This window comes from Ammospiza caudacuta, chromosome 2 (assembly GCF_027887145.1).
Source record: "Ammospiza caudacuta isolate bAmmCau1 chromosome 2, bAmmCau1.pri, whole genome shotgun sequence".
In the NCBI taxonomy this organism is placed as follows: Eukaryota; Metazoa; Chordata; class Aves; order Passeriformes; family Passerellidae; genus Ammospiza; species Ammospiza caudacuta.
This window is the reverse complement of record NC_080594.1, coordinates 54,580,807-54,856,304: the sequence shown is the minus strand read 5'-3', so window position 1 is coordinate 54,856,304 and position 275,498 is coordinate 54,580,807. Positions and strand designations below refer to the sequence as shown.

The window sequence follows — 275,498 nt, the reverse complement described above, 5'->3', positions numbered from 1 at the left end:
AAGCCTCTAGTGTTTTTGACCTCAATCCAAGAAGAAGAAGGCAGACTGATGTAACTTGAAGTATTGTCTAAATATAACTTTTTTTAAAAGCTGGCTTGCCACAGATCCCATGTTGACTACCACTTTCTGTCTACATGGTTTAGAAGCACAGCACCATTTCTAGCTGCTTCAGCCACTAGTAATGGATAGAAATGACAGAAAAATTGGTCACTTTTTATTAAGGAATCTTCAGAGCCTATCTTGAGGAATGTTGTTTCTTTTAAACACTGTATATGTTCTATACAGAAACATATATCCTGATACTGGTATGTTGCTCTTTGAAATTTGAATTCTCAGATGAACCCTTGTATCCACAGTCTTGGGGTCATAAAAATCTCTGTCTTCTTCAGTGACATTGATCCTTGTGCTTTTAGGATCCAAAATAGTGCCAGTCCTAAAAGTCATCTCTTCAGTGAAAGTAGAACTATTTTGTCTCTTCATTCTTAAGCATGCAATTATTGTTGCAGTTTTATTACCCACATTTTAGTCATTCAATTTGGCAAAATTTTTTCAAGTGGCAATGGGAAAAATGTTTTGGTAATGAAGCTTCTAGTCCTCTGGGTTACATCTTAAAAGCTCTTGGCAGAGCAAAAGTGGTTGCATGACTGCCCTTTATTATTTTAAGAGCATTCCTAACTCTTTGCAATAAAGTTTTTTCCCTCTTTAAGAGCAGTACTAATAGTTCCTTATTCCTGGCAGCATTAAAGTGACACTGTAATTAACTCATAGTAAAAGACAAACGAATGGTGTCATTCTGAAATGCAGAGAGCAAAGACATGCAGCATGGTACAGCATATTCAGTATGGAAATCCCTGTTTTTTTTCTCTTACATAGTATGAAATTCATTACAGATATTTGTCAGGTTACCATGGTGCACATGGTATCATTCTTTCATAAGCAGGTTGGTCTGCCTGGCTGGTTTTTTCCTCACAACATAGCACAGCTGGTTAGGTTAGCACTCTTCTGTTTATGTTTTTCACATTAAAAATTCCCAAATCTTTGTTGTGCTGGCGTTTGTCACTGTGGTGAAGGAGAGGGGAAAAAAATCACCATAATGGCTCTATTGGCATAAAAGACAAGGGACATCTGCAGTAGTAACAAAGATCCAGTTCTTGGATTCATGCAGCAAGCATTTCCTACTGCTGTCTCTTAATCAAATGTTAGTGCACTCAAGTCTGGTCTGTGTAGCACCTCAGAATAACTGGAAAAACTGCACAAATATGACAGAACATTTTTTCACAACAGGAGACTTGGATGCTTCCCTCAAGGGTATTCCTCACTGAGGACATAAAAAGAGACTTTTTTTGAAGCCTTAAAAGAGACATGTATTGGTACAGGAATGACTTGGGAGAAGAGCAGACTATGTCCTATTTAGTCCCTGTTTCAAATTGCCAAGAACAATTTGATTTCATTTGGGATTCGAAATGCAGTAGCATGATAACTAATTGCTAAAACGTGTGCTTTTTTACCATTGTAATTGTATGTCCAGCTGTAATTTTTGTTGTGCAAAATGGTTATAGTTCAATACTCATACTCTTTTAATTACTTGGCATTTCATTTCTTTCTTGGTTTTCTGAAAATAAGGACAAACATGGTAACTAAATTTGACAACTCAAATTTCTTTGCATCAGCAAAAAAAGAGTTGTTGGTTTCAAAAGTGTAGATGTCTTTGGATCAAAATAAAACTTTTACACTTTTGGCTTTCCCAAAACATGTAGGAATTATTTGTTTGATTTGGTGAGGTTGGGTGAATGAGTGTTTTGAAATTCCTGGATTTATCTTGTGCTACCTTGAGCTTTTCTTACTGTTTTGTTGTCCTGTGAAATGCTTTTTTTAACATTTGCAAAAATGAACAGTTAGATGGCTTTCTGTAATATCTTTGATATGAATATTTCAGCACATTTAGGATTAATTAATCCTTCAAGTACTTCATAGTATGCAGTATTATTTTAGGCCTAGATGACAGAATCAGGTTTATTTAAAGTAGATATGGGAGTGTAGTGATGTCTGGTTTTCCCCTGATTTCACAACAGGGTGATGTTTTGTAATGCTGCCAACCATTCCAAGATAAAGTTGGCTCCTCTCAAGTCTCTATGCATCATACATGACACTGAAGAAATCTGAAACCAAAAATGGGAAACTGGATTGCTGACAGCTGTGGTCAGTGTTTGAATGGAGCTAAACATCAGAGGCAGACAGGATCAGACGTGAAGGTTTGAGTTTGGCCAAACTTCTTCCTTCGGTGTTGAATGTACTTGATATTCCAGATATACTGACTGTAGTGTGTAAGTGGCTTTAATTGATGGACTGGGGAATTTGATATCCTAACTCAGCACTTGACAGTATGCTGCCTTTACATGATTACTCATGTAATTCCATTAATTTCAGATGAGTCATGATTCTGAGGTAACTAAGGCATTTTAAGTATTTACCCCATAGTGTTTCTGGAAAATATAAATTTAAAATCTCAAATGCCGGTAAGCACACATTTCTTATTTCCAAAAAAAACCCTTTCTTTTTTTATTTTAGAGTCTCATGATTAAGTATGGTATTGAGTCGTGATATTTGTTTTTAATTAATCAGTTAGCAGCAGTGTACTGTTCTATGATGGAAAAAATTAAAATGTTTATTGGACAGGCATTGACTGTGTGGCTGATTATTATGTAATTATGCAGCATAACCACAGGCTACAGAGAACTGGGGTGATATCATTAATAAGAAGCATGATATTTTGTTGCTTAAATACTTTATTTAATGGGTTCTCTGTATTTAAGCTGACTAGGTGGTACAGCTGACAGTTTCCCTGATTCTTATGATATTCTATCTCTACTGGCAAAGATGAAGTGCATAATTTAGGCTTAATACATTTCCAGTAGAGAAGGATGCTGTGCAGGCCTTTTTACAAATGTGATGCAGACACAGTAGCAAGCAAATAAATAAATTCATAAATGAGCAAGTGAAACTCTGTGTTGTTAAGCTTCTACTGGTTTTGCCAAACTGGTCTCAAACATGACATGTACTTTGAACTAACTCTAGTTGGAAGCATATATAATGTGCATGGACTAAAATTATAGCTAATTGCCACAGTCTTATAATTTTACACACAGGTGTCACACTAATGGCAGACAGCTCTACATTGGATAATGAGGCTTTTCAAAGGTGGCAGTACCTTATTTACTTGGCAGATAAGTTTAACCCTCTCTTCCAAAAATACAAACATTGGATTTAGTACCTTATAGGTTACATTTTAGAATCCAGTTTTCCTCCACTTCACTAATCTTTGCCCTAAACTACCAACTAAGAAGAACCATGTAGAGATCAAATGAGGTTCTCATGTCTACAGGAGTAGCATGCTGATGTGGTTGCCTGTGGTTCTGGGAGCAGCTCAATGCACCACCCCACAGAAAGGGCTCTCAATGGCTCCATTTCTAGGCTGGTAAAGTTCCTATGCTCTGGTTCCCATGTAACTTCTCACCCCTCCCTTTGTTGCCTGGGAGAAGATGAATTCTGCTTCAGCATCCCATCTGTAATTTGGGGAGAACAGTATGTTTCTGCTGCTGAGAAGTAACACAAAGATACATACACTGGTGCTGGAGGGAAGCCAGCTGGTAAAACCACAATGAATCTAAATAAGCCTGACCTAAATCAAATGGGTTTTCTTTTGTCTTATGATGAAGATGGATAATATTGGTGCTCTGTTGGTGCAGAAACAGCTGTGGCTGCTGCATCTTATTGTAGAGATTTACCAGTAAAGACTGATGTCAGGGTATTTCCTGATGAACACAGCCCAGTGTGAGTCAGCAGTGACACCAGTTGCTTTGCATGTCTTGTCACAGGGGAAAATGTCAGCTCTGTAAAGAGAAGGACCCCATGTGAGATCCAGGACTGGCCTCACTCCCACACCACCCTGCAACAGGCGCTTCCCCCTGCATCTGTCTGATCCCTCCACACAACAACAACTGTCCTGTGTGGAATCTGCTCAGGAATGGTGTGGTGTAACAGAGCAATGCAGACTGGGGACCAGAAAAATTGGGCACAGCTGAAGGGTTATTCTGGGGGAAGGATGAATCAACAAGGCTGTGCACTCTTGACTCATTCTGTGCTGATTAGGAATAGGATACTGAGAAATCTTTTAAAAAGATGAAAAGAAGGAAAAGTAGCCTGGGAATAATGTGTCCCAGTTTGCAGCTTAAAAGCCATACATCTAAATCTGAGCTAATCACTGTATACTCAATGAGTAGTCAATGGGGAAAAAAACAAAACCAAAACAGACACCTTCAGAGTGCAGCTCCTCTCATTCTTCTAGAGATGCTTAAAATGGATCAGATGACACATCAACTGGATTTCTTTCCCCTGACTGGAAAGAAAATATAGGATGCCAGATTCAGAATAACCTGTCCAGCTTATAGAAATGTAAGCTGAACTCTGTTCTTGTCATTTTTTTTTTTATTTCTCTTGCTCTGACTAGGGACAGTGACACCCAAGATCAGTAGAGGGTCTCAGCCAAGAAGTAATACTGAGCTGCAATTTGACTCTCCTTTGGGCTGATCTTTTTGTCTCACAGCAGCCCAGCACTCAACAGAGGACCTGTTCTTAGGCATTGAATTTACAAGGCCCAGAGATCTATTCTCATGTTTCATCAGTACTTACAAGGACAAATTACCTTTCTTTTTGATCTTCCCTTTAAGTACCTTTGGCAAGCTCCATGTTCTTTTGAAATCAAACCAACAAGCTACTGCATTATGCTAAAAAGCCCTCCTAAGGCCTGTAGACCTCCAATATACAGGTGGGAAAATACAGCCCATAGATCAATTTGCTACAGACTTTAGGAGAAAATTTGATGCAATTGTGATAGGAATCAGTAACCAAGAGATCAATCCTTTTTTGTATGTTCCTGTCTCTTAAAAAGCTGAGCTAAGAATTTACTGATGACATGTCAAATTATTGCCTGGGCAAATGTGTTCTTGGAGGATTAAAATAGTTTGCAATTCCTGCCAGGCCTGCAATGGCTGACAGCATAATTTCATTAGTACAATACATTCCTTGGGCAACAGTAATTTGTCCAAATACGCTTAAAATGTTTGGATGAAATAATCTACCTTGCCTGAGGCTGCCATCAGAAAGCACTTATCAGGCCAGACCTTCAGTCTCATCAACACCTGTGTAGGAGGCTGCTTCTGTGCCATGGCTCAGAGAGGTGTGAGAACTCCATATCCTTCACTGGCTGGAGAGGAGAGGAATGGAGGACCATTTCTTTCTGAAGATTTTACTCCAGACATTTGGAGCAAAGCACCAATCCCGGAAATATACTGTGTTGTGCTGTGCTCATTGCTGCCTTGGCTAATATTTTATCAATATCTGCAGTGGCTGGAGTTTCTGGGTGTACCCACAGACATGCTGAGCTGGAAAAGTAATAGGAATTCCTCACAATCCAAATCAACAAAAGGCTTTAAGAAGATAGAAGAAATCTCTTTCCAGCCTGATCAAAATTAGAAACCAACAAACAATATTATAAAACCACACTCAGTTCCTTGGCTCTGCATTGATGCTTCAGTCATTCTGGGCTGGGCCTGACCCTGGTTCCCTGATCCCCAGCTCCACTTGCAGGCAGATGTCCTGCCCCAGCCTTGGCTGTCCCTGTCCCCAAGGAAATGCCCCTGGTGCTCTGTCCCCAGTTTGTACTGCTCCTGGTGGGGCCAGTGAGATGGTCCCTGCCCTGCCCTGCTTGCCCAGGGATACCCTGCAGCTCCCAGCCCCCAGTTCCAGGGGTCACTGGCTGCCACCCATCCTATCAGATTTGCACTCTTTGGTGGTGCTGACATAAATAACAATTTGCTGACTGCAGGAGTGATTTACTTTAAGCACTTTAGCACCTGCTGTTGATAATTACAGGATTATCATGCCCCAGATTGTTCCTGGCAGCCCGGGGTTTACAGGGTTAGCACATGGCACGTGTGTAAGAGTTACCTTACAGGGGTGGTGGGTTCATGCACTTGCTCTGTCCTCTCCATGACCCTACTTCATGCTAAGATCTCTCATGTAACTGGAAGCCACAGGTTTTAGGCATCTGACAACCAGAAAAAAAAATTTAAAAATCAACAATTAACTCAACATGAAGGCTTTTAATGGTAGATACCAGCATCTGACAGTATCTCATGGTTCAGGATAGCGGCACATTCTCCACTGTTGACTCATTTTGTCACTATGTGGATATCATTGCAATTAGCCTTTCCTGAGAACGATAAGAAGGATACAAAGATGGAGCTTGTACTAAAGGCGCTGCAGACATCTGGCATTTCACACTGTTTCCTGGGCTGGCATTCAGTAGGGGGAAGTTATAATAGTTTTTAGGGCACATATTCCAAAATTCTTGGCAAAAATAGCTGTCTCACTCCTCCTGGTAATCTCCCCTGCCTACTTAATTGCTTAAATTGCTGGTTCTTCTGTTTTCTGATATCTGCAGCACATCCTTTCTCACTGTAGCATTTCACAGGGCTGCAGACTTAGAGCTTCAACTTGTTTTGTGAAAGTTGGTCACCTGCAGCCTGAGCCATAGAAGAATTCCATTGTTATTTTCTGGCCTGGTAACCGTCTGTTTCCTACTGCCAGCACCAGCCACAGTGGTGCCTGATATGTCCTCTGAACTGTCTGTCCTCTCTCCTCTCACCATCAAAACTTTCACTGGAAGTTACTTTAATTGTACTGCTTAGGATGGCTCTATGGACAACCATCACTTAGGAACAGTGCCCATGGCATTTCCAAGTAGGAAAGATGAAACAGTGTGTGCCCAAAGATACAGAAAATGGGGAAAAGAACATGCTAACACTGCAGAGAGCATAGCACCCTGCAGCTTTCTCAGCCAGTGCTCTGATGAGGTGCAAAAACATAATAACCCCACTAGCAACAAAAAAATCCCCAACCCAAAATTACCCACCCTAAAATCTAAATAACAGGTTTATGTAGTGAAAGGCAGAACTGGTCTGTGCAAGTTTTGAGTTGTTTTGAGGAAAAGTTCAGCATGACTATAAAAACAATGTAGAATCAAAATTCATATAAACTTCAAATTTAAATAAGCATTGGTGCAAAGTGGGGGAGAGGAAGAAGGTTACCCTATAAAAACCTTTGAAAGGTTTACTTAAGAAATGCCTTTGAGGAACTCTTTTAAATCAAAAGTGGTGCTTAGAGGCAAGGGATATACTTCTGATACAGAACAAAAGACATTCGCTGAGGCCATAATTTCTTTATTTGTAAAGATAAAGTTTAACAAGTTTAATGGACTGGTAATATTCTTATATAAAGGAAAAAAAAAAGAGATATTCTAAAGTAAACCTGCATGCTTTTGGCATTCTTTTTGAGTCATGGAGTGTAAGCATAGCTGAGGTACTTGCCCTATATAACATAGTGAAGATGGCCTAAGAGCATCTAGTAGAATTCTGGACCCCTAAAAAACGGTCCAGATAACACAGAATATGTTTTACTAAGACACAGATTTTGAAAGGACTTTATAGAGTAGATTCAAAGAGGGCCTGAATTTTATAGGACTGACAAGTTATTTTCTAGAAGGGGAATGTACTGCTGACACTCTGTATGTTGCATGGGAAAAGTTAAAAAATTGTAATACTCAGATGCTGAATGGGGGGATGTACTCAGATGGGAAAAGTTAAAATTTGCAGTACTCAGATGCTGAATGGGAGGAAGCGTAAGCCAGCCAGCCAGTAGTCCAGGATGATGAACAGGAATGGTGGAGAGCTCCTATCAATTCTGCTTTATCTTATCCAAACCAAGTGAGGAGAGCTTCCATTTCAGTTATTTGCCACTTCACGATGACATGCAACTTAACCAGAAAATTCTGCACTGTGCTCCATTTCAGCACTCTCAAATGTCCTTGGAACAGTTTAGCCTTTGGAGGGTTTCTTGTTACTGGAGTTTTCTACAGAGCAGAAATGAATGCATCACCGATGTCATTGTGTGTACATTGCATCACACATGCTTTTCTCAGTCATTCAGAATTCTGTGATGTTTGACAAACAGAAGACACTGCTGAAATGGGTAAATAAAATAGGTTATTAGTTGCCTTTTTTTTCAAATACTATTTCATATTTTGAAATGGATGTATATAAAAACACTGAGAGTAATCTTAGTCAACGGAAAGAAAAAGGTTTCCTTATTAAGGAATCCTGAAGAGATTTTGTGTGACCTTTTCACCCACTCAAATCACCAGGCAAATCAACATTTCGATTACGCACATCTCCATGAGCGATGCTCTTACCAGTTTAGTTATTTCACTTTGTTGTTGCCCAAGAATAATTATTTTAAATATAACAGGTCAGTCTCCCTCTTCTATTTCTTCACTGACCTTAATCATAACTGATATTTAAGAGCCTGAAGTTGTGATTTTGACAATTTTAACAAAGCAGTGATATCAAAAGTCTTTTGTCTAGGAGCTGATTAGTCAGGCTGGTGACTCTTGATAAATTCAGGCTTCTTCAGTGAGAGCAGAAATACCAGAAGATTTTTTTCTCCAGGAATGACACTGTTATCAAATAAGCATTTTCTATTTGTATACATCTTGTCCTGCATTTTTAAACCAAGGCTGTGCAGGAAGCATTAAAGTTGGCCATGTCTAAAGTTATTTTGTGGCATCTGACTCTTAGCTGGGTAGTGGAAACACAAACCAGAGAAATGCAAATAGTTTTCAAGGAAAATTGCTTGGTTTTCCCACTTGATTTATCTGCTTGATTTTTGGTAGAAAAGGTAGGAAATTGAAGTTGGTCTGGACAACATGTGCATGCAGCTTTTCTGGAATAAAGACATTATTTAATATCAGGGAAAAAAATAAATAAAAGAACATATACTGCTAGATGTTGATGATTATTTTTCTAAAATATGTATTTTATTTTCAGAATGGAAACATCAGTGGAAAGTACTTTGTACCAAAGGTTTTTAATGACTTTTAATGACTCATATTTATGAATCTTGGTTTTGTCTTTGATTTTTCAGGTAGAAGGCCCTGTTTCAGCTGCTGGAAGCAGTGGTTTTGGCATGGAGAAATCCAGGTATTGCTTTCTGGGATTAACTATTGCCATCACTATTACCAATGGAATCATGCTTGGTAGGGAGTGAATGTACAGCCTGTCTGCCCATTTGGATGAGATGTGCATTCCATGGGAAAACTTGGAGCTAGGGTATGAAAAACCACAAAAATCTGCAATACCTGTAGTTTTGTTCTCAGGTGACAGTTACCTAACTGGAAGAGAATTTTCTTGGCTTCAAAAAGGAGGGGTTTCATTCTTGTTGCTGTATTGTACCTTTAACTATTGGATACCTTCTTCAGACTGGTGGGTAGAAATTGCAGGCAAGCTGTATAGCTCCGTGGATGACATCCCGTTCATCTGGGCTGGGCTCTTGGGAAAACATTTTTAAAAGGAGAAGTGGCTGAGCTAAGAATAGATGATTACTTCTAAATTTGCTTTCTAAGGGCCATTAAGTAATCAAATGAGCTCCTGTGATTGGGAGGAAAGCTCAGTAAACCGACATAGTGCTGGGTCAGCATGTGTACGAGTGAGCACACAGGAGGGAGCTCTGCATGGCTGAGTGGAAAGTTCCCAGTGATAACCATGACGTGTTCTCTTCAGGATAAAGGATTTCATTAGGTGAATATTGAACAGCCCTTACTTTGGTCTACACCACCTCCCAGGGTCACTCTGCAGGTGATGACCCAGCCTAGATGTCTGTAATTCAAATGGGGGACAGCAAAACAACCCAGTATATGGAAGTACTTACCTTTAAGGCTTCATTTTATTTAGACAGTTCTGAATATGGAATGATGTTATAATTAGGACACTCAGCTGGGCTGTAGGAGATGATGATGATACAGTGACTCAATTTCTCACTTGTCTGTGGGATAACAACTGTTTCCTGTGGGCGTTGTAAGCACTATAATTCTGTCATGTTATAGAGGTGTTTCCAGCTCAACGTGACAAGCATTGCCGGTTAAACCCTGCAAGAGTCCTCTAACTCAGAAAAATGGAACAAGAAAATTTAATGAATGGTGGAAATTGTGCATGCTTATATTTTTCATACACCAAAAAAAAAAAAAAAAGAGATTTTTTGAGTTTATTGGCTGGCCACCCAGAAAGATGTGATACCCAGATTTCTGCAGTGCCTAGTTTCCTGCAGGCTGCTCAGACCATGGACTGCTTCTGCAGCGTAGCAGAGCCCTGATCCCGATTCTTTGTGACAGCCACTTCCACCAGTCTAGACCAAGTGAGTGTGAGAAATCATGTCAAGTTAATAATGTTTTTCATCCTCTCTTCCTGAAAGCTAAATGTCTTCTCTGTAGGGACAAGGATCCTCCAAAGGGAGAAACAGAGCAGCCCACATTTGCAGTCAAAAGGACAGCCACAAGTAGAAACACATAGTCTCTTCTGCAGAGTGCCATGGGCATTACTTTGAATTAATGATTTCAAAATCTGTCACGTTCTGCTTCAGAAACTGATGGAGGAAAGGGCCCTTTTATCTTCCTTTCTTTACTGGCATAAGAACTGGACAAAATCTGCTATTTTGTCCTAGCTGAGATTGGTACAGAACATCCCTTATGACTGAATCATTGCCAAACACCCTTGGGGTTAGAGACGTGAGCCTGAATGAAACTGTCAACTGTACTGGGAATATTTTCAGTTCCCTCCTCATCTCTGGAACCACTGCTCTGATCCACTTTCTCCATACCTTTTCAAGGAAAGAGATAAGGTATTTGGCTTAGATTTTGGATTTTGTCCAGGTAGATGTAAAGATGGAAACCCCTTCTTACTGCCAAAGTGAGAGATACACAAAAAATACAGAGAACACTTGTATGTTAAAACTGATTGGGAGCAAATGGAGAATGGTAATAATAATAATAATATGTAAAGTGACTTCACTCTGTTAGTGTTTCTTCACTTGAATAACTTTTGAAGTGTGAGTTTATGGCTTCTAACTTAGCTGTAGCTGATTTCACTTTGAATTCTTCAGGCTTCTCAATCTAAGCACAGAGATCCACCCACAAGAAACAGCTTGTAGACTCAGACCTTTAGCTGGAAGAGTTGGCTGACTTATGTCAATCAGCCTGCCAGTATATTCTCTCCCTACTCCCTTCCTAAAATAGCAGTAGCTAGTTGAAAATTTGTTTTCATGGGGGTGGGAAGGTGATAGGAATAATAAAATGAATTCATAAGCCTGGCTGTGCATCATCCTGTGTATATTAGCCATTCACATGTGGTGCATGGCTCCAGAGTTCACAGTAATGCCATTCAAAGGGATTTTGACATTTAAAGGTCAAGTAGCACCTCATTCATTTGGAGAGAATAATAAAAAAAAAAAAATTAAAGTGAGCCTCAGAAAGATAAATTAAGAGAACAATGGTGTGATAGCTTGCCATTTTGCTTGCAAGGGGTTTTGAAGATCAGTCAGTAGTTTCTCTTGCCATTCACTGTGAAATATAAAAGGGGTGTATAAAGACAAGCCTCTGGCGTAAAAATGGCTACAGTGCCTCTCTGCTAGAGATCAAATAGCCAAGGTGCTTTGAAAATCAGAGGAAATAACAAAAATTATGTGACAAAGTTCTGCTTGCTGCCTTCTGCTTCCTTCTTCAAAGAGCTGGAAACTGAACTAGCCTTGCCTCTGGTCCATGCTTTCCTCCATTTCGTTGCTTCTCTTTTTTTTTTTTCTTTGAATTTTTTTTAAATCAGAAAAAAAATTGGTAGGTTTAGGAAAATGTAGTTATTAAGGAAGAAGAACCAACTGAGTTTTAAAGGCTCTCTTATTCATCTTAAAAGTCACTGAGTCGTGCTGGCAGAGGGCACACAGTGCTGCTATTTGCACAACCTGAGGGCAAGAAACATTTTTTTAAGCTCTTGTTGTTACAACACTTTTATAATAGGCACAGTCAGAGCAAAAACCTTCCGGAAAAATGTAAAAATTTTTATAAATTTGTTCTCTTGCATAAGAACTGAAAGGTGAAGCCAACTTTTCCCCCATTCCAAAGCAAAAATAGACCAGAACAACAAAGAGCAGATTAAATTCTCAGCTTTCCTTGAACTCCCTTTAACACAGAAATGTGATTTCACAGCTGGACACTCTCCATGTCTGTAAATCAGTTTGTTGCCTACTTTTCCACACCATCCAGCTCACCTGAGAAGCTTCCTTTGGAGTGTGCTGTTGAAATGAGTCTTTAGGTTGGATTTTTAAAAGGTTGCCATTTAGCTAGATGGGAAATAAATACCACATGACTGTAATGATAGCACACACTCTTTATCCCCCAACTTTTGGAAGGATGAAAGCACAGGCCTGTCTTCTTTCAAGGCATTTTCAAACTTCCAGTAATGAGTTAGCAGGAATTTATTGATAGAAACAAAACACTGTGACTGCCACTGCAGAGTTCCCCACAGAACTGCCATGCACATCAGCCTGGCTGGTTTGAAACTACCACGTGTTGGCAGGGAAAAGGTGCAACACACTTGAATCACTTCCAACATGCAAGATTTCTAGGAAAAAAAAAGCCAAAACAACACAGTGAAAGGTCTCCCACTATCAGATTATGATTTGTCACTGCCATATGGAACACTTAAAATGAAGGTTAAAGAATTTTCTAACTCATCAGTTATTTGGCTCTTCTTTTTACCAAGTTTCTGAATGCTGGTTTTACAATCTCATAATTTAATAATGAAAAGAGTAAAGAGCAAACACTACATATGAGTGTCTGTAAAGGACATAGAAGACTAAGCAATATATTTAAGTTGACTTAACTGGAAAAATTTAACTGGATTGTGCTGAGATGTTGTAATGTATGATTTCTATGAACACTAATTTTTAAGGAATACAACAGTTTTGTCTCTGAGCTCCTCCACTGTGGTGCAAAAAAGGCATACATGTAGTGCAATGGGATTATATTCCTTGGGAAGAACTTGTGCAACTTTCTCCCTACCAAAAGAAGCCAAGATAGTGAGTGTTGTTAATTCATTAAACAACTACTACAATACAACTGGCTTTCAAGGCGAATATAAACTCTTCTGATTATTTGAACTTGAAAATAAATGAAGTTTTTAATATTCCAACTATGATCAAAAGAAGGTATTACTACGAAGTTATTACTTTGATCTCCTGAAGGAAATAAAGGGGGGGAAATGATGTTTTAGTAATTCTTCAAGTACTATCTAGTAATACAAAGTATATCCAAAATAGGATTTTTCAGGCACTCAGAACCCGTTCTAGATATTTTACAGTATTGTACATCCTGCCTAAAAATATTTCCCTGTGCCTGATTTTTCTTCCTATCATTACATTGCAAAGACACTTCAAAGCAGTGAAAGGACTCATAAGAGTCACCTGATGCCTGGGCTTCCATCACCACCAGCCTGTGTCATGTCACAGAGGTATTCCTGACAGATGTGGGTCCTTCAGGATCTGTATCTCAATTTTGCTTCTTCACTTCTGGGTGTCAATACACCAGGTGTATTCATCATGCACAAGAAGAGAGTCTAAGAGAAAGAGTTGGGGTTGTTCAGCCTGGACAAGAGAAGGCTCTGGGGAGACCTTGTAGCAGCCTTCCAGGACTTAAAGGGCACCTGCAAGAGAGCAGGAGAGAGACTTTTCACAAGTGAATGTAGTGGTAGAAGAGAAGAGGTAATGGTTTTAAACTGTCAGAGAGTAGATTTAGGTATTAGGAGGAAATTTTTTACTGTGAGTGTGGTGAGACACTGTCACTGGTTGCACAGAGAAGCTGTGGGTGCCTCATCCATGGAGATATTCAAGCCCAGGTTGGATCAGCTTGGGGCTTTGATCAACCTGGTCTAGAGAAGCTGTCCCTGCCCATGGCAGGGGCATTGGAACAAGATGTTTAAGGTCCCTTCCAACTCAAGCCATTCTAGGATTCTATGATTCCATGATGTTGGCAAGTGTATAACCTGTCCCTCAACAGGAGTAGTTTTTTCTTAATCTTCTAATAGCCTGGGACATTTGAGTTCTTTTGAGTGCTGTTTGTGTGGCTGTACGTGTGATCACAATAGCACCAAGTTTATGTAGATCTGTCACAGATGCTGCCTGAGACCAAGTCCCTTGGCACCCTGCTCTGAGTTACCTGGAAGCATTCCCACAAGCAGTTCTGGCAGTTTTATATTTATGTTGGGCAGTGCTTTGGGCTCCAGAAACCAGGGCCAAACTTCTGTCCCAGGATTATGTATCACCTTCTCTAATGAGCTGGAAAACACACCAGAATGCAGCGCTCGGAAACTCAGTGGAAACGACCGTACAACAGCCACTGGGGGAGAATTTTCACTCATCCCAGCTGCCAAAGGGGCTTTGTGCCAACAAGAGAGGCAATGCAAGACAGAAGCAAACCACTAGCAACACCCTTGTCAAAGAAATGTTGATAGCTTGCACTGCTACTTAAGAGTCTCAAACCAGATTTAAGTGACCTTCAGGATTCCATTCACAAAAAAAATTGGAATAATAAAATTTAAATATGCTTTGAGTGTGGGTTTGGATTTCAGTTATCCTGAGGATCTTGCTGAAGAGCTTAGCTGGGTTGGTTTACAGGCAGTGTGTAAGTTTTTTTTTAAGTGCCCATCTTCCCCTTCCGGTCAGGTCAGCCAGCCAGTCTGCAGCTGAGTTCCATGGAGATACAGAAAAAGGAGTAAAGCAGCTGCAGTTTAAAAGACCATAAATTACTCCATTCTCTGATGGTGGGTGAGTGCAGGTTGCACTAATTTTTCACGCCAGCATCCCACTTTCCTTAATGACTGCCTTAGCTTCAGCCCTCACAACTGTCTTTCAGGCAGTTTTTAAAGCATGCAGAAGTATCAAGCAGAACCTTGTCATTTCTCCATATTTGCAAGTTGAGCTTTGAAAGGACAGGTTTTCATGAGTGCATGCAGGAGGACACAGTTGTCAGGGATGACAAAATCTGGGTGGTCAGGACTATTTTTTGTTTTTAATGCTGTTACACAAAATGATGTTTTCAGTATTACTTCAGTGAGATCCAGAAATATTAGAAACACTTAGACAATCATTGAGGGGGGATTTTGGTGCTTTTTTTTTTTTTCCCCTCACATTCAAGGAATGATCCAATTATAAGCCTATAGGAATTATGATCCTTCCTTAAGCTGGGAAAATGTTCTTAAGATCCCCTCTTAACATCAAGAAAGCAAGAAAATTGCTCCTAGAAAATGATTCCATTTTTGAGGCAAGTGCATTCTCACTGACATTTCCCTCTCACCTTTGAGAAAACTCAGCTGAGTCCCTGAAATTAACAGTCATAAATGTGTGTAAGGATGTGTGGAATGAAAAATTATATGGAAGGTAAATTACTCCTGGAAAGTAAAGGCCGTGTAGCTAACTGGAACGGAAAGGCAATTGTCCATTAGATTCAGCTCCCATCTATCCACCACAGCCCAGATGTCCACAGTCAGGACAGCTACAGGAATGGACTCATTCAACTCAGTGGTTCTTAGGGGAAGGTGGGATGATGTTCTGTATGGGTTAGACCATTTCCACCAGAGTTCCTTCCTTGCTGTGCTATGCATGGGATGGACCACAGACATTTCTAGCCCAGTGTGTATAGTTTGTTCTAGATTATTAACAACACGAAATCAGTAAAAGTGAAATAACAACCAAAACTTAACCAAAGCATGACTCTTTGTCCTGAGGTTTGATTTAGGAACAAAAATGTAAGCATTAATAAAAGGTTACAAGATTACTTATTTCTGCTTGTTCTTGTGCTGCCAACAGTTCTTGTCATTTGAAAATGGCCCACAGTGTCTTCCTCATCCCTTTGTTCTCCTCAGGGAATTTATCTATCACTAACCTTTAAAGAGGTTATTTTCCCAGTTAGTGTTTGGAAGCAGAACAGTTTGAAATATGTATCTATATGTAGAGAGAGTTTATCAGGATAAAGCAAATTTTGAGATTTCTGACATTAAATTCCTAACACATTGTATAAATATGTTGTGTTAAATGTCTGGTTATCTGGGCAGGGTAAAATGTGATTTTTTTTTTTACTCAGTTTAGATATGGCCAACAGAATTATAAGCAACATAAATATAAGCTAAGACCCAAAATAAAAAATGGCTACTATGTGCCTAATTTAATCTTAAGCGTAAATTACTATTCAGGTGTCTTTTTTTTCAGTTGAAGTTTATCTAATTTAAGGAGCCCAGGACTTGCCTCTTCGCACCTTTAATATACTGAGTGAGAATCAAGTGTGTGGGTTTCCATCACCTTGATTACCCTTGCCATCAGAAGGAGAAACTGTGCTGCAAGTAATAATAGCAATAATAAGATACTTCCCTTTATTTTTTTATTCCAGGCAGAGCATTCCAGTCAGTTTCCAGAGAAGTATAATTCTTGCCAATAAGAAGATTAAAGGCTGTTTAGACTACCATCATTTGTGGTCCATGGAGAACCTAAAAGCAAAATATTTTACCAGTAATACCTGCATAATCATGATAAAGATACGAGTAACTTTTTTCCTAAAATGGTTATAGCTGCCCATACTTACAGGCTGTAAATAAAGCTGTCTCACAAAGAAGAGATATAAGTCTCATAAGTAAGAATGTCTGCTTTCAGTATGAAAGTGTTTGATCTAAGAAGCCTGAAGCTTGGAAAAGAAAATTGAGAAGATTTGTTCAGCCTTACATTTCCTCCTAGAATGAAATCTTTACACTGCTGCTTTATCAAGGCAAAATGGTAGGTCTGAAGATGAACTAAAGTATTGTGTCTGAGTTACCGACCTTCTGTTTCTTGAAAATAATTCCCTAACCAAGGGTTATTTGTTAGGATCACCAGTTGCATTCAGACATTACTCGGTGGTTAGCAGAACGCAGCATGCAGGTTTGCAATGCTTCCAAGAACTGTAGAATCATAGAATGATGCAACTTTTCAGGCTGGATAAGATCTTTGTTAACTTAGCACCACCAAGACTGCCACTAAACCGTGTCCCTCAGTGCCACATCCATATGTCTTTTAAATACCTGCAGGGATGGTGGCTCAACCACTTCCATGGGCAGCCTGTACCTACGCTTGACAAGCTTTTCAGTGAAGACATTTTTACATCTGAAGAAAAATATTTTTTAGTTGCTTTTATTTTTGACTTATTTTTTTAATCTATAAAAAGTTCAGTTAGTTTAGAGTTGAATATAAGTTGACTTATAGATTTTTAAGAACCTCAGAAGCCTCAAAAACTAAAAAAAAAAAATTAAACATAAAACCAGCCAACCAATCAACCAAAAACCCAAAACAAAACATAAAAACAAATTCAAACTTGAACTTCTGGAATAGAAAACCTCCAAGCACCAACACAGGCTGGGGACCAACAGCTGAAGGACAGCTTTCCAGAGAAGGAGGTAGTGGCTTTGGTGGACAAGATGACCAAAAGCCAACAGTACACCCCTGTGCCAAAGAAGGCCACTTCTAACAGCTGCTGTCCCATTTCTTTGATTAACTTCTGTTCTGGACTTGCTCTTCAAGTTCTTTAAATTGGGGTAGTACCATTTGATTAAAAACCTGTGTGATTACAGTGAAGGCTGACTATCCAAGGCTTTTTTCTTCCCTTTTCCTTTGAATGCTGAAGACTTTCACACACCAGTTACTTGTGTGAAGATTCTGACATTTCCATGAGCTGATCAGAATATGCATAAGAAGACTCAGAGGATTTTCTTCTCATTACAAAAGTTTAAGTGACACAGTCATGTTGGGGTGTTTTATTCTAGGAAACAGACAAGAGTACCTAAAGAAATAGTTTATTGCTCATACTCTGAATGTTGCTATAATTACTTTCTCTTTGAAAATAATCAGATGAATGCTTGCTGTTGTTAGGTGAAGCCAGTTGTTAATTATCTACATTTTCTTCTTTTTTCAGTTATTCTTCCTACATAATTAAAAATTCTGCCCCATCCAAAGAGAAGTCTGCATTCCAGCTGAGTCTGAGTCTCCTCGAGGGAAACTTTTTTCTCCTCTTGCTGGATTTTAGATATCCCCTGCTGATATCCTGTCGTCCAGTCAAAACAGAATGAATTTGCAAGAGGCTTTCAGCAGCAAAAAAGTCCTTGAAGCTTTGCTGTAAAATAATACATGCAATGTACTGGAAAACAATTGAGCTCACAGTGCTGGAATATAAAATCGTAGCAACAACCGCTAATCAGTATGACACACCAAGCCCAACATTAATTTGGAACAATTTCATGTAGTTATTGGGGACTGTCAAAATGGGAAGTGGATGTAATAAAGACAGTAACAAAATTAACTTATAAAAGTGTATTGAGTGAAGCAAACAAACGCATAGAAGTTTTAACTGACTGATAAACATGAGGTCAGATTTCATCTCACAGTGCTGAAAACCTTGTCTGTTTTGTCTGAGAATATTGTGACATGCCTAAGAGCAATCAGGCATGGTGCCTAAGAGCATCCAAAATGACTTAGTATCCAAATGAAGAATTTAAAACCCTCCCCAAACATTTCCTAATTAATTCAGCTCACTAGATTGCCTGTGGACTGTCAGTGCTGATGTGAGGAATTGGCAGATTCATGCACAGTTAGAGACAGATTCTTCTAGAAGCCACCAAAATGGAATCTGACGATAGTCTACAAATACACAGTGTTGTCACTGTGGAATCCTGTGGGAATTATCATGTACATCAGAAGAGCACAGAAGGCAATCTAGATTTTGTTTGGAACACAGGCTGGAAGACTAATCTGAGTATTATCTGTTTTAAAATCAGTTAAATTAAATTAATGAACCTGGTTGAATGGACACATTTTTCTTTTTTTTAGTATATAAATAAGGCACTTCTCATACTTTTTTAAAATATTTGTGTGAAGAAAAGGAGATATACAACCACTGTTGTGCTGATATAATTATTAAAATATTAAGATTTTTGTAATTTTATGGCCAATTAAGACATATCCAAGCCTAGTGTCAGTGTTGCACTAAGCATGAAATTTAAATTGTTGGAATTTGGAATGCACAAATGCTTTCCAAATAGTAATAAGTTACCCAGATATTTTTCTGTGCCTGTTACTCTGTGAACATGAATGTGCAGAGCCCAACATGTACAGGGCATTAGACAAAGCAATGGGCCAAATTCAGACTGGTGAAGCTCAGCCAGAGTGTTGTGTATGATTCAGTAAGCTTTTACTGTGCAATAATTAAAATAAATCATGCAACAATGCTATGCTGCTAATTGTTTACAGATCTTCCTTTGCAAAGTGGAAATTGTTCTTTCCTCTATGAGGGTCCCATCATCACTGTTCAGAGTTACTGAGAACAGAGCTGATCTCTTGCTAAGGAGCACTGCAGTAGAGGAACTCGAGAAATGCAGGAGTGTCACAGACATCTTTTCATTAAAATCCTTTCTTAGGATTTTTTCCTGCTGAAGCCAAGAAGTTTCAGCAACAAAATGTAAACAATGGTTATCTGCTGCTGTGGAATGCAACAGGTGGATCCGTGATTGGTCTCCTGTGGATGTTTGGATTTACTGACCACTCACGGCAGAGCTTGGTCTTGCTTTCTGCCGAGAGACAGATCTGTGTTATTCATTCTTTTCTATTCTTAGCTTAGCTAGCTTCTGAGAACTTTTCCTTCTTTTTCTTTTTAGTAAAGTCATAATGTAATATATATATCATAAAATAATAAATCAAGCCTTCTGAACATGGAATCAACATTCTCGCCTCTCTCTCACCCTGAAACCCCTCGTGACCACCGTCACACAGGGGTTCTGTTAATCTAAAGTACATTCCTATCTGTTATCCAAGCCTGGTATCAGTGACCTGACAAGCAGTATCTTGAGACATCTAATTTGCTCTGCCTTTTGCAATTCTGGATTAATCTGGAATTTTGCTGGTATTTTGCTGGTGTCACACCTGGTTAGAGGTGTGACACCAGCAAAAGAGGTGTCACACCAAGGTTAGAGATTGAACAATATCATATACCATGTAACTCCTTATTACCCCATTTTGATCCTGACCCATTCTCGACTTTGGGGCTGCAAAAGCCCCTGAATATGCTGCATAACCCAGTAAAGAATTTTCTTTTTCCCCATGGTGATCCAACATGAATAACCAACTCTTTAATATATTTTCTAAGTTGCTCAAGAACAACTTCATTTATCTGAGATGTGATTGATGGAAAGCACAATTTTCAAACAGTGCTTAACAGCATGGAAGTTCCCAAGGTGCTGTGTAAGATGCAATGATTTTTGCCATGAAACAGATTTCTGTTGATTTTGTTTTCTATAAATATTGCTTGATCCAATGGATCTTGTTTTAGAGCTCTACTGAAACAAATCAATTACCTCTCGAAACTTTTCCCAGTATCATCTAGCTTTATAACCCAATACATTTCCGTTGCTAAGTACGATAATTTTATATAGTGCTCTACTAGTTTTTGATGATTTCTGGAGTAACTATAATAGAACTTGCCTTTATAAAATAAAGGCAATAAAATAATTTTTACTCTCTGATGAGGCCTTGTTCTGCTAAAAAAGTCAATTTTATAATAAGAGCTTCCATTAGGAAATAAATTTTAAGTAACTTTGAAATATGTGCCTTGAATTTGCTCTTCATTCACAAAACCTAATTTGTAAAAGATGTATTTTTAATAAGATCACAGTTATACAGGAAATATTAATATTTAAATTCTCTTGAGCCTGAAGACTTGTTGTTTAATTTTTTACATAATGGTGAAATAGAGTATTGAAGAATACAGTGTTCCTGCACATGTGTTATGCAGTTAAATGCATTTTAATACATTTTATTTTGTAGTGTGCCTGGTAGATTGAAATCTGCTGTATTCTGCTGCAATCTGGTGTTCATATTCTCACAGATAACAATGATATTTTTAGTCAATTTTCTCTTTTCATTGAATATATGGAGGATACAAAAAAATTCTTATGCCAGCAACTCCCTATACAGCTCTCTGCTAAGAACTGAGGCACCTGAAGCTCACACCTTTCTGTGTTCTCATACCTACTTGATGATTAATTAAATTTTTTTACTTCTCAAAACAGGAGATAAAAAACTGCCTTTCATAATTACAGAATTGCTGAAGCTGATGTCTGTAACCCACGTTCCATTTAAATGGTTGATTCCAGTGACATGAGCAGTGTTAAAGGAAAATTGCAAACAGTTGTAATTAATTTACAGCAAGGCACTGAGTTAGATTTCTTTGAAATTGTATTTCTTGTTAAAAGTCAGCCTGAGCCTCTAATAAGAGCAGATGGCAAAATAATTTTAAAATGCATTTCTTTTTAATACTAGAGGGATACCATAAGAGAGAGATTGTCAAACAAAACCCATTTTATATGGCAGCAGTTGAATGAGGAAAAGCAATAAGATTCATATTGTCATTTTTCACAGGTGACTTGTTTATATTTTTCAGAGAGCTGTTAGGCTCTCTGAATGGTTAATAGGGAATTGTGTATTCATAACCTTTTCTCAAGGGGTTCCTCAGAACTACCAAATATCTTAGTCCTCCAGTTGTCTTCTGGGTCTTGGCTCCCTGATCATCTTTTATTGTGTATTCTGGTTTGGGTAAGCACTCCTTTGGACTGAAACATTTAGTTCCCCACAAAATAAAGTCTAGGCGCAGTTCTGGGGATAACTCAGTCCAGAAACTGTTCTCCAAAGATGATATGACCCTACACAAGCTATTAACTCCTGCATTACATTCTTGCAACCCAGTCTCAGTGGGCTTTGCAGCCTCAAGCAGCCTTACATGCCTCCCCAGAAGAGGTAATACATTAGTTCTGTTTCATGTTATAAAAATACAGAACTTGATAGGCTGAAACAATTTAATTTCAATTTCTACTAGAATATGCAATCTATTAAAAACCAATTATGTTTCTCAGCAACCAGGGCACCTTGTAGGTCCCCAAGGTGGAAGCCCAGGGCTAGTTTGGATGCAGCTAGCCTGTTCAGGCAGGGGAAGTCCCAGTGTGGACAGGAGCCATCCTGCAACTGGGAGTGCAGGGTTGTCCCTTAGGAAATGCATTTAGAAATGCAGGTACAGCCAAAGATACTAGGCTTTACCAGTTATTTAGGCAACTGATGTCAAATTCACAATTGTGTTATTGGCAACAAGCTGCCTACAGAACTGCTCCACCCTGAAGTGGAAATATTTGTGCTTTGGTCCCACAGAACCTGTTTAATTTGTTTTTTACTTTGATGTGGTATCCACACACTTTAATGTGTATCATTCCACAGAAAGTCTTTGGCATAGACTTCCTCAATAATATTACTTTACTAATGCAAACAGCTCCATTGGGTCTCAGTGATTAGTTGTGTACTCAGGTGTTTTTTGCCCTGGGTCCCAAACTGTGTTCAGAGTAAAAGTGGTATAGGTTTGTTCTACCATGACCTCTAAATAAAAACATCTGCAGTCCAGTGACTTCAAAGTCCCCATGGTTCAAAATACTTACCTATAACAAAATGGATGCTTTTTTTGATCTGGGGAAACAGTGTCCAGTTAAACTACATTTTGTTATATCCATCCCCAGCTTTCATTTACATGCCAAAGGTCTACTGCTCTTGCAACCCTTGAAATTTTATTAAGAATTCTGCTACTGTTAGCAATATGCTGAATCAGGGTGGGATTTTCTTTAATATAAATGTGCAAACCTAAGATGAACAGCTCAATACAGCTTTTCAGCTTTGCAAACTTGGCTATGCTTTAGGGAAGCTGACTTCATTCACCAGAGTGTTCTCACAGTTTTGAGCGGTGCATAAAATCTTTCCTTATATAATTCTCTTTTTTTTCTTCAATCCCTAGCACTTTCTTAAAGCTACTAAGCATACATGATATTTTATGTTATTTCTAAACAAAGTAAAAATCTGTGTACAGTTTAATTAAAGGCAAAGTTTTAACTAAGGAATTAGGTTTACTGATTTCTAGCAGGCTTAAGTATACCTTCACACACATCCATCAGCAAACGCTCCAATCAGCATATAGGTAAATGTTCTGCTAAGTCATAATTCTGGTTTGTTTTTTAATAATTTCATTGTCTGTCCTGTATCTCACCCATGCTCAGCTCTACTTTTGGATGTCTTCCTCATCTTATACCTCTTATATTTGTTCTCTATTTGTCTTTTTCATTACTTAGAAACTGCTTCTTTGTTTATTTTTAGAAAACAAACCTTTTTGTTTTATAGATTCCTCATCTAAGCATTCTTTCTATCACTTGCTGAATATTAAAGTTCAGTTTCTGTATTTACTGAGGAAGATGCTTCAAATCTAAGGAGAATTGACTTGGTTTTATTTTACAATTAATGTGATCAGCAGAAATATTACTTTCCAAACATCTCCAATCTGATGATGCCTTTTTGCACCCACAGTCAATATAAAACATGAAACATAAACAGAATATGTATCCCCTCACCTTTTTTTCAAATCCAATGTTATAAAGAAAACATTCAACCAAGATCTTCTGAAGACACTTCATAGAAATCTGGAATGCAATTGCAGACACACACCTCCAGCTCTTGAAATTTCATAACCAAGGGCTGTAAAAACCATCCTTAGGAGAGGAGTGGAAACTTTCCTATTTAGTTTTCATTTGTCTCTTTTGGGGAAAGTGAGACAATATTCAGAGGCTATCATCACAGTTCTTAATTTTGCCTTGCAAATTTGTGTCTGCAAAGAAGGCAGCAGAGACTCTGAGCCTGCCATCAAGTCTACGTAGGGATACTTCATGAATATATTCTACCAGGAAAATAGAAGCAAAAGAGACAATTAGACAGTATCTGGTGACCACAGAGGCGCACCAGGCTGAAGGACAAGCTTTAGGATTAAAGCTTTAGCAGGATCTAGGGTAGAAACTAATCTGAGAAGATGCTTGCTGTCTGTCATTGCTTGAGGCAGACCTGATATTGTCATTCTGTGCACTCAGGGCTGTGTGGCCAGAAGGGTAAAGGGTTTGCCTTCTGCTGGTCATGGCAAGGCACAGCCACGTTCCCTCTGCCTTTCTGTGGCAATAGGCTTTCCAGAGTGCTTGGGAGGGAGAGGCAGAGATCAATGTGCACACACAGCCCCCTCTCCCATTATCACACAGTTCTCATTTCCACAGGCTACTGGTCTGATTAACAACTGATGCCAGTTTCCATTTGTTGGTATAATAGAACTGTTAATTTTATCAATGCCTTAACATTCGACATATAACATAATACTAGTGAGAATAAGAACTCCCCAAATACAACATAAACTGGGACTAAGAAGATAAGAGAATATCTTATACCAGCGGCCCATTACAACCCCCCTCTGCTTTTAGGGGTTATTTATATGCTATTTGTATTACAGTCACGTGCAAAGGGCCCCCACTGCAATACACTGAATCATAAAATAAATGGCAGTATTTTCTTTAGCACTGCTAATATAGGAAGCATATGCTTGTGAGTAGTACACAAATCACACTGTGGCAAACATTTCCAATGAAAGCCTGAGAAACCAATGGGCTGTACCTCTCAAACAGCAGGTATGTTACATATATTATATATGTTATAGGTTTGACCCTGGCTCTCTGAGGGGTAGATTTATGGTTGCTTGGGACAGACTAAATTCCTTTTAAGTCTACTGTATTGTATTTCATTTTAAAAACAAAACAAACCACAAAAACCCAAACAAGGCAATTTGCTTTCTTTTGAATTTTAGCTCATGCTTGTATCCAAGGGAAAAAACCCCCACATATAAGAAACTTACAATAAAGAGGATGGAGAAGCTAGGATGTACAACATAAGAGGATCTGAACAAATACTAAACAGTTAACCTCCCTTGTCTTATTTTGAGTTGTGTCTCATGTGTGTACATGGGCATACACATATATCCTTTCCTTTTCCTGTTTATGTCTCATTACCACTGATTCTTCCCAAAGTATATCTTCTCCTATCAGGCTTGTAGGCAGTACTTTGTCTTTTATCTTTATATAACCACTCTCCCCCTCAGTTTTCAACACAGCAGCCTGTTTCTTCCTCTCAGCCCCCACATGGCAATCACCTCCTCTTTGCCATATAGCTATGCAGTACCTCAGTTCTCATCACATACACATATCTAAATTTTCATAAATTCAGGAATATACCTGCTCTGCTTTTGTCTGCTAGATCCTATTTGCGGGAAAACATGCCAGGACTCCTTATATACCTAAAGGAGAGTATTTTAATCTATAGTATCTTGTAACAAAACCAATCATGTACATGATTCATTCAGAGTATTATCTAATAAACATCCTTTACTTAAGTTTGGTAGACACACTGCTGCATACTTAAAACTCTTTGTTTTAAGTTGGCACACTGTGAAATACAGATGGGGTTGACCCATCATGGGTGGAAATTAGTGTTCTTTAAGACCTATACTCACAAGTTTCATTTTAACTTGCATCTCTGAGAACATATTATATTAGATACACATAAGGGCACACATTCCTGCTGATTAGACTGGTGGTTTTTTACAGGCATATTGTCATCACACATAGTTATAATACTAAAATATGCAGCATAAGTTTAAAAGCCTATCTTTACTTTGTTTCCTCTCTTTTCTTCATCCAGCTTTGTGCCTGTTTTATTCTTTCACACCCTGAAGCTTCGTGTTTCCTCTCTAGCTAGAGAATGAAAAAGTATGAACACAAAAAACTCTGCAGGGAGTTCAGGAGAATGGATATTACAACAATTACAATTTCTTTCTGCAGTTTTCATGGCTTCTTACACAGACAGAAGGGCAGAAAGGGTGCAGAATCTAGGGCAATTCTTCCAGCTTTGCACTATACACTATGTGGCCGTGGGGAAACTGAAGGACTCACTGTGTATGCCCAGCAACAATAAAGCAATCCCTGTTTAATAAGAAAGGAGAAAAAAGCATTTTTCAAACCAGATATTCAAGGATTCATCTTAATATGGAGTTCAGCCTGAATTTGTATAGGGTCACTTCAGCTCCCTTGCAAAATAAAGCTATCAACTTGTAACAATATTATTTTTGTCTCATAAGCCTGACAAAAGCACAGCTTTTGCTATAGGCACATTTTTCAAAACTATTCACACAACTGAAAAGTAATTATGATTCTGATTTTTTTTCTTCCTTTATAATCCACATTTGCCCTTTGCTTCTTTCTCCCTCTTGCTCCCTATTTTTATTTGCCAGTGGAAAGGGAGAAAACAGAAAGCAATATAAGTAATCCTGGGTTCAGATACCCACCTTCTGCTGGACTATTTCTGTATCCAGCATCATCAGAGATTAGATAAAAGATGGCATCCCTGGAAACCACAGCCCAGGAATTACATGTTTGAGTGAGTAGGCAGTATGGTTATGCTCCTGCATGTTATCTGTGTGCAAATGAAACAGAACTTAAATGAGCCAGAGGGGAGTGTTGATTATTCTGTAGTCCTACTTTCATTCTGGAATATGAAGTAGCATAGGAAGACAGTTTTCTTACTGAGATTATGGATGCTTGGGGAATATGCTGAGCTGCCCAAGGAACATGCAGGGATTGCATAAATGGATCTGTCTGGAAGACATTTGCTGAGACAGAGATTTTCTCTAGTGGTTTAGCTAAAGATATGAAAGTCATAAAATTCAGTGATCCTCAATTAAAAATTAGTTTGCTCTAAATTAAGGAGCAAACACTGTCAAAATGAGCACCTACCTGAACTTTCAGCATGTCTTTGGCAGTGAGAAGGTATGAACCATCCATTCTTCCACAGAGGCTCTTCACACTTTCTGGAGGATCACTGCCAGCTTGCCGCCCTTGTTGAACAAGTCATATCCATCGACTGCCTCCTGATCATCTGCAGGCACTGGAAACTGTAATCAAACTGGAGAAGAGGAGAGAACAAATCTATTTTGAATTCCTGAAAATGTTATGAAATAAGACACCTGAATAGAGAGAGAGTATTTGTGTCAGTGATGAGGAAAAGATTAGGAAACTCTCATCATTGGACATCCAAGAAACAACATAGGCAATATGTGCAACTGGCTAAACTCCATTTGCTCTGCTGTTCTGAGAACAATTATTTCAGCATCTGTCTTAGGAGCAAAGGAACTTTCTGCATCTGATGGTAAATTTACATTATTGGTGACTTTCATGTAGTTAAGTGATTATCATAATATTGTACAATGGATTTATCATTTCTGGAGTTATTCCCTTTTGCAGGTTTAACACAGTGTTTTACTAAAATAAGTCCAGGTCCTTTACTAAGAGTGAAAATTAAAATAATTTCAGGCTGGTACATTTGTTTTGCTTTTAAGTCATTTTTTTGCATCTTTTGTTCATCAAAACATTTAAGTAGCTCAACTAACATGGGAAACAGGTAAAAATGTTGAAATTCTTTAATAGCATATATCTACCAACTTTTGTTGTGTACCAGCTTATATAATGCTCACATTTATGCTGAAACTGTAACTAATACTTCTCATAACACATGTAAGATATTTTAAATTATATAAGAACATTATATAGAATTATAAAGATCATTATATATATTTAAGTTCTTAAAAATAAAGAAAGGTGCATTTTCTGAAAGATTAGCTGTCAAACTTTACATTGGTTCAATTTTCAATGAAAGGCTTTAGGCCACTGTCAGACAGCAGTGGAAAGCTATGCTGACATTAAGAAGGCAGCTAGAACAGGGGAAATATTCACACAGTAACAAAAAAGAATCCCCATTAAACCATCTGAGACTTATACACATACAGGATATTGAGGTTTCATGTTCTTCTCTGCTATGTGCAAGAAATAATACTTTATATTAAGTTACTTGCTGTCTTAAAATGATTGTGCCTCATGTTTTCTGAATGGTTTAGTACTTAAAAAGTGGGACAAGTAATTATCTCTTACATAATAAACCATCTGCATGGATATAATTAAACATTTGCTCAGTTGTATTTGATATTAAACCAGAAAAAGAATGTGGTTAAGTAGCATTTATCTTGCAAAAGATGTCAAAATCAGCTGAAAATCCATCTATAATATCCTGGTTAGTTGCTAAGCTTTTGAAGGGGTCTTGAATAGATCTCAAATGTGATGCTGCATAACTCAGGTTGACATGGTAACATGCATAGTAAGGAAAATCTCAGCTTTATGATCAACTTCATTTTAATTCCCTCCCCTTTTCATATGCTCCCCTCAGTTTCTGGAGTAAATGTATCTTAAGAGTCTCTGATTGCAACTCATAATTATTTGGTGTAATTAAGATGGCATGCTAGTCTTTTGTTTTGTAGGCTGCAGAATAGTAGCTGGTCTATGAAATGAATCCCTAGTAGCATTTTTTTAATGACCATGTTAAATTTAGTGCTGTTCTGAGAGAGATTATGTGTTTTTCTTGGTTAATGGGATGTTTGCTCTATTCAGACATCTGGCAGCACTGTGCCTGAGGAAAGAGGCAGAAAAGAACCTTGGTGTAGCTACTCTTACAGACATATAAACTGTTAAGGGTCAGTGACCACAGCCATAGGTCCTGAAGACCCTTGTTGAGAAGGCCAGGCCAGAAGAGTCATAGCTTGAGAACACAGGCTGACATAATGATAGCAGGGCAGAAAAAGGACCCTGCAAGCCAGAGGCAAAAACAAGTTTGCAAGGACAAAACTGAGACATAGTCAACATTTCTTGATATCTTTGGACAAAACTGAGGCTTCACAGATGACTATCACAAAATTTTGTGGCTTAAAGTAATGTAAGCATGTCTTTAGATTGTTAAAAAGAATCTTTCTAAGAGCTTTATTTCTTCTTCAAAATAAATAATATTTTGTTTTTAACAAGGGTTCACATCTTTGTACATTCCTGAAGTATTTTCTCCTGTGCATGAGAGAGCAGTACAGATTGGGGTATGGTGTGGGATGTGTCTGGCACCTTATAGCATGTGATTGAGCAGAGGGAGGAAGGGAGGGAAGAGAGGAACTGCAGAGCTAAGATATCCTCTGGGGAACATGACAGACACGGAAAGCAAAGCGCTACACTGCACAAATGCATGAGGGACAGACAGGGATGAAGAGGAGAGGCAGGACCTGCTTCACTGTGTGACACTTCACAGGTTACTGACTCAAACTCACCCAATCCTTTTGGGTAAGTCTTGCATGATAGAGTGCTTCAGCTCCAAGACTGCTTGAGGGATAGGAGAACTGTGAGATTCCACAGAGGACAAATGAAGGCAGACTCAGTGACCAAAAAATAAAAGCTTAGCTGAATCTTTCTCTGCCACCTTGACATTGGTTGCTCTTCAATCTCAAAATAACTTGCCGCTTAGAAAAGTGAGATGTTACCATCACAGCAGACAGCAGTGTTACAGACTGAGAAATGAGTGTGTGTCTCCTGGCTTTATAGGGAAACCTTGATTTATCATGGAAACTTTGACATCATTGTGAGAGACCTCTTACAAAGGAAATTAAAAAAAAAAATTAGAAATACTTTAAAAGGAAACTGAAAAATGAAAGAGAAGATCTTCCTCTTCTCTGATAATTGTGGAATTAACAAGATTGAAAAATGGTTGAAACTTTCTATGACAGCTTCTGGGTCCATGGAAGCTTCACATATCATCTTAATGTCTGATCGCTTCCACAATGGCACTCCAGAGCATTAAAAAAACAACCTTTTCTTTTAAACTTAGAAGTGGGTTTTTTGTTGTTTGAATAATTCTTAATGTAATAACCCTGGTAAAATTAAACTGAGGAAAGAAAACAAGAATTGTTTGGAGACAGTTTCCCCTAAACCTACACCACCCAAAAAGGAAGAAAGAAAAGACAAGTTTTAATGCCACAATCTACTACAATATCATCAATTAATTGTTAACCCCAAAGAAAGGCTATTTTTCCACAATAACTTCCTTTATTGAAGCTTCACAAACTTAAACTATACACAATTTACGGTTCTTTAATGCTTTAATGAGGAATAATTCTGTTTATGTTAAGCAGCCTTTCTTATAAATTTTCAAGGGATATTTTACACTAAACTTCTGTGTACTAAAGCAAAATTAATTATTTCTTCAAAATAGAGGACTCTGAATTTCACTTTCATGGCAAATTAGATTTTGTTTTGTTACTATGTAAGAGCATGTGGATTAACTTTCTTAATACCAATTTCCTTTCTATCAACAATTATTTGAATGTAATCTTAAGATTTCTCTTTGACTTCTTTATGGCTATTAATAGCAACAGCATCTTTTTATCAAAATTTTTCTGTAATGCTATATGTGAATTTATTTCACATTGACTGCACCTAAACCCTCAAAATGTAACTACATACATGGACAAGCAGAAAAAGCATTATTGACCAGCTACCCTATTCTCTTCTAGACCTCATTAATTTTCCCCCACAAACATGGTTGCCCTATAGATTACAGTGGCTCTATTTATTATCAAAGGACTGAGTTGACAATCCAGAGACTTTTAAAATTACAGAAAACATCAATCTATGCCAGCCCAGAGCTTTTGCCTCACATTTTTAAACAAGTAATTCTAAAATAGCAGCTCTTAAAGTTATTTAATTTTGAATGATCCCAGATCATTGTCTTTTCGACTAGCTGAAGACTTTTCAAGGTCAAGTTTTTGAAGAATTTTGGGCTAATTCTGATTTGTTACAGTAGAACTGGAGGTGCCTGGCCCTGTCCAGAAGGGTAGTATGTTGGGATGATTTCAGTTTTGTATTTAGGTTTCTAAAGTCTGAGTCCAGTTTTAAGTATGTAAGTGCTTTCTCTGGGGGAAGATGAGAAGACTTTCAGCTACATTTAGATGCCTTCTCCATTTACTGGCTGTTTAGTTCCTCTCAGAGTCTCCAACTTTCATTCTTTTTCCTCTGTGTATGCTGATTTAGTTGTCTGTGCATCCCCGACATAATCTGTGATGACTGTGGCATATTATACTTTGATCCAATTTTACCTTAAATCATGTTGCCACAAGAGTCACAATTATTCCATTAAAACACTGGTAATTAAAGCAGTCTGCTCTGTCAGACACAAAACTTTCACTGCCTGCATATTACCTTAGGTTTTTTTAGTCATATTTAGGATTGATGTCTGTGATTCTTTTGTTTGTCTTTTACCTGATGAACTTTACCAACCTTATGGTAGCTAAGAATAGCCAAAATAGCATGACAAGAGATATCATTAAAGAGCCTTTCTCCAGACCTTATGTTTTACATAATTTGGAAATAAAATTATTTCCTGCTCAGCATCTTAAAATAATACTTACTATTTATGCATGCACTGATGGTATTAGATGATTAGGATGAAATCTCTAAGACTACCATGATAGATTGAGGGTTGAATATCCTATAAATTAATCAAGATTTTACTTTCAGCAATAATGTAGGTAAATCTTTAATTAAAAGTGATGGAATTAGTTCTACCTGCTGCAGCTCTTTGTCCTGGGGTGGTTGAGTGGAAGGACCATCAGTGTAGACAATGTAAGGAATAGCAGTTACAGCAAGAGCTTTGCCTTACACCCCTAAGCTGGGAATGGACTGTGAGACAGGATGGCATCCATATCCTCACTCATAAAAATGCCCAAAGGATCTGATTGAGTTGTAACAGGAGCTGTGGAACCCAGCAGACACTGCCCAACAACCTCGCGTGGCCAGTGCGCCACAAAAAATAATATCTAGAAGGTGAAAACACTATTCCTGTGCAGTGAAAATTTGAGGCATTTCTTGTGTCACTAGAGTCTTCCCACTTCATTTCTCCTCCTTGAATGACCTGAGGTTTTCCCTGGTGTTTCCTGTTGATGTCCCTCACACATCCCTTAGGGACTTGGGACACACACTGCTGATTACCCACCTGAGGATGAGCTTACATCCATCTCTCCCTCCCTCTCCTCATAAAATCCTGCCTGAGCTACTGTGATATTCTAGCCCTCTTCTGATTGACAAGACCCACTTGGCAAAAATATAATATTTGGGGCTTTACTTCAAAAGTGCCAAGAGTTGGTGAAGAATTTTACACTCTAAATTCTTTTGGGAAGCATCTCCTTTTTAAAAGTAATGTTTGTAAAAATTGTATCTCAACCCTAGCCTCTCTAATTTGTTTTAAAAATGCTGGTAAACAAAACCACCACATATGCTGTTCTTAGGTCATTATAAAAAACAACAAAACAAAACAAAACAGTTCCTGCATTTAAATTCATAAAACATTCCAGCTGCCTCTCCAAATGAAAAAGACAGTCCTGAAATCTTCAGCCTAGAGCATGTGAATACCACTGAGATTCAGTTGAGGTTATTGTTAACATACATATTCTAAATTATTTAAATTGCTTCTGCTAAAGGTTAGCAGTCAGCAAAGAATATCAATTCTGTTAAACTAGTTTAAACCAAAGACCAGCAAAAATTCAGATCCTACATTTCAAAATTATTTTAATTCAGCTTCTTGGCAACAAAGGAGAAAAATTATAGGAAGAGTTTACTCAAATATATATCTTTCTATACAACATGATGATGGAGAATATTTGGAGATGGATAGAATTGTTTCACAGGTAGGATTTGACCTGCCACATGGATGGTTCATTCATAATTTATAAACTCAAAAGACAGGGCTTTAGGTTTAATGTGGTAACCAAAACAGGCAAATCAAATGAGCAAAACAGCTCTTTAAACATGTCCTTTCTCATACCTGAAATAATATGTCTGAAAGAAAAATAAAAGATATAAGTCTGACAAGCCATGCTTCAGCAGAAGGTCTTTCTTTGACATCGTTAAAGATGATGGAATATCAGAAAGTGAAATAATATAACATTCCAATACTGAATGTGTTTCCTTTACAATGAGACCTCTTTCCAGAGGACAAAGATGTAGAAATAACCTTAAGAATGTTTTATCCAATGACCAGCACGTAATTATATTTGCTCTATGTAAAGAGAATTAACTCCTGGTCTGCAGTTTAAAAAGATTACTTTCTTCGAGAAGTCATTTAAAAGAAAACAAATGAGGAAAAGAGTCTGTAACAATGAATGATTTTACCAGATTCAAGAATCCAGTTGTGCAGTTAGAGAGAGTTTTTTTTTTTTTGAACACAGTCTCAATGAAGAGAAATACAAGACAGATAATCTAGCAAAAACTTTTCTTTTACCCATTATTTTAAGTCTGTGACAAAGGAAGTATCAATGACAAACATATGAGAAATTAACACAGAAATTTTACAATAACAATGAAGAACAGACAGAAATATTCAACTAATATTTCTTCATAATATGGCCCCATCCCAGTCATGAATGCCATATGTTTTTGCCTAAAATAATATGGAAATAATTTTTAGTACATGAGTAATTTTAAAAGAAATTATTACTCATCTGCCTGAACAATTAATGTTGCTATTCAATAAATTCTGGTATGTTAAGGATGTAAAACATAGATAAAGCCAAGGACAACACAAAAAATATGACCTTGATTTAATAATTCTATCTGTGCTGGAACCACTAGCAGGTAAAACAAATGGAGTCCTGGTATTTGATGTAATCAATACCAAAAATGATTGTGTGATTAGTGCCAATGAGCATGTCAAACTTGGCAGCTTTCTGGGTGAAATTGTTGGATATGATTGATGAAGATGACTGCACTGACATACGTGTCTCTAAAGTGACAGACATCCTGCAGTATATCAACCTAATTAAGTGACTGGCATTGCACAAAATCAGTGCAACACACAATAATTAATTGTGAAGCAGCTAAATGGTGGATCTACAAATGCAAGTATGGACAGCTAACCACCATCCCTTGGGTAATGCCTGAGGAATTTGTAGGGTTCTGCTGTTTCTCAGAAGTGGGTTTTTCCCGACGCGAGGCTGGTGCCAGACTCCCGGGCCGGGCTCCGCAGCGCCCAGCAGGCTGGTGCCGCTCCAGCGGCTCAGATCCCTGCCGGGAGCTGGCACCGGCTGTGTGCTGAGCTGGGCATATGCAGCAGCCACAGCACCAGCTCCCTTGGCCCGGTGTGGCATCCCGAGAGCCGAGGGCCTCTCTGATGAGAAGTGGAGGGAGCTGTAAACACACCCTTGACGCCGCTGCCGTGGGGGATTGAGCCCCGCATTTCAGAAAATGCTGTCCTCTGCTGCTGCATAAATTTATGAGGGCTCTGAAGAAATATTTAACAACATTAATGGTAAAATTTTCAGATGACATGAAATGCATAAAGCACTAAATAATGCAAAGAAAAAACAGTTTTTCTGTAGGGAAATTGACATCCTTTAGTGAGCCAGGATCATTTGAACGTGCTTTTTGAGACATCTGAATGCAAGGTCATTCAGCAGGAACAAAGAATGTAGGTCACGTTTAGAAGACTGGAGACTGTGTCCTGGAAAGCAGTGACTCTGAAAAGGACTTAGGGGTCATAGTGGTTAGCCAACTAAAGAGAAGCTCCCAGAACAATGTTCCAAAGCATTTGGTACAGCCTTCAAGATACAGGAGTGTTGGGTGGTGACATAACTGTATCTGATTCTACTTTGACAAAGGTGCTCAAAAATTACAAATGTTCAGAAAAGCTGAAACTGTTGGAAGATTTCTAAATCTGAAAAACTTTATCAACAGAGATGAGAAGTCATGAGAAGTCAAAATTACTTTGTCCAAAGTTAAATGACTGTACTGTGGTTTATAAAGATGCATTTACAGGGGTCTTAGAAATACACAATATTTCAAAGTCTGTCCAACAAGGAAAGACAATTTTCTATTAGGAAAACAGTATACTTTGTTAACAGGATTATTCTATAGCTGTTGAAATGTTTTATTCAGGTTTTGTTTCTATTTGGAATTGCATTGTTTTAATTCAAATGGAGAACAAACACAAGAAAAAAGGTAAAGCATATTTTAAAGTGCTTTAAAAATAAAAGCATGGTCAGAATGCTTGACAAACAGACTACACTAGTGTGTTGTGTCTTTATGTTAGACACAAAACTTCAAATGAACAAAACAACATATTTTAAAAGATACTTTCCTACTGGTTTTATACTCTTGCCTTAATTTATACTGTATTCTTTTCTTTTGACCTTCTTTGATATAGTCAGAGTGAAAGTCATTCTTGAACATCTGTGAAATATTTTGAACACTTAGGCTAGATGTTAATAATACATGTCAGAGAGATGTAAACACCAATGGGAGAAATAAATTATGTACGTGAATACAGGGCACTATAGCTAAAGTAATGAGTCGAAACATAAGCAACTTCCATTAACCTGATCATCAGAAAAAAAAATTCTTTATCATTGGAGGAATTCAGCTTTAAAGGGATGTTTCCTTTGGGGAGCAGAAGCCCCGAGACATTTAAATGAGATATTTACAATGAACTGAACAAAATAGCACTGAAGAATGTTAAAAAACACTCCTTTTTCAGGACCACAGTGGTATTTTCCATCTCTAATCTATGTGATTGTCTGCTTTTTCTTATAATTTAAGACTGTCATGAATATTTTATTTGATTGTTGACCTACAAAAGAAGTGGTTTAAAGAATAAAGTTTTGTTGTAAGACTACCAGAATTCCTTTAATATTAGTTTCCATTCTCCACCCACATAAACCAAAGTTACCAATATCACTGGTATCTGTTTTGTCTAAGCACAGACCGGGACATTTTCAAACCCAACAGACTAAAAAGTTGATGAAATACTCAATGTGGATGTGCTCATTTTTTAGGAACTGGCACCTGAAAAACAAGCCTTTACTGTAAAGTGACTCTGCACCTCATTGTCCATCGGGGAAGAGTTAAGTGCCTTAGAACAAGACCCCAAAAAACTAAGCTAGGTGGTAAGAGTGTGCTGAGGACACAATTGGACATTGAATTCTGACTCTTTTTGATGTTCAGGTATTTTAATACTATTACTCATTTGAGCAGAGGTTTTTCTGAATGTTATAGGTGCTCATTTCTCTTTCAAATCTAGGGGAAAATGTGTAGCCAGAAGACGCCTGTTTGCTCTGTTCTTTAGTGATTAAAAAACTCCTCCAGGATAATGAAGACAAGGCAACAATTAATTTTTCTCCTTTAGGGAATCTCCTGTCTCCCGAGAACCTACATGTGGACTTCTCTGGGGGATAAGAAAAGAAAGGGAGTGCTCCATCCCCTTTTTTTGAGCCTCTTACATTTTTTGTAGATGGAAGGCTTGGTTTGCCTTCAGAGAGATTAAACAGGAGCCTCTATTCTGATTAAAGGTCTGTCAAAGGGAGCAGGGCACCCTGGGCTTAAGTCCCTGCTCCACTGATTGTCCCTGGATTTATGGATATAAAACACATAAATTGTCCGTAATACAGACAAACAAAGCCATCTTTTGTCCTTCCCAAATGAGTGCCATAACCATGAGGTTACAGACTAATTCCCTCTCTCTGATCTAATGCATTTTTAATTCTTTTAGAGTGGAGCAGCTCCAACAGAAGGGACAGACTGTGTTTTCTTCTCTTCCATGTCCCCCTGGACCACAGGCTGTTTACCTGACAAGCAGAAGAGGGCTGAAGTCTTTGCTGCACAAAGGAGAGCAAACCAGATCCTTCATTGCGAGAAGGATCTCACCACTGAAATTTTTACACTAAAGTGAAGAATAACAAGCCTATGAGGACAAAGCACCAAGTAGGGCTGAAGTTTTGTGTGGAGGTTGACTTGGCAAATATGCTCCAAGACCTGATGGGCTCAGGGGTTGGGTGACTCCGATGAAGCCTGAGATGCCTTTAGCCAAATACACATTCTGAGAAATTTCATCCTAAAACCTGTAGCATCTATGGAATTTAGTCACCTCCAAGGTCAGTTGTAACTAAGCGAGTGCTATGAATAAGCATGGCTCCTGGTTTTAATGCCTAAATTCCACATCAATCCCACATTCAGCACCCAAGTCACGTCATGGGGCTATGGGAACTCGGTGGGATTTCAGCACCTCGCGCCCAGGCGAACCTCCTGGACATCCAACATACCCATTTGCTAAAATTACTTCCCAAGGCGCTTTTCGGCCTCGGGCCAGATGCCCCCCTCGGCAGGCACAGCTCTGCCCCGGGCACAGGCAGCTCCGGATCGGGCACGTCTCACGGGCCGGGGCTGCCCGGGGCGGAGGGAGGCGCCGGGCGGGCCGGGATGTGCCCCGGGGAGATCCCGCCGGGATGGTGCCCGATGGGCCCGGCAGGGCTCGGCTGGCACCCGGCGCGCTGCCCGGAGCGGCTCCGGCATTCCCGCAGCGCCCATGGAAGAGCGGGCCCGCAACGGGAGGGAGAGAGGGGGAGACAGCGGCGGCGGCGCCGCCCTCTGGAGAGCGCCTGGGAGAGGCTGGTGTGAAGAGCCGCATTTCAATGAGGGCCGGGCTAATGCAAATCACTGCAACCGGCAGCAGCAGAAGAAAGGCGAAGCAGCTGCAGCCCGGGCTCCCCAGCAGCGCGCTACAGCCAGGGGAGGCGTAACAAAGGCAGCAGAGCCGCTTTCTGCGGCAACTACTGCGCCTACAGCCGGGTGGTCGCGGGGGGAGGGCGGGAGCCGCCGCTCTTTGGCCGCTTCCCATTCCGAGCCGCCGCCTTCCCTCCGCGCCCGGCCGGCCGGTCTGAGTGAGGAGGTGCCTGCCAGGCTGCGGAGAACAGGTAAGCGCCGGGGCCGGGGCTGGGGCTGGGGCCGTGCCTGCCCTGCCCTGTCCTGTCCTGCCCTGCCTTGCGCGGGGGCTGCGGCGTGAGGGGCCGCCGGGGCGCGGTCGCGGCGCGGAGCGATGCACCTGTGCCCATTGTGTGGGGCGGCGGCCTCCGCCGGGCACCGCGGGCGGCTCCGCGGGTGCGGAGCGAGTGCCGGGCTGTGGGAGCGGGAGCGGCCCCCGGTGTGGAGCGAGTGCCGGGCTGCGGGTCCGGCCCCGGGTGTGGAGCGAGTGCCGGGCTGCGGGAGCGGGAGCGGCCCCGGGTGTGGAGCGAGTGCCGGGCTGCGGGAGCGGGAGCGGCCCCGGGTGTGGAGCGAGTGCCGGGCTGCGGGAGCGGGTCCGGCCCCGGGTGTGGAGCGAGTGCCGGGCTGCGGGAGCGGGAGCGGCCCCGGGTGTGGAGCGAGTGCCGGGCTGCGGGAGCGGGTCCGGCCCCCGGGAGCGGGCGCGGCGCTGCCCCGGGTGCCCCGCGGCTCGGGCATCCCGCGGGGGGCTGAGGTGCCCGGTGCCAGCTCCGGAGGAATGGGCGTGTGTCACACACGGTTCCCCTACCCCAGCAGAATAAACCCCATCTTTTCGTGAGCCCGCTGCCGCATGCATCCGTGTTCCCCCACCAGACCCGCCGCCCTCCCCCGGTGGCTAGTGGTCATCCGGCTCTGCTTAGTCGCCGAATGGTCTGCGCTGGGTCCCAGTCACATCGCGGCGTAGTGTGGTGGGGTTTTTTTTTGATCAGCATGCGTGTTTTTTTCATGGAAATGCTCACCCACACCTGTATTATAATTAATTCTTTAACAGATGTTAGGGTGTGAAGTGTTGGCATGGTGGTTTTTCAGGGGCGTGTCCGTTTTTGCGTATTTGCCTGTATAAGACTATATATTTATACACACAAACGGAAACATCAGATCAAATGGTTTAGCATTTCTTTGTCTGCTCTGACCTTGTGGTTTAGACACGCTTTTCTCTACATACCAGGACTGTGGAGCTATAGGGGAGCTCTATTTCGGTTTTGAGGATGTATTTGGGAATTACAGATAGTATTGATAAAAGCATAAACGTGTGGAAGAAAGGACAGTGACTCACACTTCTTCTTGCCCCTCATCCAAAATTAATAAAGCTGAAAGAGAAAATATCTTCCTCTAAACTTTTTTTTTGAAGGGAATGTATTAGAGATGGTTTAAGTAAAGATAACAGCAGACCTAAGAAAAATCCATTCTTCTTGGCATAGGAATTGCTTGAGAGATACAGTTTCTGAATTGTGCATTCTGGGATTGTTTAAATCTGAATAACAGGTTCTCACTGAAAATGGATGGGAATTGAAATAACTGACAGATTTTTTTTAACATGGAAGCAGTGATGGTGTGTTCTCAATCCTAAAATGTGGCCACTAAGCTGTATTTTGCATTTAACATATAGAGTGAAATGCCACAGCAAACGTTCTTGTTCATTTCACTGAAATGGGATGTAGTGTGCATAGGAAAAGCAGAGATTAGTCTTTTTTTTTTACATATATAAGAAAACACATACCCTGTACTATATGTAGGTACTTCTGAAGGATTTACAAGTATAAATCCTGCATTTATACATAAGCATATGATCCTGTGTCAGTTAACAAAGTCAGTTGTGAGCTGTAACCAAAGTAGGGTAAATAATTTCAGCTAGGGCCCCACATTTGCCTTAGGTGCCTGTGCTGGTCCAGCACATGGACTGCTCTGAGAAGTTGCTGAGCACATCACCTACAGCTTTGCAGCATCAGGGTCCAGCTGTATAATCATTGGTTTAATACAAACTTCTGCAAGTCAAAGAGCATCTGTAAGTTTTCCTCTATTTCTTCCCATGTTCTACAGCTGGTTTGAATACATCTTTTTTTTTTCCTTAATAGCCACATCATTATGAATGTTGAAACAAAGCTAGTGCTTGCTGGTTTTTTGTCTTTTTATTGGAAATCAATGAGAGAGGCCACTTCTAAATTAGGTCTATGTATCTGTGCTATAAATAAATTTTCAGTGCTTTACTATTCTGCAGACAGCTGCAAATGTACATGGCTCCTAAATTAAAATGAATATGTTTAAAACCTAATGATCTTTTGATTATTCTATTTTTTGTATTTTTATGTCTTCAGTTTGCAGATTAATGTGCACTTTGTATTATTTAGTCTTGTGTTGGTTGTCAAAAAGTAACAGTATCTGCCTCCTTGATTTTATTTCAGAACATGTCAACTTCTGTTTATGTAAACTGTATTGAACAACTGGGATTGTTTTGGTCAAGGCTGAGGGGTGTTTCTCACAGTCAAACATGGGAGACACCAATTACTCATTTGCTCAATGACACTGATTTTATCACTCCTTTGGTGATGGCAAACGAAGCTGTTGGCCTTAATCAATTTGAATATTAGGCTTAGGGTATTAATAATATATCTTGCAAGACATAGAGCCCTGAAGTAGCTTGCTCATTGAAAAACACTGTCTCCTAATAAATTTTTTCTTTAATTTTGTGCCCTTTGAGCCCATCTGTTGGTTCAGAGGGTGTAAAGCATTTGTGCAAGGACAACTGAAATAATTTATTACAAAGCTTAGGCTATGAGGAAACCACTGGTTGGAATATGCAGGTAGTTTTTAACTTTGGGATTGACCCACTATGTGTGATAGTCCTGATTCTCATTGCCAACCTGCCAGATCTATTCCACTGAAAATTTCTTAATTGCTTAGTTGTTGGCAACTGGCAGCCCTTCTGAAACAGCACCTCCTGAGGTCACAGTTGGAACCAAGAGTTTAGTGGGGGCAAACGGTTGAGAAGGTAGATGAGACTCAAATAGCACCTGAATATAACATGAGAAAAAGTAGAAAGCTGATGCATTTATTCCTTTTTTCCAGTAGGTCAACTTGGTCCCCTTATTTTCCGAGATACTGAATTTGAACAAACACTTCTCAGTGTTTGCTTATCATTAGCATTTGGGTTCATGAGTGACGTTGTTAAGACATTTAACTTAACTGTAGCTCTTAAGGCATGGCAAGAGGCTTATGTGTGAAATGACCACATGACTGTAGCATGGTTTAATTCAAACTTTTTTCTCAACCTAAGAAGCAGTCCTCTGTAAGAGCGTTGTATAGAACAGGAAGTCTTAAATTGAGCTCCCTTAAAACTTCTAAGTTTAAGCTTTTTCTGTCCTCTTCTGCATTCCTTAGGTTGAACTTCCAAGATGTCCCTTGGGAGAGATATGGAGCTGGAGCATTTTGATGAGCGTGACAAAGCTCAGCGGTATGGCAGAGGGTCCCGGGTGAATGGTCTGCCCAGCCCTACCCACAGTGCCCACTGCAGCTTTTACCGAACCCGCACTCTACAGACCCTGAGCTCTGAGAAGAAAGCCAAGAAAGTTCGTTTCTACCGTAACGGAGACCGGTACTTCAAAGGGATTGTATACGCCATCTCCCCTGACCGCTTCAGGTCCTTCGAAGCTCTCCTGGCTGACCTGACCCGAACTCTGTCCGACAATGTGAACCTGCCCCAAGGAGTGAGAACGATCTACACAATCGATGGCTCCAAGAAGGTTTCCTCCTTGGACCAGCTAGTAGAAGGTAAGCAGTAGGATCTGGAGGTGTAGAGTTAGGTTTGAATTGGCCTTTGTCTAATCTTTTAAATCTTTCAAAAAGAGGTGATGGTATTCTTATTGATAAAGGAAGGATTTTCAATGGTCTGACTAGAAATGTGGATATCTTAAATGACACCTTGAAATATTGTTGCCTTGCTACTTCTTTCCTTCTTGCTGAACGTGTCTAGCCTTTTCCTTTCAACATAGTGTTGTTAGTCCTGTATCCTGAAGATTGTGTCTAATCCTTCTTTTCATAAAGATGCAAGGTCAAACCATTGAGAGTTTGGTCTGTTGAACTTCAAAAGTTCTGTGGTGCTAATGAAACCTATGTGAAATTCAGTTCAGATGGTTTTTTTTGGTTTTTTAAGTCTCTGAAGCCTAGCGAAGAGCTCTACCTCTTCTCTACAGGTAAATACGTCTTAAGTAAAATACTAGCCTCTCATTGCATGGCATAAATGTTGGCAACCTGTTAAAAGAGTAATATTGTAGCCTTGATTTAGCTGGGGTAGATTGTAAAGTTTTTTTCCTCTGTAGCATATCCCTTTTCCCCAGTCATAGAATTGGTAAGGTTGAAAATGACCTCTTACATCGAGTCCAACCATTAACCCAGAACTGCTAAGGCCACCACTAAATTATGTCCCTAAGTGTCACATCTGCACATCTTAGAAGCCTACAGGGATGGCGTGTTCCAGTGCTTGACAGCCCTTTCCATGAAAAATTTTTTCCTGATACCCAATCTAATCCTGCTCTGGCTCTACTTGAGGCCTTTCCTCTTGTCTTATTGCTTGTTACTTGTGAGGAGAGAACCAACACCCGCCTTGCTACAACCTGCTTTCAGGAAACTGCAGAGATCTTAGGCTGTATGTAAATAAAGCTCATGTACCTGCAGTATAAACCATCACCAGTGGTTTAGTCAGAACCGACAATTCTTGGTCCCTGTTAAATGTCAGACATGCCAGTCATTAATTATCCCATTGAGAACAAATTTATCACTCCTTCAGTGATAGTTCTATTGCCAAAAGAAGCTGTCAGCATTAATCAATTTGAATATTAAATTTAAAAAATTAATAGTACTTTTCTCAGGTATTACAAATAGCTAAAGTAGCTTTTCCAACATGAAATGCTTCTGGGCTGCAGTGGATTTCTAGTGTAAAACATCAGAATGTACAGAGTATTAAGGCATTGACTATCACATGGCTATAAATGAGAGTATTTCTTACCCATGAAGTTCAAATGCCGGTACTTGATTGTGTTCCAAGAAAATAAAGGTGGAACAATTAATTCATGTTTGCTTCCATCCTCCCCCCGGCCCCTGTGTGCCATGGACAAACCAGTAAAGAATGGATAGATAGCCACCAGACAGCCAATTTAGAATTGTAACAGGGATTGTAATTTCTATGTGATTTTCATTTTTAGCACCAGGTGAGAGAACTTACAGTAACAGGATGTAATGAGAGGATCAGAATAAGGCTAATATGGAGCGAGAAGAATAAAAGGGTAATGGCAAATGTGGCTCCTGAAAGAGGAGTGCAGCTTTGCATAGCAGGTGTTCAGCCACCATTGGGTTGTCTCCTTTTTGTGTCGTAGCAGAGGAAAGCTTTTAAGTACTGAAAACCTGATATTCTTGATAATCTTCCTTGTGTAAAAAGGAAAGTAGGGAGCAACATGAAGATGCTTCAGAAAGAAAATTGAAGGGGCAGGATAGTCTAAGTAACAGGTTTGGGGGTTAGGCCAGAGCTGTAGTGAAATGGAAAGCAAACTGGTCTGAGGAGCAATGTTATCAATTTCAGGGCACAGTTAAAACTATGTTTGTTAGGACAGTATTTAATTGGCAGAGAAAATCAATTTCTGGGAGGAAAGATCAATATTAATCAACGTCTGTTTAAAAGCAGTCTTTGTGCATTTGCTTATTTGATTGCTATGCTCAACAAGAAGCAAGTTTCATTGATGTTAATGTTGATTTGCCCAGTCCTTTTGCAGCCAGTCAGAACCAGTTTTGAAAATAAAGAACTGAATTCAAAAATAAATCCAGCAACCTGTAAGATTGGTTTATTTTGGCATCCTAGTGAAGAATAATACCAGCTATTAATCAGTCAGTCAAAATGAATGACAGTGCAAGGGCCTAAGTTTATTTTAAAGAAGGCATTTGGGATTTCTTTTTGTCCTGTGAGACTTTATTCCTTACCCTTGCAATGAATACATCTTCCCTTCCTGGTATAGTTCAAGGAGGACAGTCTTGTTCTCTTGTCCCATTAGGACTGTGGGACTTACAGAAGTCAGTCTTTGTGTGGAAGAAGAGAGAGCTACATCCTCATTCTATCTGAAAAGGGGCTTCTGTTTATTTGTATAAAACTGCAGGGTGGGTTGTTTCACTCACAGAACTTCACAGTGGAGCACGGGTTCGTATATTATTAGCTCAATGATGGTTTTTGCATAAGCCTCTTCCACTCCTTACTATACAAATTTATTAGAGTTTGGCTCGTCTGGTACAGCATTAATTAGCTTGAAGCTGTGCTTTGTGTTTAAATAGCTGGAAAATCACTTGATTTTTGCCTCTTGCCAAATGACATTTGTGCTCCAAGAACCGAAATATGAAGTATTGCTTTTTTCATGGTGAGACTATTCCCTTCCTGTGTGAATTCACTAATTAATTTATTGAGACTGTTGTGAATTTATGTGATTGGAGAAACATTGATTTGGCAATTCCAATGTAAACCAAATGTATAAAGCCTTGATTTTTAGAATTGGTTTTTGTCTCTATGCCTGAGGAAGTGAGGAAGTTCCTGTACTCTTACCTTCTCATGTGGTACATAAAGACAGAGAGGCTCTTGAGGGAAATGAGACAGCAGCCACTGTCTTTCATCCCAGAGCTAAATACACAAAACTGCATGAAGTACAGTCCCAAAGGAAAAAGATTGTAAAAGAGCTGTTTTGCTTCAGCTATATTTAGCTTCATTCTGCATACAGTTCAGAGCTGGCATGGCTGTGCACTGGTGATGTCAATTATTTTGAGATGCATGGACACTTTTTCTCTTTATTTGAAAGTAATGACATCCCTAGATGCGGGGGTTTTGTGGGTTTTTGGTTTGGTTTTGGTTTTTTGTGTTTGCTCCCCCACCTGTTTGTTTGCTTTTTTTTTTTTAAATTTTGTTTTTCTTAAGACTTACGTGTGTGAGATTTGTTGGAATTTGATAACAGAAGGCAGGTGCTGTTGTAAAAAGTTTCACATGGTCTGTAACTTCTGTCACCCTACATGAAGGAAATAATGCAATGGATTCAAGTTCCTTCTTTTTGTCAGCCTGCTGTTTGGACCCTCTCACGTTTAAAGAATGGATTCTGAATATAATCTGATGTGACTTTATTTCCTAGGCATGACATGCATTCAAAGCATGTAGAAACAATAAAGATAAAGTTGCTCTTGAAGGCTAAATTTTTTAGCTGTAAAGGAAGTTTCAGGAAAGAAATATTTGCTTTTCCAAAACTGTATCAACCTTAGAGGAACCAGCCTTAAAGGTGGAGAGATCTTACCCCCAAAATAAGCAATGAACATTGCAAGGTAACTCAGAAACAAAGAATATTTACAGTTTTTACTCCTGGGGTCCTGCTATGTGGAACAAAGACCACAGTGTCAATCTGTAGCCAGAACTGCATCTCTTTCTCATTAATTTTATAATAATATTACCTCAGAGTTTTGAGTATGAATTAGAAATGATTGTTTTAAATTTCTACGATACCTACCACAAAGTTAACCCTGCAGATGAGAGCTGGCAGTCAAAGACCAGCCGAAAGCCCCAGACCACAAGGCTGAGAGCATACTGGGAAACAGTTCTGTCACATGTCAATATTGGGTGCGCTGCCAAATGATTCTAAAGACTTCTGTCTGTGTCTGCATGTTTTGTGTAGGCATAATGGCAAAAACAGTTTTAAGGAATAATCTCAAAAAGAAAAATGAATGCCTCTCAGGGATTACCTCAGAGCCACAAACCTTGTTGAAGGAGCAGTTTGAAAGGATGCAGATATGCCAGCTTTAAAATCCAGTAATAGCTGTAGCCAGCTAATAACTCCTGGGAGATGTGAACCTTGCTGCAGGGCAGAGGAAATGCTGGGTCACATGAGGACTCGGGAAGGCTCTCGTGATGGAGGCAGGCAGTTTGTGCTCAGAGCAGCAGAGAAGCTGCCTGCCACTGCAGGGTTCAAAAGGCAGTGTCTCCTTGCTGGAGTGATGGGCTGCAAGAGTTCCTGACCTGTTTTGCATATGGGTCTTGCTACTCCTACTGTCACCTCATTTCTTGTATCTCAGCTTCTCCCTCTCCTTCCCAGTATTCCTGCTGCCTTCTTGACTCTGCCAGCCACTTGGGTGTTGTTGGCGAGGAGCCCAGCCAGGCCAGTCTGTAGGAATTGATTGATGTGGTCTCTGATGTTCTCTAGAGCTAATGGCTTCTTTTTTCTAGATCATGCCTACCTCAGCAGCTGGGAATTGATGGGCTGGAAAGATTCATATGCATGTGTAATGTGCTATCAAAATAATAATAGTAAAGTATCTGTTTAAATGTTTGTAGAGCTGAATCTATGTGGACATTTGTTTGTAGGATTAAATTTACCCTGGATATTTACCATGGACTTGATCCAGGGCTATCAAATTTAGGGAAACTTGGACTGAATCCTGGGGCAGAAATGGCTGCAATCCTTATATTGTTTAATAAACAAACAGCTGAATGATCCTGTTGCATAAAATAGTAGAGGGTTGTTCTGGCACTATTTATTTCATTATTTGTTCATCCATTAGCCTTTAGATCGTCTTTTGTCTTGCTTAACAGCTTCGTGGAAGTCCATGTGATTTCTTATTCTAGGTGCTTTACATTATTTTTGGTGGGCTTTTTTTTGAATGTTTACAGTGTCTATCTTAGTTGTAATAAGATTGCAGAGATTTGAGGGGACAGAAGAAGTATTTTTGATGAAGGGAAATGATCCCAACTTTTTAGTCTGAACTGAGAAGAAAGTAAATTTGTGAAAGAAGTCCTTTCCAAGGTTAGAGGAGATCTGATTTGAAGTTTCTGGTGCGTCTGATTGCTGGGTGAAAATGTGTGGGTCAGATTTATTTCCTGTAGATGCTCCATCTCTTGTGCACTGTTGCATTTTTTTCAGACCCTGCAGGAAGAAGCAAGGTAGACAAGGCAGCAGCAATGTAGTTAAAGTAGGTTATTGTTCTATTAACTAACACATTTGGGAGCTATCAAGTATCTGTAATTTATTTCATTCAGGCCATCTTCTTTTTGCAATCTGCTCAGTGTAGTGAGGCACAGTCAGAATTTTCTGTCCTTTCTCCACAGAGACTGAGATTCTGCCTTCTGTATGTATAAAACTAAAGGGTAGAAAGTGAAGAAAGGCACGTTTGCTTAGGCATGGAGTGCTGGGTGCTAGTCCCTTCCCCATCCTCTTAACATATTTCTTGTCCTGTCTGTTGGGGAAATGGACCCCAGTAAATCACTACTAATTCATAAATTAATAACTTTATATTCCTACTACATACTGTGCTCCAAGGAATCAACACTATTTTCCATAAATCGGCCAATCCTGACCTCCACAAAGAGGAGTTGATGTTCCCTCTCTGTTTGTGAGATTCAGACAGGTTCTCTCTTCCTTCTCCAGGGTTTCCACCTAAGATAACTGGCTTCCTCACAAAGCCATTTTAGGCTTAGTCACCTTAAGCACAGAAAAGCAACACAAAAAATGGCTTTTGAGAGATGATGCCTTGGTCGTGCTTCTAGGGAGAATATCAGCAAGCTGAAGAAAACAAATGAACTGCTAATACCAATGTGGAAAGCAGGGAGACACTTTTGTCAGGAAAGCTCCAGTACTTAATTGCAGTGATCCAATGTCGCCTTACCAACCACTTTGTACACACAGATATTATTTCTACAAATATTTAATAAGTGAAGCAAGCCTTGAAATTCTGTCATGACCCATAAGAACTATCCTCCAGTGTTGCATGTCTCTGATCAGTCAGTTGCATTGAATTTTGACAGATGTGCAACTGCAGGTATGCTTTTTTTAAGCATAAACAATGTTTTGGGATCTGCCCTTCCACATGATTAGCTTTCTGAATAATTTCTCAGTGTTAAGATTTATTTTATTGTTCCACATGGCATTTGCCAGAAGTGTTGAACATTTATACAAATTAAATTGTAGGGTTACTGATCAACAAGTTTGAAACTGACCAACAAGTGCTGTGCATCTTTTTTGCAAGATTCCAGTGGTACGTGTTTCATTTGCACTGTTGCTGTGAAGAGGCTCTCAGGAAAGGGATACTTTCTAAGGTGTAATACTCACTTTTCTTCCTAGATGCCAGATCTCCTGGAGCAACTGGGTGTTCCCCTTTTCTTCTCCTAATGGCTATTGATACTGTAATCAAGAGTCAAAATTCCATTAGTGACAGATGGCTGCGCTGTGAAACCCTTGCTCCCCTCTCCTGGGGAGCTGCAATCAAATTGTCACTGTTAAATAGGCTTTGTTGTCAGTGCCCTTTGCTTAATCCAGTTTCTTCAAAGAATCCTTCTCAACCCTTGTTCTGTTAGGAATCTAGTGTCTGGAGATTGTTACTTTCTTCTTCCAGCTGCCAGTTACTCAAAGCTGATGATGAAGAAGCAATAGCTAAAGCAGGAGATGGATTTACTGGACTTTTAAGTCATGCCCCTTTGAAATCTTTTTGCAGTCTGGAAGGTACTGGTGAAAAATAAGGAAATGAAAATCTAGGTGAAGAGCTTTTGTCCTTTTATTTGAGATTCCTCTGTACAAGCACCAGAGGTGTTAAAGGTTTATATTCTTACCGGCCTGCCACTTAGGACCGGCGTGCATGAAAATTGCAGTCCCTAGCTAATACCTAAAATAGTTTTAAATAACAACATTATGGGAGAAGTATCTGTATTTCTGTTAGCCTAAATAAAATAGTTCTTACTAAAGGTATTTCATCTTTGAAGTCCTTGGACGCTCTACCTCCAAGGTGTTCTTTAGAAAAATATGAGCCTCTTGAAGGGAAAGAATTATCTTGGTGTAAATATTTTAGTGATATGGTACCATTGGAGATGAGGAAAGGGCAAAAGTGCTTATGTTCAAACAATCCCAAATCTTCAGTGATTCTAGTGGTCCTTTTTAAATGATCATTTATCTAAATTTAGTTTTGTAATGAAGAGCTGATGTGCAGTTAAATGCTATAAGGAATCCATCTGACCTTTAAATGTAGCTGATATTAAAAATCATGTGGAACGCTGTCCTTTCAAGAAGGGGAACCAAAAGAGTTCTTAATAAATTAAATGTAAATCTTCTGAGTACACTGTGTATCAACATTTATTTATGAGCCTACCGCTTGAGAAGTGAGTTTTAATTTGAAGATTTGCTTTTAAATAAATGCTGTTTTCTGCAACTGAAGTGAAAAATTTCCCTAATGGGGCTGAACCTCAATATCCAGATTTATACCCCACCCCCCCCCCACCAAAAAAAATAAAATAGAAGGTTGCCGGTGGATTTTACTGCTTACAGCCAACACAAGTGTAGAGAAGAATAAATTTTGCTTAAAATTTTTTAAGAGACTTCTGAAAATTATTTTATAGAGCGGGTATTTATTGTATTGATCTTAATACAGTCTTAATCATAGTAGAATTTCTTTTTTTTTTCCCTAAAACTTTCTAATTTTGTGGATGTGGTTTGGTGGATGCATTCTGACCTGGCACTGAGTAGCTAAAACAAGAACAACTGGACAGGACATGGATAAAAGAGAACCTGCGCTGTTTGACCACTCATTGCTGAGCCCTTCTAATCTGATGTTGCCATACACATATCTGTCTATCTTGGATATATGCAGTGGCTAAAAGGAAGAGCCTACCTTTATCCAAGCCTCAAGTCCCAGTGTTGCCTGCCTCCATTTTAGATGTGGTGACTCTGTGTGCTATAATGTCTCCAGAATTGGGTTGGGTGTCTTGAAACCTTAAAATTTCTGTTCAGAAATTAATTTTAATACGTAATTGTCTTTCAATGATTGAACTGTGAGTCCTCTTTCCTTAGAGGTAAGGGTCATTAGGAATATCTTTGGTTCTTACATGTTTTTTGGCATAGAAGGTGCATCGCTGAGTTTTGTTCTGGTTTTGTTACCCTGGGCTGAATTTCTGATACGAAGGCTTCTTTGCTGTTAGTATAGAGTGAACTCTTGAACCCAGAAGAAGTAAAACATCTCAGATGTCTCTGTGGGATTGTTCAGGAAAGGATCTTGCATTATTTGTGATTTAACTGTAGGCTGCCAGAAGGTGTGGTCTTGCTGGATCTAGTATTGGTTTCTTTGAGTTTTTTGGTTTTTGTTTGGCTTGTTAGTTTGTTTTTCCTCAGCCAGAGGACGAACTGGATCAGCTTGATGTTGCAGAATTAGTAGTGTCTTTGGTATGTACAGTCAGATCACTGAGCTGATCCAGTGCTGCTGCCAGCACAGGTACAGTCAAGCTCAAGGGAGAGTCAGGCGTTCCCAAGCAGGTGCCCCTTACACAGCAGCCTTCAGCTGGACTGGATTCAGATGCTAATCTACATGTTGCTGGGTTTTCTGGCTGATTTCTAGTTCCCCAGAAGTTGTGTGGGTGTGGTATTTGCAAAAATATTTTACTGTAGATAGTGCTCCAACAGGAAGAGGAACTAATAGCCACTATTTTTCTTTTTAGCATGGTAAATTTGTTGTGACGAGAAGTCTTTAATTGCTACTCTTTGTCTTCATTTCCCCACATATATATTTAGTCAGTAAATAATACAGGGAGATTTCTTGTCTATACATATCTTGGGTTTATGATGCCTAAAGCTTTAAAAAAAAAATCAAATGTTAACAAATTTCCAACTTTTATCCAGCTTCTTATAAAACATTATTTGTAGCCTGAATTTTTGGTAGTATTTCATAGTATTTCCTCCGAAATGTTTGGAGCCTGATGTTTTCTTAGGAGTGGGCCACTTAAGCATGAAGACTGGGGGAGTACTGTGATAATGTGCTGGGGCTGGGCTGCTGGTGAAATACGAATGCTGTTTACTGTGTTTACTGACAGCAGTGGTCCCCACTGCAAATAGTGTTTTCTGATAAAAAAACTGCTGCTTTCAAGGATTTTTGTAACAGCATTTCTTGAACAGTTAGCTGAAGAGTGATCTTTAAAAGATCACTCATTTTGTAGTCAGTAGCATCTGAGAAGGGAAGAGATCAATATTTATGCACTGTAGACCAAGAATAATAAGAATAATATTTAATAATTTGAGAATTATTTAATTTTATATTTTCCTGCATTTTTCTTTTTTTTTCTTCCCTCTCCAATCTGACTTGCTGGACTTTTGCTTTTGTTTCCACAGGGGAAAGTTATGTATGTGGTTCCATAGAACCTTTCAAGAAACTGGAGTACACAAAGAATGTAAACCCAAACTGGTCAGTGAATGTTAAGACAACTTCTACTTCTCGTTCAGTGCCATCTCTTGCCACTGCTAAAGGAGGTGCTCCAGACACAAAAGAGAATAAGGATTTCATTAGGCCCAAACTGGTCACTATCATCAGGAGCGGAGTGAAGCCACGGAAGGCAGTCCGGATCCTGCTCAACAAGAAGACAGCACATTCCTTTGAACAGGTTCTTACTGACATAACCGATGCCATCAAGCTGGATTCAGGGGTGGTTAAACGCTTGTACACACTAGATGGAAAACAGGTAAGAATTTTCGTGATGACGGTTCTCAGCATGAAGAAAATACAATTTTCCAGAAGGAAAAGAATAGTACATTAGCAGAAAAGAGTCCCATTTGCTCTAGAACGTACTGCCAGACCTTCTACTGCTTGTAGTGTACTTAAGGTCTGTCAGCAGCTCAGGAACACCATGAAACATTACTTGGCCTTGGTGAAGGTCTTGCCATTTATGATAAATAATAGCTCTAAATCTGTTCTGCTGAAAGTGTGATGTGGTTTTGGCTCTGCACGCCGGAAACGTAGGATGAAGGATGTCACTTAAGCTCATTCTGTTAACTTGTTTCAGCTTTTTCTTGCAGCAGTTTTATGAGTCATTGCACTTGGCTTTCCGTAAACTGTAAGAACAGTGAGGACGCGTTTCACCATGATAAATGCAGACCTACTGCTCTCCAGAGTGACTAAATGATGAATCTTATTGCACCTAAAATGGACAATGAAGAAGGTGCAAGCTTAGAAAATTAATGAGCTTTTTTCCTTATTGCAGGAATAAAGGTAGGATTATGTGTGGGGCTCACATTCATGGAGGAGTCTCTTGTAGGTTTCATGTTATTTCTTCTGTGAAATACCTTCAAGCAGTGCCTCTTTTTTGCTGACTTATTAAATTGCAGCAGAGTGAGATTTTTGAGAGGCTTCTTATTGGGCTTGGGGATAGAGGGACATGAAAAAATATTACTGAATAATCCGACTTCTTTTTTGTCTTTCACTTTATTTGTAATTTTTCTATAGACATGTATTAATTATAGCAAAATGGGAGAAGCTCTTAACCTGCTGAAGGGCAAGGCTAATTTCAGCGTGACCTGAATTGATTTAGAGCAATGGTGACTCTAGAGAAATAAGGCAGATATTTGCATTTACAGATGTAACTTATTAAACCAAAGAAGTCTCCCTGAGAAGCTAGAAGCTGCTAGAGACCAGATTTCTTCTGTAATACAGCTGTGTTTTTACAGATTCTGGGTTCAATGATGCACAGATAAGCAGCAAACAGTGTTGCTGTTGTGAGATGCTGCCAAATCTGCCTGATACAGGTAAATCAATGCTCAGCAAGATCTGGTGATGCCCTAACACATCTGCAGTTACTGGGGCTGATGTGCAGGCACAGCTCCAGAAACAGCTACAGCAGTACTCTCTGATCTCAGAGAGGGCAGTTCAAAGGACAAGCCTGCTTATTCAGAGCACTGGTTCAAATCAGGGCCAAGTTTGGCTTGACCAGAAGTCTCTTCTATCTGCTGTTTTGTATCAGTAACCTCTGACACCAGTTACACACAGTAGTACAGTTCTTGGTGACTGTGTACATGCCTGTAATGATCTCCTTACTGTGACTTTATTGGGAACTTTGACCTGGAGGAAAATGTGGATGTGAAATTCTGTTTTTCTGCAGCAAAGTTGAAGTGTTTGTTGGGGGAAACTCTCAACTCCTGTTCTTTCTTGTCTCATGCTCCAGGGAGCACTAAGACTAGTAAATTTGAGGAAGGAGTTGAGATTTTAAAGCTACAGAGGTCAGTGGTGGTTTCTGCTATGACATTGACAGAAGATCTTGAATAATTATTCCAGTTCCTGCAAACCCTCTCAGTAAAAAGGGAATACATATGCTTTGTATTTTATATGTAAATAAACTTGTTGTTTAGCTCTGAAGAAGTGCAGCCTGGAAGAAGAGACAGCCCATGTGTCTCCTGGATAATGTGCTCCACTTTTATCTTTTTGTATTTAAAACTCCCCTTTAATGATCGTGCTTAGAACAAACTGAAAAAAACCCCTTTACACCTGTTTTGGAACTCTAATTCCTGAAATTACCTAGTATTATCCTACTACTGGGGCAAAAAGGGTGACCAGATTTTCTTGGCCCTTATGTTGGCATAGTTCAGTTGAATCCTTTGTCAACTCATGAGCTTTGACTTGAGCTTAACTCAGTGGTGTTTTTGTTGCCTGCCTTGTAGCCTAAAACCCCCATGTCCAGAAGCTCTCCCAAGAGACCACCATCTCCACGCTCCTTCCCCTTTTGGATATACACATGGAATTGTGTAGCCTCCCTGGTAAGGTCAGGGTTTAGAGGAGGGGGTTTGTGTGTCCTGCAGGTGTAGCAGAGACTTTGCTTTCTCCATGTACAGGGCAGCTTTGCTGGCAGGAAGGGAAATGAATGACTCTGTGCTCGGCAGGAGCAGCCTGTTGCTCAGCCCTGAGTGGGGAAGTCATTGATTTCCTGTGCTGCCAGGCAATTGCTGCTCCATTTTTCTTTGCCAAAAGCCTGATCTCCCAGATGGCGCTGGGGACACGATGATAGATTTTTTTCTATTGCTAAATTCAAGCTGTGAATTATTACTGGGAGGAAATCCATGGTAAATCCAACATTTTTCCAGTACTATTTGTAGTTGGAAACTTCTACTGTGACTCCTGCTGGGGTTCTGAAGATTCTGGAAAAGCCTGTGTTGAGGGGCTAAATCTAACAAACCTGTGATTAAATCTTTCATCACTAACTTAAAAAGCAATGAAATCCTAAAGCTCTGAGTCAAGAAAAGTAATTTACTGTAAGGATAAGAGAATAAAGCTCTCCTGGGTTTATTCTTTAGGACTATAACTTGGAGACAAGCTATTTTGTACTGTCCTCTCTTCTGATTTTTTTATAAGGCCAATGCGGGAATTGCCCTTCTGAAGCAATAATGAGTTCCCTGTATTGTTAATGCAGGTGGGCAGTGTGGTATGTGTATTGTTGTTGGATACTATCATTAGATGCCCCAGGCTAATAAAAGAAAGCAGCAAGAGTCAGAGACTTGGCATCAAGTTAGGTGGTTGTTCCATACTGACACTACACATGGAAAAATAATACTCCTAGGTACTAAAATATTTGTCCTCAGATAGCCTTGTTAGTTGTGATGTTTTGATCTGTATCTCTAAAATATATTAATAAACATTTTGTTCAGTTAAGAGGAATTTAACTGATGACCTATAAAATTTGGTGGCAATGTACAGAGTTTGTCGTGATGAAAGAGGTAGTACTTAGACAATCAGAACCTCAGGAAAGTTTAATTGCTGGGAAGAAAGCTCTCCTTTGACATCCCGTTGATTCCCCATCTCAAAAATTCCTTCCTGGTTTTGGAAAATTTAGTAAGTTTCAGTGCACATGATGCTTTGTCAATGTTTCTTAGAACTCCAGGACTTGATTAAGTAGGTGTGTTGTATTAGCCATTTCAACCTTTTAATTGTGGAATAGCAAAAGAAATGTGTTGGGGGGAAACCAAAGCAAAAAGAAGAAAGTAAACTAAACCTAAAAAAAAAAAACCACAAGAAAGCAATCCTCAAAAAAATTAAACCCCAGCAAATTTAAATCAGTCTGTCTCATTGGGTCATTGGCAGTTCAGGGACTAAAACTTGATGTTTTCCAGTATTGGGTGGCTGTTGACTTAGGATTTCATACATTACTTTAGTTTTATTAAATAATAATAAAAAAAAAGTTTCTCCTTACTAAAAAAACAGGGTAACTAGTGGCTTATTTTCATTTCTTTATAACCCATCAGAATTTGTACTTTGACTTCAAGGTCTCTGAAGCCTTAAAATATCATTTCATTTGTGCTAAAAAGGGCACAATATACAACAGCAATCTGATTATAAAACACACCAATGGCTGCATTTAGCATACTTTAGCAGTTTAATTATTAATGATTCCTCAGAGCTGGATAGGCTTCACACCGTGTCTGGAATAGTTTGTATATACTTTTATAAATACACTTAATTTCCACTGGTACAAGGGTCTTTTTACTCTAGAGAAAGAGATAGAATTACTTCCCTGTACCACAGTGATGCATTAGAAGATGGTGGGACTCTCAGAAGTGTTTAGCAGTCTTATGAGCACAGGCCAATTCAAAAGCTTTCCAGGGGTAAAGCTTGAGGCGTTTTCCTTGCCAACTTTGCTATGTAAGGAAAATGAAAATAGAATGAGTAGGTGTAATGGCTGCCTGTAGGAATACAGATAATGAGGGCATGCTTTTACTATGAGCACTACTCAATTTTTTAGGTTAACCTGATGTTTAAGTTCATGAAGAGGTATTGTCAGCGTTGGCCCTTAATATTATCACATACTTGGGCAGAGAAAAGCACTTTCTCATGACTGAAATGTGTCTTGCTTCTCTGTAGCTGCCCTGTTCCAGTTTGATTTCTAACCTGTCCTTAACAGAAGGGGGTATTTTTACTTTGATGTGCATTAAAAAATGGCCTTCTAAAAGGCAGTGTGTGGACACAGTGCAGACACTGAGGACACAAGCTGTGTGTGGAGATAGAGCCCAGTTGCTTTGTTGCAGGCTCTTCTCTGGTTTCTGTTTGCTTGGTGTACTTCTAGAATAACACCAATGACTGAAATGGGAGAAAACTAATCAAGGTCACATTTAACAGCAATATTGTGAAACAGTGCCCTTTTTAGAAGTATTACGATGTGTATATTTGTGCAGGGTATTTACAGTTTGCGTGTTTTGGCAAAGACTAAAGGTTGGACAACAGTGCTTTGTTACCTTGTACATCCTCCATGTGCTTTTGCAAGAACAAACATCTGGTTTATAATAGGACCTACTTATTTGAACAGGTGGTTTGCTTAGCTTAACAAGATGCAATCATGCAAATTATTTTTCAGTATATGCATTATGCTGTTGATTTGACTTTAGACAGATAAATGGTCAGTGCCAGAGATACCAGAATAAAAGTCACTATCTGTTCTCGTTTTTTTTTCCTCATACACAAATCAAATTACCTTTACAGGTATGAAATACAGCCACAGTTACTTAAAGACATATACCTTACAGAAAGTACAGTGTGAGGCATAGGATGTCCCTCAACAGCCTTGTTTTAAGCCATTGAAATAGCTATTAAAGAATTGTGACTACAAGGGAAGTGAGCATCACAGTACTGGAAAGCCTGAAGCTTCTTCATTGAGTTTAATATGCTTTTGTTTTTTATTGGAAACCCACTATAAAATGGGTATGTTATGATGCAAAAAAACTCCCTCTCCTGTGGACTTCTCATTCTGAGGACACATGATATTGTAGTTTTTCAAAAGGAATACCACTGTTCTAAAAAAATACTCTTATTAAGGAAGCAAAAGCAAGTGTTTGCACCTACACCTAAGATGAGCATGTGATTTTTATGGTTTTGTTCTTAACCATTGAAAAAAAATTGAACAATAAGATCTGTATTATACAGTAAATTTTTGGCCAAAGGTACCGTTTCTTAGGATATATTAAACATCTAAAATGTCTTTCTCTACACCTGGATTGTCCTTGGTACAGAAACATCTATATACATGAAGGTAGGTATCATTCACAGAATAACATTCTAATCTCAGCATTTGGGTAGTGTATATTGTACAACAATCTAGACCAAAGGAATGTTAACCAAAATAAAATTTATGTGCAGCAAGTGACTAGTTTTGTGCTTGCCTCTAAGTTTGATTCACATCAGCATTTGTAATCTTAATGAAGAAGGTGCATTTAATTTTAAGGGTGACTGGTGGGGCATGTTCTTTATATTTGTAGCTGCAATTTGTATTGAAGTTTGTGTATTTCAAGTTGTAGCTGCAATCCACGCAAAATAGCACTCATTGTCCATTTTCAAACATTTTTCAAAACCAGGAAAAATGTTGAGTGCATCTTATTTTCTGTATCTCAGCACAGTAACTTTATCTTCTCCCTTTTGTTGAAGGCTTTGGAGCTCCCTGTCAGTCACAGGCACTTGGGTGATGTTGATTGACCAAAGAACAATGAACAAAGAACAATGGTGAATTCTCTGTGAGGTGTAGCTGTGCAGATCCTAATTGTGACTAATTGTGAGAAAACATTAAGTAAAATGACTTCTGCAGCTCACATAAGCATTTTAACAGGAAAGCAGCAGCTCTTGAGGTGGTACTTCAATAGTGGACAACCATCTGGAGTCCTGAAACCCATTTTGCTCACTCTGCATGAGCTGTTCTTTCCTAAACGCCTTCTAATGTGAATGCTAGAAGGCCATACTCATCAGAAGATACCTGTGCTGCTTATTTTAGACATGAATTTTAGGCCCTGTCTGGGCAATTCTGACAGACCACTGTGTTTGTAGCTATGAGAGACATTAAAAAAAACAAACCCAAAGAGTACCTCTCCACCTTGTAATGCACCTCACTTTCCCTCCTTCTTGCCTGCAGTATGTTTAATCAAAATATTTTTTTCTCTCTGGAAGATGTGTAATTTCTGGCTTTACTGTTTTTAAACTGAGTTTGGGGAAGGATTAAAAAGATGAGGTTTTTTCTCGATACTCAGGAAAAGGCCCCCTTCATGATAGTCTGAAAAGCAAACAAAAGTAATCAATGAGTGAAAATTGTGTATTTAAGCAAGTTGTGATGGCCTCTGGGGGTATTGGAAAGTTCTTACGGCTACTGTTGATAAAAGTGGGTCTCCACTAAAAATTAGACTATACTTTGAGAAAAGCATAAAAAACTGGTTTAAAGTCATTTGTGCTAGGGTAGCAAATTTGCTGGCAATTGGTGTTATCCTGGTGTTAGAGGTGAGGTCCTTGAACTCTTGTGCTTCTGGATGGGCTGTTTCATTGTCAGGTTATGACAGTGACTAACAATTTTAGTTGTTACTCAGATAAAGTCCTCTGAGAAGGAGTGAACAGGAGCCCATTCCTTGCTGAAAGCAGTGTGTGTTCATTCATTTGTCTGGGGTCGGTTCTTATTAAGCTGAGACTGACAACTGTGTTGCTCTGTCTCCAAAAGCTTCTCACAATAGGAGTTTCCATGGTTGCCAACTGGCATCCCACAGGAACTGCAGACTGACTTTGAAAATTGAGAAGACGCCATCTTCTGCATGCTTGGGCGAGGCTGGTGTGCTGGGCAAAACAAGAGCTGTTGTTAGGTGAAAGAGACTGAAAACTTGCACACCTGCTTCAGACTGTGTTAAACATCAGATAAGCTGATCTTAGTGTCTTAAAGATAACCAGATAGTCATTAGAGAGTTTATGTACTGTAGGAAGCCTTAAGGAACAGTAATTTCTGTCTCTTCAAGGTGGAGTTTTGTACTGTGTGAAGAAGTGTTTCTCAATGGAAGGGAGATGGTGTGGTGATTCAGAGCTTTCCATTTCTAGAATAAGGATAATTTTCCTTTACATCTGGCTTTTGTTTAAATATGCAATGTAACTAAGAACAGCTTATTATCCAGTTAAGTTCTGATTTGTGTTTAATGACTATTGGGGAAGGAAAAGAAAAGCAAATGGGAACATCCTCAACTGTACGATCTTGTTGTGGAGAGTTTTTTGGGGTTTTTTGCTAGTTGTTTCATGGAAGAGAGTTTGGAAAAGTGCTTGCAGATTTCTCTGATGATGCTGTTCAGCTGTTTTGTAGAGACAGGCATGAGATTACTGGTGATCATGGAGAAGAGTTTCCACTGCTCAGTAAAACACAATCTTTGAGAGCAGTTTGGTCCTTAATGAACAGTTGAAACCTTTAACCTTTTTGGGATGCTTTCAAACAGTAGCCATCCTAAACTTTCTCTGTTCTCCTCCCCCTGCCTTATGACTTTGTCTAAACCAAATGAGATCGATGGTTTGAAGATTTTTACAGTGTATTGTCAGTTGTTCACCGGGATTATTTTATTTATACTCTCTGAAGCTCTTACTGTTAGTAATTTTTTTTTTGTTGGCCAAGTGTGTGTTTCCTTTCTCTTAAGTGGTATGATGTAATGATCCTTTGTAAAAGCATAATGGGTGTTGGATTTGCTGGGTTGTTTCTGTTCTGTTCTGTTTTTCCTTCTAAAATTAGTTGTTACAAGAGGACTAAGAATTTCTAGTCATTTAGGAGAATCTTTAGTGTCATCTACAGAAAAAACCCAACACTTTTCTCTCACAAATTTTTTGTAACATGTTTCCTTCCTGAGAAATTAAATTATACTATACATAGGAAAAATTCTTAATTCTGCCTTGTAGCTTATGAGAACTTAAAGATTTCCTTTTTAATGTAAGTGTTTTTATATAATTATGTCTTTGGATGTTGGGCCTTGAGTTCTTACACAAACACTTGGAAAACCTTGTCAGTGCCTGTTTTGAAGAAAGTTGAGTAAATGAACTAAAGGATAATAACTACTCAAACTCAAGTTTGAGCAGCTACCTGTGATTTAGTGCAAGTATATCCATGATTACTTGTTTCTTTCCACTTAGTTTCCTGTTCAACAACCTTTTGCCAAGCTATTGTGTAGAAGATGCTTATGTGAATGATGAATACTGAGAGCACAAACTGCATAAATATTCTGTCATTAGCTGTGTTTTTCTCTGAAAACTAATCCTTGTACCTATAGGAGCCAAGGTCTTTCAAACCTTTCAAAAGGCAATTGATGCTGGCAAAATAAGTCAAAAATTACTGACAATGCAGGAAATTGTAGTGTCAGCCCAATTTTGTACCTTGTTTTTCTAATTAAGTTTTTATGAAACCAGATTCTTTTGTGAAACTGCAGTAAACTGTGAAACATTTTGTGTTCAGTACTTTGAAGCTTCTTAAGCCATACACTTTGTGTTGCTTGTAGTGAGTGGCAAGAAACACAAATATTTTTGAATATTCAACCTAGTTAGTCTGGAATTGTCTTTTGTGATTCTTCTTCTGTAGAAAGCAAGTCTAGGGCAATGACATACTTTTCAGGTGCTCCTTGAGTTACTCAAGATGAATTCAGGTCTCTACCTTAATTTTTTCCTCTGTTGGAGATGCAATTCAGTTTCTTAAATGTGAATTTTGGAACTGAAACTGGGAGGATCTTCAGGGACAACAGCATTATGTAATAATAAATCAGTGATGTACCATGTATTCTGCCTCTTTCCCCCTCCATTTTTCTTTAAGCTTGAAACTAATTTGTTCAATCCTGGAGGAAGTATTGACTTAATCTCTTCTGAATCTATGTCCCAGTACTGTGTGCCAGTTCATAGGGCCAGACTGTCCAGACTCAATCAGATTTAGAAACTAATACAATTACTAGTAGGTGAAAATATTTCCATTGTACTGAATGAAGGCAGTAAAGCTCTGAGAACAGCTTAAATTTTTATGTATAAATCAAACATTTTTGAGACTGTTTTCCTGATGTCACTGGTTAATGGTATACAAGGTGTGTACTACATTTTTTCTTAAATTTTAATAAGTACTTTCTCTTATGTTTTACCCCAAGAAACTTCTAAAGTAGGCCAGAATACCTACTTCAAGCCAGTGATTTTGCTTAGCAAAGCTTCTGGGGAGGGAATGAAGCTTCTTCCATAGGACTGAATCCTTAAAGTCATAGACTGAAGAGCAAAGAGGTCTTTGGGGACCTGAGGACAGGACATAGTACTTTACACATAGATAAAAATGAGCATAAATGGTTTGAAATTATCAGAGGTAACTGAGTGTAACTAGAGAAAGCAAGGCAGAAGACTGTAGTATGCTCCTGCTGGAAAGCAGCAAAGCTTTATATGGGGTTTGGAATTCAGCTGTATGATACTGAAAATAAAACTCATGTTAGGTAGTTAAGGCTGATTGCCTCTCCCAAATCAGTTGTTGTAGTGGATTTGGTTTTCCATTAAATGTTGAATCTCAGAAACTTCTTTTAAGTAAAACTCCTCTGAGCTTTAATAGCTTAAAATTGTAAGAGACATTTACTCATCAACTGAATAGAGTATGAAATCTCAGTTTGAACTGCTTTTAATTATCTTGTTGGTTTGGTATAAGCAATGATTTTTTTTCAAAGCTGCCAGGCAACAGGGGACAACTGGGGGCATCTTGTGGAATAGGTAGGGTAGAATGGCTTTGATTAAAAGGAAGACAGACATTGCCTAAAAGGGATATGCTGACTTTTTAAATAGACTAGTGTTTGAATACATTCACCTGCCTTCCCTTGCAGACAGGTTATATGTCTGTTTTACATTAATTTGAATTGCAAACTGCAACTGCTGCCATATACCATGCATCCAGAAGCTAAACCTAGCTCTTCCTTTATTCTAGTTGCCATTGAAATATCTTGCTCTCTCATTTTCCCTTTCTTATTTCTTACTCACCTCTGAATCATTTTTCTGTTTCTGAAGGTTTTCTAGTAGTCTCTTTAATTTTCTTTGATTTTTTAACTTCTTGTGTCTTTCAGTACTATCTCCTTTCTTGATTTCTAGTCACAACTCCTGTTTTTTTCAAATCTAGCAAACTCTGAAAAATTGTGCTTTCTGTGGAGTTTCTTGTGTGTGAAATGGTTTCCTGAGCACATCTCAGTTCTGTGGTCCGGCCTTTGTTCTGTTAGTATATCTTGTACACTTATAACTAAGATTTCTTTAACCTTCTGCTGTTTCCCATGTGTTTGCATTTACACCCACACAAAATCTGAGTAAAAGCTAATGCAGTTTATGGAGTGTTTAAGTGGCATGCTTGTGTGCTCCTTGGTGAGGAAATAACTTTGAGAGGGAGGTGAGTGTGTTGTGGGAATGCTCCTGGCACACTGTGCACTGATAATGAGAAACCCTGTATTCACATGAGAGTTAACCCATGGATGCTGTAATTCTGTCTTGCTGATTAAGGAAAAAATAGTTAAAAATATAGAAATTCACAGTCATGAAAAAAGTCCATATATAGCCTTGTTGACTCTAGTACAGAGTAGTTTGGGGTTTTTTCCACTTTTTACTATAGCTACATAAGCATGGATGGGGTCAGTGCCCCTGTGTGGTTATGATGGTGCTAGCAGGGTTTATTATCTCCTGTCATCTGAATAGCCCATATTGTTGTCTGAAATGCTTTTGTACTTCTTTATTCTTGCTATGTCAAAATACTTCCAGAGCTCCAGCACTTTCACTGTTCTGTACATTTGTGAAAAAGAAGGCTGCCTATAGGTCTTAGAGAAAAAGAAATGATATTTGGATGTTTCTGTTTCTAAATCAGAACACATCTGTTCTGGGGCAGATTTGGGAGCATTGTGAATACTCTGGAGTAATCTGTTTAAATAGAGTGTGATCTTGATGAATTAGGAGCACGAACTGCAATCAGTGTGAAATTTAATAAAGCAAATATGAAGCAGTTAATGTAGGAAAGAATAATCAAGTGGCCTGTCAGAACTAGAGAAACAGAAACCAGATGAGAGAGCAGTGAGCATGATGTGAAGGCCATTAACACAAGAAGTGTTGAACATTGCATTGCTATGAGATGGTGGGAGAACATCCATGTAGAAGTGTTTAGTGCTTTTGCACTTGATTAGCATCCTTGTGAGTGCCGTTGTTCACAGCTTTTTTTTCTTCAGGGATAGGCAAACTAAAAATTCTGTTCCCCGTGTAAAGAAAATTGGACTAATATTAGCATTGATTGGCTGTCAATACCATGAGCAAAGGTTGAGAGAGTCATAACATCTTAAGGGATGAAATAGGAAGAGCAGGGCTATTCTAACAAGCTAAGAATGAGGAACATTAATAAGGCATTGAATTTTTTGTTTTGTTTTTGTTTTGTTGAATTTAACAGCAAATAAATTTGAGATGAGCATTTGATATCTGTATTCTGGACATGCCAACTGACTAGGTAAAGTCTCTCTGGGGCTCTATTTCTGTGACAGAAGACTGAAATGAAATAAAAGCTTTTATAATCATGTCTAGGTATTCCAGTAGTCAATGTGTGATAGTTTGAGGTAAGGTGTTTGTCAGAACGAATACATTTGCTCAAGAAATTTTGTTCTTGATAAAAAGTGATTCAGTTGAATTTCTTTTCAATCAGACAATTTCATGAAGACGTTATGAAGCTAAAGCAGTTTGAAAACATTGAATTTTAGATGTGGGACGAAAAGGACTAATTGATTAAGATTTATAGGAGTTGTTATAGATTAATGGTATTTGTTGGAATGTCATCTTGCTAAGAAATGCTTTCAAACAAAATTATTTGCAGCTTAATTTAAATCCCATTTAAGCAGCAGTATTTAAATGAGGTGGCCTGGTAGAGAGCCTGCTGTGCTTCATCCTTTGGTTGTTTGTGGGGGGGAGGTGATGAGAATGAAAGGATGAGACTTTCCTTTCTCTGGCAAGTCTTCAATGACACTGTAGGAGGAGTAGCTTTTAAATGCGGCATCCCTGTGAAAAACTAACCTTTCCATCTGCAGATGGAGGAGGGCTGTCCTAGAAAAGATAATCTAGCTCTGGTTTCTCTTGTGCCGAGTCCAACTGAATGCCAGTCATTTTTCACAGCATTCAGTAGGAACTGTTCTCTTAAATGCTACAGGAGGAGGAGGAGAGGAACAACTGAATGTCACTTTGTACCTCTGTAGGAAGAGGGAAGCTTTAACTTCGCCTGCTTCATTTACAGGCAAGTAATCAGGAGGATCACTGAAATTTAGAGGCGGGTGCTCTAAAAGGAGTGAGGCTCTCTACCACTACTCCCAGTTCCTCCCCTGGCTAGGAGAGGCTCTCCCTTGGCTTCAGCTTCAAACTCCAGCATCTTCTCCTGCTGCAGCACTGAAATAGAAAAATTATGATTATTATGTAGTCCTCATGCTTACCTTTTTTTTCCCATTTTTTTTAAAGCAGTCTGTCATGACTTCTGAAATCTTGTAGTGACAAGCAGCTTTACAGCTCCAAATTTTCTCCCCTAGAATAACCTAGGTAGAGAGTGTGGGAAGATTTTATATCCCAAATCAATGATAGTCTGTCTGTACAGTAAGTGTTTCTGTTCTTTGGGAACAAAGCCTCACTAAAAATGTGTACCAAGTTTCCTTAGCTTTATTCTGTATTATTTTAGATTACTACCTGGAAATAAGCCTGTTCACTTAGTACCAAAAAAACCTCCAAGATAAGGAAAGGCAGCAAGTAATTTTCAGCTTGTCAAGTAGAGCTGGAACAGATTTTCAAGGTGAAGTGGGTGTGTGCTGCATTAGAAAGAACAAAGATTCCACTTCTCCACCTTTGCAGTCCTAATCAATGTTAGGCAAAAAATGATGGATAACAGATGAATGGGACGCTGATGCAAAATAAGACCAAGACATTTTATCTTCATCAAGGTGTACATAATTCCTTTCTAAATTAGTATTTAATCTCAATCACTTAGAAAGAGGTGTAGAGAAAGGTATGCTGATGACTAAATAGTGGACATGAAGTTGAGCATGAGGCTAGATGACTGCTTTCTGTGAGGAGAGATGATACACAGAAGCTGAGAGGACAGTATAAAGGTGTCATGGATGATGCTAGGAGACTGCAAGAGTGAAGCTAACTGCAGCACAGAGGAATAGTAAGGAGAGAAAATGTTCTAGAAAGCAGCACAGGGCTACTGAAGAGACATGAAAAGATGACTCGCTTTTTGCACAGGTATTTCTGTTAAATGTAGGTCTGTAAAAGGAACCAATTTACAATCCAGTGAAACTCACAGGAACCCTGGGAGTAGAAGAGTTATCGGTAGTCCCTGCAGGGGGAGAAGCTGCTGTCTCCTGGCAAATCCCAAGTAATGCATCCCATTGAAGGAAGAGAGGAAGGACTCCAGACCCTAGAAGGGTAGAGGCTCCTTTGTTTCCAAAAACATAACAAGTAATTTAGTCATCTGCCATCATCGTAAGCTGCGATATATCCATGTATTTATGACACATCACAAGTAACTTTAGCAAAGCTTTAGCTGAAGCTAAGTAAGAGCTTTCCAAATAAAAAATTAGCAGACAAAACGCTTGGTAGACCTGCTTTGGTTTGTCTTGTTAGTGGAGCCATGAGTTGAGTTCTTCCCTTTAGGCAGCTATGTTCTGCATGACTTCAAAATATTCTGTGGGCTTCATGTTATCAGTCTTTCTCAGAAAAGATGTAAGTGCTGTGAATAATTCCATTCTGAGTCAATTGGCTAATGCTAATAAGTGTCAGGTATTGTGACACATCCTGCAACAGAATAGTCAACTAAATTTAACCAGGCTTTTTTGGTATTACTGTAATTCATAAAATTCTTGTGAAACTTTCTTCAGAAATCATTCCCTTGCTTCTAAATTGTCATATAGAGGAGAAGCAAGAGCTTAAGCTAATTACCAGCACTGCAAAACAGCTGAGCAAACTGCTCTCTTCCTACTTTTCTCCCTTCCTATAGGGAAGATGTTATCGTATAGGGAAGGGACAGGGAAGCAAAGAGAAGGTTGGCTTGGACTTATTCTTTCCTTCCCCTGAAAAAGTTATTTCCTGAACAAGGATAGAATTGATCTACACCAAAAAGATATTAAAAAGAAATTTTTACAGGCCTTGCATCGTTCAGGTTTCATTTTTTTGAGATGCCTACATCAATCTATGCTGCTCAGTAATGTGACCGTGTGGGAAAGGCAGGTTGGAGCTCTTTTGTGGTTTTATGTACACATACACCCACAATCCAACATGCACATTGGGGATCTTGAGAACAAATAGGGAGGCACAATTTTTTTTTTCTGAATTTTTTTTGGTTCATTTCTTCCATTTGGTGTTGTCTGTGGAAAACCCCCGTGCTATCCCAGTTACTTGTTTCTGGTGGATTTTCACCCTCCATCTTCTCCCTACGTCTTGTTATGATGGCTCAGATTTCCCTCAGATTTGTAAAGTTTGGTTCATCTGGGAACTAGTACTGAGCAAAGCCCATCTGGACTAGTCCTTTATGGCAGATGGCTTTATAAGGAAATAGTTTCATATATGGCATAGCATGTGCAGCTATCTTTGGAGAGGAAAAAGTTATTGGGAAGTTTGGGTTGGTTCTTCTCTGATCTTGCTCTGTCACTTACAAAAGCAAACAATCTGCTACTTGCTTAAAATATTTGTTAAAATCTTTTTGGGCTGTGGAAGAAATTGTCACCAACACACTCATTATTTTACCATTGCTGCTGATCTCTGGAGATATAGAAATGTGTTGCTCTGACATGAAAATCTGGAAGGCCTCATTTTCAGAGAGACTGGGCTAATGTTTGTTAATACTCATAGAATCACACAATAATTTAGGTTGGAAAAGTCTTTTAAGATCACTGAATTCAACAACTACACAGCACTGCCAAGCCCACCACTTAACCAATGTCCCTGACTCTTTTAAATGATTCCACCAGTTCCCTGGTCAGCCTATTTCAATGCTTGACAACCTTTTTTTGTGAATATTTTTTTCCTACTATCAAATTGAAACCTCCCCTGATGCAACTTGAAGCCATTTCCTCTAATCCTATCACCTGTTACCTGGGAGAAGAGACTGACTGTGACTACAACTTTTTTTCCAGCAGTTGTAGAGAGTGAAAAGGTCTTTCTTGAGCCTCCTTTTCTCCAAACTAAACATTCCCAACTACCTTAGCTGCTCTTCATAAGGCTTGTGCTCCAGACCCTTCCTCAGCTCCATTGCCCTCCTCTGGGCCTGCTCCAACACCTCAGTGTGCTGCTTGTAGTGAGGGCCCAAATCTGGACACAGGATTTGAAATGTTGCCTCACCACTGCCCTGGTCCTGCTGGCCACACTGTTGCTGAATCAGACAAGGATGCCATTTGGCTTCTTGGCCACCTGGGATCATGCTCACCTGGATTTTGGCCGAAATGTTTCAGAATAAGAAAGGATCCTTAATCCACTGGATGTCTTTGAATTGAGAATGAAGTTGTCAAAATAAGCAGTAAACTGCATTTATCACAACAGCTGTCTTCTTCCAACTAGTTAATAATTTGATGAAAAAATGAAAAATTGGAGATGCAGCCTCTTCGCTGGGTAAACTGAATTCATGTAAAGAATGGTAAAGAATGTATTTAGGTGGTAAAAATGGCTTTTAACTCACTGTTTGGAAAATGTCTTCTAAGCATAATGCTGTCAAGTATCTAGGTGCAATTTTATTGACTGGTTTCATGAGATGATAGGAAGTTCCAGATGACTTACCAGGCTATGGCTTCAGTAGAAGAAAATTGGGACTGTAATAGAGAGTGTATCTTTACTTACATCTTCAAAGAGCAGAGAATGTGCAATGATGTATTTCAGTGAAAAAAGTTAACAGCCCACAAGCTAATAAAAAACTTGTAACACTTTAGGACAAAGGTTATAAAGAGTAAAGAATGTGTGCTACCCACCTTCTTTGGCCCTTTGCTAAGGTGACAGTGCCTCTGACTCTCCTAAGGCTTCACAATAGATAAGCAGTTGAAGTACAGAGCCACTTCTGAGATGTGTGAGAAACTCATCCAGCTGTCTTACAGTTCTATCAAGAGAATTTGGTCTGTTCAGTGTCTGGTTAAAAGAACTCAAATTCTTTTTGTCTTGTTTGATATTTCTGGGTTTCTCTAAGGATAGCTCAAAATTTATGGTAGGTCTGTTAGAGCACTGTAGTAGAGAGAACTTTACAGGCAATATTTGGTACACCAACCCTTCAAGCTACAAAAATTAAATTTTGTCCTCTACTAACCCTCTGGAGAAGCTGTATATAGGAGTGTTTTCCAGGTTCTTAGGGTAAGTCTGTCTGTGTTGGGAAATAGGCTGTTGGTGTGTAATATCATACGCTAGGGAAACATCTTCCAAGATTTTATAGCTCAAAAATGACTTCACTATTCCATGAAAATTAATGGAGTCTGTGCAGAATTTCTTTGTTTACATCATAGGCAAGGTGTTAAACTATGGGAACTCGGGAACTTGTGCAGTTGGGATGGTTTTTTTTTGTTTGTTTTTTAATTCACAGTAACTGATTGATGTGCAGCATTTCTCCAGAGCAGCTGTTTAGCTCCACTGGGTTTTACACACCTGACAATCTTGGTGATAATCAGCACTGATAACGCTGACTTTCACAGTTCATTGAATAGCTGAGCATGAGTGCAGTTATGTGACTGAATTTTGATTTGCAGAAAGCATTAAGAGGACCCATTTTCTTTTAAACTGCTGAGGTTCGGGTCTAGTTTCCCATGGAAAGAGTGTATGGGCTATTTATTTCAGTCCTCACTTACTATGTTTTGTACCTGTGAGTCTGCTTAAGTCAAACTTGAAAGAGCAATAGAGATTTTCCAGCAGTTCCAATCACTTTGAGGAATTTCATGGCTGGGTAGAATAGACTTGGGTTGATGCCCTTGGTGCTGCAAGTGGACTTTTCCCCTTAAGGAGGTGAAGCAGCCAGGACTCCTGTCACTGGTGCTGTGTTTTGCAGTAGTCAGATGGTCAGTGAACAGGTGGTTCCTGCCTAACCTGAACTCTGTGGAGATGTCACGGTGAATTGGAGGGGTCTGAGATTAACGTGGCAGGAGGAGAATCCATCCCATGCCCATTGATGGGCACCTGCCATCCATGAGTGGCTGTCTCTGAGCAAATGTCTGCAGGCTTTGTTCATCTCTTTCTCTGGGATGTATCATTCTGGGCAGTTAATTTGCCTGGCTAGGCAGCTGAATGAGCTAGTTTTCTCTTTGAAGAGAGAACTTGCTGTGATATTGGTTTCCTTTCCTGGGAAATGCAGCGTGTGGTCGGGTTTTCCCCACCTTGTTCACTACTAAAAATGTATGCCTTGAGTGTGCTCTCCACATGTGCACATACTCCGAATGTGAGTGTGGTAGAATGCATTTAGAGGTGGCCATCTCCAGCATGTCTCTAGTTACTAAAGAAGAGAAAATATTTTCTACTAATAAATATTTATAAATGAATAAGAAACTTGAACATACATTTCTTAGCTCAAGTGATCTATGATGTACACCATTGTTCTGCCTTTTCACTGTGTTAACACTTGTTTTATCCAGCTTGCAGATATTTTGGGCACACTCCTCAACAGTTGTTCTGTGCCATTTTCCATCAGCCTTTCTCTTCCCTGAAAGAGAAAACACTGACTGGCTGGCATGGAAAGCATTCCTCTTCTGCTGCAGTATAAATCTTCAGGTGTATTTGCCAGATTGAAGCAAAGGGAGGAATGGGCTGCTGGCTGCTGATGCAATGAAATGTTAGCTCTTTGTAAGTCCAATTTTACAGAAATAGTGAAAGTTACAAATAATAATTTAGTATTTTCATTTCTGATTCTTTTAATGGTGGGAGCACTGTAGGAAGTAATACAGAATATACCCACCCTATTTAGGGTTGCCTTTATAGCTGCTTTGTTTCAGAGTTTTTATAAATTAGTCTTTCCAGTTTCCGTGGCAACTCAGTTGTCTGCATTGGTTGCCAAGAAACAGTTTCTGCTGCACAAAGGGCAGGGACACTGCTGTGGAGTGATTTCATTCTTGGCATTAATAGGCAGTGGAAGCAAAAGCTTGATATTCCATGGAGTGTGGCCTCCATATTGACTGTTAGAACTTTATTTTTTTTAAAGTGTCATTAGGGTGTTGGCTTTAATGTAACTAAGCCAATACAAACCTGCTGTTATACACAGCTACAGAATGCCTGTGGAGAGATATGATAGTTATGTAGGCATAAAGCACTGGAAAATGTGTGTTCTGAGAACAGGTTAACCAGCCATACAAGAAATCCTGTGATTCTCTGGTTAAAAAATTATTTGTTTTTACAATAAGTCCCAATTCTGGGGCTTGTAGTCAGCAATTAAATGTTATCCTTCAAATATATCCCAGCAAAGACAGGATTAAAAGTGAGCATTAGAACAACACTTGGACATGTGGCTCCCTGGGCCCTCTGGAGATCTAAAAGATTTTTCCTGATTTGACCTGTTGTAGGACTACAATCTGGATTCCCATATGATCTTTCTTTTAAGAAGCACAAACTGGCGCCTGTCATCAGTTCTCTAAAATGAATGCAGGCAGAGGGATCATATTGTGAGTCATGATTCTGCATTAATGTAAAATTTTATTTTTGAGGCTGCCTTCCAGCTGTCAGTTCGATGGCTGTGAATTTCTGAGTGCGCGGTCTCAAAGTAACCCAATTCTAAAGAATTCATTTGGAATTGGTTAAAAAAATAATACAAATACTTTCAAATGAGAATATTAATTTGCCTTTTAGTTTTCTAAGTGGTAATCAATATAAAATATTGTATATCAGACATAGTAATGAAACCTGCTCTGTGAAACAGTGAGAGAATTGGACACTGCCTAGGAGATTGGTGTAGATATAGAAATAGGGTTTTTTGATCTTGGTTTAGAATCTACAGCTCAGATTTAGTCTGCCTCCTCTCATTGATTCTCTAAAGAAGTGCCATTACTGTACAGTGTTACATGAATGCTGCTCTTCACTGGGGTTTGAGTCAATCACTATTTGGAATAGCTGCAAGGAGAGGGAGTTGAGTAGTATAATACAAAGTAATTTTATATATGCAGAAATATAGATACTCTGGTGAAGGAGAAATGCTGTTGCGTAGCATTGTCTGTCCACAGGTGTTTAAGAAAAGAGGCCCAGAACAGTTGTTTTCCTTTTTAGCTAAAATGTCAGGAGGAATCTGGAATTTCAAGGCAGCTGACAAAGTACGAGGAAAAGCTGAGCAGTTAGAAATTTGATAGCATCTCTGGTTCTGTGGCTTAGGCTAAAAGCAACATTACCTGTAGCCACTTTGCCTTCCCAAGGACTGAGCAAAATACAGCCTCCTAAGGTAAGTGCTGCCAAAAAGCACAATAATTACTTTCTCCTTTTTGGAGACTTTATAAAGTCCTTTACCACACAATACTGGCCCTCCTTTTGTGAACTGGCATGCCTGCAGGCTGACTCCCAAGATCTCTTCTGGACTTCATTTAGCTTAGCTTAGAAGTGCTTTGGCTTTGAAAAACTGGAGTTAAGTATCTGAAGCCAAGTTGGAGCCTCTGCCTTGTCCTCTCAGTTTGATGGATTACTTAGTGGAGGGCAGTTTTATCTCTGACTTCTGTTATCACCATTATTACTGGTTTTAATTTTTTTTTTTTTCGTTTCAAATGTAAGTGCAGAAGTGCTCAAACCTTTCCTGTGCTGTTGTAATAAAATAATCTGTTGTTTCGTAGTGAAGGTGTTTGTCAGGTAAGTTACAGAGCCGTGAGCACAGATAAAACTACTGGAAATCAGAGTGAGCAATAACTTTACTTAAATTAATAATCTGTTTGAAAAGCTAAATATCAGATCTCAGGTATGGTATTGCACCTTACGCAAACCAACTGAATTTTTCAAGTTAGGAATAAAGCAGTGGGTATGATGATGGTATTTCATAGGGCAAAACAGAGTCCTCAACCACCTTTTGCTGTAATCTGAAGGCTTTGAATAGAGAAGAAGAATGCACTGGAATATAAAGGAGGAAGTTGCCTATCTTTTAATTAATGCCATAAATAGCAGCCTGTTCTTTGTGTGTGCTCTCTCTTTCAGATACTTAATTTCATGATACAAGTCCTACAATGTTCTTTAAAAACCTTTTGGGTATTATTAAGTGGGGAACATTAAACTCTTTTTCTGCATAATGTACTTACAATAATTTGCAGTTGCCCAAATAGCTTTACAAGTCACTTGAGGCGTGATTTACCTAAAATTTATATAAATCAATTAGATGCTAAAACATACTTAATGTGAAAGTTATAGCATGGACTGATCAAATCCAGGCAACAGGATTAAGTATTTGACCTAAACTTGTCCTTTTGAACCAGATGCAGGGCAGCACTCAAGCTGTAGACTTAAGGAGATGCTCTGATGCTGTAATCTCCAACCAGACAGGTTGTTTGAAGAGAGTGATCTTCAGTGATCGCTGTTTAAATATTTATTAAATAAGGATGTTTGTTATAAATACTGTTTACAAGAGAGCAAATGACATTGCAATACAATTCGGTGCTACTCTCTGAATTATTATTAGATCTTTATGTAAACAAGATCAGTCATGCGGATTGTACAGAACCTGGCTGAACTGTCATTTTTTTTCTCTCCTCTTACATAACAGTCTTTAAAGTCCTGATTTGCTACAACAAATCCACACAAATGTTTTCTGTAAAACGCATGTCCTATGTTCCATCTCTCCTTCCTGCCTAGCCTGACAAAATTGAACAAACGACTGAATACACACATGAATATCAATTTCTGAAGAAGTCCTCATTTTGCTATATCTGTAATTGCCAAAGAGAATGTATTCCAAAAGGAGGGCTTGAATGGGGAAAAAAAAGCCCAGGTTGGTGCCGTTTACATGAGATGGGGTTGCTTTGTACCTTGCTGATGTTGTCTGGTGTGCTCACATTGGCAGGATGTGCTTCCCAGCCTGGCTGTGGCTCTGCAGCTTTTGGCACAAAAGGTGCGTCTGCCAGCCCTATCCTGGTGGCTCCTCCCAGCTTTTGGTACCATCAAGGTATTCTTGTTTTGATCTAGAGCTGGAGAGTGCCTCTGTTCAGTAGTCCAGTTTTCTAATAATTCAGTCTTATAAAAAGGAAATGAATGATGATTTTAAGGTGTTTGTGCTACCTAATGAATGTTACAGTCATTCCAGTCTGAGGTAAGAACCCGTCTCTTTTTACAATGCCTCCAAAGTATCTGGAGAGAAAAAGAGATGCTGAATTGAACTGTGGTTATTTCACAGCACATCTTAAAATTCAAAACACTAAAGCTTAGATACAGTCTGTGCCATGTGTTGGAGCTGAGCTGTGAGAAAATTCTGTAAGCATACTAATATTGCCTTAGAAAGGCATTAATCTGACCAAGTAAATAACTTCCTAGAAATCTCTTGGGGTAGATTTCCCTGTGAGGGTAATTCAGAAGAATGTTATTGCAGAATTGAGACTCTTCTGAAATACCAATAAAAAACAGCAGGTGACTGGAATTTCATTTAGTCACTTGTCAGTACTTGCTGTCTGAAGTATCTAAATAATGTACCATTAAAAGAAAGTTACTCTCATACAATATTGCTGTTGATTTAATGACATGGACATCAGCTGTGTGATATGGCACAGTCTACACTTAACATATTGTTGACCCTTTTCAGCCTTGATTGATTAGTCCAATCAAGCCTTGTGTTAGAAGAAATTAGGGATATGATATTATGTTTACAATATAATGCAAAAAAAAAAAAAAGGCTCCAAAAACTACTTGTTTTATTCAGCTCCTGACAATGGACTCACCCTTTAGTCGCAGCCTGGCTCCTCAGATGTTTGGATTTGGGGCAAACTCTTTTGCCCATATTTCTGTATGAGTTGATGAAAATCTCATGTGTCATCCTTAGATTTATATTTTCAAATATTTTTTCTTTGTATTTTCAGTTCTGTGTGCTGCCTTGTTTAAGGATCTGCAAAGGTGTGGTGAAATTCTTTACTATTCTATAAAAAAGGACCTTTTATTTGTAGGTACACAGGTTGTGGTAATTTGGAGTGGGGCTGTGGCAGAGCCTGATCCCCAATGGGCTACAGCTGTGCAGGGCAGGTGAGCAGCATTGGAGGTAACAAGCTGTGACGTGCTGAGGTGCACTGACCAATCAGGAAAGGGCACACAGGTGCAGTGCATTAACATGAGGCTATAAAAGGTTGGGCTAAAGAACAAGAAGGGCCCATGCTTAATGCCTTATGGAATGGTATGGTGTTACTCTGTATTTATGAGCTTGTTAAACTAAGCTCTTCTGATAAGTGCATCTAGGTAAGTGCTGGTCTTGCTGTTTTTAACTGTCACGTAGCAATGTAGATGTACCTTTTCACCTCGTGCTCGTTTTCCTACCATTTTGAATAGTAGCTAGTATTTCCTTGCCTTAAGCTGGACCTCTTATTCTGATTAACAGAAACAATTCATAGTAAAATAGGATGACTTCAGCAAGATAAGGAGCAGGAGGGCAGTCATTTATTTCTGTAATAGAAACTTGTACAGTTTTTGCTGTTGGGACTTCGCTTTTTTTAATGTAAATTGTGAGACCTTAATGGCTTTGGCTTATCACAAAAGTTCCATCTAATAGTACTGACAGTTAAAACACACACAAGGAGAATATGCTTCCTAGGGCTTGAAGTTGGCTTAGTGGTGTTGAGTCTGATTTGGTTCAGCTTCCAGGGTTTATTGAAGTGTATATATGGGGAAAATCTCCAGGGTAGGGTGTCATACCACTGTGTTTATTTACTCAATTTGGAGCTTCTACATTGCCCGCAAGCCTGCTGCTTTGGTTGAGGGACCAACAGATGATATTGACAGCTTTTGTGCCCTCTTTGAAAAGGAACAGAGAAGGGTTGCAGTAATGACAAGACTTCAGAGATACTTGTTTTCTTTTGAACATACACAGGCTTGACTAATTTTTCAAAGCAGTGGCAAAAGCCCATCCTGTGATTTGAAGTGAAGCTGTATTTGTTATTCACAGTTGTTTTCAAGGGGGAGTCTTGCAATAAATGAGTTTTTCAGGCAAAATGCTCCCTTTTCTCAGTGCCCCTGGTTTCTGAAGTTGATGGATTTTTTTTTTTTTTAAATTTTGCTTTTAAATTTGAAGAGCAAGCTAGACTGGTGCACTGGCTCAGTTTACTGAAGTTGATAAGCAGCAGGGTACTCCCAGTGGCTATGCTGGGCAGCCTCCTTAGGTGTGTCTGCTTCTGCATCTTAATAACCACAGCTGAAAGAGCTGCAGCCAGCTGCAGGCAGTTTTTGGGAGGGATGAGTTTCATATTCTGTTCACCATCAGCAAATGACAGCTTTGGAAGGCTGCTGTTGGCTCAGGCCCAGAAGCCCTGTTTTGAAGGGCTGTGAATGGCAGGATGTTTTGAGCCAGCTGGTTGTCCCTTGGCAAGGTGTCTGCAACTGCTTCTGGTGTTTGGGGTAGTCATCCTTAGAGGGATCCTTATTTTGTGAGTTGAATTACATGGTTTATGTGTGTATCTTCAGAATGTGTGTTGGATTTCCCCTAATTAGTTGGTTTACAGTTTCTTGGTTGCTGATAAGAATCAAGAAAAGGGGAAACATTTTAATCTGTTACCTTGTGTGCTGCATGTTAGTCATGATGTTTCTACATTAAATCAATTAGTTTTATAATAGCTCAGCCTTGATTTGCCTTTGATCTGTGCATCAAACCATAATGCTTCTCTTGGTTGCTTTCTCATGGTTGCTGTACAACGTTTTCAGAATTCTGCTGTGAGTCATTATTTGGCAGGGACATGGAGAACTACAGGGTCTAGCTGAAAACTGACGAATTTCCACATTCTGCTGATCTTGGCCATATTGCAGAACAGTGGTGGTCTCTTGTACTTAAGTCTTTTGAGTCTTGTGTGATATTTCAGACAAGCTTTTAATCTCAGTTTTGGGCTTATTGTCAGAAAAAAATATTTGTATTGAATAAAATGGCTGTGCTGTATATTAATGTATCGTGTCTTTTGTGGTATTGGTCCTCACATACAACTCCAGGATAAAAAGCTGTTTATTTTAGCATGGCTGCTTTCTCAGCATTCAGACTAGTGGTGATATCAATCTCTTTTGTCTCAGACACTTGAAAATGAAAGACTGAATGATCATGACCAGCTTACAAAGTGGTTTGCTTATTTTAAAAATTAAAAAAATATGGAACTTTCACTTCCTTTCCCTGTCATCCCCTTCATCCCTTGCCTTTTTTTTACCCTACCAGATGCTCTTCCAGACACTTTCAGCTGGGAATAGCTAATAGTTCCCTGGTGTACTGCACACTGTATGATGAATTCTGGATTGAACAAGTATTGCATAATTGCCTGAGACCAGAAACAGGAGGTTTGGGGAAATTACCAAATATTGCATGACTCCTGATTAAAATTTTGCATTGGGAAGGAGTTAGTTAGTCTCCCAAGTCCAAGCTAGGGTTTTGGTATGAAAAACAAAGCATTGCACATGTGCAGTACAAAAATGGAAACCATATGTAATACTACAATGCCTTGAAGCAATTGTAAGTGAGAACGTGTGAGCCTGCAGTAGAGTTTAAAATGTGTGTAATAAGCATGGTGTGTTCTCTGCCCCTGCTACATTCCCCTTGATGCATTTTCACTTCATGCAGTAATTTGCATTTTTATGAGGATTCTTTATCCCTCATCTCCAAAATTTATTGGCTTTTGACTACGTTCTAAAGGTTATCCCCTGTTCCCAGGGCTTGTCTACAATTTTGCTCTAGAGCAAGAAATTTACTGTCCAGTCTGGATAAAAATACTGGCGATTACAGTGGTCTTTTTAATTATCATTTTAGGATGCACCAGAAGTAATTGCTTATCAGGCAACATAGTGTTTGGAAACAGATTTGGTGGCTAATGCAGGAGACCTCAAATCTTCTAGTTAGTGGCCTGTAAACGAATGGTTAGGTTTCTCTGCTGAAAGGCAGTGTGGAATTTGTGGGACTCCTGCAGGTACTTTTCAGAAATGCCTCAGCACTCTTGGCAAGATTTTAAAAGATGTTTATGTGCACTTAGCGGCCTGCAGCTAGTATTAATCTGAAAGCCTTATTAGGTGCTTAACAGCATCATTAGCTGCCTAAATACCTTTTAAACTATTTGTCTTTGCCAAAAGGATCACAAACTTTGCTGGATTGTTCTTTTAAGCTCAGCTCTAAGGCTCAGGTTTCTCAGCCTGTGCTAAGAGGTAGTGTCAGGTACAAAGTACAGGTAAGTAAACCCAGACACAATTTGAGATCTATGTGACTGGGTTTTTTTCAGGGTGTGCTTCACAGGAAAACTGGGGAAGGTACAGCATCTCCAAGTCTCAAGAGATTGTCAAATAGTTGTTCCAGTGAGCCATATAAAGATTTCCCTTCAGAGAAGGAAGTAAGAAAATCTAGTAGAAAAGTGGGGCTGGCCTTGGAGTTTCACTTCAGTTCCTAGGTTTGGTTCAAACATTCTGAATGAATGTGGATCATGCTGTTTTTGTAATAGGGCCAGGGACTATAACCTTCTGCTTAATATTGTCACCATAACAAATAACTCCTAATCTTAGCAGCAACATAGTAAAACAGAAATAAGAGACATTTTTAAAAAGCCCAACCCATAGGGCTGAGCAGCAGAAGCTGCTTAATAGAAAGGCACCTAAGATAGATGCTTGACTTCATGGCGGCTTCCATTGGTTTCTACCTGGCAATTCCTGGAATAATTAAAGTCTTCTATTCTACATTTCAGCTTCTCAGCTCTGCTCTGTACCTTCCCAGTCATTCTCCAGAGCCTCAGCATGAATGAGCACTGCATGCTCTCTACTGTGTCAGCTGCCTTAGCATATAGCTTAGAAGTTATATCTTGTCTTAGGCAATGAATAACTTTGTAATTTTTTCCCTGTACATTAACATTCATAATCCATCCCTAACCATGATAATTTAAGAAATCAGTAAATCACTGGACTGTTTTTAGAGAGGTTTGCTGGAGAAACTTATTTTAATATGGGAAATCAAGGATAATAAGAAAGGACCCTGCAAGTATGGTGGTTACAAAAGAAAGTTTTTGGAAAATGGGGTGTTGTTTGCAGATGGAAGAAGGCAGCCCAATGACAGGAGATGTGCTAAAGTTGAAGTTCTCTCTTACTCTCCCGTCAGTCTTTGAAGACAAAGCTTCTTTCTTGGCAAAGTGATTTGGGAGAGAGTGGAGCATCCAGCAGTTGGGGAACAAGAGTGTAAGGACTACTTCTCTGAAGAGCTGGACAAACAAAAATTTATGAGCTTGCAGGGCTCATATTTGATTCAGATTTGACTTGTACATAAATGAGATTCTGGTATTTGTTAATGAAGTCCAATATATGTAAAACAGACCTTTTTATTTTAATATGCCCTCCTGGAATAGCACTGTCCAAACTGTTTCAAAGAAGTTTCTTGGACTGTTTTTAGTTACATTTTTGAATCTGGAGCATAAAATGGCTATTGAATCTCTCCCTTCATGTTGTTCTTGTGGCCCTTCAGTATATTCTTACTCTTTTGCTTATCTTATAATTATGTATTTTCCTATTTATCTCTGAGCAGGTGTGGTGGTCATTGCACATATAGTAGACATTTCCCTGGTTCTGAAACTCAGACTAATTTTTAAGATGGTAATGTTTAGTGTCATAGAGAGATTGGATTTTTTTATTACCAGCTCAAGTTCATGTGGAATAATTAACATGTTTCATCCAGATCAAATCTCCAGAGGTTTGCTGTCAACACAGAGCACCATCCTAGAAAGCAGTTTCCTGTTTGGCTGGGGTTCTGTTAGCAGTGCTGCCAAAAGATGCAGTTGTGTTTCCCTTTGCCTCTTCTGTGCCAGTGCCAGGACTCGGAGACAGCTGATTGAAGTCCCAACACCAGTAATCCCAGTACAAAATGGGGGATGGGGAGAAAGTGTTGCAGCTGGCCAGAGGTGGAGGGCTAGTATGTGATAGCCACATGAGAGCAGCATTGATGTGTGCTGGCTGCAGTTTGTGAAACCACATCCTAGCAGATATCTGCTGGATATGTTTGAGTTATGTTCGTTTGCTCAGATTTAAGAGGCTTTTCACAAGAATTTCTAAAGTCATGAACTTGACTGTGGATTCCTAACCAAATGGTGAGTCTGTGCTCCAGATTGTAGAATGGTAAGAACTTCTTATGGAAATGAGCATTGAAGTTTTTTCCTATGAAGAAATCTCTTCATGTAAGAGCTGTAGTTGATGAGGCTTCCCACATCAAGGTGGTGTGAGACTGCTACATAGCATGGGGAGTTTTAGTCCAGATACATCATTCCTTGCCAAGTTTCGGAGAAGAACGTTTCCATTTATAGAAGTGAGTTAATACTGTTGTTCTATAAAAAAGGAGGAAACAAAGGCCAGAAAAGGCAGGGGGAAGGACAGGGTTCTGGTCAGAATAGGATGTTAATTGATCTCTTAGTCCTGATGGTGCATTACATAGCACTATGTAATCGCAGTGGTATGTAACAGCTCACCTCTGTGTATGGGGAATAAGCAGACTGTGCCTGCTGGGAAGGAGATGTGTCTCCAGTTCAATTCCCTTCAGCCACGGCTTCTGAGGTGGGAGTTCCCATGTGACTGGTAATGCTCAGTGTACAATGAAGTCATGTGGAGTTTGCCTTTTATATAAAAGCTTCTTGGTCTCCTTTCATCAGCCTTCAAAAAATTCTCGGCTTATTTATCTCTTTGCCACTGTGTGCCTCTAGGGTAGAGGACTTAGAGATACTGCTTATGGGACCAAACCAAATAAAGGCTATTCAGCATCCTCTCTGCTGAGTGACCTTTTCAACTTCTGAAACGGAGATGATGTACTGGGTAAAACATTGTGCTGGAGTAGCAAGTAACCCTATTCTAAGAAGATGGTGTTTTGGTGGCAGGCAAGTAACATGAAGATGGGGCATAGTTGTGACCTTGTCTCTAGATAAAGCTGTATTTAATGATAAACAAGGAGCATATGTCTTCTATGACTTCACAGAAATGCCTTGAGAAAAGTCCTTAGCTTGAGTGCATTTAGTGCTGCTTAAAGTTCAGGGAGTTTTCAGCCCATTGGACTAGTTCTTTCTGCTTAGACAGGAAAGCAAGTGCCTGCCTTGGGTGGCAGAGCTGGCTGATGGCAGGATCAGTGGCAAGCTTCAAGTTACAAGTAACTAACGGCATACAATGTCAGGGCTTCATATGAATGTTTGCTTTCATTATTTGCTTTTTATCCCACTTGATCACCTCTGACTGTTACTGCAGCACATTGGGGTTTTAAGGCCAGATAAAAATCATCTCTTTGTTGTTAACATAGGAAGCTGAAAAATGCATTGTGTATATTTTGGTGTAATTGAAATTCAGGTTAGCAGGACCAGTAAACACAGAACCAGAGGATGGAATGGCTGGATTACGTCTAGCAGTTTCGTCATGAGAAGATAAGTTACAATACAGATGACTGCATAGGTCTGCAAGTGCCATATATGATGGTCAGAAAAAGTTCTTTACAATATAGAAGCTCTTCCTTTCATTTTCCAGTAAACTCAATTTTCAACAGAATTTTTTTAAGGCAGTCAGAAAAGATATTGTATTAGGGCCCAAAAAGTGGTCCTAGGCTATGATGTTTCCTAGAAAAAGATAATTCCCATTTGATTTCAGGTAATAATATTGTTTTGGTAGGGAAACAAATCAATGAGACATTTACTTTGATATAAGAGTAGGGTAAATTCTCAGGCAGTTTGGGTGAACTACTACTTTGTGAATGCTACGCGCTGTCATGGCAAACCCAGTTTTCCTTTGGAGCAGAAACTCTTGGAGTGGAGGGCATTGACACAGCTGTGGCAAACCAGCTCTTAGGGTTTCTCCTCTCCCTCTATACCAGCTGGCAGAGGGCTGGTGCATCTGCTTGTCCCATTAGCAGCTGCCCTTCTGAGTAAGGAGTGTTTTAATACAGAGCTCCAGTGGCTGCTGCGTTTTTGGAGAGTTACCTGAGCTAGCAAACCACAGGGTTTTGTTGTTTTTTTTTTTCTGCTCCCGGCTGTCTGCATATGTGATATTGAAACATAAAGGGATGGGAAGTGTTGAAACTAGATCCCATGCTGAATTCTTAAATAAGATGAACCATTCCTACTAATGCAGAGTGATTTTGCTGTTTTCACTTACTGTATTGCTGGAGCACTGAGGCATAGCCCTTAGCAAATTGTTCAGAATGTATTATTGTGTCTGTTCTGTAATATCATCAGCTTGTACTCTGAAAAGTCAGCAGTACCTGTGGTATCTGCAAAGATGTAGAAAATGTATCGATGTTGAAGTTGAAAGAAGAGTTCTTTTTACAGCTGTAAAAACAAAGGCATTGAGGATGTGGTACTCCATAACTTTGGCATCTGATTGATGTGCTTTTGGTACAGCCTCACACCTAGCTGTAGGAGGCTGGCTCCTGCAGTGCTGGGCAGGAGGGAAAGGACTGCTGAGACCTGGAATTAACAAAAGTGCTGCTATTCTTTCTGACCTTTGGAGTAGAATTCACAATTCTGTTTTGAATATGGATCAGAAAGGGGAAAACTGAAGTGGCAATGTCTGGTATTGTTTAATGTATCAGAGGGTGGAGAAAAAGGATCCTCTGAAATAGAGGTAGCAGAAAACACTTATCTATAAAGCAAGTGCTGCAGTGGAAAATGGTGATTATGGTTTTGACAGATGAGAGGGAAGGATCAGTTAATGGTGAAAAAATGAAATTCAGGAGTACTTGCTCTCAACTCCTGCCCTGTTTTACCTTCTCAAAGACTGCTACTAGGGAATGAGAGGGAGTTGAGAAGTTACAGCTCTCTATGATGTTTGACTGAGACAAGAAAGAAGTGAAAAGGAGCAAAAGGTAGTTTGAAAAGTAGAAATGGATAGTTCTGTATTTTACTTGATTATGAATACAGAGCTAGATAAACCTCAGTATCTGTTGGATTAGTGAGTCTTTATAAGGAGGAGATAATACAACTCTGTCCCTTTGTTTAGAATGGGATTACTTTCTTACTGATGCTTGAAAGGATCCAGCTCGTTGGAAGCACCCATGTTCACCCAGGAAAGGAGTATTTCTATTTTGTTTGGAGGTAGTTTTCCCCTCTTGTTGCTGGAGTTATCCTTTTCTATTGCAAAAAAGAAAAGTCCCATTCTGTTTGAATTCCCCTTCTTTCTTAACTCCCTGACAAAGTCCTATGTAATGTCTAATTTTTATGTCTATATGATAGTTTTTAAAGTACTCCAAAGCATGGAATAGTCAATGGTAGCTGGATACCATTGACTCAAAAATAGCAAAACCCCAGGTATGGCTCTGCATTTATGCTTCTCTGTGGGAATTGATTCTTTATGATGGCTAATTAGCTGGAACTTTTATGAAGTTACATATGTATGTATTCGTCAAAGAGTTCATGAAGAATCTAAATTCAGCTCTCAGGATCTGTAGGGTGAGAACTTATTTATGTTGGATACCTACGGAGAATGCAACCAGGAGCTTAGGCAGCCTGGCCCAGAATAGGAAGGGAGGGAGCCTTGCATGGCCATGAATTTGTGTCTTCAGGTGAGATTCATTAGCCTCACTTCAGATGTTTGTGTCCTCCTCTCTTTAAGTCTGTCTAAGCTGTTATAATAGTGAAAAAACCCAGGCATTTCTAAGGCATGACTGGTGATATTTTATAAGGGGAGATGAACTGGACCTGCAAGAGAGGATTGTTCTTTTGTGGTGTGGAGCTTGAGGTTACCAGAGTCCATGGAAATGTTTGTGTCGTGAAGGGCCACAGCCAGGGCAGAGCCTGACCACAGTGCTGGGGGACATGCCTGGCACTGAGTGCTGCTGGAAGCAAAGGGAAGAGAAAGGGGCTGGCAGGTTCCTACTTGCGAATCCACGCCAGGAACAATGTGGTAATAGGTTGTGCTCCTCTTAAGGGCTCTGAGAACTGATGGTTTCCTGTTCTGTGGGTTTTGTTTTGTGGTTTGGGGTGTTTTTTTTTTTTTTTAAATTCTACTTTGGAGTGAGGGAGTTATATAACAACTCTGTCAGCACACCCACACCAGCAGAGGTGACACAGTTACAGCATAAGAAGAGCAAACCAAGGATGCTGCTTGCCCAGGAATTAAAAAAAAAAATGGGCTGTTCAGAGGTGTTCAGTTGCAGTGATGGCAGCTCTGATTTTTCTGTCCTTAATTTTGTTGTAGTCATTGTCAGTCTTGGAAATGTGGCTTCAGAACTCTTGCAGCTTTATGTGAGAATCTGTAAAATCTGTAATGCCTTTTTTTTTTTTTCTTCTGAGCTGCTTGATATTATGCTTCAGAAAAAAAATTGGGAAATCTGGTTCACAGGATTTTGTCTATATACTCTTTTTAATTAACCATTGAAGATCTTCCTTTTTTTTTAAACTTTAGGAAGTTTGAGGCCACCTTTGTGGCTATTTGAGTTTTGAGCACATTGATTTGACAGTCAAATAAGACGTTCATAGGAACTTTTTGGTTTAGGTACTTAGAAGTATTCTGATTTTTTTTTGGTAGAGAACCTTTTTTGATATGTTTTTGAGTAGACCACTCAAAACTGAGTATAACAAGAGAATGCAGATAAGAGATGTCTTGTGCTTTTTTATGCTGGAAAAGTTTTATTTTTCAATGGGAAAAATCAAAGTGAGCAGGGGGGTTTCAGTTTTTATTCATTCTGACTGTGTGTCTCAAAAGAGTAACTGACAAGGAAAGAATTAAATTTTCTGGTAGTTTTTCTGACTTACAAACATCTAATTACATTTGTTAACCTGCAGTAAAAAACAATTGTTGGAGCACAAGACATGTTGATGTAATTATTTTCACTGTTTATCTTGTGATAGGAACATGCATGCAGACAGATCAATATCAGTCCTTATGAAATGTGTCTCTTCTGGGGAAGACTTGGGGAATGATGCTAATGTAGATGCTTCTCTGAAGCTGTCTTGCTGATAGTTTCAGTGGTTGTAGTGAAAGAGAGAAAGGTAGGAAGTAGAAATCTGGTAAAAGCTAGATTATTCTCCATTTTTGCATTGTGAATATAAGAGGAGGTGCTCTGGTAACCCAGCCTTTCTGGAGGAAGTTTAGGAAAGCTTTCCTTCAAGCAGTTCTGAGCATTCACCAGGGCTCATTAATTCTGGAGAGTAGTATCCTCCTTTGTCCTTCTGAAATTCTATTAGGTGTTTGTTGGAATTTCTTTCCTAATGACTCTGGACACTTTATTTCCTTTTTTAACTTTCTGCTGAGCTGGGGATTGATATTTCCATGCATCTGTCCATCATAACTATCAAGCTCTTGCTCTTAACAGGTAATTGTTTACTCATGCTCACAGTTGTCTTTGTGAAGTTAATGTTGTTTTTCCTGCATGCCTGATTTAACTACAATAAGTGTTACCTGCCATTTTACAGCCTACGCACTCATTTTTCATAAAATCTTTGTTTCCTTGTCCTGCTTTAAGCCCAACTGGCAGCTAAGCACTGCAGAGCAACTCACTCTCCTTCTTCTTGGCTCCCAGTAGGATAAGGGAAGAGAATTGGAAAGGGTAAAAGCCTTGTGGGTGGAGATATAAACAGTTTAGTAATTAAAAGGTAGTAATGGCAATAAATTGGAATAAAAAGGAAAATAAACCCCAAGAAAGATAAATGATGCAAATAAAAGTTGTTCACCACCAAACTGATGCCCAGCCAGCAGCCTGCTGTCAACCTTCCCCCAGCTTTATATGCTGAGCATGACACCATATGGTAGGGGATGTGCCTTAGCCACTCGGGGTCACCTGTCCTGGCTGTGTCCCCTTCCAGCTTCCTGTGCACCCTCAGCCTGCTCGCTGGTGGCATGAGAGGCAATAAAGGCCTTGCCTCTGTGAAAACACTGCTCAGCAATAGCTGAAACACTCCTGCATTATCAACACTGTTCCCAGCACAAATCCAAAACAGATGCTGTGGAGAAAATTAATTCTATCCCAGTAAAACAGAGAAAAAATTTCTAGTTTGCCTTTTTTATTTATTACCTTGAGACCTTGAAATTCTTTCTTGAAAGTCTGTTGAAGTAGAAGAACTAGTTTAGGCTTCTGTGCTGGTTTGTGTCTAGAGCTCGAGTAGCCATGTAAATCAGGATGTTCCATTTCAAAAGCCGTGCTGACTTGTCCCAACAAGTTTATATTTACCCAGATAGCTCCTAATTCCATTCTTCCTTGCAGTTTTTATTAGTAGATACAGCACAAATCTCAGGCTTTGACGTCTTACCCACAGTCTCTGAAAAGTCTGTCACCTTTTCCAGCCACAGAGTCCTTTACTACCAGGTTTTAATTGAGAAGTGACACACCGTTGTGTTAGTAATTCACCGATTTCATGCTTGAGTTTCTCTAGGATGCCTGGGTTGAGTGCCATCTGGTTCTGTGACCTGTTAGTGTTTGTTTTGTTGGCTCCTGCTGGTTTTGCTCAAAGTCATTGCAATTTCAAACACCTCCATGGGGCCCCTAAAAAGAGGGGTCCTGCTAGGGAAATCCTGAGAAATAGTGTTGCAATATCAGAGCATGTGACAAAAACTCAGTCTGACTTTATAGGAGGGAAAAGTGATTTTATTTTAATACAAAATGGGTTTCATTTCATACTCTCACACCTGGGTACTTACAATCACCAAGATACTTCTGTCCACACAGTTTAGCATTCAGGTACTAAGATGTGTGTATCTAAGTTGTTGGTCTAGGATTCCTTGCAGTGATGCGGAAGACAAGGGAATTGAGCTGCTGAGTTCACTTTGCAACTTGTGGACCCTTAGTTCGGCAGGTGTAGGGATAATCCCTTCATCTTTTCTCACCCTTGCATCATTTAAAATTAGTTTCAGTCTCTTGTTTTAGACTTCCTTTCCAGATTTGAGTATCTGGAAGCGCTACATGTAAATGCACTGGTGTTTGTTGACCTCATAATCCAGATACCATACACAAATACCATTGATATATTACTATATTCCCTCTTCTGTTTATTTTCCTGATGTTTCATGCTCAGACATTAACATTTATCTTTGATTCATACCAGTGTTCATATTTCTGTTAAGACTCTTTACAGAGGCTCCCCAGTGTCTCGTACTGCAGTGAATATGCCTGATCTATTTTCTGTAATGCCTTTATTTTCCTTACTACTCTGATGATGAGTTGCCTCCTGGAGTTTCTGGCAGGTTTCCTGTTCCTGATATGCTTGAAAAAAGATTTGTCATTAGTGCCTACCAGTTGTTCATCATATCTTTTGTTTGTTTTGCCTGCCTTGGTGTGCTTTTACATTAATTTGCCGTATTTTATGATCTGTTGAGCTGTGTTTTTCTATTTGGATTTGACTTCAGCTCTTTTGAAGGTAACCTCACTCCTACACTGCTGTTGTAACCAGTCTGGTTTCCTTTCTTAGGTACTACTTAATAGGAAATATATACCTGCCTGTTTTTTCTGGTTATCGCTGTTCATAATCTCCACAGTGCCTGCAAAGATTGAAATTATTTATCTGGCCCTCTCATATGCTCTTAATAAGCTTCCTTACTTCTTGTGTTTGCGATCTGAAGCTGGATGCAGCTACAGGTTTATTTTTCTTCTCCATTGCTCCAACTGGGAAGCTATTGCATGGAAGAGTTTTCAGAATCTTGTAGCTGAAGAGTCACTCTATATTTAGGACTAAATCAAGGATTTAATTTTCTTTTGCAGTCTTCCTCATCAGCTGCTCCATGAAAGAGTCACTGATTTAATGCAAAAAAATCACATCCTGATATGATGGGATGTTTGTGATCTATATTGAAAGGAAGTGAGTTCAAGTCTCCCAATATGATACTCTGCTTTCATCATATTGCATTAAGTGTTGCTATTCTTATTAGGTAGTAGTAAGGACCAAATACCTTCCTGTTTTAGCCTGGAATCAAGAACATGAGTATACTGCTTTGCTGATATATTTGAAATAAGAGGAAATGAATATACTTGCAAATCAAAGTTATACTTTATTTAGCATAAGCATAGATTTTTTTTCTTTGTTTTGTGGGGCTTTTTTTGTTTTGTATAAAAGGGACTTTTATAGATCATCTGGTCCAACTTCCCTTCTGTGGGCAGGAACATTTACTAGACCAGGTTGTTCAGGGCCCCATCCAGCCTGACCTTGAGCACTTGCAGGGATGAGGCATCCTCAGCTTATCTGGGCAACCAGTTCCCGTGCCTCACCAGCCACATTGTATGAAACTGGCCTCCTTGTGACCAATCTAAAGTTCACCTGCTTTCATTTTAAAGCTGTTTGCTGTTTTCTGATCATTACAGGCCCTGATTAAAAAGTCTCTCTCCCTCTTTGTTATTTCCCCCCTTTAAGTCATTAAAAGCCACAATGAGGCTACCCCAGAGCCTTTGTTTCTCCAGGCTGAACAACTCCAGCTCTCATAGCATGTATTGATAGGAGAGGTGTCCCTCCCCTCTCATAATTTTGGTGGCCCTTCTCTGGACCTGCTCTAAGGGGTCCATGTCTTTCCTGTGCTGCGAACCCCAGATCTGGATGAAGTACTCCAGGTAGGATCTCATGAGAACAGAGGAGGAGAATCACCAGTCAGCCACTCAAATCAAGTAAGTGCAGTAGTTTTTCTGACACAAGTGTTGAGTAAATACTGTACTAAAGGGAAAACAAGGACAGCTGAGAGGATTAATTCTTTCTGTATTGAAGATGTCTTTACTTAATCCACTGGGCAGTGTTGAAAAGCCTCTAAAGATACAATGAAGAAAAAAAAAGTGATTCTAGTTCTCTTTAGATTCCTCAAGTAGACTATTTCTTATTTATGTGTGTTCCCAAGTATTCAGGGGGACTTTATCAGCTCTGGCACCTTCCATAAAATAGTATTTTAACATGCAAAGACTAGCAAAATTTCAGCACTTCTTTTGATGGGCAGTGCTGAAAACAACTCGTATTGAATGTCTTCTGTATTTGCTTCTGACTAAAAGAAAGGAAGGGATGGAGGAGGGTGGTGAATTGGATGAAAGCAGCTATTTAGCAATGGCCTTGAAAACGTACTTAACAAAATCAAAGAATTTGTCAATGTCTGAGGACAGAAGATGTAGTGGCTTCTTAGACTTGCTGTAAGGGCACAAGTACAAGCTGTTTCTTTGGGAAGAACAGATAACCATAATTGCTACTGCCTAATTACAAGCTATTCATTAGTCAGAAACTGAAGGAGCCATGCAAAAAAGGGGTACTAGGTCAGCTTTTGAACATGTCTGAAAAAAAGAGTGGTGCTCGTGTGTAGAGACATTATCAGAAGGACTTGGTACAAAACAAGAAAGAGCTGGCAAAGCTGCAGTAAGAAAACATGATGTAAATATATTAGTGGCAAAGGGAAATCACTAAAGAAAGACCTTGTCTATTAGGCAGAAAGACGAGAAAGTTAACAACAGATGTTGCTAAAGAGGTTGTAAGCACCATTTTTACTTTACTGAGCAGGATTAGCTGTGAGCAGACAAGCACAAGGGCTAAGATGCAGAACACAGCCTAGCATACATCCATGGAGGCTAAAGCTTGGGGTCCTTTCCTAAATACTCTTACAGCGGATAGAAAGTTTAGGCAAATGACTAAAATGGGTTGATGCTATTAGGGACCTTATCTGAGAATGAACAGAAGATAACTGAAATCCTGAAAAACCAAGGAAGGACTGACTTAGTGCCTTTTTCTAAAGGCATCAGGGGTTGAAAGTATAGAACTACAGACCAGGCAGATTAATTCCTGGAAAAATGATGAAAAAAGGCAATTGACAAGTATTTTGAGGAAAGTGAGGGTGGGTAAGCCACAATCAATATAGACTTGGCAAAGAAAAGTCACTTGGAATCAGTTTGTCTTCTTTCTGTGACAGGGAAACATGCCTCCTGGATATAGGAGAAATAGGTTTTGATACATCTTGACTGTAGGAAAGCTTTTGACACTTCTCTAGCACTCCTATGAAGAGGGTGTAAAAATACTAACTGGCTGAAGCTTGTACAAAGTAGATACAGAATCAAGTGTAGTGTATGGTTAGGCTGGTTTGTTTCCAGGTGCAGAGAATCTTCTGATTTTGCTACATATTCATATTAATGCTATGAAACAGGAAGATTTTTTTAATTAAGATCTGTCCTGCACAATTAATTGAAAAGCTATGTTAGAAAAGAGATTTAAAATGGTGTTTTTTTCTTTTAATACTGTCAAAGCTAAGGGTGAGAGAAATAACCAAATATCACACAGGAATTGGTTGCTGGCTATGCAGGTTTGAATAAAATAATTTTGATGTTGTAGTTGATTTCAGCTGAACGCTAACTGGGAATGACATCTTGTTGGAAAACATTGCTACTGGCTTTTTAAGCAAAGTGGTTATTTCCATTACTGCTCGATCTCAGAAAATACCAAGTATGGAGAGAAATGAAATGTGCCCTGCATGGGGCTTCAGGCTCCAGAGAGGATGTTTGACAGGTTGGAGATAAGCTAAATGCAAGAGCACCAAGGATGAGCAAGGTTCTAGAAAACTTCCATGACATGGCCCATGACTATGACAGCCTGTGTCTGCAGTTCTTGTTCGCTTGACAGCACTGCCTAGGCTACTGTTTACTGTCAGTTTCAGTAGATCTTGAATGTAATCGTGGGTTTTATTTGGCCTTTTAATGTGTTCATAAAACTGAATTAAAAAGGTGGGGGAGGAGGGGCTGAGGGAAGTCCTTATTCAGAAAATGCCCTTACTGGATTGTAAAATGCAGTACTTATAAATTGAGAAAGGCCATAAGTGTATTCAGCCTCCATGTGTGAACACAGGCAGACTTTTTAGTTATGCAGTTGAGTGGGATTTTTCTCATACACCCAGCAAAGGAGTGTGTTCATCCTAAACATATCTGCCATTACCAGTGCTTGGTTTAGTGCAGTCCAGTGTTTTTAAGGTTTGGGGCTTTTTTTAAGTCATGGTTGTACTTGTGTAGGATGCACTATGGATCACTTCTGTCAGCTTACTGCAAGCCAGTGAAATGAGTTTGAGTGGTTTAATATTCAGTTGTTCACACTCCCAGTGTGCTTTGATATGAGAAGATACTTAAAGAACTATTGCCTTAATATAGTCGAGGAGATGGAATACTTGTAATTTATTGCTTGTCATAGTTTTCCATGGTAGCTGGTGATATGTATTGGTTAAACTATCCCAACAGTGATATTAAAAAGAGAACGTTCACCACTTGCAGAAGGTGAATTTAGAATGGTAACTTTTCCTTCATTCCATTCATGCCAGAAATAATATTTAATTACAGTGGTGTGAGGAAATTGGTTTATTTATATGCAGTGATAATAAAAAGATGAGTAAGGTGGTGTATATGAACTCCTAGGGCAAGGAGAGGGCAAGGTCTTACACTGATCTCTCTTCAGCTGGTGTAACTCCAGTGTAACTGGAAAGAAGTCCTGCTCTGTATTTTGTATATAGAAATGGATAACATTTGTAGAAGGCACTTACAGTGTGTGCTGAAGGGTGGGGATATGTTTTTGGAATGTGGATTTCTTGAACTGCTTGTTTTGACCTCTGTTTCAGTCTGACTTGCTACAGAAGAGAGTGTTTTCTGTTATCTTGTAGAAGTGAATTATTTGTGCCATTTGGCCCCCAAAAATCTTGAAGTACGTATAGAAATGCAAAAAGCGTTGCCTTTTCAGATTACAATGAAAGCATGCTAGTCTGTGCAAAAATTGAAAACAGCATTTCTATAGTACACAGTAATGCTGGATGGCCATATAAAAAAAACCCCAGTCAACCACACAAAAACTGCCAAACACACCAAAAAAAATCACCCCAAAACTGCAACAATCAAATCTGTTTCCTCTTTATCCCTTCTTATGCCAGCCAGGTTGAAACAGGAGCTGTGCACTGAGAGGCTGTAATTGCTTGTCAGGAGGGTTGGAGCAGCTTAGGGGATACATTTCCTGTGAAACCTTTATTGAGCAACTTAAAGATTTCTGCTTGTCAAACTGAGATCCACAGCCTGGAAAGCTCAGCAGTGGTGGCAGTCACAGCTGTGGCTGTGTCCTCTGCAGTCTTTCTGTGTAAGCTGCTGGGGGGTTGTAGGGATGAAAGCTCCTGGTGTGTCTGCAATGCAGTCAGAAGTGTGGCTGCAGTTCCCTGTGCACACTGAGCTCGCCTTATGCCTGCTCGAGGCTGTTTTCTCTAGCTGTAACAGCACAGCCTCTAATCACTCCTTGCAGCAGCCTCTGCGTTGCTTTCTTCCCAGTAAACTGCTTTTGGTGCAGGGGAATGAGAGGCAGCAAACAGAAGACTGGAAGCCCCATCTTAGCAATGAGTGTGGAGTGAGAATGCAGTGGAGGAATTCACACAGAGTCTCCGCTGGCAGCAAGAGCTAGAAATTGTTTTGTACTAAACAGTTTCCTCTCATTTTCCCATAATTTATCTCTCCACAAACATGTTTAAACTGTCTAATGGTTAAATATTAAGCTTCACTTATTCATACAGATTGTGTACAAAGGCATTTTTAACGAGCCTGTCAGCTCAGTGGACTCTGACAAAAGAAGCTGTGGCTGTTCTTGTAGCACAGCTTCATAGATTGTCTTGCAATAAACCACAGCCCAACAGAAGAGGATAGTGTTTGAGTCAATTATGTTGCTTGATTTTGTCAGCTGGCATATGGTATCTGCAGCCCTTAAATGGGTTTAAAACATAGATCTCCTGCTGTGCTGATAGCTAAATCTGATTATTCAATGATCTGGCTTTTCCTGTAAGATGCCAGAATTAAACAAGGCAGCACATTTATTACAACATGCGCCAGAACTGCATCAGTGTATCCTTTAATGAGGAATTTATGAAACCAGCTTTGTGAGATTAGACTGCTGAAGGTGAGATTTGACTGTTCCAATTGCCTGGCATTTATGAAGAGGTAATAGGAGGTGTCTTATGTGTTACCTAGTATTTCCTGTAGCTTTGCTCTGAAACAGTAGGAAATATCTTCTTACCAACTACTGTAGAACAGCTCAGCTCACTGCATTATCTGACACAAAACTGCAAAATTTTACTTTCCTGCAGTGTTTATAAAGAAAATGTTGATGAAGTTCAGTTTTGGTCTCAAAAAAATTTTCAGAAGGACATGAAAAATATAGAGGATTTGCAATTCAGAACTTGCTTCAGACTCTTTTTCCTTGTGTTTTTCCAGTTAAAAATTTATTGTAACTATGTGTTCTATATTTTTTTTATATGTAGTAGATATTTAGGTGGAACAAACTGCTGCAATAGTGCACAGTCTTTCACTGTGGGAACCTAAACAGGATCAAAGTGGGTACTTTTCACCTTCATTCCTGGGTGATTTCTGAGTGCATATGGAACTGGTCCATGAATGTAACCCCTCACTTCTGAGGGGTTTGCACTTAAAGTGCTGCGGGCGGGAGAGGGAGGTTAGCAAAGACTCTACCTTCAAAACAAGTTGGAATGGAGAACTGTCAACTAGATCACCTCTAATTTAAGTCTTTTTTATTCCTTTATAAATGTGGTGGTAAGCTTGTTTCATAACATTTTTCACATTGTTTCTATGTTTATCTGTGTATTTTTCTTCTGGAAAACATATTGTAGGAAATGGAAACACTACTGCTGAAACTTCCATTACAGTCTCAATAAATATAAATCTTTCTGATAATCACAAATAAAAGCCAAAGGTGACCTTTATTAACAAAAGATTACTTGCTTGTAGAAGGAGTAACATGTATTCCTGTAGTGGAATTACAATGAAGAAATTAAATATGCATTGCCTAAAGTCAGCCTAGTAGTCAAACACCATCCATTTATATTTGTATATTTTTAAATGCTGTGTATCAGATGAAAACAGTTGAAATTGCTCATGAAGTCAGATGAAACATCTGATGTCCCATTTCTTTTGTTTGTTATTCTGGAGAAATAGTTTTGAATGGGAAAAAAAAGTTTGTTTTCTGAAAATCAGCAAAAAGGTGTTAGTTACCCTGACACACATCCAGGGTATCCAAATCAAGGGACATACTGTTCACTGTAGTTGGTAGCACACTCAAGTTATTCATAGCATGGTAGTGCACTTGGACAAATGCTTTATGTTGAGAATTTGTGGACTTTAGCTGGGACAGCACTCTTGATAGTGTAATGCAGTTGCCAGGGTGCCTTGTCACGCTCTAAAGGGTTGGCATTTGTCACAAAGTGGTGACATTGCGAAAAATCTACCAAACTAATCAAACAAGCCAAGTTACTTAAGTATTTGTTTGATTTTATTTCAGAATTCTTCCTTTGGCTGATATAAAAGCATTTACAAACTGAGTTTGTTTCTATGTTAGAGTTTATTTTTGATAGCTCAAACATATATATATTTCTTCTGGGAACAGCCTGTAAGTCAATAGTACTTTTTCCTCCTTTCAACTAAAGTATTTCAGATAAATGTTTCAAATGTTGTGCTAGTCAACCAGCCTGTACTCAGCCTGTGATTACTTTTCCGTCTGGCCCTGATTATATTTCTGTGGTCTGGAGGTGAAAAAGAGGTTAAGGAGAAACATATCAAATCCTCCAAATTCTTTTATCTAATCCTCTCTCAGAGGAATCCATTCAGGCTGGGGAGCATTGGTGGTTCTTGGGGAGGAGTTTATGAAAGCTCACTTTTCTTTGTGGAAAAAAAACACCTGGTGGTTGTCCCCTGGTGTTGCAGAGGTGCTGATGTTTTTTCTTGGGAACCTTCTGACTGCTTTGACTGTTCAGAGGTTTTATAAATGCTTGCTCTGTGAAGCATCTTAGACCAAACCCACCTTCTCAATGTTGTTTCACAACCCTTGAAAGCAAAGTAGTGGCCGAAGCTCTGCCAGAGTCTCCTGTTCCCTTTTAAAACAGGGTGAAGGGAGGTTCTGGGAGGAGCCAGACCCATTGAATGAGTGTCAAAAGTAGAGCATTTTGCATGAGTCAGTCCTGTTTGAGTGATAGGAATACAACTGTCAGGCTTTCTTCTCAAGCATGGTAATGCATCCTCCCAGCAGTTGTTCATGATTTATTCTTCCTTCTGCAGATAGATTGACTTTGATTGCTTGTGCCTTTACAGAAACAAAACCTAAGTCACCCAGAATATCTTTATTTGCTCTGCAAGACTTCTGCCCTAATTCATGCTTTCTGTGCTTATCATCTAAACTTCAGTAAAAGCATGCTTACAGTTTTCCAGTCATTGATGGGAGCTTTCTGTTTTCATTAAGTAGCATTGCACTGAGTGCTTGTTCTTTGTGTTTACTCCTACGGCTGATAATGAACTCATTTTCAGGACAGTCTGAGTTGACAGGGCTGCTTTGATTCCCTAGAGCAGTGTGTTACATATTCAGATTTCCTGATTGCTTTGAATGGGTTTGCTTAAGTGGCTATGCAGAATTATTCTAATATTTCTGATACAAGAAAGTAAAATTTCATTAAAGCAAAGCAAGCATGATGGGGTGATACAGTAGAAGATGGACATTTCTGGTGGAAGTTATCTTATTGCAGCAACAGTGGCATTAAATTTATATGTGCCTCCAGTTATGTTGGCTCTCCGAGTTAAGGAATTATTAGGTAGGTCCAGTTGCCTGAATGTGCCGTCATGAAAAGTGAGAGCCCAAAGGCCAAACTGAGGCTTTGAAAGACTGAGGATTTGGGATCTACATCCTATTGCATTCATCATGAATCAGGATAGTTTGAAAACTGTATTTCTTCTGCTGTGTACTATTTTGCTGAAAATATTATTAAAAAGAAATATTGATACTACCTTCTTGTATTCAAGGTAATTCATAAGGAAGAAACTATGAAACCATTTACTATAAAAACATGTTTGTCCTGCTTTGATACCTTCAGGATATATTAACATGATATTGTTTCTGTATTGTAGTGAATGTTTTGGATCAGAGAGTGACTGCCCTGACTTCACAGGCAAGGATGTGAAGCTTGTGATCTTAGCTGCTTGTCAGCACATCGGCCTTTTGGCTATAACACTTAGTTTTTAATAATCTGTCATGGGGGTGAAATGAATTTCCATGAGTGATTGTCTATAAATCCTATTCATCTTCCTCAGTACGTCTCAAAGAAAAGATATTCATCTATTAAACCCACCTAGTTTTCCCCTTAAATACCATGAAGAAAGATGCTGTTTTGTCTCATTTCCATATGTGCTGGCATTCCTAACTTGCTGGCTATTGAGAAGTTGTTCTACATGACTTGAATGTGATAACTTCAGATTTTTTTCTGTCTCATATTCTCAGTGTTTGCTTGCTAAGCTCTACATTTTAAGCATCACCTCCATGGACACTGAGATGCTTGAGAGTTAGAACCAGGGCATCAGGCCTTACCAGCATGGGTTTATGAAAAGCAGGTCTTGCTTGGCCAACGTGATCTATTACAAAACAACCTTACTTAGTGAATGTTGTCTACCTAGACTTTATTAAACCCTTTGACTTTTTCCCACAACATTATCCTGTAGAAACTGGTAGCCCATGGCTTAGTTGCATTTTTCACTAGATTAAAAACTGGCTGGATAGCTGGGCCTAGAGAGTGGTGGAGAATGGAGTTACAACCAGCTGGTGGCTGGTCACCAGAGATGTCCCTAGAGCTTAGTACTGGGACTAGTCCTGACCCCCCCATTCACCTTCAAATGACACCAAAGTGGGCAAAAGTGTTTATCTGTGGAAGGGCAAGAAGAGTCTGTAGGGGGATCTGGATAGGCTGGATTGATGGGCTGAGATCAGTTGAAAGAGATTTAACAAAGCCAGTGTTCCAGATCCTGCAGTTGGATCACAGCAACCCCAGGCAGTGCTACAGGCTGAGGGAAGAATGGTTGGAAAGCTGCCCAGTGGAAAAAGTGCTAGTTGATAGCTGACTGAACATAATCGAGACTGTGCCCAGGTGGCCAAGAAGGCCAATGGCATCCTGGCCTGTATCAGTGATAGTGTGGCCAGCAGGAGCAGGGCAGGGATTGTGCCCCTGTACTCAGCATTGGTGAGGGCACACCTCAAATCCTGTGTCCAGTTTTGGGCCTTTCACTACATGAGGTGTGGGAGTGGGTCCTGAGAATGGCAGTGCAGCTGGCGAGGGGTTAGGAGCACAGGTCTGATGAGGAGCAGCTGAGGGAGTTGGGGGTTATTAGACTGGAGAAGAGGAGAGTCTGGTGGGACCTTTTCAGTCACTACAGCTGCCTGAAAGGAGGGTGTTGTTGGGTAGGGGTTGGTCTCTTTTCCCAAGTGACAGAACAAGAGGAACTGGAACAAACAAGTTGTGTCAGGGAGAGTTTTTAGTAGGTATTGGGAAAGTTGTTTTCATGGGAAAACAGGCTGCCCAGGGTACTGTTTCAATAACCAACCTTGTAAGTATTTAAAAGTAATGTAGATGTACATGGGACAAGGTTTAATGGTGGATGTGACAGTACTGAGTTAACGTTGGGCTTGATGTTCTCAGGTCTTTTCCAACCTAAATGATTCTATGATTCTGAAGTGGTTATTGCTGATGTTGAATTACCCATCGGAAAAGATTTAATATTGTGAGGGCTGAACTTGCAGACTCTTTAGCTTCATATTCTAAGTAAAAAATGGTTCATGATTCAGTCCTTGATTTCCTCAACATCCAAGTCAGTTCTGAAAATGTGCGTTAGAAGACTGTGATAACATTTTCGCTGGCTTTTATATCATGGTTAAGTGCAGTGCTGCACATGGGATCACAGAATCATAGAATAAGCTGAGTCGGAAGGCACCCACAAGGATCATCAAGTCCAACTTCTGGCCCACCACAGGATCATCCCCAAGAGTCACACCATGTGCCTGACACTTCTTGTACTTTTGTCAGACTGGTGCTGTAACCACTTCCTTGGGGAGCCTGTTCCAGTGCCCAGTCACCCTTCAGTGAAGAATCTTTTCCTGATATCCAACCTAAAACTCCCCTGACATAACTTCAGGCTGTTCCCACTGGTCACCATAGAGAAGAGATTAGTGTCTATTACTCCTCTTCACTTCGTAATGAAGTTGTAGATGAGAAGTGCAATGAGCAGTATAGTACTGAAAAATAAAAATGGTGGTAGAAGTGTCATTCTATCAATAAAAATTTTACATTATATTGTAGTATAACTACTTCATGATATGTAAAAGCTTTTACTTGTTCCATTTATGTAATTTGCTGACAAACTTTTATCTGCTGATACAGAGGAAACCCAGTTGTGAGTAATGCATCTTTTGCATGATTCATAAAACTTGTGTTGCTGCACCCATTTAATAAATTTGTCTTGAACATTTAGGCAAGAAGGGGGAGTTCTGCCCTGATAATATAACAGTACTGAAGGTAGCTTTCAGATTCTGGCACGCTGGGAAAACCTAATTAGCTTGTGATACAATTGATTAACATTAATATGCAAATGTGTTTATTCTCTTTTCTTTCAAACAGCTTCACTGGGAGTTATCAGTTTTGCCTTGGAAATCAGTAGCTTTTGTATAAGAAAACAGAAACTTCACCCAATCTCAAGTTAAGTAGGTTTTAACCATTTTTGGTTTTTCCAAACTGCGAATCTGCAAGTCCTTCCCACGCCCAGATCTGCACACACAGAGATGTGAAAATTAAAGGGCATAATCTGGTAGAAATTCTGCTGTCATTATAGCATATACAAGATTATGACAGTTTTGACTGAAGTACATTTTTCTAACAGGCAGCATCTGGCCTTTAGGATTACAAGCAAGCCTGTGAATAAAATTCAGACTATTCACAAGGCTATTCACAATGAGTTATTGTAAGACTATTTTTCAGCAACATTTGTCTTTTAGGTAGTGGCTGGAGTGATTAATTTCTAATGGTAAGTATTCTGCTTCTTTTGCTGAATCCCTTGTTTTAATTTAAAAAAAATGAATCAATGAGAACTGAGCTTTCTATTTACAGCTTGCCCAGCTCAGGTTAATGAGCCAAAACAAAAATATACACAGTGTTTGATGGGAAATAATAGATCTTTATTTTGAACAGAAAACACTTAGAAGCAAAGTATTTGTTAGGTCTAATGGGATGCCTTTTTTTTAATTAATAAAGCTTTAATATAATTGTAAATCACAGAATGAGGTATATATGCTAATTCAGGAATAAGATAAAAATTGGACATAGGAGCTGCATGCTTTGGAGGAGTGTGTCCTCTTTTACCTCATTACAGAAAAAAAACCCCAAAAATGAATGACAACATAAAATACTGTTGTGCTTTTGCTTTGCAGTGCCTGCTCATTTTAGAAAGGGAGAGGATAACAGTCTTTTCTCAGCTTAGAATTCTGATTGTCTTTATTCTGACCTCTAACTCATATTGTGTAATGTTTATGTGTGTGTTGTCTGAAGGTGCAAGACCTTCACCAGTCAGTTTTGAGGCACTGTGTTTCAGGCTGCTCACGGCTGGCTTTGGAGCACCATCTTGCATAGAAAGAGTTCAAGGCCAGGTTGGATGGGGATTTGAGCAACCTGATCTTGTGAAAAATCTTACTGCCCAAGGCAGGGGAGTTGTAAGCTCCTGTCCATTGGTAGCAGTTTGTGTGAAGTTCCCATCTCAGTTTAACATTGAGTACTGTTGTAAGATATTTTCAGTCATTTCGGGTTAGCCTTTTTTTATAGGACATTCTAGACCATCACTTGTTTTTGCCATTACTTTCACATTTAGATACAGGTGAAGCATTTTGACAGTAGTGGCTGTCTTACAGTTGATACCTCTGGTCAAGGGACATTATCCAAAACTCTGCTCTCACTAAGGCTGCCCTATTTGTGGGATCAGGCAGTTGAAACTGAAAGAAAAGAAATGCATATAGAATAATTCTGTTCATAAGAAATACATACAGTTATTGGCAACTGTGAGTATTTAATCTACCTCTTGAGCTAAAGTAAGGTAGCTTATGCTGAGAAAGTTTGCTCTTCATTATGGCTCTTACCACAGTGAAGAGCTAGTTTCTGCTGGAGACTGAAATGCTAAATAGGAGAGGGGGAGGAATAAGAAGAGATGTGTATGGGGGAGTACTGTTACATTCCTGGATCACATATGTGTCTATACCTGAAGCATCAGTGATTAGCTTGCATCAAACTTTGGGGTAAAAAGTTATTGTTGTACTTCAGAAAAATGTGCTAATGTCTTCTAGTAACTCGTATTACCTTGCCATTAGTAAGACTGGAGAGAATTATTCACTTTCTCTTCATTCATCTATTTTAGGTATCTGTCAGGAAGCGAACTACTAACAGGATTTTCTCTTTGCCAGCAGCTTTTAAAATAGCTGCTTTTTTCATCCTTATTTGTTTTTAAAAGACACCAGTCTTTGAGATGTCTTAGATGCCCCCTATTATTTAAAATTCAGCATTTTAAGTAGCACTCTGGTATGAGTCAATGCTCTTTCTGCCTTTTATCATCTCCTTACCTTGCCTAGCATAAAGCAAAATTGAATTTACTGTGTGTTTCATGGATGCCTAATGTTGCAGACTTGATACAGAGAGCTGAACACTTCCCAGTGATTTGTTACCAGCCCTGTATTATAACGTAAGAGTTTTTAACTGAAAGTTAATTTCAAGGACTGCTCAATAGAGTTACAGGAAAAGGAAGAGATGAAGTTGTCCCACGGACTCCATATGAGCAAGCTTGTGGCAGGCATGAGCTGTGTGGTGAATCAGAGGCGGAGGACTCCAAGGACGAGGGGGACTTCTGGGGTAAATATACTTTGTAATTACATAATTCAAACTGTGATGCTGCTTTTCTCTTTGTGGTTTTATAGATGAATCATCAGTTGCAAGTGTGAAAATCAGATACTTGCCTGAAGATTGAGGGACAACTTAAATAAAAAAAAAGAAAAGCGCTTGATCTTCAGTGTTTCAACCTAGTTGTCACCCAGAATAGGTGATTTGCCTTTCTCTGTATGACCAGAATGCCCCAATCTTACCAAGCTATAAGCTAACAACAAAAGAATGACATGGTTGTAGTAACTGACACTTAGTTTTTCTTTGCTTTTGTGTATGCTGATGTCTGGACTAGAAAATTGTGGTCCTTCATGTTAGTTGGCTTTCTAAACTAATAATGATCTGTGGTGTACTTTGCAAAATGAAACAGCTTCATTATGGGGTTAAATGCTGCTATTCAGAGCAGTTTGACCTGATGGTTAGGGTACTTTCTGGAGTAAAGCAAAAAATTTCTTTTCCCTTATGGAAAGGCTTTGGCTTGTAGATAAATGCTTGGGGTGAAGAATTTAAGATTGGGAGAGGTGGTACTTAGGGTACAGCCTTCCCTCCCCTCAGTTCTTTATTTCCTGTTAATTGCTCAGGTGTTCTGTTGAGTGCATTTAGTAATTTAAGACCCTGAGGTTACTGAGGGATCTGTTGTAATACTGAACAGGCATCATAGTCTTTCCACTCTGGAATATAATGGCCTCATTAGTCCAGTCCAAGGTTTTGCTTTTCTTGAGTACACCTGAGGTTACTTCTCTATTCATAATTTTTGTCTCCCTACTAAGAGCTTTCTAAAATTGCAGTGAAGTCAAGCTTGGCTGGTTCTGAGATATTCAAACCCAGCACAGGTCTTGAGGAAATGGTAAAAATGGTATTTCTGTAAGTTTTCTGTGAAATGCTTATGCACTCCATGATGATCACTGCCTTGATCCTGCTGGCCAACTATTGCTTATGTAGGCCAGGATGCCATTTCCCTCCTTGGCCGCCTGGCTCAAGTTCAGCTGTTGTTGACCAGATCAGTCTCCACTGGGCTTCTTTCCAGCCAAGGTTCAGCTGCACAGCCTCAGTTCACTGCTGCTCAGAACTTCTGCTCAATATTTCCCTTTCCCACCTTCTGTAGGCCAAAAGTTCCTCTTCCCCCTAGAGGAGGGAAGAACTATGCCTACATCTCAACTTTGATTTTCTGCTGTAAACTGTCAGAAGCGGTGAAGCTGGCTGATCAGTTATTTGGAGGTTTTCACTGGCAAGAACTTGAATCGTGTATTTGATCTGGAGCTTCTTGCATCGCTAAGGGACTTGATCCACCAGGACCTGGAGTGGCAGCAGACAGAAGAGACCATGACACTGCTCATTGCTGTGCGTTTGCGTGAATGCTGAAAATGTTTCCTGGAGATCTCATGCTGTGATATTCTGCAGTCATACTGTAGAAGACACACACTTCCATCCAAGACCATGCTGTGGAAACAGCAGCTCCTGGAATAACAGGCCATTTGAAGAGCTCAGGAACAGGATGGGGCCCACTGCTGATTGTCAGCCTGCTGTCAGCTGGCTGAGCCTTGAGCAAGGATGTGCAGTGTTTCCAGGTGTAAGTGTGCTGCATGCTCAGGCTGACCCTGCTCTGGGGTGGCATCAAGTAAGACTTCTGGTGTAATGTCAAATTTTACAACTCTTCTTCTGGATCTTTCTGCTTTGTACCTATCCATAACTTTGAGCACTATAGTAAATTGTGGTGTTGGTGCTGCTAGCTTGAGGGTTGGATTTGATGATCTTAAGGGTCTTTACACTTTTAAAGAGTCTGTGATTCTGTAAAATACTTAATAAAACTGAGATACTGTTATTGTAATTTCTGAAGTTGGTAATTTTGAATAGTGTCTAGTGCCAGCTCAGAATGGTTTTTTTTTGCTGTCAGGAGTGTTGCAAAGCTGAAATATTCACCACACAGTTGTTATTCTAACTGGAGGACCAGCTACAACTGTATCACAACTTGCACACTATTTGTTATAATCAGTATATTTTATGTTTAAGCAGAGTGGATACATAAGTTGCATGATCTGCAGTCTCCCTAAACAAACTCTCTTGCCTGTACAGATATGTGTGAGGCTGATGACATTTCCCCCTGTATTTCTATTTCTAAACTAAAGTAGTCTAACAAGATATTTTCCCTGTCCTGAATTTCTCACTGAGTGACTCCATTTTAAAAGGCATCAAAGTCCAGGTCCATTAGTCAGTTTGCCACATAGGCCGTGAAGAGCCATTATTATCTTAAAACATCATTGGATTTTCACTGAGAAATTGGACATTTTCAGTATTGTGCTTTAGTGTGCCCATGCTTAAACAAGAATGCAAATTCACTGTGACATTTAGTAAAAAGGCAAGAAAAGGTTTCACTGTAGGTAAAACAAGGAAGTAGAACATCTAGGTACTTGTTCAATGATGTTGTTTCCTCCTCAACTGAAGAGTTGTCACCTTCTATATGTTATTATTTTTTTATATGCAAAATTTGGATGTGGCTTTAAGGAGAGTGGTAAGACATTTTAAGTTACTTTGATCAAAATCCAGAAGGAAGAGAAGCTAGGGCCACAGAATTTCAAAACCGATGTATGACTTTTAATCTCTATTTACTAGTAGATATATATTTTTATTTTGATTGAATAGTGAAAAATTCAACAAAGAATTTATTAGATAGCCAGGTTTAGATGTAGATACATCTTAAATTTTGTGTGTTTGCTGAAGTTACATGTTTTTGTATGGAAAACAACAATATAAATTCAAGTTTTGTCTCAGCTACCTACTGTGTCTCATTTGAAAAGGTCTGCTTCACTGTTTTACAGTCTTTGAAGAGGCACTTCCATTTGGAGTCTCTGGTATGGGGTTTTTTTCCTTTCTTTGTGATAGTTGCTGTTACAGGAGAACACCTGTAAGTTAACATTCTATGAACATGTGAAAAACTCAGTTTCTGGGATTGTATGCTTTGGGATTATTGTGTTATGGAAACAAACTATATCAGTATCCTGTTTCCCTAAAGGCTAGAGGCTCCCAGGGGTTAATAAGAAACTTGAGATGCTGGATAGTGTACCACAGTATCAGCTCTACATGAATTACAATCAGGGACTGACTTCCCTTACGTTCCAGCAGGCAAAGCAGGATAGAGGTAGAAGAGAATAAAGGAAGGGGTGATTCATTTCATCTAGCACTAACTGTCTGAAATTCAGTGTCTAAGCTAATTGTTTGGACATAAGTAGATACTTCCACAGGGCAATTCAGTTCCTCTTAAAATAATCTGATACGACTGATACAATGAATTACCCTTTCAAGTCTGCTGTCCTCCAGTAACTGTGGTCTGTCTTCAGAAAACAAGCTGAAACTTTTCTTGACTTGTGTAATATATTTATTTTTAAAATGACAGGATAGTCTTTTAAGTTCTCATTTTTTCAATCTGTAGGGGTAACCTGGCTGACCCCCTCCCTGTCAACCTGCAAAATATTCTGCCCCACCCTCTAGTCTAGGGCCGTGAAAGTAAAGAAAATATTAAACAAATCTTAAAATCTATGGCTGTGTTTTTCTGCAAGCTCTGTGAGAACTGAATGCTTAAAATGGACTATTGGTCAGTCCTCTAACAGTGAGTAGTGAGTCTTATTTCCATAGTTTTGGTGGCTGGCTTTTTGTTTAGGGGTAGTAGGAGAGCTGGGGAGGGTGAGAACAAGTCATCTCTGTAAGCAGAGGTACAAATACAATGCTGGCTCACTGTATATTCCTAAGTCAATTTTTAAGTCACATTCTTCAGCTTCATCCAGAAATCTTAGTCTTGCTGTTGTTTCTGAGATAAAGAGATGAGTTTTCTCTCAACATAACAACAAACTGCAAAACTCAAAGACCCGGGGCAGTTTGCACGTGCTTTCTCTTCCTTCCTTGTGCTACAGAGATAAATTTCATAATTATGATCAAACCAAGCTCATGCATTAGTTGTCTACAAAATAGTTCTTGTTAACGTAAAATACTCTCAGAGCCCACTGAGCCTGCAGGCTGCCATGTGGTGTACCTTCTTTTGTTTGTAGAATGCAAGTCTTGAAGATTGTATAGCTTCTGTATCAAATTGCTTAAAATAATTGATCTCTATCACCTGTGTGAAGCAATGCATTACCTGCTAGGACCTTAGAGAAGATTTTACCTGCCATCTTACAGCAACCTCCCCAACACACACATCTTTCTGCAAGGGTTTCATCCATACTGTGCATGCAGTCAGACGGCAGATTGTGGCTCCCCCATATCTCTTGCTGCTGCCTTATTTGTGACAAACGACCATTTGGAGGCTAATATAAGGGCATGAGAAAATCACTTCCTATAGCTTGTCAGCTCAATATAATAATTGCATGGAGAGCTCTGGGCTGAAAGGTCTGGACGTGAATTTGTGCTGATGCTGCTGCATCCCTTGAGGTAAAGTTTGCAGACGTGCTGGAGGCCAAGAAAGATAGAAGCAAGCTCATACTGATATCAGTTATGATCCAGCCATCTCATGTGGACATGCTTGACTCATCATTCTGGATCTTCATCAGATTCTTGTCACAGATTGACTTCAGCCATCGGAAAGTATTAAAGACAAAAGAGAAAAATGTGCTGGAGAATTACTAATTGTGACAATTACACATATTATTTTGACTGATTATAGGGAGATAAGAGGATTGTTTGGAACTTAGTGGGAAGTAATTAGTGAATTAAACTACATAAATAATTTCAAGAGAGCATTTCTAAGATGGGGCATGTCATACAGGCAGAGGAATGAGAGCTGCTTTCAAAGAGCAGTACTGTGGATTAGGGCAAGGGGCTCTGCTGGCTGTCTGGGATATCCAGGGTCATCTAAGCCCTAAGAAACGCGATGAGCTGGAAGCAAGCTCCAAGCATTATGTGCTTAACCTTTTTTCCTCTGCTCTTTGAGTGATTTGGGGGAGAATAAAAAATGTTGATTTGGAAGGAAGTTGCCATTTCGAACTGTTAATCAGTGACTGATAACACCTGAATGAGTATTACAGTTAGTCTTGTCCTAGATTCCCCCAAAACCATGGGGTGTAAGGTGGTACTTAGAAAGATATGAAGGCAGAATAAATTGTCTTTGAGAAGCACATCGTTAAGGCAGTTCTTATTTGAGGCATGACATCTAAACTATAAATTTACACAAAGAATCCGTAGCAGCAGTAAGCAAAAGAACATGCATGCATCTTTCTGTGAGCCCTCGTGGCATCTACCTGCTGCTGCTGGTATCAGGGTATATGGGTGAATTGCTCCTAAGGTCACATTTGGTTCTCTTTTGTCCTCCTTGCCCTGCCTGTGGGATGTGTTTGAAAGAAGGGCAGAAGTGACTCTGCTCCTGAATTTAATGCAAAATCTCCTTACACAGAAATTTTTAAGAAGGCACTGTCATCTTTTATTTTCATGAAAATGATGTCTTTTAGCAAAGTTGACCTTGAAAGCTTCTGAAAATTCTTCTCTTGCATGCTAACGTAGGATTTTGTATCCTTTATTCAAAACTCAGGACGTGTTTGATATATTGCAGATAATTAAAAATACATAATATTACAAGGATTTTACATCAGGCCGAGGAATGACTTTTCATAAGTGAGTTTTATGTTTCAGAGCCTATATGCATGACATTGTCCCTGTGTTGAAATAAACCACAATGGTATTAGAAATGTCACTTGTTTGCCAGCATGGTATGTTTGGAATGATCATCTGGATTAGTGATGTTTTAGTGATTTTATTTTTTTTTTTATATTCACTAATAAAAAATGTGTTTCTTCAGGAGCAAGACTATGATTCTGACAAGTAGTCCTTTTATTCTGTATGCACAAATCTGAAAGTTGTTTCCTTCAGCAACTGTCATTCAGTTACTTAAGTGTGTATATCTGGAAGTGCTGTCAGCAATATTAAAATGCTTAAGTGAAGACTGTTGCTTCATCCTTACTTGAATGAGGAGAGTAAAAGCCATTACTGCATGGCTTTCCTCTCTAACAGATAGCAGACTGCTGAATGACTAGCTATAACCAGGCTTGAGCTGTTTCTCTTCTAAACTAACCTACTCTACCCAAAAAACCCTGGAACCCTATAAATACATGAATGGTAGAAGCTACCTTATTGGAAGGAACTGTCTTGTTTTGCAAAGACAAATTGATAGAATTACTTAGTAGCCAGCTCCTGTAATATTGCAGAGATTGACGAGTGGTGTAGTTTAATGATGAGAACAATTTTGAAGCTGTTGGCTGACACATCTTCTGTCCTTATTACATTTTGAGCAGTTTAGTTTCCAAGGCAACTGCTCGTGTCAGCATACAGATGTGCTTAAAGCTATGGGAAGACATTTCCCAACAATATCCTTAATGTAGTGGCAAAACATAAAGCACTAACTTTTATCCTTTCCAACACCTGCAGAGAATCTGGGATTTGCTGTGAGCCAGCAGTGTGTCAGGTTAATACAGAGATTGATGAAAGGGGAATGATCAGGATGAGTATCAAAATGAGACATGGTATTTACTGATGGAAATTATGTCTTTCTGATTAGATCAGTTCACTTGGAGGCTAGAAAGTGAATAATGAAGAGACCAAGATCAATGTTGTTATGGCACTGTTGTGGCAAGGCTTTTTGTCCTGGTATTGTTTTTGTTTTGGGAAGAGAAGATTGGATAACAGAACAATACATTGTGAGCAACAATACATTGTGAGCACAGCACACAGCACTGTGAAAGGTGCAATACTTGCTGATGGTGCTTTTGCTGGTCCTATATTTCTGTCAAGTAGGTCATGTTCTGAACTAACTAGGGCTGCTTTCTTGAGGGAATAGATTAAAGCAAATAAGCATCCTAAAGCTGTTGAGATGTTGAGCAGTTACTGTAATGGCTTTAGTTCAAAACTGTGGCGAGGTACAAAAATAAGTACTATTTTCAGTGTCTTTTGAACCAATAGGAGGATTCTGTCTGCAACAAAGCACAATGATTATCTGTTAAAAAATGAGGGGAATTTATCTATGGGTGCAGAGATGAAAAGAGCATAATAATCTGTGGTGATCACCTATCCCCAGTCTGCTATGTGAAGCAGAACAAAGGGGTTTAATGTTCTCATTTTGGCTGCCAGTGTTGTATCTATATTTGAATAGCATCCACTGTAGCACAGAAACTGATATTTAGGAAGTTTCCGGTGATTGAAAAATCTGCCATAACCCATGGTAGTTAGTTAGTGTTTTCCTTTGATGAAAAATACATTGCACATTTCAATCTGAATTTATCCAGCTCCAGCTTGCAGTAATTTGGCTTGATTAGGTCTTTGTCAGCTAGATAGGAATTCCTACTGGTCAGCAGCATGCTGAGCACAGAAGATGAGGGAAGCCTCCAGCTCTTTCTCCCACTAAGCCATTTGCTGCTCCCCAGCTCTGGATGTCGCTCCACAATAATGCTGACAGAGTTTGCTGCTCTTACTCATCCCTCTGCTCAAGCCAAAAGGGATGAACAACTGGAGACTATTCAGTTAGTGAGCACTGGGAGCAGTAGTCAGGAGTACACAATCTCAGGGATGTTTCTGATATGCATGTTGCATTGTACCAAATATGTATTTGAGAAAGGGAAGTTCCTTAAGGAAAATATTTCCCAATTAACTGGAGATACGGATAAACAAAATTATACATCAGCAATGATTAGATATCTTTGCTTCTGTCACATGTGTCCGTGGAAAAGTGTCTTTGAAATCTTCCCATATCAGTTTATTACACAAATGTTTGCTAGTGGAATATACAGAGTATTTCACAAGGTTCAGGAATGTAAGGAAAAAATAAATCTGTTCCTTACTGCATGAAGGGTAAATTAAAACCTAATTCTTAATCCTGGAAGAATTGTACATAGATTATGATTAAGTCCTGAAAGAAATCTCAAAAAGTTGCATAATTGAAAAGGTAGTGCTCAGAATATTAAGAGAATGTGGAGTCTCAAAATGAAGAAGGGTAAAAGAACTTCATGCCTCACCTCTGTTCTAATGCTGCTGGTACCAAATCTTCTGATAGATTTAAGTAAAATCTTGTACAGAAGGGCAGAAAAATTACTTCCTGAAGTTAGACATTGATATTTGAAATTATAATGCTTAGGAAATTATAAATGTCAAGAAAATTCCATTATCATGAAATTCTTCTCATGCTTTGTTGTGAAGATTGCATGGCTGTGTAAGTTCTTGCCCCATTCATCCCCTCAGCTTCTGTAACCTGCTGGTTCAGAGTGATTCCATAGTTTCACTGAATAACCCTCTTCATGTATATACAAAACTGAAGAGTCAATACTTGTTTAAAAATATGCACTTTGGTGGATTTCCTTTCAAGAAATTTTAGTTTTGCTGCAAATGTGAGCATTTTTAATTTCACGGCAAAAAAGATACTGTTGAAGAGGTGAAGCATTTACAATAAATTATCATTTTTGTGGTGCTTTTTCCAAGACTTTTTCTTTTCATATTTTTGAATAATTTTTCTGCTATAGATAAAAGTAGCCTTTGAAATGGATCGTGACATCTATATGCAGACTCAAGCTTCAAGCCTGTAAGTGTTCACAGGGAATTTTCATTCTGTGGGAGATTGCAACGTGTCAGAGCTTTGTGCTTAATTGGGACAAAATATTAACCTCATTTCTGGATGGAACAGTTCAAAAACATTGCCACTGTTTTGGTTTAAAATATTGATGAAATGCTTATGTTCTCACAAAATGTTTCAGTTAAACCAAATCCTCATTTCCCAATGAGAAAAATCCAAGGTTTTTTTCAGCATGTTTTACACAACAGCACAAAACACTGAGTTAAAATCCACTTTTTATAGTAGGAATTAATTTTTTGCATGCATGACAGAATTGGATTTTGGTTACTTAATGAGAGTTCCTCTTTGACGAAAAAAGAATCATTCTGTTGCAAAACTGTTGGCTTGCAAAACTAATAGGACCAGGTGAGCATTTTGCTATCTGTTTTGCATCCCCATTTTTAGCCCTTTACTGAATTGATTAGGATAACTGGGCTCCTTTGGTTAGGGATTGCACACTGATACAAGGAATTTTCCTGAGATAAAATACAGCCATGTGTTCTCTCAAGAATTAGGTGAGTGGTGTTAAGGAGATGGCTCGGCAAAGCCCGATTTGGAGCTGTTGGGAAGGCAGAGGGTAGGACCCTCACCATTAGACTTGTGTGGCAGAGATATCGAGAGAGAAATGGATTCACTTGGTGCTCCTCCTGGAGCGTGTTCTTGCTGAGGGCACCACTTCAGCAGCTGTCCACAGCAGATGTACTCAGAAATGTGCCTGCCATGTTTGCTGACTGAAAATACATTCTTTGTGTTCTTTTTGGCTGTTAAAGCTCAGGGTTTAACCCAGCCTTGCTGTGATCTGGGAGAGGCACAGGGAGCGCGGCGCAGCCATGCACCTGAGGCTGTGCTGTGCCCTGAGGTTTGGTTATAAATTATGGTTGCAGGGCAGCAGTCAGCAACAGTTTTCTGCCAGGTGGAGGGGGAGCTGTTTGGGAAATTAAGGCAGCTTTAGGCTTGAGTTTTAACTAATCCAATACAAGTCAACAACTAGGATTCTAGAAGGTGAATTCAAGCCATGCTACCATTCTGTTTTGGAATGTAAATGTTGTAGCCAACTCTGTCTGGTCATATTTTGCAGTAGAGCAACATCCATACCAGGACAGCTTCTACAATAACTTCTACCATGGAATGGTTTCAGTGACAGGATTAGGCTGTTTCTCCTATTTAAAGAGTCATTCAAGTGACAAGAGCCTCTGCTTCTCTTTGCTGAAGCCTCCTCTGAAAACAAACGTTTATTTTTCCTATCCTATTCTACACATTTTTGCTTGGTCATTTTACCACATCTACTGGGAAACCCTAATATCACGAAACATTACAACAGCTGCTTGGTGTGCTCTTCTCTAGTTCACGGTAGGAACATAATTATAGCACTGAAGCTGTAAGTCGTCAATATTTAGGGACAATCTCCAAGAATGGTCTGTCATCAGATCATTGTAGGTCAAGTGACTTTATTGTAATTGCAAACTACTATTAAGGACTTCTGACACTCTTTAAATTACCCTTGCCTGTATAGTAAGGGAACCACATGGTGACTTGTTTCTGGTGTAGTTATGAAGAATTGATTATCTTTCAAGCTACATCTTAATCCTTTTGTTTCATAAGCCTAAAAAAAATAAAGTCGCTACCACCCAGTGAACAAATTTAGTTAGAATCAGTTCCACAGATCCACTCAGAAACAAAAATGTAACTTTTGATTACAAAGCTGGTTTATTATTCTAGTTTTGAGGGGTTTTTTTTGTTTGTTTTCCCATCAAAAGATGCTTATTTGCATGTTGATATTGCAGTGTAATAATATGATCCAACTCTTCCACCCACACGTATCAGAGATTGGGCTATTCCTACATCGCCCTTGTGTTGTTTTGATGAGCCTCCCACTGTTGATAGGTTTGTAAGGTCTTTGATAGTTCAAGACTTTGCTGAAATTATTTTCCATAGACGCTTAATAGTGGTATTTCTTTCTGGATGAGCCTACTCTTAAATCTTAGAAAGTGTGTCAAATTGCAAGGTTTAGGTTTTTGGAGTTTTGGAAAGATGATTGTTGGGCAGTTTTTTTAAAGGAAGTCATATGGGGCAGAGGTTCAAAGTGAATATCCCTCCAGACTTATATGCCATGTGCCTGCTACCTTTGATTTATTAATATTTTGCTGTGATCCAGTGCTGTCTTTTGGAAAACCAAACTGTAGCTTGGAGGGGGTGGGTGGGTGGGGAGGGAGCATCTAGATATCAGCACAGTTTAGCTTTTGAAAGAATAAGAGGCACTTTTCCTTCAAACTCGTATAACCAGAACAAGTTGCCAGTTTGCTTTGAGGACCTGTAGGGTTTGAAGGGACTGGTGTTTTTGGTTTAGACCAAACGCAAACAGTTTCCTTGACAAGACTTTTGGAGATTTGTGGGACTGGGAATGGCACCCAAGTTGAATGTATAGCTGTTTTTCAACAACACAAGGGGCCGTGTTTTGGACTGAGTAGAAATAAGGGCAGTATTCCTTGAATAATTAACAGTGCTTTGAAACAGGACTGCATTAATTCTTTGTGCTTCTTAATATTCTCATAAACCACAGTAAACATGACTGCAGATTAGCTCTGCTGCAACTTTCTGCCTGCTTCTCAAGCTGATATTCAGAGTCTTTCCTTGGCAAAAAAAGCAGAAGTAATTTACACATATAGTGCTTAGAGAAGATGCTAAGGAGGGTTGCATTTTGTGCAAGTCTTACAGACCTCACATTTTGTGCTCTAGTTTAAAAAATAGCCACCAAGCATAGCTCAGCCCTGAGGGTGAGGATGTGAGGTTAGCGATGTTACCTAAGTTAGTCTGGAGTCATAACTTCAGTATCTTTTATGTCTAAATTCACTGTGTTTTGTTTTCTGTTTTAAAAAATCCCAGCAACTTGTCACATTTTTGTCATTGTTTTAAATTAATTATTTCTAGGTACCATTTCTGGAATTTTTGATTGTCTTTTATACTTGGGAACTGCTGCAGCTGTAAAAGGGATGAGTATGGCTGCACCCTAAGTTACTCAGTGAGTTGCAATAGTTGATCATAAGCTGCTCCTGTCTACCCATTTTAAGACAATGATGTGTTTTAGGGCTTTGAGGTCTCCAAATTCATCCAAAACCTCTGTGTACAGTGGAAGTAGAAAAGTCCTGGTAGACTATTACTTGTTCAAATGTGTGAAAGCTGTGGGGTTTGCTAATACCTTTTTTATTTTTACCTTGTCATGTGTTACCCATTTGTACTGTTGGTCACTGTTGACTACCTTAGAAAAAAATATAATTTGAGGCCAACAGAAATAACACTATAATTCAAGAATCTATAAGCTGTAGCTGACAAGTAGAGTTTTTAGGGTTTTTTTTTAAGACTTCTTTCTGGGAACTAAGCATTTTTAATTGATTTTGAGAGGTGCTATTAGAGAGTAATTACTAGTGGAAGTTCCAATTAAAATGGATGTTTCAACTCTTCAGGTTTATTGTAGGAGGCAAAAATATAGAGGAGGGAAGGTTGTATTGGTAATTAGTATTTTTTGGAATACTATAAAAATATATAAAATGCTTTAGAGAGTTGCAAACAGCAAGTTTTGTAGCAGATAGGCTGTATACAATGATAAATTAAACACAGATTTTGATGCTGCAGCATTAATTAGAGAGAAATACAAATAGGATATGCAACTCAAGGTGTCTAATTCTGAAAGGAGTCTTCCCTTAAAACTTCCTCAAATTGCTGGAAACCATTGTCTGAGGGGGTTATTTGAGTAACATTTGCAGGATGAGACACGTGTAATGAAAGATCAAAGAAAAAAGAAAACTTGGGAGAGAGGCAGAACAGGAAGGATTCTCTGCAGAGTTGCTGACAAGCTTTAAGTGGATGTGAACAGGTAACAGGGGAATAAGGGACTTGGAAGAAGGCCTTTAATGTGGATTTCTCTTTGAGATAGCACAGTAATCCAAGCCAAAGACCTTCACCTCTGTGATCTTTCTCTGTGCAGAGGATTTGTCTCTGAGGTGGCAAGGTCTTAAGGAATTGGACATTGGACTAATGAAGTCTAAAACAGTTTAGTTTGGATTTTGAAGTCAGAAGTTCAGACCGGGCCAAGATTAATTGTAAGCTAAGCCTGGAGTATGATTGGTTTCAAGATTTTAAAGATTCTTAGATTATATGAATTGGGGTCACTAGGAGAAGATTCTATACCAACATACCAACAGCTATGTTGTGAAACTAGATAATTTTCACTACAGCAGTATTTCACTCCATCACCTTTGAAGCTTCAGTAAAAATTGTAACAGGCAGTGAAAAATAAAGCCTTGCAAAGGAAAATTATTGGTCTATGTATTAATTAAAAAAATAATGAACCATTCCTGACTCCCTTCTGCCTTTATTTTATCTTCCCCCTGTTTTATAGGTTTTATTTTTCAACAGAAACATCGTCCTCTACATCTTTTTGTGGATTCTAGTGCTTTTGTAGGATTTTTGAATGTAGAATGAGTTTTCAGGAAGGGATGAGCCAAGCCTTCGTGGTGCTGTTAGCCAAATAAAGATTATTAATTGAAGTTTTCTAAGGCATTCATAAAGTTATGTATCAAAATAGCATGTTTGCATTGGCTGCCTTTTTAATGAGGCAAGGCTTATTATTAATGTTCCTCAGTCAATGGAAGGGCTTGAGTTGATTCTGAAATAGGTGAAAGCTTAGGTGGTTTCTCCTGTTCTTTGACACATCTTGATGTTCATTCTGGGAACACAAAGTACTTTTACTAAGCTATTGATGAATTCAGTTTAGTGGTTCAAGCAGTATTTGAGCACGTTCTGTGGAGCATTGATGAGAAGTCAGTCCATGGCAAGGTTTAACCAGCTTCCTGCCTTTAACGAAAAATAGCACTATAAGTCCTGGTCTTGTTTTGTTTTCAGTTTCCCTCATGCTTTACAAGATCAAGAGACATTTAATATAAAAAGTGTCTGCTTTCAGAAAGTACTTCTTTAGCTAAACCACTGAACTGGGGAAAACATGGAAAACTTCATGGCACACACTTCGTCAATAAATAAGTTCATCTGTTATTCTGTTTCTTAGGTAAAATATTATGTGTATAAAAAGTAATATTTACTGACTGAGGACTGTCCTATATATTTCTATCAGAATTTAAAATACTGTCATAATGTAGTGAAAAAGTGGTTGCATGGGTATTTCTGGTTCTGTGCAATGCAAGGTTTGGGTTTTTTTAGTTTTCTTTTTGGCTTTTCTTCTAGATGTGGGGTTTTTTGTCATGAACTGAAAATGTGAAATGGATGTAAATTGTTCTCAAGTTATATTTAGGAATGCTGTTCTCTGACCAGATCCTGTTTTTTATAAAGCATGATGGAGGTAGATTATTTAGGACTCCTTTTTATAGTGCTCACCTTGACTCTTCACTGATGTGCACAACCCCAAGTGCTTTCTTCAGGACTGTCCAGAGTGAGACAGAGCATATTACTTCATGGCTGGATCAGGAACTGCAGTGCTGTCCATGGAAAACTTGGTTTAGCTGATGGTTTTTGCTGTGCAGAAGTTATAAGAAAATAAAAACATACTCTGAATTGTATTCTTGTCTAAAACTCCTGCTATTTTTTTTCCAGTTAGTTAAACAGATTCTGTTCTGGCATGTGCCTTTGGATTGTGTTTGGTATCACAAGGACTTTTCCTCAGAGTTTGAATTGCAGAAAGTTGATTGCACTGTTTCTGCTAAAATACATCTGCAATTTATATTTAAGGTTGTGCAAATGTCATGGTCATTGTTCAGAGTATCCATTTTACAGGATTTTGTTCAGGCTATCTCTCAAAGCTACTGTTTTCCATTATTTTAATGAGTTCTACAAACCTAAACTTTGGAAAATTTTAGTTTTTCTTCTTTCTGAAAGAAACTAAATAAAATCACATTTAAAAGCAGGTAGGTGATAGTTGCTGTCAACTGTCATAATCTCTGTAATTAAAAGCTCTCTTCAACTTTCCCTTGTATGTAAAAATCCAGAGTAAAACAGACACTGGGATGTCACCATGACAGCTGGCACCTAGCATAGTCTCAGGTCATGGTGCTGTCACCAACACCACTGTCCATAGGCTTTTTTCTTGTCTTGGATAAACTCACCTGTCACAGTCAAATACATGAAATATATAAATCTAAATGTTAATCAAAGTGTTGTTTTCTTCATCTGGTTTTACTGGGTTAGTCTGAGCTACCTGCCATTGTTTTGCTTGATAAAGAAGATACAAATGAAATATTTATCCTTCCTACATCTTCCCTTCCTCGGCAACTAAATTAAGTGCTGCTGCAGGATAATGTGTTTGAGTTATATAAACACTGTTCTTCATCTCGTTAATTTTACTTCTCTTTCAAACTTTGTACTGATCTCTTCAGTCTCAGTTTCTGCCTACAGGTAGAACTATTTGTGACCTCCACTTTTTATCTGAAAGGTGGTTAATTAATTATGGCTTAACATCTAAGAAGTGGGAAAGCAACTAGAATAATTGCTTGTCTTCATTATTGGGGAAAGGTCTTGAAATGTGTGCCAACCCAATTTAAATTCTTTGCTGTGCATGTTGTCACAAATACACAACTACTTGATGTACAGCAGTGGGTTAATGGTATGATGTTGGGGTGTATTTTGTTTCTGTGTATTTGGTGGCAGGGGGCTACAGGAGTGGGTTTTGTAAAATGCTGCCAGAAGCATCCTCCACGTCCTACAAAGCCCGTGCCAATGGGTTCCAAGATAGACCCAGCCCTGGCCAAAGCCATCAGCAAAGTAGTGCCTCTGGGTAACAGAGTTGAGAAAATGGAGCTGGGGAGATGGGGAAAGGGTACACAACAACTTCATCCAGAAAGAGGAGTGAGAACACGTGAGAGAAACGTCAAGGTAAGAAGAAGGAGGGGAAGAAGGTGCTCCAGAAGGTGCTCCGTGTGCAGAACAGAGATTCCCCTGCAGCCTGTGGAAATCCACAGGGCAAAACAGAGATCCTCCTACACCAGTGGAAGACCCCACGCCAGAGCAGATGGATACCTGAAGGAGATCCATGGGAAGCTTGCACTGGAGCAGGCTCTGGCAGGACATCTGACCCTGTGGAGGCAGTGTGAGCACTGGAGCAGTGTGAGCCAGAAGGATTGCACTCATGGAGTGGACCCACACGGGAGCAATTTGTGAAGAACTGCAGCCTGAGAGAAGGATCCACACTGGAGAAGTTCACAGGGGACTGTGCCATGGGAGGGACCACACCCAGGAGTCCTCACCCTAAGGAGGAAGGTGTGGCAGAGACAAGGTGTAATGAACTGACCAGAACATCCATTCCCCATCCCTCTGTGGAGGTAGAGAAAGGGAGATAAAGTTGAGCCTGGGAAGGAGGGAGTGGTGTTTTATGATTTTTTTTTTTTCTCTCATTATCCATCTCTGAATTATTAAATTACTGAATTTCTCTCATTATCCACCTCTGAATTACTCTGAATTAGGAAACTAATTTCTCCAAGTCAAGCCTGTTTTGCCTGTGACAATAATTGATGAGTGATCTCTCTCTGCCCGTATCTCTCTCTATGTTTTTTCTCTACTGCCCAGCGGAGGAGGGTACTGATGGAGCAGTTTGGTGGGCACCTAACATCCAGCCAGGGTTAACCCACAACATGGAGCGTGGCTTAATTTCAACTAGTCCTTTTTATTATCCAGGATCATGCTGATATGTCAATTGTCTTGGATTCCGTGTGACAGCAGCTGAGTGCTTTTGAAATACAAGGTCAATACTCGAATGGCAAAGGAATTTTTCCATTCAATTCTAGCACAAAGATTTTAGTAATTTGTATAAGTTAATGGGGTAATTAAAGATGTAAATTTATTTCCCAAAATTTTAAAAACCAAATTAAATCTACTTTTTCATCTGTATTTCCTTGGGATTGTACACTGCATTTTAGCAGAGGGACTTTTGGTAACCATTCAGAAATTTAGGATCAGAGTTCAGCATTGCCAGTGTTCTTCTGTAAGTTTTCATGGGTTGCAAAATGTGTGAGCCACCCCTCTACTCATAAATATTCCATTTCATACCTGCCTAGATCTGTTTGCCAAAATGCAAGTGTCAAATATATTAGTGTGCATTTGGGGAAGAAGAAATCATCTGCCAAGGAGCAAAGAGATATTTCACTGTGTGTTGCCTGTGCAAAGAGTGGTGGCTTCTTGCTCCATCTGTGCACTTCAGAAGGATTGATCTGGTTTTGGCATGCCATGTACTCCGTGGCATCTTGCAGGGTGTCACATTGCTTGTGGAGTAATGTCACTGGTAGGAGAATGGTCTTTATTTTCAGTTTTTTAAAAAATTGATCTTATTGAATCCATTTGGATTTTATTCTTAATTAAAGAGCTTTACAAATTTGGAGACAAATGAAACTAATGTGCTGGGGGTTTTTTGGTTTTTATTGGTAATGTGCTGCATTTTAAAAAACATCACTGGAATAAGCTGGCAATTTGAAAGAATGATAAAAAATAGTAAATAGCAATTTAGAAATTAAATAAGAAAACATGGCCTGTTAGCACATTGGATTAATTAATTTAATGGCAGCGATTTCAACTAGAACTACAACTGTAGTAAAAGAATGTAAAAAAAAACCAATGCCCATTAACAAGATTCAAGAGACAAGGCTGTTTTGTTGACGTACACAAAACGTACCAGCTTACAAGATGTCATAGGTCTGTTACAGACATAAAGGATAATAAATTAGAGACACTTAAAAATGGCCACAGGAGTAAAGAAAAACCAGGAGAATCTGTAGATCTTCTCTCTGTTTCAGAATGCCTGTATTTCTGAAAGCATATGTGTATGTTTTTTTTTCCTTGGGGATGTCTAGTGCTCTTAAAGACTGAGTTATGTAAGGAAATGATTGGGGGTATAGCATGGAGGACAAGGGAGACAGAAATTGGCAGCAAATAGAGCCAAACCCAGCAGTATCATATGGGCTATTACCTTGTTAACATAGGAATCCTAGTATAGGATGAAGGAAAAATGCTGTTGCTTAAGGCAGGAAATGCTGTACCAGTGAGTTTACATCCTTGGATATAAGGGATATCCCTGTATGAGCATTGATAGGAAAACGTAGTCATTTGATGCTACTTCACTAAGGAGAAAACCCATTAGGAGATACAAAAGAAAGATTTGCCTGCCTTAAAGGACTGTTCTTTTGGATTTTTTGATAGTTTTTTTTTTCCCCCACAAGATTTCCATGTTAAATTTTAGAGGTGACTGAAGACTTTGCATTATGTTGTTACTTCAGATGGGAGGGATTGGTCCTCCCGCATGTGCAGTCTCTGTCATATCAATAATTAATAATTCTTCAGAATATGCTTTGCAGATCAAACTTCAGGATCAGTACTGACTTCTGGTTTTCCACTTTTGCATCAGCTCTTGTAATGACAGCAAAAATAGTTGATAAAAACCTGTATTTCTTTATGCAATGTGCAGCTTTCAAAACTTGTAGCTGTTTTAAGGTTCATCAGAGCACTTTGCTGAGCATCTCTGCTCAGGGCCTCTGTAGTGAGGGTGATGGTTTCCCATGAGAGACACAGTTCAGCCTGAGAGGCAAAGATGTATCTGCAGGATGGGTTTTTCAGCAAGGGGTGGCCAATAGAGGACACTGCTGCAGTGAGATCAGCTGGCACTACACATTACCCTGCCTCAAGACTGGGGGAAAAAAAGTTACTACCCTGTGCTGTAAAATACTTAAGGCCATCAGGTATCTGGAACCTTTCTGGGTAGGGCAAGAGAGAAGCCCTTGAGTACTTCAAAGTGTGGAGGTAGTTGTGCACTGCAGGCACAGGCATTAAGAGCTGGACGTGGTGGGTGTGGGAGGCTTTCTTGCTGCTCTGATGGTGATGCCCAGGACCCCTCATACAACTTTCTTTTCCACTTTTCCTGTTTAAAAAACAATAGATGTTTCTTTTGTGCTGCCACTATTCTGGATGACTCATGAGCTTCCTCTTCATACCAAGACTGTAGCCCTTTTTTTTTCCAAGCAAAATGAGAATAATTCAAGTCCTGTTCCCTGAAAAATCATCTCTACAAAGGTTTGGGTGAATGTGAATCATAAGCTTCCTATTGCCTGCAAATGCTTTTTTTCTTGCTGGGGGTTGTTCAGTTTTTTTACAGCTGTGCCTCATAAGAACACTTGCTGCCTTCATTTTCATTTTTATATATACCCTAGAGTAAGATAAAATGCCATTGCATTGTTTCCTGATCTCTATACCTCAAATTGTTTACATAACTCTTAACAAATAAATACTACCATACTGAGTCCTTTGTTTTTAATGAATACCTGATCTACTTTTAAGCTTTTCTGTCTGTTTAAAAAAAAGGTATTGGTGAAATAAAAATTCATTTTTATCTCTCTACAGCCCATTTACACACTGATGTGTAGAGAACTGAGGACAAGGGAGAGAGAGTTTGGCAGGAGTAATTTCTGTGGACATCAAAATTTCTGGATGATTTTCTCAAACACTTGCCTTGAAAGTGGAGGAGGTATTGAGATAGGGATGGGAATTCCAAGACTGAACACAGTCTTGTTTCCTGCCTTTGAATGTGGAGATGGGCAGAAAACAGACCAGTAGCTGTAGATGCAAGAGAAGCCAGGAGGGCTGATTTTACCTACTTTTTCTTCTTTTGGTCTTTCTGGAATCCCCCTTCAGATAGTAACACCAAAGCCTTCTGTTCACATGAGGTTACGTTTGTTCTGTGCTGTGTCTAAACTCCTGCCTTTGGCAGTACTCCTTAGGGAGGCATTTCCATCTCCCAACCACCTGGCCTTGGAGCAGGAAGGCAGTGATAGCTGCTCAGCTCTGCTTCACTGTTCTGCTTTTTCCATTAGACTGCCCCTGCCTCCTCTCTCTTCCTTTTCTAGTAAACAGCTTGCACACTTCCTCTGTTTAACCTCTACCTTGGTGACAATTTTTCCTCAAAAAGTGAGCAGTATATTTGACTTATATGCTGTCCAATTTCATTGTAACTAAATCCATCCGTTCTGATTGTCTGGATTTGCCTTGGTGTCCTCTGTCTATCTTCTGCTGCTTATCTTGCCAGTCAGCTGCTCTATACCTTGTCATCTGGCAGCTGTTGACTGCTGCTGCTTTTGATTTTCCTTTCATTGATTATCCTGTAAGGACAATTTGTTTAACCTTTTTTTCCATTTAAAGCTCCTTGTTCAATATTAGTTGAAAAGCATTGTAACACTTCATTTGGCAGGCCTGTTTTTGGCTATTAACTTATTATAAAAAGTTTTTATTTTTTTTTCCACATGGAAGGAAAAATACAGAAAAATGATAACTTGAAATGTAATTTTGAAAATTGCGTTTATTTTTCTGAGCTGTGAATGTATTCTACCAGTATTGAATGTTTCTGTGATAGTGTTTGAAATATACCATTGCTGAATGCGTGTCCTGTGCCAAGCATATTACTTGTAAGCAATAAATCAGCTTATCTTCAAACAAATTAAATCTGACAGCTGGCCTTTCATCACTCCCTATCAAATGAATATGTCAGACTGTTCCACTCATTAACTCCTGCTTAAGTCAGGATCCAGTCTGGGTTTTGTATGAAATGAAGTCACGATAGCCTTTTAGCATCCATTCCTTAAGGAAATTCTTAAGACTTCTCCTTCAGAAAGAAAGATTTGAAATCTCCTTCCCACTCAACCCAAATTCTTTAGCCCTGGGGACAGATTTGTGGGGCTGTTGGATTACTTTGGTGGCAGGGACAACAGGGAAATTTTGCCAAATGGTACAGAAAAAAATGTATCTTCTTGTTGTCCACAAATATGATTTTAGCATTGTCAATTATGCTGTTTAAAGAAATGTTGAAAATAAACTATTTTGATAGCCAGCCTCTGACTTTTGAATGCAGATCAACTTGAACTGAGGTTTTTCTAAATTGCAGTACCTGTTACTTAGACCCTGGGTAATGGCATATGGATCAGTTGCCTCCGGTCTGTCAGCATGTGTGGGAGGATGTTAGGGTACATGGATATAGCTTCTGCAGATGTCAAGGGGAAGCAGAGAGCGTTAAGGAAAGCGTTTCTAAGGAATGATCTGTTTATAAAGAGTTTTCAGCTGAACTGTGCTGTATGTGGGTCAAGCAGTATTAACTTTACTGTGCTAGATTTTGGACAATATATAGTTCAGTCTTTCCACAAACCATTTATAGACTGAACTGGAACACAGACTGATGAGATAAAGAAGTGGAATATAAACAGGGCTATCGGGTCCTCTCCCGTACCAGTAAGACTTGCAGAACTGACTCCTATCTCACACTTCCCTGCTGCAATCCTCTGCACTTTTTTTGTGGTGTTTTTGACCTTTTTGCTGTCACTTGACTCCAATTTAATCACAGGCATGTAATGTGTGAGAAGATGCCCAAGACGTCTTCAGATAAGTCTGGAGAATAAAAATATGTCAAAGTTTAGCAGACTTGAACGCAATGAAAGACCATGTTTATCCCTGGCAGAAGCCCCCTGTTCTGAACAAAATGTTGTTGATCCAAAAATAGAGGTAAGCATAAATTAAAAACAAAGAAACAAGCAAAACTGCAATTATATATTTGACTTCTGTGAAGTTTGGTTCCATACTGTATATTTAAAAAAATCTGAAATTATTTGGAAATTACAGCTCAGAAAGAAACAGGCTTAAGTTATTTTGTTTATGACTATGCCATTTCTTGTAAATGAAGCATGCAGTATGAATTGCCCATAAGTTTTCTTACCCCCTCCAAGTTCAGATTTCTTTTTAAGGTTAATTTTTGTGAAGCACTATATGAAAGTCAAGAAACTATGATCTGAGTTAGATTCAGAAGGTTGGAGTAATAATTAGTTGGACAAGTAAAGGACCGTAATGGAAAGAAAATGTCTGCGTGGCCTGTAATGAATGAAAAACTGAGAAACAGATGGCAGGAGTAAGATCAGATTCATAATGAAGTCTCAGAGGGTTCTGTGCTAGGACTTCATTATGCTCATAAATGTCTGGGAAGAGGGGTCAGTGCTGGGCTGTCATCGTGTTTCCCATTGGGAAAGGCTATCTTAGAACTGGTGGTGAAGATTTACACGTGTATTTCATTATATTAAACAACTGGCCAGAAAATAACACAAATATAATTTCTCATCTGCAGATGGAAAGTGATGCACCTAGCAAGGCATATGATAATTTCTAAATCAGCTGCTTCTGTTCAGGAAAAAAAACAACTCTTGAAGTTGAAATGGATTGTGTTTTAAAAGCCTCAGCTTCAATACTCAACAGTGGTCAAACACACAAATGGAATGTTAAAAGTGGTCTGGAGCCAAAACAGCAGATGCTGCTGCTGCCCACAGCACTGGAGTGCCATGCTCACTCCTCAGGTTGTGTGTGCAGTCCTGCCCAGCCCTGTTTGTTCTCTGATGTACAGAGAAGAGTAGAGAATATGCATAAAGACCCTGAAACTTACTCCAAGATTAAGACCTTTTTAACATGGAGAGGAAAGCCAACAAAAAGGAAATGGAGTCGGGGTCCATACAGCCATGAATAATGTGGGAATGTTAAATAGGGAGTTACTGTTTGCTGTTTTTCATCACATGAGCAAGAGGCGATACATCTCCAATAGAAATAGAAAACAGTTTTTACACTGAATTGCCAAGTGTAATGTCACTCCTCATAACAAAATGTAAACCCTTAAAAATGTCACTAAATGTGAACTCTGTGCATTGCTAATGTATAAGCTAAACCTATGTGACAAGCAGACAGAGATCTTTCACTCTGAGCTAGCACAATTGATCATGGTTTTTCAGTTCCTTCTTAGTTTCTGTCTCAGCTTTAAATTAGAATGTTATGACCATATAAAGGTCATATGTGATGTCTGTTATTTAAGCTGAAGAAACTTGAAAAGCCATGAAAGTTAGTTTGGTATGTATAAGCAACTTATGTATGTGTTAAAAGTCCATTTTCTATTTACTGAAAAGACCAGAAATTTCATTTGAAGATAAAGCTACTTTCTCTCAGCGTCTGGACTCTTGCTCTAGTTACCAGTTTCAATGTTAACAGCATCAAATAGGTTTAGAGTTATTCTTCAGTGATGATAATCTCTCAGAGATTATTTCTCTCATTTGTGTCATATCGCAGTGGAAATACATTTTTGCTAATTGAGATGTTGGGCATTGTGAGGGAAAAAGAACAATTCCTGCTCTTCTTTGGTTGTTGTAAGCATGCTGGCTGAGGGGATGCTGCTGTTGTTTATGCACTCTGTGACAGAATGATCAAACCCTTGGCTGTGTTCTTTCCTTTTCTTTAAAGATAGATAAACTGTAAAAAGGAGCCATGCAGGGATATTTGATGTATTGAGAGAAGGGAGACCAAATGTAGAAACTGTAGACTCTGACTTTGCAGAGTATGCCAATTATATTGAGTCTATGAGAGTTCTTTTAAGAGATGTAATAAATATTTTCTAAATCTTGTTATTCTAAATCTCTCTTTTACTAGAGAAAAATACCTTGTGTACAAAAGAGAGATCCTGCTGCATCCCATCCTCTTTATATCCAAAAAGTTTGTTTTGGCAAGAAAATATAAATGTAAAACGAAATTATTTTTGATACCAGGCAAAACAAGAAGATTGTCTTTGCTACAGAGTGTAATCTTTATCAAAAACCTCACAATAGACTGATTTGGAGGTGGACATTTCTCTGCACAACAAAATTTGAAGCATCTAGATATCTAATGACTCAGGAAACTGCTTATGTCTTTGCATTTCATCAAGATAAAAGGATATTTGAGCAGAACTCCCAAGTTTCTATTTAGGCTTCTGGGTTCCTTGACCACAAGCATTCTTATCTGTGCCAGTTTAAAGATATGTCATAAATACATTGAGTTTTGGCAAGATTAGAGGAAGAAGGATATTTGTTGTCCTTAAAGTGGGGAATTGTCTTCATTTTTCATGTATGCTGTAGCATTGTGGGAGAAAAATATTTGAAAGGGCTTCAAAGGGGTCAGTGGCATATTGAGACAGACTCCCTTTTCCAGGGCCAGACTGGCTCTTGGAATAGGTTTGCTGGAAATTTCAACCTCCAAGAGGTCCTGCAACTTCTCTGGGGAACGTTTTCCAGTATTGTACTGTTCTTGCAGCCAAAAAGTTTTTCCGAAAGTTTAATCAAAATCTTCCTTGCTTATCATTAAATTCCTTCCTGTCCTAGCAGCATATATTTTCCCCATGCGTTTTTTCTATACACAAATGTTTATGACCTCCAGACTAAACAACTCTGGTTTGCTCAGTTTTATCCCATATGTCATATTTTTATACATTTTTCTTTGTTCTTTGTCTTCTTGGACTCTGCAGCATCTCCTGTCCCTGGAACTCTGTTGTTCATAGCATTATATTATCTAAAGTCTCCCTGGAATGCTTTTTGGTCTGAGTTATCTAGTGCATTCCTGCTTTATGGAAGTGTTTGATTTACTTGTTTAGATGTCAACTGAGGGTCCAGGTTCATTAGAAATGTACAGAACATTATATGTAAGGTGCTTCTTACTTGTCATGCCTATCCTTGTCTGGCAAAAATTTTAAAGAGCAATGAATTTATTATGTTTGTTTTGGGGTCACTAACTGAAAAAAAAATTGCTGTTAAACATTGAGTCCAGCTGCCAGTCCCTGTGGATCCCTGCTGGAAATGCTGTATTTTCAAGGTAATTTCCCAGCTGCAGCTACTGTTTAGGAGCTGTTATCTGCTATCTTAATCCAACTATTATATATGTTAGTGATGGTGAATACTGCTGATTTTTTTTATCAGAATACCATGCTATAACAACTCAGGTATCTAAGCTAAGTTTGTCAGGTGCATCTATGTAGTTACCTTAATCAACCAATTGTTATTTCATCAGAGAGTAAAACCAGGTTTATTTGACAAAATAGATTTTTTTCCACAGAATTGCATCAACCAACACTCATTATATACCAATCTTCTATTTTTTTATTTCCTCAATGTATTGCATTTTCAGGAGAAGTGTCAAGCTAAGAAAACGTGTCTGTCAATGTTATCTGAGATATTTGTTTTTTGGTTGGTACTCTTCCAGGCTTTAAAAGATTCTATAGCAGCCAGAGGTTTATATTTCAACAAGATAGACTATTTTTAAATTTCATCTAGATTTTGGATAATACTGATCCACCTCTTCTGATTTTGAAAGTATAGGGTTTTTTTAAGGGTGTTTTTTGGTTTTGTTTTGTTTGATTTTAGTGGGGTTTTTTCCCTTTTGGTAGTAGCTACTTCCTGATACTCCCTTCAGTTTTCAAGGGACTGGAACATACTCTATTGTGACTTAATGCAGTAGCTTCTCTGCCACTTCTGAAATGGAGGATAGACAAACCTTTTTCTGCCTCTCTATTAACAAATTTGCCATCCTTATCAAAGAGAACCCATGCTATTTCTTTTGGTCTCAATTTGCTTAATATTCAATATCCTGTGTTGTTGGAAGTGAGAATTTTCCTTTTTCATATTTTTTTACTGTGAGATTTGTTTTTCTTTTACAGCTACTATTTAGCCTTCTCCTTTCCTTTTGTGTGATTTAGTAAAGGATGCTTTAAATTGCTTTTGTTTAACCACCAAACTAAGGACAGTTTTTATTCCATGTTATCTCAGTCATCCCAGTCACAGATTCGGGATGACAAAACCCCCTGTTTTTTCCAATCAGTTGTACCTGTAGTTATGGAAGAAATGTGTAGCCACTGTCCTGTTCTTTATTCAGAAGACAAACTTAGCATTGCATAAGTCATTTAGCTTCCTTCTCTTTTTTTAACATGATTGCATAGAAGGTTTTAACAGAAGAAGTGCAATGCAGTTGTTGGTTTCAACAAAAAGTCAGGCATACATTTCCTGTCTTGAAGTGTGAAAAAATAAAAGCTCAGTCACTGTGCAGTGATGGAAAAGGGTATTGTTCATTCTAGCAGAAGGGAAGAAGGAGAAAATGACAACTCAGAATAAGTCTGATTCTGTACTGATCTCTGGAGTATAAATGTTTGGGTGGCTGGTGAGGCAGACAGGCAAAGAGGCAAATGAGTTTGAGCTGCTCTGAAATGTCAAATGTACCTGGAGAGGTCCTGAATTAGAATGCTACTTCTTGGCATTTTAACTGCTCTTCTAGAAGAAATATTGCAGACAGGAAAAAAGAAAATGAAAATGCTTTTCAGTAATGCTTTGTTGCCTGCAATTATGTTTCTTATTGATACTAATATTTTTTTTGTCTTTCTTTCCGTATGGAAGTGGCATTTAAATACATATTTTCAGTAGAGTTGATCAGAAGGATGCAATTAGGTTAACTAATAAAACTGAACTTGGAGTTTCTCTCTGCAGTTTCCCTCTGCTTGGAAAGGTTTGTTGCATTGGAAAAGAGCATAGACAAAGAAGTGGGCAAAGAAAATTGAATAAACCTCTCAGGGTACACACGATCCAGGCCCTTGCAGCAGACTTCCTAAAGTTTCACAGATACATAGAAAGCTCCTGTTGCCAGTGCATAAAATAGGCAGCTCACATATGAAATCATTCAGGCCTGTAACACCTATGTGACTTTTCTTTGAAATGCTTGGCTGACATTTTTGCCTTGGAAAGTGGGAATTCTATGGCACTGTTTTGCAAGTCAACTATTTGAAAACTATCAGATGAGCTCCTTAGTCCTCTGAGGACCTGTGAAAGTGAAGAAGGAAGGAGGGGTCATTTTGGGGCCTGGAAGGGCACAAGACACCCTTCTCCTGCCCAGCAACTGTCCCACAGGACAGTCATCGGTGCTGCTCTGTGGCTCTTTCCAGGTGAACTGTGATGGGACATGTTTGTCCTTCACAGGCACCAACTCAGCACATTTAGGAATGTTGGAAGGGCAGAGAATTACCAACACTTAAGTAATTTAGTATACCCTCCTACAGCAAAGCATTGTGTGTTCAGCTGGAATGGTGGCTCCCTCACAGCTGCTGAAAATTCACAGGTGTTCCCTGTGTCTTTCAGATACATCATAGTAATTTGTCAAACTAAAGTCAGAAAGTTCAAGTGTTTTGAAGTTACCATTTCCCTTGAATTTATCGTTTCCCATGTGCACACTGATATGTGCACATGGAGGAGAGAACTCCTCTGGCTTTGTCTTCCATATCCTGCTTTATTAGCAGTTTTGTGGTCATAGAGGAAAAAAAAATACTGTGCATGATCAGCAAATCATATCCAAATCCAGCTGCCTCCACCCTCATCCACAGTTTTACTGTTGCATGAAAATTAAAGTTGACAAAAGGAACCCATTTTGCTCTTGTTTCTTCTCAAGGGTACCTTTTGGAAAATATTATTTTGACATGCATGAGAGAGCCTCAGTATTGGTCTGTTCTGCTGTCACAAGAGCACACAGTAGGGATTTCTGCAGTAGTTTTAAATTTATAAGGTGCCATAAGCACCTTGGAAGCAGTCTCTCCCTTCCTTCTCATGGAAGCATCTCTCCCTGATGATTCTCTGCAGCAGCACAGACTCATCAGGGGCTGCTGCACCTTCCCAGGCAGTCGCTTGCTTCCACAGGAGAGGCGTGTCCCTGCTTTCCATGGCAGACATTGGTGATGCTGTGTGCTGCTGGTTCCTAGCAATTCCTGTTCACCTTATTGTGCTGTCATACTTGGCAAAATTAAAGATTTAAGAAAAGGCTTTTGAAGCAAAATAGTTATCATTGAGGAATTTAAATGGCTCTAAGTTCAGAGTGAATCAGTTAGGATACAAATCTTGTAGTTAATTGTCTCAAAGAATATTACGCTTCTCTATCAATGTATGAAGATGTAGCTGGGAAGCCTTACTGATCTTGAAGTGGAAATGAATAAGAAATATGTACATATGCTCTTTTTTTTTGTCTCTCAGTTATTTTGAACCTCATTATAACTGGAAAATTGCCTTGCATAACATCATGCATTGCACAAACTGAAAGAGTCTGTGACTAGAAAATGGCAGTCAAGTTCCATCGCAATCAGAAATGCTGTTTTTAGGCCTGCTGAGTAGTACTTCTCAAAGGTTTTCCATGGTTAAAATATGATTGCTGTAAGTGTGATGGTAGAGGCTAAGAGAAAGAAGTGAAATTTCTTCTGGAATTGCTTGAAACAGGCTTAAAATACTCCTACTGAACTGTGCTGGGAGTTGACAGGATTTTGTGTCAGGTGCTTGAATTCTATCAAAGCTTAACTTAGTGAAATTATCTTTTTACTCACCACTTTCATAACCTTTTTAGAGTAGCAAAGTCTTTACAAGAAATATAACTGTTGCTTCTAATATCCCTCTCTTTGCAAAATGTTGGAATTTTATAATATTCCTCAAATCACTCTCTTCGAGAAGCTCTCAGAGTTTGGTAATGAAGCTAGAGGCATTATTTTCTGAATCCATACCCCTTCTGTAGGAGATGAGCAGCACTCTAGATTCCTCCAGGCCTGAAGATCTTCTGAGAGTCTGAGAACTCCAGCCTGTTCCCACAAGGCAGAGGACACTTTGCAGCATTTGTATTTCTCTCCTGAAGCCTCCAGCTGCCCTACTCAGCCCAGCGGTAACCACGTCTGGAAGGGCAGGTCAGGAGGAATGCTTTGTAATCCAGCAATACAAGGGAAATGGAGACGCTGACACAAGATCAAGACCCCAGAGAGGGATAAGTGGCTTTCACTTAGAGAGCTGAGTCAACAGAAGATGCTTGGCAATTCCTCTGTCTGGTTTCTGATATGGTGCAACAGCCAAGACAGGAACTGTGTAATAGACTTTTTCCATAGAGCAAGGTGTTCAAGTTTTGAAGCCACAGAAGATCCCTAGGCTGGTTCAGGGCTTTACTTGGGCAAAACAGGGAACTCTTTACATGCTACCTACCTTTAAGTTTTCAGTAAATTGTGAAATAATAGAAAAATAAGTTCTGTTATTATTCTGTTATTAATAATAAATTTGATTAACCTTTCATGGGTAGAATAATCAATTAGTAGATTCATCAATAATCAAAACTCAACCTGTCATGCATGCAGCTGTGGTAATAGATAGGAAGCCTTAAGATGTGGCTGCTGTTCTCTCCCAAACACAAGTGAACACACATTTATATAATTTTTTCATTCCCTTGCCTTTGTGTCTGTAAAGTCACTGTGGCTTATATCAGGAAAACAGTCCAAAATTTACTTAAGAAAATTGAGTAGAACTCTCCCATTGCATCAAAACATCATATGAAACTTAAGTAACATTCAAGATGAAATTATAAACCCTTTCCTTCTTTAGTCAACCACAGCCCACAAGCCAGTCCTGGCAATAAGGCCCAGGTGAATAATCATTGGGAAAAGTTCCCAAACCTTGGATTCCTCATCCTGAAACATTTTGGCCTTTGCATCCTATTGTGCTTTTGAAAAGTGATCTCTCCCCCTTTGTCACTTTCTATTCTTTGACCTCTTGCTCCTGTCTGTTACCCCATTCCACTTCTGCACCACTCAGCAGCTGTGCTCCAGGCATGTTGTAAGGACAGAAGCAATCCCTGATGCTTGGTTAGCTTAGTGATGCCATTTTAGCCACATCCCTTTATGGATATATCTGAATGCTCTGCAGAATAAAGCAGCAGAGAAAAACTTTCAGGCTCTTGTTTTCTCTGAAAGAAGGTAAAAAAGCAAAGTTGAGAGGAAAGGCATCCGTGTGCTATACATTTAAACGACTCAGGCAAGGCTGAAGCTCTGACAGGGCGGGACACTTGCTAGAAGGCAGTGGGCACTAGGACAGAAGCTCTGCTTTGATCTTGTTGGACTGGCTGTGATTCTAGAAAGGAGCTGAGAATCAGCAGGGAAGGATAAGGACTTATTTTTGATGATGGAAAAATAGTGTGTAAAGGAAAGGAGATGACAGAAAGGGGCTGTAGATTCTTCATGTTGAGTTTAAATGTTTGAGCCTGATTGCTTGTCAGGACATTGCAATCCAAAGATCAAAAAAAAAAGGAAAAAACATAATTGCTCTCTCTTGTGGTGTGATTACCTTCAATTTCGTGATAAGATGACTTTGCTTTGAATAAGTGAAGGTACTAATTGTACTCCTGTGCTGCTCCTTCTTCCTTGTACCCTGTGGTGGCAGAGATCAGCCTCGCAGACAGTTGCTGCTCTCCTGCTGTGCTGTGAGCTCGTAGTGGTTGCTATATGAAACACAGGTCTTGCCACAGAGGGAGGAAGAGCTGTGGAGCTTTCAGTTCCCACATCTCTGCATGATTCCAGCCCTCTGGTTGACAGTGCACAGTCGTGTTTTGATTGTATGAAATGGGGAGGGAGATAATGCAAAGATTATCAGGCATTCACTGAGGCTGCAACATGAAGGGGAAAATGACTGCAAATGGCTGAAAGGTTAAGTGTTAAATCTAGGGATTTTGTGTGGTTAGGATACTTGGAACTCTTCACCCTAGGTTTCCTCACCCCTTCTTATTGTCTTTGTCTTCATTCTTGTGATCTGGCCATTCATGAGATACCATGGCCATCTTCTCCTTATTCCAGACAGCCAGAGCAGCAACCATGGTGTGCTGGCTTTCTTACAGGCAAACACCTCTCCTTAACTTTGGCTTCTGAATTTTTCTTTCAGTGAAGCTAGAAGGAGGTTGGAGCTTAAGTTATACTGCTGCATTTTAAATATATGTTGCTGTCAAAGATCATTAAAACGTGTTGGATACAGTTTCTTTTTGAGTTTTGTACATATTTAGGTTTTTTTAATAACAAAAATTTACATGAAAAACTGTGCATTAAATAGCCATTTTAATTTTCTATACTGTCTAGTGTTGACTCTTACTGCTATTAATAGTTCATGTGTAAATGCATTAATGTGCTAGAACTACTCTTTAATACTTATAAAATCGTTTCAGAGATGTTAGCAGGCATTATCTCAATTTTACAAAAGGAACAAAAGCATGGAGACATAAAATGCAGTGTCTCAAAACATTCTCTGATTCTGGGTAGCCAGAATGGTGTGTCTGTACCTGGGCTCCCAACTATGCATCCCCTTTCACCAGTCTCTTTAACAGCTCAGCTTTGCTGTGTTTCAGTCACGACACCCTTCTCTTCCCCCGCCGTCTCCTTTTGTTCACCACATGCCTGCCAGCTTTCTCAGCAAATGAAGAAGGGTTCTACAGATAATTAAGCTTTCTTCATTATCCTCTTCAAAAGGACAGCAGCTCAGGGCATGAGGCAGTGTATGATCATGCAATTAAAGGCTGTGTGGTGTCCATTCTGCAGCAGTGGACTGTGAGGAGCAACTCCCAGCTCCCATTGTAATGCCGCAGTAGCATCTGGTGGCCGGAGCGGCAATTGCACGTGGAAAAACGGATTTTCAGTTCCTTGAGTTATAGAGCTGGGAGGGGCACATCGTCCTCAATATTGCTTTGCACTTTCTGGGGCTGGAAATTGCCCTATGGAGGCAGAGCATTAGAAAAACACATTATTAGATTCAAATGTGTCTATGGGATACATATTTGAATAATGCACACACCCCATAAAATCTCAGCGAATTAGAGTTTTCATAGGGAGTGAAAAAAGGTTTTTCTTTGATCTTGGTGTAGTCCCTTCTCCAAAATATTGAAGGGCTAAATCTTCCTTACAAAGCACTAGAGTTGTTTGGGTTATATCCTGCCTGGTAACAGAGAAATGGCTGACTGGCTGCTGCTGAAGATTTCCCTTCTGTTTTCTGGACTGATATTGATGTGAAATGATGGCAAATGGTTTTAGAACTCAACATGATCATTAAAGAGGATGATCCAAAATGCTATATATACCGAGTGCTGCCAGCTGTATGTGTTGCATGAATTCTCCTTTCTGCAGAGAAAAAAACTAGGAAAATCAGTTTTCATGAGACCAAAATAAGATCTCTTTCAGAAGAGAGTAGTAATTTAAAATCAAAGTGATTCTTCTTTGCAGTGATACCATAGTGTTGCTTTGTCCATTCTGGTTACAGTTCATCATCCAACCGGTTGGAAAGTATGAAGACCATACGTACATTCTGAAAGCGCCCAGCAAGACTTTTAGCCATGGAGATCGATTTCAAAGCTGACAAAAGGCAATGGTCAGAAGCTGTGTGCTTGGCCCCTCTTATACCTGGTGAATATGGACTGCATGAGTGAGGGCTTGTGATTGCATTCACAGGAATGTCACACATTGTGAGCTTCTCTCCCCTGACCCCTCTTGGGCTTCTGCAACCATGAGATGACAGGAAGGTTACAAGCCTGCTCATTCCAGGACTTCAGGACAGAAACATATAGCCCTGACCTTTCCATCCTACTGCAGCTTCTTCCACAATTTTTCAGTTGGGAGATCCCTGAGTCCATTACTTGCTGTCAGGTTGTGGGGGGAAGCTGGGAAAGAAAGATGAAAAGTAGATAAGGTGCACTAGATAGGATACTGGGAAGAAATTCCAATGTGGTTCTGCAGATGAGCAGTTCCTACTTCTGCTGTGTTTCTCCTGGTTTTGTAAGAAGGCATAGTTGAGTCTTTTTCTGCCAAGCAGACACTGGTAGAGGGCTTTGGTGGCAATGGCCCATAGTTTAGGTGGTGCTGCACACAGAGTTTGGCTTCAGGTAGTGGCAGGATGACTTTACTATGGTGTCACACAGGTGCTCTGGGGTGTCCTACCTGCCTCGTGGGGCTGTGTTGTTTTAAGATTTTCTGCTTTCAGTTTACTGTGCTTGGCTGAAGTAGGGGAATAAACTAATTTCTCCCCGTGTAATGTGAGCTCAACTCAAATAAATTGGAGTTTCTGTGCTTGAAATGCTGATTTTTGCCCTGGGATCACAGTATTATACAACTTCACAGTAAAAATTCTCTTCTGTTGACTTCAGTTATTTCCTAGTAGGAAAGCGGATAATGCTATGCAAACTTCTGCTGAAGATTATGTATTCTCGCTTTAGTATAATGCCATTGAACAAGGCCAAATAATTTTCATTGATAAACATTTCAAATCTTTTTCTAGATATAAAGTAGATGATTTAGGCTCTCCTTCAATGCTCAAAGAAAATGTCCTTGTCTGTATTATGCTTTTTACTCAACACTATCCACACTCAGAACTCTTTGTACATATACAAAAAATATATCTATATTGCAACACATTGATTAAACCAGAACTAATCATGTGGTGGCTTCTGGAATTTCTGACAGAAACTGAGCTTGGAGCTGAACCTACAAGAGTTTATTCCTAGGCCTAGGAGTTAAATCTGTATAGCCCAAATGCTACAAGGCTGTGAACCTTTGTTCCCTCTTGGGTCTTAGTACATTAATTAGTCTTTTATGGCTGCTAATTAGCCCTTCCTGCATCTCAGTTTTGCATTCTGGACTTTTAGGGATGTGATTTTCAAACTTCAGTGTCACCTTAGAAATAATCAGTTATGTAAGTGTATGTGTTCTTGTTTTCCCATGGACGTTGGCTAAATTTCCAGATTCTTTAATGCTCTAAGGTATTTTAAACAGTAGTAAATATAGGATTACGTTTGTTAAATGAATTAAAAGCTGAGATTTCAAAAGGTCAAGTATATTGAGCATGACAGCAGCTAATTGAAAATAATACCAGAGGAAATTGTCAGACAGCAAAGGCTCCTTCTGCACAGGTGAAGTAGGTGGCTGCAGTGACTTTTGTGCTGAAGGTCCATGTATGATGACTCCTTAATGCATTCAGAATGTCTTGTGCTGTCTACCTATGGAGTTACATCTCCATATCCAGTTGGGGAAGGTTAAGGCTGTAGCAGGTGATACACACAGTGACAGATTTATAGAAATGTGTGAGAGAGCAAGCAGAGAGAAGTTACAGGTTAAACAAGTACTTGCAAACATTGCACTTAACATCACACTGTCCTTCAGAAAATCCACTGTACTCTACAGTGAGTTCACAGTGGTCATTTTGGCTCCAGTAAATATCACCAAAAGTTTAGGCCTTTTGTGTGTTTATCTTAGGAAGTTAAGTTACAAAAAGAAAAAAAACAAACTGCAAGACATTGTATCTGAAGCACCTTGTCACCTTGTTTCATTCCGGAGTTTCTTGTTTTTCTTCTCAAAGGAAAACAGTGTGTGTTCCACTCTGTTGGTCATCTAGCTCAATGCTGGAATCTTCACTGTGCTGTGCTGAAAGTTTTTCCCATGGCTTTGTCTATCTGCCTGTTGCTTTTACTGCCTCTGAAGGCTACAATTTGTGCTGGTGAGTGAAAACACACTGTCATGGTTATCATGAATCTGTGCTCAGAAGCAAATTAAGAGCATGTTGAAGAGAGCATCTGCTGCCAAATAAGAAAAGAGTTAGGTTTGAGAAATAAATCCATTTTCTGACAGCTTGTGTCCCAAATGTCTCACTTCAAACCTTAGGCAGTTCCAGGCATTAACTGCTGTGAATTACAATAATGGATAAATTCAATTGCAACTTTGAGTTCAGAGTAGAAAAATTCTCCAAATTAAATGTGCTGGATCAAATCTCCAAAGGTTTGCAAAGGCTGGGTAGTGGTTAACTCTTTCTGCCTTCTGCAGCGACAGAAATGACCCTGGAAGGCTTATTTCTGCAGAAGAGGTCATTTAGTAGATGTCCTACTCCACATGAGACAACCTGCACAAGAGGAGCTCAGTGCTTTGTCTCGACTGTGTGCATATTTCTTGATGTGAATGAGGTTTGGTCTTTATTGCTTGCTTCATCTCATCCCTATGCTATGCTTGTATAAATCCTCATCTGTGAGATCTGAAGAGACTTTATGGAGATGGCTGCTTGTGCAGTGGAGCGTGTGGTTGTTCCAGCTTCACGGCAATCTGAGGAACTAGGTGAGCAGTAGTATGGAAATGGCATGTCATGTTAGTGGGGAAAAAATGAGCTGCTGCTCACTGTCCCCTGCCTATGTGTCAAAGTAATCCTGGGTCATCATTTCTTGTTACCCTTTGACCTCCTGCCACACTGGTATTAAGCCTATTATGGGAATGAAATGTGTTCTGTAAACTCAGGTCAGTTCTTAATGGACAATAATTCAAATGAAGAGGCACATAATTGGTTATAGCTTGCTCTAATTGACATGCTTTTCCCAGGACAACTCCAGTGCTCAGACAGCAGGAGCATGGATGTTGTTAACCAGGGCAAGTGTGAAGGACGTCCCACTTTTGTATGTCCTGTTTTTTTTTCCCCTGGGTCAGATGCACGATAACTTTCCTCCAGGCAAAATTTCCTTCAGGTCATATGCATATAGACAGCTCCCACCTCAAAATCAGCCAAAAATTTCCTGCCTACCTCAATTATAGTGGTTTTGAATGCTGTTACAAGCAATGATAACAGCAGGCAGTAAATATTAGGTGACACTGCAGTGCATGTGTCTGCTGTGCTTTTCAAGCCTTGTTCAGACTCCTTCCTTCCAAGTAGGCCAGTCTTAGGCTAGCATTTAATAAAGAGTATTTCATATTCTTCAAATTACCCTAAATTTGAAGCCCTTATGTGTGGAAGTGCAGAAGACAAAATTTCTTTCAGTGTGTGCTACATGTAGCAGTAACAGCACACTGACTTTTTTCTTCTTTCTAGCCCAGGACATATGACTGAAAAAGTGTTTTAATGGAGTTTATTGATATTGTATGTTATTTTAACTGGCCATCTTATAACTGTACTGCTTTTATTAAATATAGAGGAACAAATATTTCTCTTAAGTCAAGCAAGCAAAAGAAGATATTCCTGCGAAGTGGGAAGCTTTCATGAGCTTTAAGATCCTTTTTAAAAATAACTTCAGCCACTGTGCAAGTTTTTAGTTATGAAAAAACTGAAAATATTTTCTTCTTCTCCAACTTAGGCTCCCTCAGAGCTGCCAAAGACTCCAGTCATCTAGGAGCCAGTCATAAAAGAAAGGCATTTTCTGAATGGAATGTAGATACTGGTTGCATACATAAGAACAGTCAAAATGGTGCACAAATTTACATGTATTACTAATCTAATAATTTTGGATGATTTATGTTTTTAAGCATGTTTCTGAAAAGCATTTACTGTAATTTTAACAGTTTGGAAAAGAGTTGAATGTCATCTGCTGGGTTATTTTACTCCTGAAAGTCCCCTGCCTGCCTTAATAGTTAAAATGTGTCTCAATTTCCATAGTTTATGTAGACATCCTATTAATTGAGGGGAAAATCTTTCTAGACCTTTAGGACAGCTTCTGGGATCATTATTTTAATCCCAGGGAGTTTTGTTCATATTATATGGTGACAAATGCACTTTCTTCTAGACTGCATGCACAGATTTTAATCTGCTGTAATGCACTGGGTTTCAGCCATTTCCTTACTGCAAATGAATAATGAATAAGCTGTGGTTTGAAAGCTAATGTTTCAAGATGAAATCTGAATCTCATTGCAACATGGATGATATTCATTTGTCATCTCCATGGAAACATCTATTTATCAAGGCACTGAAGCTAAGACTGTAACAAGAAAGTAAGCAATTGTTGGAATGCAGGGCTTTTGCTGGGAAGCAGACTTAGCAAACAAAAGATAGGATTATGCAGGACTGTGGCGTTATTTTTAAAACGGGAATTTTTTTTTAAAAATGCATAAATCTTTCCCCTTGAAGGATATGGATGTTGCTGTGTTTTGAAATGCTGAAAAATATCAGTAGAACGAGGAACAAAAAGCATTAATATCCTGGGAAATCTCTGCCATTATCACCTGTTGTGGTCCATGTGCTCTCAGGAAATTCCAAAGCTACAGAGTTTTGTGTCTCCCTTTATTCAAAGTACAGCAATGTATGCCCCCTACATACAACATGACAACTATAAACTTAACTGAATTTAACAGCTAGTGCTGCTTAGCAGAAGAATTTTCTGTGAGGCATATCAAAATTCCTTAAAACAAAGCCTGGGTTAAATATTTGAGTGAGGAGTAGGGGACTTGTGGAAAAGGCTCAAAGGCAAAGAAGGTATCATTCCTCAGGACTGGCTCACTCTTTCTTCTATTCTTTTCTCAATGAAGTAGTCATAATACTGCAATCCTGAAACACTGTTTAATATTTCATTTCATAACAGGCTTCAATTTATGGATGTAAGCTGTGGACTAAATTTTTTTTTTTTTTTTGTATTCTTAAAACAGCTTTCATTGTGTTCCAGGAGGTAAGCTCAGAGCTTGTGAGGCAACAGAAGAAGCATGAAAATCTTTTTTTCTAACTTCTGTTTCTGGTGTGTTTCAGGTTTTTGAATCAGGGAAGAGCTTTCCTGAGCAGATGATGCTCTCCCCCAGGAATGCCACATGCCCTCACTGGGGCAGGTGATGCAGAAGGGAAAGAGGCTTTTTCTTCCCTCTGGAGTTTGGCTGCAGTTTCCACAGCTGGATTAAGTAGTTACCCCTCTTCCTCAGGAGCATGCTCAGGAATAGTTTGGCCTCTGGGACAGGTAGTCAAGACATGTGGCTTTGTATTGGATGTCCAAGTAATGTTACTGATGAATTTGTTCACAGAACAAAACTGAGAGAGATTGGTGGGGGTGAAACTTGTTTCTGGAAAATATGGATACATAATCTGTTCTCTTATTTACTTCTGTTCCAGTTTTGTTTATGAAAGGGACTTACATTGAGGTTGTTTTTGGTTTTGTTTTCTTTTTAAGGGAATGAGCTATTTTGAAGGATTTTCTTGTAAGGTCTCTTTTCATGTAAGGTCAGTTTATCACCTTTTACAATTAGTTTGAAAAATCAGGATTTAGAGAAAAAAAAATTCAGCTTGATTTTGCAGTATAGTTACAATATATATGCTGTCTCAAAGATGAGGCATACATTTAACTCCAGCATGTAAGCAGCCCTTGTGACAGAGGGAAGCGTACTGACTTTGGCAAAAATTGTGCGATTTTCTTGTTACACAAAGTGTGTCTGGTTGTGTGTGCACTTGCATTGATGTCCTCTGGCCATGGTGGTGGTGTTCTCCTGTAGTGCCTCTTGTCTGATGTCACTATGGAGAAGGAAGGTGCAGATTGTTAGCTCCAATTGTCAAACATGTACCCTCCCCAATTGCTTCATAAGGGCAGAATATTCTTCTATTAGCTGAAGGCAAAAAAAAAAAACTAGATGAAGAGTAAGAAGTGAGACAACAAGGTGGGAGTAAGGCAATTGAGGCAGCAGATATTAATGGGAAAAAGTAAGAGTGGGAGGGTGATAACAGGAGAAAGTGAACTAAAGGAAAGAAAAACCACAGAATCACAGAATTGTTGAGGCTGGAAGAGACTGCTGGAGGCTCCCCTGGAGCCTGGTCTGGACCAGCTCCCCTGCTCAGGTGGGGTCACCCAGAGCAGCTGCCCAGGACGTTTTAGAGTCCAGATGGCTTTTTAGTGTCTGAGGCTGGAGACTCCAACACCTCCCTGTGCTGGTGCTCAGCCACTCTCACATTAAAATCTTCTCTCTGATGCTCAGAAAAAAATATGAGAAAGTGTGAAGAATAAATTCATGCTGTGAGTGGGAAAAAAAAATAATAAAAGCTTGGGTGATTGCCCATAGGCAAGTGTAGCTTCAAGAAAAGCTAAGTTCATGCACCTGAAGTGTCAGAAAGGGAGAAAAACCTTCTCTTGGATTTCCCACTCTTAAAAAACTAGTTCAGCAATAGCAGCTTCACTGAGGGTGTAGGAGAGCTCAGTCATGATCCTTTTTCCCCGTTATCTCTGGGTTTGTTGGCTGTTGGGCCCGTAGGCCTGTGTGGCTCTGAGGATTGCGGCTGGGCCGCCGCCGGCCCGGGAGCCCCGCAGGCAGCGCGGGGCGGGAGCGGCGCCGCAGCGCCCCCGTGTGTGCGAGCCCCGCTCCTGCCGCCGCCCTGCGGCAGCGCCGAGCTCCGCACCTCGCTGAGGGTGCGGGGGCTGCTCGGGGTGCTTAAAATTGGATAAAGACCTCTGGGGCCGCTGCAGACGGACCAGGAATTGTTCACCCTCGTTTGGAGGTAGTATTCATTTCTCTGAATATTCACGGCTGGTTCAGAGGCAGGGCAGGGCTGCTGCCGGCCATTAGTGTCATGAATTAATGCTGAAGTGGGCACTGATGAATTCAGCGCGGTAGACAGTAATCTCTGCACAGGAGATATTGTAGAAGATGCCCCAGATAGTGACTCGGATCTCCCTGTTCTCCTGAGCCCTTAAGTTGGTTGAGTCATTGTACCATTCAAGTGTGGGTGGCGTTTCCATGCATGAATATTTATTTTTCCATTAACTTCTGGGTCACTTTAAAGGAATTAATACATTACTTGATCAAGTTTCTGTTTGCAGAAACAAGTTCTAATGTACTCTGGAGCATCTTTGGCTAGGTCTTACAAATCTCTATTAGTGCTCTCTTCCTGTGTTGTGTCTCTGTTTTGTCACTCTTCCACGCTGATTCACAGGTTTGGGAAGTCAAGACAATTAGGGATGCTGAGTAACTGTATTTGTAAAGGTGAACTAGAGGTTTTTATTGACACTATAAGCTATTATGTCTGTCAGCAATGAGGCGCCTCTTGAAAATTATTCAAAACACTTAAAGGTGTGTTCTTCCTCTGAACCACCTTTTCTGAAATCTTTCTATTCAGAAAGAGAATATTAATGAATTTAACTTTGATGAATAAATTCCTTCTGTGTGTAATGGCAGGTAAAAAGAAATATGATTTAATATATCTTTATTTAAAAGGAATATGCACAAATCATACATTGCCAAGTGAAAAGACTTATAATGCATCTTTGTGGATCCTAACTCTGGCCTTATACAGATCCATCACTGCTGGTGCTAAAATCTCTGGCTGCTACTGAGAGCTTATTCTGGGTCCTTGCGGGTTGTTTTTGTACCAGGTTACTGCTCTGCGGTAGGCAGTGGGCATTTTGTATACTCTCAGGTTAATTTTTCTTGTAAGAAGGGAAAGCATGACCACTTTTGGCTTCAGTAAAGAAGGATGATACCAAAGGCTTGAACAAAAGGCAAAGGAAGTACCTCTAGAAAAAATGCAAAGTGGTGGACGGAAGTATCTTGGGGCATTACCTTTGTTTTAAATGATTGGGAAAACTCAAGTAACAGTGTGAGTTTGAGATATTTTTGGCTAAGTGAATCTGTTGCCTGTTATAAATTTGCTAGAAAACTGTAATTATGTAGTTAACATAAACAAATGTTTCTCATATGCCTAACTTTCATTGAGACGGGTAACTATGCTGAGAGCCCTTGAATGGTTTTAAAGCACATGGCAGCACTCTGCAACCTTGGTTGTGAAAGTGATTTTTCTGTGTTCACATTCCCCATTTTTAGGTTTTCCTTTAAGCAGTAAAAAGATTTATAATTTGGATTCCAATATCAAGTTATTACTGCACTATCTTTTGAGAAAGAAAATCCTCTCATATTTTTTTAAGCACTACCTACACTTGCTGAAAGGAGTTAACATCACTTCCAAACTAATGAAACCAGTTGGAGTAATTGGAGCCTTGCCATTAATATGAGAGTGCTTATCCCCTGTCACATGCCTAATGTTTGTGAATATCATTCAAGGACTCCTTGCATAGTCCCAGGACTGAGACTGGCTCATAATTGCTTCCATCCCCATCAGTGTGTCACCATCTGTGACTGTGTGGGCTGTGTATTCAGTTCCTTCTTTCTGCTTTTGCCTCACTTGATAATTTTTAGTGTTGCACAAATGACCCAGCTTTAACAATTAGTGTATCCATGGTTCCATGTTTGCTCTCAGGTGGTTAAGGTACTTACCTTTCCTCTGCTTTGCTTCTGAGCTGACAACTTATTTCTTTGTTAACAATTTCTCAGTTAACAAAACACCCAAGAACTCCGCAAACCACTGCTGCCAAAACCAAATGCAAGCACAGGAGGGAGATTCAGGCCATGACATTTCATAGATATGCCTAAAATTAGAAGAGATAAGAAGGTTTGTCCAAAAAATTGGTTTGGGTTGTTTTTTGGGTTTTTTTTGGTTGTTTGGTGGGTTTTTGTTTTGTTTGTTTTTTGTGGGGGGGGAGGGGGGGTCCTTTTCTTTTTCCTTATGGATCAGACATTTTTTGGTTCATTATGTTGGCAGCTACAAATTGATCCTGGGATTTTTAGATCAGTTTATGTTGATACACATGGGATGTGTAGAGACGGGTAGATGGACAGAACTTCATTTCCTGGGCTGTTCTGGATGCAAAAAATGAGGTCGGGTGCTTTGTAGAGATTGGCGCTCCTGGGGATCTTGCCCTTTGTGCTGCAGAAGAGCATCAGTAAGTGAAAAGAAAATTCAGAGACACTGCAAGGTGTTATCACAGGTGAAATTGCTTTTGGTGCAAATTTCCCTCTCCAACTTGGTGCTGTTTTCTGTGATTGTATTTTTCTTTAGAACTTACCTGTGCCTGGCAGCCTTCTGAATTGCAAATGTGCAAAATTCTCCTACATTTTGTAATGTTGCTTTATCACATCATTCCCTATGAGATGTAAGATCTTAGAAGTAACGGATTTGTAGCTGAAGGCTATTAAGTTTGAGTTCATAACTGGTAGTAGAATCAGAACACAGGGGATACAATTCAAAAGATTATAAAGTTTTGTAAGGAACAGCCTAGCAGAATAATAACTTGCTGTGCTTCTGGACCTCCAGTTCAACAAGTTATTTGGGGCTGCACTGCCTGAGCATAGATTGCTTCATCTTTTTGATTTCATTTTGGATTTGAGTCAAGTCTTTGAATGTTTGTTAAACAGCATAGCATTTCCAAACACATCTGGCCGGTATTTTTGGTATGGCTTTTATATGTGAGTGATGCTGCACTGCCAGCAGAGATGTGCATCTGCATCAGGGTGTCAGTTTGATCTATCTTATTATGTCAAAAATAATCAAAACAAATTCCTTTGCTACATCTCCACATGTTTCCTCTAAGCTATGCTACAGCCTAAAATAAGTCAACCTTAGGGTGCACAGATTAAATTAAGCATGAATGCAATGCTTTTGGCTTGTGCAATCTATAAATACACAACAGTCAGGTTAGTGATTAATGTGGAAGGATATGTCAGCAAAAACTTTTCATTTACATTTTCTTAGGCAACAAGTAGTTTTGAAGATATAGTACCAGTGTATTATAATAATTTTAGTCTTAAAATTAAGGGCTCTGGATATTGATTTTTCATAAAAGTACCTCCTTTCACCATTTATAGCTTAAATATTAAAAAAGTTTTTCTGGAAAAATAGAAGGGATTTTGAAGGAATTCTGTTCTATGTCATCATGCTGGAACTTTCAGATATGCTTGAGAAAGCTCTTAACTCTCATTGTAACATTAATTTATTCTATCTTTTGCTGGCAGGGATTTATTTGTAACTTGTGCTGATTACATCTTAGCAGATTTCTTTTTAATTCTCAGATCTGTCAAAAATCAGTTGTGACTCTGTGTGTAGCAGTACTTTAAAAATCCTTTATCCCAGTGCTGGCCTGAATTTTTTGCTTGCTTTCTTTGTTGTCAGCTCTCATCCTGATGGTTCATGTCATATCCATGGATTTGTAAACTCTGCTTATTTTTTGCTTGCTAGATTTAGTAATGTCCCAGGACTTGCTGTACTGAAGCACTCACAAGCAACAGGCTCTGTTCCAGTAAGAAACTCTTACATGAGAAAGCAATCTCCATGTTCAGCATGCCTGAGAAATCTCAAAAGTTGTAACAAGTCTGCCTGGTGGAGACAGTGTTCTGACCAAGGTGTCCCTTCACAGAGCTGGACTTAAAATTCCAGGTTTTTGTGATTATTGCCTGTGTCTGCTCTTTCTTCATCCTTAAGCTTTTGAACTCTTTCACGTTGTAAATTTCTGTAGGTTGGATTCTCTCTCTGCACATTTCCTACCTTTGCTGCTCTGTCCTAAGGAGCCAAAGCCCAGGGAGAATGGCAATTGCAAGAATCACTTCGCCAGAGTACAGATTACACATGCAGACCATGTTTACATCCCTTACTGTTTTTTTTCTGAATGATACAGTCTTTTTCAATGGATATACCTTAAATTTTTAATAGTTATTAGCAAGGAAAATTCCCTGATTAATTTCCCAAGAAATGCTCTTGGGGAAATAAATAATTTGAACAGTGGCTTTGCTGCATAGACACTTATATATTAATATTAATGTTTATTTAACATGCTCTCTATCCATCTTGTTAACATCTGTTGTAATAATGGAAATTATTGCCAAATAGTTTCAAGAGTGATGGTAATGAGATAGTGTGCGTCTGAATGTCTGTTTGGATTGGATTTTAGATTTATTGTCCGTATTCTGCATTTAGAAGAAAGAGAATCTCTCAATTTTCACTTTTCTTGAGCATAAAGAGCTTTAATGGTTGAATCATTTGATCTGGTTATTGAAAGGATTACTGTTATTGTTCAGCCCAACTGACCCTATGGAATTTGAGAAAGGTGTTTAGCCATTTGAGCTTTTGCATTTTGTGCTGTTTTATTGTCCTTATCATTACATGAAATGCTCCATTATCAGCAGACTTGCATTGTTTTTGTACTGGTTCCAGCTGCAGTGTGCAGGGACTTGTTGAAACCTTGACATCTGTTTTCCCTTTTCCTCCTTTTTTTTCAGAATTCAACCATGTCGCCTTTTTTCAGTGTTGCATGGTGAGCCTTAAGTTAGCATGAGTGTGCAGCCAAAAGCCATTACACCTCTCACTTATGTTCCAGGCAGTTTGTGATGGAGTGCTGTCCTGCATGCATTTTATTAATGATCATGCCTGAAAGAAATGGAGTTTATGGCATTATCACCAGAGTTCATCATTAGTCAGTAAGCTAACATGAGAACATTGTGCCATGGATATTAAGGTGATACACTGGGATTTTGGAATTAAAATGCTTTCAAAGAAGGGAAAATAACTCTCCCATCTCTAAATGCATTTGGGTAGCTATATATATTTTTGCACAGTCCATCTGCTACTTGAAATCGGTAGTTGAGATCTGTTTCTGCTGCAGGCACAAGGTGTGATGGGTTCGGTTCAGGTATTAACTCTTACAGATTTCATGCTTCAACCTACTTTTGTAGTGCACACTCTCACAAGAACAAGAAAGCCAGAAATGTTCCCACATTTGACAAAGCTCTGCTGAGGCAGGTTGCTCTGAATCGAAAAACAAAAGAAAATCTTGTTTTTAGAGGTCTTTCAGGAATCTACTCCTGGAATGCCACCTAATGTCATGGTTGTTTCTAAACTGGATGCTTTCATAATGGTGTGTATATATATATATATATATATATAAAATGAGATATATTTATAATATAATTTCTGTTATATCTGTAATAGAGGGATTGCAGTACCTAAAGCAAAATTACCAATCAAAGCTTTCCATCTGGATTTGGATCCAGACAGCCAGTAAATTTTATTTGGACCAGTTCCCAGAGAAGCTGTGTCTCCAAGGGAAGGCTGTGTGATCTCCCAGTGTCTCAAAAAATGATTGTAGCTTGCTCCCACAGTTCCCAGCTGGGAAGGTAGAGAGCAGCATCTGGCCAGCTAAGCAGAGTAGGATCCAGCTTAAACCTCCTGCTGAGCAGAACTTCACAAAAATAAGCAGACCACTAGAAAAATACATAGTGGACGGAAGTAAAAAATTAATCAAATGCTTCTGTTCTAACAGTTAATTCAAGGATTCATACTTGCCTTCTGGCATGAGATGGATAGATCTTTCGCTTGAAAATGGAAATAACAGTGTTGTACACTGTCAGGTAAAATGGTGAGAGTGGCTTTTGTTGGAAAATTGTATTGATTTCAGGGAGAAGTTGCACTCAGAAGGCTTTACTGGTGTGCAGGTATTTTGAAAAAGTGGTTTTTGAGAAACATTGATTGTGTGCATCATATTTTTGAGATTTATGCATGAAATGCAATAAAACTACTTCAGAAGTAGCAGGCCCCCTAATTCATGTTTCAGGTAATGGGCCAATATAATGCATTTACTAAACACAGTGAACATGACTGAGCAAAATGATTCATTTCACCTAACACTAGAAGCTTGCCCTGAAAAACATTTTTGTCTGTACTTTTGAAAGGGATTTTCTTCTTATCTCCAAACCTGTAATTATAATTTTCAGAAATTGGCATCTGACTGCATTTTTCTTTTTAATGAATTTTTTTCACCTAGCTGGTCTCTGCCTCCTCATTTAGCTGCTCTAAGCAACTAGAAGGATCATCAGTGAAAATTTGTCATGAAATGTGAACAATGAGAATTAATAATTGGTTGTTTTTGCATATTTGAAAAACTTTAAACACAGACATGAGAAAGTAGTCCAGTGCTCTGCTGTTCACAGCAGACAGAACAAAGCTGTGGATTTAGTTTTTTTTAATATATCTGCAGTGGTATTCTAGAAAGTAGTATTATTCCAACTGAGGTAAAAAATAATATTTTTGCTTGTAACGTGATTGGTGATGGCAGAGCAGCTTGAGTTTTTTACTACATGGCCTTCAGATTGTGGGGTTTTCTTTTATAAAAAAGCAATTCTTAGAAAGGCCTCCTTCAGCCATGATCTTGCAAGTGTCACTGCTTTTTGAAGGACACACTGACCAGTGCTTAAGGTAGTTTAAGAGACTGCTCTGAAACCATCTGCTTTTGTACAAGTGCAGTTGCAGGAGTACAATTACGTGAATGGTGAAGTAAAAGTACACATCATCTTGACAGAGGATATAGCCATACTAGGATTCGTTGCTCCTTAAATCATGGACAACATATTCTGTACTTAGTTTTTCTGAGTATATAAGAGCAGAATTCAGTCATGATAAAAAATAAAAAGCTCACAGGGGCATGGTATCTTTTTTCAGCAAAACCCAGCTTTTCAATCTGGGTAAGTTTTTTCCCTTGAACATACTCTTTCTGAAGGTCAGCCTCCAAAACCATTTTAGTACCTCTAACAAGGCCTTATTCAAACACCTGAAGTCAAGGAGGTTTTATTTTGCTAAGTGATCAGAAATTAGAGTAATATTTATTTCCTGTTTCTTAGGAAATTACATTCTTCTTATGTGGATTCAGTGTTAGCAAATAGTTGCCACCTGTTTGGAGACAGAAGCCCGGTGGGCTGCTGGAGTCCGCACTTGGCGTGTCTGGCCACTAAAGGGTGGTGTTGTATTGCAGCTGCTAAGGGCAAATGCATGAGTGCAGCAGGAGAAACAAAAACAATCCAGATCTAGTTCAACTCTGCTATCAAGCCTTAACTATTTTTCCATTGGCCCCCCTTAATTACATCTTCTGCTATTAAATCAGCCATCCTATCAATGTCAGATAGTCCTGAAGAAACATCCTCTGTTTAACATTAATGTATTTTAAATGTGTGAGGAGAGTTTTTTTTCTTCTCTGTTCCTGTACAAACTTTGTTCTGCTGTTTGAATTGTCCATAATAAGCATGCTGATCTGTTGTGCAGTTGCTGTGGGATTTTATGGTGACTAGCAGGATTCAGCCTTCTCCTGTGCAAAACCCACATTCTCGTGGCTCTTGTCCTGTGTGCCACAAAGCAGATTTTGACAGGAGGCGTCTCAAGTGGCCATGTTGGTGGTTCCTGCAGAGAAACCTTTCAGGAATCTCAGTGCTTCTCAGTACTGCAGTCACAGATAAGCCCATAAGGTGTCTGTTGCTTTCCTCAACTTTGCTAACAAAGAAGCTTGTTTACTAAATTAGTGTCTAACAGAGAAATTATTTAGATTTCACATAATGTCTGGAGCCAAAGTATAGTAGTTACTGTGCTTTAGAACTGCAAACTTTCTACTATCTTTATCTGAATTTTAAAGGATTAAGGTGAAAGCTTTTAAAAAGGGCTTGTCATAAAGTGAACTTGTTTCTCAACAGGAATGTGATGTGATTTGAAAAACCTAATTTAAGGTGACTGGTTTTCTAGGTATGCCATCATGTAGTGCAAACCAGAAAAGTAAAATAGTGAAGTAAAACAATATATTGATATTAGTGTATAAAGCATAGTATGGAAAGGTTTTCTTGTCCTTACAAGATACTTTACTGACCAAGAAAGACATATTTTACTGAATACATATTTTAACTGAAGAAAGTAGGTGATTTTTCTGTCAGTTTGTTTACCAAGTCTTATAAAGATCATACAGGCTGAGCTGTGTATATCACAGAATGGATGTTGATGAATACACACTTTGTAGAAGTAGACTGATACCGCATCTTCAGCAGTCAGAAAGGGAGAGAAACCTCTGTATTGGTGGCAGAGGAAGCAAGATGAAGAGCAGTGAGTCCTGAGCCATCAGTGACCAACATGCAGCTAAGGGGACAGTGTGCATGAGGCAGGTGAAGCAGGACTCCCCAGGTCATAGGGATGCTGGCTTGCTTTCCCTCTGCTCCTGACAGCCAGCAGGAGAGCAAGCTATTTCTGCTGCATTTGAGGATGAAAATTCATGTGGTTTAGCTATGATGGTGTCTTATGTTGTGATCTGGGGACACACACACACAATCAGAGGCATTAATCTGCACTGCAGCCACACAGGCCAGTTGGCAAAGAGCAGCTCCAGCCAGCTTGAACCCCTGCAGTAACATCTCTTCATTTACAGAAACCCCCACGGCACCATCTCCTCTTCATTTACAGAGGGCACTCTTGTAATGAGAATCTCATGATAAACTGCTCTTCTTCACTGAAAAGCTCTCACAGCTTGACAGTGCAGTTGTCACCATGGAGATTTCACTCCAACAGCAAAGAATGAATTTGGTGCTGTTTAACTTGGGGAATGTGTAGCAGATACTTCCCAATGGCTTCAGCTAAGCCACCACCTGAGGAGAGAACTTGGATCAGAAGCTGAGAGAGGAAGTGCATATCCACTGATGATAAATTAAATTTTTTGTAGGTGACTGGCTCTCCAGAAATGGCATGTGTGTAATGACAGATAGATGTGAAAGGGTATGAATAAAAGCCTCAGAGCCTGAGCCAAAAGGAAGAGAAATAGACTTGCCTTAACCTTGAAGGAAATATTCAAATGTGATGGTCTGTGAATTCCAGCTGAGGTATAATTCCCTTTCCTCAGAAAGAAGGGAGGGCCTGAGGTTCCTTGAGGAAAGGGAAGAAAAGAGACTTGCTATCAAAATGCATTTAGAAAGAGCAGGTATTTTTCCTTCCCCTTCTCCAAAAGGCCATATTGATATGCTTGGATTTCTCATTTCACAGAAATTACCTAAAAAGCAGTATGGAATGATTAATTTCTGATTTTCCTGAAGCTGTGAAATCCTTCTGTGTGAATAACAGTTGATTGTTTCACCGGTCTATATTCTGAACAGAGTTCTACACAATAAGCAGTATGGTACAAAGCTGAACAAAGCACTGGGAAAGCTGATATGAGATGCTGGGAGATAAAAGGAGTAATACAGGAGGTCTCTTCTGATACTGCATTTCTGCTGGGATTAGGAAGTGATTTTCCCTCTCTGCCCTCTTGAGACCTGCAAGGGATGAAGAAAGACACAAGAGACTGGTGGTTGTTGAGTGTGCAGAAGGGAAAGCCCTGAGAAAACCTTATTTGCCTTTGAGCAAGCCTTGGAGAACATAAAGGGGGCCTGCACAAAGTCTGGGGACAAACTTTGTAGCAGGGCTGTTGCAATAGGACAAAAAGTTTTAAATGGTTTGAAATATTTTTAAACGAAAAGAGCGTAGGTTTAAATTAGCTATTAGGAAGAAACTCTTTACTGTGAGGGTGGTGAGGCACTGGCACAGGTTGCCCAGAGAAGTTTTGGATGCCCCATCACCCCTGGAGATGTTAAAGACCAGTAGCAGGGCTCTAAGCAACCTGGGCTAGTGGAAGATGTCCCTGCTCAGGGGGTAGGACTAGGGGAACTTCAAGATCCTGTGGAACCCAAACCATTTTGTGATTCTATTATTTATAAGCTCTCAGGAATATTCATAGCTGTCATGAGACTTGTTACTGACTCCCAGGGATAGATGTGAGATAAATTCAGTGTCTGAGATATTCCTCTGTGAAGCAATAAATACTGGGTAAGTACTGCAAAGGTAGTGGTTAGTGGAAAATGTAGTTTGGCTAAGGAGAAAAATGAAGGGAAAATACCAGTAAAGATCAAATTGAGTCTTAAGGGGGGGCTTTCAGGTTTTTTTTTAGCTTGAAAAATCAGCCAGAGGCAAAATAAAAAAAAATGAAAAATAGTAGTAGAGAGGTATAGTGAACTCCTTTGACATGAATAACTGGAGAGACCTGCCTAAGAATTAAACATTGAGTCTGAGTGAGCCAAAAGTAGCAGGAAAATGAAAATTAACTTTGTAATAAAACTCATAAAACTTGACACAAAATTGATGAGTCAGAGTCCTAAAATCATGAGTCATTCAAACAATGAGGTTTTTCCTAGGATGAAACATTTTTTAGTGTCTTTTTTCACCATCACAGAAGTGGTAATCAAACTCAACATGAGATTGTTTGAGATTCAGAAAGGCTACTTTAAAACAGATTTAAGACCTCCCATCTGGCTGATTATGGGCTGAAGTCTGGAAGGCAATTGTCACTCACTCTCTGCCTGCCCCCTCCTTTGGACTGTTCCTTCCTCACTAGCCTCAATTACCTCTCTGTCACCCTCTGTGTGCTCCTGGCTGGCAGCCCATGTCTCCATCTTCCTTAATACCTCATATTTTCCTTTTGCCATGCTTCACTTCTCTTTGTCTTTTCATAAAACCCTCTACTTATCACTTGAATTTTCCTTAGAGCCTTCTGCATCTCTTTTGCTTTAACCACCTCATTTCTTTGTCCTCACTTTTCTTTCCATCTCTCCAGCAGCCATGATGCCTGAGGACATGCCAGCTTGAGGTTTCCTCATTGCTCTTCCAAAACAGCTTTCAGCTTTAAGTCAAATTAAGTTGTTATTAAAGTAAGACAAACACACAGAACACCCCCTCCTTCTTTTCTGTCCAAGAACCCAGCACAATGGAAATTGTTACAAACAAGTGAGATAATAATCATGGTGGTTGTGGTTTAATGTGCTGGTGCTATGAACTGTTCCTGAATGCAGTGGAAAATTTTGTTTTCTGAATATTAATTATTTAAAAATATCAGTGTTTCAGTATTAACTTGATGTGCGGTCAACTTTAAAAGAATAGAAAAGTATTCTATTTGCTGTGACTGATATACACAAAGAATTAATTCTGCGGTGGTTTTTGTGGATGTGTTTGAAAATTTGAATTTAAAAGGTCCCTGAATGCAGTCAGAATACAGCAGTTATAAAAGAGGATTGCATCTGTAGCCTTCATTACATGCTTTTACTGAAAGGATTGATCCAATCACTCTCTCCATCCCTCTCTCCCTCCTTGATTCCCTCCCTCTTCTTTCTCTTGGTTGCTTCCCTTTGCCTTTCCCTCTTTTTCTCTGTGTTCTCCTTTCGCTTTCTCCCTCCCTCTGCACCTCCTCCAAACCACTTCTGACTGCCCTTTCTTACTGGTGAGAGAATATGACCAGGTATTGGCTCTATGAGCTGCTGTTCTTGGGCCTTGTGCACTCCACAGTGTGAAGCACAATTTCTGATGTCTTTTGTGTATATGAGAAGGAGGGTCTCCGTAACAAGGAGACCATCTACAAAGAGGTGAACTTTAATGTTTCAGGTCAGTCAAAGGAAAAATCCCTATAGTAGTTAGGAGATTTCTCTTTGGCTCCAAATGTTTGCCTGTTCAATTAAAGAAGGAAAAGTGAAGATAATTTTTCAAAATGCCTATGGTATGTAGTGTATATGGCGCAGAGCCAGTCCTGAGGTTGGGCTGGAAGACAAGTTTGCTGCTTTTGTTCTCTGTTCTCCTTCTGGGACAGCTGTGCTGATCTGCTTTGTGCTTCCCTGGCAGCTGTGGGTGCCTGGCCCATCCAGGTCCCCCCTGGTCCCTTGTGGGGACACAGCTGCTCTGGTGCTTTCACTAGAGGGTCAAAGCAAAGTAGCAGCTACTGAGGTACAAAATAATTTGGGGATCTTCCCAGCTAGACACCTGTGCTTCCCACTGGAGGGGCATGTGGGTGTCTTGAGTTGTTTACTAGGGCAATGATGATTTGTGTGGAATCCACTGTGTACAATGGAATTGTGGAATTCACTGTGTACAACTTACTGAGGGGACTTTAGGTTTGACAAAGTTTTCTGCCTCTGTTTTTTATGGTTGTGGCCAGGTCAGCCAGTTTTATTTTTGTGGCTTGCCTATAACCAATAACCTATAACCAATACTAGTGATCAATTTTGCCTATAACCTTGCCTATAACCTATAACCAATACTAGTGATCAGTTTTGCTTTCTGCTGCTTGTTGTCTTTCTCAGCACCAATGCAAGCTCTCCCTGGCCCCTGCTAATGCTACTGTTATTTGTTAGTGTAAAAAATTGTATAAAGTGTAAGAGAGACACCATTAATGTTAAGTAACATCTCTGTACCAGAAAGGTTTTTTGTTAAAAAGAGTCACAGAGTATTTAGTACCGTGTGTGCAGACAATGTTTTTTCATTTTCTTTTTATTTAAGGTATACATTTGACTGCATTGACTTTGTTTTCCCCCCCGTGAAAAATAAAACTTTATTTGTGAAAAAGAATATGGATTCTGTGTCTTGAAAACAACAGAAAAGTCCAAGGGAGGCTTTTGTAATTTGCTGATGTAAAAACAGACTAATTTTAAAGTTGATCACATGCAACAGAGCACACTGACCTCTAAAACACTTTTATGGTCCAGCTTAGGTGAGAAAAATTCTTGGTCTTCTAAACTCTGACTTTTTAGGAGCCATCTTCTCCAAAAGTGAAAATGGGTATAAAAAGCAGGTCCTGTTGCTTAGCTGATGACTGGGTGTGAATAGAAAGTGTTTGCAGATTTCTCTCCAAAAAAGCCTGAAAGGGGGTGCTGTGTATGTGTCAGATGCCTTTTAATTTAACTGCTGAGGAGTGTGAACTTGCAGAGAGGGCCAGGGATGCAGAGACAGAAGGGATGGAAAATGCAGACAGTGAAGGACATCTCAGGGCTTCCAACAGCAATATAAAAAGGCACTGGAAGCCTTAAGAGAAGTTACTCTGGAAGAAGATGGATGGAAAGGAAATTGTGATCTTGCTACAACCTTTCTAAGAGCTAGTATTATAATTCCAAAATTATTAAAATTTCAGGAGGCAAGAAAAGCTGTAATTTTACACACAGAGTATGAAACTGAGGGCAAGGAGAAAAGAGGCAAGCATAAGAAGACTTTAAATTATAAGTGTAAAGTTTAATAAAACACAAAGATATCTAAGCACAAATTATTTTTTGTGTGTTAATCCTATTTTCTTTCTTATTTGCATTTAAATTGCACTGATTGAAACTGAGATGCTTTAAAAATTGGCGTAGTTGAGCCTGGTTAAGTGTTGCTACCTGAATTTTAATGTCTTGTTTAGGCTTCAAAGAAACCCTCTTAACTGGGCAGAGCCAACCATTTTTGTGTTTTATTAAATCTATTTTTTTTCTCTCAAATGTGAATTTAATTTGTATTTATGTTTGCTGTCAAAATAGCTCAACTTTGTTCCTAGAGTTGCTTATTGCTGGTTTGATTCTAATACTCTGCTTGGTATAAAGACAAATGTTAAAGTTATCGCTCCCCAAAAGTGTGTCAAACTTGGGAAGCAAAAAGGAAATCACAGGATTTTTAATGTTATTCTGCAAATTAGTAGTTTTGTACATGCAGTGGGAGAGGTGGCAATTTCAGAGGAACTTGACTGAAGGGAAGAGCTGTTTGAAGTTTGGTGGGAGTATGGGGTGGGAAGATAGGCAGGATATGTCTTGTGGACAAAAAAGAAAGATGGGAAGCAAATGAGTTTATTTAAACGTTGCTGAGGCTGATACACTAATAGAACATAAACTGAGTAGGAACATGGTATAAAGCTCTGTCAAATATTTACATTGTTGATGTTCAGGTAGTGTGTAGTGTAAAGATGACAGTGGTCATAGAAATGGGGTTGTGGTGGATCTAAATTTAAAAGGACATGCCTTGCTTAAGGAAAGGATAATTTAGGAAAAACCTTTGTTCTTCTTTTGGTATTTGTTTCATCTAGTTGTTGTTTTCTCAGTTTCCTGGGATTTTTTATTTGCTTATGTTCTTCCTTTAAAATTGTTTTAATTATGAATAGTAGTCTACAAGCAAGTCGTGGCATGTAGCTCTATTTTTCCTCTTTATGTCATTCCTGCTATAGAGGCTCATAACTGTTGTGGATGTCAAAGCCTTCAGCCATGTTTCTGGGAATGATGACATGAATTTTATAACCCCTAGACACCAGTTACTTCAGATAACTGGTGGGGGTACTTTTCATGCAAAAATCTGGCAAAATCTCTTTAGGTAACTCTTTCACTTGTGTTTTTGTAGACTTTAAATGCTTTTTCTGAGGGGGCTTGTTCTTATGAGCTGGACTGTTCTCAACTGTTTTGTAGATTTTTGGAGACTGTTGATGTGTTGCTTTGCTGACTGTAGAGTTGAAACTCAGTTTGTGAAATTAACCTGTTCAAACATCAGTATGCTATTTCATTACAAAACTCAATATAAAAATATTTAAGTAAGCCTACTCTTCTAGAATCTTGTGAATGTGAAGTGAGAACAGACTTTATTAAGTATTTTTGTGTTAAAGATGGATAGACATCTAATTAGTTTTTAAAATTTTTCAGAGATGTATCAGTAAGTCCAAAGTCAGTTTTTGGTAAAAGTCACTGATTCTTTATTTAATATGATTCCATATGATTGGAAGGATTGAATTTTTAAGCCGTGCCTTGTAAAATAACTAAAAGCTGTTGTAAGGAAATCATAGAATACAATGATTTAGGTCAGAAGGGACTTAAAGCTCACCTAGTTCCAACATCCCTGCCACGAGCAGGGACACCTTCAAATAAATCAGGTTGCTCAGAGTTGCATCCAACTCTTTACTTAGAATGTTTCCAAGGATGGATCATCTGCCACCTCTCTGGGCAACTTGTTCCAGTGTTTCACTATCCTTATTGTAAAAAACTTCCTTATATCTGCCCTCTTTTAATGTAAAACCATTTCCTCTTGTTCTGTTGCAACAAGCCCTACTAAAAATTCCATCCTCACTTTTCTTCTAAGCCCTCTTTAGATACTGAAAGACTGCAATCAAGTCTCTGAAATCTCCTGTAGGGACATAAAAACACACCAATGTAATCCTGACTGTTTATATATGGGATAGAAAGAGAATATCCTTTTACTCAGTACTGGAAGACTTGTTCCCAGCTCATCTGACTTGCCTGTTCAGCTTGGTGCCTTCAGAGAGAACTTCCCATTCACTCTGGCATAGGGAGAGATTTGTGAAGGAGGCTTAGTTCACCTATGTGAGTTTCATTCCCTGTCAGAGAGATTTTGCTGAAATAAATGCATTTCATTCTGCATACAAAGCTGTAACCTTGTTTCATTGCAGCCAAATGATGGAGATGTGAACTGAAAAGCAAATTAATTACCCATTAACTGCTGAATGGTACCTTGTGCACAAACAGAAGGCGTTTACCTCATACCATGGATGCATCATGTAATAAATCTGACAGTTATGGCTTTTTGTCTTATCTTTCCCTGCAGTGTCCATAAAAGTGTTTCTCACTTGTAACAGGTGGTCAGAGAACAGATTTGAAATTTATCTGGAGATGAAGCCCTGTTGATTCCATTAAAAGTGAAGAATTTTCATTTAGATGGAGACAAAGAGGGATTTATTGTTACAATTCTGATGGTGAGGTATTTCATACAAAGCCTTCTTTTCCTTTTTCGTTGTAGGTGATGTGCCTTCAGGATTTTTTCGGCGATGATGACATTTTTATTGCATGTGGACCAGAAAAGTTCCGTTACCAGGATGATTTCTTGCTGGATGAAAGTGGTAAGATGTATTTTTTTAAATCCTTACAATGAGAGTAAAGGGCAGATTTCCATATCATGCTAATTAAACTAAAGTAGTATCACCTGGATTGATTTCAGAAATGGAAGAAATATTTTAATTCAAAATACTGAAAATAAGATAATTGAAAGCAACAATAAAGCTGTCTGCCTATTGCAGCATAAAACTTGATTTCAGCCTGAATTTTACATATTGTATGAAAAGTCGTGTTTGGTGGAATTCCTTTTTTTTGGTAAGGCCTTTCATGTTTTGACTTTGAATTTATTCTGTTTTTTTTTAATCACAATTTCTTAGGCTCCCGGCATCTACGATTGAGATTTAGTTAATGATTCAGTTTAAGTTATGTGATAAAGAAAGACAGATGCAATTCTATGTGGAAGATAAATGTAATCAGCAAATGCAGACAAAGTCATCTGAGAAAATTCAATGAGTTCTGTTTTTCAGAGGCTGACTAATACAGTAATGAAATCAATGTATGTAATTCTCTAAGGAAAATACATGTTTTGTTTTCAGATACCTTCACTGTTACAAAGAATATTCCTGACTTGGGAATCACAGTTGTAAGGAAAAAGAAGAAAAACTAACTATAGGCTTTGTGCATTTAAACAAACAAGCAAAGCTGTCAACAACATTGAATTTATTTTTGTGCATAACAAGGCACAGTGAAAGTTTTATTGCTCCTACACTCTTTCTCCCTCCATGGTGTCTTTGTAATCCATTGGTATCAAAATCTCTAATATTTTTTAAACTATCAAAGGTCTGAAAGAACACTTGGCTGAAGAATCAGTCACAGAAGATTTTGTTACAGCAATAACCACTTCACAGTCATTATGTGTGTATCTGTTTAGCTTCACCACTTCATCATGGTTTTTGATGCAATTATTCTCTCACAGTTCAAGATGGTGTAATTGTATTTTTCTGACTAACCCATGAAGCTGGAGGGCCTCTTGTCCAGACAAATGCTCCGTTAGCGTGTGTAGGAGCAGAAGGCAGCAACTTGCACAGACCTGGCTCTGTGAGTTGAAGGATGACTCTGAAAAAGGAGGTGTCTCCTGGGCACAGCAATGACCTTTTGTGTCAGGCACAGACAGAAGCAAGAACACAGTCTGCATTCCTCTAGAGGAAATAAAAACCAAAATAGAGCACCAGATCTGCACTTTGCAGTAATGAAATTGCTGTAGTTGACTCTAAGGCAAAAGGTACCAATGGTGAAAAAGTGGCTTTAGCCATTTTTAGAATGGGAATTAGAAAGGTGAGGGGGCATGTGACCCGCAAAGGAGTTTCCCTAGTGGCATTGTGCTTGGAATGGATGTCCTTGCCTTTAAGGAGAGGACACCTGGATAGTTGGCTGTGTAGTCTGGGTTCACTTGTTTCTCTCATCTGAAGGATGACACTGGTGGCTGCGCAGTGTCTCCTCACAGTGAACTCTGTGGCAGTGTTTCCAGCAAAGACTCAAGAAATGCTGACAACAGATTTGTTGAAATCCCTTTTGGAAGTGTGTAGTTGGTTTTTGGAAGTCCAGTGCCAAAGTACAGACATAGCCTGACTCTGCTTAGTCTTTGTTCGTCTGACATATCAACATTTCTTTGAGTAAGCAGTATTTTTGTCTGAAACTTTGGTGCTTAAAACCATTTTTTACTGATCTTAAGAAAAGAGAAATCCTAAAAATCTATGCTGAAAACACAACTTTAGCTATTTGTTGTAGTGTTTGCTTTTCTACCGGGTAAAGATTCAGTGAACATTGACTGTTCTTTTACTGCAGGAATGAAGAAAGAGGAGAAAATCAGACTATGTCTCTAATTCCTTTGAGAAGTGTACACCAACTTTGCTCTCTCTCTTTCAGGAGGTTTGATATCAGAGAACTTGTTTAGGTTGCTTGCCAGTAATAGCTGATGTACCAGCTGATATGCATCTAGTCAGCCTTCTCTGAGCAGGAGCAAGAGTTGGAGAGAAAATAATTTTTTTTAAAGGAGCTTTTAACTTGTTTTGCTTGGCAAATGAAGTTTGTGTGATCATGATGCGTGTCTGTGCATTCCTCATAGCTAATCTAAGAACATTACAAGTATTAGGAAGTGCTGTCCAACTGTGCAGGGCTTGTAAAGCCTGTCTCTGCTTCCCTGAAAAGCATCTTGAAGCAACACTGCTGGCTTGTCACTACATCTCTCCAATATCCTCCAGGTTCAGCCAGGTGATAACAGTGAAGGTGTTGTAGCAAGAGGAGTAAAGAAAAGCAAAATTTGTAGGCAGGAAAGAAAAGTAGAGAGAAGAAATTTATAAATAATCAGGGTTCTGGGGTTTTGGGAATTACTTCTCAGGGAGGAAGAGGAATGCCATTGTTTTGTGGTCTGGGTTCAGAACTCCTGGTGAGCAGGAGGCAAAATTGGGGGTTGGGAAACCAGTCACCTGTACTGGGATCCATTGTAGCTAACATTAGGTAGCTACACATAGGTAGTTGCCTGGGACTGAGCCATTCCCAGCAGATTTCTTTCCCAGTAAAAAACCCCTTAGACTTACTGACAAAGTAGATGGTACATGTTTGGTTGACTCAGTTGAAAGTGGATGTCTTGAACAGTTCATATGAATTATGCTCCAGAAATGTCTGGTTTGCTTCTCTAAAGGCATCTATATGCCTGATGTTCTTGTCTACAGTTTGTGTTTTAAAGTTGCTTAAAAAGTTTTTAGGATGAGATTAATTCCACCCTGTCAGAAAGGAAAAATCCAAAATCTCATCAGTTTGCATTATTTCTAGTCATCTTTGTCTCTTCTGCTCCCGTGGCTTGCTCTTGCCTTTGGATAGCACTTCCATTCTAAAAGCCACAGAATCAGAAATTTAGAAAAACCAATCTAGAAGTCATTTAATCAATCCCCTCATCTGAGTGTGAGATTAACATTCCACATTTAATTTCTGGCATGCTTGGCTAACAAGTCCCTCTAAAGCCTGTGATGAGGAAGAATCTGTATCTTCCCAAGACATTCTGTGCCAGTGGTAAACTCTTCTTACAGTTTTTCAGCTCTCTTCCCCAGATTCCCTTGCTATAAATGAAATCCATTACTACATTTCTTATCTACTTGGACCATGGGAAACAGATGATTCCTTTTTCTTTTAAAAAATCCATGGGCTCATCAATTTTCTTTTCTTTAGGCTGAATAATTAGGTCAGCTTTGCTTTGACTTCAGGCTCAAACCTGCCCTTGAATGAGGCTATGTGTTCCTTCTTCATATCATCTTCCTTCTCTGTTCTATGTCTTTCAGGAAAAGGCATTGCATATCCCTTTGGCAATCAGCTAAGAAAAGTCAGTTAATTAGGGATCCATCAAAGAGGAAAAAAAACAAGCAGTCCTCACTATTGCAGTTTCTTCCCTGACTGGATGTACAGATGGTTTTCATGCTAAACATGCTGTTTATTGCATGAAATGCAGAAACAATAGGCACCATCCCCACCATAATTCCTAGCAATCATCTCCATATCTGACATGATCAATAGATATGATAGCCATACACACTTTCATCATGAGAGCTGCTGATGGGACATATGAATGTATGTGGGTGACCATAAAATTAAGAAGTAAATGCTCCTTGTTTGTCAAGTGTCAGTGGTGATGCTATTTTCATAAAAAGTTTTTATGGGATATGTAAGCACAAAAGCATTACATGAATGAAGTACACATTACAGCAGCTTGCAAGAAGAAAGAATTCCTCAGCATAGAGTATGGCAGTGACTGCTTCAGGCATTGTTAGCTTGCAGTTTTGGAAAGTCTCCCAGAAATCCCAGGTTTTCTTTAACTCATGGTTGTTCAGTTTTCAAAGAAGAGGTCAGGGGATGCCTTTCAATAGCCCTTAGCTGTGTGTTGGCAGAGATTAAGGTTTAAGGGCCACTCTCACAAAAATATATGCAATCTGCTATTATTTAGGCACCTAAATAGGATTTTGCAATGTGAGTAACTCATGAGATTTGCCCTAATTTAGAACATCTCCTCTGCTTATATAGTTATTTCTTTCTCAGCCCTGTAAAATAAGAGAGCTTTGAGGCTGGCAGTGTCTGACTTTTTTTTTTAATTAAATTATTTTTTTAATGTTCTGTTAATGCTTTCTGAGTTCTTTGGAACCTTGAGAGTTGCACACAGAGGGTATGGCAGGCTTCATCACGTACTGAGGTGCATCATGTACAAAAGCTGCAATCTCAGCTGGCCAAAGCCAGTGTCTGTGCCTCCAAGCAGAGTGTAACCAATACAGAATGTCTGGATGTGAAAACAAGTGCAGATTGCTTGTCAAAAGCACATATTACTGTTATGGAAACAATGAGGAGAATGACTCCGTTTTAGGGGGCAATTAGGACTGGAACTTTGAAACCTAATTTCACTTTGACTTTGCTGGCCTGTGCTAGTCCTCAGCTCAGCATCTCTGGGCCAGCACCATTACTGCTTCATCTTGCCAGCAGCAGACAACTTGCCAGGAAAATCTGAGTCCTGTGGTGTCCGCACACACGTGCATGTGCACATGGAGGCGTGCACCCGCATCTGATCCAGGAACTGCAGTTAAGGTCAGGGGTATCATGTTTATCCCTGTTAATAGCTGTCATGTCTCTGCAACCATCATTAATCTGTCCTTCCTAAAAGAGGCAGGAAGGGGAAATCAGTTATAGTCCTCATCTACCCTGATTTATAGGACAGAGACTGATGTGTTAAGCAGCTTTTGGCTGGATTAGCAGTGGAGAGCATGCTGGCTGACTTACTCTGCCCTCATCAAAAACTCGTGCTTTGGCAATTGCAAAGTAATGGTGGGTTCTGGGGACTTTGAGATACAACTTTGCTTTCAACAGAGGCATAAATATAAAGTGTTCCACTGCAGTGTGATATTTTCAAATGTCAACAACTGCTGGGCCTTGGAAACAGATATTCTGTGTATGAGGAAGAAACAAACTAAGGCAAGAGAGGCTAGACTTTGGCTGGATCTACCACTTGGACTAATGGTTCAGAAAAGCAAGAAGGAAAGAAGTTGTTTTTCCAATGGCTTTACATCCAATGCCCCCTTTATCTTCCTACTACAGGACCTCAATTTTCATCTCCACCCTCTTTAGTGCAGTTGCACGGTATCCTCAGCTCCCTCCCATTTGGCACATCGGTACTTGTCCTCATTCCCTTCCTCACAATAAGGACATTAACAGGGTCTCTCTTTTATCCAGTAGAGGGACATTCCACAACTTTTCCCAAAACTCTAACCTCTCACTGAGACCACCTGTGTCCAGCTGTGCTGGAAGTATGTCCCTCCCTAGGCATGTGCTTCCAGCTCGACCCTGGCTGCCTGGAAGTACTTGGCTGTATGGCAGCGTGTGAGTGACTCACTTGTTTCTGTTGTGTTAAACTCTTAAAAGGAGGATGCTGATCTTCAGTGAAATCCTCAGAACAGGCTGTTAGCGTGATCGTCAGGTGGTTGTTCATATAATGTCATGTGGTGTTCATTAAATAAAATCTGTAGTAGCACTTGAGTCAAATGAGCTGCTCACATGAAAAATGCATTCACAGAACTTCAGGTTTATTCTATGCAGCATTTCTATTTTAACATATGCCTTTTTTATAGGTATGTTCTTGATTGCAAAAGCCTACTTATTTATTTGTTGTCTGCAAATTTGCTTTCAGTATTCTCCACTGTGTTTTACAGGTGCACTAACTTGAGACATTGCTTCTCACCTTTCTGCCTAAGCATCTCTAGCAGAGAAAGCTTGGCCACTTAAACCATAAAATCTTTGCTTCCCCCCTCCCACCACAGCTAGCAGATTTATAGACACGAATAAGGGATGTTAGAGCTTTCAAGAAGATAACATATGTGCTTTCCAGTCCAGATTTACACTGAAATGCATGCTCCTTTCCCCAGCTCCTTGCCATGCATGCATGTATATTTGCATAGTTATCACATTTCATCCATGTTGCAGAGAAGGAGTTGCCTATATGAATAGCCAGGAAAATTTGTGGTCACTTACAGCTTACAAAACAGCCATTGAAACTGGCCAAAACAGTAAAACTGCAGTTAATGCTAATTCATTCTGCTCATTGAACCAAATGTTCTTCAATATGTTTTTGCAGTATTTGCTTCCCCAGATGTCTGTTAAAAATAGCATGAATGAAATGCTATCCAATAAACTAGAACTGGTGGAAATTCCCATTTCGTTTGCATAATGAGGTTTGAGTGTGCAAATTCCTTCAACCTTTTTCAGCAGTAAAGCTCATTTTGGATATAAAAGCGCTAAAAATTTTGCACCCAAAAATATCAAGGATTTCCTCAAAAATATTTACATAGTAATAAATTGTATTTATGCTGGGAATTTATAAAAGTTCAGCTTATTAAAAAGAAGAGAAATTGTTATTAAGCATCATCAATACCATTATCTAATGTACAAGGGAATTTAATCATAACTGCTAGTGTTATTAAATAGTAAATAAGAGAGTAGAGTGGATATTTATTGGTTTTCTATAGCTTGGTATTTTTACTCTTTCATTTTGATTCTTTCTTGTAACTTCTTGAGTATTTAGATTATTCAAGTGGTCCAGGAGAACATGTTTCTTACAGAACATGTTGAGCTATTTTCCCAAACTGTGAACATCTCAGTTGTGTACCCAAATGCAGAAAGTGCAATTCCAATATTTATGACCACTTTTTAAAACAAATTTTCAGTTCTGGGGAATAAAACCAGAAATTTGATACACACAACAGGGTAGATCTTGGGACTCAGGCTCTTACTTTGACTGTCTCTTATCTGTTCTTTTGCCATGGAAGTTGCTTCATTTTGCAGCCTTTGATGATATTCCAGTTTGTATAATATTCCATGCGAGATCACAAGTTTAGTTTGGAGCTTGTGTGTTCAGTCTGATCCTCAGAAGATGGTAGCTTCCAAAATAGCAGCTTACTTTCAGTTCTTTTTAGGAGAGGTTCTTCATTTTATTCTTCCAGTTCTAGTGATGATGGAAGTAGAAGATATTAGCTGTATATTATAACCTCCTCCACCAAGTTTGTTGAGTGGACTGGTGAAGAGCATAGAGAAGTTTCACATCAGAGATGTTTAGAAATTACCTTTTCCATGTGTTTATCTTTGTGCTTTTCTTGTCTCGTTAATTAGCCAGGTAGAATGGAGCATACATTGTTGGTAATCTTGGCCAGTACATTTGTACTTTTCACGGATTGAAGATACTTTAAAATGCTGGAAACTATTAGAATCTGACACCATTTCTGAAATGGTGTTCTGTTGGCAGGAGATCCTTTGGTGAGCAGCATCGTCCCATTACAAATTGGTATGACACAGCTTTGAGATGAATAGTTCTTGTGTCATCAGTGCTTCCTCATTCTCAGTCTGAGAACCGGAACAAAATGTGCAACTGCTAAAGTGCATTAGGATTTGCCCTGGAGACCTGCCTGTTTGTTGGGTGGATGGTTGTACCAGAGATTTTGTATGGAGATTAGACTCATCAGCAGTAAAATTGGACTGACTTGCTAAATTGATCACTGTAATTTTCTACTTTTCATTATAGATACAGGCCCTATACCTGGAGTTTTGTCATGTCTTGACAAAGTATGTGCACAATTTTTTTTTTTAGTGTCAGAGCTGTCCAGATACTTTTATACTGGCAAAATACATTGAAAAGAGCATAATTATTCAAAATCCAGAGTTATTTAGCTTTTAGAAAACAAAAAAGTTCTGAAGGCATATGAGGAAAATGTCTTCATCCTTAATACTCATTAAAAGCCTTCTTTTAAAGTGTTATCAAACATGAACTTCAGCGCAGCAGCTGAGAGAGACTCAATCACAACCTGGAAAATACTTCAATGTGATGAAAGTGGAGTAAACCAGTGATAGATATTTTATACTCATACCTATTCATTGAGATGGTGTGTATACAGACAAATCTATCAGGTATAAAGGCCAGTAGAAGACTTCTGAATGATGGCTGTGTTGGTCTGTGCTGCAAAACTGGTGGCTCACAGTGTGTGCTGCAAGAGTGCTTTGGTGCTGTTATGTACAAAATGCAACCTGCAGAGATTTCCCATGGAAAACCTCAAAAGTCTTACCTGACAGCTCAGGTTGCTTCTGTGAACACTCACCTTCGAAGAAACTTTTTTCTGAGCATAGCTCTCTGCAGGAGAACTGGAATAATATGCATAAAGCAATATAAGGCTGAGTAATCTTTAGGAAGTCTCATGTTGCCATGGAATTGAACACTCGTAGGTGGTAGGTCATGGAGCTCTGATTTGGCTTCTTTTATTCTTCAGTCAGAGCTTTTGGAAATTTTGTTCTAGAGGAATTGTAACCCTGGTTTTGTTTTGTTTTTCTTTTTGAAAGAAAATCTTCTAGGGACTCTAAAATTTATTAAGGCAAGAAGGGGGTAACATGAAATTTCATTCTTTCAAATGAAGGATCTCATCCAAGGAAAGTTTGTAAAAGATTGCTAATTATTCCTAATGGAGTAGAGAGTAGTTAAAAGACAAATAAATTTAAGTTGCTTAGTCTTTTCTATTACACTGGAACAAAAGAGAAAAATTTTTCCTCAGCTACTTAGAACTGTTAAGATTTTCTAGCAAAAAAAAGAAAGCAACTTAGAGAGTAACGCAGTTTCTGATGAGGACACCGTGTTCAGGAAGAAAAAAAACCCTGGAAGAGAACAAATTCAATGAAGCTTTATACAAATTATTTCTGTCTTAAACTGTACATGCTCTTTCTGTTTTGCAAGCACATATTGATGTTTGCAGAATAAGTGACTTCAGAAAATGGAATAGATTTATTTTTGCACAGCAGCTGCTGTATACTGCAGGACTGTAAGATAGGTGATATTCTTTTCTGCTGAAAAGTATAAATTGGGAAGCCGTGGGAAATATACAACAGGGAGCCTAACTTTGGGATCAAGTAAATGCTTGAAATCGACTTTGAAAATGGAGTTTTTAAATTATTACTTAAGCATTTAATAATAAGGACAAACATGCATAAATAAAACAGGATACTTTTTGAAAATCACTTTAGGGAGGAGCTCTCTCTGGAGATTCTGGTGAGAGTCTTCTGGGATCATAGCTCAGACTGCATGCAGACAGGTAGCTGTGATAGTTCTTAGCAGCAGGAGAAATTCTAGTGTATCATGAGGTACCTCAGACTTTCTAGATGCATATTACAGACAAAATGCTGCTAGTGCTAAGTGGGAACATTTATCTACCTAGATTTAGTGCTGTTAATAATAATGATATTATAAAAAAGCTGTCTTAAGAAGAGCATTAGATCTAGTAATCATATACTGATTTCATTTGTGTTGACCAGAAAATGAAACTAGTCCAATATTAAAGGTTTTATTATATTAAGAAGGAGAAATTTGAAAATTCAAAAGAATTAGTCAGTGTAGTTCATTAGACTTAAGAGTCTGGGGACTTTAATGTTGGAGGAGGTTTGGAATTTCAACCAAAAAGCAAGCCAAAAGCTGTCTTAGGTTTGCATCTGTCCAAAATACATTGGTAAAGGTCCAAAGTTCAACAGACAGAAAATGGAAAGCCTAAAAGGAATTGCTCAGTAAATATGTCGATACCAAACATGGAAATAGTCATGTAGTCACATTTGCAAAAATTATGCTGATTTTGAATAAAGGTTTTTAGCCAGATGTGGAGATTAAAAAACCACAAAAACATAACAAACCATCGCGATCTGAGGTCATGATATAGTGTAATAATGAGAGATCTACTATCTCAATTTTTTGGCTTCTATATTCAGCAAAAAATAAAATGCATCATGGGAGAAAAGCCCCCTTCCTAATCAGAATCCTTGGAGAAATGCAAATGACTGTCCCAAAAAAGAATGCAGAAGTTGAGTCAGTTGCAAAGTGTATCATGTAGAAGTGAGACCTGTCACTGTTTGGGATAAAATGAGTTTGTATAGGCTATTAAGACAGCAACAGCATTTAGTGCTCTGGACCTTCCTGTGAAGGAAAACCCCTGATATTAATAAAGTTTTTCTATCTTTTTTTGTTGATCTGACTGTCTATATTGAATAAAAATAGTCTCTTTGAGTTTTCAGAGAGGACATCAGCCTATGAATAAACTCCTGTGTAAACTTCAAAACACTCCTCTGACCAATCTCTGAAATATGCTGTGGTACACAGAATGAAGGATGGTTTCATGGGCTATTTCCGACCCAACATGCATTTTCGATCTGCAATTATTTAAACTTTGTCAGAAGAAAAAAACCCTGTCACTGAGACTTTACACACCTCAGTAAGGGTTGTGGTGTTAGCAGATGTTCTTAGTAAAGCCACATTTTCCAGATATCCCACTGTTAGCCTATTGCCAGGATGACTCAGCCTGTTTACTTTAGTTTTATCTAAATAATTATAGTAAAATGTAATTGCCTGAACCAGATAGCATTCAAGGAGAACCCATTAATATTAGAGGCAAAAGCTGCCTAGGGATTTTTAAATTAGAGACAGCTCTGGAGTCCTTGACATTTTATAACTTGGGAGACTTAATTTCTGGGTTTTCTGTTGACAGGTAAAGCAGTGTTGCGATAAGTCTGCTTGGTACTGTTGTGGAGGTTGAAGAAGCAAAAACGTGGGTGGTCTGAAAAACTGTGTGTGCCTGTAGATGGCAGGTGGGTTTTGTTGCCCACCTTGCAGCACAGCTCATGGTGTGAGGCATGAGAGTCCAGGTGTGAATATTGGTTTAACAATATCAGCAAATCACAGTGCTTTGCTTTAGTGAGAGTGCTGTCTTTAATTGTTTGGTGCCTAGGGGATTCATCTGTAAAAAGTAACTGTTGAGAAGATCCATACCGTAGTAAGTTGGAATCTCCAGTTTGGCCTTTTTTCCTCTATCCATTTGTAGATTCCTTAGGCTGTCATTACTTTGATATTTCTCTGGTGTTGCAGCTCAATATTTTTTTTTCTTATGCGTGTGAAAATTTGATAAACACATTCAAACCTGCTAATATTTGACACTGTAAGCATTTTTTTTGATGGCTTCCCAAGTATTGTTATTTTAAAAAGCCATTACAGTACCAGGTGGTTTGATTTCTTCAGACATAATTTTACATTTTTTTCTTTAAAAATTTCTGCCTGCTAACTTTTAATACTCTTATTACAGGCATATTTGAGATGCTAACTAGAAAAAAAATCAGTCTGTAATATTTTCAATTCCTTGAGGTATGTTAAATAACTTTATGTGCTGCAAGAGAGCCAGCGTGTGCCTCTTTAACTTTCTTTAAAACCAGACCTACTGCTGCAGACACTTACATAACAGCTTGTGTTTAAATGGAACAAAAATGCAGCTTTTATAACTCCTTCTCTACTTTTTAAATCAATTTTTAAAAAGTTTAATCTCCTTTTACTACCCCTTACAAGCAATCTACACCTACTGACATGTTCCTGCCAACCCAAACTGAATTCATACCAGTTACACACGTTAGAATTTGGAATAATTGCATTCTTTGGAGAAGTGTGTGATTGGTGGTTGGTGAATTGGTCTAGATTTGGATACAGCTTTTTATAGGGAAGTCAGAGGCATGGTGTAAAAGGAGCCTACAGCCACCTCCATAACACCTACACCTTCCCCATTGCCCTGGGATATAACACTTTCTTTTAAATGGATGGATGGCCAGATGGATGGATGATGTTTGATAAAGGACAAGATGAGAGGAAAACCTGCAGGAAATGCAAAGTAAGCGTGACAGTAGTTTCATAATAAGTACTGTAGGTGCACAGCAAGGTAGCACAGAACAGCCAACATTTTTGACAGGATTCCAAAATACCTGATATTCTTGTCATAGACAAATCTGTAATTATAGCTTAAAGCCCTACACATGGATAGAGCTATACGAGGTACCAGAACCAATGACTTTCTGGTAGACTCAAGTAATCTGATTCTTTTCTGGCACTGGTCCACATTTTCCACCTCCAAAACAGGTGTCCTGATATTTTGCGTGCAGGAATTCAAGGCACATGAAACTGAAGAGGTAGGAAGCAAGAATGTGCATGTTTCTACAGTCTAGTAAGTAAGGACATGCATCAGGGAGAAAAAGGACTTCCATTCAGCTCTTTCCTTCCTAGGATAGTTGGCAGTGTCTGTATCCACCATCCCTTACAAGCAAAAATACACAGGCATTAAACATTAATTGTCATCTGTTTAAGTGTGTTTGCTAATTGCCAGGTAATGGAATGAAGCCCATTTGTGGGTGTTCTTGTTGCTTGTGCTGGCCCCATTGACTGGCATGGCCATGTTATGTATTGCTTTGTCACTTTGATGGACCATGGTCTTGGGAATCTGCTTTGCATCCATGAAAATGCTTTGAGAGTGAAGGAACCTTAAACCTTGAAAATGTCAGTCCAGAGCCAAGAAACTTCACCCTTTCTTAAGTTGCATCCATAAACCAAAATGTTATAGGCATAGCTCCTTAATCACTCCAGTACTTTTAGTTTTGTGGTTAGAGGTATCTTTGTTCTTATTGTTCTTATTGTTCTTATAGTCTAAGTTCAATGAACTTAGACATTTCACATACACTAAGTAAATGGTGAACTTCAGTTAGTACAGTGCCTGAGGTTTTTTTTATTGACAGCATGTGAGTGAAAAGAGAATTTATGGTTACTTTTACTTTTAAAACTGATTAAACAATATCCTTCATACTGTGTGAAATAAGTATTTTTTTCTTAAGTTCCTACATTTTTTCTGAAGTTTTATGATCTACCCATAGATTTCTAATTTCTCTGTGAGTCAAACAGTTTTGTTATCAGTGCTTTGGGAACCTATACCAAATTGAAAGTAATTTTTTAATTGGAAAAAAAGTAGAATAAAATTATGGAAAAGTGTAACTTGTAAATTACTTAAGAATGACCATGTTTCACATCTTATGCAACAAGAATGTTACTACAGCAGTTATTTAACTGTTCTTAAATTCACTGGGACACTAACATTGCAAAGAATGAATTCCTTACAAGCTAGTATTGTACAGATAGTCCAACAAGATGTTGTACGTTATTTGAAGAAACTTGTGCCCAAGCAGTGAAAAAAATAAAATTAAAAGAGTCCAAACCTAGTACAAATAATGTGCTGTTATTCCTTTTCTGCTTTGTGGTATTTTAATATATACGTTACTGTTCATCTTCCCATTTATGCCTAGAGTTTCTGAAATCTTGATTGGGTTGAAAAATGCAGTGTGCATTTAAATTTTCAGAACTTTTTGGGCACAGAAGTAGCATGTGGCCTTGTTAACAGACATAAAATTCTTATTGTGTTGAGCTTGTGTCTGGTAGCTGGTCTGAAGAGTGAAGCAGCTTTGGAAGGGTCCAAGCCTTTGTCAGTTAATATCAGGGTTGAGAGTTTCATTAAGTGATTCATGAATTGCTATCTCAGCAGACTCCTTATATGGGAATCATGGTTATTCACGCGCTCTGGTGCTGAAAGTCTTATCAAGTACTTTGTGTCTAGGCTCCAGGAATGTGCTAAAAAGTTTTCAGTCATCAAGTGACCCCAGGATTTCTGGAGAACATGCTTTTTTTGTCATTTCAATCCTTCTCCTGGGTCCTCTCTTAAGCATTGCTTTCTCAGCCCCAAGGTTTGGTTCTAGCTGAGGTCAAAGAGGTTAATTCCCATTGCAGAAGTGTTAATGAAGTTTTCTAGCTAAAATAAGAATTTCCTTGATAGTGTGTATTTCTGTGTTGCATTAGAAGTAAACCTAAGGGATAGATTTTTTTGGGGGGGGGGGGATTGTGCATTCCTTGGATTTTTCGTGTATTGAACACTAATATAACTTGCATTGCATTGTGCATCTTCAGTGAGATAGGATGTTGAATATTTCCTCTTGTTACTTTTATGATGTCATTATTTCTGACTCTGAATTTGATCCAAGTGCTTGTTTAGGTATTTGCAACTTGGTATAGGTGACTGATGTTTGCTGATGGAGATACAATTGTGTATATCAGGAATTCCTTGTAATACAGAACAGGCCTTCTTTGAATGGTTTAAATGTAAATGGAGTTTATGGGTAGAGTGCAAAATAGGAATCTTTGTAAGATCAAGTGGGATCTTCATAAATATTTTTTATGGCTCTTATTTTTGAAGATAAGGGCAAATGCCTCTAGCCTGAGGCTGTACCAGGCTAATTATCACAAGATCTAATACACAAGATCATAGGATCTGAAAGATTATAGAGGAACTTGCAACTGTTGTTTTTGCCCAGTCCCTTTCATACCATTCCTTAAGAATGAATCCTGAGTTCTTTCATAATGATGGAAATAGATAGGTCTTGTTGCAACAGGAAACCTGAATAAGAAAGTTCAGTGATTGTTCTCAAGAAAAGAGAGGCATATATATTGTCAGTAATGGAAACTCTTCAGGGAATGTTTATCATGAACTCTGTTTGTTACTTTTTCAAAATTATATTGCTGTGGTTGGATGTAAGTGAGGTTTCCTTTTTTAAGGAAAGTAGTCTCCATTAAACTACTGAAATGTTGTTGTTGTCTCAGGATATTGACATACTGTGGGGTGATTTTGCTTTATCATTGGAAGGTGTAAGGAGGGCACACCTTCTCCAAAGTCTCAAATGAATGGCAACATTTTTCTGTGATGTATGGCAATATCTGTATCTGTGTTTTCAGGTTAGCTCTTCATATACACTTTATGTATTTGAATAGAGCAATGAATATAACTTTGTGATGAATTTGTTCAAGAAATAATAGAATAGAATAGTTCAGTAGGAAGGCTGTGAATTTTCCTGCTTTCCTAAGAGACCAAGCTTTTGAAAAATGCCTTTTGTTTATATGGTAATTTTGAGGGGAAAAAAGTCATCTGTAGACATAATATGAGGAAAAATGTCCATGATTAATAAGATCATGGTAATATATTGGCTATGGCTGAGATTTCAGATGACCGGTTTCTCTCCTCAACAGATAACAGAGAAAAATTCTTAGCATAATTACCTTCTAAGCACATAATGGATGCTTTCTGAATAAGATTAGAACATAATTCTCCTTTAAACTAGGCTAGAAGTCCCTTAAGAAAAAATACCTTTCATCTGAACAGTTCCTAATGTTACCTCTTCTTCCACAAGTATTCCTAACTTTGGTGGCCGAATTTCACCACATTTTCCAGAACTTTTCCTAACCTCCCACACACACATGAAATAGACTTCTTGGACTCACCCCTAAGACTTAGGTCTCACATCTTTCTTCGTTGATATTACTGAGGTTCCTTCTGGTAGTCGTGATAGTGCAGTTAGGTGGATGGGCAACAGAAAATAATCAGTGATAAACATGAGGGGAAAATATCCTTCTCCCTCTTTTTAAATAACCTGCATGAATATATCTCAAAACTATTTAAAGCTGCTTTCATGTCTTTATCTTCCCTTTGGGAAATAGTTCATGGTGCTACACCAAGTACACAATGTTCTTTTTAATGACAACAATGCTTCAAAATACCTTTACTCACACCCTGTACAAATTCAGGCCAACAGGAGTATTTAATCAGACACTGCCTTTTGGATGTCTGTGTTTTTCATGTGTGGCTGACATGAAATTTTGGAATCTTGGCATCATAGTCTAGTTTGGGTTGGAAGGAACCTTCAGAGCTCATCTATACCAACCCTCTCCTGCCAATGAGCAGGGACATCTTCAACTAGATCAGGTTGCTCAGAGTCCCATCCAGACCTTGACTGTTTCCAGGGATGGAGCATCTATCACCTCTCTGGGCAACCCTGTTCCAGGGTTTCACTAGCCTCATTGTAAAAAATACCTTCCTAATATCTAGTCTAAATCTACCTTCTTCTAGTTTAAAGTCCTTACATCCTGTCCATGTTTCTGTATGGCTCTGTCTAGACATCTTAATACTTCCTTTTTGTCAAATTCTTCAAACAAAGACTGCACATTTTTGTGAGAGTGGTTAGCACCTCATAAATGGGAACACTTCTGTAAAATATGTTTCCAGGAGAACAGGAAGAATGAGAGGAAAAGGGATCCTCAGCCCAAAATATGATTTTTAACAGTTCAACTGCATTCTTCCTGCAACAACATACACGTGCTGTGCATTTATCATTAGAAGTAGCATTGCTGTCAGGCCTCCTGCTTGGAAAGTGTTTAGATGCCACATATTATGTGTATTAGAAGTGCCTAACTAGGCAGAATCTGATTGCCATCCTAGCTAGTCTAGTTGAAGCTGGCCTCATTTTCTTTAAAGTTGCCTGTGATCTGCAAACCCAGTAATGAAGAAGGAAAAATGAAATGAAATGAAACAGTAATATGTATCTCCTGGGTATTTCAAAGCCAGAGAGCACTAATTAAAATCTAAGACTTAAATATCTGATCCTTAGGGTATGAAACAGTGCATAGGTTAGCCAGAAACTGTAACTTCACAGATAAACAGGGGCAAAATGAAAAGATAATTGTCTGAGGCCAGTTAAATTGGGTGTTTAGAAGGATTTTATTTGAATAGATGTTGGTTTGTATATCTTAATATATTATCTGTGCTGTTAGATACTTAAGCTGTAAGATGCCAAATGTGGTGCAGCAGTTACTGGTGTTCTTTATGCACAGTGTTGAAGCTGTGCCTTCTTAGAATGCAATCCCTCACCTAATGAAAGTGCCTCATCTTTGCTGGCTCATCACAGGACAGGAGATAATTCAAATTGTTTAGAAATGCTGCTGAGAAGCCATTGGAGTTTGATGCTCAGGAAATTTTGTGCTGATAATTTTACCCTGTCCTCCTTACCCTCCAAGATTCTCCAAAGGGATCAATTCGTTCACATGTTTTCCTTTACCCTCAGGTTGTAAGCAACTGAGTGGTAATGCGTGGTCTGTGATAGAAAAGGGCAGAAATAGAAATCATGTGTGGAAACAGCTAAAATTGGACTATTATGAGAAGAGATACACTGTAAGGAAGGAACTAAAAATATTTCCTGGATAGACGTAGACATGTGTGCATATACAAATGGGAACAGAACTTTAACCACCAGTATACAGATTCCATTGCTGAGGGATTTTATTCCTTTAATGATCTATTGATTTTCACTTCCCTTTTCAGAAGGTTTCTTGCACTTTGGTTTTGTTTTGCTTTTTAAAGATCAGAAATAATGTATTTCTTTGCTGTTTAGTATTTGGCAAACTTTTGCTATTTTTAAACATCCCTTTTCAAAAAGACTATGAAAAAAATGAATGTTTCAACTAAAAAAAAATTAAAATTTAAAAAAACCTCTCTAAGTCCAAATCACTATGCAGTGGTACTGTATGAATATTAACTAAATCAGACTCACAAATGTAAGGGAATTCAAACCATGTTTTACTTCATAGGTTTTTGGCTGCCCTAGAGCTTCAGCGTGGCTGTTTCCTCTTTCCTCTGCCGTCCCTTACAGGACAGCACCAAGAGTACAAAACAGTGAACTCCAGGTCCCCTTTCCACACTGGAACTACCATAGCCCCAGACTATCAGAAAAGGGATATTGGAAAGGAAGTTCTGCCTCTCACCTGATAGTTCCAAATGAGAGATGCTTGGTGGTGGTTGTACAACATGGCCCGCCCAACCGTGCAGTCAATGAGCAGAGGCTGTAGAGGAGCAAGCAGGATCTTCAGAAAATGTCTCTGTAAGGTTTGAAGGCTTTTAGTCACATGAAGACATGTCTAGGAGTTTGACCATTCCTTTTTTGACCATTCCTTTGCTTTTCTGCATATCTCTATAAATCAAAGAAAAACTGAACTTTATGAGTGAACATTTCAGGGAATCAGTTTGGAAAGAGTTCCAGTTCTGCTTCCTTCTGGTCTCTTTAACCTGACAAATAATTCACTTTTCCCTCACCAGTTCTATCTTTTGGGAATCAGTTGAGGACTTTTAAGTTGGGTAAGTCAATCTGAGGACAGACAGTAAACATGGAAGATTTCAATCCACATTTGAAGTATTCATGAAGATTTGTAAGGAACTGATAAACAACATTTCATAATGGGAGGCATCAAGAAGCTTCAACTGTAACATTGAGCTGAATGTTCACTTGAAGTGAACTGTTATGTTCCACTTAATGTAATCTCAATAATGTGTTTTGCAGTAGAAAGGAGGGCTCATGATACCGTGTAGGCAACATTGTACACGTGAGTTGTGAAGAAACAAAAGTTGCTGGCACCAAATATCTTACCTTTTAAATGTGGCAATGTGATAAATATGAGTCAGAGAACAGAATAATTTGGTGTTTCTTTGTACATCTCTTGACATGCACTTCATCAGAAGTACAAAATTTTAAAATTGCTATTTTATTTAAAAAAAAAATATTTTAAATAGTGCTACTAATTACCAGAGCAAGAAAATCATTGTGTATTTTACATTGGGATATCAGTAAAAGTATGGTGTCTGGAGAATGATGCAAAGAAAGGTGCCATCTGAGACTTCTTCTCTTTGGCCTGGGGGCCAAAGTCCTCACAAAAGTCAGGTGCTTGGAGATATCTGAATACATAAGCCATCAAAGCAAAAGAAAAAAAAAACAATCTAAAACAACATAATTGAATTTTTCTGAGCATCTTTTAAGCCAAAGTATTCTGTGAACATGTTCAAAAGTTATCAATACATTATAAAAACCTTAGAGTATGAGCTCACTTTGGTAAAAATAAAGAAAATAAAAACTTGTATTATTAAAATATTTTAAGTTTTATGACTTTTTGGAGTAAGAAAAAAAATAGGTTGATATTTGAACTGCTCAAGAAAAGATAATTTAAAAAGCAAGTTACATCGAGCTAAAAGCCTTTGAAAGATGTAGAAATGAGAAGGTAAGTTAGAGATGTGCAACTTAGCTTATTAGATCTGAGACCTGAAGTAGAATGCAACCCTGGCATTTGGTTTTCAGCCTATAGACATCTTTGTACTGAAAAAATAAGTTACATCTGTGCCTCTGCTGAAACTGTCTTTAGTACCCTTTCTTCTCATAATGCCAATGTACATGTTGCAATATGACAAGTTTGGAACAATGAAAATTAGAAATTAACTCCATGGTAGAAGGACACTATTTTCGAGCACTATGTGATTGCTAATGGTAACTTCAGCAAATACCTGTGGCAACCCAGAGGATTTATATTAACACAAAAAGTAATCAAAAATGGCGTAATAACAAGAATAACAGTGACAAATAACAGTACGAAATATGATGCTTTCAGCTTCCTGCACTTGAAATAAAAGGACAAGCCTTACACTGTGACTCTTCCTTTGCCAGGACACCACTGTTCTTACAGCTGGCACTAGTGGGCTTCCCCTCATGGAATCTTCTCAAACTCTCTGTTTGTTGTCATCTGCTTGTTCTCCAACTGTAGCCCCAGTGTTGCTATTGTTATATCCAGCCCCTCAGATGTGATTTTTCAGGGGTTCTTAATTGTCCATTCCTGGCTGGATCACAAAGAGTCGTTTGCATCCTTCTTCTCTTCCGCCCTTTTCACATTCTGCACAGTCGATCATGCTTTCCACAGTAACTTCTTCACCATTACCTCCTGTATTTTCCTCTCCCGGTTTCTTTTCCTACTCCTTCATTGCCTCAGCAAATCACCACAAAACCAAACAAAACCCCCACCTATTCCTAGGGGAGAGGGGAGAGACAGAATAAGCCTCAAAATGGGATAAGATGCTGGTAGACAGTATTTTTGTTTCCTGCTGAGTTAAAGATGTTCTTCAAAATTGTTACTGAGTCAAAGCTTCTGCGTCCTGGGATTTTCTCATGAATGATGTTTCTTAGACCACTTCATTTTAAGATTTTACTGATATTTGAAACAAAAATGTCCTCTGTTCCTTTCTTTTTACTGACAAAAACTGTTGTGTTGCAAATGTGAAAATGGAATTGCAATGATATGTATTTACATTAATGGGAGAAATTATTATAGTAAAGTCTTTCACTGTTTCTTTTCTTCTTGTAAATCAAATGAGATTGTGCCTTTCTTATGTTTTATGCTTTGACTTTGATGGTCATACATGTTAGGAGTGATCACTAGGATTTCCTGCTTATGATGTTCGTACTGCTTGTGGTACAAGCAAACTCACTGTCAAAAAAAGAAGACTTGTTTACAAATTTGGACTATTTGAAGAGGGTGGTATTTAGGCACTCTTGCCCCTTAAATAAGACTTATTTCAAAACTTTATTTTTATCTCCTGTTCAGAATAAAAAAGGAAAGAAAAAAAATTCAATGTAATTGAAAAGAATCCTAAAATATCATTTCAGTGATATGTATCATTTATCTGAGAAAAAAATAGGAAGTCTTATTAGAATGTTTATGTATGGTCTGATATAATACAGGAGGGATATCATCAGCATGTCATATATATGACATATATATTGTCATAATTCATTCATGGTAACTCAATTTAAATCAAGATGCTCAAGCTGAAAATGTGCACTGAAGTGTGCATATTAAACATCTGCTGTTAAAAAAAGGTCCAAAAAATATTTGGAGAGGGAAATAAACTGTGAAATTCTGCTTTCTGTTGTTTTATCTTTTAAGACATTTAGCTCTGTAGATCACATATGCAAAATTCCTGATATAATGAGCTGCCTTTGATAAAAATAAAGAAAATAGAAACTTTTATTAATAAAATATTTCACCTTTATGACTTTTTGGAGTGAGAAAAAAAATTTAGCTTGATATTTCAGCTGTTCAAGAAAAGGTCATTTTAAAACCAAGTTACATTGTGCTAAAAGCCTTTAAAAGATGTAGAAATGAGAAGATAGAGATGTGCAACTTATGTTATTAAATCTGAGGCCTGAAGTAAAATGCAACCCTGGCATTTGGTTTTCAGCCAATAGACATCTTTGGACTGAAAAAGTAAGGCTGTTTAATTATGGAAATCATGAAACCTAGGTTTTGAGATACAGTATTAAAAGAAGGCTATTTGCTAAACCAATCCAGTCGTTTCTTTTGGGTACTCAGTGTGATGTACAGGTAGAAAGTTACAGAAATTCAAAAGAAATGAGAGGAAAGAGGAACAGTTTTGTAAAAATTATGGAAAAAATGAGTAGAACTGGGTTGCTTCTTGGGTTTTTTTTATAGCATGCTTTGAGAATAAATTTTCTTTACTGATGCATATGCTAAAATAATCTTTTGCTGCAGTCTCTCTGCATTGCTTTCCAAAATTTGAGGATGAAGGACATAGCTCTGTTTTCCATACTGGTTTACAGGAAAAAAGGTGCCAAATTACTAGCTTTTTGATCAGGTAAATTTGCAGAAAAAAATCACCCAGCTAAGAGAAGGTCAAGCTTCCCTAGGATGAGTGCAGGGGTTCTCTTTACTGTGTGCAGCATGGCTCATCTTCAGGTCATGCAGCTGGGCCATTTTTGAGGTGACTCTTACAGTGTGAATCTAGGTCCTGTATCTGCTAACAGCTTAAACCAATCGGTTTAGTATTCTTTCCCTGTAAGCTGAAAAAGGAGAAAACAGATAAGAGTGTCCCTTGTCTCCTTTGCAGCTTAGTAGGTTGTAGTATAAATGCAGAGAAGTGAAATATAAGGCTTTTGCTTTATGTAGGTGTTCTCTACTTCTATAGTACCAATACAGTAAAATCACCACATATTTTCCCACCCCCTACGTACTTAAAGAAAAAATAGCTTTTGCCTGAGATGTAAAATTAATCTTGTAGAGATCAGCAGCACGTTGCTTTCCTCAAACTCTATTGCTTCCATAGAGATTAATTTTCCATTTCAAATTGCTAGGAGAGCCATAAAATAGATAGCTACGTCTGTAGAAATCTTTTGTTGGTTACAATTGAGTCCAGATAAAGAAGATCTGCAGTTAACTTTGCGGTCTGCATCTATGCAAACTTAAAAAAAAATAAATCAGAACTGTAAACCAATGATAATATCCAAAATTAATGCTGTAGAACTTTCTATATTATTTAAACTAACTTTCAGATTACAATGAAATTAATTGCTCATTTGCCAGAGTAATGAAAAGCAATGCATTGTATTAAACCTAGGATGGTTATAGAATTCTACTGATATAAAAAGCTTTCTTACCAAGCTGAACTGGAGAAACAATCCATGTGTCTTGCATAACCTCTGCAGGTGTTATCAGCTACTTTATTCTCTTCATGGTGTAAATTAGCAAAAGAAAATGTAGCATATACTCTCTTGAGATACATAAACATATCAAAAACTGTGCAGAGATAAACAAAGATAACAGATCAGTCAAAATTCTGTACAGTCTCCCTTGAGCTACAGTCCATCCACAAAAGCCTTGCCTTTTCTCTCAAGGAGAGGAAGTGCTGAGGATCCCCAAGTTGCCATGGTGAGGGTACAGAGCAATTGGCTGCTCTTTACTTTACCAGGACTCTGGTATCTGTGGTGGAACTTTGCACGTCTGAGTGATGCTTGTACATTTCTGTCCTGAAGAAGCACAATTCTCCATTTGATTCCTTGACTTCCTTCTGTCCTGGCTCCCATGCAGTAACCTCTCCTGTCTTAAGAGAAGCCTAGTGTTTCCTATGAATTTTCTTCAAACAAAGAGTCCATTATTTAATCCAGTGCACCCAGATGTTCTAGCTGGACTCTGGGAAGGGGTGAGGGATGAAAAGGAAGTCAGAAACAGTTAAACTTTCATAAATGGCTGTTCTTTTGTTTGTCTTTTGAAAATGGAGTAGTGCCTGCTGTGTTCCGTAAACACGTGCATTGCATTATGTACAAGCCAATGCATTTCATTCAAGCACGTCTAAATATTAAGGGGGAAACCAGCATGAAGTTATGGTTGCAGGGAAGATTTATGGGGAAGAAGAAAGAGTTCTGTCTAGTTCAGTGAGTAATAACTTGATTGATAGTCATTTATAGGGTAATATTGAAAGAGCAAACAAATGTAAGTCATTTAATTAGAAATTGAGAAAAAAACAAGAATAAGAAAGGAGAAGCTGAAGTAGACACGTACAGCAACAGCTATAAAAGTATCTGTTGAGTTGGTCTTCATAATGAAGAATGGAGAACACAGCATCTGATTCACACAAGGTTTCTCTCAAGTTGCAGCTCCCAATAGTTGTGCCAGTGTAAAACCGGGAATTCGGTATCTGTGTGTGTCTGGCATGCTTTGTGTGGAAGTTCTGAGTGGATGTTTGTCATAATTTGTCATTAGTGGATATATAACCCATCCTCATAAAATTACTGGCCCGCTGTGAATTAAATGTTATCCTGGCCCACTGTGAATTAAAATAAAACATATCAGTCTGTATGTGTGTATGCTGCCACATTAATAATAATTTGCAGGATGATAGAGATTGTTTCAGCTGCTTGATTCAATATGAGAAGTCAGGGAGATTGTAAATCATGGAACAAATTATCTTTTATCCCAAAAAAGAGTGAAAACACTACTGTTAGATTTATGTGAATGAACATATGCTTTTGCACCATTAGTGAAACAGCTCTCCATACTGATGCTTTTGAGTTTTTGGAACAATAGTTAAAATAGTGTTTATACTTTTTAGGGGTTCTTCTTTTTTTTTTTATCATGTGATTAAATAAATAGATTATGTTATAACCCTTTAAATTCCTTTTTTAAAATGTAAATTATTTGCTTGGTTGACTTCAAGGTTTGCGTATACAGGCAATTTCAGTAGCTTGAAAAGTAATCACCCATCAGCTCAGATGTATAAATTGTGCATGTACACATAATTAAATCTTCCATTGTAGGCTCAGCTAAGCCATGTTGCATTAAGTCACTTTTACTATGCATGTATGCAGATAATGGCTCTGACTCAGCCGACACTCAGCAACTGGGTAAGCTGCAGTAACCTGGCCATCTGCTTTTCTCTTTTTAAATTTCTGTTTTAAAACAGACATAACGATTTTTCTCATTTCTTTTGCTTTTTAAAAATACTTTTTCTGTTTTGGCTAGGCATGGATCCAGTTTTCTTTTGTGAGGTTGGATCAGCCAGATTCTGCACATTAACTTGGGGCCACAAAGTAAGAGGGGTTACTGAGACCTGTATCCACAGCTGTGGCTCATACTGCTGTGAAAAGGGAAGTCAAAAGTCCTTCTCTGTTAGAGGCACCAGGAGAAAAAGCACTCATCAACGAGCTCAGCAAGACCAGCACTGTGGAGCCACAAAACAATCTCTTGCCCACATGGGAGTCTGCAGGAAAGGGTGGGAGGTTGACAGCTTTTTGGATCTGGCCCCATTTCATCTTAATCTACTCTGGCTCCTGATCTTTTCAAAGTCTCCCCATTGTGCGTGTGATTTCTGCTAAACACGCAGAGAAATTTTTAAGATCAAGACCATATGATATAGCAAGATTAATCTACCCTTTGGCCTTCACCTCTCCCTCCCACTGGGGGAGAGGTTTGGTTCTGCTAATTTGTCATGTTACTTTTTTTCTTCTTCTTCTGCCATCATTTTTTTTTCTCCTCATGGTTCACCTAAATTGGGGACTTTTACCCAAACACTTTCAGCCTATAATGAAGATAAATAGATTTCTTCATGTCCACTACATGAATTTTGAAGACATCTTTGTTTATTTCACCCAGTTTTAATACGGAGAATTTGTAACTCATTTGTAGAATATAAGTGTTTTTTCACTTGTGTTATATATTGTGGCTGAGCGAATCCCTGTAGGTCTGTGGAGCAGATGTGTTAGCACAGGCAGTAGAACAGCTTCATTCCTTCCCTCGTCTTCTGCAATGCAGTCAAATTCCGAATTGATATGATACGCATTAATTAAATATGAATAAATAAAATATCACCAGATAATGAAGCTGCAGTTCCCTCTGTCATATTAAATCATTGATGAGGTGCCTGTGAGTAGGAACTGTGGCCGATGGTGTCTCCTGCCTCAAAGTCTCTGATTGGTTTGGGGAGCATTTGTGTAAATTTTTCCATCATCCTTGCATCAATAGCCAGAAAAAAATCTTTTGCCTCAATAAAAAATATATGGATCATGATATCCTCCTGCCTCATCAAGCCATTCTTTTCATGCCTCCTGACATCTAAATAGTTACTGAAAGTGGGCCAGTTTTTCAGATAACAATTGTGTAGTTCAACTGTGTTATTTTGTTATGTATCAGTATGTAATTTGCAAGCTTGTTAGAATAAAGAGGTTTTTAGGAATAGATGCTGAGTACCTCTATTACCTGTTTCTGTTTTTAAAGTCAGATTTACGCTATAAAAATATTAATTTTGGTGAAGGAATGGAAGAAATCATGAACACATAAAATACTTGTTTGTGCTTTCTGTTTCAAAGCAACCCAGATGTTAATCCAGCTATTCTGGAGTCTGCAGATCCTACTCTGCTGGAAATAAGGTCTGAATTCAGTAATCATGCTCTTCTGAAAATGCCTTCTGTCCCCATAATAGCTTTTGACCCATTTGAAACAGTTCTTCTGCATCCATATCTATGACTTTTGTATCTATAAGTATCTCAGATTTACAATACTTAATTTCAGACTCTACTGTTTGCACCGTATTCCTCGCACGTATGAGAGGTACGTAGATTATTTGGTTTATATGTTGTGAAAAAGCAGATATTTGGTTTCATCAGATGTGACTGTTAGGGAAAGGAGCTCCTCTTTGAACAGTAAGGCAATTTTCTCATGAAACTGGTGACTTTAAAGGATGCTGCTTATTTGAAACAGTTCAGGCATCAGAATTCTATTCCGCTTCTTCAGCTGTTCCTGTTGATCACTTAATTTCTATAGCTCAGTCCATCAAGTGTTTCTTGTTCCTGGCTTTAGTCCATAACTGCAGTGGAAATGCCATTGCCTAGTCATGGAGTGATGAGTTGAGACTGAACAGTCAGAGTACTTGAGGGTTTGATTTACTATGTTCTCTGGTATTTCATCACTGAATTTGCACTGGCTTATAATACTTGTGTCTTTTTCCCTATATTTCTTAATTTTTAATTTTCTTTCCCTCAAAGTAATGTCTCTAGTCCTCTGCTTTTATATGTTCGATGAACTGAACCTTCTGTCACATAAAGATAGCATGGAGTAATAATAATTAGGAGAGAAATTTTCCAGGGGCTGATAATTTACTTTCTGTACCTTCACAGAATTCCTGTTAATACTAGAGATGCCCAAGTGAGATTTAAATAAACCCTCTCACACAGCCCAGCAGCCTGTTGCAGGAGCACAGAAGTTAGGATATGCTAATTTACCCTCCTGAGCTCCATTGTCACAAAGCTAGGTTGGTGCCACCACTCAAGTTAATTCCAGGATAGTATCTCCAGGTCTTTATGCTGAAGTCCTAAGAGTAAACGTGCCTCATCAAAAAATCCCCATTTGTTCATCACAGACTTTCAGCACAGGAAAACATGCCTGATCTACATAACAGAGTTTTGGCATCCAGAATTACCTTTTATCTCCCCAGGTTTGCATTCAGGCACGTGTTAACGTGGAGTAAGCAAACAAAGCCCAGCTTGTGGCACCTAAGTAGAGCCACATGCCGAAAATCTAAGCCAGCAATGCAGCTGCCAGCAGATCCTCAGCGTGCATACATCCCAGGAGCAATGTCAGCAGCTGCGAGCCCAACAACATTTCTGGCAGTGATGTTTTCCAGTTTAGGCCTTGCCACGCTCTATATCTCTTGCCCATCTGTTTGTTTTGCATTGTGTTGCATCATCTCAACTGCAATAGTTAAATTATAAAATCATCGGGGGATCATACGGAGAGGGAAGCTGCCTTGTTCAGGTTGCCTCAGAGAGCGCTTTCTATTCATAGACATTAGTGTCAGAGAAAGTGTAGAGGCATTTTTGTGGGAGGAACAGACATATGGGAGGCTGGGACTGACACACAAAACCATGGGGAGGTTAGAAGCAAATTGGAAAGTTAAGGCAAGGATATGTTGTCTTCAGTATTTCTACATTTCGGGTATGAAGTGGATTTATTTTGTCCTTGAAGAGATTCTTGTGTTTCAGACGCTGGAAGAATGGAAATTAGGAGTTCTAGGGACTATTTTATCATTGGCATTGTTGTCTGTATCAGTATTTTGTGACTTTGAATAACATTGTTATCTGTATACTTAAGTAGGTGATAAGAAGTCACATTCTCTCTTAGAATATCTAGAGGAAGGTACAAGTAGGCCCTGTGAATAAACCTGGTTTTTAAGTTAACTTTTGCAGTCAACTCTGCTAGGAATTTTCTGTATTTTCTTTTTTTTTTAATATTCCTGTAAAAAAGAAAGTAGGTTTTAATGACTTTTCAAAGGAAATTAAGTTGCTTTTTAAGCATGTTTGTAGATAAGTTAGCATAAGGTGTTTAGTGATAGTTGTTCCTTATCTATTCAGAAACAGCTTCGGAGGGTTGCATCCTTTCCAAGTCTAGGAATACTTTTAAATATGGGATAGTCTCAACATTTTAAATGAATGTTTTAAAGAAGTAAGACTTTAAATGAAAAACATATCTGAGAAAATTTTGGAGGATTCACAAAGAATAATGTGGTAGAACTTGTTAAATTAATTATTTGTTAATCTTTCATACTTCCTACACAACTTCAAAAGCAGTGCAATATTTTGTCACGTGACAGTCCTCTTCAGACACTTACTTAGCAGGATATCAACTTTGTTTAAAAAATTGGAATTGATAGGTTTCCACATTTGCAAACTTTATCAATCGTAGTATGGCTTTCATTTCATGGAAGAAGATCAACTCAAACTGGATTTGTCTAATATCAGCTAAGTTTGTGCAACTTTCAGTGAAATAAGGTTACCAAAAAATAGTTGTAAAAACAACAACCCACTGAAATGCTAGACACTATCATAAATGATACCTATAACTTTTAGGGTAAAGTGCAAAGCATTGCTTTCAACAAAAACCAAGGCAATGTATATAAATACAGTCTTTTGATCCATAGTTAGCGCCTCCTTCTGTACCCCCTGCCTACACTCTTCTTTTTGATTATCATTTAGGCACTAGCTGCATATTAACCTCTGATCCTTGCTTCACATGGTTACAGTCCAGACTGCTTCAAAAGGTTATGTAGGCTAATGTGGTTTTGATTGGTTGGCTTTTATTCTCTCATTCTCTCTCTCTCTCTTTTTTTTTTTTTTAAATATCTTTTCGTGAGCTACATGGAATGGGCGAGCTTTTCTGTTTTCATCTAGGTTTTTTTATCTGGACATGCATGTGAACTTAAGAATGAAAGTTGTATTTTGAGAGCAGATTGAGTTGTGGAAAATGTAGATAGAGTCATCATGCCTTTTCATCAACTCTAGCATTACAAAATCAGTTTAGATCTGTCCAATGAAAGTACAAAAGCATCTAATCCATGAAGCCAGTAAGAAATATCTTCTTTCAGTAGGAAGTTCTGTCATCTAGTCAGTTTTGAGGGAATGTACATATATATCAATGGTATGAGACAATATTAGCCAATCAGACTCTGAATTGTCTGGGAAGGAGAAGGTCTGTTTTTTGGAGATATCAGTTCTGCTAATGTCATATTGAGAAAAATTCGAAAAGTTAATCATTCTGGCTTTTGAAGACAAAAAAAAGATTTGTATCTCAATAGTCTCCCCAGTCAGGAAATGATAATGATTTTAATTCACAATTAAGCAATCACTTTTCCCTCACTAAAATGTTCTTTGACTTTCACCCTGTTTTACATACAGTTAGAGTGTATCTCCTCCTTTTACTTATCTTTCAGCTAAATTCAGGCAGAAGTGCTGACAGTGAAAAAATTTTGGAGTACCTTTTATGAGTCATACTAGGAAGACTCAATCAAAAGAATCATGGAAGGGATTTGAGAGGTTCCATAGGAGGACCTGCCCTACCTAAATTGACTTTATAGGTTTCTGGCTAACGTGTGTGTGTGCAATTGGGGTTAAGGAAATTCAACAAGTCCTCCACATGATCTCTTCCAGTACTTCCTTATCTTTGCAGTTGAAAACAGGTTTTCTCATGTCTGAATTAATCTACCTTTTGGAAGCTTAAGATCTCTCTGCTTTGTTGTATTTGATATAAAACTAATTGTAAGATTTTAGTTTTTCTCATTTTGGCAGCCTATTTAGTATTGAAGGCTGCTGTTTTGTCTCATCACTTCTTTTCTGAAAAGAAAGTTCCCATTTGTATTAGCTCTCCTTCATTAGTCATATTTCCTCATGTTGTAATATTCCTTAGTACTCTCTTAATCCTCTGAAGGTGAAATCTTCATAAATGGAAAACAAAAAAGTGGATTTGTTGTGTTAGCTAACACTGCAGTAGTCCAGGGGATTAAGTCAGATGTTCTCCACAGAGGTGATGCCCTCAGAGGGGGATGATTCCATTTGCTGTAGTAGTTTATTTCAAATTCAGCATGTGACCCACTGCAAAACTTACGTCCCTCTTTGCAGAACTGCTGCTCTGCATTTAACGAACTGACTCTTGTAGTGATGGCTTCAACCTTTATTGTGTTGCTTATTCTTTTGTGGTTCTAGTATCTTGGACTTGTTGAATGTTATCTGTTTTTTTCTGATGACTTTGTAGTTTTCAGATTTATACTGTTCCACAATGCCTACAGTTTCACCTATGGTAGTATGACTATGTAGTTATCTACACATTTAAAATGCATTTAATTAATTGCATTAATTGCATATTAAGACAAATGTTGACCAGGAACTCTGGTGAGTTTCTCTGCTCATTGTCTCCTAGTTTGACAATAAACTACCCTGGTTAGCTTTTCCAATGCCCATCTTAAAAGCAATTTCTATAGATGGTATTTTCTAGAATCGCAGTTTGGGTTTCGAAGTTCTGAGCCTTATAATCTCTACTGTCTCTCCTGTTATCCTTTATAGGAAGACTACTTTGACAGAATTTATTCTTGACAAAACGATTTTGACTACTGTATATAATTTTAATGTCTTTAAGCTTCAAATATATTGTTTCCTTTATTGCTTTGTATTGTCTTGAAGTCCCAGAGAAGGGCTAAGCTTGAAAGGGACTTCTAAAGTTCATCTGGTGCTGGGTGCCCAGGATCATGTCTAGATGGCTTTTGAGTATCCCTAAGGCCAGACACTCCACCATCTCTCTGGGAAACCCATCCAAGTGCTTGGTCCCTTCAAAGAGAAAAGATGTTTTCTGCTACTCAGAGGGAATCTCCTCTGTTTCAGTTGGTGCCCATTGCTTTTTGTCTTGCCATAACCAAAAGGAAGGGAGCTTGATCTGTCTTCTTTGTACTCTCCCTTTGGATAACTTTTCTTAGTAATCTCAAATAAGGGTGTCCTGTCTGCAACTCCCAGTTTTCTGTTGTGTCCCAGTTTTAAAGATAGGCATTTGCTTTGACTTTCTCTCTTGGATCTTTATCCGTCCTTCAAAATTCTCATAAAATAGTGTCTGATAGCTTGGAGTTTATCTTAGATGTGTCTTTAAATATTCTTCACATCTCTCTAATTTGAAAATGTTATCTAAAAACTCTCTTTGACTTGTTCTCTTCTTAGTGTATCTTGTCTTCTAGTCTCACTGTTGTTAAATTTATGTTGTCTTCCTGGTTGCAGTTAATCTTTTTAATGATCATTTAAATAAGAAAACCCCCTACAACAATTGGTGTCTCATATTCATCTGTTATTTAATGGATATTTTATATTTGTATATCCCTTGTTTTTTGCAAGACTCTTTGCTAATCTAACTAATTAGCTGTGTAAGCCACGGGAATTTGATTTGTGTTTAACTGTTATGTCTGTAATCATTATCCCACTATAGTCTAATTCATTTCTTTGAAGAAAAAAAAAGGCTTTTAAAACTTAATACTTCGCAATAAAGTTGTTAGACTACTAAGTGGGCAGATTTAATTGAAAAAAAAAATCAAAGCAGAGGTAGGGCAGCTTCAATACATATTTTGTTGCTCACCACAAATAAGTTACACAGAAAAATCTGTAACTTAAGGAGACCTTTCTAAAATGTATTAAAATTTAAGTGTTTTGAATGGATGTTTCTCAGTAATACCTTTAACTGATATTTTTCATGTGAGGATGATGTTCTGCAAATGAGAGTTTATATTTGTCACTGGGAAATGGCTTGAGCTTCTAAACTTCCAAAAGAGTAATTTGAAATAGTGAACAACTGAAAACAATTTATACTCCTCAGACAGCAAGTAGTAATAGCAGAACACCAGAATTTGTTGGACTGCAGCACTGACACTTCTCTTAGACAGTAATTGAAAAAATATGTGATAGAATGCCTGTGTACTTGGTGCTTAGGATGCTGTTAATATATTTATCATATGGATTGGATAGGAGGTCTGGTTATTCTCAAAGTAAAGAAGAAAATTATTTTTAATGGGTAATAGGACAAATATTACCTCTTTGTGCTGAACAGAAAAGCAAGAATTTTGATGAAGAGAAGATTAATTAATTAATTAATTTGTACCATTCTCTCATTTCATCTCCAGTTGAATGAATAAAACAATATCAAGAAAATTGCCATCCAAACTGTGCAGATAAAGTAAGGCACTTCAATGTTGAATTTTTCCTGTGACTTCAGCAGTGATTTTTGAGATATCTGTTGATATACTATATGCCCAGTAAACAAGCTTTTGTCACAGAAAGAAAAGGAAAGCCATAAGCAAAGGCATGCCACATTTCTTTGTTTCATGAAGAATAATGCTGTGGCCATAAATAAAAATAGCACAGGTGGTTGCAGTTGCAATTAGTTGTGCCATCTTAAACATTTCCAGTTAAAAGTAGTGATATTTGTGAAATTTTGGTCACTGCAGCTAGCATGGTACATCTGCAGAGGTGTAGGGAAGGGGTGCTGAACACAAGGGCAAACTAATGAACATTTGTATCTGTATTGGAAAATATTGGCTGAAGAATATTGAGCAAACAGTGATAATTAAAATCTCTGGAAGTGAAACAGAGTATGTGTCGAGATGTCAAAGAGAATATGTGCTAGAGGTATGTTTTAGCTAATGACAAAACTCTTATTTCAACTCAGTCTTCAGGTATCATAAAACAGTTTCCGATAGTCCCGTTTTAATTTCAGAAATTAATATTTTATTTCAGAAATTAATATTTTAATATTTTAAATTAATATTTTATGCAAGTTCATTCACACTAATTCAATCAGAAGTATTTCAGATTCACTGAGACAAGCAGGTTTTTAAGAAGTATTCTAGTTTTTTCTGCCTAAAAATGCAGAACTCGAAAATAATTAGATATTGTGCCTCATCAGAAAAGCTGTTGCAGTGATGAAAACTGTTTTTTCAATCCTTTTTTTTCCACTGCTGTGGGCTGGAATCTTTCATGATAGAAGATTTCTTTTCTGATGTAAAGCAATATTTAACATAACGTTGTTTTTGTAGACAAAATATTAATGTGGAGCTTTGTGTGAGATGAATCTGACAAAAAGGTTAGGACTTGGAGAAGGTGGGGAGATAAAATCTACTCATACACAGTAAAATTACAAATTACAGCAAAATCTTTTGTTATTGTTTGTATTAAGTAAAAAAGCCTATAGGTCTTTCTTACTAGTCCAGAGATACTGCTTCTAATTAGGGTATTTTCACCAAAAATGAAAACATAAAATTTGTATCTGATAATTCATGAATATCTGATAATTCATAGGATTCATCCTTTCTAACTTACAGGTTCCTAAGATAGGTCATAGAAATGAACACTGAAAAATGTTCCATTGAACATCCATTGTTTCATTGTAGAAGGACTGTGGAGTGAATAGTTCATAATTCATCATATTTTTATCTAGCATTAGATGAGTTTATCCTCCCAACAGTGTCCTTAAGACAGGAACATGTTCAGAGAAAGAATTGGAAATACTTGAAGAAACATTTTGATTTATATGTAAATCTGTTTACCTCTTCTGGTAAATATTTAGTCTTCAGTGAATTTAGAAACATTTGAATTCAGAATCTGAAGATTATACATTAGAGTAGAATAATATATTAGTGATAATATCATATATTATGTAGTTGTAATAATACTAGTAGTGATAATGTATTTCTAATGTCTTATGTCTCAATGAGGTATTTTTGGAGTAGTGCATATATCTGAAAACATTCTTAGCTATGGTTAAGCGATTTGTGTTCCTGAGATCTTTCAAGATTCTCTATTTTCTTGATGTGTAATAAGTCATAGATGGCTTTAATAGTTTGTACTTTACTGTATATACTTACCCCAGTTTCAAATTTGGAGAATGATTTTTCACATTAAAGAAAATCTAGCTGTTTCTGTATTTTATACCCCAATCAAAGAATATTTCTTTGCAGAAAAAAAAGGAGATTTAGGTAATTGCTTCCACAAGCATTTGGCACACAGTAAAGTAGAATTCCTAATCTTTATCATGTGTGGAAGACCAATTACTGGTAAGAAATCAAATCAGAAGATCCAATGTCTCAAAACCCTATGCATTTACAGTGACATAGAGCTTAGAGCATGGGATCAAACTTAAGGATTTTGCATTCTACACATACATCGCTGTCCACCCGCATCTGCAATGTGTTCAGGAACGCATTGAACAGGAAGACATGCAGGAAAAAAATTGAAGCAGGCACAACCATGACGGTAGAAACTTAGAAATTACTTAAACCTCTGTGAAATGCTCTATATCCCTTTCATTTTTGGAAACTGCATGATAGTTACCCTTTTGAACATGTTGTAATTGCAAGTCATAGCTGCCAGTGACTGATCACTTGGGTAGGGTGAATTGCAGTGTGTATCAATGCCACTAGACAAGAGGCTCTTGCTGAAGAGAGTGAAACTTAGTTCTGCAAACAGAAGATTACTGGCATTAATTGAAGGCATGAATACAGCTGAAAAGTAAAATCTTATTAGCTGCATTAAGAATTAGCAGCATGGGACAAATTGCCATTAACATTAAAAACTGAAATTGGTACTGCATTTGGGGTAATGATCCATTGATTGGCCTGAGGACATTGCTGGTGACGCTAATGTCTTTAAGCAGTGGTAAAAGGCAGCAGCCTGGAGCTTACAGCAAAGTGGCTTACCAACAACCACAGACATCCCTGATCCTCTCCCCTTGCTTATCTGCAGGATACAGCTGTTGCTGAAACCAAGTTAAATGTTCTCGTCTTAGAGAAACAGATTGGCAGGGATACTGAAAATATAAAATCTATTCCCAACACACAGACCTCAAAGAAAAGCAAAACACAGCAGAGAGTGATATTTTTGCCCAGAAAGAACTCATGAAGGCCATACAGTCAACTTCTGAGTTGCTGACAAGTAAGCCTTTTTGATCTCCTGGTAATTTAAATAACTTTTCACAGTCTTCTCTAGAAGCACATTAAGCTTTTTCATTTTATGACACATTTATTGCAGATTAGTTACTCTCTGCTGCTTTTTTGCCATTGTAAAATCTAATGAGCGTAGAAGCTAATGTAACATTTTGGAAATGAAACATCATGGGGCTGGAGACTGCAGGCATTGTGATTCCTTCCGTGTGTTAGCATCCTTTATTTACTTTATGCTTACCTCATTTTATCCATTTTGCAGCAGGAAGAGTCAAGAGCTCACAAGTATGTCTGTTGGGCTTCCCCCCTGATTCTGACAGTTGCTGTTGCTGATTGACACCACTGTACAATCACAGTAACTCTATTTTTCTTATCTTGTCCCTACAGTCTTAATTATGTCAGATTGTAACCTTGGGGTATTTTCTCTTTTTTTTCCTCAGCCCTATTGTTAATGTGCAAGAAGGCCTCAGAACTCTGTGGTAATATTCCATAAAATAAAGGGACTGCGGTGTTACATTTTTAGCCTTGCTGCTGTTAGTCTGTACTTCTCTCTCCTACTTTATAACTTTGTGTGTAGTTATACAATAGAATATCTTATTGCAAGATGTTTTCACTGGAAAATCATTCTTATTTGTATAATATTTTGAGTTGGAAAACAATAAAGTCTGTAAAGTTCAAACTGTAAAGTTGACCTTCTTTTGTCTTGCATTACCATGGGTGTCATCATTTTGTTCCTTTAATCTCAGTCAGTCAATGGTGAGAGGAAGGACTGGGGTTTCATGAAACATTTCTTTCCTTACTGAACATAATATAGAAACACTTGGTGTTTCTTCTTGGCTGGGAATGCCATGCCCACATGAGTGAGAAAGGCAGTTGTCCCTTCTGTCAGGAGTTCAGGTCTATTTCTGATACAGTTTTGGCATCAAAAGAAAATTGGGGGAAAAACACTCTTCTGTTATAGTACTTGCAAAGTAATCCAAATACTGTTAATGAGGAGAAGGTATGTATTAATTTGCTCACCAGTTTAGATTCGGTGTAGAAAACACAGTTTCAATAAAACATGCATTTTTCTTTTGTTTTCTCTATACACACAGAGCTTTCCTACAGCAACAGGCAAATTATGGTAATGTCTTAGAGGAACAAGCAGTGGTTGTGTGGTTACTGAGTGGGATCTTTGCCTGCAGTAAAATTTTACTTTACAAACTAAATGTGACAACAGAATTGCATGCATAAACTGTTCCTGGGAGCTGAGACCTATTTAAAACAAGCAGCCTGGGTACACTCTGCCCATGACTGGAAGTCCTTTTAGACTCTGGAACTAGTCCTGACCTAGTCTTTGAAAGCATGTGTTTCTTGAGCCTGCTGTGTGCAGTACTGAAGGCTTTCCTACATGGCTCTCCACAGGCCATACCATAGCTCATGTCCTTTAAGAATAAACTCATAAACCCATAGAAAAGATGGCACTTGACAAGTTTACCTTAAAGAGAATATATGCTTATTTGAACTGTGACCTTTTAAAATTTCACAGCCTGTGAATTATTTTTGAGAGGAACAAGAAATTTGTGCCAAAGAAGTTGATAATTGAGCTCAAAAGGGTTTAAACAAATAGAAAAATAGGAAAAAAAGATGGTATTTCTGTGACATAGATTAAATAGGACTCAGCAGAGACAGGGAACTGACTCTACCTAGCACGTGATGCTGCATCTGGAATGCTGTGTCTAGCTTAAAGCTCCCCAGTTCAAAGGAGACATCATTAAACTGGAGGCAATTAGAGAAGGACTATCATTTGGGGTAGCTGGAGCTTTTGCTGTGTGAGGAGAGGCTGAGGGAGCTGGGGTTTTTCAGTGTGAAAAAGGAAATTGCTTCAGGGGTACCTGCCAATAGCCTCCAATGTCAGAGGGGCAGCATCTCTTCTCCATCAAGGTGGTGGAGTCAGGCTCTTCACAGTGATGCTTGATAAGAGGGTGAGTGGTGATAGATACGAATTGAAACAAAAGTTTTAGACTGGATATAAAGAAAAATGTCTGAGACGCCAGCCTCACTGGAGTCCTGGTAGACAATATCCACTGCTATCCCTGAATCTGCCAAGCTGGTCATTGCGTTGCAGAGGTATCAAATTGGTTGAGCATGGCTTCCTGTTAGTGAATCCATGATGATTGCTTTTGATGGTTTTCTTGTCCTTAATGTGCCTTGAAATTATTTTCATGATTCATTTATCTGTCTCTTTCCCAGGGACTGATGTGAGGCTGATTTCTGTATTTCCCTGGGTATTCTTGAAGATAGGAGTGAGATCTGCTGGGTCTTCAAATGGCTATCCCAATCATCACTATCATTCAAAGACTATTGAGTGACTTCACAATGACATCATCCAACTTCATCAGCACCTGCAGGGTGCATCCTGTCAGGTCCCATGGACCTACATGTGTCAGTTTTGCTTAAGTATTCTCTAATCTGATCTTCTTCCACCCAGAATAGTTTTACCTTTCTCCAGATTTTCATGCTGCTTCTAGGACCTGGGATTCCTGAAGGTTTGGCTTGATAGTGAAGACAGGCAAAGAAGCCATTCAATACTTTAGCTTTTTCCACATTCTGTGTCATTGGTGCCCTATCTCATACACTGGGGCCCTGTTTCATGGGTGTGCATTTTCTGTAGTCTTCCTTTTGTTCCCTTTGTGTGTAAAGAAACACTTTTTATTGCTCTTGATGTCTCTCATCAGATTCAATTCTAATTGGATTTCAGCTTTCCTAACTGTGTCTGCATGCTGGGACTTGGACTATATACCTCCCAGGTTACCTGTCCCTGCTTCCACCTATTTTATGCTTCTTTTTTATGTTTAAATTTGGTCAACAGCAACATGTTCATCCATGCAAGCCTCCTGGCATTTTTAAACATCTCCCTGCTTGTTGAGATGGACTGTTGTGGAATTTGAAGGTGATCTTTTAATATTCCTTAGCTCTCTTGGGTCCCTCTTCTCTCCAGGGTCTTATCCAATGGGACTCTTCCAAGCAGATATGTGAAGAGTCCCAAGTCTGCTTATCTGAAGTCCAGAACTGTGATCTTGCATTTTGCCCTCCAATCCCTTCACAGTACTGAACTCTCCTATCATGGTCACTGCAGCCAAGGCTGCCTTCTGCCTGCACAGTCCCAGAGTCTTCCCTTTTTTTGTGAGAGTGAGCAGAGCATCTCTTCTTACTGTTTTTTTCTGTCACTTGGAATGGGAGGTTGCTACCGATGTTCTCCAAGATCCTCCTGCGCTGTGTATGCCCCAAGTGGGTTGAAGTGTCCCCCAAGTCATCCAGGACTATGAATATAAAGCTGCTTCAAGCTTTGAGCAGGAAACTGGACTAGGAATTTCTCATGTCTCAACTGGATTATCCTATGATCCTGTGATGCTTGTGCATTTCTTGGATTATCATATGGTCATTTGTGTTTCCTATGGAGAGAGATTGTTTATCTGCAAGAGGTGACTTCCTCTTAGGGCAGTATGCCATTTGTGTGGGGTTACTCACAGGTCAGGGTCTGTAAGTGCCCCTCAGGATGATTTGCAAATGAACTGTGTTTGCATGGCCACGTTTTGGAGGTGGGAGAGGCTACAGGGGTGGCTTCTGTGAGGAGTTACCAGCAGCTTCCCCCATGTCTGGCAGAGCCAATGCCAGCTGGCTCCGGGACAGACCCATTGCTGGCCAAGTCTGACCCAGTTAGATACGGTGATAATATCTCTGTGATAACATATTTAAGACTGGGTGTTTTTAAGGTATTGAGAGAACCTGAATGAGTATTAATACTTGTATTAAAATAAGAGTTAGGCTTTAGTATGAATTGTGGGAGAGGTATGTAGATAATTGTTTTTACATGCTGGAAAGAGGAGAGCTTTTTACATGTTGCATAAAGTAGCTGTTTTCTTCATGGATTCTTAAGTTCTTCAACGAAGCAAATGATATATTCTAATGAGTTTCGCTTGGTTGAAGCATTCTGCTTTATTTACTTATTTATTGTTGTTTTTTGACCATTGGAATATGCAGTTCCCCTTCCTGACTGTCTCCTGTGAATGAGCACCACACTAGGATTACATCACAGTTTTAACAGGCTGTTAGATGTTTGAAAATTTTGCATTTTTGTTTACAGGCAGATAAAGAACCTGCTTACATTTGCATTGTATATCATTTCTGGAGTAGCTGTTTATGGCAATAAATCAATGTAAGATTCCTGCTGTAGTTACCTAATGGCACCTAATTGAAAGCTTTCATCTGATTCCACCTGTTTTCAGTAGATAATTTCCTCATAGAGTAAATGTTTTTCTCCATTTCCACTGTTAGGTATAAAACAAGAGAAGTCATCAATGAATCACAAAAAAATGTCAAGAGAAAGAAATTAGCTACTTTTGGGCATTAGGAATGTGGAGAGTTTGGTAAGAAAAGCTTCTTTGGGAAGATCAAGGCATTTCTCTGTTCCTCTCAGCTCTCACCTGTGCTGGATGTTTCACTCAGTAACGCATCAGTTCTTGCTTCTATTTCCTTGAACAGCTTGATGAAAGACAAACAGTTAGGGCAGCCAAGAAAAATAAATTTCATTACATCATTCTCGGGTGTATATATTTAAGTTAATTAGTTATGCTCAATTTTATTTCTTTGTTCTCTAATCTGTCTAAACTATGTTACAGGCTCCAGTGATCTGTGAAGACTAAATAATGTGCAAGCTTGTACACGGTATTTTCTGACTAGGAAGAAAAAGCTCTTGTTTACTTCTCTTAACCTTTGTTGAGGAACTTTAACCATGGGAATAAAATAGGAAACAGGTCTGGTACAGAACTAAATGTTTACTGATGTATTTTTAAACAAGTGAAGTGTACTGACATTGTCAGGTGAAGACAGTGTAAACATTGCTGCAGAGTTTTAATTGTGTACTGACTAAGAAGTGGATTTTTTTTCCCAACTGTGTAATATGTCTGATGATTAATCTAGTATCCATTAGGAGTGCAAGACATCAGTGCTATGCACAATAAGTTCTTTCATCCCCAGGCCAAGAACCATTTTGCAGTCGTAATGCAAGGATGCCTACAGATCTGTGTGGGTGTACATAAACTCTAACCTGAACATCTTGTAGTGTTCTCGAGTGGGAGGGTAATTTCGCCTCTTCATTGATTTTACTGATGTCTCTTATGAGCGAGCAGTGCCGTTTCCCTCACCTGTGATGAATTGTGTGTGCTACACAATGTGGGCTATTGCTCACCAGAGGATTAAGCAGGAGCAACAAACCTGCTTTATTTTCTTCAAACCTTTCATCGGTGGAAGACAATTGCGTCATCGTGTTCAATTGTAACATATTGATACAGAAACGAAGACTTCCGGTTTTTCTAGAGGAGACTGCCTCGGCTGACAAAGATGCTTACATTGCATCTGGATTGTTTACAAAAAATGGCTGCATTACTTGTACTGAAATCTTCAAAAGCAAATAAATTTTATGAGTAGTCTCAGCACAGTTAAATTAAGCTGTCCTAAGTACCTGCAGTAACCATGGAATTTAAAAGTCTGGATTACTGCAGCAGTTCTTTGTCTGGGATATGGTACGTACTGTACTTGGATTTTAATGGAGCCATTTATACAGATTTTATACTTTCTCATAAAACTCAAGGTGAATGGAAACAAGCGTGGGCTAAATGTTTTCACTTCTCAATATTCTTTCTGTTACAGAATCTTGCTGGCTTTCTTAATTGCTAACTTATGCTGTTTCTTTGTCTTCTAGAATGTCGGGTGGTGAAATCCACTTCCTATACTAAAATAGCTTCGAGTTCACGTAGGAGCACCACCAAGAGCCCAGGCCCATCCCGACGCAGCAAGTCTCCTGCTTCTACTAGCTCAGGTAAAGCAAGCAAACAGTCTTTCTTCGCAACAGCAACCATTCTGTTCCAACAGAATGGGCAACGCACTTAAAATAATTCCACATTTCTGTGGAAAAACATTGAATGTATAAAATAGTTGATACTGAAAATTCGTGTGGTTTTCTCAGTGACATCTGAGGTCAAGTGTCTTCCCAATACAGAATAAAGCTTCAGCATCTTATAAATCATACTCTGGCATTACAGTGGTTCAATTCACTTCATTTTTTCAAGCATATTTTTGCTTCCAATACCTAAACACAGAGGAAAAAAGATGTATGGTAGTCTTTATACTAGGAACTGAATGAGAAAAATCCAAAAAGTAGCCCAAGTTATGGAGCGTAAGAGCTGTGTTGCTGAAAGGGTAATTTTGTAATCTTTTTTAGTTTTGTTTCTGAGGGAGTGAGGAAAGGATTTATTAAAGATCATGAGGGTATTGAGGATATTGGGCAGGGCAGAGAAAGAATGCAGTTACAGATGTTAATGTGAGGTGCAAAGATAGCTGAGGAAGAAATGTCAGAATTGACCTAACAAACCAGTGATACAGGCTGGAGAAGACACAGTAAAAAACTTTCGAAAGTTCTGTCTGAAGGGCCTTGCTTTGGCTGCCTTTGCAGTAGCTCCCACTAGATAGCTGATGAGTTTTTCAGCCCTGCAGTTTTTCCCTAGCAGAAAAAATAAATAAACCAAAAAGTGAATTAGATTTCCAGTACTGGTGCCTGAAGGTATGAATAATCCTTGGTGTGAGCCATTTGAGTAGACCCATTCAAGCATTTGCAGCATTGCTTGTGAATACAGATTTTGCAAGAAGCAAACATTAGAGCAGTCTGGAAGCCACCTCCCTTTTTGCCTCAGTCTTCTGCCAAGAGGAAAGCAAGTGGCATCCTGAAACCTGCATCCAGCACCATAAGGTCTCTGTGGGGAAGTGGTGATCAGAATGGCCCGGTGCTGGTTTCAAAGAGGGTAGAGATAGACCAACTTGAACTTTTTTTTTCTTTTACAAAAAGACAAAGATGAGAAAAAAAGATCTTGCTCTGGGAAGGAGGAAAGTGGGAGAGACACAATGAGGGACAGATGTGTAGATGTAGGTAGCAGGGCTGGGAGGCGACTTGCCTCTTACACATCCTAGAGAACAGCTGAGATACACAAACCTGAATAGAGGTATTGGGATAAAATATCAGTTGTGAGGAACAAGTCCAGAGTAACTCTTTCATAAATATGTTACTTTCTTTGTAGCTAGGTGGAACAGAGTTAAATTTAAGGGCAGTCCTGTTTAGTGTGTGAATGTTACAGACTCTGAGGTTTTTTTCCTAATGAATTTGTGAGTAGAGATAATAAACATTGAACTGTGTATGCTCATTTCTATGTGAAATAAGTGAATAATACCGAATCTATGGGGTTTCTATGGGACTAGCAACATTTTTTTCTGTGTTGAATATCTGATACCATGTTAGTTTTGGTCCTGAAAGAAATAATACTCTTTTTACTTAAAGGTTCCGGGGAAGTCTAGGTGAGGAAATCTTAGCTTCTTGCAGTCCACTTCTGTAAATGTCTGAGCAGAATATATTACATACTTCAAAAGATCAGGAGATTATTTTACAGCCTATGGAAAAATGGGAATGTTTTTACAATACAACAGCAATAATTAATATATCATTACATTTATAGCAAGAAGTGAAACAGTGTAGTGAAAATATTAAAAATGCAAACTATTTTGGATGGTGCTGTGCTGATGACAGATGTAACCATCTTAAACATTTCTCTGAAAATATATTTATAGGAAGTAAGCACATGTTAGTTTGTCACCAGCAGCATTTCTTCAGGGTTCAGGTCTAGGACCAGTTTTGTTCAATATTTTTAATAATGTTCTGGATAGAGGAGGTGAAAGTGCCAGTAAAAATTTTGAGGATGATGACAAACTTGGAGGTGCTGAGGACTCTGAAGGAACAAGATGCTTTGCAAAGGGATCTAGGTAGGTTGGAGCATTGGGCAATGATTAATGGGATGGAGTTTAAGAAGAACAAATACCAAATTCTGCACCTGGGATGGAGTAATGCCAGGCACGAGTGTAAGCTGGGAGAGGAGTTGCTGGAGAGCAGCTGTGCAGAAGGGATCTGGGAATGCTGGTTGGCAGCTGGCTCGTTACAAGTCAGCGATGTGCCCTGGTAACCAGGAGAGCAAACTGCAACCTAGGGTGTGTCAAACACAGCTCCACCAGCCAGGTGAAAGAGGGGATCACCAGGATGTGTTCAGGGTTGGTGTGGCCTCACCTTGAGCACTGTGTACAGTTCTGGGCACCACAGCTTACAAATGATGGGAAAGGGTCCAGAAGTGGGCAACAAAAGTGATGAAAGGGCTGGAAGGTATGTCCTATAGGGAACAGCTAAGGACTTTGGGCTTGTCTTGTTGTGAGAAAAGGGCTGAGGAATGACCTAATTGCTTTCTACGGCTTCCTGAGGAGGAGATGTGGAGATGAAGGTGCCGAGCTCTTCTTTCTGGTATTCAGTGACAAGGCACATTGGAATGGTTCAAAGCTGCAGGGAAGTAGGGAAGGTTTAGACTGGACATTGGGGAAGCATTTCTTTTTGAGAGCTTTATCAAGCATTGGAACAGGCTGCCCAGGGAAGTGGTTGAGTCAGCATCCGTGGAGATATTTAAAAAATTTGTAGACATGGCACTGAGGGATATGGTTTAGTGGTAGACTTGGCAGTGCTGGATTAACAGTTGGATTTGATGATCCTAAAGGTCTTCTCTGGTCTAAACTACTCAATGATTCTATAGCTAGGAAGCATTCCTTTACCAAGAAATACTGTGTGGTTGCTTGGATGACAGGTGCTCACCAAAGCCACTCTATTGTGAAGCTCCACTTCTCACCTAAATGTGCTGAAGTTTTGATCAGCCCTGAGTTGGTCAGGCAGTTGGACTAGATGGTTGTTGTAGGAACCTTCCAATGGAACTATTCTATTTTATTCTGTTATGTTCTGTCCTATTCGATTTTAAATTTGTTAAGCTTAAAAAGGATAAACAACTGAAAATGTTTCTATAGAATTTATTTTTAGTTAGGGGAACAGCTCTGATTTGGATGTATCTCTGCTTTTTGCAAGTAGGTCAAATTTTGTGAACATTACAATAAGCCTATTTCTAACCTTACATACATGAGTACTTAGATCAGTATTACTTTCAAACAAGGAAACAATATTGTACTAAGCACTTGCTATCAAGAATTGCTTTTAAAACACATAAAGCTAAAACTAGTCAATGATTTTCTAAAAATGCAATTTTATATTAGACATTGCATTTTTAAAAAACAGTAGTAGAAAGAAAGAGGACAGTGGTTTTAGACAAAACCCAACATTCTCCCATGAAATGCAGAATGGAGAGATTTCACTTTTCTGCCACCCAGCAAGCATAAAATTGCTGCTTGTTTCTTGGAATTCTGTGTACCTGTGACAGAAGCAGAATAGAGAAATTGCTGTCTAGCACACATATGAGCTGATAATTTTTTTCCATGAGGTCTACATTAAATATCTCAGTACTAGAGAAGCTCCTGAATGACTTGTGCATAGCTGGAAGTTATGCTTTTGTTGTCATGTTTTTACTGCTAAGTGTATGTACGTGTATTTTTATTGTATGTTGTTAAACTGCTTTCAGTTAAACTCTAAACTACTTTTAGAGATTTTTCTTGCATTAGCAATAAACAGGGAAAATAAGAAGAAGAGTAGGTTCTTTGTTCTGATCAAAGACAATACATACATATTACAAAAAGTTAACGGTGTATCATTTTCTGAAGAATTTTGTCTCAGAACAAAGTTGGAAGAAGGAGGGATAAAGGGAAACAGAAAGCACACTTGGTAGTGTACCCTTGACAAAAAGCTGAGAGAGGTGAATGGAAAAGAGCGTGTTGCTAATTAGAAAGAATTCAATTCCTTTTGTTTCTTTTTGATTCTTGCTGCACTTTGAGAAGTCTGCACATTCTAATTGCACAAAAGGATCATATTTCTGCTTCAGACTTAAATTAATGTTCATATCAAGAAAATACACATGGATAATTACATGGGCCAAAAAAGGAAAGTTCTATAGACAAAGACTATGTTAAAAAAATATTCAAATCTTAAAGTTAGATATTAAAACTGGTAAAATTGTCGAATGAAGAGACATCCTTGAGTTAACTTTTATTCTTTTGTGTATGCATCTGTAGTATGGTATAGTCTTTAATGCAGGTATTCAACAGCATAGCTGATTTAGATCATCATTTTTGGAGTTAATGAAGGCAAAATCTTGGGCCATTTTCCCATTATTAGAGAAATAAATGTATAAACAAGGCTAAGACACGTAGACAATCTATTCTGGTTTAGGCACTTAAATGCCATCCTCAACAACTGTTTCCCTTCTTTGACACAGAATTTCAGGTAGTCAATGAATTAAGCCAGACTTTGGCTTACACTAACGATTTATTAATTGGATGAAGTCCATGAGTTCATTTTTCTGAGCAAATGGTAGTTTGGGGTGATAAACTTCTTCAAATTCATCCCAATAACATCTGAAGTTGCTTACAGAAATCAAAGGACTTACATGGAGGGATTGGTCATTTGTTGTTTTTCTGTGTCTTGTTTTTGCATCTGTAAGTCTGGAACAACAATATTTTACCAAAACCAGTGCTTTGAAGATAAACTCAGTAATGTTAAATTATTTTGGGGGAAATTCTGCTTAAAGGCCCTTGCTTTCCATTTCAGTCTCACCTTGTTGTAGAGACCGCTGACTCTGTGAGGAGCAGGCAAAGGACCCTAAATGTCCCCTCTCCCTGGGGAGCCATCACCCACTGTCCTGGAAAACCATCTCCCTCATTGTCTCATCTGCTACTGGGGAAAAAGGACTCTTAATAACGATTGCAATGCTCTTAGATGACTTTCACCCTTTGCAGGTGCTTTTTGCCCTCTGCTGCCCCTAAAGACAGCCTCCTTGGCTGAAAGCTCTATACAGAACCTACCACAACAGCACTTTCAGGCTTTGCAGATACATGACTATGGGAATAACATCATGGGAATAAGAGGATGAGAAACACCATCTCACAGGTTCTAGAACACACTGCAATGGCAGCACAGGGCTAAGTGGGGAATCTGTGATGGGAAATCAGGCTGCAGGGTTGCAGGGAAAGACCCTTAATGAAACCAGAGGCTGCAAAAGTGATCAGGGCCACAAAGGTTCAAGTCTGTGCTCTGGTTAGCTGAGGGCACAATAAAATGTATCCGTCTGTGAGAAACACGCACTCACTGTTGTTTTTTGAGCTATGCAATCTGCAGTGAGCAAAAGGACTGCATCTGCCTTTACGCCATTTTTTGGCATATTTCAAAGGCATGTATGCCTTTACATAGGTGGTGTTCACCTTTTTTCCATCTTTGTTTTTTCACTTTATTTTTTTTTTTGTAACAGAGCATATGTTTAATGCACTTATATTTTCCTGATAGCCTTCCTGGCTCCTGAGAACAGATGCATCCTATTTTTATGTAAAAACACAGAATAATGTTTTCTTCCAAGAGTACAAGTAAGCTAGGAAGATCTGTGTAAGGGCTGACTTCTCCGTTATTATGTTTTCTTCAGTTTGTTATTTACATCTGACAGTGTTTCAAAACAGTACCACCAGACAGAAATCTCTCTGCAGGAGGATTGCTTTCTGCCTTTTTACAAATCCATTTGAGGTATTGTCTGCTTCAAAAGGTTTTCAGTCTAAATAGAGAAGAGAAGCATGGAACAAGGCAAAGAAGAGAAGCAGAGAAAAGATAGTGTGACCTCCTGAGTAGGCAGAAGGCTGATGTCTGATTCCAAGGACAATAGATAATCCTATCTCTATTTAATTTTTCTGATGTCTTCTTAAAGCCTGTAAACCACTTTGATGTGGTTTTGTTGACATCAAATAATATTTGGGAAAGGGCATAATAAAAGAGACATTTAATTTTGGTGAGACTGGGTATCAGCCCATTGCTGGTGACCAAAAATTATGAATGTCTGATGGCTATTCAGTAGCTGGTGGCTTCTGTCCAGCTGCCATTTAACACCATTGGCGGCAGCTTCAGTGTGGGTGAAGAGGTAATAGATTCAAAGAAAGCAGCAATACTGACGTCTTCATCATCTCTATTTTTAATCAAATCAAGAACAGCATGAGATAACTGGAATTACTGTACCCTTGGTCCATTAAATTAAGGAAAGATGCTGCATTTGGGTGAACTCTGGTTTACCTTCTGAAATTCCAGCTCTCCAGCTCTAATTTTCAGGACTTACTCTCAACAAAAGTAGCTACTTTTTTTTTTTTTTTCCAGTTTGACCACCTTCTTCAAAATTGTTTCCTTCTCACTTTTTTCTCCCTTCCTGTTTCCCTCAAGTTATCACTCAGAATATGTCAGATGCTTGAAATCTTATTTACAATATCAATTCAGGTGTTAAAGTTTGGTTTTAAAAAGTTATTTAGGAGTTTGGGTTATTCAGTGTGACAGGTGACTATTTCAAGAATACCTGGGTTGATATGTGCCTATTCCAAATGTCAAAGGGAACGTAGTGAGGAATGGATGGAGTAGGTCATGTTACCAAAGACTGTGTGAGGTTCTTTCTTAAATTGTACCTGAGTAAAGAAATTGTGAAACTGCATATTAAATTAAAGCCTAATCAAAACTGTAGATGCTCCCTAAAGAAAAAGTGGATATGGAAATAGGATCTTATGGAAGCCATTCCTAGGTCAGATGCTTGTACTTTTCTCTGCATGTTTAAAAAAAAAAAAAAAAAGAAAAGGAAGTAGAGGTGTTCCTCTGCATTAGGGTATGTTTTCATTTAGTCTGGTGGTTCAACCTTAGGCTCTTATCCAGAAGCAGCCCTCCTTCAACCACCTGACTCCAGAAGGTCTTTTGTATCCCAAAGGAAAAAGCATGACATCATATTGTCTTCATTCACACTGTTACATTCACTGTTATAATTTTTTAGCTGAACTTTCCTATTCATAAGGTACTCAGCTGACTGATTTTATGATAAATATGCCGAAGCAAAAATTTCCTAAAGGCAAGAGCACACACCCATGGGAGTGATGGAGTCATACTGCAGACCCAGGGATTTCCAGATGATTTTTGCTTTGATCTTGGCTTCTTTTTAATTTTTTATTTATGATGTTTATCTTTGATACTAATCAGTGAAAACTTAATTTTCATAATTCTATACTCAGTAACAAAAACAAGGGTTGATAAGAGAAGTCAATTTGGTTATGTTGAAAAGTTTAACCCTCTTAAAGGATGAAAAGTGAAATGCTAAATGAAGGAACGTGCTCAGAAATTGCACTCTGTTCAAACAGACTGATTTGAGAATCCTCATCTTTCTAGTTAGGCAAAACAGTCCAAAAGACAGATTTTCATAAAATCTTATGTGCACATAGATGTTCTCCTGATTAGTACTACATTAAATTAGCAGACAGTTTCATAGATATCAGCTGAAGTGGGGAGGAAAAAAAACCCCGAGAGGCACTGAGCTTCTGAGACTGGAGGAAACAACAAATACTGGTGGATACCAGGGAACTGCATTTTCTAGGCAATCCCCTTTCTTCTGAGATATAAGATATGCCTTCTGTATCTGTGTGTCTGCAGCACTTCTCTGCTTGCTAGTGCAGACATAGGTGACTGGGTTGAGGTGGACGTGCCTGTGTGGGGTTTACAGTCCCTGCTGAGCTCTGCACAGCTTGGGCTACACTGTGTGGCTGCCACGGGTACCAGGGACTAACAAGGACTGGTATATTGGTGCCTGCTGGGATGGGGAATGTATACCTGACCTGTAGGTGATCCTTTCTGCTGACATTTCTGATCTGTTAATCTGTTGATCAGGTGAAAGTTCTGTGTGGGTCTGTCAGGCCTTGTCTTCAGTGGCAAAGGGATGTTCTACTCTTATCTGCTTAACTTTTTGACATAAACTCTACAAAAGATTGAAAATAAAAAGGACAGTTTAGCACCAGTTGAAATGAATGCAGTATCTGGGCTTTTTTCTCAACCAACTGCATGCTAAGGTAGAACCTCTAAAGCCTTGTCTTCTTCAGGGAGTCATACTGAGGGCACTTGCCTAATGTGGTGCTCTGTGCACACTGTCTTTTGTCTTGTTAAGACAAAAATGACAACATGTACAAAAGTAAAATACAAAAGCAGAATGGACAAAAAGGCAAGATACGGTTTATTTCCTAAATATCTTCTAACTACATAATCTTACCGAGACAAAAATTTTGTTTTGGAAAGGACAGTGAAAACCTACAGAAGTAATTGCAGCAAGGTCAAATAGTAATCTCACATTATCTCCTAACAGTTGCTGAATATGACCTACACATGTTGTGACTTGTGAAAATAATTTTTTAGCTGAACTTTCCTATTCATAAGTTGTGGCTGCAAAAAAAAGCCTGCACTGTTCTTTTCCCTTAGTGTCCTCTTTCTTCTTCACACACACTTTTGTGTTTGGCAAACCTCTTTTTTAAACGCACCAAGTTATCTCTGTGTGTTTTATAAAGTGCAATATGCTTGCACATCCATAGGCAACTCTATAGGAGACTGATTTTACTGATTTTATTTGTGGCTTCTCAGACTGGCACTCAATGCTTGAATTAATTTTTTCCTGCTTTTTGTTTCTATTACTTAATGAAAATATGCCCTATCAAAGTTTATTTTTTGGAATGCCATCAAAGTACTTTTTACTTGCAGCATTTTCATTAGTTTATTATCGTAGTATTATTAATAAATATTATCATTTATTATTTATATTATTGTATGAAAACCTATTTTGCATTTATCTCAGTAGATGCTGGTATCCAGCTTTAATGTTCTATTTTATGGGTTTCTCCATCCTCACGTGTGTGCCAGGTGCTGGAAAAGCAAGTACAAAGACAGGTTCTTGCTCTGTTGCACTTCCTCAGCAAGAGAGGACAGTGAGAAAAGGGGTTCACAGCCAAGCAGTTGCATACATCTGCTCTGAGCAGCCACAATAATTTTGGTATTGTTACAGCTTTTTGATACATATTTCACTGGTGAAATTTTGAACTGATAAATCTTCTTCTTAAGGTGATGGGAGGGCGCTGTGTGTTAAACTGAATCTGTGACCCTTGCCATTTTATGAATAAAAGTGACAAGAAGCCTCTTGCTTCACTCAATAAAATGATCAATCACTGCAGTGATTTACCAATTTCCTATGTCTTTATCTACATCAAGGTTCCCTCTAGGAACATGTGCTGTATCAGTCAGTGAGAAATGTAGAGCAGATACTGGATAGAAATGCAGTTTCCAACAAAAATGCATTCCACCTAGAAATGGATTTTAGGGCAATTTAGTCATCAGGAATGCAGTATTATTAAATCTTATAGCTTTTATTCACATATTTGTTGATATGTTTTCTGGTAATGAGCAGCTTATGTAAGAGTGGTGTAATGATTGTAAATGGAGTTCAGGAAGGGGGTCAGAATCACTGCAGTCTCTTCCTGCTACACAGCACCTAATATCACCTCTATTTGCAAATTCAGTCTAATGACTCATAAGCACAGGAAGCCATAAACAAAAAGCTATAAAAGGAGGGCCCCTGGAATGTACTGGGAAAATATCAGAAATTACCATTTCTGTCCTGTTGCAATGTCTGTCTTAAGGATTATATTAATAATATCAGTACTAAGGGTAATATAATAACAGTAATAGCAGTGTATATCTCCAGGTATGTAGAGCATCCAGAAGGATTCATCTTGTATAGCTTTGGAAGTTTACATTGCAGTGGAGGCTCCTAGTAGATTGTTCATCAGGTCAGGTTTAGATGATAGCTTCAGGATGATACAACTTCTGTTGTGACAGCAACTTAGTTAAAATAAAGTCAAGAAAACTACTTCAGATGTAGAAGCCAATACAACAGGTATGTAAAGATTGGTAAAAGGAATTTCATCTCCAGAGCTAATTGCCATCTCTGGAGTTTCCTAATCAGCTCTCTATAGGGAGTCCTTGTGAGCTCTCAAAAATCCTGGTGCATGTTTTATGTACAGGCACCTTTGTATTTTGGATATGGGTAAGGAGGTGAGAAAATTTCACTTAAATCTGCTGAGGGCCTCAATTCATTAATTGTGCTGTTGATTTCACATGTTACATGGTCAAAATAAGCGCAACTACCATGATTTTCCTTTTTAAAGGCACAGTTGAAGAGATCATTCAAACTTAGTTTCAGCACTCTGGATACTCTGATAGTGACAAGTAAGAAATTTTTAGGATTTATGGTAATACTATGTTTTCTCATCCTAAATAGATGCTCATTAACATACATAATATACATCAATACAGAAATATGTGGATAGTTAAATACACTATTGCAACTGTTTGTCTGGTTCCACTTGGTAGCCTCAAGTTTTTGTCTTCAGGACAGAGTCATTGCTCTAGTAATTCTAAAAAAAGCTATTGTTGGAAGTTATGGGGAAGGAGTCAATCTATTAAGAACAGGAACCAGTGCCTAGTGCTACAAGGTGTATTGAAATGTATATGTTATCTTCAATTTGGTTATGATAATAAGACCTAAGAGTATCTTCTTGGTTTAAAGAGAAGGCAGAGCACTAGACCTGTTATTGAGCAGTCTCGAGGACTAGCTCTGTGTGAATAGTAGGAGTTTAATGTTGATTTCCAAACTATGCCATAGGTGTTTAGAAGATGCATTTTACAACTTTACAAGTTTGAGATTCTGATTTTAATTCATCTCATCTTGCTCTTTTCCTAAATTATTTCAGTGATATCAGTAATAAAATTTGATTTTAGCCACCATTGGACAGATCTGTGGCTGTTTTGCTGAATAGTGTATGAACATACATAAGCATGTTTGTTTCCCTACACTTACTACAAAATTTGAATGAGTGCTGATATGTGCAAATCATTGTCCTCTGTATAAAGATATTTAGAAGCCTGGATGAGTGGAATGTTTATCTATAAAACCAGCCTATTTAAATCCAATTACAGCATCTTGTTTTTTCTATAGTTATGCAAATATATTGCACCTGTACTCTAAACAATGCCTTGCACAAAGTGATGTTGAGATTGGATCACTCATAGCACCTAAGTGCTATTGAGTGATGGTCCTTTATCATGCAGTATAATGTGTTTTATTGATGTGTGTGGTGTGGTAGGTATACATATTTCTTCATTGTAATGTGTGGGCCCAGTATTAGCCAGTAAGAACAATGCATTATGCAAAAAGTAAGAAGAATCTTTTAAAAATGCCTAGTGTATTATCCAAAGGAATTAGCATTTGCTAGATTGCCAGTCAGCCAAGTTTTTACACGAGTTATTGTCATTTTGATTTTCGGATGAGTCACTTGCTACATTGCCCCCAAAGGCACCTCATTATGATTCAGTGCACAGCATATAAAATTGCTCAGGCTTTTGGGGCTCCATGGAAAGCGAGTGGGGGTTGCGGTGGCTCAGCAGCGTTGTGAAGCAGCAGCATTATGCTTAATTGACACCTTTGATGTAGCCCTAAGACAGCACCTGCACCTCCCACTGCTGCTCTGAAGACGTCAGCCTTACGCAGAAAAGGCTTCTGCTTATGAATCCTGCATCGCATTCAGCTCACTCTGTGAGCAGCCCCAGCTATCCTTAACTAATCCCATTGCTTCTCAGTTTGGCTACAGCTTGGCTTAGTACAGAGCAGGAATTTTGCTGCTTGCTCTTATCAGGTTAAACAGTCAGATTTTGTCCATGTTAGAACTCATAGAAGGTAAGTCAAATACCTTGTTGATATCCTTAGTATGCAGATATTCTCCTAAGATTCAGAATCTAGGAATCTGATTGTTCTTTTTGTCCTAGCACTTACAAATGTAGACTCTGATAGAACAGTTGCTTGTTGAAGAGTATTTACATGTATATGTGATAACGCTTTGTAGTGTTTCTGTCAGTGCTTCAGTGTGATTATTATTGATAGCCTCTCGTGTGATTACTTTGTAGTAGAATTCTGTCCTCTGCTGGCATTGTTTTGTTAATTTATTGGATAATGTCATGTGCATGTGAAGATGCTTCTATAAAGATAGGCACTGACATATGTGAAGAAACTTGCTTGTTTGAGAGAGTGCTGCTTTCCTCTAAGTCAGACCGGTGGAGTTATATCCAATTCATTTGCCTCCAGAAAGCCCTTCTGGGTTAAGTCTGAGGTGCTGTTTGGGTCAGATAGTATTGCAAAAATCTCTTCAAATGGTTGAGTCCTCACTCAAAAAGTGAAAAGCAGGCAGCTGATTTGTTCTTGCAAGCAATACTGTGTTTTATTTTTAGTGGGCAGCACTTCAAGCCATAGTTAAATGGAATGAAAAGGTTTATATATTTTGTCTTTTAAGGTTAAAAAAGCACCTTGTTCCCCATTACTTTCAGTAATGGCAGTATTTTACTTTCAGTAAAGTACAGGAACAATACAGTTTAAGAAAACATTATCATGTTCTCTGCCATTGACTAAAGTCTTTTCAGGTTTTATCATTATTTGCTTTCACCCTGTGTAAAAAAATTCCTTCATGAGCCAAAAATCTAAGGAAATAATTATTTTTTGAATTACCTTATTTAATGTTTCAAGCATTAAGCAAAAGCAAATAATTCTGTTCAACAAAGATTTAAGAAAAATGTTGATTTAATTTTTTTTTCCCTTAATAATGCCTTGTATTCATTTATTTCAATTTCTTGTCCTTTTAGTGAATGGAACCCCTGGTAGCCAACTTTCTACTCCCCGCTCTGGGAAGTCTCCAAGCCCATCTCCCACCAGCCCAGGAAGCCTACGGAAACAGAGGGTAAGGAAATAAGGAAACTGATTTCTGAGCATGGCTGGGGAGAATCCAGCATAGCCATTATCCAATAGCCTTCTCCCTTCTGATCCCTTGTGTGTATGTAGAGCTGTAGGGTGGAAGAGCCTGGCTACAATCCTTGTGTTTGTAAAACACCCTGAAGTGGAATACAACTGTTCTGTGTCTGTCAAAATGCTAAGTATGCTGAGAACTGGTTTATCCTTAGGGGAAAAAAACAGAGTTTTTTTCTCTTTTTTCACAAAACTTTTTGTTTGTTTTACTTTCTTTTTCTAAATATTTCACAACTGAAAGAAAATGTCAAAGAAATCTCTTTTGTTCCTAACTTGCTGTGGGCATTGTCACTTGCACAACCTACAGACTGCTTTGATTTTGAAGCAAGGTGAAAGAATGCACTATGGAATTTAGCTGTGATATCACAGCCTTGTGCAGTGAAGATACTATCAGCACCAAGGCACGTGTCCATCACTTTCCTGGATGAGAGTTGATAGTAGCTGTAGGTTCCCCCTAGTTATCCTGTATGGAGGAATCTACAGTATTCCTAAGCATCCAGAACTAAGCTAATGCCCACGTTACTGCTGTAACTCTCTGATAAAATATTACTCATTCAACCAAAAAGCTCCACATGCTGATAGAATTAATTTTATCTGTTTAAAAGAAATAAGACAGATGTCTATGTATTTTCTGCTGTTTTCTTAACTGTGGTCAGTTCTCAATGAAAGCATCCCTGAGGCAGTAATCTGTATCTCAGACTTGTTTATAAACAGAGTTCGAACACATGCTTTTTCTGCCTTTTCAGTTTTTAAACAAAGATACAATTTCCGTCTCTCAAAATAAGGGGATTTTGTACAAAATTGGCAGTGCTTGACTTTAGGAGCTAGTGCAGACCTGATTACCCAGATACCCAGATCAGGAATAGCTATAGCATGACACGATTCCCTTCTAGCCTGCAGACCCTTCTTCACATCTGATGTATGCCAGGGAGCTGAGGAATGGTGCATGTCCAAGTCTTCCCTCCATCTGGGATACAGCTATCGGTTTCTGCCATGACTTGTTTACAGACTCAGGGCTGACTGTGATCTTGCAGTGTAGGGACAGCCAGTGAGCAGCAGCTCGGAGCCTCGGGGTAGTGTCATGGTTTTCATCATCCGGTACACAGAGAGGAAGGATGTAACTTCCAGCGGGTAAGCTGGTGCTAAAATCTTCTTGAATGCAATGTCTTCCCCACCTGTTTGTTCTTGCTCTCAAGGCTTATTAATGAATCATTAATAAGTCACTGGAGAGGGAACAAAGAGTCTTCCAAATGAATTATACATTGGTGATGTGAGGGCGTCTGTTTAGATGGATGATACCAGTTTACATTGGATTTGCATTTGCAGTAAGGCTGTCTCTTTTCATTGGTAACTTTCCTAAACTTTCTTCTCACCACTGAAGCTTTGCTCTCCACAGTGAAGAAATGTTTTTCTGCTAACGTTTGTGGATGGGTGAGTGGGAGCCATGTGATCAGCACCATTAGACACAAGAGGTTTTCTAGGCACAAGATTTCTGACTTTCAAATGTGAGGAGGAGAGCAGATGGGCTTCTTTTTATGTGTAAGTGTAATAGGATCACCGAGTGGCAGTATTATGGATGCAAAGTGCTATGTAGCAGTAACAAAATCAGACTGCTAACTGTAGAGAAAATAAATATTGAAGTGTACTACAGGATAGATAAGACTAAGATTGTTAGTGAGATGAATTCCCCTCTCCAATATTCATATTCAGTCCTCGTGACTTCTGTAGGGGACCTTTCATGCTTGTCTGGCTTTATTTTAGACAGATTTATTTTTTTTACCTGATGAAACATGGAATATATTCATGTAAAGATAGATTGCAATCGTGTAAAATGCATTGCAATAACATTATTTCGATTACAAAATCAACTCAGAAGTTCAGGGATGGAAACTTAACACTCAGTCTGAGAATTTACTTCATCTGCTTTCATGTTTAGCTTGTGAAGTGAATGAGTTAGAAGTTCAGTGTAAAAACATATGATTGTGTCATTAAAAGTTATAATGTGTATTCCAATGAATAAATAAGGCATTAAGCAGTGCTTGAAAATCATAATTTCCTTGTTAGCAATATAAATTGTGTTCTGTTTAGTCTTAGTACAGATTTTTGTGTCTTTTTATTTAAATTTCACCTAGAGAGGTCATTTTATGTACCATATTGCCATGAACCAAATTTAAACCCAAAATATTTTGTTCTGTCTTCAGTGGCTTCAGCTACAGTGCTGACAAGCCAGTAGCAGGGTGAGGTTTATTCCCTAGGAGATTGCTGAAGTGCTGGTATCTTGTGGTAGACATACAAGGGAGAAGAGATGGATTTCAGTTCCCATCTTGTCCCCTGTGTTGAGAGATGACCTCTTCCTGTCCTGGAGGAAGAGTGTTGGCTGCTGTAGCTGTGAGCTGGAGTTGAAGGTGGTGGCTGGTTTTCTCACTGCTCTGTCTTTCTCTCTTTACCTGCAGTTTGAGGGAGCTACTGCTTTAGAACTGAAATAAGATGCTGGGTCCTGGGGACACCAGCTCAGCTCTGTAATTTGTGGTGTTTTGTGCCTCTCTCTGTGCAGTTAGAGTTACAGGAGTTCCTGTTCTCTCATGGCATCAGGTACATGGGGTGCCCGTGGTAGGTGCTGGGTCTGGAAGGTGATAGGAACATTTCCTCTAGCCTCGCCTGGTTCGCGAATCAATCAGCTCTTCAGCATCCCTATCCATGGCTGTGAGGGAGTTGTAGGCTTGGGACATCATAATGCCCAGGGGTTCTAGGCAGGCTGCCAGTGTTTTTCCTGGAAGTACACCTGAGAGGAGGTCAGGCTTTCGAATCCAGAGGCACCAAAGCAAGATACTTCCACAAAGGTGGGGATTTCTTCCTGGGAATAGTAAAGACCTGTGGAGTGCATTAGGCAGCTTAATATAGGATTTAATCTTTTTACTTACTGACATTTCATCACTCATGTTTTTAAAAGATGAATTCTGGCCTTTGAAGGAAGGCTTTTGATTGATGTGAATAAGGCCAAAAATGTGGCCTTACATACTATTATATGCTTACTGTCTTGTGGTACATACTCAGGAAAACAGTACTCTTGTAACCCTACAGGTAAAATTTTGTACCCTCAAAAGCCAAAATACAAAAAAGATAAAATGTATCCTTTTTCATTTGCATATGTATGTTGGCTGAGTTGTTTCCAGAAATTCAGAAGTCAGTGAAAGTTATATTTTTATAATCTTCTGCGAAACTCAGTCTATATTTGAAGAAAGTAAGATTTGAAAGATTGATTTCATGGGTGTAATTCACGAAGTTGAAAGTGAGCTAGGAACAATTTATCAGCTATCTTAGCTAACTGTCAACCAATTTTCAGCTTCTGAATATTTTAACTAGCAGGCTGTGTGCTATAGTTACTCTTTCATGCAGTTTAATCATTGCTTTATTCTTAAATAGGAAATTAAGATTCTGGGTTTTAAATTGCTATGAACATAATTAAGTTTTGGAGTTTTTTTCCCAGAGGATTAATACATTTGAAATTCAGGTTCGAAATAACAGATTAAAGTGGAGTTACTGTGTTATCCACACATATAGTTACTACTTCAACAGAGTGCAGTTAACTATGCAGACTCGGAAATGGTGACATGGCATTTAGAAAATAACTTAAGTATTTTTTTCTGTGTTCTTAGAGGTTGCAACCTACAGAATAAAAAAGAGTTAGTTTTAAGGTACTTCTTGACTGATTAGACAGGCTCAATTCTATCTATATATGAATTTTTTGAGTTGTATGTAGCCAAGAAGTCTGATTCATTCAGCAATTTTTGTCTTCTTATAAATCTATGCAAAATAATAAATAGATTCTCCTCATAATTTCAACACACACAGGTCTCTGGCTATTTATGGGTAAGAAAAATTCTTTCAGAAAGGAAAACTTTTTAAGACTTTCGAGTATTTAAAAACAGGTAAATAGCAGAGAAAATGACACTGAAATCTGGTGAATGATTTTGCTTTAAAGCAATCATAGAGTTATGAAAAGAAGTGCAAAAATATTCTCTAAATATTAAAATTCAGAAATACCTTATTTGTTAGTTCTAAATGCATAATTTTTAGTTTTTTTAATATTCAGAAGCAAGAGCAGTCATCTGGGAGATACTATTCAAAATTTTGGGGTGTTACCCTCTCTAGAAAATACAAAGATTCTTTTTTCCTGTACTATGTATTAGAAATTCCCAAACTGCATATTCTCAAAAGACATTTTAATAATTAACTAGCTAGTTAGTATTCAGAATAAGATGTCTGTTTAAAATTGTTGTCTTGTCTAGATTGTTTGCAACATAATAGAAATGTATCTAAGATCTCTTTTCACTCTGCCAGTCTAATGTCTTGTAATGTGTGTGTATAGATGCCAATTGGCAGAATACACACAGAATAAGCATTCTAGGTTATCAACCCCCCTTTAAGGTACTTAAATCTGTTTTATATCATGCCTACAAGTAAAATATGAATTTGCATTGTTTATTGAGATCACAGTTGGAAATTTGTGAAGCATTCCATTTAGCTGGTCCTTTTTAGTAGTATAGCTTTCAGATTTGTTCATTTATTCTCTCGGTTATCTTACTGTAGTTAAAAAAAAAGCAAAACAAATCCATTCAAGGTCAACCCAAAAGCTGACTCCATCAGCTTTCCCATTCTCATGTTTTTCTTGTACTTTGTCTTACAGGGATCTTTTGTTGCAATTTGTTCATATGTTCTATATGGAAAGAATCCCCCCAAACATCTTTAAGATATCAGAGAATGGCTATGAGATATGCTGGGCTCTGCCCAGTCAGAGCCCCCTCTGAACCGTCAGATATGCTTAAATCACCTTTAAAAAACGGTGCCCTGTCCTCTACCACTTCTCTTTTTTGAGCTTTCATTCCGTGCAATAGTGTGTCTCGAAGAGGGTTGTTGTGCTGTGTAGGTGGGAGAGGGCCATGTATCATCCCATAGCACCTCTGGCACTTGAGGATTGTCTGATCTGTCAGAGGATCAGAGTGTGTTGAAAGAATGAAGTGTACAGATGCACTCAGACTCTCCCTCTGCTGTCATGAGCTGGTTGCTTGGCTACCGGCAGAAAGAGACGGTGATGGGGGGACAAAGTGTAAAACATGCTGTCTTTTTATACGCACACACACGGGCACAGAGGAGCTGTGGGAAAGGAACACCACTGTCAGTACGACATAGGCAACAGCAGTATTCAGTGTCAGCAGCCCAGGGGTCAAATGTTGCTGGATCCATGCTATATCACCAGTGGGTGGCAAGTTTTTATTACCTTATGCATGGTAAGCACTTATTCTGTCCCTGCCAAATGGCCAAAAGGGCAATACATTCCCTTTGAGATTAAATTAATGTTTCCATGTTTCCCAACCATTAAGAGATTCTCCAGAACAGACAAATGCTGTTTGAATAGTGTTTAATAGGAAAGACTCAAAGAAAAAAATAGTTGCCTCTGAGAATATGTTGTGCATTGAAACTTCAGCTTTATTTACTAACCATCTATCTTTTTGATTAAAAAATAATAATATGACATAAAGATAACAATATGAGCATATAGAACATGTGTATTTTGTGTTAAACAATGTCTTCTGGTCCACAGTAACAAAAAGAATATAAGACAGTTGCAGTGCAACAAATCAAACAGAATAAACAAATCTATACTGCACTTCATCTTACAGGACCTGTATCGCCCACTCTCTTCGGATGATATGGATTCAGTAGGAGACTCAGTGTAAAAGAGAAAATGGAACAATGTTTATGGTTTGTGATTTGATGAAGGTTTAACATTTTTAAAGAAAATAGCTGCTAATTTACAGTAATAGTGAATCGCACAAAAGAGTTTTGCATATTTAATAATAACAACATGGGGCCAAATTAATTCTAGTGTGTGGGGGTATTTTTTGGCTTTATCACTGCATTTTAATGCAAGAATTTGTAATGAATGAGCCATTGAATATGTCCATCAACTCCAGAACAGCATTGTGCATACTTAAAGGCACAAAGATTGGATAAGGTGAATTTAACGCACAAATACATAGTGGGCACATTTATGAATAGCACTATTTTTATCATCGAAGGTACTGATTATATGTTCTGTTTTTACCGTATCTATCTTTATTCATTTTGATATGAACAGTTAATGGGTACTTTGCTTTTACCAACGAATAGGTAAAATGCAGAGAAGAAAAAACCTGCCATATTAAACTGCTTGCACCACGCTGTCTGATCCCAACACGCACATTTGAAACACCCTTACTTTAATCTTTTTATCCAAATGAAAGGAAAGTGAAGAAATCCTGTGTGGTCACAGGACGAAAGTAATTCTTTCAAACCAGTGTTCAAATTCTCTTCACTGCCTTGCCATCCGATGGCTGTAAACAGAAGGGTGTTCACAGGCATTATGAATGTTTTACCTGACGAGAGCTGTTAGTGCTGATCATCCATGTGTTGCAAGCAAATGGGGACAGATTTCTGACCGAGCAAATACGAGGGCCTGCTGTCTAGCAGCATCATCTGACATACATTTGATGACATCTCTTGGAAAAATGTATTTTACCTGAGAAAGTAGTTGATTATATTCACTTATGTTAAGAATGGGAACATCATTTTCTATTCCCTATAAGAAGACATATTGTGCATTTTAAAAAGAAGGCCAAAAGAAATGGTGATACTGTAAATCATCCTCCTATTGACCTAATTTTTCTGTTTTCGCAGTATCTAGAGGTGCTCTTTTTATACAGCATGAATATGCAAAACTCCTTTAGTGTTAAAGTAGGTCATACATTAGAACCAGTTGCTTAACAAATATCTACTAATTTTCCTTTGTTTTCTGCTGCTTTATTGTGAGAATCTTAGTGTATTTAATTTACATAATAGCAATATTTCCCATCGTACGTTGTATTAAAGTCCATAGTAGTGATCACACACTTTTGCAGACTTATACCTTTCCTTTAATTTTGTCAAATACTAATAATTTAAGAATTAGAAATCAGCGTGTTTCTGATTCTCAGCAAAAATCTATAGAGGTTATATTTTTGAGCTATTTAGTGATGATTTAATATATTTTGAAATCAGGAAAATTTACTTAATTGAAGAAAAGGTTTAGCTGCCACATGCCAACTTCTAAATGTAGTGAAATAATTCCTTTATATTGATTTGTCCATATAAAACTCAGCAAATGGAAATTGTTGGCATGTGATGTTATGGCTTTACTGGATCAACATAATTTTCTTTACAGAGGATGTTTGCAAAAGAAATAAAAGGGCAGCAGAATACAAAACTTACCTTCTCTGTTTCCAATATGTGGTTCCAGTATCACCTGGAGGGAAAGTCATTGGTCTGGCAGGTTTGCTGAAGCAGTCAGGTCATTCCCTTTTGAAATGCATGTTTTGCCATTCCTGCCTCAGACTTCAATCTAAAACTGTTCCCAGCCATAAAAACAGTCCATCCCTCACCCCATACCATAATGCATAGGCTGCCCTGTTCTACTGAAAAAGTTCACAGCTGTGAAGTTACTTGCATTTTTGGTTGTTATGAGGGAATGTCTTTGCAAAATGTATTACTTGGTCCTGATAAGGGCATATTATATAAAGGTGCATTGGAATCAATTTCCAAACATTCAGGCAACTAGACCAGATTGAGCAAAATACTTACTGACATTTTAAAAATTGTTTTTTTCCTCTAAAGAAAATAAATTCCAGGAATTTTATTTTCCCTCCCTTCTCCCATATAGGCTACTGCTGCTTTAGGCAGTTTATTAAGACTGTTCTGCACAGGGAGTACAGATTGCCAGCAAACCTGAATCCCACAGCTTTGCTTAGCTGTGGAAAAGAAAAATGGACCTTATATCAGTAATTGTTATCATAGTGAGTTCTCCATCAAGACTGTTTTAAAAAAAATTATGCTAGTCCATAACATTTAATCCTTTCAACATATGACTTGTATTAAGGGGCTATTCAGGGGCAAGACGTATCATTAATATTTCATTTTAGGAATGGAAGTCCCTTAGAGATTGAAAAGGTACACTGTTTATAGACTTTGAGATCCTTTTTTGTGTGGAATGTAATTCCCATTATACATGAGCAGAAATGAAATGTTTCTTTTGAGCAAGACCAGAAGGTTTCAGTTTATGGGTGGAACTGAAATTGTGTTCCTTGATGCTGTAATTCTGCTTGCAACAGCACAGGTTTTAGTTTGTTCCTAGATTTCATCAACTGCATTAAATAATAGAATAGCTTAAGCAACTTTATAGTGTTTGAACCTCTAAAAGTTCTCTGTATGCTGCATTATTTGTGCCTACTCCAAGGTGATTATGATGTAGCTAAAGAGTCTTGTATAGATTGTGAAAGCTTTGCTTCCCTTTGAGCTTTATGAATACTTGTGATTATTTCCCTAATGCTTTCTGCAACTTTGTTTCATTTTGTTTTTTAAATCTCTTTTCTTCTTTTGTGCAACAAGCAGTTCACATGTGAAGCACAGAATGTGTATGTTTATATTTACACGCACATGCACACATACATAGATTAATGGCTTTGGAACCCATGCGCTGTTACGTCACATTTGTGACTTTAAACAAATAAATGGGGAAAATGTTTTAACAGGAGGATGCTCGTCTGGTGGGAGTCACTACAGCTCTGTTAAAGTTGGTGGAGCTGCACCAACCATTACTTGCTGAGCAGCTACCCCAAGGAATTCTGTACAGTTTTAAGAGACCACATCTATGAACAAGGGCTAATTTCAAACTGAAAACCAGAAGTTAGTGGCAAGCCCATCATTAACTCAAGGTGGGAAGGATAGAACCTTACGCACAAATACATACACACACAGACAAAACATTAATCCTAAACTGAAAATTGAAATTTGAATATTGGAAATGGTATTCTTTTGACATGTTCAGTCTTATGCCTTCTCTTAAATGGTGCTGTTCTGAAGTACATTAAGTTATGCAAAATTAGAAGTTCTTTTGTTGAAATAATAAAATCTTTAGCATTCATTATGCAATGTGAAAATTGCTTCCCAATTTGTAAAATAATTCAGAGACAGAACATTATATGTAATTATTTTTCTCTTCAGTTCATTTTCACAGGGCATATTTGGCTGAATGATAAAAATTCTGGGGTATTAATATTGTGGCTATAAATGTATATTACAAGAAAGGATATATAAAGTTCCTACAAAGCACCCGAGAAGAACAACTGGATTGAGATTGTGTGGAATAAAAATTGAGATAAATAATTGTGTTTTCTTCCGCAGCTTCATAATTCACACTGCTGTGTGAACTTTATATAGTGCATACATTACAAAAATGCACTCTGAATGTAAAATGAATTAACAATAATATAAAGAACCTCTGATCAATCCAAGTTTACTGTTTCTGTCAAAAATGTAGAGAAATTAACAGACAGAAAATCTTTATGGTGCTAAATTACCTCATCACTTGATGAATACATAGATTAATGTTGTCTGTGCTTTTTTTTATATCCGGTTAATGGTACGCAACCAAATACAAGATCGGTTTTTATTTAATCTTCACTTTCAGCTCTATCTGCTAGTGACAAGAGCTTGTAACTATGAGTGATGAAAAGTAACTTTGCAAAGCACAGACAGCAATACCTTTACATGCAGAGCAAAGCAATCAAGTGGTTGTCCCTCTCTTTGGAAATGAGTGTGCTTCCCCCAGGAAAGCCCTTCCATCCAGAAACCGGGGTCTGCCGAGCAGAGCTGGGGCTGCTCTGAGCTGTGCTTGCTGCCATGACAATTTTGGCCGGCTCAGCTGGCCTGTCTCCAGCTGGCAGCTGCCCCCAGGCAGGCAGTGGGTCCGTGGGTGACACCTGAGCTGTGTCCGCGCAGGGCTGAGCGCGCGCTTGTGCTCCTGCGCGGTTCTGTTTCTGTGTCCCTGGTCGCGCATGGTGGTTGTCCTCCCGTTCGCTCCAATTAACCCTCAGCGGTGAAGTGTGAAGAAAGCTGTACTGTATTCAGCGTGTCCTTGTTGTCTGGTGTTATATGGGTAATTAGGTTGTGGTTTGCCCTGCAATACAGTGTTTTGGAATTTGGGCTCTAGTGAAAGAGGAGCTAACAATGTTTGTGTTAAGGCCTCTTCGTTTTCTTAGTTGCACTATGATATTGTAAATATTGGCACATTTACAACATAAGTTTAAGATTTTACAAAGTTATGCATACAATTATTTTTTTTAATGAAAAGTGCTTGGATATTTGCTTTTAAAAATATACCATTTTTTGTATTCATGTGATGCAGGAAACCAAAAAGAAAGCTGTTGATTTATCAACAAAACATGTAAACCTTGCAAAATAAATACCGATGAATGTTTTGTTTCTTATAATCAGCTGACGAAAATCACCTTCATTTTTGTGCCATTGTTTCATCATACTGTATTGTACTTGTGTTTCATATTTGACCATGTCATCCTGGTTGCAATTTTGCTAGATTTAACATTAATGTAGATTCTTGTAAGTGATGTAATAAATATATATTAAAAATACATACTGTTCAGAGAATTTATTTTGGAAACATGATTAACAGGCTTTAATTCTTGCAGTTGGTGTTGCTTGCTCATTTTGGATCAACATTGTCCATCTAGTCTTAGTGTAAGCATATGGGATTCATGCTTCCTAATGGGTTACTTTACACAGTAGATGCATTCAGTGTCTTTTCTTTAGCAATAAACTCAGGGCTTTAGTGTGCAGATAGAAAAAATGCTTCAAGGAGGAATTTGGTTTGTTGTGGGTGTTGTGAAGACAGTAAATATAACTGCCTGGAATTGCTTATGGGTAAATTTGTGTGCACATGATGGGCTAGATTTGAAGCCTGAAGTGGGGAATTAGTAGAATATCCAAAGCAAGGTACCAGCTCCCTACCAACAGCCTGAGCCCTAGCAGCACTTCCCCTAAGACAAACATTAGGGAAAATATGCTTGTGAAAAGCTAATAGTACTGAAACATACCTGGTGTGTTTTAAAATAATACCTAATTTTGTGATACATTTTTCCACTCTTTAAAAATGCATATCCACATATCCGTAGCCTAGTTTTATTTCTTGTTTGGCAGGGATGGGGGAAGAGAGATGTTACAAATTCTGACATGTCATCTGCCAGCCTGCTGCTTCAGCTGATGTTCCTGGAGGAAACTGTGGGCTTGATAAAAGTTCTAGTTTTGAAATGCCCTTGTTTGCTGGTAAATAGTTCTGCCTAAAAAAGGTGTAGACACCTGGAAAGGAAAAGAATATGAGTGAAATGGGGAACAGTAAGAAACAAAATAACTGAGGTTTCTGTCTCTATCAAGAAACAGTTAAAAATACCAGGAGAGCTTTTAAAATACAACTAAATAATTTAAAGTGAAGTGGTTATTTTGCTGTGCCCTTAATGAGGTGAAAGAAATAAGAACTCCTTTAGGTTGGTAGCTTTTCAATTTTTATTCTGTAGTTGAGTAGAAAATTTTACCTGTGTATAACTTTAGAAGAGGTAAAAGGAAACTTTCACATTGCATCACATGTAACTTTTAATGTTAACCTCAATAAGGATACAAAAATGACAGTAATAACTTCCGATACCATAAATCTGATATTTCACTTTTTATATCATCAATCTTTTCTGAATGATGTCAAAGGGTGAGTGAGCCTAGAGTGAATTATGGCTCAACTTTGGAAGCAGCTGTTAGGAACTAGTGGAGGTTAGATTTATATTTATTGTTAAATACCATGTAGGAAACAATATTAGTCTTTCTGAATTGTCTTGTTACACAAATCAAATGAGTGTATAAGCATCCAATGCTGCAGCTTAGTTAGGAGATCTTAATAAAACAAAGTGCTTCAAGCTTGCAAATTTAACTTCAGTCTGTCAGCTCCATTCTGTTGCAAACTCTCCCATTTGTCACTCTATCCCTCAAAGAAGAAAACCAACACAAGACCCTGATAATACGCCAGATAATTGCTTGTGTCATTTGAACTTATCTCTTCTCCAAGCTGTGTAAATCCTGAATTGCATAAATGAACAGCCACAAAAAAATCATTTCCCTGTGTAGGGCCTCTCTCAAGTCAAGTGTCTAACAAAACAGGGCAGGATGTAGAATTGTGAATAAATTTGTAAGCAGGTTTGCATACATTTTTTACTGTTCCTTTCCAGATGAAACACTTTATAAATAAATTTGAATCTGATGTGCCAGTTTAGTGCAGTGTCCAAACTGGAAAACAATTGCATCATTTCTCTTTCGATGATTGAACTCCATTAGTTTCCATTCTTTCAGCATGAAGATTGTGGATTTCATGTTTCTTCATGAAGTAATTTTTTTGCCAACTCTGTACTGTTTACATGAAAACTTTTTTTCCCTGACTCAGCTGACTGTGCATAAAAATGTAAGGTTAAACAAAAGAAAATCAAAAACATTTTTCACTGGATATAGTTGGGAGAGGGAACTTCCGTGTAACCCTTTACTTCTCTGGAAGTTGAATAATAAAAAAAATCCGTTTATCTTCTTCAAAGTTACATCAAAATGTATTACTTTATTGTTTTAAATCAGCTGTCCTCTGCTTTTGTTCTCTTGTAATGTACCATTTTGCTGTTCATTGACTCACTTATTTCTTGCTTAACACTGTTAAGTATTATGGGAATTTTTTTGTCTCCTTCAAAATCTTTAAAAGCTAATACCTGTACTGGATGATTGTCTTTATTTTACCATTATTCACGATCATCTTTATGCAAAGGAGCTGAGCCTGTCAGGAAGCCATGACAGCTGCCTTGCAAAGGTTGTTTTATAACCAGACTGAACACTAGTATGGGCTCCAAAAGAGGTGAGCGTGGGGGCTAAATGCTTAGTTTTGGTTTTAAAGCTATTTTTTCCTTACTGAGTTGAACTTCATCTTACACATATTACTGATATGCTTATCTTTTTGTATTTTTTTAAAGATTCTGTAGAGTTCTTTGGAGTGGGTACATCTTAGGAGGCATAATTTAAAGACATTAATAATTCCCTTCTCCTGAGCCTCCTTCCTGAATTTACACTTTGTTTACTAATTTTAATTCTCACTTCATTAAGACAGCTTCTAAAAGAGTAGAGCTTTTCATGGGATCCAAACTTAGCATTGCACCTGTGTGCTTTTCTGTTACTCACATTTCATCCAGATGCTTCCTTCGTACTGGAAAAATACAAAGGAATCTATTGTTGAGAGACGTTGTAGACTCCACATGTGCTAAGAAAGGTTTTGAGAGGTTTAGAAAATAGAATGCAGTGTTTGGGGTTTCAGATTCAGGAATCTGAATTGCACTAACAAACTTTCTAGTCATACTTATTTAAGTCTCTTTTCATAACTGCTGGCACTAGTAGTCCACAAGAATAATTCCTGCTGTTTATTTGGAACGGGATTTTAAGATTAATTTAGGACAAAGGTGAGTATCAGGAGAGAGGAGACATTACAGTAATTTTTATTTTGCTGCTTTTTTTTTTCATGAATTTAGCACAGTTTGCACTGAGATAAATCTATTTACCAAACAGTTGCAAAATAAATCTCCAGGTGAGAACATGGCTGAAACTCTATAGTGCTAATGTTTCCATTCACATCAGTGAGGTGTGTGGTGTGCTGGCCATCTGTTATATAAACCTGAATAGGATCTGAAATCCTTACACCAAAGACCTGATTTTTTTATGCTGTTGCTTTTATGAAGGTGTGCCATAAAACTGGCCATGTGCTGGCAACCTGTGCAACTGGACCCCTTTAAATCTGCGTGAAAGCGATGACATTCCAAGCACCTCAGCATCTCTTAAAATTAAACCAGCTAATTACATTAAAGTCTGTGTGTTGAAGAGATTATACTCTTGCTAAGGGTTTGTTTTCCCCCTCCCCATCTGCAAGATCCCTGATGGGGTCCACATCTGTGAGAGCAACAGTGCGCACGACAGACTGCCTCACGATTGGCAAGCCAACTGGAAGGAACGCTGAGACCCACAAGGATTGCTGGACCCGCAGGGCTCTCAGCTTGTGAGAACAGCCAGCTAATTAAAGGCTAAATAAATGAAATCTCTTTCTAGCTGAAGTAAAGATAAATAAATAAATGCCTGTGTGTTGTTGGAGAGGGCCGAATAAAGATGAAAATATTTGAGTCATGTTTATCATTTATCCAGTAACATCTCTTTAATTGTGAAAAGGGTGCTGCCAGCAGACTTGGTAAATATGTGCAAATGTCCACTTCCTGATTTATTTTCAATCTGTTCTTTTAATAGGAGGGGTTCAGCAAAGGTAATGAAGAGTATGTTTTGATATATTTTTCAATAATTACTTAAAGTTTTATAAGTCTCAGTGTGTATTTTTAGCACATCTTCCTAGCTACTGCTTCCTTGTCACTAGCAAGTTCTGCCTCCGTGCCAATGCTTCGCAGGCTGATGTCACCAAAGGGGCTGTATGCTTTGTTGGCAGACTAGTGGTATGTTGTATGCTACTAATGCATTATTTCAGTTCTTCTGTTAACAAATAACATTTTAACCTTCCCATCTTTAACAGTGCCAATAAGAAAAGAAGTAGAGCCACTTAAAACGTCAGTATGAAGTAAATTTTTTCCTTTAAAATTTTAAATTTTCTGTGGGCCGCTTTTTTTCTCAGTCTATTAGACTAAACCTAGGTTAAATACATGTTTAAGGAGTTTGCCCAAGACATATTTAGGAGTCAATTTAATTTCACTCATGTGTAGACCATTAAGATTATTTGTATTTAAATTGGAGCACTTGCTAAAATGCTTTGTTTAAATGAGCCTTTGAAGATATCTAGTTTTGGAAGGACTGAGCAATTGCATTTCTCAGCTAAGCCTTAGTTTAAGGTCCTTGAAAAATTCAGTCCTCAAATAAAAATTTGAATGTCTCTAGGTACCCATTCTGAGAAGATGTGGCTGCTGAGTTAGGTCTTGATTTTCACATCTGCCGTTCTCACAGATGAGAGCAATGACTGCAAGACTGTAAAGAAACCACCAGGATGCTTGAAGGAAGCTGCAGTGCTATGCAGTCAGCAGCCTTGACCTGACATCTACTTAAAAGTGTAATCTCACTATTTAAAGTGAAAAAAAATGAAAAAAAAAAAAGTAGCTGTTAGATAATCTCTTGAAAATCTAACACTAACCTTTTTGTGATTGTACTCCTTAAATGTTGTAATGATTCATTCCTGATCATAGAAGTAATAAATATTAATCATGTTTAAATTGTAATTCCTTACAGAAAATAGTGTGAGAGGGAAAATTAGTATGAAATTGAATGTCTGTTCTAGGAAAACAAACACAGCAGAATGAGTAGAGAGAACATGTTTTTCTGCTTATTTTACAAGCAGGACTGTAAAGGAAACAATTCTCTCATTACATGTGTACAAAAATAGGCTTTGTGACTGACTTCTCCAGGCATGAGAACTCCTAGCATTTCCCCGTTACCTTGATCCACATCTGCTCATTTGTTCAAAAATGAACCAGAGGTAAGTTTTTATTGGGATGTCACACAGAGTTTAGTACAGGAATGGAACATATATAAACACGTCCTGACCATGAAACAAGAACAGCAGTATCTTAGCAAACTGCATAAAATCATTCAGTGCTGACTTCTGTTGTCAAGAGGCAACAAAAACAGTCCAAAAACTGATTAATGCATTCTTCAATTCTGGTCAAAGCTCAGAAGAATTACTTGCCTGGATGAAAAGAGGGAGCTGGGGTTGATTAAAGGAAACAAGGGCAAAGAATCTCATGGTAAATGGGATGTGCAAGCTCTCAGGATTTTTTAGTGAAAAATAGGCCAAGTTCAGACTTTGTCTAAGTCATCTGACCTTTGTTGTGGGAGAAATTAAAAGTTATTCTGTTCAAATGAACTCAGCATACTGGCCAGATTTTAAGTCTGCTGACTGCGTTTTCCCTGGCTTGGTACTCAGCAAATATCCAAACTGCTGGAACTTCAGTTACTCTTGCTCCAGTCATGAACTGTGTTCTGCAGTGTCAGACAAAAGAAATAATTCCAAAATAGTTGTATTTAATTTGTAAAGTGGATTGGCACCAAGATTGTGGGCATCTAAATACCTTGCAGACACTTATAAGGAAGTGATAGTGTTAGTTACGTGAAGTACAGCCTGCAATCTATGTATTATACAGATTGAAGAAGATAATGAAATACCGCAGCACTTTCAGCATGTGAATGATGTGAACCCAAGAAAGTTTTAGTTTTGCAACTCCTCTGAATATTTTTCACTTAAGTTGTAATAGGAGAACTGGAGGAAGTGCTTAGTTTGGCTTTAAGTTTGAAGGGGCACCATTATATTTGTAGCTTCTTCTGGCTTCCTCTGAAGATAGGAAATCCTGAAGATGAGGTATAATTGTTTTGCACCACAAGATAAAAGTTTTGGATGAAATCCAGTCCATCTCAAATGTCTGTGTAGCTTCATCCACCTAGATGCATGATGAAGCAGTTTTCCTAAAGTCTGTAGGTTGAAGTATGAAGCAGGTTTCCTAAAGTCTGATAGATGTTGATAGGTGCTTTGGAAGGCTTCCCTGGTGAGATCCTGCCTCCTACACTTCTGGCATCCAAGGTGGGTGGCTACAAGTTTCCTTTGAGGGGCCACAGAGACACCACCCTCCCCCATTAGCTCTACAGACAGGACAAGAACTTGAAATGGAGCAGAAGAACAGTCACTGCCTCAAGTGAGCCGCCCCCATTCAAATGCTCCTATGAAGCAGCAACCATTATTCACCCTGACATTTTATTTTGTCCATACACTGCCATAATGATTTCTCCCTTTTAGAACAAAACTGGGGAAGATTTCAACAGAGGGAGGTTTGTAAAATTGAGGAATTCTGCCCATAACACAGCCAGCTAAAGCCTTAGGATCCTCTAGTGCCTGCTGAGAAAATAAGGTCTCTAAGAACACGGTCTCCAGCCTGCAGAGGGCATATGGCTCCTCGGTTTTCCCTGCCAGAATGTGTGTGGAATAGGGAGAAGCTGTTGGAGCATACATCAAAGTATTCTTGCAGGCACATTGCTTCACTTGGTGGATCAAGGATCTCTCCAATAATGTGAGGTTACCAAAAGTGTAATTTCAGTGGATGAAATTGGACTCTTCCCAAGGGTCCACATATCCATCCAGCAAAGTAAATACATACTTTACATAGGGAACACTGAAGCCTCTCCAGGACATGTGTCCAGCAGGAACATGCTGTGGGTACTCGTACTTCTTAAAAATCATCTGTTTTCATTTGTGTCTCCATTTCCAGAGCTCCCAACACAGTGGCTCCTCTACCTCATTAGCATCCACCAAAGTTTGCAGCTCTATGGATGAAAATGATGGCCCTGCAGAAGGTAACATTTGGAGCTGACATTTCAAAGCAGTCAGTGTAGTGATAACAGCAGCTGTGTAGGAAGTGAGTCATTCTTCCTGCCAGAGAAGGTGGGAGCATTGCAGGCTGGATGATTTTCTGTTAGGAACCTCCTCAGCCTTAGCAAACCAGTTAGGTTCACTCTGGATCAGAGTTGATCTGGACATCACTCTTCAGAGATATTTTTATTGCGGAACACTTGAGCCTTTATTTCTGCAAGCAACACAGTGCTGACTGGCTTGTTTCGGTATTTTTGTCTCATCTGCCACAGTACTAAAGAACACACTGCAGTCCTGGGTCTTTACTCAGAAATGGATAGTCCTACTCCCTGCTAAGGCTTTGAGCAAGTTGGCTAAGGGACAAGATCTGCTGGAGCACTGCTGGCTCACATACACATCTGTGTACGTGTGTGTCTATCTGTGCTCCTGTTGGAGAATAACTCTTCATGCTGTCTGTGCATTCAGACAAACCCCAGCCTCCTTGTGTCCTAGCATTCCTAGCATTCACTTTTAATACTCAACTGGAACAAAGGACAAAGTAATACACAGTTAAATGCACTGTCTTAAATAAGAGTGTAAACACAAATCACATTCTGAGAGGCTATTTTTTTACATTACAATATTTATATAGTCGTTTGCATCAGCTGCAGTTTACAGTGAGCTTTTAGAGGCATGTTAGTTATTTGTAACACTATTTCAAATACATTTAAAAATAATAGTACAGGAATGAGCACTAAAACACATTAAACTACAAGCTTCTCCTATGCTTAGACACTGTGTAATGCAATTTTACCTAAACATCTGGTACCCAGGTTGCATGCAAGGTAGTATTATTGAGAACATTTGTTTAAAAACTAAATATTTGATATTGGGGGATGGGGAGAACTAGCACTTAGCACATGAGGAGTTTTATGGATGTCTCAGTTTACAGGATGTAATAAAATAAGTGCTTGAGTGTTGGACTTCTTTGGTACATATATTTAATCATGCTGTGTCAAGGAGTTCCAGCCCTTTTTGGAGGCTGGTCTGCGCTTGTGCAGATCACAGAGGCCTTTTCGTAATTAAAAAAATACAATTTTGGTTATGTCTTGGGGGCATATTGCAATGGCAACTATATAACACTCAAATGGTGGTATGTTTGAGCCCCCAGAAGTCTTATTTTTCATTATTGTATCTGCATGAAACCTGCTGAGTATATACAATGTCAGCAGCATGGTTTCACTGTACAGTAAGTGAGACACTGACTGAATGGTTTCCAGGCTCCTAAACTGTGGACTTAAAATGCATGTTATGTGCAACATCTGTGTTTCCTTCACTAACAATAAAAATGTACTAATGATTCTTTCAGAAGTGTTGGAGGAAGGTTTCCAGGTTCCAGCATCGATAGCAGAGCGATATAAAGTTGGGAGGACTATAGGAGACGGAAATTTTGCTATTGTGAAGGAGTGTATAGAAAGGTGAGGAGGATAATACACTTATTGCTGTAAAAAATAATTATTAATGTCATGCTTTTTCCAGATCGTATCTTTACTTGTAGAATACAGAAATGTAATAAGGTAATGTCTCAATTCCAGATGGAAAAACTAATGTCCTCAAATTAAAAAAAAGAGTGAGTTCAAGGGGCAATCTATGAATTTTATTCTTCGTGGGGTATATATGGGTTTTTTCTGCTACACGCCACGTGATGTTACCAGTTCCTTGTGTTAAATCTCTCTTGTTGCACTGAAATAACATCTTTTCTTGCAGTATGTTCTTGCAATGCTGCTTTTACATTAGACAAGTGGAACATTTCGCATACAGCAGCACTCTGTAAAGATATCAGGAAGTTCTCTGTTTGGGGTGTAGTGGCAATGGTCAGCACAAAGAGGTAATTTTGGATCAATCTACTCTGCCATCTGACACTGAGGTGTAGTCTCTTTCTTATTTATTTTTAATTTAATGGACATCTAACTCCTGCTTGCTGCTTTGTGCCGTTATATTTGCTCGTTCCAACTTTATGACCCTTACTGCAGACACCAAAATCTAACTTCTTCAGTGACCTTTACTGCTAAGAGGTGAAAACAGTCTTTAATTTTAGACATCCACTCCAGATTGGAGAAGTCACAAGTCACCTCAGTTGTCAGTGTTGCTGAAAATGTCCAGGTTGACATCTTCATGGGTCTGTTTCTAAATCTGTTTAGGCTTGAACCTGCTCTGCCCAACCTTAAGAGTGTAAAAATTATGGAACCAAGGAGGAATGCTCTAAACAGAACTGTGGTTGCCTTTTAGTGGTATTGTTAAAAATAAGAGACTATGGGACATAAAAGACAGAAGGTATTTCACCTATATGTGAAACAACGTAGGATTGCTCATGTTAGTAGCAGTGCAGACAAACAAAAAACTGCCAGAGCTGGAGGCATCCAAAAGAGAGAGCAATAGAGATGTCAAGGTTTGAGAATGAAATTTCATCAGATAAGTTTTCTATCCCCTATTACCATATCCTGGAGAGGAGACTCTTACAGAGGACTATAACTTCACCTTTGGGCTCAAAGAAAAAACTGCTCTGTAGCCTGTAAGAATATGATATAAACCCTGGAGAGTGAGATTAAATCTCCTGACAGACAATGATAAATTAGCTTGGCTGGTTTTAAACTAGTCCCATTGGAAAAATGCAGGTCCACCTCTGCATCCAAAAGTGCAACTTGGAGATCATGAAGACAGCTGTTGGGGAAAAGGGTGAGAGTAGATTTTGTATCAGCTGACAGTGTGCTCGTGGAACTTGGCCAAAGTTCTGGTGAGGCCTTTAGTGGTTTGCCAGAGTGAGTTCTTGGTGGAGCTGGTCATCCAGAGGGCAGGAGCTGTTCAGATCAAACTTCAGGAGCACTAAACTGTATGGAAACCTAAAGGAAGGAAAGCAAAACAATATGAAAGAAAGGAAGTACTGAAATACCCTATGGAGGGACATGACTAATGAAAGAAATGGGTGAAAACACCCATTTTCACCCAAACTCTCTTTCTAAGAAAAGAGAAAAAGGCAGCTTAAGGTAAAATGAATAGTGACTGGGAAAAGCAGATTAGAAGGTAAAATAATGAGAAGTTGTGGTTTTAATAAACTCATTCAGCAGAAAATGCAATTTGGGCTGCTCAGAGACAGTACAAATGTGCTAGTGTGCATGTCACAATTATTTCCCAAATGGAGAGAAAACACATGAACAAAATTAAATATAGGTCCCATCACACCTAAAAATAATGCTGATTACAATATCCTGGAGAGCTTGAATGAAAACTATTTCCTGTCCTCTTGTCTCTCCCACTGGTCCCAGAAGTATCCAGTAACATGGTGTCTCTAATGTACTCAAATAGCATTTTTACCCAGGTATTCCCAGATATATAGTCTTGTGGTCTCTGAGCTATACCATTCCATAGATCCCATTTCTATCAGAGAGCTACTGCTTTCAGAGATCTTGAAAATTGAAGTGGAATTGTTTATGTTAGGATACTTCTAAAGCAGTATATCCTTGCCATCACAGGTGTGAAAGGAGAAATTAAAGACTCGGAGGGTAAATTATACCAGTACCTGTGAAACACCTTCAAAAATATTCTTTTCAGCCTTTTTTTAAGCATCTTTAACCACCTCACTTCAAAGTCTGATGTGCCCATCATTTGCAAAGCCAGAATTAATGGGGTGATACTTGGGACAGAGAACTTTCCATTTCCTTGTGAAGTATAATTCCTGTGTGCATTACACTTCAAAGCAATAGCACCATAAGGTGTTGAACAAGTAGGAATGGGTCTTGCTACACAAATTCACTGGTCACATGAATACTCCTCCATAGCTCTGAGATCAGTCTGTGAGCACTTCAATACATTCACAAGAGTTTTCCTCTGACAATGAACAGTCTAAATAGAAACCAAAAACCATCTCCAAAATTTTCACATGTGGGCTTCTAAATCCCATTTTGAGCGTCTGTGAATGCGCAGGGACACACTCTTAAATACATTTAATGCATGCAAAAATGCAACAAAGATAGATTTTTGTCTCCAGTGCAGTCTAAATCTCCGTGAAGTTTGCAACAGTTTAAAGAGCCAGGGAACATGGCACTAAGCCCTGTTATGAGCTAGAAGTCTAACTCTGTGGTAGTGCAGTGGGTCCAGACTCCTGTCCAGCCACAACATGTTGCCTTCTTTTTGTGGTCCCTTTTTATTGTTTAGGTGAGAGGAGAGATGCCTGTTCCATGGTGACTTTCTGACATGGCCATGCATATTTTTTGGTGGTGTGTAAGTTGCTGCGCTGCTGACAGGCCGCGGTTCTGCAGCTTTTCAGGGGAAAGGATTTACATTATCTTAGCTTTAATTTTCTTTTTACCAAAACAAAGAGCAGTCACAGTTGTCATCTGATTGTTACATATCTGCTCCATCGTATGCACAATTTGTCCTGCAGTGTTTTTATATGTGTTCGTTTTTAACTTTCTGATACTTTCAAATGCTGACATTTCCTCACTAGCTCAGATTTCCCAGTGTCTTGGAGTACATGGAGTCTCCCATGGCCAACAAAAAACATCAATTTCCTTTCTCATGACAGAAAGGAAGCATTCCTAGGGCAACCAAGCAGCTTGAAAGAGACTGCTATTGAAAGAGGCTATATTTTGTCTGAATTTGAACCCCAGATATCTTAATTTCTAATATTTATTGTTCAACCTCCTCCTTCTAGTCCCAAAAATAGTGTCCAGATCTCTTCCTGAGCCCTCACTGAGCTTGGACTGTAGCCACTGAAGGGCAGCACTGGAGAGGGGCACCCCACATGGAGTGCAGCCCATTTTGGGGAGCTGTAGCACTAAACCCCTGTGTGGGGGAGTACAGATAGGAGAAGTTTTTATTTGTGTAAATCTTGAACAGATATGCTGTAATTTTTCCCCCAATTCATAAACTTTCTTATCTTGTGTGACTTCTTTTAATTAATGTCCTAATAGAAGCAGTTTTAGCTGTTTGCCAGGGAACATAAACAGAATTAATATTTTGGTGGTATTTTTGCTTTTTACTGAATTATCTATTTTTCCTTACATTGAAAATTAGTGGTACATCATTGCCAGATGAGTCCTCCATGTTTTAATATGGAAATGAAAATGCCCAGTTGTTTTTCAGATACAGTGCTTTCAGTGTATTACTCACTTTGCATGTCCCGTTTGACAGACTGAGCACACGTTTAGACACATTAATATCTCTGTTGAACATACTCTGTATCAGTTTAATGTATCAGTTTAACTACTGTCTTTTGTGAAATGAGGAATGATAAAAATGACCCTGTATTGAAAGTTTTTTTTTTTTTCTTAATTTTTAACCAAACATGCCCAAAGGCAATGTAATAGACATTTGTAATCTGTTTAGGTTCATATTACAAAATGAAAATATTTCAGTTAGATCTTTTTCTTAAATTATCCCTTTTCCATTTCATCTTACAGGGAAACTGGGGCTGGTAGGCAGAGGTTCTTGTTTTCATTCTTACAGCTGTCTTTTGGTTTTGTTAACTTAATTAAAAAGTGGAAGTGGATACTGTTAACTTGTCTAAAAGCCTATTTGTCTGTTAGTATTCTAGATAATAGATAACTACATACATGTAGTAGTGATAAATACTATAGCGATTCAAAACAACACAGTAGTTTAAAGGAAATGTGTTTTCATCCTGAAGTAATTTCTTTTACTGCCTCCAGAATCTTCCACATTCTGCCTAAAAGCCAACATATTTAACTCTGCTAAATATCCTATAATTACTGAATACATAAAAATTATTCCAAGGACTGACCTTTTTGTCATAGCAGTTGTGACTGCAGATATGCAAAGACATGACTTTTCATTTTAAGTAAAAAGTAAGTAAGTATTTTCTGTGGACTGTATTTTTTGTAGGATAGAAAACAAATATTCTTCGTTTATTCTTTGTTTATAACTTCTTTGTTTTGCAAATATTTGAACCTGTGAACCCCGCATGGTATTTTTACATAAAAATGACAAAGTAATAACAATTTTCATTAAAAATGGAAGAAAAAGTCAAGCATTTTTTTATTTTGAAAACACAGAAATGCTCTCATCTTAAAGCAAAAAAGTTATGTCTTTTTCTCAGGCATGCATATTTAATAACTTTGGCTCAATTTCACAACACTAGTCAAATCTAACTTTGTTTCTTGAAAAAAAAAAGAATATGCTACTAGAACTCTTCATTACACTTATTATACTCATATAACACATATAAACTCAACTGAGAAAGATATTCAATGTGATTGAACATACAATTTTTTTCTCTTTCCTCAGATCAACTGGTAGAGAATATGCTCTGAAAATAATTAAGAAAAGTAAATGTAGAGGAAAAGTAAGTACAAAAAAAATATGAGACCAAAAGATTTTTTTTCCAAGAAAATTTTTTGTGAGAGGTTATTTTGAGAAGCTGTTGGCATTTGTGTCCTTCCTGATAAGTGTCAGAATCTCTTTGGTTGAAGTCTTTGCCTGCCCTCTGGAGACTCTTGGAGTTCCAAGAGAAAAAGCAGTCATGTGCTGTTCTAGACCTGTGTGATGAATATCCAGTGTTTTCTTTTATCCATGTAATTATGTCCTCTAATTTTCATAATTTCAGGTGTTATAGAAAGCAGAAAATAATACAAATAATTATAACAAAATTGGTCACTGTCTGTAAGGCATAGGTTAATTAAATTGATGTCAATTTTGCACCAAGTTACTGTTAGCTTTTAAAATCAGTAACAAAAGGTTCTGTGGGAAGAGGCAAGCATGTTGTTAAATCTAAAGATTCTGCATCAGAGAAAATTTAAAAAGCTTTCATTTTTCTCTGCACCAGAAGCACATCTTTTCTTCCATTTCTTTTAATGCGTTCCGCTCTCTCTTCTTTCAGTTACCACAATGATGTTTCTAAACGTGTTCCTTCTCTGTTGCTGGAGGCAACATCTGTTAGTTTTTTCAAAAACCCCGGAGAATCTGTGCAGCTCCCAATTCTCTCTGCTTTTCCCACTGTGAATTTTTTTCCCATTAACCCATATTCATTGAAGATTTTTTGTGTGTCAGGAACACATGATCCAGAATGAGGTATCTATTTTAAGACGAGTCAAGCATCCCAATATTGTACTTCTGATCGAGGAGATGGACATGCCAACTGAGTTGTACCTTGTCATGGAACTTGTAAAGGTGAGTGTTTTGGAGTCAAGCTGCTTATTGAATCAACCATATTGAAAAATTCCATTCTTGCTTAGGCTTACTAAGAAACATGGGATCACAGCATAATGTAGAGTGGAAGAGATCTCTGAAAGTGGTCTAGCATCCTACTGAAAGATGTATAACCCACTGTCACATTTTTTTTAATCAGCTTTCAAATATTTCAAGTATTTGTCTAACTTCCCATAAGCCACACTTGGAAATGCTCTGTTGACTGTTGACCACCAGTTTTGTTTGCTTCCTCAAGAGAAAACTCGTTAAAAATTTATAATCTGCCTTGAGGTGAATTGAAAATATACCCAGTCCAAATAGTCATAAATACCAGCCTTCAAAATACAAAAAGGTGAAAGGGTTTCATTAGTTTTTATGAATTTACATTAAATCTAAACAATATTAAATATGTTTTTTCTCTATTGATTTATATTAACACAGTGTCAAACTTGCCTCCCCAATAGCAATCTAAATTTAAGCGGAAGGAAGGGGAAAGTGAAAAAGAAAAGCCTGCTGTTAAAAACATGGTTCTAGTCTAAAAAGTAATTTTGTGAATGCAGGGGTTTATATTTTGGATGCTATTCACAGTGACTTAGAGAAAGCGTTTTTTGGCAAACAGGATTGTTGTTCTGCTTTGCTGTGATGTAGGTGGAGGTTAGAAGGTGCTCCTAATGTCCCTACTACACCTCACTGAGATATTAAATAGGGCAATCCCAGGTCCAGGTGTTTCTTAAATACCCTTTCATTCTCTGGACCGGAGTACAAGAGCAAGTAGAATGACAAGGTTTTTTGGCTTGTTCCATTATCCCCCATGCTCTGTGGCAGAACCAGTGACACAAGCCATGTTCCCAGTCCAAAGCTGGAAGGCTCTGTGTGCCTCATGGGTGGATGCCTGCAGATTTTCCCTGTCCTCGTGGCAGTCTGAGAAAGTCTTGTCCTCGTAGGTCTGTGCCTGACAGACGCCCTTTTTGGATCGAGTAGTGCTGTGGAGCTTATGGTTCCCCTAACCCCACTGTCCACCACCTCCAAGCTCTGAGAAAGCACATTAGGAGATGTTGGTACTAAGGAGCTGACATATTTTTTCTGATGAAAAAGTTAAATCCCAAGATGAAAAAAAATACTGGCAATCTTCCATGCCATCAATCCCTTTGTGTTACCAGTCCCAGAATAATTTCTCCCACTCCTTTGACAATCTCAGCCCTCTCTTACTGTTAGGCATGCAATGTGAAATAGCACAGCTTGAGATCAGATACCATTAGCCATCTAGCACTATTTTAATCATAATTACTGCTCTAATTTATTCTATTCTGTTCCAAGTGAGCTCACTGTGAGATCCATGCTACTGTCGGTTTTCCTCAGTGTCTGCAAGAGCTTGTTCAAAGGTACCTCAGGCCCCTTACACAGCACTGTAATCACATGTAGCCACAGCTTTTAGCCTGCATTGACAAATCCTTCATCTTGGCCCCATGAGGTGTGTTAAGAACTAAAAGCTGTGCCTTGTCTAACCTGCCAAGATGTAAGCACAGAGCTGGTTTTATGGGTGAAACCTGCTGTGCTATTCATGAAAGAAAAATGTGTGTAAACTCTAGTGTCCAATGGATTTTTAATTGAAGTCCTACTCAGCTAAATGAGAGAGGAGGGAACAGAAAACTCTTAGAAAATAATTTAGAAAATAAGCCTTAAAGATGTATATTAAAAAAACATGCATTTTGTTCACTTTCTGGAGAAATCTGGTTTTTTGTGCTCCTTTGTCTTTACTCTTAAAGATTGCTGTACATATTCTTTTAGCTGAATTATGGAAGGGCACTATAGGAATCTCTGTACTTCTCATATCCTAGAGAGCACTGTTCTAATAGTATTTACTTTTATGTAGAATAATAGAAGAAATGTAGAAGAAATAACCTTATTCAGGGAAGTCAACTTTGTTTCTCTGCTATGAACATCTATTCCATAATGTCTAGTTGGAAGAAAAGCCTCGTTGCACTCTCTGGGTATTAGGGAAGGCATTTCTGGAGAGACATTAATTGTTAATTCACCAGTTGCTGACTGTTATCATCTCACAGTGCACACTGTTAGAATTGATTAACCATCTGTTATTGACTGACTTTTGAAGACCTGACATTAAATCAAACTCACAGACAGGAAAGAGAGGCAAGGAGGAAAGGCTTGATAGTGCAGAGCCCGGTTTCAGTTAATACCACCCTGCATTAATTGGCAGTAACATGTTTGACATAAGTGACTGCTGCAAATCCTGCCCTCACCTCATGGCAGATAGGCAACTCATTGCTTTGTAACGTGTAAGAAAAAGCACTTCATAAATACAAATATAAACACATTGCAAGTGGTGCTTGTAAAAGGAAGCAAAGACCTGGTTTCTGGCACATTGCCTTTTTACACAGTGAAACAAAATTGTTATTCAAACCTAACAGGGGTTTGGCCAATTTAAGAAGCAAGATTTATTGCTGAGTTTCCTTTACTGCTCCAGGATATGATTTCACTTTTGCAGAAGAAAAAGAGAGATCATATCATTTACATAACAAGGTAATAAATAAATAATTGGTTACTGTAGTTCCAAGTACACTTCCTCATGTGCACAGATGATAAAAACTGCATTCAGATGTTGCTGGTCCTGTTTCACTCCAGAACAGGGGATTTAAGACTGAAATGTCATCCTGAACTCACCCCTGGTGCCTGAATAAATGATAGTGACCTGCTGTGTGAATCGGCTTAGCAGAACCTTGCAGGTTAAAGTGCTCTTTGGGGAAAGTCTGAAAGCAATTCTGCCTGATATAGCTGTCAGCTCTTTCTAAGAGCTGTTAACTCATTCCAGGATATCACCTCTCCTTTAACTGCAGAGAATCCCACAGACTAAATATATGCTCTCTTTTCTTAGCAGGATACCTGGTAAGAAACTTTACCGACTACAGTAGATGCTTAAATGGAGAAAATTATTCTGTTTCAGATTGGCTTTACTGTTAAATTGCTCTTCAGCCTCTATATTTTTCTGAGTTTAAGTTTCTCTTGTGCATCAACATTTGTTCCTTTTCTTCTGACTTCAAGCCAAAATTTTTCCTTCTTCTTTTTCAGGCTCAGCTTCTTTCATTCTTGCTCCTCATAGCTCAGACTGTTTTCTTTGTTTGGAGGCAGATGCTTTGCCGATGTTATTGACACTTCTTCTGAGCATCTGGAACATATTAGATAAGACCAAAGATCTGTCTAATCCACTGCCTCATGTTAAAAAGCAGCTGGTACAGGGGTTTCACAGGAAGGAGCTTAGGGAAGATAGATTATTTATCTCACATACTTTGCCACATGCTGATATCTAATACTTAGGGATCAGATAATGCCATGAAGTACATGGTATTGAACTTTTGCCAAATATTTGGCCTCTTTCTCTCTAATCCTCTATCTGGTTTAGCTTGGCCTTTTGTTCTTCCTTTTCCTTGACGCTCTGTGTCTTGATGTGTCTTGAACAGTCACTAGCCAGGGCAAGAAATTTGATGTGGTCCAGATTTGACAATTTTTGGCTGTAAGCAATTTCCAAAGAGCTGGGATTTTGTATCTACAATGGGAATAAACCTGCCCTGGCATACTTCAACTGCACCTCAACAATGCAAAAATTTTAATAGATTGTTTGTTTTTTATAGCAAGGAAAGTATGTTTTACCAGATTTGAGCCTTTGGTGGTTCCCTTTTCCTACTCTTTTCTCTGTAACCATAATTCCTGGAAATTCTTTTTTCTTTCCCCTCCCTCCTCCTTTCTCTGGAAAGTGGAAAAAGTGTTTACACTGGAGTTGAGCCTTAAAAAAGAACAGAAAATATCTTGAAGCTGTTGATAAAACTATGAGAGCTGGCAAAGCTGGGACCCCTCTGTTGCCTTCAGAAAATACACAGTTTTTCTTTTAAATACAGTTCTCTATGATTTTTTTCTTGATGTTTTGACAGTAGCAAGGAATTTTTGCATTGCTTTTGCAGAGTTATCTTTTTTTTTTCTTTTTTTTTTTGTTCTTGTTGGATTGTGTTTTCTTTGTGATGCTCCTTTGACTTTGGCCAAAGGCTTAATACCTCTGAGTAGAATCTCCCAAAAGATCACTGTTTTTTCCTCCAATCTGTCAAGCTCCCTTTTTAATCTCATCTTTAATATTACTCTTCCATCTTTGTCCAAGCACTTCCACATTCCCTCTCCCCACTTGCCAGCTCACCTCTGGAAATATAGTCATGGCTGCCTCAGACACTGGTGAAGATCATTTCAACTTTGAGGACTTCCACTTAGTTTTCCTTGTTTTCTTCTTTCCTTCATTCTCTCTTGTTTTCTTGCTTTTCTTTCACTGGCAGCAGCTTTTAGCTGAATTAGCATGATGAGCTGAGAATGGCACAAGCAGCCACCTGTGTCTACCAGTGTGATTGCCTGACATACACGCTATAAAGTTCTTCAGTATTAACTGCAAGAGGCATCACACTACCAAAAAAATCACGTCTTGTGTAGAGAAAGTGGCTTCTAAAATCCATGTTTGCAAAGCTTTATGAGATGGAAACAGACTTTTAAAATACGATAGCGGGGAGAATAGGTAACTTTGAGTTCTGAGTTTTACTCAGAGTTCCTTCATCTTTCTGGGGTTCAGTTAGGCATTGGGCAAATTTTGTTGTCAATCTGTTTGTTGTAAGGTTTTCTGTGTTGCTGTTCTGGTGGCCTGGAAAGGCCCAGGGATGGCCTTGGAGAAGCGACGCTTCAAAGGACGAGGAGAGACTTCTGATCTTGTCTCGGTCTTGGTGTTTATTAATTGTTTATCTAAAAGATTTTCTTTCAGCCCGACAGAGGTCTGCACAGCAAGTCAGCCATGGGCACACTGCGAGCCCCCGGGGCGGTCACTTATCTTTATACCCTAAGTGACGTGTACAATATTTATCATTTCTCCCCAATGCCTTCTACCCTTATTAACCGGTGCACTTTTAGTAATGACCAATCCCAAAGTGCCACCACCACCACAGAAGATGGAGGCCAAGAAGAAGAAGAAGAAGGACAGGACACGCCCCAATTCCTCCATCTTACTTCTTTAGACCCCCCTGTACCAAAATCCTAAACCCTGTGTTTTACACTTTAACTAACTTATCCCTTCACCATTCACCCAGTGAATTCCTCCCAGCCTTCATACAGGTCTCATCTCCTGTGTAGGATCAAAATCCTGCCACCAGACGCTTCTGGCAACATTCCAGGATTCCCGAGCCCCCCAAGGGTGGTCTCGGCCTCTCTGCACCTCCATCCTGAGGTGCTGAGATCCCACAGTTTGTGATTATTATAAAGAGTGCCAAGGGTTGGTTGATGCCATTGTGATAGACAAATATGTACTCTTGCCAGACGTTTGTAGCAGGCTCTGAACATTCGGGTTGGCAAGTGCTGGACATGTTACAGAAGCAGCAGCAGGTGGGAATGGTTTGCAGTAGAAACTCCAGCTTCTTGGCTGACCACCTTAGCCATGACCAATGGTTTTGAGTTATTGGTCTGTTTACCTGCCATTATGGGAGTTGTTATCACAGTATCCATAGTTTATAGCTGCAAGGAAACTGTGCTGCTCCCTTCCCCTCCTCCTCCTCCTCCTCCTCTAAAAATGTTCCTTGATCTTCCTAAATTTTTCAGTCATTTCACAAGCAATGTTGCTCATATCCTATGGTAATTTTGCTCCAGGGAGGAGATCTTTTTGATGCTATTACTTCCACCAACAAATACACAGAGCGGGATGCCAGTGGGATGCTCTACAATCTGGCCAGTGCCATCAAATACCTTCACAGCCTGAACATTGTCCACAGGGATATCAAGCCGGAGAATCTACTGGTAAGTGGAGATTCATCTTTCAGTAGGGCTGATAACTCTGGAGTGTGTGAGAAAAGGTCTGCGCTTCCTCCTTCCACATGCCTGCCAAGTTTATTTCAGTATTTTAAATCACTGATCTTTTAATTTTAACCTTTGCATTGTAAAGCTCTCCTAAGAATAACAGCTGTCCCAGGAGGTACAGTAACATTAGGTGGTATGTCTAGATTGTTCCATGGCACACAACCGCTGAGTAATTCCTGGGATCACTAGAAGTCAACTTGTAGTAAACTGCAGGAAGATTTCAAGCTTCTTATAAATATGTGTTCTGTTCTCAGCAGACCATTCTGTACTTCTGTCACTGCCTAAATAATTAGCAACCTTTTAGTTTTACAAGAGTGGTGCATGTAAATGCTGTGTCCTAATCATGTCACACATCAGAGCAGAACCAGGAAGATACTTCATTGTCCTTCCCTTACCACATCTCCAAATAATCCTGCAGCACTTTTTATTAAGCCACTTTCACAAACAGACAATCTAAATCTTTGTTTTTCTGACTAAATCTATATGAGCCTTATCCACTGAAGACAATGAAAAACATATCCTGGCAATTAGTCTTCTGAGAATTTTGCACACTTGAATGCAACAATTGCATCCCCTTCATAGTTTTATTTCTCCTGAGAAATTAGCTTCTCCTGATTATTTCAGTGTTCTGAGTTTTTACAAATTTGCTGACATGTTCCAATATCAGGGTGTCCCAATTCTCCATATATTCTGCAACTGCAAAACAGTGTTTGTAGAATCATAGTGTATCAGTTCTCTCAGCTGTGTACTCTCAGCCATGACTTAATGCATTTAATCCTGCTTGACAATGAAGAGTTTTTATGGGGAAGCTGACTCCAGCAGATATTGCTAAACTTCCAGGCAGTGGGATTTTTACAGCTGAAGTTCCTTTATTGGCAGGTTCTGGGTGAGGAAGTGACCTGCTCTCACTCTTGAGATACTGCTGAAAACACATGGGTGGATGTTTCACTAGACATTAATGACTGATACACCTTTCTTGGCCCTTTTTCTCCATTTTATTTTCTGGTGTTGATAGGTGGCTGCATGCAGATGTTTTAGCAATCCCATGCCAGGATTCATTAATGCTGTTCCTGGAGTGTGCAGGAGGATCTTGGTCTGGGACAAGCCTTGCTTTGCTGCTGTCTTGACTTGTCTGTAAATGCCTAAACTCTGTTGTCAGAGTTAAAATTCTGGGGGAAAAGAGGTATGAGTAGGAGGTGAGGGCAGCAGGGCAGGGATTAGATTTACCTGCTCAGCTTTTCTAGTAATTATCCACTAATGATCACATTGTTCACATTGTAGCTGAATTATTTCTGAGTGACTTTTCCAGAACTGTGCATTGATTTTGAGACTGAGCTGTAAGGATGCATCATTTAACCTCTTGCAGCATCCTAATCCTTGAGAGCCAGCATTTGATTCACAAATTGCATTGATTCTCTAAGTTTTATGAGGCCCTTGAAAGAAACAAGCACTGCTGTAGAAGAGGGCTTTGGAACTAGCCCTACCTGAGCTCTGATCCTGGTTCTGACATTGGCTGCCTGTGGCCTCAGTGAGTCTGAACCTTTCTGCTTTTATCTCAGCTGTCAAATGGGATGTGTGGTTTCTTTTGTCACAAAATTGCAACTAGCGTTATTTTCATGGCATTTACAAAACACTTGAAAAATGCCACATGGGTCTCAGCATTTATTTTGCTAAATACCTACTACTTGCCTTTTGTAGCCTGCCCTTTTCCTTGCAGCTCTTTAACCCTTCACCTAAGTGGTCATGGAGGTATTTTTCTCTTGTTGTTCTTGTGCTGTGGCTTTCCCTCTGATACTGTCACAGTGCTGCACATGCAAACCCTGGTTGTGTTATTGCTGGTTCTCCTGGCCACTAGTTTGAGAATCAAACCTTTCTCCCCCACCCTTTTCCTACTCATGGATTGTAACTTTAGGTTTAGAGGAGCATGTCCTGAGGCTAAACAACCTCATTAGCAGGAAAAAAAGACAACAGGGAGGATGAGCAAGGCTGTAGAGTTGCTAAAGGAGACCAAGGGGAAGTGAAGGGAACATGCTGCTCTGGAAAAGGAGACCAGAAGAGGATGTTCACCTGGAGCTGCTTTATTTCATCTCTTCCCGGCCCCCAGTAGAACCTTTACTTTCACCTCCTCCTTTGTGTCTTTTAATTTTTCCTTCTTCCCAAAAGTAACTTTCAGGCTTAGAGCTGATGTGTGAGACCAGCTCTAGGTCCTGCTAATAAATCTTTGTGTGTGTGAACCTGTCCTGTGTGCAGCACCCATTATTTTTTAACTGCTTAAATATTCCATATTATCCTCAAGGCATATAAAGTCCAGCTAACAGTCAACTATCCAAGAGTTTAGGGTATGCTGAATACCTGTGATGTTTTAGCATTTTTGTTTGGTTTTTTTTTATTCTCTAGGGAGTCTTCCATGTTTTAATTGGAACATTTTTCATAATTGTTGCTATTTAGAACGTTTATTTTGTCAAGTCATGGGATGTCTTTATAGCCATATAATAAACCCTAGAGAACAACTTCTCTGACTGTTGCCATCTGCACTGATCACAAGAGCAGCTTAGAAAATACTGACAGTCTTTATACTAATAGGATACATATGGTGGCATACAATTATGTGTGGCTGCATTCAATTAGTGTAGTACAATTACACAGTTTTATAGCTTAGTTAAAACAGTGAAAGCTCTATGAAGCGGGCAATTTGCACTAATCCCCATTTCTTTAATTGCCCTTCAGTATTTAAATGCAGGAACATACATAGCATTTATTCTGAATGAGTGTTAAATTATCTTTCCTATTCCTTGACTGGCAAGTAACATACCACAGCTTCACATTGGGCTCTTTTTTATATGAAGTTATAACAGGGTGAGGAAAAGTTACTTTATTCATTTTTACAAGTCAACTGAAGTAATTTTCCAAGAAAAGTAATTCCTCGAAACAGATGAAGCAAAATAATAGAAAATGCACTGTACCAAACCTTCTGCATTGGTAAATATTGCCAAACAAACCTCTTCTGTAATTAATTTCTAGTATGGATGAGTCCCACAAGGTGTGGTCTATTGAAGGAAGGAATTTACAAATGTTTGCTGGGTTAGCTCAGTTCAGAGAGGGCTGTGTAGAAAGATAACTGCATGAAACAGAATATGAAATAGTAATTAGGCCAGATTCAGCTCTTCATGTCTAAGTGCACACTTTACATATTTCAGCAAGTGAATATTTAAAGCCCTAGTCTCTAGACTTTAATTAAAACTGTTGTTGAAATTAGATTTATTGCTGCCATTTCAGAGAGCACTTTCTTTAGTTTCAGGAACCAGATGTATTTAACAATCTGTGTTTTGAATAAAACCATAATTGCCTTTTTTTTTTTTTCCCAGTGCTTTTCTATAAACATAACTTTTTTCTGGCTTAGTAGAAGAGAAATGTAAATCCATTATAAATTGCTGGTCCTCTTAAAGATCCAGTTGAATTCTTAAAAATAACATAAGGAGAGGAGAAGAATTTTGTGTATTCTGAATGTCTGCTTGTGGCTGTATCACCTGGTAAGCAGGGATTCAGGACAGAGAGGGGTTTTCTCTCTAGACATGACTAACATTAACAAATAAGAAACTGGGGGATGGGGGCTGTATAATATAACAAATTAGTATAAGCTATAACAGATCTGTAGGAAACTGTGGTGAGAGACTTCAAGAATTTACTTTTGCACCAAGTAAACTATTCAAGGGTCCCATGTAGAATTTATTGTATTTTTATAAGAAGAAAAGCTAGGATTTTCTTCTTAAAACAGTTGTAGATAAATGTGATTTTGGATGTAGGAGTAGCTGGTCAAGATATATGAAGGATTGTTTTGGTTTTGATTAGGAAGTATGATACCTACTATTTTTGCACAGTTTTGGTGCAAATTGTTTACATGATATCACTAGTGGTGATCCAGACTGCATGGAGCTTTGGTTTGGCTTGCAAAATAATGAAGTGATATATTACATAAATGTCTCCTGTAGACTGTTTCCATTTTTTAAGTTGCTGTCATAGAAATAAAGGACTCAAACCAGCACATTGATTAAAGATAGGCTTACAGTCTAGTGTTTAGTTCAGATACAATTTTATATTTTTTATTTTAAACATTTTTTTACTGGATCTAATTTTAAAGCACAGAACTTCTTCTCTGGCATAAGCAGATGGTGGGGGATACAATACAGCATCATAAAGTCACCTTAGGACATTAGTATTCAGTGTTCGCAGATTTGGGGCTCTTCTTTTGCTCTGAGCCAGCTTTTAAAATTATAGTTGTTTTACTGATGCTTCTAGCTTTTTTTTTTTTTTATGTGACTACATCTTAATCTCCTTTTGCACCCATAAAACCCTGTAAACGATCACGCTGCCACTGTGAAGACCAGGTTTTAAGACAGGATTTTCACATATCCCTGTTAGCAGCCCTAACTGCTTGTGTCCTGTTCATCCTGACATTACCATGCCAGTAAGAAACTCATTGGTGTGTAAGAGTCATCCAAGGAGAGGAGAGTATTTCTAGGTGAAATACTGCAGCCAGATTTGTGTCTTGTGGCTTCAGCACACAGAGAAGAGCCTGGAACTGCTATCACTACAGTCAATTTTCTATTACCTAAGTAGCTGAAGTTCCTGTGCAAACCTTTAATCTCTCTGCAAGTAAAATGAATAAACTCAACCCGCCTACACTGTGAATTCAGTAGGGAGCTGATGTAGGAAAGCCACTGCTGGAAGGTCACACATTGCTTCTGGGCTTTAGCTCCTAGCAAGTGGTACATCTTTTGTTGGACAGATAGCAAGATAAGTCTTTCCCAAACATCCTGACTGTGTTCGAGGGAAGTTGTCCAAATTGTCTGTGAATTTTCAAAGCATGCAGAGAAATATGTTAAAGGTAAGGAGGAGGAAAAAAAATCTGTAAATAAGAAGGAACATTTCAGGCAGTTAGTAGTTGCATTGATGGTTTTCAATTTTCTTCCTGATTTAGGTTTATGAACACCAAGACGGAAGCAAGTCCCTGAAGTTGGGAGACTTTGGCCTAGCAACAATTGTGGATGGACCTCTATATACCGTCTGTGGGACCCCAACATATGTAGCTCCAGAAATCATTGCTGAAACTGGGTAAACCCCTTGTAGTGGTGATCCATTGATGTGTACTCACAAGAGCACATTCTTATCATTGTGCCAGACTGGAGTTCTTGCAATTAAGATTTTTATGCTGCCTTTGGTTGGCTATGATGCAGAATCATGGCTCATAGAACAATTCATGTGGAAGGGACCTCTGGAGGCGATCTTACCCAAACCAGTTCAGGGGAGGCTGGCTTTTGAGTTACATTGGCCAACCTCTGCCAGCTGTTGGCCTCAAACTTTTCAACTTAATACTGAGTTATTAACTAGCCCTTTGCAGATACAGTGGAAGTAATTCTATTCTCTAGAGACTGCTAACTACCATTCACTTAATTCTATTTTGTTATTTCACACTATCCTCCTCTGATTTGTTCCACAGAGTAAATGCCTGCCTGCTGGCTTGAGCAGTCTGTGTCCCCTTTGCAGACTTCATGTTGACAGGCATCACTAACTCAAGTAAACTCAACTTGAATTAGTTAACTAACTGAAGAATACAGCCCAATGTCTTCTGTGCACTCACACATTCTAATCTAATGTAATTTTAATTTTGATTTTAAGATGTAAATGCAAAAAATATTTGATAGCAGAATGAGGATTGGTAGGTAAAGAAAGTTCAGATGAGAATTTATGAGAAATTATTAATGATTCTGAACATATTTCCTCTGTAGTCTGTAAGAATCTGATGTCTCTAACCATGTCTCTCACACTTCTAGATATGGCTTGAAGGTGGACATCTGGGCAGCGGGTGTGATTACTTACATCCTGCTCTGTGGTTTTCCTCCATTCCGTGGGTATGGACTGACCTATTCAACCATCCTTGTTATGTGAATTGGTCCCTGTGCTCCTTTCACATTAAGCACAGAGATTCCCACTGGTAGAAGTTCTCTGCTCATAGGGTTTGATGTTTTTTTTCTGTGCTCTACATAGTGTTCTACACAAGCCCCATAAATGTCTGTGATTTTATGGTAAAATCTCTGTCTCGTGTTTATTATAGTTTAAACTTCATTGCATTGCAAAACAAGACCTTTCATTATAGGTTCTGTGTGCCTTTGTCTGAAGTTTTAAATACACTGTGAAATAACCATCTTCTTTCACAGACAAAATGCAGCATATTTTGTGGTTGGTAAAAGATAATTAAAATGCAAGCCAGTTAATAAGGGCGTGTCAAATATTTCATCTCCTCAAAGCAACTGCAAAGTTGTGGACAATCCTAAAGACAAGCAGAAGGGAAGAGTATACCACATGCACTGTGTTTTATGATCTCACCTTTAACACCCATGGCTGCATGTTTGGGGCAATCAACATCTTCCAAAAGCATACTAAGGCATGAGCAATTAAAAGCAATTTTAAGTCTATTGAGACCACATCTGAAAGTAATTTCTTTTTGGGTTTTGTTGTTGGTTTTCTTTGGTTTTTACTTTACAGAAGTGGAGATGACCAAGAAGTGCTTTTTGATCAGATTTTGATGGGACAGATGGATTTTCCATCTCCATATTGGGACAATGTTTCTGACTCTGCAAAGGTGAATTTTACAGTTGATGCTATTTTCTTCTACAGTATTATTTCCAGTGGGAGTGCCTAATGCATGTTGTCCTTTCACAGTGTTGTATTTGACATGTCTCATACATCTCCTGCTACACCTATAAATTCCTCTGGGTCACCAATTATGTTTCATTTAGTTACTGTCTTTTAGACCCCAGGTGGTTTTGAAATAGACCCCATTCTGAAATGGACATCGTATCTCTATGATTTCTCACACAACAGACACCAGCAGCCCTTATTGATTAAGAAAAAGTAATTCACTTCCTAGCTTGAAAGCTCTCTTGGACTGTGCTTTATATGTACTTATGAGGGGCACCAGGTACCAACCTGGAGCCTTTGAGTGTTATCTAATAATATTATGGAGAGGCTGATTTCCCTTATTGACCCCATTAGATGTTATGTCTGTTTTTTCTTCCTGTCAAAGAACCAGGCCTCCCATTGCCTTATTGTTGCAGAGTGGTATGAAATACAGACTTGTTCTGGTCACAGCTCTTGACCTGCAGGTTTTGGTGTGCTAAGGCAGATATAATTATTTACAGATACAGACCTTGACAGACTTCATTATACTTGCAAAGCAGATCAGGTTTTTTAACTCTCACCAATTCATTAGAGCAACAGTTTAACTCAAAGATTTTCTAGGGATCTGGCATTCACTGTAGTCATATATATAAATATATGTGGACAGAGACAAAATACATATGTGAATGTAAAAAAAATCACATGGTCATTCTGTAGATAGGTAAGTGCTTACTTTCAGTCAGTTTACTTCTCTGGTCTGTAAGGCAATCTATGAAAAACTGTCTTCCTGTTTCCTTCAGTGTGACAGGGTTTGATTAATCACAAGGAAAAAAAAAAGTTAAATTTGGAGGTGGATGCAGGTATGAGAGTAGCTCTGAATCTCCATTCTTTGGAGAGTTACATCCTGCTTTTACAGGTATGTGGAGACTTCTAACTAATGAGATTAAAGAATAAGATACAATCATAGAGTTGGAAGTCCTCTAAAGCAAATCATTGTGTTGTAGCAGGCATTATTTCATAGCATCATTAATGGGAACCTTGCAAGTCCTTTGCCAGTGGGTTTTCCTGTGAAACTTCTTCTGTCAAATAGTTCTGTCTAAAAATTCTGATTTGAAGCCTTAGCCTATCCATTTAAGTTATTCTTGTAATTAAGGATGAATAGCTTTGGTCTTTGGCGATGCGCCTTTATTTGCTGTCATATTGCCCTACTGTTTCCATGCACTCCACTCTGTGAATAAAATAATCTAGGTAATTGCAGAGAAAATCAGAGGATGAAAAATAATGATTTTAAGTGTCAGGGTTTTTTTTTTTAATATCTTCTATGTTATTTAAACAAGAGTTTAAAGTAAAACTCTTTGCTGGCTTTTTTTTCCCTACAGAGGAATTGGCTTTTTCTTAATGGAAAGCTAACCTAATTTCATGAGACCATCTGTTTTGCACAATATGTATTAAGTGCTTTTCTCTTAAACAGTGGCTTCAGAGCCGTAACTCAGAACTGTCTTCTAGCTTTTCAAGATACTGTCAGATATTGATTTAGAAGTTCAGCTGAGAGTTCATATGTTCATAGTTTTTCTATTTTTTGAATAATCTTAGTATATTTCTTCAGTCAGTAGTTCACTCTCTCTTTGAGCACTCTTACAAAATCAGTTAAAGAGTTCTGAAGTGTATGAACTGTTGATCTGTTCTTTGAAAGTGTTCTTTAATTTCAACTGTGTATTCAATTTCTCAGGAACTTATCACAATGATGCTTCAAGTAGATGTAGATCTGCGGTTCTCAGCCTTGCAAGTTCTTGAGCATCCATGGGTTAATGTAAGTATTTTCAGACTTGTATATGCTTCTTGCAATTCGACACCTTTGAGTTCTTTTCTGTCAAGCTCTTGCTATGCCCTTTTGGAAGCCAGCACATTCTAAAGATGCCACAGATTTAACTGGAAATCAGCTGGGTTACAGGCTGATTTACTGTATTTTGTACCTTGGAGTTGTCATTATTTTGTGTGTGCTCAGCTACATTTTCTCTGAAATGGAGTTTGAACAAATCTCAATCCAATTTGATAAATGTATATCTCTACCTCTCAGCTTGCAGGTTCAGTGACACATTTTATTCTCCTGAGATGAGGTGGGCTCAAAAATCTCACAGTCATGATTAAGAGTTACTGAAATATAGCCCATACTGTTAAAACTACTGTTAAACCTACTTGATCCAGAATGGAACAGGGAAACATTTAGAATCATATTTAGCTTCTGACGGTATTTAAGATTTGCTAATTATTCCAGACTATTTAACATGTTTTAAAATATTTGGATGACAAAAATAAAAAATCAGGATAATCTATATTCCAGTTCAGAAGGGATATCTGAAAAAGAAACACAATTGGGATGATCAGTGAAAAAAAAAATACAGGAAGAGGAAATAATGCTTCATTTTGTTTGTTGCAAGTTTGAGTGTGCAGTCCTCCCTGGAATACTCTTTGGTCCCTGAGCTGCTGTGTCCAAAATCCCTTTCTCACTAAAAAACCATTCTAAAAATTCAAATATACAGTCACCTCAGATATTAATTTTTTTTTATGAAAGAGTCCTCCATATAGAGTAGTAGTGATCACTTAAGTATTATTCAAGTACATGCTTTAAACTTGGAGAGCTCCTTTATTACACAAACTGCTTTAAACTTGCAGGGCTCCTTTATTACCCAAACTGCTTTTTAAATTGTAAATGCTATTAACATGCAGAGCTTTTCTGTGGTGTTTGAAGAGTACAAGGATCCAGGACAATGTCTGATGAAAATCTTTTCATTTTGAAGATGACATTCAAGCAGCTGAAATATTTATTTTCCTTGGTGCCAGGGGCTATCCTTGGACATAGTGTTCTGTCACAGTTTATAATGCCTTATGGTGATTGAGGGTTCTCTCTGTCTCCATGGGAGGAGGACATGTGGAGATTTTTGGAGTGCTGAAGAGGAAGAGATGGAAGTGACTGATCAGAAGCCACAGAGAGGCCAAGTCACCCACAGTGTGAGCCTGCACACTGCTGCTGAGATTACTGAAATGTCACTTGCTTACATCACTTAAGGAAGTGGTCACTAATCTTCCATTTTTTATGAAAAATATATTTGAAATGTTAATGTGCTACCCCCAGATACTTACTTTTTTTAAATTGCTGCACCATGATGTGTTTTAAAAAGCCATTTTAGTGTGATGTATAAAAAAGAAGAGGTGCAGCTCTTTGGCGGTAACCTGATGATAGTAGTGTGCAAGTGACATGAGGATCTGCTTCCCTGTCCTCAATAGTACCTGCTGGTGAGGATAGCAGGGGAGAGGAGCTGGGGTCTAAAGACATTTAACACTCCAGAGCTCTGCTAGAAAAACCTGAGCTCTGGTTACTGAAGCACCTTGGCAAATTCCTGAATTTCTGCGCAATAAGTTAACATGCAGAACCCTTTGCCAGAAGGTGGTGTAGAGAACTGGTATAAATGGACTCAAAAGAGAATTTAATACATTTTTGGAGGATGATCCCATTGGTGCTTATTAAATATAGTGGACTGGATAGACCTCTTGGTTCACAAAGTTCTTAAGTACTTGGTTGGCATGAACTAGACGATATACCAGGGAAAGTCCAAGATCTACTAGCTTCTATTAAATATACTACTTCTTAAAGAGTGCCTGTGATGCACTGTTAGAAACAGAATGCAGTGATCAATTAATCTGTGGTCTAGCTCTGGTGCACTTGCAGTTTTATGCTGGTAATAATTCTCTGCAATCAAAACCCATAGCAATTCTGTCTATATGTAAGTGAAACAAATATTCCATGACAATTCTCTAATTCCTTTTTTTCTGCTGCTTTTAATAACTGAAAAAAATCAGTATTTTTTCTGCATCATTACACTAGAGATAGTTCATAATGTGGATCAAAATTGCTTTTGAATTTTCTTATGTCCTCCATATATTTTTTCTGGAAGTAAAAAATCTAGCACTGGGAGCAGTTCAGGAAAGTGCTTTAACACATTCCAAACATTGCTCCCATTTCAAGACATCACACATGGAAGCACTTAATACTGGGCATCAAATTAACTAGATGGCACTACAATCCTAATTCACATTGGAAGAAATAAGAACATGGCTGAGTTGAAACAGGTGTTTAACTGGTTCCATGAGAAAGGGCACTTCCCTGAAGTGTGTCTGGGCAGTATCAGTAGATAAGCTAGCAAGGGCAGCCTGTTGATGCGCAGAGGCAGAAGGTAGAGTGTCAGATCCAACTACACATACCTCTGCCATCACTGGCTGGATCATCTGCAAATCTGTCACACAGCCTCCCTGCACCTCATTTTCCCAGCTTCAGGACAGAGAATTAATGCACTCATCCCTGTTTACAAAAGGCTCTGCAACCTATGTGTTGTAATTACCTGAGCAATTCTGTGTATACTGTCTTTCTGAGAAGAAATGGCACATGGAATTTTCACCTACACTCCATTTTCACAGGTAAACTGCTTTAATACTTTTCCATGGTGTCAAATGCTGGAGTTTACTTTCTCTATTACTTTTAGCTGGTATACGGCTCACTACAACACTTCCCTTATTTCAGTTTTGAATGTATTCAGAGTGTTAAAGCTACAGCTAAAATACTAGATAGAACAGCTGGCTTGAAAAGCAGGCATGTGTTTTCTTTGACAATTTTAAGAAACATTTTCTCTCTTTGATCAAACCTTTGATAGAAGTGTTGTAACTGCTTACACTGTATAAAACCATTTTGTAGATTGTAAATAACCATTCTACTTTATAGCTGCTTATTATGTGATTACTTGGTAAATTGCTGAGATTCCTGGAATGTGCTTTGACAGTTTCAGTAGGAGCAAACCCTCATTTCACTTTAAGATTTTGCTATAAAAATATCTGGATTCCTCTTGGAAACTGCAAAGCTTGTTATGGTCAGAGTCAGACCAGTAAAGCAGTTTCGATGTGAATAATATCCCAGCTGTTTTCAATTCAAAAAACAAAACCTGAAAAGATGTTGGCTACATGCCACTGCCACAGATGGAGATCTTGAATTCTTAATGCAATTCAGCAGCAGTTCTTTGCCCCCTCCATTTCGTTTATTTGGCTATTTGGCATCATCTCTCCTATGCAGTACACTTAGACCTGGAAAAAAATCCATTAGTTTATACTTCCCCTACAGGGACCCCAAATCTTTTTTTTTTTTTTTTTTTTTTTTTTTTTTTTTTTTTTTTTTTTTTTTTTTTGCAAAGTTAAAGAATTATAAAAGAGGCAGGAAGCTTGAGATTTGGCATTTTAAACTTTGATGTTATTGATAACCTGAAACAAGATACAGGACAAACTCATTCTTCTTTGTATAAGTAGTAAATGTTTCCTAATACATCCCTGAGCAGTGAAAGGGATGTATTAGGAAGGGTTGCTGAAAGGGATAGATTGCATTCTGTAAATCCTTCTCTGTTAAAATAATCAATATGAAATGCATGTTGTTGCTGGAAGAGAAAGATGGCACACAGTAGCCTAAAAAGAATTAGAGAACCTGGAGCTTTTTTATTTTTCCCTCAATATGTCTGCCTTGTAAATTTGTGTGCAAAAGAAATTAATAGCCAAGCGATACATATCATTAAGCTACACATTTGTAAGAAAACTAATTTTAAAAGACAATCGTTATTTTGCAGCTGCACTACTTTTGGTTACACCCTAGAACACTGTACAAAAAAAATTCCTTAGAATCCTTAAAGGAAACAGTGTCCAAAAGCTTTTCCAGCACTTCTATTTACACTAATTTCCTGCTGTTACTTGTATGATGATCTATTCATCTGACATTTGTAGACTCGGAAAGTAAAGCTCTTGTGACCATCTTGTGAAATGGATCTAAGCACCCCAGGGCAGTAGGAGTCTGGGAATCCTGAGCTTCATTACATCTTTATAACATTTACTTTGAGTGGCAATGTCTCCTGCCACAGGGAACAATACAAATATGAAAAAAAGTTTTTATCAATTACTAGCTTTTCTCCTCTTGCCTCTTTTTTATTGTTTTTTATTTTGAATTTTTGTAAATAGACCATGAAAGGTATTTTGTAGAGGCTGATTAAAAAACCTGAACAAACAAACAAACAAAAACCAAAATAAAACACCCCAAAACAAAAAACAAAAATGTGTTAACATTCCAAGCAGTTTATATTGTCCATGTGAAAACTCAAATTCTGAGCCAGAGTTTTCAAACTCTTTTGACTGCTCAGCTCCTGAGGTATGCACAGGAGAGCTCTTCTTTCAGACTATTAGCAGTCAACATCTTCTGAAGCTCATGACTCTTTAAAGTTCCTAGCTGGAGCAACAAAAATAACTGCTCATCTTAAAAAAAATCTTGTGATTAGTGCTAAGGCTGAGATGAAATTCTGTGATCCCACTGCCAAAATCAAAGGCTTAGAAAAGGGAAAGAAACAGTTAACCTCTGCAGGGTTTGACATCCCTACCATTTCAGCAACCCAATGAAATTCTTGTCAGCAGTGTTTACACTGTTCTCCAGTTCTACAACCTATCCTGATGATTCTGATCAATTTGATATTTGATGGGGTGTTTTTTTCACTTCTTGCCCTTTAAAACTGCAGAGCCACTTGTTTTGTATTTAGATAAACAGCTGTCATCTCTCACCCTCAATAGCTATCTTTTTGTTGACTGAAATAATTCTAGGAGCCAGTTTAATATATATTGATTTCTTTATAAAGCATTTTTGAATAAAAGAGAACTACTAAACATCAGATGGCACTAACAGTAGTAATAAAAACTTAGTAACAATAGAGGAATTCTGATATATCTCTATGCTGCATCTTAAACTGGGCTGGAAGGTATTTCATCTGAAAGCTGGAGCCCAAACTCTGTGTCTGTGGCATGCTGCCACAGGAGCTGTGGGTGTGGTTCTTCACCAATAAAATATGACCACAGTCTTGGTAACTATTGTCTTGTCTGTAATTTAGTCTTTTTACAAGATGACATGAACGCTTGGCAGACTTTCATGTCAAGAAAGCCAAGAGAATGATTTTATTTTTCTTCCCTCCTCTCGTGACGAGGAGTTCACTTTACAGACTAGCTTTCTTCTGGGAAAGGCAAGGTCAACGGGAAGCAGGTTATTTTTAGGGGTCATATACCACCAAGCCAGGACTCCCAGTGATAGACAATGATCAGCTACTGGGTTCTATTGTTTTGTTTTGTGTTTTGCAGCTGTGTGCACTTGACCATATTTTGCCAGCTAAGACATTTTGTTAAGGGGTGAGTAAGGGATCTCTAAACACAAACTCCCCAAGCTAAATAAATAACAAACCCTACCAACCTCCCTAAAATTCCCATACACTCACTGAACTCATGATTTACTGCAGCAGCTCTGTAACTCTTTAAGGGCACTCATAATGGCTGAAAAATAAAAGAAAAAAGTGTCTGTCATCTCTTACTATTCTGATATTTTCTTATTTTCCTTTATTCTGCTAGGATTTTGCCTCAGTGGAGTTTAAGAATTATTTCATTTGTTTATTCCTATACATACCATGCAGCACCAGTCAGGGATGACTATGGCACATGGCTCTGTATATTTTGCCTGTTGTATATTTTGTTTCCTATTCCACGTGTTCTGCGTATTTGTTGCCTGAAATCCTGCTGCTAGTGAGGGTCTCACTTAGTAGTGGCTTTTTACACGTTTTTAAGGCATAAAGATCTTTGCTACAATTTCTATAAAACCCTCCTCTTTTCCTGGGCTTGAATTCAGTGTACGGACTTGTGCAAAACCACAAACTCCATTCTTTCTGTCAGGGTTTCTGCTCAGTATGAAGGATGCCAGTCTCCCTAGGTGCAGGTATCCAGGTTTGCTCTCCAAAGTGAGAAGACTCAGCTGGAAGGAGGAATGACCCAGCCCAACCTCTTGTTTTTGTAATATCTTGGAGACTTTTTACTTTTGAGGTCATTATCATTAAATTTATGTGATGAGTAAACAGAATCTTAAACACATCTGAAGTCCTCAGGTTTTGAAATATCAATGGGCATAAAAATAACTGGGTAGTGGTAATTAATGAAAGAAAATTGTAAGAAATGTTAAGGAAAATGAATTGTTTAACAATTATTATTAATTAACATTACCTAAAGTTTGAGAAGAAAATATTGGGTAAAGAAGAAGAGAGAGACTGCTTGGTGCCATAATGTGTTCATCTTGTAAGTACCTTAAATGTATTTATTGATGGAGACAATGATTGACCCATATTTTAATACAAACATTTTGTAAAATTTTCTGTATTGACCTATCAGAATCACCTCACAGTTCCTCTTTTTTTTGTCTTTCCTCTCTGAAGTTTTATTTTGCTTTATTTGTCTGCAGGATGATGGCCTTCCAGAGAACGAACATCAGCTCTCAGTAGCTGGGAAGATAAAGAAGCATTTCAACACAGGCCCTAAGCCAAACAGCACAGCAGCTGGAGTTTCTGTCATAGCAGTAAGCATCTGATATACACAGATGAAACAGATTTGTGTGCCCACCAGCCAGTTTTGTGTTTATGACACCAAAAGAAAACAGAGAGGGTTAATATTTAGATAAATGTAGCATTTAATTAATATCAGCATAGTTAGACTGGTATCCTGCACAACTTCTCCTTTGGTTCTCCTTGTGAGTCACATTGTTATTTAACTGCCCTAGGAGGTATAACTGTACACACAGAACACAGTTCCACATTTTACCAAAAGATCAGTGGACCTAACTCCAACATAAATTCAACCATTTGAACTGGGATCATGACATTTTACTTGGCAGTAGACTCATACGGATTTAGGCCACACAGAGATTGTAGGAGGACAGCAGCACTTTAAAATGGAAATTTCTTCAGAATTTAATTGAAAATCTCTATGGCAGCCTAAACCTCTCCTCTCTGAAGACATGAAAGAGAGCTGTGATGCCTCACTGCTGCCTTCATGGTTAACATGAGTCTAGTCGCTTCAGATTTAGCTGGGCAGCAGCATGTTATTGTAGTGCCACACACAACCTGCTTCCCTGTCAGCAGAAGTATTTAATGGGGTAAAGACTTAATGGAACTTCTTGCTGCCTTCTGTCACATTGCAATTCCAGTGGAGCCATTCCAGGTTTGAACATGTCAGTGTCTGAAACAAAGCTTGGCCAAAATTTTGACCAAGCTTTACTGAGATTTCAATGGCATCCTCAGTGGAGCATACATCACATACAATTGTATTTTTTCCTCACAAATGCACATGTGTATTACATATACGTGGACATAGGATATATTCAGCATATGAAGAGATTATTCATACTAATGCCATTGAATAGTAACATGCACATCCTTCACATTTTTGATACATCTGCTTGTGTTTGTAAGCTTTCCTTTATTACTCATAGTAATGTGAACACTCCAAAGAGTCACTAAAAATGTGACATGTTAAACGTAACCATTCCCATATCAGATTACTCAATGTTCATTCCCAGCTTCCATAAATTGCAGGTGGTGTGACTGCACATGTACACTTTCTTGTACTGTTTCCACTTTCATGTTTCTCAGCTCAGCCCCTCCAGTGTTGAGTTAAATCAGCATGAAATAAATTCAGCTCAGCACATGCAATCTGGCTCACAGGTGTGAAGTGCTTGTGCAGCAAAAGGGATACTCTCTCAAAGTTACTTGGTATAAGTACTAAAAATTTCAAACTGTGCCTCTCTCATATTTTTTCTTTACTCTTTCTTACCCTGAATGTCCTCAACATGGCAGCAAGTTGTTCCTCATGCTTTTCCTAGATTTTTTCAGTCATCAGCTAACATAGTCAGCATTTATTTATTTTCATTTTTAAGCAATAATACTGCAGCAACTCTCCCACAACTAAAACATCACATACCCATTGCTCATCTGAACTGCAGGTATGTTCTTTATAGACTAGCTGAAACTGTGTTCCTATTGAATGGACTGCCAGCACGCTTGTCCATGAGAATTACTGCTCAGATCCTCCATGCTAATGACTTCAAAGCTTAAAAGCAAGAAATGATGCCTCTGTCCTCATCCATCCCTTGCCTCCTTTATGTTTTTAATTTCCCTGCCCTCCCCTTTTTTTTATTTGCCCCAGTTGCTTTGCCAAGGAATTGTTTGCAGCAGTTTAACACCCGAGTAATGAAAAAGGCACTGTAGTGAATCTGTACACTGCAAAAAATCAGGAAAAAATGTGTATGATTAATTATATTCTTAATGACTTTTATTTGTTTTTTAGTGTATGGAAATTTAACAGATTATTTTTAGCAATCATCTCTGTGGGCAAACTTCATATTCTGACACGACTGATCCTGCAACTCGGCCTATAAAGTAGAAATATTTAGAATACTTAGAAGAGATAGGGAAATACAGACCTCTTTAGTGTTTTGGTAATGTTTCGGAATGCTAGATAATTTCCATTTTATTAATAAATTAGTTTTGTTTTCTACAAAAATAATTGAATATGTAAAAGAAAGCCAAAAGCAGAACAACAATGTCTTTAATTGTTGTTTCTGCATTTGGTAGTCTATTTAATATACATTTGACATGCATGTCACCAGAGTTTTATGTTTAGGAATCTCCCTTTAACTGTGAAATCTCAAATAAGCTAAAATTAAATCGTATTAACAAAGGCTGGTCTAGATTTAGAGCTTTCAAAGTATGTATAGAGGCTGTAACATATTGTTTGGCACTAACGACATGCGCTAACTATATTTGCTAAAAAAAATACTGGGGGTTTGTGCCTGCCTGTATGTTTACATACTTTTTGAGAGAATACTTGTGTATATAATATATAGAATTGCCATCTGTATATTATATAACACATGTGTGTCTGTGTTTGTGAAAATGTGTTAATATGTGTTTATATTTCTGCAGCTTAATAGTATGAAAGATAAATATTATCATTATTTTGAGTATTATAACCCTGTTTATGTACAGAGCTCGCTAATATGTGGTATTTAGTTCTTAGTTTGTCCTCACATTGGTATGATGTGATATTACATGCCTGTTTTCTCTGGTGGTAAAAAGTAACACACCTCAAAGATCTCAAGGAATATTTATCATATGCACCAATTAAAACTATTATATGAAAATTAAGTTCCTAAAGCTGTGTCTCTGGTCAGCTTGACTGAAAGGAAGTTTGAAGCTACATGTGTTTTTACAACTTCTGTGGCTACTGCTTCCTTCAGCAATGTCCAAATTGCCTCGATTCCTTTGGTTCAGACTTATGTCTGCTTTATTGATGCGGTAATCTCAGTAAAAGTTGTCTCTGTCTATCCAAGGCAGAGACATCCTACTTCTCGTGCATGTGTCCAGACTTCAAGTTTGTCCACATTTGAAAGGATTCGTCAGTTTGGACAAACTACCCTAATGAACATGTGCATGCCTAGCAAAGCAGTTCATTTGCTGATGTAGTAGAATGATTTCTCTAAAAAAATTAGCTATACAAGTGAAGAGACTTTTCTGTTGATGCAATAATACATCATTAAAAGTTCTGCCAGAGTAACTATGTCCATTGGGAAAAAATTCCCCTGAACCAACATAGCTTTGCCAGCAAATTTTTAATTGGAGAGCTAGCTTTTAAAACAGCAAGAGAATTAGCAAGTCCCAAAAAAACACTGCTTGCTGAAGAGAGACTATGTAGGAGAAATATCACTTTACTTGCCCTGTTCTTAAACTCTTGTCACAGGCGTTGACTACCGGTCTCTGTGGGAGACCATTTGGGCTAGTGCCCTTCAGTCTGTGTCAGAATGGCCACATTACTGTTAAGCATGTGCCAAAATATTTGCAGGATCATGTTTCTCGTACAGCTTTTCAATAGGAGCAGTATTTTTTAGTTCTGTGATGGTGTTTATAAAAGGTACTGCAGTAAAAACATAAAAGCAGGTTTACATTAACTAGCCTTTTTAAAATTTTGGGGTAGGTTTTATTCTTCAGCTCTTCGAGGGTGTCAATTCCATTTATTTTGGTTTGGCCACAAAACAGTACCCTTGTGGCTGTACCCTTTAGGCTTCAGTGACAGTGGCTAGAGCGACTAAGAGTGCAAATCACTTTCTAAGAATGCTTCTGCAGTCCAAAGGTGTGCTGTAATTCCTTGTATGAACCGAGCATTGTTTAATACATGTCCTTGTCTGAAGTGTTAAATCTTAGCCTGTATGTCATCACTTTGGTGCTTGTACTTTTGCCATTGTTAGGACAGAGAAAAAGACTAATGCTAATCTGCTGTTAAGGTTGTATGAGGTCTTTCTCTTGGCAATGGGAGTAAACTCCAGCTGGAGATGCAGAGTAAACAAGTAGAACAGAAAAGGAGAAAAGCTGCTTAGAAAGTTGGTGCAGCTCCCTTCTGCTCACAGGGTCCTGGGTTGAGGACCCTGGCAATGGGCAGGCAGCATGTGGGTCACTGCCCTGCGTTCTGCCGATTTTAAAATGAAAATTACCCATGCCAAGTGGAATTTTTAGTCTTGGGATTTCTTGGTTGGTGTGGAGGAGAAGCCAAGCCTAGCCTGTACGTTTTGCTTAAAGTTTTAAAGCTGAACCTGTGTCTCGGCTATCCTTTTACATCTATTGTCTGTGTTGTCCTGGGGTCATTTTCCACAGTTGGGTTTCTCATGGCAGGATTTCCACACCACCAAAATTGTTTAAGCTCTTGTTAGGGAGCGATTTTTCCCATTTTTTCTGAATAAATTTTTGGCTATTCAATTTTAGGGCAATATTTTTTATCTGCTTTTTAGGAAATCATCCCTTTTGTGTGTTTTATGTGCAGCATACAAGGAAGCCAGTAGATGGCAATAGCAGACCAGCATAGTTAAACCAACACAAATTTAACTCTAGGTACAAGGTTCCCATGGTTTTAAACAGGAAACATGATTTAAATAATTCTAAATAGGATGAAAGAAGCATTGTTTTAGCAAAAAAGAATAAAATATTAAATTCTACACTTGCAGAGGAGTCATCAAGAAAAAGTTAAATTTGCAGTTAGTTCCTAACTCCCCTTTAAGTGGTTGGTACCTGGAAATGTGTTGAACTGCTATTCTGAATTTAGAATTAGAAACTGTCATCAGTATTGGAAATATATGCTACACTCTTATTGAAGCCCAAAATGGCCTTTTCCCTTCACAGAGAAAAAATTTGAAAATCATTGCAACAGTTTTCGTGCAGTTACAGTTTCTCTGTCAAGATTTTTTCCCCAAAATTTTATGTAATTCAGCTAAATTATATTTCTACCGTCTGTTAGTGCAGCACAGAAGGGTTAGGGAAAAGAACACATTTTCTTTGTTCCTATGCACATGATTTTGCTGATGATAAACTAAAAGAAAGATCCATAGTCCTTAAGTAATATCACCAGCACAATTTCCTGGACACAATGTTAAGTTCATTTTCATTTTGACTTTAATTGGTGCAATTTTAAACCAAATAGTTTTGTACTGTTATCTTTTTGAGCATGAGGTGTAAGTTGAAATGATAAACAATGTTATTCATGGCTCTGAGTAGTCCTACTCTCCAAGGTTAACACATTTTTAGAAATGAATTACCATGATTGATGGGGTATCAAAATCTGATTCTTTTCATCTTTACACATTCCATGATTATGAAGCAGTCTAATTTAAGACTTGTGTAGTCTGTCTAGCCTGCTCCTTGTGATGGTTGCACTGCATTTAATTTTTTAAAAATTATTATTTTTGAACTTCTCAGTTTAATTGCAAAAGATAATATTCTATTACTGGTATGTGCAACTTAAAAGGGCACTACTGTCTTTGGAGGTAACAAATATTTCAGACTTTTAAATGAATGCATTATGCATTAACTAATGGATTTGCAAACCCCGTTTTAGTTTGAATAAATTGGCTTCTAATTTGGCAAGACTAAATCTAGAATTAGTATATTTTTCTTTTATTTCTTTTTTTTTTTTTTTTTCCTTTTTCCTGTGCAGTACATAGCTTTAGGATGTTAGATAAGAGTGAAAGTGAAAAGAGTAAATATGCACTAAATAAGGAACAGCTTGCTCTGGAGTCTGAATTCTCTAGCCTAATGTTGATCCACTGAGTTGCCCCATTTCTCTCTGCTCAGCTGGACCACGGGTTTACCATCAAGAGATCAGGGTCTTTGGACTACTACCAACAACCAGGAATGTATTGGATAAGGTATGAGATGGTGCAGCGCCAACAGTCAGTGTTTCCATGGCAACGTGCTGGCAGTCTCCATTAACCAGTTCCTTCAGTGGATAAACATGCTTTTTGATTTGTTATCCGGTCCATATGCTGCTTTATCAGTTTCGTTTTAATCTTGATTGAGATGCCACACCCCCTCATTCCCTTTCTTCACCCATCCCTCACACCCACATTGCCAGCTTTCTCTTCATTGCACATGCTCAGTATCAATCTCCCCTGTAGTTAAAAGGACAGTGTATATAGAAAATCTACAGATATGCTGAAGTACGCACCCTCCCCCTCCCTTCTGCTTGTTAAGGCATCTGCTTCCCCTGTGCTCCTGTTTCAAAACACACGGAGCAGCAGCAGTCCCTCAGCATATATTTTCCTCTTTTTCCATATAAGATGTGGAGCTATATACTGTCATTTTAAACCCACTAAACACAATCCTTACCTTAGATTGAACAATGCATTTGCATAACGCGGGCATAGAAACTCTCCCAAGTTCACTGAAATACAATGCATTGTATGTGCTGGTAAGCTTGTGTTTCTAACAATGCATTCCTTCTCTTTTCTTTTTAAAACCCTTCTGATACCTATTTATTTTGGTTTGATTTTTTTTTTAAATATTGCATGAGTCTCTTGAATATATTTATCTTCATTGTGTAACTGTGCCAGGGTTGTTGTTAGCTGGCTTAACCTGTATGATAAAATGGGGCTCTGGGCGGGAGGGGCTTATTCTGGAGTGGGGGCAAGGTGGTTTCCAGGTCTGATAGCCCACGAGAGGCCCACCCACCTCCTCAATAAATCCAGAGTACTGGAGTTCCCATCAAGTGGTTACTTGCTGTCTTTTTCCTTATTACTCACAAGACTTGCATTTTGGTAACTGGAGAAATTTTATAAGTTTACGGTGAGGCCTGTGTTTTCTAACGCTGCCTTTAAGAACTTGTCTGTGAGGGGTTTGTAAAATCTCAGCAAAGTAACCACCTTAGCAAAACAGCAGAGATGGTCACTGTAAGTGTTTCCACTAAGTAAAACTCCCACCCTGGATCATTTCACCAAGTGCATGGATCGAGCTGCAGCACGCTTTCCATAAAATCTAACGGTTCCCTGAGCACACACTGAGGGCTAAGTAATTTCTGATATGGATGTTCTGGGGAAAGAAAAACGAAACAAACCCGAACTCAAAAATAAGCCTATTTTCAGGCAAAAAAGTAGAAAATCAATCCTATTCAGGAGTTGAACGCTGGCTAGCAAAAATTGAGAAAGACTCTCACTCTCAGTGCTGGAGTGCAGTAGTACCTGTAATTCATCTAATTCCACCCTCTTGCACTTGTAGTGTTGGCTACAAACCCACTGTGACCTGCAAGGGCAGAACAAAACCTGCTGATCTGTCTTGTCACTTGTCCTCCTTCTTCGTGCTCCTTGGTTTTGGAGAAGGGGGAATGGGACCTGAGTGCCCAGCTTTAGATGACTGTGGGTTTGATAGTATTAGAGGAATTTTTTGTCAAGCAGAACTTTGATGAAGAGTTGCAAATTTAATGCTTGGTCTGTAAAATGGTGGGGAAGATCACATGAACTTTATTTATCTTCCTGGAGGTTAATTGCTATCCATGGTCAGTTTGCACTCTTTCTCTGATTTGCATTTTTTATTTTATATTAAAAAAAAAAAAAAAAACAAACAAGCAATGAAAGTCTTTCCATTTGCTATACACAATATTTGGATCTTTTAAAACCCTCGTTTCAGGGGGAGCAGATCACCAGAAACAGGAGCCTGTGAGAAAAGTGAACATCTCAGACTGGCCTTGACTCAGTTTAGCTGCATAGCCCAGGTTTTGAAACAAACCATATGCATTTTTGGAGAGGTAGGGGGGAAGGCTCTAAGTCTGCAACTTGGTAAATAAATAAAGCTATTTAAAAAAAAAAAAAGGTCATTTGACTAAAGCACTAGTAATGGCTGCCATCAGCATACAAAATGACCCATCCCTGAATAATGGGCTGGAGCAGATGGGCGATAATCTCTCTTATTCATACATAAACTGCTCTGTTTTCCAGCTGGGGGCAGTAACAACAATGTTTATAATTAGAGTTTTCTAAACTGTGCACCTAGTGTGGAAAGGCAAACTGGGAGATCAGGGCTCCTAGGTGCGGATGCTTAATTAGGAAATCCTCTGCGAGGGGGTACAGTGGCCCAAGCACTGCCGTGTGTTTGGGCCTCTCTCATCTCCCAGAAACATGCAGCTGTTGTCGTGACCAACATTTTCATCTAAATAAAACCATTTTGATACAATAAGTGTTTAGTTTTTAGTAGCGCAGATGTAAAATATATGAAAAGGTTCATCAATTCATGTCTATAAACAAATAATTTATCACAGGCACATGAAAATTAATCTGAATTCACAAGTACAGAGAAAAATGAAGCCATGTCTCAAGGAAAATGTAATGCTCCCTTTGTTAACGTTAAACTACTCATTTCTTCTGCGCTCCTCTTTCAGTTTTTATCTTTATTTTCTTGAAGTCTTCTAAAATAATTTTTTAAATGGCACTATTTCCTCCTTCAACAACCAGAAAACCTTGTCCTTTCTCTGTCTAAAAGACTTCTCTTTTCAAAATCATTCAAAATCCTAATTTCCAAGTGTATTCTGCATCTTCTTTTATTCCCTTTCAGTGGGATAATACATGCAGAAGTGATGTGATTTTTTACATACAGCAGGAGCTGTTGTAGCTGGCATGAGGTATAATGCCTGGAAAATCTTTCACAGTTCCTTGAATATGAGGATCTGGGAAAACACAGGGCCCAAATCAGAAAAATCATTTGGACCCCAGACTAATACATTTAAAAACCAATCCACCAAATGCTGTTGGAACTTCAGCCCTGCAATCAGAAGTGCAGTAAAGGCCAAAGCAGCATCAATAGGGGACAAGTCTTGGGGGTCCAGTTAAAAACCTGAAGATTGGGCAGATTCAGAAAAGCAAAGGAGCACTAGATGGTTGCATCCAACAGAAAATTAGTAGAAAATGTCAGTATGCGTAGTAGTACATATATTATATTAGTATAGAATATTAGGGTGTGTTATTTTCTATATATCCAAGACACTCAAGCAAAGCAAAATGGGCAAAATAAAATCCAGGAAGTGTATGGAAAAGTCATTGATGATCTGTCTATATGATGAGAATAGAAAGGAGATGAGTTACATTGGATACTTAACAAAATTATCAATCTAGTCAATATTAAATACAGTTCTCACTGTATTTAAAAATTTTAAAATACAGTTCTCACTGTCACAGTTAAAAATATATCTAAATAGCTCATTTGAAAACCCAAACCCATAATTCCATTGTCTCTGTTTGGTTCCTAGTTCACATTACTTTGCATCTGTCGAGTTACTTACACCTGTCCCAAGTGGATACAACACACTTTCAAGTCAAAAGTTGCAGCCAGACATCTTGGTGATGGGACAAGGAAGCTGGGAATCAGGCTTGCTATCTGTAAAGTGCCATTTTTAATAACATAAAACCCTCTGTAAACTGAATATTGGTAAATACAGGCAGATACCTAAAATAATTTAAAATATCTTCTCCCGATCTTCGAGTAAAAAACTCACAACTGATTTACAAACTATAAATAAAATTCACTCATGCAAACAACTTGGCACTAACTCTCTTCCATATGTAATTGAAACCAGCTGAGGAATCGTGTGTCTAAAAAGGGGGATGTCAAAGAGTAAACACAAACTTAAACACAGCAATATGAATTCAACAGTTATGTATACAGAATACTTGTCTTTGTGTTCACTCACCAATACAGTACAAAGCATATATCAAATTGATTTGGTTTTCTTTCTTTTTTACTTTCATTTTAGCTAAATTTCATGCTGGAAGTTACATGGTGTGCTAAAGCATCAGGCTTTTGTATTTGGAGGTCTGGGTTCAAATCCACTCGATTAATTTGTCCCCTCGATGTGGTCATTTGCACGTCTCCAAATCACCGTGTAACTTGACTTGGTTGTACCTTGTGCCTGAGGGACTGAAAATACCATGAGTGTCTTGCTCCTGGACTGAGGTGCATTGCTAAATTTGAAGTACTCTCAAGAAAGTGTCTTGATTCATCAATCAATCACACTTATATATATATATAAATATATATAGTGTATATATTATATATATATATATATATATATAACCTGAGAAACCCATGGAAAAGAAATTTTTAAAAAGATGAGACTGAAGGGCTGCCTGGCTTGTGCACAAGCAATGTTTAATGGTCATTTTTACAGCAAGGAAACCTGTCAACGTATAAAGGTCACTGGCCAGAAGTGTAAGGAAATAAGATAAACTTATCTAGGTGTGAGCTTTTAAATGTGTGTATAAATCCATGGATATAAAAGAATGTACTGGAAGAAAAAATACCAGTGTTTCAATACGTAGATTCATCTAATTCCACACGCTAAACAAAGCTTCACAAAAATTGCTAACAAATTGCAATATGCTCCTGCAGAATAAAAACAAGCAAAGGGAAGGGTTTCTTGGATTAATGCGTGAACAGCTGCATCTCCAGTTTAGTCTCCTGGATGGTATGAATAATGTATGGACTAAGAGGCAAAATGCACATTAATGTTCTTTTATTAATGAAACTAATATATATCTATATTTCGTGGCCAGCAGTAAATTAAGACAAGTGAAAAGAATAACAGTCACTGCTCACTTCCATAAAATTCAGTTACTTTAATCCAGTAATTACTGATCTGACAGAAAATATCAGCCCACAGCTAAAATAAGGCTCTTCCCATTGCAAATCCACCACATATATCAAAGTGGTTGTAGTTTTTGAAAATCTGTTCATAAATACACAGTGCAGTGTTTTCCAAGATAAAAAATAGATTTGCATGGCTCATGAGTCCTGTAACTTCAAGTATTAGAAATCAGGATGAAGACACTCTTTAAGGAAAAATCCTGGAAAAATGCTAACTGTGCCTTAATATGTCAGTGACAGAAACAATGATTTCAAAATAATGCTCTGTTACTACAAATTAGATGCATTTCCAAGAATGGCTTGGTAACCATTTGGTGCTGGGTGTCAGGATTACTAAATGTTGATGCAAAATACATTAGTTCTTAATGAAGTACTTCAGACCCATCACCACCAAATTATTAGAGGCAATCCACTTATCTTCTGCTGGATGAGAAGCTCTACATTTTCTCATATGGATTGCAGGACGGCAGCTGCATATCTTAAATAAGAATGCTGTCTTTACATTTTTGATGCCATTATTCTCATGTAGTGCTCAAAGTTCTCAATCTCTAACCTAGAGCCGGGAAAAATAAAATGTCAAAATGTGATAATAAAAATCTGGGATTTGCAGCCCTGTGAAGCATAAGTGCACTTGAGATCCTCCTATTATTTATTGAAACAGTACCTTGAAGTAGAAATGCCCTGGAAATCCATAATGGACTGTGTCATACACCGGCAAACCACCCAGATGAGCAGCAGGTGAAAGAGCACATCTGTTAAACCAAGGCAATAAGAGGCCTTTTGTTACCAATAATAATGAAAAAGCTGATTTTTGGAGTATGTCCATGTGCACAAGGAAGTACAGTAGGTGAAAATCACCTTTACAAAACACATGCAGTCAATACTCTTGTGTATCTGTCTTACCATCTTCTCTGCATTCCAAAGGATGGATCTATCATATTTTGAAATTCTTTCAAGGTAAAAAGTAACCGCAACGTCATTAAATGAAAAATAGCATTTTTGCAGAATGCAGAGACACAATATCATCAGCAGTGTATTACACACTGGAAGTGTCCAATGTCAATGGAACATTGGGCAAAATGAGCCTTTTCTTGCAAGTGCTACAGGGCCAGAGCACTCTGTAGCTAGAAGTGCCCCATTTCATAGTTTTGACATGGTAAACACCAAACATTAGAATATGACCTGTGTATTTTTGCTCTCACTAGATAAATACTGACGTCTTTGACTCTCTGTGGCTTTGTAACTTTTTATTCAATAAACTCTTCGGGTGAGAAAGGCTCTGGATGTCTCTCAGCCCAGGAGAATAACCACAATAATGCCCCATACTCTAGAAATATGTCTTTACAAAGACTGATTAGATCAAATCCAGGGCAAAGACTGGATAAAAATGTAAAGAAATTAACAAAATATCTCAGGAAGTTTCTGAAGGGTTAGGAAGCCAGAAATATTTGGCCCTACAAACTACAGCAGCATAAGGTGCTAGTTTAGGTGTGAGACAGTCATGGGGTTTTTGCTTAATATCTTTTATTATTGAGGGAGTGGTTTTATGTATATTTAAACAATAGATTTAAAGAAGAGTCTCTAAAGCTTTTCCAACAATCATAGAAATATAATATCTTGGGGTTTATTCCTACAGACATCTTTGAAAAGATGTTCTGGTACCTACTTATCTTTGTTCTTTATAAAAAGCAATATCCCAAACCCCCAGTTTTCTTATACATTCCCTTATGTGTCAGTTATCTAAATTTAAATACCTTCAGGTTTTGCATATACATTTGCCATTCCCATATAGTAGGTTTTAAAAATAAATTCTCAATTTAATACAAGTATTTTTATGTATTCAACAAGAAATGTTTAAATTTCTCAGGGGAGAGTATCTGTTACCACAGGATGATGTGATGTGGTTTAAACTTTAAATAAATGCTTATTTCCTGTAAGCATAAAAAAATATCCTTTAAATGGAAATCTGTATTTTATAGAGCGGTAATATATGCCATTCTTTTCAATTTTCACACAAAATTACATACTGTAAGCAGTATATTCACTGTGTGTAAAATATCTAGGTATTCTTCTGTTTCACATTAAAAATAATCAAAAACTGAATTGGTTCAAGGCTAAGAAACATAGAAAGCATTGAAAATACTAATTAGAGCTCTTAACCAAAAGATAGCAGTAAACAAAAAAAAATGGCAGATGCAAAGTGTTGGATTTTGTAGCAATTATTATTTAAAATATAGGAATGAACTTATCAAAATGGATCACTTTACCCTTTTAAAGTAGTGCTATATGGTTTCTAGACACAAAAAAAAATCATTCAGCAATATAGCCTAACTAAATCCATTTGCTATAATAGTTCTGTACTCCTGTCCATCTTTCTGTCTCTGTTACATCATTATTGAATGCTGGTTGCATTATTTGAAAGCCTGGATTGCTATAATGCTATTCTGCACCAGTATGATGGATTTAGTTTTCATTTTAGTCTCAACAATATGTTGGCTATAAATACATCTCTGCTCTCCTGTGAGGCTCACACTGTAACTGGTAAATTTTCTAGAGGAATCAGTCATGCATATCTTAAGAGAACACAATAAATTCTTTGAAGCAGAATAACCTTTTGGCTGCATTCCTTTAAATAGACCTTTTCATTATAGGGACAAATTTTTCAAGCCTTATGAGTGAAACCTATTTAGTTCTCAAAGTTATCTTTTTCCAGTGCCATGATCAGATACTTAGTTGCATTTTGTAAGTCATTTTACTGGTCACCTGCCTTTTCCCATTTTGCTTTTTCCAAAACAGTCATGGGTTGGGATTTAAGGGGGCAGCCCTGCTTCAGAAGCAGCTAACCATGTGTCAAAATGCTCTTGCTGAATCAAGGCCATCCTGTTGAATTTATAAATTTACAGTGATTTCAGAGACTGCAGTCTAAGATTTCATAATCAAGAAGAGAGCAAAACCCAGTACTGTGCTTGAAGCTGATAGTCAGACTAGGGCTACCCTTACTTGGGTTGAAGTTTCACCTCGTAAATGTGCCAGAAAAGCAGAAGAAAGAATGTGGCTGGGAGTTACAGCCATCTTATTAAGAATTGCTTTCTCAATATGGCAGAATGATCAAAAATTAATGGCCATCAAGTAAATATTGCTCTTTCCCATTCCTGGATACCTTAGCTAAACATGGATAAAATTAGCAGAGTATTGAGTTCAGTAGACCTTGGTTAACAGGAAGAGACAATGTGGTCAGGCTGAACAGGTCTTTCCGTCAGAGCTCTTCAGCGTTCTCCCTAAGAACATCCATTGAGCGGCATGATGTGTCAAGGAGCTGGGCTAGCTCCCTTCGGTGTTTGTTTTTCTCTCTTGTCTGACAACTTCATCACAATCCATCTTTGTTAGCTGATTGCACTGACTTGAACACGGGTGAGTGTGTATCAGCCTTCATTAGGTCAAATCAAAGACAAGTGTACATCTCTGCCTTGCCTGTAGAAAGAGATTTATACTTTGAGAAGGATGGGGGGAAGGTCACTTGGTATTTGGCTTGAAATTTGATCCTGTTAAAGGATGAAATTAATAACATCCAGAAGTAGAACATATGGCATCCATATATATGGCATTGTATGTGCTTGATGATGTCACGCTACCTCTTAAGGTTTGGGAAACGCACTTTTTAAAGTGTTTAGCTGTGTTGTGGGCTCAACCTTTCAGACCTGACTGAGACAGAGCAGGCTTAATTTGGTCTGAACATTTATTATCCCTGGTATTTGCAAGCCACGTAAAACCTCATGGTTTTCATTATCTTTGCGTTTCACACACAGCCTAATTTCATTTATTCTTATTTTATGCCCCTGCCAGACCACCGCTCTTGATAAGGAGAGGCAGGTTTTCCGACGAAGACGCAACCAGGATGTGAGGGGACGTTATAAGGCTCAGCAAGCTCCACCCGAACTCAACTCCGAATCGGAAGACTATTCACCAAGCTCCTCCGAGACTGTTCGCTCACCTAACTCACCCTTTTAATAAAACACTTTTTCTCAAAAGCCTTGGCTTTAACCCTTTGAGACCCTGAAACTACTTCAGGCCTGTGTGGAGTGAATACAGCTGATCTACCCAGCAATAAAAGCTGGGATGGTGGAACGCAAAAGGGTGCTCACAGAATCTTTGTAAGAATAATTTCCTAATTGATTGAAATACTTGTTCTCTGTTTAGATTGCAACTTGCTGCTAATAAGATCCTCAAAGGGTTAAGGCTATTTTGCTTTTTTATTTAAGGATAGAAGCAGTGAATGTTTTCATCAGTGGAGCTAGGAACTGCAGTATGTAATTTTAGCACATGTTAACCCTCTGAGTAAATGATCACCTTAAATCTTGACAACCCGTATTAGGGTTTTATTCTGGCTTTTTTGCTTTTATACGCACATATCTTTTATAGTATCCTGGAGTTCCTTGCCTGTTTCTGGCCAAAAATATATCAATTGTATTATTGCTTAGGAATTATAAATACAGGCTTAAAAATGAAAATAAAATTAAACAAACAGTATCTTCTGCAGCAGCTCATTCCAAACCTGCATTGTATTTCCACACGGAGTGACTGTTATCAGAGGATATGATGCAGGGCTAAATGGGAAATTCAGTTTAGGTCATTCTCATGGTTTACAGAAGATGACATGATGATGGCCACAAAAGATTGCTTCCATATAGTTTGCTGCTAATGATAATGTCGAGTTTTGGGAACTTGCTTGAGGACACGTTCTGCCATGTAATAGTGTGTAATGATTTAGTTGAGAAGGTCCTGGTTCCTTTGCATCACATTCAGTAATGCAGAGGCATCCTCTGAGCATGACCTGGTTATTCTGGCAGAGCCATTTAAAAATATTAACACTGATGAGCATTGCCCTTTAAATAGCTAGAGTACTTCTAAATCGGGGAAAATACAAGTAATTTAATATATATGTAAAGCCTAAACAGAATTAGCAGAAGTTTTGTCTTTAGAATGGAGAAACTAAAAATGATTCACCAGTTTTATTTCTAATATTTAATAAAATGGACATTTACACAGAGTATATATATATATTACTGGTTTGTTAAAATCTCTAGACAACATTATAGCTTTTTATTTGACCATTATCATAAAGTTGGCTTCCACAGAAATATTACAGTGTGTAGACTTTTGCTTCAGATGTGATAATTTGAAAAAAAAAAGAAAAAAGATGGCTCAGAATTTCACTTGAATGAAAGAAAGAACTTTTCAAAATCATGTTCTAAAATAAAAAACATTGTGAAATTTATAGTTTCTCTTATTGCTCATATAAAATTGAAGTTTTCTCCTCTAAAGTTAAAGTTTTCTCACAGTGTTTTTTAAAATTCATGTGGTTTCCTCTCTCTCTTTCTCTCTCTTTCTCTCTCTCCTCCTCAACCTTGCCCTTTATCTTACCTTTATTCTTTCTTCCTTCCTTTTTCTTTCCTGTTACACAGCCAGAAGTATCAAGATACCACCCAAAATGACATGCAGGTATTCTCAGCTTTCTGGGAAGTATAAATAAATTTTTCAGGAGCAGGGCAAGTTGCCCACAGTATCACTCCTGTTCTGAGTGGTGTTTGTTCACGGAACTGTCCGTATGAGCAGTGGTGGCAGCCAATGTAGACCTTCAGCTGGTGGGGGCTAGTGTAAAGCTCTTTGCACTTCTAGGTGGAAGTATCAGTTGAACTGTAGTTCAAGAAACATTGGAATTCTGTTTCTCCATCCTACGGAGTGCATCTTTCATTGCCTGAGACATGAAAAATTATATATTGAAAGCTCTGAAGACTTTAAACACAGGAATTTAATCTTGTGGATCTTCACACAAGTGGTATAAATATTTCTTTTTTTTTTTGTTTGTTTTTAATCTACCTGATACTGATGGTCTAGAAGTGAGGTATTTAGTAGAAACTAATTCTCCAGACTTCCTGGGCCATACAGAGAGATAAGAATTCCAGGTTTGATTCATCTCACCTGACATGGGCACACATTTTAGATGGGACTCATGTTTTGATTAGCCTGTTGGTCTCACTCCATCAACTGTAGAAGGAACTGTTGGTAGAAGTTTACATCAGACACCAACTTCAGATTATGAGTTTACTAGAAAGTCATCTAAACCATAAGGAGACTGATCTCTGAATGCATGTCTGTGGACAGAAGGCCTGTGTAAGGCCTGAGTTGCTCTGTCTGGAACCTGAGTAACAACATTTTAAAGCAAGTGAAGCAAATAAGAGAACTCCACTGGGACAGGAGGTGAAGGGGCAAAGGAACTACCATACAAAGTTTCTCAGATTTTAGGTTTTGGGAAAGGGTTCTGTCTGTGTGTCAGATCCTTTACTATAACCATCCAACGCTCAACTCATTGTGGAGAGAAGTTCCTCAGTAGATAGGGAGCAACCACTGTCATCTTAATGGTTGTACATTTGTAACTTTTGAATGGGACAAGGATTTTTTTTTCCATAGGATCAAAATCTCAGTCAAGATAAAGCCTTCCTTGCCACTTACCTACCCTAATTTACAGTAGGTCAGAATCTGGCACAAGTTTGACCAGCACTGACCTTCCCACATTTTATCACAGTCTTCCCTGTAGAAGAGATACAGCTCAGCCATGTAAATGTAAGACATACATGTGGTAATAAAAAAGTGTCCATTAATACCACATGCTCCTTGACTATTGTGAAAATTTGGCAGTCTTAAACCAAAGGCCAATGTTCATTCTTCTTAATTAGAGAGGGAAGTCAGAAGAAAAAAAATATGTTTCACCTTATGCATGAGAAATATTATTCAAAAAACCATCTGGGATTTTCCAATCACATTTTCTTTGCTTTGGAATACAGGGTTATCATTAAAATAAGATGTTTGGCTCCTTCATCTTAGACCATCTTGTATTACTTAAAATGTGTGTAAAAATAATCTTAGATCCTGAAAATCCTACTCATCCCAAACATCTTATGTTTCTGATTGTTGGTTCATGTTTTATGAACATAACTATAAAAATATTTCTTTAAGTTATTTTTAGGTTTGTGAGAGACTGGGTTTCAACTTGCTGATATCCTATATTAGGTTTCAAGGAAAGGTATCTGAATATTTGAACTGCTTCAAAAGTGTTTACAATGATGTTTTTAAATCTATCCATATACCCATAGATATATATTTTAATATATCCATATATATGTATATATATTTATGGTTTCATGGAAGTTATAATGGTTTAGGCTTGTTTGGCAGTGACTGCCATATTTTTTAGTCTAATCTCTGAATTCTTGGGGGTAAGTGAAGACAGAATATGTGGCCCTATAAATATTTCAAACACCAATGAAAAAAAGAAATCAAGCATAATAGACTATTTCTAATGTGAAAATCTGGGAGAGCATACCATGGTCATTTTACTGTAATACAGACCAGTCCTTCTGACTTCTTTCCTCGTTTCCCTTTTGAATCATTGGCTGGTATTGCTGCTAAATGTGACAACAATTGTTTTAGTTAGCAGAGATGGATGGCAGTTGGGGTAGGCACCATCTATCACCGAGGAGATGGAGACGAGCATCCGAAGGGTGACTCAGGTCATCTAATGTTTGCTCTCTGGAGATGCCTGACAGCCTGATCTTAGAATTAGCAGGAAAGTAGAACAGGGTCACTTCCAGCTTAAGTCCTCTCAATTAAATATAAGCAGGGACAACGTGGACTCTAACCTAAGTGGGATATTCTAGTGAGCTTACATGCAGTGAGCAAACTTTGATGTGAAAATGAAAATGTAGTACAGGCTAGCGCAGGATTAGCTAAAAGGGAGTGAGCTGGGAATTGTCTCATCTAGATGTATCTGTCTAAGAGTTGAGCATCTAATATAGGGCAGTAATCTAATCTTCCCATACAGGTGCTAGAGGGTGGTTTCTCTAACAGATAATTAAAATTCTAGGATGGATTAATCACTCATGAGATGAGGTGCCTAGCCCAAACATATTTAGAATATGATTTATTAAGTCATGACATATAAATTAGTATTTCGGTGAGTTATAATTTTCACAGCATTAATGTACAAAAAATCCAGAATACTATGGTTCTACTCAGAGGGTTAACAGAAAAGCACTAGGCATGCTGATTACATTGGTGTATCCAAACTGCTTTGCTTTTTTAGCCAGTGTTTGCTGATTTTTTCAGAAAATTCTTGAAAAAATTCAAGTTTGAAATAATTTAAGTGTTGTTGTTTAAGGAATTTCTATAACCAAATTAATCTTATTTTTAGCTCAAGTTATCACAGGAATAATATGTATCATTGATGCAGTGTAATTCTGTAGTTACCAATTTTATTAATTCCACAAGTGATTCCAGAAATCTCTCTTTTTTTAAGTACTTATTATAGAGCTTACAATGGTGGCATAGGTGACTGAGACTGTCTTTCTTATTGGTAAACAAACAATATTGTAATTTCAAGAAAGTCCTAAGAATCAGCTTTTCAGTTTGGTAGTGTACTAGTTAGGGGAAAGCTATTTCATTACATGCATTGTGTAAATCATCTTTGTAGATGAAGATTGTTCATATTAATGAACACATTCTTTTTTCCTTGACATTGTAGCAGAAACTGTTTACTTGTTAATGAACAACCAATACATTAATTTGCTTCAGACTGTTAGAGGGGAAAGTGAGATTCCAGTCATTGACAATGTTATTGCTTTACAGTAGCCCTCATCTAATTAAATGTGGTGCATACTACAATAAGCAAAGCCAAACCTGTGAATAAACTCCTGAAAAAGCCTGGTGGGTCTTTATTCAGTTGGGTGCTTGCACACAGTAGCATGTGACAGCAGGAAGGCTTTCAAGAATTGCTGAAATGAAAGCGATATATCCACAAATAAGAGCTAAATTGCAATCCTTTCCCTATGGGGCATATATGTTTGAAAAGAAAAAATAAAGAAAAGAAAAGAAAAATTGGCTCAGAGGTTTGCAGTGGTACTATATTACCACAGGGCAAGTACATTAAATCATTGTTATTTGCTAGCCTGGGGTATATGTTGGAAAATGGCATCTTTTTTATTTAGTTTACATTGTGGGCAGAGAGAGCTTTCCTAATATTATTGCAGTGCCTGCTAGTGCTGCCATGGTTAAGTCTGTGTTAGTATTTCCATTATAAACTCTTAGTCTCAAAGGTTTTTAATTTGATTGTAAAAATTTGCTTCAGGCAGAAACTTGGCATACAATTTTTCAGCTCAGAGCAGTTCTTTTCCTAAAATGTGAGGGAAATCAGCTTGACCTCTTCAACATTTATTTTCTAAGTGTACACAAATATTTGTGGACACAAAGGCCGTTTTTATGCAGCTCATTTCAGATGTGTCACGTTCTCAAGCATGTCTCACAGGTCTTAACTACAAAGGTGACAGCTCAGAACTTTTGGGCATTTTGAAAACCAGGAGGAAAACTCAGTGATCAAGAGCAAAAATGTTCCACATGTGGAAGAGTTTTATTTTGACGTGACAATCATTTAAAGTTTGCACAGTAACGGGTATGTATACGCCCTGCTGAGTGCTCATGTAATTCCAAAACCCATTAATTTAAGTCATTCCAAGTAGAAAATGCAGAATATGAATGTGTTGAATTTCCCTGTAATACTGGGAAACAAAGCAGTTTTTTCTTTTGTTTTATAGTAGCACCATGGACAAAGCTGACAATACACCAGTTAAAGGGGTCTGGGAAGAGAAGAATCAAAAGGACATGTTTTATCTTAAGGGCAAAAAAATTGTCTGAATAATACAGAGTTGAAAGCTCACACTGAATAAGATAGGTATCAAAAGCAATTTAAAAAGCATACGTATGGGACGTATTTGAAAACTATAAAAGTGCAAGGGAGCCATGCAGTGTAGTGAATCCATGCGTGGAACCAATCACCTACTAATCTGGAGCAAATTTACAGCTACAAACAGGCATAATTAATACACAAATCAAACACACCCAGCAGCAGATGGAATTGAAATCCTAGTCCTTTTAGCAGACATAATGCAAACCTTTTCCTCATATATTCACTAAATGAGACCGTCTGTAGCTGTTTGAAGTAGTGTTGCATACAGGCTAGTGGGGAAATTAGGTGTTTAAAAAATGGCTGCAAATTAATTGTTTTTAATAGCAATTCTACCTCACTGGAACCTTTTAGGAAACGACAGCTTTTAAAAAGTGATGTCTATGCATTTTGTATTTGTGTGTGTATATACTTGGATAGCCCATGCCAAACAGCTTCAGTAAGAATTGAGTTGCTATACTGAGGTTTCATGTTGCCTGAAGTTTTCTGCCACAGGGGCCAGAGGAAGGGACAAAAGTCTCCGTGAAATAAAGAATTCATGGATTGATCCACCTGTAATGGATATGTCTTCCTAATCTTTCTCTTAGTGATCAGCTTGGGTGATAAACCACAGTGCTCAGTCATGTCCAGAAGTATTCTCCCTACCTGAGTAGGTGGGAAGGGGACACTGGATGGAGCTTGGCACCTGTTTTCTTGGCACCCACCTACAGTGCTGCACATTTGTCAAGCCATGCATAAATATCAGGTTGGAAAAATAACTGTTTGCACCAAATGACAGAGCCGGAAAAAGCACATCAGTAGTGATTAGCCATGACGAGGGTAGACTGACATTTGGAAGATGGTTTCCAACCAACTTATCAGTCAGATTTTTGAGAGTTTTTCCAATGGAACCATTGGAACTGAGAAACTCCAAATGATTGTTAGGTGCTACTTGATCTGTTCATGAAAAACTTTCTTCTTGAGGTGTTTCTGATACGTCCTCATATGTGTTTCCTGATGTAGGAAGACTCTGGACACAAAAAGCCAGAAGACAGCTTTATTTCTGTGTGTCTAGCAGATTTGAATGCTAGTGATGAATGCTAGTGATCCATACACATAGAATTTTAGGTGTCTTGAAAAGAAAGCAGTGAGGAAAGAAGCTTAGCTTGCTTGAATAGAGTTACTCTCAGGAAGAGCTGACATTACTACCACAACTGTTGCTGCTATTACTATTCTACTAACACCACCATTGCCCTTCAGAGGTAATTGCTTTGTTTAACCTGTGCATCTCCATTAGATGCCTGGAATGCTTCAAACCTGCCAGTAAGACCAGCGAGGTCTTACATGAGCATCCATAAATTTGTTTTCTTTTCAAACAGAATGCCCACAGCTATTGAAGCTGGGTTCCATCATATGATGAGGGTTTGAGAATTGGAAAGAGAGGTATTGGTAAATTGAAGGAGAGGATTATTTGTAAAGTGTAAATACAATGTCCAAGGGAATTCCTAGTGTTGTATCTCACAAAAGAGAGTGATAGATTTTTTTTTTCTTCAGCAAATTCAAGCATGTAGGAAAATGCAAATAAGCCCTTGAGAAATGAACTTCTGATAATCTGATGTTAATCTTAACAAGGTGTAATCTTTGTGACATTGCTTCATGGTAATAGAGAGATTAATTTAAGGTAATGTTAGATCTTGGCAAGTTTTGCCATTGCCAATTAAGGGGTGGGAGGTATCAAATTGATTGATACTAAAACAAGCAGTTCTGAAGAGGCATTTCCAGAGAGTTGATGTGAAAAAAAAAGGGAGGAGGGTAATTCTTGAGTATTTTCCACAGGCCAGTTTATCACTTGCCATTTGTGCTGATCTTTAGTGTCTTGTCTGAGGGAGAAAAAATTGCTCACATTGGTCCGAGGTTAAATATATAGCCAATATAACCTTTTTTTTTTTTTTTTTTGAGGAATTAACAATAAGATTTTATATTCTACCTGAAAAGAAATTGTTAAATGATTACTGTAGTGTGAAATTAAATAGCACTTTTCTCATGCCTGCTAAAAAGCCATCTAAGGAAGTGGTAGCCTTCAAACAAGTTTCTAAGTTATTTAAATTTAGAAAAAATTTAAGATTTTTTTAAAACTCAGACAATGCTATGTATTTGATTGGTATAAAGGAATCTTTAATTTTCAAGGTAGTAATTAAATAAGTTCTATATGCTACATATTCCTGCAAAAATAAGGAGGAAAGACAAATTTTTCAAAATGTGGGTGAATAGAAATTACATCTGATGTTATCACCTTAATTTATGAGATAGGTTTTTAAGTTGCTGCTTACTCTTACATAAAATATTTGCTCTAATTAGGTAATAAAAGAATAGAAAAGGAAAAATCACTTAATACTTCAGCTCTACCCTCAGCTTCTAATGAGTTCATATTTCGTGAGCAGAGAAGCATTACAATATATTTCAATTCAGTCATCACAAGCAAGCCACCACGGAGTTAGATCCAGCTGCATTCCTGAGAATCTGTGCACAACCTTTAAAAATTAGTTATGCAGCCACATCCTAGCTTTCCCACATAAACCTCTGTACCCCAGTGAGTCTTGAAGAACATGATAATAAAATAAGGATGTAACTATTCAGAAAATTCTCACTTCATGTGTTAATATCACAGCACAGGAGGTCAGTTTGGATAGAGGTATGGAAATCCAATACTGCCCAGCTGTGGATGGACAGGCTTTGTATCTGTGCCCTTCAACACAACACATACCAACTCTCATGAGAAATGTGAATGGTATTTGACAGTGGAAGCCTGCTAAATCCCTCTAATGATTGTAAGTTTGATTGTAAATGGCTGGATTTTAGGAATTAGCTGGTGAATTAAGAAATACAGGACTAGAGAATAATGCATTGCATAGCACTCTTTCATTTGTTCTGATAATTGATTTAATTTTAATTTTGTATTTCTTTCATTATCAGCAAGTGTGCTGATAATGTTTAAAAATTATGAGTAATAAAATTACAAGATCCCACCAGGGCTCTCTGATTATTTTTGACGAAAGGCAGGAAAAGTGCTATTTTATCTGTTGATAAAAGCATGTATTTAACCCTACTTTCATTTACAAGCTAATTGTTGCAATTTAACCACTGGTTCATGGAATGATTCTTGATGCAGGACATAGCTGCAGAACTAAAGAGTCTCTTAGATGTCTGGCTGTCTGTCTAGAATATTGATTATATATTGTTTTTCCCCACAGGGATTATTATTTGACAACTGGGTTATAGGCATGTGGTACTTTCCCTTTTGGATTTTGTCATCCCAAAGAGTTTGTCCTCCATTTTACTGGCAGCGCAAGATTTTGGCATGCCAAAATGAAGGCTAATGATTTGTGAACATAATAATGCTTCATGAACCTTCACTGTCAACCCTTTCCTCCCCTGCTCCTGTCCACACACCTCCAGCCTGTCCAGGCCACTTGTTTCTTTCTCCTTTCCTACACTTCACTTCTCTTGTGTGATGCAAATATTGTACATCTGTGTGTAAAACAGAGCAGGGAAACTGCTCCAGGGGAATAAAAAAGCTTTGCCCTGCATTAATTCTGTTCTGTTCATTGTTCCCATGTACCAGCATGCAAGGAAACGGGGTATAAAGAAACTGACTACTGCAGTGGGAAGATGGAACTGCTTTCAACAGCAGTGGTGGCTTAAATAGCAAATGACAGTAAGGGGTAAGGGCTGAAAAGTGTGTGTTGTGTCTTTAGGGATTAAGTTCTACACTGTTGTTCTTTATATTTGGACTTTCAAAGAATTTTTTTGTTTTGAATAAACTGAAAGAGTGGGGTGCTGTGAAAAAATACTACAGTTACAAAAGAAGAAAGACTTGGAGAAAG

The 275,498-nt window shown here is 38.5% G+C and overlaps 1 protein-coding gene across 4 annotated transcripts; it reads left to right on the top strand.

Moving 5' to 3' along the window:
- The first annotated feature begins 37,307 nt into the window (after positions 1–37,307).
- DCLK1 (doublecortin like kinase 1) lies at positions 37,308–275,191 on the top strand. 4 transcript variants are annotated; one of them, XM_058800588.1, is made up of 18 exons: positions 37,308–37,555; positions 40,779–41,168; positions 50,549–50,895; positions 152,919–153,018; positions 192,878–192,994; positions 205,706–205,800; positions 223,106–223,190; positions 224,555–224,663; positions 229,489–229,546; positions 230,251–230,370; positions 236,071–236,217; positions 241,256–241,389; positions 242,109–242,186; positions 242,821–242,917; positions 244,685–244,765; positions 251,300–251,413; positions 257,010–257,083; positions 265,686–275,191. In XM_058800588.1, the coding sequence occupies exons 2-18, from the start codon at positions 40,793–40,795 to the stop codon at positions 265,741–265,743; spliced, it is 2,190 nt and encodes a 729-aa protein (XP_058656571.1). In that variant the 5' UTR covers positions 37,308–37,555; positions 40,779–40,792; the 3' UTR covers positions 265,744–275,191. The 4 variants fall into 4 exon arrangements, with proteins under 4 accessions (XP_058656571.1, XP_058656570.1, XP_058656573.1 ...); XM_058800587.1 differs by lacking the exon at positions 257,010–257,083; XM_058800589.1 differs by lacking the exons at positions 37,308–37,555; positions 40,779–41,168; positions 50,549–50,895; ... (1 more) ...; positions 192,878–192,994; positions 257,010–257,083 and adding an exon at positions 204,663–204,749.
- Positions 275,192–275,498: the final 307 nt, after the last annotated feature.

Bases quoted from the DNA above. Each gene is read 5' to 3' on its own strand.
- DCLK1 (XM_058800587.1), top strand. From the start codon at position 40,793: ATGTCCCTTGGGAGAGATATGGAGCTGGAGCATTTTGATGAGCGTGAC. The intron at 230,371-236,070 runs GTGAGTGTTTTG...ATTTTGCTCCAG, and splicing joins TTGTCATGGAACTTGTAAAG to GGAGGAGATCTTTTTGATGC. The intron at 242,187-242,820 runs GTATGGACTGAC...TTTACTTTACAG, and splicing joins GGTTTTCCTCCATTCCGTGG to AAGTGGAGATGACCAAGAAG.